The 252,812-nt window shown below is 49.1% G+C and overlaps 1 protein-coding gene across 2 annotated transcripts; it reads left to right on the top strand.

Moving 5' to 3' along the window:
* Positions 1-99,112: 99,112 nt before the first annotated feature.
* LOC138580079 (zinc finger protein 354C-like) lies at positions 99,113-252,436 on the top strand. 2 transcript variants are annotated; one of them, XM_069650340.1, is made up of 8 exons: positions 99,113-99,950; positions 100,047-100,173; positions 153,376-153,486; positions 154,344-154,457; positions 200,485-200,577; positions 225,639-225,749; positions 231,841-231,933; positions 251,616-252,436. In XM_069650340.1, exons 1-8 carry the CDS (start codon positions 99,909-99,911, stop codon positions 252,083-252,085), a joined length of 1,161 nt encoding a protein of 386 aa, XP_069506441.1. In that variant the 5' UTR covers positions 99,113-99,908; the 3' UTR covers positions 252,086-252,436. The 2 variants fall into 2 exon arrangements, with proteins under 2 accessions (XP_069506441.1, XP_069506442.1); XM_069650341.1 differs by having other exon boundaries at positions 99,405-99,950; positions 231,838-231,933; positions 251,616-252,217.
* The last annotated feature ends 376 nt before the right edge of the window (positions 252,437-252,812 follow it).

Below are 252,812 nucleotides of genomic sequence, written 5' to 3'. Positions count from 1 at the left end.
CCATGTACTCTTCCAACAACTCTCCAGCACTCTGCTCCCCTGCCCCTCCTCTGCTCCGTGTACTCTGCCAGCAACTCTTCAGCACTCTGCTCCCCTGCCCCTCCTCTGCTTGGCCTCTCAGTCCGTGTACTCTGCCAGCAACTCTCCAGCACTCTGCTCCCCTGCACCTCCTCTGCTTGGCCTCTCAGTCCATGTACTCTGCCAGCAACTCTCCAGCAGTCTGCTCCCCTGCCCCTCCCATGCTTGGTCTCTCAGTCCATGTACTCTGCCAGCAACTCTCCAGCACTCTGCTCCCCTGCCCCTCCTCTGCTTGGCCTCTCAGTCCGTGTACTCTGCCAGCAACTCTCCAGCAGTCTGCTGCCCTGCACCTCCTCTGCTTGGCCTCTCAGTCCGTGTACTCTGCCAGCAACTTTCCAGCACTCTGCTCCCCTGCCCCTCCTCTGCTTGGCCTCTCAGTCCGTGTACTCTGCCAGCAACTCTTCAGCACTCTGCTCCCCTGCCCCTCCTCTGCTTGGCCTCTCAGTCCGTGTACTCTGCCAGCAACTCTCCAGCACTCTGCTCCCCTGCACCTCCTCTGCTTGGCCTCTCAGTCCATGTACTCTGCCAGCAACTCCCCAGCAGTCTGCTCCCCTGCCCCTCCTATGCTTGGCCTCTCAGTCCATGTACTCTTCCAGCAACTCCCCAGCACTCTGCTCCCCTGCCCCTCCTCTGCTTGGCCTCTCAGCCCATGTACTCTGCCAGCAACTCTTCAGCACTCTGCTCCCCTGCCCCTCCTCTGCTTGGCCTCTCAGTCCATGTACTCTGCCAGCAACTCTCCAGCACTCTGCTCCCCTGCCCCTCCTCTGCTTGGCCTCTCAGTCCATGTACTCTGCCAGCAACTCTCCAGCAGTCTGCTCCCCTGCCTCTCCTCTGCTTGGTCTCTCAGTCCATGTACTCTGCCAGCAACTCTCCAGCACTCTGCTCCCCTGCCCCTCCTCTGCTTGGCCTCTCAGCCCATGTACTCTGCCAGCAACTCTCCAGCACTCTGCTCCCCTGCCCCTCCTCTGCTTGGCCTCTCAGTCCGTGTACTCTGCCAGCAACTCTCCAGCACTCTGCTCCCCTGCCCCTCCTCTTCTTGGTCTCTCAGTCCGTGTACTCTGCCAGCAACTCTCCAGCACTCTGCTCCCCTGCCCCTCCTCTGCTTGGCCTCTCAGTCCGTGTACTCTGCCAGCAACTCTCCAGCACTCTGCTCCCCTGCCTCTCCTCTGCTTGGCCTCTCAGTCCGTGTACTCTGCCAGCAACTCTCCAGCACTCTGCTCCCCTGCCCCTCCTCTGCTTGGCCTCTCAGTCCGTGTACTCTGCCAGCAACTCTCCAGCACTCTGCTCCCCTGCACCTCCTCTGCTTGGCCTCTCAGTCCATGTACTCTGCCAGCAACTCCCCAGCAGTCTGCTCCCCTGCCCCTCCTCTGCTTGGTCTCTCAGTCCATGTACTATGCCAGCAACTCCCCAGCACTCTGCTCCCCTGCCCCTCCTCTGCTTGGTCTCTCAGTCCATGTACTATGCCAGCAACTCCCCAGCACTCTGCTCCCCTGCCCCTCCTCTGCTTGGCCTCTCAGTCCATGTACTCTGCCAGCAACTCCCCAGCACTCTGCTCCCCTGCCCCTCCTCTGCTTGGCCTCTCAGTCCATGTACTCTGCCAGCAACTCCCCAGCACTCTGCTCCCCTGCCCCTCCTCTGCTTGGCCTCTCAGTCCATGTACTCTGCCAGCAACTCTCCAGCAGTCTGCTCCCCTGCCCCTCCTCTGCTTGGCCTCTCAGTCCATGTACTCTGCCAGCAACACTCCAGCAGTCTGCTCCCCTGCCCCTCCTATGCTTGGTCTCTCAGTCCATGTACTCTGCCAGCAACTCCCCAGCACTCTGCTCCCCCTGCCCCTCCTATGCTTGGCCTCTCAGTCCATGTACTCTGCCAGCAACTCTCCAGCACTCTGCTCCACTGCCCCTCCTCTGCTTGGCCTCTCAGTCCATGTACTCTGCCAGCAACTCCCCAGCACTCTGCTCCCCTGCCCCTCCTCTGCTTGGCCTCTCAGTCCATGTACTCTGCCAGCAACTCTCCAGCACTCTGCTCCCCTGCCCCTCCTCTGCTTGGTCTCTCAGTCCATGTACTCTGCCAGCAACTCTCCAGCACTCTGCTCCCCTGCCCCTCCTCTGCTTGGCCTCTCAGTCCATGTACTCTGCCAGCAACTCTCCAGCACTCTGCTCCCCTGCCCCTCCTCTGCTTGGTCTCTCAGTCCATGTACTCTGCCAGCAACTCCCCAGCACTCTGCTCCCCTTCCCCTCCTATGCTTGGCCTCTCAGTCCATGTACTCTGCCAGCAACTCTCCAGCAGTCTGCTCCCCTGCCCCTCCTCTGCTTGGCCTCTCAGTCCATGCACTCTGCCAGCAACTCCCCAGCACTCTGCTCCCCTGCCCCTCCTATGCTTGGCCTCTCAGTCCATGCACTCTGCCAGCAACTCCCCAGCACTCTGCTCCCCTGCCCCTCATCTGCTTGGCCTCTCAGTCCATGTACTCTGCCAGCAACTCCCCAACAGTCTGTCCCCAGCACTCTGCTCCCCTGCCCCTCCTCTGCTTGGCCTCTCAGTCCATGTACTCTGCCAGCAACTCTCCAGCACTCTGCTCCCCTGCCCCTCCTCTGCTTGGCCTCTCAGTCCATGTACTCTGCCAGCAACTCTCCAGCACTCTGCTCCCCTGCCCCTCCTCTGCTTGGTCTCTCAGTCCATGTACTCTGCCAGCAACTCTCCAGCACTCTGCTCCCCTGCCCCTCCTCTGCTTGGCCTCAGTCCATGTACTCTTCCAGCAACTCTCCAGCACTCTGCTCCCCTGCCCCTCCTCTGCTTGGCCTCAGTCCATGTACTCTTCCAGCAACTCTCCCGCACTCTGCTCCCCTGCCCCTCCTCTGCTTGGCCTCAGTCCGTGTACTCTGCCAGCACCTCTCCAGCACTCTTTTCCCCTGCACCTCCTCTGCTTGGTCTCTCAGTCCGTGTACTCTGCCAGCAACTCCCCAGCACTTTGCTCCCCTGCACCTCCTCTGCTTGGCCTCTCAGTCAGTGTACTCTGCCAGCAACTCTCCAGCACTTTGCTCCCCTGCCCCTCCTCTGCTTGGCCTCAGTCCGTGTACTCTTCCAGCAACTCTCCAGCACTCTGCTCCCCTGCCCCTCCTCTGCTTGGCCTCTCAGTCCATGTACTCTGCCAGCAACTCCCCAGCACTCTGCTCCCCTGCCCCTCCTCTGCTTGGCCTCTCAGTCCATGTACTCTGCCAGCAACTCTCCAGCAGTCTGCTCCCCTGCACCTCCTCTGCTTGGCCTCTCAGTCCATGTACTCTGCCAGCAACTTTCCAGCACTCTGCTCCCCTGCCCCTCCTCTGCTTGGCCTCTCAGTCCGTGTACTCTGCCAGCAACTCTCCAGCACTCTGCTCCCCTGCCCCTCCTCTGCTTGGCCTCTCAGTCCGTGTACTCTGCCAGCAACTCTCCAGCACTCTGCTCCCCTGCCCCTCCTCTGCTTGGCCTCTCAGTCCGTGTACTCTGCCAGCAACTCTCCAGCACTCTGCTCCCCTGCACCTCCTCTGCTTGGCCTCTCAGTCCATGTACTCTGCCAGCAACTCCCCAGCAGTCTGCTCCCCTGCCCCTCCTATGCTTGGCCTCTCAGTCCATGTACTCTGCCAGCAACTCCCCAGCACTCTGCTCCCCTGCCCCTCCTCTGCTTGGCCTCTCAGCCCATGTACTCTGCCAGCAACTCTCCAGCACTCTGCTCCCCTGCCCCTCCTCTGCTTGGCCTCTCAGTCCATGTACTCTGCCAGCAACTCTCCAGCAGTCTGCTCCCCTGCCCCTCCTATGCTTGGTCTCTCAGTCCATGTACTCTGCCAGCAACTCCTCAGCACTCTTCTCTCCTGCCCCTCCTATGCTTGACCTCTCAGTCCATGTACTCAGCCAGCAACTCTCCAGCACTCTGCTCCACTGCCCCTCCTCTGCTTGGCCTCTCAGTCCATGTACTCTGCCAGCAACTCCCCAGCACTCTGCTCCCCTGCCCCTCCTCTGCTTGGTCTCTCAGTCCATGTACTCTGCCAGCAACTCTCCAGCACTCTGCTCCCCTGCCCCTCCTCTGCTTGGCCTCTCAGTCCATGTACTCTGCCAGCAACTCTCCAGCACTCTGCTCCCCTGCCCCTCCTCTGCTTGGTCTCTCAGTCCATGTACTCTGCCAGCAACTCTCCAGCACTCTGCTCCCCTGCCCCTCCTCTGCTTGGCCTCTCAGTCCATGTACTCTGCCAGCAACTCTCCAGCACTCTGCTCCCCCGCCCCATCTCTGCTTGGCCTCTCAGTCCACCTTCACACTTCCTGACCTCACCCTTGCAAGCCACTCTCAGTCTCTTCTTCTGTCTGCTTTTACATGGTGGTCCTGCCTTTCTGTCTCCCACTCCCCCTTCCATTAGCTGCAGAGCTCACCTGACCAGGCCCGGACTGGCATATAGGGCAATAGGCCCGGGGCTGAACCAAAAAATGCAGTTTGATGAGTTACTTCACTATGTAGCTAGTTGTTTTGACCATTGTTTCTGAATTAATATTCTTCACATTTCTCAATTTGCATTAAATAAACTCCCCCTTGAGTGCTAGTCAGTCTGTCACAAAAGCAATGAATTGCCATTTTCAACTGTGCCCCACTTTTTCATTGGTGCCCGAGACCATTTTATGGGCCAGTCCGACCCTGCCCTGACTCAAGAAAATAATTTGGCCCTGCCTTTTCCCCAGGAGCACACCGAAAAAGCTTCAAAAACGCCTCTAGGCCCCTGCCCCTTCCCAGGACTGTTTTGGAAACAGTCTCTGATGATGCTCGTTCTCCCTGTGGCATTCCACAGGTTTTGGTGAGTCTTGTAGCCAATTCGGTTTGTGCAGAGTCTTTGTGTATCTCCTGTCCCCCTGCAGTCTCTCCTCCCTTCCAGTTTGTTTTCTGTTGCCTCACTACTCAGAGAGAGCACTGGACAGAAAAAGGTACTGGGAGGCATTCTATGACAAGACTGGAGGCGAGCATTATGCTTCAACTTCTTTATTTTACTACTCTTCAGCAGTTTCAACAAACTAACAAAAATCAACAACAACACTGAAAATGTGTCCCAACAGACTTTTCTCTGATTGAAACTACAATCCCCATAGTCTCTGTAGTCCATCTCACTCCCAGCTCAGCTATGACCACATCCTGTCCCTGAGCTCCTCCTCTTCTTTTACTGCTCTTCAAGCAGATAAGTACTATTTTTGCTCATCTCCCTATGTAATGAGGTCTTTAGCACAGCATTGTGTAGGGATAGATTCATTACTTAGATATGTGAAAGAGTGCGCAGCGCAGGAAAAGTACCGCAGACGCGAGCATCTTTAAGCTTTAATTTTTAAGGTCAGATCATTATCTCAGACCGCGATATATACAGTTGCAGAGCGGCGTTCGGGAACCGCGTGCGGGCTTACTTGTGATTTCTAATTTTGTTCATTTGATATTGCCGTTCGGGCGAGCACTTCTCACGGCGCGGCCACCCTGTGCCATATGACCGGCACCCCAGGGGTGGCGGGCGGCGCCGTGGGAGCCTACAGCGACCCGAGGAGTCGCGCACCCAAGGAGCCTCCAGCCCCCTCCTTCGGAGAGGCGGAGGCTCGAGCATAGCAGTGCGGCCGGCGTTGCAGCCCCCTCCTTCATCGAGGCGGAGCCAGCCACAAACGGGGATTGCGAAGATCCCCGGCCCCCTCCTTTGCAAAGGAGAGGCCTCACCACCGCTCGCTTCCACGTCGCATGTTTTTCCCAGCGACGCAGAGAGGAGCATACAGTGAAAGCCGGGCCCAGCAGTGATCTACGAGAGCTACGTTTGTAGCAAATTAAAAGTAAATCTGCTCGGATTAACGAAGCGGAGTGCTCTAAACCTCGCGCCCGCCTCGAGGAAGCCGTCAGCAGCACACAAGGTGCTGAAAGCAGCAATAAGCAAGAGCAGGCATACAGCCTGTGCAGTACACGGTGCCCATCACAAAGGGGCCCACCAAGTGAAAAACGCCCATCACAGGCACCCATAAGAAGTGAAGTAGTCCGGTGCAGCAACAAAACAAAAAAACAATTAAATAAAAGAAGAAAGAAAGGGGATAATACTATCTCTATCCCGACAGCGCATTCTGGTGCTCTCCAGGAAACACCTCAAAGAAGAGGAGCACCAGTAGCATCTATAGTGAAAGGGGCGTGCAGCCACACCTTTGTAGGTATACAAGGCACACAGCATCCTCTCAAGATGTCAGAGTTTGAGTGGAGTGAAGAGGAGCAGTCTTCGGACCTAGCTGCCAGCTTCAAAGTGGTGCTGGGTAACTCACTGATAGATGCAGTGGCTCAAGGGGTTAAACCCCTGCAAGACAGGCTGGAGTCCTTGGAGCCGATATTACATCAGCCAATAGACAGCACCAAATGGACTGATCGCACGCCCGCAGAACCCTCGGAAGCAGGGTCAATGGGGAGTACCAAGGCCCGAAAGAGGAAAGCCCCTCTAGACCTCCAGGGCCCTTTGGAAGGGGCAAAAGAGAAGGCTCCGGAGGTCGTCGACACCTTCGTAAAGCTCTGTGAAGCATATTTGCGGCGTCAGACGGTGCCAGACCTCATGACCCCCACTCCAGGGGAAGATTATGATGGAGAAGAGAACCCGGGCTCGGAAGAAGAGCCGGAGGATGGAGAACCTCCCTCTCAAGATGAGGATGAATTAAGAGAGGAGGAAGAAAGCAAACCCAGCGGAGGGACAAGAATCCACAAGGAGAAACACCTCGAAGAGGGTGAGGAAGATATGTTTGATCCGGACAGCATCCGGAATCCTAGGTCGACCGATTGGCAGCCTTCGCCTAGAGTGGCGCAGTATATGACCAAAAGGTTGAGAAAAGCATTGGACAAAGAAGTCCGGCAACGCCTTCGAGCGGAGTGCCCCAGACCGGATCTGCCAGGCAAGGTGGCCGAAACGCCAGAGCTAGACCCCAAGATGCTGACATTCATGTCGAAAACTGCCAAGGATCCCCGTAAAGGTATCGATAGATCCTGGAGAAGTTGCCAAGAGAAAGTGCTTGACCTAGCCGGTCCGCTAGCTAAAATCATGGACCTGGCTGAAAGGGCCAGGGATACGGGGAAGGAAGTAGACCCAAATGCCCTAGCAGGCCGGGCGCAGAGAGCAGTGTGTCTCCTAGGGAATGCTAACTGCGCCATTGCCTCGGAACGCCGGAGAGGATTACTATTGAAGATCGAGGCAAAGCTCAGTGATCTCGCCTCCTACGAGGCCAGAGAAGCAGCAAAGGGCTCTAATTCGGAGAGACCTTCGGCAAAGAAATGGGCCGCTTCGTCTGCACCTATACGTCACTGGAAAAGGCGCAGGCCTCAATCCGCAAGATCTTCCCCAACCGAGTTTTTGGCGGGACCAGTCATCACAGGGGTCGCTCGACTGGTCGTAACCAAGGAGGAAGAAGACCCCCGAATCCCAGAGCTCAATACTGGGAGAACAGACAGCAGGACTCCTTCTTCCCGACCAGAGGGCGTTTCCACAGAGTGCGCAGATGAAGAGGTTCCGGCCGTGGACAAGGGTTCACCCAGGGTGAGAGTTGTACATTACCCACGAGTAGGGGGGAGAACCTGTATGTTTTGGAGAAACTAGCGCGAGCTTTCCACCGATGCCTGGGTACTGCAAACAGTTTGGGGTATGCATCTAGTGTTCGTGGGTCCTTCCACATAAAAGCACAGACCTCACCAACAGCGTTTAGCGCGCGCAGAGCAGAGACTCCTAGATCAGGAGCTATCTCTTCTAGCAAAGAAGAATGCCATAGAGAGGTGCCCAAGGGACCCCGACTTCATAAGCAATATGTTTCTGGTGCACCAGAAGGAGAAGGTGCGGCCAGTTGTAAACTTAAAGGAACTAAACGGGTGGGTAGTCTACCATCAATTCAAGATGGAGGGCATCCACCAGCTGCGAGACTCCCTCAGAGCAGGAGATTGGCTGACGAGGTTAGACTTGAAAGATGCCTACCTAACGATCCCAATAGCAGAAGAATTCAGGACCTTCCTAGCTTTTCGCTGGAAAGGACGGCTATGGCAATTCAAGACCATGCCCTTCGGGCTTGCTTCAGCTCCCTGGCCTTTACCAAATTGATGAAGCCCATAGAAGCAGCTACAAGGGAGAAAGGAATAAGATTGATCATCTACCTAGACGATCTCCTTCTATTGGCCGAGGACCGAAAAAGGCACTTATATACCAGACAAGATGGGTACAAGACCGGCTAACATCGCTAGGTTTCCTAGTGAATGTGGAGAAGTCAGACACCGAACCAGCACAAAGGCTGGGCTTTCTGGGCTTCGTTCTAGATACCAGGAAAGCGACCCTCGAATTGCCAGCGCAAAAAATTCGCGACATCAAGAGAGAACTGAGAGGGTGTTTACAGAGGGAAGTAGTGTCCCTCAGAACACTGGCAAGAATAGTAGGGCTTCTAGCAGCTTCCATTCAAGCCATATTTCCCGGTCCCTTACATTATCGAGCGCTGCAGAGACTAAAGATCAGGCACCTGCAGCAGCAGGGCTTGAGGTATCATCAGTCAGAACCATTGGATCAAGAATCCAGGACGGAACTGGAATGGTGATTGAAGAATATGGACGCCTGAAATGGGCGTGCCATTTTCGGAGACTGGCTGGATTTGATCATAGAATCCGATTTCAGCCGGCTAGGCTGGGGAGCAAGGTGCGGAGACCTGCAGATAGGAGGGAAATGGAGCAAAGAGGAACTCCGCCTCCACATAAATTGCCTAGAGCTTCTAGCAGGATCTTTTGCGATCAGAACCTTCACGAAGTGGAGGATGAGATTGTGCATCCTACTGAAGATGGACAACATATCAGCAGTGTGATATATAAACCATCTAGGCGGCACTAAATCCAGGTTGCTAGCCGAGCTAGCGAAAGAATTTTGGTATTTTTGCCTGCAATCAGAGACTTCAGTCACAGCGGAGTACCTTCCTGGGACGCTGAATGTGATAGTGGACTGGAAGTCGCGCTACCTCACGGACTCCAGCGATTGGAGACTGGAACCAGCAGTGTTCCAGAAGATGAACGAGAAATGGGGCCCACTACACATAGATCTCTTCGCATTCCCGGTTGAACGCCCAAACAGCAGTGTACTTCAGCTGGAGGCTGGACCCGGGTGCTCGAGGGACAGATGCGTTCCTACAAGAATGGAATGGCGGTCCGCACTATGCTTTTCCCCCATTCATGATGCTAGCAGAGTTCTAGCGGAGTGTCGGAGGGAGAAGGCAGAGCTGCTGTTAGTAGCGCCGCTCTGTAAATCTCAGGTGTGGTTTCCAACCCTGATGGAGCTGACAGTGGCTCACCCGAGGATGCTCCCAGAAGGAGAGCACCTGCTCATGGACCCAGTTGGTTAATTTCATCCTCTGAGAGTGAGAGGGACGCTCCCGCTCATCACGTGCAGGATATCAGGAGACGCTGGGCGCTGCCAGGCATTTCGACACAGGCTGCCCAGCTCATCACAGACTCCTGGGCTCCATCCACGAGAAGGAGCTACGACGCAGTTTATGCCAAATGGACTAGCTGGTGCAAGGGGAGAGGTGTTCATCCCATTTCTGCACCTGTAGTGATGATCCTAAACTTTTTGGCACAGTTATTACAAGGCGGAAGAGCATTCCGCACTATAGGAGTGTACAGGTCCGCGATTTCCGCGGGTCACCTGCCTATTGAGGGAGTACCAGCTGGTGAGCATCCAGCAGTAGTTAGACCCATTCGAGGATCTAGATTTAAAGTACCTCCAGAGGCTCGATATATGACAGTTTGGGATGTTCTGGTCGTCCTTAAGCTATTTGAGAGCTGGCCCGGGAACAGATATTTGTCCCTCAAACATTTGTCGGGGAAATTGGCAATGCTTTTGTGCCTAGTGTCTTGTAAACGCGTGTCAGACGTGAGAGCACTAGAAATAAATAGAAGGTCTTTTGGACCAGAAGGTGTAACGTTTACAATAGTTAAGAGAACTAAGACAGGTACTCCTGCAGTACACTAGCCATATTTCCCAGATAGGCCTAAATGGTGCGTTGCAAGCTGCGTCAGGGAATATGAATACAGGACAGCGGAGCACAGAGCCGCGAATACCACGCAATTGCTTATAGCGCGTAGAAAGCCTTTTCAGGGTGTAACCACAGCCACTATTGCCAGATAGGTGAAAGAGATTATGCAGGTAGCTGGGATAGATGTGGGGAAGTACAGAGCTCATTCTGTACGTGGAGCCATGGGATCCAAAGCATTTAAGACAGGGGTATCCCTTAGAGATATTATGCTAAAGGCAGACTGGTCGAGTGATCGAACTTTCAAAGAGTTTTATTTCAAGCCGACCGAGAGTTTAGCGGTCGCTGTGTTGGGAAGCTTTGAACAAGCATAATGCTCGCCTCCAGTCTTGTCATAGAATAAAGATTACCCCTGCTAACTGCGCAGGGAGTATTAATTCTATTAAAGACTAGGAGGCGAACATTAAATTCCCACCCAAGTTATGTATTGCAAAGGATATCTGATTATTGCTTCTGATAAGAATGTTATGATATCAGCAATACATGGACACCACCCTGATTCCTCTGCTTTCTGTTATCCCTAGGGGAGGAGCAGAAGAACAATTGAAGGAGGAGACTGGCAAGCGTAATCGCCTGGAGTCGAGGAAGTTTGACATTCGGATGGAAAGAGTTCAAGTCTTCATCAGTTGCAGGACTTTGTGTGGAGTTAAAGAGTGCCTTTTCAGAGCGAATAAAAGAGAGGAGGAGCTCCGGCACAGGATGTGGTCATAGCTGAGCTGGGAGTGAGATGGGCTACAGAGACTATGGGGATTCTAGTTTCAATCAGAGAAAAGTCTGTTGGGACACATTTTCAGTGTTGTTGATTTTTGTTAGTTCGTTGAAACTGCTGAGGAGTAGTAAAATAAAGAAGTTGAAGCATAATGCTCGCCTCCTAGTCTTTAATAGAATTAATACTCCCTGCGCAGTTAGCAGGGGTAATCTTCATTATGTAGCAAAGAGCCGTACCTTTGATAACACGCATTACACGTGAAAGGGTACCAGGGACTGCCCCCCAAACCTGCTCTCTCCACTTCTCGGAGGGATCCCTGTTCCCCCTGAAAGGGTCATGACCTTGACCGTGTCACACATACCACCCCCCATAGCCAATCTTATGGGTGAAGACAAACACAGAGACCCTTGAAGAATTGTCAATTAGGGTTGACCCACGAAGAGGGAAAAGACAGAGGGATGCTACTACCTGGGGAGAGGAAGCACACATTGGGGCAATGTCAAATCAGCTGCTCTTGGCAAGGTAACCCATAGAACTGCCCCACAAGCGCGGTAGCTGAATGAGGGGTCAGCCCTAGTGGGAAAGGAGCGGAGAATCAGGACCTCCAAAGTATTACCAGAGAAGAGACCTGTGGCAGGCAGATCACATAATGTTGACATCCTGAAAAGGACCCTGAATCAAACACCCATTGAACCTAAAGTGAATGCTGAGGACCCCAAGGTTGGGGAGAGATCTCCTAGTGAATGCTGCAAGGCGGATGTGACCCCTGAGATGATTACCCTGAGAAGCCAATCCGTGGGAGAGGGGATGAGAGGCTACAGAAGGCGTGAAGGCAGAGGAATCTTCCAGACTGTGAGCAATCCCTGAAAGAGCCCTCGCAGGGGAGCCTTTCTATTCTTGTTGTGTTAGGCTAGGGTTGGCCGGACCTTTGAGACCAGGATTTCTGAACATCAACGAGGGAAGAGGGTGAGAAAAGGACCACAAAGAGGATCAGAACTCTGGCCTTGGGGGAAGCTGGGTGGTAAACAGTCAGGAGACCTGAGGGCAATAGATTCTGTTACTCCAGACTACATTCTGACATGCCCCCCAGATTAGACCCACGAAGAAACAAAAACAAAGGGTTATATATGATGGGATTGGATGGGACTATGCTAAACCCCAGGGAGAGCTTGAAGATGTTGCTCTGGTAGATCATTAATTGGTTTATTTGGGGTCCACTTTTTAGTCTTCTGCTATTGAACCTCTGACTTTCCTTTCTGTCACTCCAGGCCTTGTGCTGGGTTGGACCCTGCTCTCTCTTTCTCTCGTTCCCGCTTCTTAGTGCTCTGTTCCCTTAGCATGGCCTTTCCTTTCTGTCATTCCAGGCCTTGTGCTGGGTTGGACCCGGCTCTCTCTTTCTCTCGTTCCCGCTTCTTAGCACTCTGTTCCCTTAGCGTGGCCTTTCCTTCTGTCTGCACTGATGCACTGCTCTCTTATCTCACTGATGGTCCACCCCAATGGCTTCTACCCTCCTGCTTTCCTTGCCCCGGCATGCCGGCTAGTGGCGTTCCGGTGCTCACTCTTGCTACGTGCGCTTGAGTTTCTGCTCTTCCTTCCTTTGCTGTATTTGGAGCTGGTCTTCTGTACACTGTGTGCACTTTAGGAACAGTTTGGTTCTCTTGCATTTCTGGTGTATTTTGGTGTAGGTTTTTCTGCCTTGGACTATGAGAGTGCGGGGCACCATGGCTGAAAGCCCTCTCGCGGGAACATCCTAAAGACTCGTGGCCTGCATTGGAAGCATTGCCTAGTCACTTCTGGTGGCTGGTGTATGCCTCTTTGATACCTTCATCAGGGATCCTGAGAAGTGCCTGCTCCAGACTGCCCCTTGTTTTGTCTCCCCGCCTCCCCTGCACCACAGGATCTCTGGGTGCAGCATTTGTGTGGGCATTCTAGGGCTCTGCGGGAAGGGGTTAACTTCTGAGTTCTCAGGAATCTCCACTAAATCGTTATATTTTGCCGAACCTTAATAAAATGAACTCTTCTCAGCGGGAATGCCTCGTGGTATCAGGTGGCGTAGTCCATGATAACAAGACTGCACCTGCTCTCCTGTCTGAGTGGTTCTAATAGGGCCACTGGGTCCATGGCTGTATCATACAATGGCACTTGGGTGATGGGTAAGGGCTGTAGGGTTGCTTTTGGGACAGATGGTGTGAGGTCGTTTGGCAAATGGGGTGTGAATTTACAATCTAACGAGCAGATGGTCCTGCGTCCTGGCAACTCCCTTGTATCCCGCTGTGAGATGGGAATCAGCCATTCCCATGACCTCCCACTGGAATGGGCTCTGCACTAGCAGTTGGTAACAGGGTTTACCATTGCCTTTAAGGTTGTATTGGACCCAGTGGCGCAACCAAGTCTTAACTACAAAGTATGGCCCTTGAAACTCTGTTCCTGCCAGCTAGGGTATGACTTGGCAGAAAGTATCCCTCAATGAGGGGGTGGGAGGTATTCAGTTGAGCACTGACAAAATGGGCAGAGTGGGTCTCAAAGATGTTCACATCCACCCTATGGGAAGGGGCTCTGGTTCTTCGTCTATGATGTTTTGAGATGTTGCAGTAGCTCCAAAGCCTCTATTCCTCTGGCAGTGTTGTCCAGGGTCGGGAGAGGGGTCATAAATGTGAGGCGGACTTTCAAAAGAGGACATTTTATTAACTGAATAGGTTGGATAACGCCTCACTATCCCTACCCCGATGAGGATTTCCCTGCCTGAAGCAAACTAAAGGAAACACTCTAACAAAAGGATCCTGCCCCTCACGCTTAAACACACAATAACTTAACAAGGTAATATGGCAGTTCAATAGAAACAAATATAACAGTTTAGGTCACATCATAACAACTGTCTCTCCTTATAATCTGGGTGAATTCCCCTTCCCCAGATTCAAGCAGGATTGTCTTCAACAGTCCCAAAAAGGTTAAGGAAATCTTGTCTCGTAACAAAGTTCCATTTCAGTTCTCTGTTTGGTGGCAACTTGATAGCACCAAGTTCCAGCTTGTATTCAACCAACATTTCATAAGTGCTTAGCAAAGATTTCTGCACCAGTTCACAAAACCACTTGTTTGACAATATTAAACAATTCCGCAACAGTTCACACAACCCTTGCTTCGATTATACCCATAACCTGTTGTTCCATGTATCTCTGTCTGGTTCAAAAGGAGCAAAATACTGGGATGAGGAAGAACCTAATAGATCTCAGGGAGACTAATGAGATAGCTTCTGGGCTAAGGAGGAGGTTCGGAGTTCTAAAGAGTACTTCTGACAAGAACAATGATCCTTCTAGTGCTTCGAGAATGCTCATTCTTGGAACCACAGTAGAAATAGAAGGAGGACACCAGAAGAAGGAGTTGAGCCCTCCCTGGAGGAACTGCAAGATTCAAAGTCGGCAAGAATGAAGAGGAACTGAAGAATCATCTTGGGATGCTGCCCAGTAGTCAGAAGCATCCCCAGTTGGTCGGTGGTGGAAGGACAGAGCTGAGCACACAAGAAGCAGGCTGACCACGTGCCTTGGAGACGTGCAGTCAGCACAGCAGAACATGCTGCAGAGCCGCTGCAGCATCCGCATAGGGGAGAGCGTAGACTGGGGGTGTCCCTTTTCGGTCTGCAATCGCCAGCAAGCCCAGCGAGCTGGAGAAATGGACACCAGGTGAAAGTAAGCCACTGAACCGTGCAGACGTGGCGAGAGCCTACAGCCACCCAGATTTCCTCGCGGCGGAGCGGCTGCAGCCAGCGAGGAACCAATGAAAGAGTAGGAATGCGTGAGACCAAACAAAACAGCAGAAGTGCTCCATGCGGACAGTGAAGACCCAGCAATGAACTCAGAGGTACCAGGGTTGTTGGGGGAAGCCAGAAGGGCACAGGGATGACCAAGAACCAGGGTCAGGTACCAATTTAGAAATACAGAGGCTGCCTTAAGTAAATGGAGCCAGGAGAATACCTGGCACAATGGTGTGATGACTCCACTGGAGTCATTCCCCTTCGGTGACCTCCTCCCATGTGGCCACCTGATCCTGACCCTGGGACAGCAATATGAGGAAGGATCACATGTGAGGAGACTACTACTGAGGGGAGGTGGTGACTCCATTGAATGAGATGTGGTATTCCCGCCTCTCCCCTGAGGAAGACCCTATAATACCTAGGTTCTTAATGGCCTGTTGTCACTTAACAGTTCCACCCTATAGTAAAAGTCAGAAAACCTTTCCTCTGAATCACGCTAATCAAGCCCCCATTTATGACTCAACCATTCACAACTCATACATAACATCTTCTGATTTTGTTGTGTCTCTATGTGAGACTTTTGAACAACATCCAAGACATGCAATAACATCTATGGACTTCAACTCCCATAAATCCCCAGCTACTGAGGCGAAGAAGAGGAGGAAGAAACCTAAGCATATCAAGAGAAGATTGAAGGCTAACATGCAGGCTAGTTGCTGTACTAGACGTAAACTACGTGGGACATTTAAAAATGGCAGAGCAGAAAAGGACTGTGCAGGAGAAAGCAGTGAGCAAGAGGGCATCCAAATCATTGTGGCAGCTCGCGAACGTGAGGCACACATACCGGCGTGGAAAAAAAGGAGGAGAGGTGCAGCAGGCCCACATGAAGGACTGTGGAAGCACTGGGAGCCAAAGTGGAGTAACTGGAGGTACGGTTGGGCCGAGAAGCAGTGCTCTCTGGTCCAGGCCACAGAGGAAAGCTGGCAAGTGATCGCAGAGCTGAAGGAAATGCTATGGGAACGTTTGCACCGTGTGAGAAGCTGTCCCAGCAAAGAAGCTTCATCGCAAAGGCACGCCAAGAGTCGGGGACATCTTGAGCGACCAGTGAGTCTGGCCAAAGTGGTTGGGGACACCAGGCCGTACCAATGCGCTTGTAACCATATGACTGAATGATATGAGATTGTGAATACCGACAGTACTGAAAAGTGGTTGAATGCAGAGAAAACCCAATATTGTTTAGAATATAGAATACGCAGAATATTTGAATGCCGACGAGGCAAAGTGCATCAACAAACTGCACCTGAAGTTGTATAAATATTCAGTAGACAAATTCAGACATTGTGGCAAGATACCTAGCTGGGGAGTATACCAGGCAATCTGCAAAAGTTATCAGAAGACTGTCATGGCATTTACAGTTTGCTCAAGTTAAAGAAAGACTGTCATGGAATGTACTAGAATTCATTATTTGAACAAGAACTTTGTGAGCCCCGGATAAACACACAAAAAGAACTGTTGGATCAAGAGACACTTATGCTAACCTACCTGAAGGTCCAGGGGAAGGGAACCAACCTCTGGATCCAAAGGGCTTTCCTTGGCAGTTATTTGTTATTGGAGTCATCCTTATATTTTTGATTGAGAGCACCTTTTGCTAATATCAAGTCATACATATTTCCTTACACCCTTTGTTGTTTTGTTTCTCGTGTTAGGGTCTGTCTAGAATGTTTTTAAGTTACTGACTACTTGACCCAGACAGATGCTTAGTTTTAGTTGCTGACTACGTGACCCAGACAGATGCTTAGTTTTAGTTACTGACTACTTGACCCAGACAGATTCTTAGTTTTAGTTACTGACTACTTGACCCAGATGCTTAGTTTTAGTTGCTGACTACTTGACCCAGACAGATGCTTAGTTTTAGTTACTGACTACTTGACCCAGACAGATGCTTAGTTTTAGTTACTGACTACTTGACCCAGATGCTTAGTTTTAGTTGCTGACTACTTGACCCAGACAGATGCTTAGTTTTAGTTACTAACTACTTGACCCAGGCAGATGCTTAGTTTTAGTTGCTAGTGAGAGAGAATTCCTCTATAGAATAGGGCTAGAGAGGCGTTTTTCCAACTCATTTGTGTTTATCAAAATGTCTGATTTTGAGAATAACATAACCTTATGGCCACCGCTCATCCTTGACTTGTCACAGTAGTGAAACAGGTATAACAGTGGCAACCTGTGATGAATCAAGAAGGGACTGAGGCCCACTACCAAGGGAGAAGCAGATCACTAACCCTCTCCTTCATCGCAGTGACTGGCAGGCGAGTAAACCAGGCCTGCCTGAGCAGGAGAAGAGAAACCTTCGGGTCTGGGACCCACACCCACAGAACTGTGTAAACCATAGAGAGAAGCTAGGGTAAGGGAGGCATTCACCCTAGCGTTGCAATCTGCATTGAAAAACCCAGGAAAGGCCGGGGGAAGGGAGTAATTCCCCTGGCCTTTAATGAGCTGTGGCAGAGTCTAAAAGAGACCAGCGGAAGGAAGCCATACCTTTTGGTGTTATATACGGGAAATCTAAGGGAGGTCAGGGGAAGTAGGCCATGCCCCTTGACCGTGTGTCTCGTGGAGCAAAGCCAAAGATGGTCCAGGGAAGGGAGTCATTCCCTGGGCACTGCAGAAGCAATGAGGCAAACACACCTGGAGAAGGGAGGCATTGTCCAGGAACCCAATGTGGAATTAGCTATGGGCAATAAGGAATGAGGTTTGAGTTGGAACCTTTACCTTTTTGATTTAAAGTGAGAAGTCACTCTAGCAGGCGAAGTTCCCATCTACAGCTGGAACTATGGAACATTGTCCAGAGAAAGGGAGTCATTCCTCTGGACCAAGAAAACCCTTTTCCTCTTCATTCTTACTTACAAGTGTGAGGGACAGAAGCAGGCATTTTGGCCCATGACGGTGGACTCTTGATTTACTTGGACATTCTGACAGTATCCTTAGTGCCTTAATTACACAGGAAAACCCCTCATAGAGATAGCTTTCCTCTTTATTTTACTAAATAAAGGTCTATGCCAAAATGCGTGCCACATGTGTGTCAGTCTCCTGCTTCTGCACCCTTACATAACACATAATTACTGTTTTAATGGGTGTGCCAGTTGAAGTCATGAATCCTCTCTGCTTGGTGGTTGCTATACATTTGCATGTGTCATATAAAAAGAATCCCTCACTATCCCTGTCCTCTAAGAGGCATTTCCCTGCCTCAAACTAATACTAAAGGATCTGTCAGAATGTCAAAACCAAACTCCACAGTCCTGTGTCAAAACCTACTTCTAACCCTTACTCTACAGCTAAAGAATAAGCCAACAGAAAGTTCTTCAGGAGAATGACTCCCTTCTCCTGGTATTCAGGGGTGTTCCCAAAATGTTCCTTTCAAAAGGATGCCAGGAGGAATGACTCCCTTAGCCTGGCTTGCGGCTCCAACAAAACCTTTGCACAACTTAAATTCCTGAACTAGGAGAATGACTCCCTCCTCATGATATTTATCTGTACACTCCAATATAGTTCATAATAAAGCCTGGGGGAATAACTCCCTTCACCTGGCATCTCTTGAGTATATCCCAAAGGGCTTTAGTTTCTTCACCAGCAAAATGATGCCCTTCTCCTGTTGTTTGAGAGTTCTTTTCCGTATCTTTCAACTTGAAGTGGATTTTGCCATTTTCTCTCGGCATTAGCAAAGTCCCAAATCCTTCTCAGGGGTGCAGTGGACTTCTCTCTGCCACTGCAACAAGGAGGTCTTCCTTGGATGCTGAACTCACTTATGTTGGGGTCACAGACCCTTCTCTAGTGGTCAGTAGGCTTATGGTTGTCACTGTGACAAGAATGTTCTCCTCCAATGCTCAGTTCACTTGTATTGGGTTTGTTCAGTGGGCTTATTCCTGCCGCTGCTGTGCGGAAGTTCCCCTTGAATGCTCAATTCACTTATGTTAGGGTCCCCGACCTGTCCCTGGTGATCAGTGATTTTATTGCTACCACTGCGACAAGGATATTTTCCTTGAATGCTTAGTTCACTGTTCCTAGTGTCCCTGACCCTTCTCTGGTGGTCTGTGGTCTTATCGCTGCCACTGTGACGGGGATGGTTCACTGTTCCCAATAGTTTGCTTCCTACTATTGTGCCAGGGGAGAACCACTCAAGCCTGCCTCCCTACCATTCTCGTACCTCCTGTTGCCTTGTTTGGGACATGGGTATGCCACCAGGGCTTTGCTGCACTGCTCGTCACTCCTCCTCTGCTTCATGCTCTGGTCTGCTCCAGCTGGACCCCTGGAGATCTCTCTCAGAGATTCGCTAGCATCTCTGCTCTTTTCCAGTCTGCTGACAGGATTTGAAACTCCCGGGGATAGTCTCTACACCTCTTGCCTTTTCCGGCTGGGTTTGACCATTTCTTTTGTCCATCGTCTGTTCTTATATATTGTTACCCGTCCCATCGAGGCAGATTTTCAAAGTCCTTTGTTTCTTTTGACAGCTTGATCTTTTTGCATCCTCTGGGCCACCTTGTACCAGTACTAGCACAGTCAGTCATCCTCATGTCTTCTGTGCTCTTATTCGTCCTAGCACTTTCTGCTTTGGCTCTATCCCATGTATTACCATATTACATTGGTCTACTTTCAAGGAAGTCGCTTGGAAGTGGGCTAGGGAATGTTGGGGTGTGACATTACTCAATGGCCTGTACCATAGGTGATCGTCCTTGTCCCCAGATAGGGAGTCCCTCCCCATGAGGTCCTCCCACATTAAACATTAAACCACCCCTAGGAGGACTATTTAGTCACGGCCACACCTCTCTAGTCTCATGGGAAAGGGCTCTCACCTAGGGAGAAGTGACGATACCAGGTGAATCATCACACTTCACCAAAGGCGTATCTCAAATCGGTATGAATTAATATTGTTGTTTTACACCCTTATTCGACTTTAGGTCTTGTGCCAGTGGTCCTCCATAGCGTGTAATGAATAGTTACCACAAGTAGTCCGAAAAGAAGTGCACATTGGGCAAGAAGTAACGCTGTTTATTACAACTGGGTGAGCACAAATCAAACAGAACAGTGGAACAGAACTAGTTTATGAGAGCCGACAAACTGGCCAATACAATGTTCATGGAGTTAGAAACAGTTGTACTTCAAACTTCACGTCTTTGCAGTTCCCACAAAACCTATTGGTTAAAGTGCGTCATACCCCTATAGCTAGACATGTGTTAGTCAAACATGATTGGAGCAAACAGATCTGCCCTCTCCAAGCTCACCCCCTCCCCATTTGCTGCCACAATACTTCCCGCTCAACCCCCATACAGTTTGCAATTAGTAATAACATATTTGTGCTGCCCTCTGGTCCTTTAGTCATCTGCCATTGGGCAGCAGCAAAGCACAAAGAACACAAGACACCCTGAACTAATGGGAAGGGAGACATTCACACGGCACCTGCAAGACAGCAGCCTTCCCTAACACTGTAGTGGATACTCTGGGTGTTGGTTACCTTTCAGAGACTGATTGGTTTTTCAGGAAACACGTCTCCATTCCACCTCCCTGTTCCCATACACGCTGGTCAAAGGGCAATTTAAGGCTGCCTTGGTGTCATGTGAGTGCTTCTCTGGATCAGGTCTACTTCCTCAGCTCCCACGAGCAGCCGTGGGACTGGCTCACCGACTTTGATTACATCACCCGTGGCTGTCTCAGCGACTTCGGTCTGCTAGAGATGAGCGGCCTGAGTTCAGCTTCCCCCCTCCCTTAACCGTAGTGCACGGATCATGTGTTAAGAGCGGGCCTTCAGGGTGAGGCCCACCCTGTGGCACCCCCATGCAGTGCGCTTACCTTTCACTGTTCTCGTACTTATTCATACAAGTTCTTTGTGTCGATGTTGTGTCATAAACAAAGTGTCACGCTACCCTTGATCCGTACCGTATTTGAGATACCTGATTCTCAGACATTTCAATCCTTCACATAAAAGCAAAAAATGTAACAGAGACTCTTCCTCGGCTCCACAGATTGGACAACTGGGGCCTGACATGTTCGCCCAATGGCACAGATATTTCTGAGCCTTTAAGCATCCAAGACGAAATTCCAAATATAAAGCGCATGCAAAGATGGAGTTATGATGTCAAGGTAAACATCCTTCGTCTTTGTGGAATTAATTTCTAGTTCCTTCTACCCTTTGGTCACTCTCTTTGGGCCCACTTCCCCCACCATCCTAGGAGGCCAGAGACCTTGGGTCATCTTTGATTTCACTCTCTCCTTCACCCTTCACACCATGGATCTTACTAAGAAGTCCCACTTCCAGCTCCACCTCCTCAGAGGCACTCCTCCTTGCCTCACCTTCCCCCAGAAGCTCAATGTCTTCAGAGCTCTGGTCCTCTCCAGGCTGGACTACTGCACCAGTCTCTTTCTCTATCTCCCTCTTTCCTCCCTACTCCCCCTCCAGCTAATCCAGAATAGGGCTGCAAGATATATCCTTGGCCTCAAACCCAGGGACTGTATCGCTCCAGCCCTAAAATCTCTCCACTGGTTTCCAGAGGCTGCAAGGATCAAATTCAAGACCCTCTGCATCATCCACAAGGCCTTCTGGGGCCTGGAACCACGCTATCTCCAACTTTCTCTCCAAAATACTCCCCTGCTAGAGCCCTATGCTCCTCTAACTCCAACTCTTTGACTGTCAATGATTCTCCAAGCAGAAAGTGGGGGGCTGATCCCTCTCCTCGGCTGGCGCCTCCCTTTGGAACAGCCTTCCTGCCCCTCTCTGTCTTGAGCCAGACCTCCTTAAGTTCTGGAAATTGCAAACAACTCTGCTGTTCGCTACCTCTTTCCCTTCCCTGTTAATCACCGCATTGCCGCCGTGACCGATGGCCTGATCCTCATGAATCTCATAGGATTCCGGGCCCTTCTTCCAAGTCGATACCAGCCCCCTCCTTCCACCGCACTGCCCTTGCGGTCCCCTGCTTGGCGGCTCCACATCCCACCCTTGGGAGTCGCCTGCACTAGCACTTAGCCTGAGGTTCTCCTCCTTGGCTCCCCTTAACATTTTCCTCCCGGGCCCTCCACCAGCACTTGCCCACTCCTCTGCTCCCCCCTCTTCCCTCCCATCGTTTGCACTTTCCTCACTGCACTTGCACATCCGAATGCCACAAGGCCCAGTAGGACCATGACTGTATTTTACTGTTTTGCCATTGTTATTGTTTCCCCTGTTCCCTTCCCAATTAGGCTTGTGGCGCTTTGAAACACAATTCTGTTGTATAAGGCGCCAAACAAATGTTCAATAAAATAAAATAAAGGTAACCATTGTATCTAAAACTGCATTTGTGCATTAGATAATCGAAAGCTTGACTTAGAGCAGAGCAGGAACTTTTCATGTCGGTCCTCTTACAGAGGGAGATCGCTAACTTCACCCTGGATTTGGTTTCCCTGGTAATCAATAGAGGGTCATCCCAATAACAACTCATATTCAGAGTGATAAGGCATGGCCTATCATGGGCAAACTAGGGAATACTGTGGACCCCCTCTAATGACAAGTGCATCATGCATCGCAATACTTAGTCAACAGCGGGTTTCACCAAATCCCTAGCCAGTAAAGCACTGCCTGGTCCCCGTCTCCTCATCAATTGGGCTCAGATCACATTCTGCTCCAACTAATTCATTTGGAGTACTTTGCGGGAGTAGGATACCTTTCAAGAATTTATTTTCAACCGTGCGCAAAGATTTTGTGTTAATGTAGCCCCAAATATCAGAAACATAAAGGGCTGCCCCCTTATCCTGCAGCTTGAAAATGGCAAGAAAAGGTGTGACTGATCCTCCCTCGGATTAAAACATTTATTTCAGGGCACCGCTGTACTTCTCAAGGGCAATAATAGCCTTGAGCAGCTGTGCCCCCAACCTGGAATTACCTGCAAAGCGGATACCCAGATAATCGTACCAGGGAACCTGTCCCAGTTCGACGCCCCTGACGCTTACTTGGAGAGCTATTTTGTTACCATTCTTTGCACTAAATATCATGACCTTCGTCTTTGGGGACTCACTTTCTAGTCCTGACTCTTCACATTTTACGGCAAAACATTGGAGTGATGCGTGTAAGCCTGCATGGGGTAGTCGTCAGAAGTACGCTATCATCTGCACAGAAGAGTGCCAGGACTTTTAGGTGAGTCATATGCTGAGGCAACAAGTTCTTCCATAATGCAGTTGACGTATACGCAGAGCAAGAGGGGCGCCAACACACATCCTTGCCTTACCCCTTTGCAACATCTAAAGATCTAGTCACATCCTTTGGAGTGGTTTCAACAGATTTTCTGGGATATTCTTTGCTATCAGGACTTGCCATAGCGACCTCCTGGGAACACTGTCAACAGCAGTTTAAAAATCAACAAAAACTGCATACAGTCATGTCTTTGTTAATACCATGTATTTTTGCACAATCAGATGCAAGCGGAACCACTGATCCAATGTACACAGCCCGGATCAGAATCCCGCCTGCATATGATTCAGTAATCCCTCTGAGTCGACCCAGTCCTGGATGTGGCAGGCATAGATTTGCCCCCGAGGAATCCAATAAGGGTATCGGATGATAATTTGCAGGCTTTTCCCTCCCGCCCTTTTTATATAAGGGCACGATTTCAGTGGTTTGCCAAGAGGTAGGAACCGTGTTCATGATTAGCATTCCATTAAAATCCTGTAGCAAAACAGGGCCACAGAATTCATGTTCTCCCTTGAACAGATCAACCGGAATTCTATCAGGATCGGCTGCTATCCTGTCCTTTTGAGACGTAATGGCATCCTCTACCTCCTTTAATGTGAACTGTAGGCACTGAAACATTCCCTCAGCTGATGCAATCGGTATAAATATTAACAGATCGCCTGAAAGCCTGTCGTATGGGTCACTAATTCGGACAGCTGCGCTGATGTTGATTGCAGCAATTTCCCGCTCTCCACTACTTCTCCAGGTGCACATACTGCATAACCCGAGACCACTTGGCCATTCTGATTTCAAACAGGACCCATCAATGAAGTACTTGAGATCTGAGTCTGACAGTGGTGTATCAGAGAGGCTTGCTTGAGGCATCACCAGACAATCCTCCACCTTCCCACAATCCTGTGGAATAGAATTGTGTGGTAACAATGACGCTGGGTTTAAGATCGAACTTTGAGTGAAAGTGATATTTGAAGTATTTAACAACAGCATTTTATATTTGCTTATCCTCGAAACTGACATGTGCTGCCTTTTGGTTTTCAATAATAATATTGATATTAACCAGTTCGGGACGGCCACCTTTAATGGTGACCATAATACAATATTTTCATGCGGGGTTGTGGGGGATCTCCCCCCCAAAGAAACTAAATAAAATCGATATTTTTTTCTGTGTTTTTGTTTTGATAAAAATGCATTCTTTATTTTTTATTCGTTAAAATCACATAGAACCCAGGAATTCCTTCAAAGAAATTTACTTCAAAGGAATTTTATTTTTTTGGGGAGGGTTGCCCCATCAAACATCCTCTTTCCCTATACTGGTCCCCCTACCTCAATTCCTTCTACACCCCTTTTAACCCCTTAACTCCAACCACCTTTATAATTTGATGAGTTTTTCTTTGGAGTTCCTTCAAAGTAATTTTTCTTTGAAGGAATTCCTGTGGGCAGAATGACAGGATGCGGGTTCAACAGTATTTAATCAGGTGTAATCTTGTAGTGGCTTAGCTATCTCAGCGAATCCTGAGATCCATTACCGGCAATAACCGACAGCCCAGAGGAGAGCTTTCGGATCTTGTAAACTATCTCTTTCCGGGAAGCGGATATCATTCGACATCCCTTCATAATGTCATGTCCCAAATAGTGTACCCTAAGGGCGCATAAGTGTAACTTCTTTTTCAATGCCTTATGCCTTTTCTCAGCCAGTGCTGTTAGCAGGACCTTAGTATCTTCTTTACAAGCTTCTTATGATGGATAGGCGGTTAACAAATCATCGACATATTGTATGAGCACAGAGTTTCCCGCCAATTTTATGTCATCTAAATATTTCTTTAACTGTTGTGTGAAGGGGCTCGGGGACTCTGTTTACCCCTGGTGCAAATGGGTCCACGTATTCTGGAACCCCCTATGTGAAAATGCAAATAAATACTGACTGTCCTTATATGGGAACTGAAAAGAAAGCTGAGCATAGGTCGACCACCGTAAAATGCGCGGTGTCTCGTGGAATACACGACAATATGGTCTCTGGATTTGGTACCATGGGAAAGGAAGGTATCACCATGTCATTAATAGCACGTAGGTCCTGTACAAAATGATATATATATCCTTCCCATATTTCTTTACAGGAAAAATAGGAGTATTACATATACTGCTGGTCGGAACAATGATTTCCTGACTCAAAAATGATTTGATCACTGGGGTAATTCCTTCCTGGGCCATAGGTTTCATGGGATATGGGGGTGTATGCAGCAACCATTTACTATGATCTACTTTTCTTCTTACTGGTTCAGCTGTGTGTATATATCCTGCTTCATTGCTATGACTGGCCCACAAACACCCTGGTTTTGAATCAATTAACTCCTATATGTCCTCCGACCATTGTTACTCCTCCTTCTGAGTCTTCCCTCAGTGAGGCAATCGTGGTCACTGCATTATCTGTTGGCACACTTTGAAACAACCCATCTGCAGTGCAGTATATAGTGCATCTCAACTTGCACAGCAAATCTCTTCCCAACAAATTCACAGGAGAAGTGGGACTTAAAAGAAATGCATGTTGATCGGCAATGGGGCTCTATGTGACAGAGAGTTGTTCTGTCACCTGGTGTATGACAGTGGTATTCGATATTCTTACCAGATGTGGGGACACATGAACAATTATTCATTCATAAAGCTGATCGGTTTGTATGCTTATCTACCAGACATGATACTGGTATTCCTTGAACCTGGCACTGTACATTAAGGACCCTCCTGGTCAATTGGTATCATCAGTGCTTCCAGAGTCCCCTCCCATTCTGATTGTCAATACCCGATTAGAGGTAGCCCTTGCTCTTGTGGGGTCTCTGGGATAAAAGGATTGGAGTTTGGGTTTGGGAACTGGGACATCTGACCCAGGGGGGCGGTTGGTTCCTGGACCTGACCACCTGTCCTTGCATTTGTGTGTTACTTGGGCCAGCTCCCCCGGCATCTGTTGTCTAACGTGCGGTCTGAATGGACATTCATTTTTCCAATGGCCCTCCTGTTTACAATAATTACAAATCAATGGGTTTGGTGCCGTAGCTCTAGGAGCCTGCTGGGTATTCCAGTTCCCCTGCACCTGGTGACCCTGTCCTCCCCACGCCTGTTGTTGATCAAACTGTCCCCATTGTCCTGGTTGCTGCGGCTGCCCCGTATCCTTCCTAGTGGTTCTGATATGTCTGTGGGGCCATTTTGCCTCTACCTCTGCGTGTAGGTCGGCCCCATCTTTGGGCTTGATTCTCCTGAAAATGTCCTGTTCCCTGCTGCTGTCCCTGCACCTGCTCGGAAGACATTGCATCTGTAATGTCGTACATTTATTATCAAACATCTACTTACTCTGATCCTGGCAAGAGATGCAATGATTCTCCACCGCCACTAGCTCCACCAAAGGCTGAGTCTGACATCCTATGTACATGTTTCTAAGCTACATCTGTACTTTCGGGAGCAATCCCGCAACAAAAGAGTTAGCTATAGATTCCTGCACTGTTTCTTCTGGTTTTGTGATGCCCGAGTGCTGAGTGAATACACCTTCAGTCTATCTAAATAGTCGGTGGGTGACTCCCCCTTATTTTGTTTTCAAGTTGATATTTTGTCCAATCAATTTTTCTAGATCACCCTTCCTTGACCATTTCCACTACCCTATCCCTTACCTGCTTCAGTGCGGCCCCTGTGCCTGGATCGTCTGCTGGCCAAGACCCGTGTTCCGTTAATTGCTGTCTTCCATCCGGTGGCATTACTCATCTCATAAGTTGATCTACATCTGCTGACAATGGGTTGTAACACTGCATTATTGTCTGTAGTTCCTCCACACAAATCGTTGTGGTTCTTCCCTTATATTAGGGAGTTATTTAGCTAGTTGGTCGCTCAGTGTTCATGGCACATGGCCTGTAATTAGTGCCTGGGGATTTTTCCCATATCCGTGTGCAGATGATACTTGTCTGAGTGAAGCTTGAAATGTATGTGAATCCCTTGTGTATATCGTCCCTCTCCGTGTTACAGAGGGATCTATGCCAGTTGAGGTCCAATGAGCAGTATCGCTCCACTGGGTCCCTGTCCATTTGGCCCCTGTGTTTCTGGTGCTAAGGGTACTATCAGGAAATTCTCCACTACAGCTTGGCGTTGCCCTAGTTGTTGTCTATCCAAGTTGGCGAAAAGATCAAGTTTATCCTCTGGTGTCTCACTATCTGGATTCTCAGCCTTGTCTGCATCCATCTGTGCCTCCTTGTCTAATATCTGTGGGCACATTCGGCTCCTCTCTAGCATTCTCCTACCCCTTAAAAATGTTATTTGACTTCTCAATCGGTCATTATTCTCTCATAATCCCCCGACTTTACTATAATCCCTTCTAGCTGTAGCTGCTTCCAGCCACGTGGCGAACGCTCCCCACTGTAATGCCTTTGTACCTTCCTTTTCCAATGCCCGTCTTAGGGCCCTTAGTTCCTCTAAGTTAAACATTGCGTCAATCAGGAATTGAGTCTGTCTGTTTCATTGCGTCAAATAATGCCATGAGTCCAAAAGGTCACAAGACAAAGGGCCTCATTACGAGTCACCCGGTATGGAAATAACGGTGGCGTTAAACCCGCCGCCACCGTTGGTTCCATACCGGGTGATCTCGAGTCCTGCAGGTGGAGGTGTTATTCCCGCCAGGTCTGATCTGCCGGGTTTAACACCACCCGCCTGCAGGCGGACGTGGAAACACCGGCACCATCATGAGATGGTGCCGGTGTTTCCACTTCCCCATTCCCATTGAGTCCTATGGACTCAATGGGAATGGGGATTTACCGAATTCCGCCTCTGGAATTCCCGGGTCACCGGGGTCTTACTGCCCCGGTAATTCTGGGAATCACGGAGGCAGAATGGTAATATGAGTCCGGCGGTAACCTGCCAGAATTTAAGGGACGGTTAGCGCCGGACTCGTAATGAGGCCCAAACTGTTGAACTGGTTAAACATATAATGGCCGGGCGACCCTTTGGGGGTTCCTTTGCCTCTTTTGACTGTTGCTTGCCCATCTTACTTTTCCTATTTAAGCCTGCTTTCACTCCTCAGTTGCCTCGTTACCCAGGTGCCCCAGATCCAGGCGTTCTTTGACCACACTCCTTTTTGGTCCATAGAGGGGAAACCAATCAATAACCGAAGACACTGCGGGGTGGACCCGATAAGGATAAGGGATGTCACCATGCACTTGTCCATCTGTCTCTATTTAATGATGGGCTATTTTACTGACAGACTTTCCATCCCATTTCAGAATATCCCCTAAATATATCCCATCCTGCTTTGTCCATTCCCTGATCCCAAGCGGGACCCTTGGTTTCCCGTGCGGCTTCACATCCACTCTCACCAGCCCCGATCTCCTCCTCCACAAGCCCTCTATGGAGATGTTCAAGTAGTCCTACTACCTTTTTGTGTTGAGCACTCATGGGGGTGTCTGGATGGGGTCCGGCGGTCTGCACCATTGTGCAACAGGTCCGAGTCACGGGCACCATCTATGAATGTAAAAATCAGACAAAAGGACTCAAGAGTCGTATTGGAAATGGACAAAGCAAGACTACGCTTATTATCTGGTTGCAACCATTATAAACAAGACATCACGGTCTTGTCTCCTACCATTGGTGGTACATCCGTTTAGGTATCCCGTCCCCCTTTTATAACAATAGAACACATTGTGAACAATCATAGCCCTTCTTTGGTTTCTTTCTATCCTCCTAGGACTGTGTGGTTCTTCACTTTTGGGTCAGTCACTCTAATCTGACGATATCCAGTGTTATCTTCTTCAGGTGAGGGGGTGTAGGGCCGGCGTCATCTGTCACACATCCGTTCCAGAATAGTACCCCGTTGTCCAAGCAAGTTTAGGCCAGTACAATCCAAGATAGAGGGACAGGTGGCCTTTACCCAGTGCACCGAGAGCTTCTGAAATTGCTGCCTTGGCAGTCATTTAGCAAATGTCCATTTTAGTAGAAGCTCTCGGTGCAAGCATTAGCAACAGCCAAAAGGCGGGGATGTTCCTATCCAATGGGCCTTCACTATGACGTTGCCGCGAGGGCATCCACTTCACAGCGCTGGCTTCAGGAGAAGCTCAGCACACCGGCATGCGCCCGCACCCGATGGGTAAGAGTGCCCTATTTGCCAAGAGGATGCCTGTACAGATGGCCCTGCTCCTAACAAGCATCCTGATCATTTGATCAGCTTACTTCTCACCTTAATCCCTCTACGTGCTCACTTGATCACGTTCGTACATGAGCAGGCCTGCTAAAATGGCCACCTGGTTTACACGTTGCTAAGCAACGTATCAACACCGACCAACGCCGCTCCTCATAGGCTACCAGCGCCTACATCATAGGAACAGCGCTACCGGAAGGCGCTAGCCGGCCCTCCACCAGAAGGCCACCATTATAAGGCCAGATTCTGGTCTGTGCCGATTCGGCCGCACATCGCAACACTCTGCCCATTACCTAAGCACCTGATTATCACTTCCTCCTTGCACGATGAACTCATGAAGTCATCAGCAGGAACTTGGACCTCGAGCGATCTGCCTGCGGTCATAACCCCTGGTAAGCACATCCCCCTCTGCTGACACAATCTACAGTCCTCTGGTCCCCCTGCTACTACCTCCTTACTTGCATCATTTTGCCACCCTTTCCTGCTCATTAATGCACACACATGCACTACCTTGAACCATCCTGGGGATCTAACAGCGTCGTACCCCACAGGTGCATCGTTACCAATACTATTGTTCCACTCTCATCGTGAGCCTCACAAATGCAGCGCTATATTACTGTGCCCACTCAGTCCGCCCATACTACTGCATACATGACAACCCTCCCGATTTAGGCGGGAGACTCCCGATTTTTAAGTGAAAAATATTGCTATTTTTCACGGTCTCCCGCCTAAAATAACTGTAGCCCCAATGCATTCCTATGGGAAAATATGCGTCTCCCGATTTCTCTGTGGACATCTCCCTCGCGGGTGCATCTGAATTTTGGCATGTATGCTACTGTTCACACTAGCACCGATAACGTGAATGGTATCTGCCTACTTTATGCCTGCCTAGCCTGTCTAGTCACTGTATTGCTACCCAAACCTGTGCCACAAAATTTGCATCTGGCTACTTTGTGCCTGCACAACCTGCCTAGTCACTGCACTGCTATCTAAACCTGTGCCTCAAAATCTACATCTGCCTACAGTGTGCCGCCTAGACTATCTAGTCACTGTATTGCTACCTACACCTGGAACTAATTTGCCAACCCCACAGCTATCACACCTGTTAGCACTGCCTGCACACTATCCCAACACTACTGCACTATGTATGTACTGCAAAAACAAAGAGGTGATGGCTGGAAGGTTTAGAATGAATCTTAACCTCTGGCATTGCTCTGGGCAACCCTCCAGACCATCGTTCTTTGCCTGCCAAGCCATTACAGAAGGGGAAAGACCATATGAAAATCAGGCTTTGTCCCACCCCAAAAGGGTCAGTCCAGCCCAACTGCTAGGTCACATCCCTTCTGCACGAGACCACAAGCATCAGCAAACATGTTCAGTGAGGAGAAGCTTGGGTCTCTAGGCCCAGCAGGCACGGGACCCACGTCTGGGTATACCCGTCCCACTCGGGGTGACAAAGCAAAAACAAAGAGGTGATGGCTGGAAGTTTTAGAATGAATCTTAATGGCATGGTCTAGTAAAAAATGTTATTTAAAAAATAGATAGGCAACATAAAAAAAAATACTAGCATTCTCTTTTTTAAAACTTCCTATGTAAAATTTTGAGCTATTCAAGCTCAAAATTCGCAAAAGCAAGCACATGGGCGCATCCATTTTGTGAAATGGATGCCCTCCTGTGCTGGCTTTTGCTTTTGCGGCACTAATGAAGGAAAAGCCAGCCAGCTGTAGTAAACAAAAGGTACCGCTGGGTGGCTTTCCCTTCATTAGTGCTGCACGCGGAGGCCGGGGACCGGAGACCAGAGCAGGAAAGCTGCAGCTGAATCTCAGTAAGTGCTATTTATTTATTTTTTGAAATAAGCACTAGCTACGTTTTTTTTTCTAAGTTTTCCGGGCTGGAGGAGCCCGGAAAACTTAGAAATAAAACCGCAGTTTTAAAAACGTTGTATTTATGTTTGCGGTGTCTTTTGAAGCAACCTCAAACATAAATGCAACGTTATTGTGTTGGAAAACGCTGCGGTTTTTCTTTCAAAGTTTCTCAGGCTCCTCCGGCTCGGAGGAGCCTGAGAAACTCGGAAAGAAAAACCGCAGCGTTTTCCAACACAACCGCGTTTTGTGTTTCTGCCTGCTGTGGCTATCACTTTGGGTCTCCGTAGACCCAAAGTGAACGCCAAGGCAGGCAGAAACACAACGCGGTTCTGTTTACATGCCGCATAGTGTTTCTGCCTACAGCTGATTTCCCATTTGGGGCTCTCGGGCTCCCCACGGGGAGCCCGAGAGCTCCAAATGGGAAATCAGCTGTAGGCAGAAACACTACGCGGCATGTAAACACAACCGAAATAGTGAGTCTTCCCACCCATATCAAAGGCAGAACTCTTGATTGGGTGGTGGACTATAACTGCTATGCCTCCATTACCTCCATCTCTCCACAGTTATGGACTGACCATTACCTCCTAACCTTCTCACTTGAGGCCTTAACACCGACCCCCCCAAACAACCCTCTGGCCCCTGCCATCCCCACTAGGAACAAAAGAAACATCACGGGTGAAAAACTTGTCCCTCTTATTCTACCGACACTGAATCCACTAACAGAGTTCACTGATCGCCTCCACCTTGTCGATGAATATAACAAAATAATGACTGCAGCCATATCGCCTCACTCAAACTAAGAAAGAGCAAACCTAAAATGCACCTGAACACCTGGTTCTCCCTATACCTCAAATCACTCAGACTTGAAAAAAGAAAAGGTGAACAGATATGGAGACAATCACCCTCAGATGACAATAAGGCCAACCTCAGCAATATAACCTTGCACTACAAGAAAGAAATTCTACTAGCCAAGCAAGACTCCTACAACCAGAGAATTTCTCAAGCAAACTCAAGCATAAAAGAACTGTTCACAATCCTTACAGAACTGGAAACTCCTATCCCAGCCCGAGACACTTGCGTGAAGGATCAAGCTATCATGACCCTTACCCCTGGCCCTCACTGGCAAGTCAGCCTTCCAGTTAGGGCCAGGTCAAACACCTTAAAACTTCATCCAAGACTCTCTTGGAGTCAGTCCTGGCGCCTTTGGCGCCAGGCTCATAACCATCATGAAGACCAACATTAGAATGGGACTATTTACTTGGGACTATTTAACTTGGGGGCGGGGGGTTCAGCCAACATGGAGGCACACACATAGCTCAGTTACAAGGAACTGAGCTATGCGGTCTAGTCTTTTGTGTGTGGCAGGCCTGGGGCAACTTTACCTGGACTACTTTGGGTGTGGCAGGCCTGGGACTACTTTACCTGGACTACTTTGGGTGTGGCAAGCCTGGGACTACTTTACCTGGACTACTTTGGGTGTGGCAGGCCTGGGACTTTTTTACCTGGACTACTTTACCTGAGACTATTTAAACTGCACCCAAACAGCAGAACATGCTTTGCGTATTCTGCTGTGGGCAGCGTAATGCTCACCGTGTCCAGTTCTTTGATGCTAGCTTACCTGAAACCAAGGACCTGCAGAGAGAGAAAGAACCCTATGAAACTTACCTGGAACAGTATCCTGTCTTCAATCCATCGCCGACTTCAGTTCCACTCACCTGAAGGTACGAACTCCATCATCGGGCTCCGCATGCATCCTGGATTACCATAAACTGGAAAGAGGAGAAAGAAAGACAGCATTAGTAAGCATTTACTCCCGTTTCCTCCCGAATGAAGAAAGCCACACAATTCTTACCTGGGTAGTCATCTCCTGGTCAGTATCATTGCTGGAACATTACGGCGCTCGGCGAGGAACATTGCAACCTGCAAGGAGAGAAAAGATACATGTTAGCAATATAAAAGGCGAAACATTGCCGCACATCACGCATTACTCACGGGAAAGCATCGCGCACACCGCGCTTTCGCCTAGCGGCCCATGCTCATCTTCAAACTGCATGACAACACCAAAATACCTTTCCATACCTAAAAGGAAAGAAGCAAGAAATTATTATTCGAACTAAGAGGAACATAAGCACGGCATATAAAGACTGTAAACCAGCAAACCTACGGAGTCACAGCAGGCCTGGATTCCCACAGGGGGGGCTTGCACCAGTGAAGTAACGTGGTCGCTGCTCGCCCCCCACATCTATGCGCACCTGCCACGAAGAGCAGGACGGAGAATCCACCTTTTACAATATTAAGGTGAGGAGAGGGCCCAAGGGGGAGGAAGGAGTTGAGACCAAGGGAGGTGGGAAAACATAAAGACATTCTGGTATTGAATCCAGCTCTCCTATATTGCAGACCCATCTTTAACCAGAGGCCTTACCAAAGGACCGGGAGAGGGTTTGAGAGTGCAAATCATCCAACCAGGGCTGGGTGGCGTCCCTGTGGATACCAGGTGTGCGTAACAGAACGCAAAGACTCAATAATATTATGCACCTCGGCGTCATGGAGACTTCAGAGACTGACCAGTTAGTTCAGTTGTTAGGACAATTAAGCATTGAAGTACATTAAGCCAGGCAAGAAACCAATGCTCTTAGGAGGGATTTGATTGTTACTAAGGAGCGTACTGACGAAATAAGTAGACAATTGCTCCAATCACAGGCAGGACAGACCCCATTGCCTGGTAACATTCCACCAGCACCTGTACCAACTTCTTCCACCAATTCAATACAAGTAACCCTTCCTGGGATAGTTCCTTTAGCTCCACCTGAACGATTTAAAGTGCGACCCCAAGAAGTATGCAACGTTCATGAACCAGTGTTGTCTTCATTTCCTTTGCAGACCTGGGGCTTTTCCTAACGACCAAGCACAGGTTGCTTTTGTTTTGTCATATCTGAGTGGCAGTGCTGCGAATTGGTCATTACCATTGGTAAGTCAGGATAACCCATTGTTAAATGACTTTGGGGGTTTCCAGATGGAAATGGAAAAACTCTTTGCTCGTCATACCCAAGGCCAAGCATAAGACAATAAACTTTTGTCACTCCGTCAAGGAAGTCAAGACTTGCTTACATATATTAATAGGGCAACCTGTTAAGAATGGATTCCAGAATCGTATGTGCCAAATAAAAACTGCAATCCTGGAACAAACGAACTTTAATTGTGGCGCACTTTGTATGCAGGAGAGTCTACTAATTTACTATTCATATAGAGGCGGGGTCTTGGACGTCTATCTCTCCAGCAAGTGCGACAGAGGTACAAGCACAATCTAACTCTATGCAGCAAGGTTGCAGAGTGTTAAAAATTTGGCTTCAAATACCCCTCATCTTCTCTCTTTGCTTACATATATAGCAACATTTAAAAGACTAGTCGTTGAAGCTGGGTGGCCTGAGGAAAAAAGGACCACACTATTTCATCGGGGTCTACGAGGGGAACTAAACAATGTCCTTGATCAAGTGGTTAACCCACCTAAAGACTGTGGAGAATTCATCAACCTTGTGGTGCAATTAGATCACAGATTACAAGACCGAAAAGTCACCGGATAAGGTTAACCACTCGAGCTGTGTATGTCCAGTCAAAGGATAATGTTCCACGTACATTAGAAAACACAGTAGAACCCATGCAAATCTGAGGTGTACGGCCCCCTTTAATTAAAACTGAAAGAGACAAGAGAAGGCAACAGCAATTATGCTTATATTGCGGAAAATCATGCCACTTCCTCAAAGAATGTCCAGTAAAACCACCAAGGAGAACTGTTGGAGCCACAGAGAAGGAAGATAATAACAAGGAGTCGGAAAATGACCAAGCCCGGCAAGCGTTGAGGCCCGCTTGTCGAGCGAGAAGGATGAGCCACAAACCTCACACTTTGCATTACAAGTAATTTTGATCAATCACCAACAACCGTCTCGGAAGCATGCTGTCGAAGCATACATAGACAGCGGAGCAGTTGGGAATTATGTAGACCAAGATCTGGCAGCAGAGATGGGGCTTCCCTTATGCTCTAAGTCGACTACTGAAAAAGTTACCCAATGTACCCATTGTACAGCAGCACTAACCCTACTGTGCCAGGATGGACCCTGAGAATCTATTGCATTCGATCTCATCAAAGCTCCTCAGTTTCGACTAATCTTAGGGCTGCCATGGTTGGTAGCTCACAACCCTCTAGTAGATTGGTGTGCCAAGAAGTTGGCCTTTTCCGATGATTGTGCTTGCACCTGTTATTACCAAGAAAAGGGGAAAACAGACTTATATACATCTGTTACTCCCAGTACGGCGGCGATTGTACTAGGTGTGACTAGTACTCTACCAAATGAATACCAAGATTTTCAAGACGTGTTCCAGAAAGAACAAGCCAATACTCTACCACCGCACAGGCACTACGATTGTCAGATCAACCTCATACCTGGTGCGCAAATTCCTTGTGGTCGAATCTATGCACTTACTGAACCAGAAAACCTCCATTTGAAATCTTATCTTGATCAGTACCTGGCAAATGGATTTATCCGCCCATCTAAATCACCGGCAGCCAGTCCCTTATTCTTCGTACCAAAGAAGGAAGGAGATTTGAGGACTTGCATCGACTATCGCGCATTAAACCAGATCACAGTAAAAAACGTTATCCACTGGCCCATATTCCCGAATTATTGGATCAAGTCAAAGACGCCCAAATCTATACCAAACTGGACCTTAGGGGGACGTACCATCTTGTTCGAGTGAAGAAAGGAGACAAATGGAAAACCGCCTTTCGTACCAAATACGGCTTGTATGAATACCAGGTAATGCCTTTTGGACTTTGCAACGCTCCTGCTGCATTCCAGTACTTTATGAATGATGTTTTGCGGGAGTTAATCGACGTTTGCGTCCTGGTTTACATTGATGACATCTTAGTGTATTCTGCTACAAAAGAAGACCATATCAGGCATGTCTGCTCCATCCTTACTAAACTCCGCCAACATAAACTATATGCTAAACTTGAAAAATCCTCTTTTCATGTCCCCGAAGTGGAGTTCTTTGGTTTTATCCTCACACCAAAAGGTATCAGAATGGATAGGCACAAGGTAGATGCCATTCTTAACTGGCCGTCACCAACTTCATTTAAAGGAATCCAGAGTATGGTGGGCTTTGCAAACTTTTACCACCGATTCATCCCAGATTTTTCCCAAATAGTGCATCTAATTACATCACTATTGAGAAAAAACAATAAAAAGTTCCATTGGACCGAAGAAGCAGAGAAGGCCTTTCAGGAACTTAAGAAAAAATTCACTTCTGCTCCAGTTCTACGGCATCCTCGCCCAGACCTTCCTTATATGGTTGAAACAGATGCCTCTAGCATGGCTATGGGAGCTGTTCTCTCACAAAGGGACGCAGGAACTAGCCAGTTACACCCTGTGGCCTTCTGGTCACGAAAATTCTCACTTCCCAAACTCAACTATACTATCACAGACAAAAAAACTCTTGGCTATAAACTCAGCTTTCAAGGCATGGTGACACTATCTCCTTGGTGCTAGACATACTGTCACAGTCATAATTGATCATCGAAACCAGCAATACCTAAACACAGCAAAGGCTCAATCATCCCGTCAACTGCGGTGGGCTCTTTTCTTCGCTGAATATGAATATGTGATCACCTACCGGCCAGGAGTCCGAAACGGAAAGGCTGACGCATTGTCCCGCATGGGTGTTGATGAAAAGGTATACATAACTCCAGATCCAGTAGCCATCATTTTAGAAGACAAACTCCTGGGTTTTATGACAACATTGACACAGGGTGAACTCCAAAACAAGATCCAACTCTTAATGGATCCCACTTTCTCACAAGAGTGGTGTACTCAAGGAGAACATTACACCATTAAAGACCAGTTACCATATTTTAAGAACCGTCTATACTTGGCAAGTAAAAATTTACAAGAGCAGGTTATTTCGGGTTATCACGACTCCCTGATTGAAGGTCATCCTGGAATTGACAAAACTAGCTAAAGTAAAACGAAACTATTGGTGGCCCACATGGTGTAAAGAAATCATACAATTTATCCAATCTTGCGGTGTGTGTGCACAAAACAAGTCCGAAAAGCAGAAAACAGCTGGTCTTCTCCAACCATTGGGAATTCCTCCCGCACCATGGCACACACTGTCCGTTTCCCAGTCAAGGATTCAATACCATCTTAGTAGTTGTAGACTTGTTCTCTCAAATGGCACACTTTATTCCTTTTAAGGGTCTTCCAAATGCATCCAATTTAGCAAACGTATTCCTGGAGGAAATCGTACGGCTACATGGCTTTCCATCAGTCTTGATCTCAGATCGAGGTAGTCAGTTTGTATCCAACTTCTGGAGGAAATGCTGTTCAATGGCCCAAATTGACATTCGACTATCCACAAGTCACCATCCTCAAACAGATGGTCAAACAGAAAGAACAAACCAAACCCTCGAGCAATGGTCAAACTTACGTTGCATGTTACATCAAGTGGAAAGAAATTGGAAGGACTTCTTATGGATAGCTGAATATGCCTATAATAATTCATTACACACCAGCATTGGGCAAACCCCTTTCTACACTATATATGGTAGACATCCACGTACTTCAGAATCTGATCTCCCAACCCCTTTGTAAATGCCAGCGGTTAAAACCCTACAAACGACTATTTCCCAGGCCTTCAAAGAAGCAGCAGAACATTTACTCCAAGCCAAGAACAGACAAAAGAAATTCACTGACCAACATCGTAGTAAAGCCCCCAAACTGGAGACAAGGGGCCTCATTACGAGGTTCGCGGAATGGGTTAATGGGCTCCGCTAATGGAGGCGGACCCGTTAAACTCGTCCCGCGAAATTACGAGGTCCCCTCGCAGGACCCGGTAAGGACGCCTGGCAAAACCAGGTGTCCTTAACAGGTCCCGCGAGGGGAAGAGGGAGCAAACCACGGGGCGCTCGTAATCGGCCCGTTGTTAGCTCCCTCTCCCATTCCCATTGAGCCCTATGGGGGCTCAGATGGGAATGGGGAAGGTCCAGGCCCGGGTTCTCAGAGGGAGGAATTTCCGGGCCCTCCATACTCAGAATGGCCCGGTAATTCCCCATTCTGGGAATGCGGTAAAGGAGCCCGGTTTGGCGGCAAATAGCTCCATGGCTACCCCATACTGGAATACCATAAACTGGAAAGAGGAGAAAGAAAGACAGCATTAGTAAGTGCTTACTCACGTTTCCACCCGAATGAAGAAAGCCACACAATTCTTACCTGGGTAGTCATCTCCTGGTCAGTATCATTGCTGGAACATTACGGCGCTCGTTGAGGAACATCGCAACCTGCAAGGAGAGAAAAGACACAGGTTAGCAATATAAAAGGCAAAACAGTGGCGCACATCGCGCATTACTCGCCGGACAGCATTGCGCACACAGCGCTTTCGCCTACCGGCCCATACTCATCTTCAAACTGCATGACAACACCAAAATACCTTTCCATACCTAAAAGGAAAGAAGCAAGACATTATTATTTGAACTAAGAGGAACATAAGAACTGCATATAAAGACTGTAAAGCAGCAAACCTACAGAGTCGCAGCAGGCCTGGATTCCCACAGGGGGGGGCTTGCACCAATGAAGTAACTTGGTCGCTGCTTGCCCCCCACATCTACGCGCCCCTGCCACGAGGAGCAGGACGGAGAATCCACCTTTTACAATATTAAGGTGAGGAGAGGACCCAAGGGGGAGGAAGGAGTTGAGGCCAAGGGAGGTGGGAAAACATAAAGACAATCTGGTATTGAATCCAGCTCTCCTATATTGCAGACCCATCTTTAACCAGAGGCCTTACCAAGGGACCGGGAGAGGGTTCAAGAGTACAAATCATCCAACCAGGGCTGGGTGGCGTCCCCGTGGATACCAGGTGAGCGTAACACAAACCTGGTGCACCAGTATCCAAAATGCCCTCTCCAACAAAGTAGCGTCCCTTCAGGTCAAGATTTCCAATAAAAAAAAGAAATCCTTCACCACTCAACCCCTCCAGTCAGCACCTCTATGCCCACACAAAAACCCACACACCGTTTAGCTTCTCTAAAGTATCAATCTTAGAGGTTGAAAAAGTCATACTGACCCTCAAACCGTCAAACTGCCAAGGAGACCCATGCCCATCCCAAATCATTAAAGACGCGGCCAGAGACCTATCGCCCTTTATCTCGGAGCTCATTAATGCCTCCTTCTCCACTGGTACCATCCCCAGCAACCTTTAGGAGTCTTGGGTTCTCCCACTACTCAAAAAACAATCACTGGACCCCTCTATACCCACTAATTACAGACCCATCACCACAGTTCCCTTCCTGCTCAAAATCCTAGAGAAGGTAGCATACCTCCAAATACAACAATACTTAGAACAAAACCATCTCTTAAGAGTCCGCCAGTCTGGCTTCAGACCCCAACATGGGACTGAAACAGCGCTGATAGACCTTAAGGCACAAATTGACACACTTAGGGACAATGGTAAAACCGCCCTGTTACTACTCCTCGACCTATCAGCGGCGTTTGACTTAGTAGACCACAGAATCCTTTGCAACCACGTGGACTCGGCCGCACACTTCTCGCAAGAAGCAATAGGCTTGATACAATAATTTCTAAATAACAGGACCATGCGTGTCTTCTCACCCTCAGCATCTGCCAACCCCACCCACATTACCAGCAGGGTGCCTCAGGGATCATGTGTCTCTCTCACCATGTACAATATTTTCACAAAGCTCCTTTTCGATGATCTCGATGGTCTTGGTATCACCTACACTAACTATGCCGATGATACCCAGATCCTCATACCGCTGACGGGAGATTATGACAAGGATTTGGCCTTGATGAACAGAGTGTACCTCATCATCCAGGCATGGATGGCCACTCATGGCCTATGCCTGAATGATGACAAGACTGAGCTGATAATCCTTTGTACTAACTCCAACATCAACAAACTTGGCCACAAAGTAGTCAAAGAAGTCAAAACATTAGGCTTCTACCTAGACACCACCCTCTCTTTCAACAAACAGGTGAACTCCATGGCCTCCCCCACCGCCTACACCTGTAAGCTAATTAGAACAGTCTAGAACCTTCCTTTCCACCAACAGCTGCACCACCCTATCAAAAGTCCTCATTTTATCAAAACTGGATTATTGTAATGCCCTATATCTGGGGGCTAACAAATACATCACTAACAAAATCCAGATTGTACAAAACAATGCTCTCAGAGCAGCATTGAGCATCTCTAAAAAAGATCATATCTCTGACACAAGGAGATTGAACAATTGGTTCACCACAAAGGATAAAATCTCACTAAAAGTAGCCTCACTCACACACAAGTGCCTTAACAACGCCACCCCCCGCTACCTCATAGAGAGATTCAAGAGACCTTCCTCTAACTGCCCTACAAGAACTGCCAACTCCAATCTCCTTACGGTGGCCAGGTTCAAACTATATAAAACTGGAGGAAGCAAATTCCTGGTGAAAGCCGCCCAGCTGTGGAACTCCCTTGCTCCTGCCTTAAGGATAGATCAAACCTACCCACACTTCAGGCACAATTTAATTCACTGGATTAAGGAGAATGACTGCTAACACATAGTTTGCCCCACACCGACGTCACTATACCATTCATGTCTGCATCTTCTTTGCTTGTATATACTTTCCTATCGTGTTTTTTACTTTTGACTATTTGGTTCTCTGAACCTGTTCTCCTTTTTCCATGTGTATATAATCTGTACATATCTGTATATAACTAAAGCACTGATACCCTCGGGTCTGGTGCGCATTATAAATAATAAAACAAACAAACAAACAAGTTCAGCGCAAGAAATCTGTTGTTACCGTGATGGCGGTGGTACCGTTTCTGTCACCGTGTGGTGGCGGAAACAAGGTAGAATTACGGCTTGGCGGCCATGCGCATCAGCAAAGTGCAGAACCGGTGCCACTGCCATTACGGTAACACTGGTGGATACGGATGTACCGCCAACATCTGTGGCGGTACATCCTCCTCTGCCACGTGCATGCCGGCATAGCGGCACCACGCAGAGGCGGAAACACCAGAGCTGGAAATACTGTGATCGCCGAAACCGGAAAGAAGAGTGGCGGGCATTACATAAATCACATTCCACTGTAATCCTCCGGTACCAGAAGACTTACAGGTACTGTGAGTGTCCTAAACCACTGAGGGAGATGTCTTCCAGGATTCCACTGACCCGTCAGCGCAAACCCCGCTTCAGTGTAGCAGAACTCACCCTGCTTATCAACCACATTGTTGACAATGCAAGGGAGTAATTCACAGCAGACCAGAGGCGCAGCACGCAGCTGAGGTGCAAGGCCATATGGGCTGAGGCTGCCCAGAAGGTGTCAGCTGTGGGGGTGACAGGTTGTTTGGTCAAGGACTGCCACAAGAGGAGGGATGACCTGTGCTTGAGGGTGCACAACACACTGGCAGACCACAGACAACAGTGCTGTGCAACAGGAGGTGGACCACATTCCCCAATGAAGCTGCTACTGTGGGAGGAAAAGTGTAGCAGCGTGCTGCACCTTGAAGGCATCGAGGGAGTCAGTGCAGCTGAGGCTGGAGCAGTGACATCTGGCAAGGCTGGTGAGTACAGAACGTGCAAAGGTATGAATGTGAATGAAGCTAAACTTGCCCCCTCCCCAAGCAATGCACAAAGAGCCACATATCACAGTCCCCATCACCCCAAGCACACCCAGGACTCCCATGCCCCCCAAGCAATGCACAGAAAGCCACATGTCACAGTCCCCATAACCCCAAGCACACCCAGTACTCCCACGCCCCCCCATGCAATGCACAGAAAGCCACAAATCACAGTCCCCATCACCCCAAGCACACCCAATACTCCCATGGGCCCTCCCCAAGCAATGCACAGAAAGCCACATATCACAGCCCCCATAACTCCAAGCACACCCAGTACTCCCACGCCCCCCCAAGCAATGCACAGAAAGCCACAAATCATAGTCTCCATCACCCCAAGCACACCCAGTGCTCCCACGCCCCCCCAAGCAATGCACAGAAAGCCACATATCACAGTCCCCATCACACCCAGGAGTCCCATGCTCCCCCCCCCAGCAATGCACGGAAAGCCACATATCACAGTCCCCATAACCCCAAGCACACCCAGGGCTCCCATGGTCCCCCCCAAGCAATGCACAGAAAGCCACATATCACAGTCCCCATAACCCCAAGCACACCCAGGACTCCCATGGTCCCCCCCAAGCAATGCACAGAAAGCCACATATCAGTCCCCATAAGCCCAAACACACCCAGGACTCCCCTGGTCCCCCCCAAGCAATGCACAGAAAGCCACATATCACAGTCCCCATAACCCCAAGCACACCCAGGACTCCCATGGTCCCCCCCAAGCAATGCACAGAAAGCCACATATCACAGTCCCCATAAGCCCAAACACACCCAGGACTCCCACGCCCCCCAAGCAATGCACAGAAAGCCACATTTCACAGTCACCATAACCCCAAGGGTTTATAGTGATAATCTCGAAAGCAAAAATGTCGAAAGTAATTTTTGCGAAAAAATAATATCGAAAAATTAAAAATCGAATTTCTTTTTAACTACGTTTTTTATTAAAAATGGGGGGTTTCCCCCCCAACCCTCCTTTTTTTTAAAATCTTTTTTTTTACTCACGAAACCCCAAAAAAAATATAAATAAAAAAATAAATAATTCGATTTTTTATTTTTCGACATTATTGTTTCGACATTATTGCATTATTGTCATTCGACCTTTTTTTTCGAAAATATGACTGACCACCAACCCCAAGCACACCCAGGACTCCCATGCCACCCCCAAGCAATGCACAGAAAGCCACATATAACAGTCCCCATCACCCCAAGCATGCCCAGGACTCCCATGCCCCCCCAAGCAACGCACAGACAACCACATATCACAGTCCCCATCACTCCAAGCACACCCAATACTCCCATGGGCCCTCCCCAAGCAATGCACAGACAACCACATATCACAGTCCCCATCACTCCAAGCATACCCAGGACTCCCATGCCTCACCACCAAGCAATGCACAGAAAACCACATATCACAGTCCCCATCACCCCAAGCATGCCCAGGACTCCCATGCCCCACCCCCAAGCAATGCACAGACAGCCACATATCACAGTCCCCATAACCCCAAGCACACCCAGGACTCCCATGGTCCCCCCAAGCAATGCACAGAAAGCCACATATCACAGTCCCCATAAGCCCAAACACACCCAGGACTCCCACGCCCCCCAAGCATTGCACAGAAAGCCACATTTCACAGTCACCATAACCCCAAGGGTTTATAGTGATAATCTCGAAAGCAAAAATGTCAGAAGTAATTTTTGCGAAAAAATAATATCGAAAAATAAAAAATCGAATTTCTTTTTAACTACGTTTTTTATTTGGTATGGGGGGGTTCCCCCCCAACCCTCCTTTTTTTAAAACTTTTTTTTACTCACAAAACCCCCAAAAAAATATAAATAAAAAAATAAATAATTCGATTTTTTATTTTTCGACATTATTGTTTCGACATTATTGCATTATTGTCATTCAACCTTTTTTTCGAAAATATGACTGACCACCAACCCCAAGCACACCCAGGACTCCCATGCCACCCCCAAGCAATGCACAGAAAGCCACATATAACAGTCCCCATCACCCCAAGCATGCCCAGGACTCCCATGCCCCACCCCCAAGCAATGCACAGACAGCCACATATCACAGTCCCCATCACTCCAAGCATACCCAGGACTCCCATGCCCCCCCAGCAATGCACAGAAAGCCACATATCACAGTCCCCATCACCCCAAGCATGCCCAGGACTCCCATGCCCCACCCCCAAGCAATGCACAGACAGCCACATATCACAGTCCCCATCACTCCAAGCATACCCAGGACTCCCATGCCTCACCACCAAGCAATGCACAGAAAACCACATATCACAGTCCCCATCACTCCAAGCATACCCAGGACTCCCATGCCTCACCACCAAGCAATGCACAGAAAGCCACATATCACAGTCCCCATCACCCCAAGCATGCCCAGGACTCCCATGCCCCACCCCCAAGCAATGCACAGACAGCCACATACCACAGTCCCCATCACTCCAAGCATACCCAGGACTCCCATGCCTCACCACCAAGCAATGCACAGAAAGCCACATATCACAGTCCCCATCACCCCAAGCATGCCCAGGACTCCCATGCCACACCCCCAAGCAATGCACAGACAGCCACATATCACAGTCCCCATCACTCCAAGCACACCCAGGACTCCCATGCCCCCCCAGCAATGCACAGAAAGCCACATATCACAGTCCCCATCACCCCAGGCATGCCCAGGACTCCCATGCCCCACCCCCAAGCAATGCACAGACAGCCACATATCACAGTCCCCATCACTCCAAGCACACCCAGGACTCCCATGCCCCCCCAAGCAATGCACAGAAAGCCACATATCACAGTCCCCATTACCGAAAGCACACCCAGTACTCCCATGGGCCCTCCTGAGCCAGCCAGATGGCGTGCACCCAAGTATGACCCCATATACACCCACATGAGCGCAGCACACATCAATGCATGTAACACAATTTGATGTAGCTTGAGGAGTGTGTTGCATGTAATCGTACTATACACATCCTGTGAGTTCACTAACAGCATGCTTTTCAATCTCCTACAGGAACATCATCTGAGACCGAAGGAGGTCAACTGGGGACATCAAGGGGGATTGGACGTGCCCATCGGAAAAGACACCAATTGACATCCGGTGCAGGCACCTCAGCCACCCTTGGTGTAATGACAGCCAGGTGCACCACGCTCACTAAACCACCACCCCTGCAACCCAGAAGGTACCCCATCTAAACACCCCTGCAGTGCCAGCAACCCAGCAGGCACCCCATCAAGACATCCCTGCAGCGCTAGGAACCCAGAAGGAACCCTAAGCAAAATACCCCTGCTGCCACAGCAAGTACACCGGGAAGTGCAGCACCACCAGCAGACCTGTCCGAGTCTGATGGCGCGGACAGCTTTCTAGAGGAACAGGCCGGTGAGGCACCTAGATCCGGTAATAAGGAGAACCCCCACACCCCTGATCGACTGGGCACATTTAGTCCAATGAGCCTCAGGAGTCCAATGCGCTCCCCAACACCATCACTGCAAGAAATAACCAGCCGTCTCCATCGCACTGAAGAATGGCAGGACATGCTGGCCACACTGGTTGAGTGACACCTTGAGGAGTCCAGGCTCCAACACAAGGAAGTCCAGCTGCAGCGAGAGAGCAACCAGAAGATAGGTCGCAGATTTGCACGTGCCATTTGGTGTTGTGCCACCTCGTACATGTTGATGTCACTAAGGGTCCGTGAGGGCAACAGCGTTCAGTCCAATACTGCTGAGACAATGTTGCTGGCCCTGCAGGCCATCCATCATAATCCACCTACCCAGACAGAACCCTACTATGCCCTCCACCAGCACCATTCCATCCAGTTCGCAGACTGGCAGCCCCAGGAGGAGTTCCACGCGACTGTCTGGGCCAACTCCAAAGAACATTCATGGGCCCAAGCATGGGAAGAAATAGAGTGTAGTGTGATATGCCAAAGTTTCAAATGTTGCCATAGTGTGCCTTGGGCCTGGGCAGTGGGTGGGTAAGTTTGGGAGGTGGGGTTAGTCAATAGTGGGAATAGGTAGTTGGGGCCTGGGCGGTGGGTGGGGGTGGTCCATAGTGGGAATAGGTCACTGGGGCCTGGGCGGTGGGTGGGTACGTTTGGGAGGTGGGTGGGTATGTGTGGCCTGGATTCTTGTTGCATCTGTTCCTATATTCTTTTTCTTAATATACTGGGTTGCAAATCTGAATTACGAGTGGACAATCTTCTTCCGTGTGTGTATCAATCATTTAATGTAAGTGTTACAGACCGATGTGCTCCATGTGCAGTTGAATAGAATCAGAAAAAAGTGTCAATAAGTACTCCCCGCTCTGGTTGTACACCAGTCCCATCATCATCGTCCTCATCCTCTTCATCCTCATCTGCTGGCTCCATGTCTGGGTGCAGTGGAATGTTCCTGCGTATACACATATTGTGCAGCATGGCACGTGCCAGCACAATTTTGCCTACCTTTACGGGGCTGCACAGCAATGCCCCGCCGGATCTGCTGAGGCAGCGGATCCTGGCCTTCAGCAGTCCAAAGGTCTGCTCTATCATGCCCCGTGTCCGTATGTGTGCCCGGTTGTAGGCCTCCTCATGCCTGTTCCGTGGTCATCTGAGGGGTGTCCTGCGCCATGGCGTGAGTGGGTATCCGGCATCACCTGCATGGGAGTGATAGTACGGTGATAGGATGTTTGTGTTGGGGGTTTGTTTTTGGAAAAGATAGCATGTACACAGTCTCTGTATAAGATCTTCACACAACATAGTACAGGCCACAGATTTCAATGTGTAATCTGGTAAATTGACTTTGATAAACTGTTCAATATTACACACTTGGGTCACATATTCCTACAGAGACTGTTTGGCCTAATGTCTCCATTTGTGATGCACTGCTAGCCAACTACATGTGTCATTAATTTCAATTTACACAATCGTGTGTTCCTATGTACTTGGTGACTCATGTATTTTAAGGTGCTGGCAAAACCTGCGTCATGCAGACGCAGCCCACACAATTGAAGAAACTACTGTGCACAGCATGATGAATGGCCATCGAGCACCTGGGTGCACCTACTATTTCATCGCCGGTGGAGATACTCTCTTCAATGTGTTGGCATTGCATCGTGTACCACTCCATGGTTAGGTTTTTTTTTCTCCATTAGCCAGTGTATGTAGTCCTGTGACATGTCATACTGGCATTTACCTATTGCAGCGGTAAACTGGGTGAACTCTGGTGAGTGTCTATTGCCCCTCCTCCCACTACACAGAGGCCATGTATTGGTCGTTCTACTCACCCAACAGCCAGGGACACTCTGTGGAGTGTCTATTGCCCCCCCACTAAACAGGAGCCATGCATTGGTAGTTCTACTCACCCAACAGCCAGGGTTACTCGGGTGAGTGTCTATTGCACCCCCCACTACACAGAGGCCATGCATTGGTCGTTCTACTTACCCAACAGCCAGGGACATTCTGGTGAGTGTCTATTGCCCCCCCACTACACAGAGACCATTGGTCATTCTACTCACCCAACAGCCAAGTCCTTTCTCCTACAAAACGTGCCAGGTACCCTAGCAATGTGGAGTTTCCAAATAACATTGAGTCGTGTGACGACCCCGGGAAACATGCACAGGAATGTGTGATGAGTTGTTGTGCATCACAAACCATCTGCACGTTGAGGGAGTAAAATTGCTTCCGATTTCGATAGACCGCCTCAATTGCATGTCTGGCAGTCAACTCCACATGTGTGCAATCTAATACATCAATGCAACTGGGCATGCCTGTAAGGGCATGGAAGGCCACTTTGGTGGCATTGACCTGTGCAGGGGTTTGGGGTAGAGCAATGTGGTCTGACACATGGTGCAGCAGCGCATCCAGTACCGGGAAGAGTACCCTTGAAAAACAGGTTTGTGACAGCCCGTGCAGCTCGCCGACAGTGTGCCAGTTGCAAGGAAGTGCAGTACAGAGACTACCTTCAGCAAGGGTGGAATTGCAATCCGGATGTTGATTATGGTGCTGATGTCTTCATCGATGAGGGTGAAAATTGATATTATTGTGGCCCTGTCCAGCTGGTATAATGTGTGGATTTGACTTGGGGTCAGATTCCTGAGTGTGGCCCTGATGCAGGGGATTGGTGTGTGCCTGCGGGGTGGTACCTGCTGTACATTGATGTTTGGGATGGCCACCTGGTTCCTCTTTTGCCTCCTGTACCTACGCCTCCTCTGCTTGAGCCTCAATAGCTGCTTGCAGGTTCCGCATCCCAACTGCTGCTACACCGACTGCCAGCATGGTTGTGTTGGGAGGTGGGTTGGGTGTAAGTGTGGCCCTTTTGTAGGTTCCCAGTGGCCAATGATGTGCAGCTGGGCTAATTCTGCACACCTGGGGCTTGTTGCTGCTCACTTGGCACTGTTTAACGCCTGGTCCACGGTGTCGGTATTACAAGCACAGTGTTCACAGTGCTACCGCCATTTTCATGTTGGTATTTCCGTGTAGATGGTACTCATAATGTACCTGGTATACCGCTGTGCCGGTAATTCAGAGAGGTCCGACGAGTCGTCCTGCTATTTGTGGTCATGGGGCTACCGGTTTCGTTAGCACTGTGGGTGTCACTTTGCGCTGACATTGTTTATGCCACCGTGGGTCTGAATGTACCGGTCTGATAAACGGCGCCGGTACGGTGCTACCGGAACCGTTGTTTCCGGACCAAAAACCTTTTAATGAGGCCCAATGTTTCTTAATGAAAAGAAAAAGAAACTATCAGGCGCATACATCATTATATAATTCTGTAGGTATAGAATACTGCTCCTCTCATTTCATGTTTTACTTACCCATTATGATCACAGTCATCCAATAGCCTCTATGGCAACATTTCACAGTACAAATCAGATTCCCCATCCCTCTGGGGCCATCAACATTATTAACATGTCCAAACTCATCTCCTAGGAATGGGGGCCCATGGTTGTTATGATGGATGCTGGTAGGCTGTTAGTTGTGAACATATTCTCCACTTTTCAGATAACAGTGCCTACTGCTGTTGAGTCGACCAACTCCACCTCTGGGTAGCAGCAAAACTTGCCAATTACCACAGGCTGTGTTATCCGTTGGCGAGTGTGCCAAAATGTCCAATGACTTTGCCACACATTGTCTCTCCTCTGGGCATGGATATAATCAAGGCTGGGTTGGGGCAGTACCAGTTGCTTGGCACAGAGGGCATTGTGCTATTACAGTTTCCAAGGCTCGTTCTCGCCCCGGAAAACACACTTTTTCTCTGAAGCAGGGCTTCATCTTACATATCCCTTGGTAACTGGCCATGGCCAGGGACACCACATGGTACATCAAGGAGGCAGGGATCATGATGCTGGACGTCCGTACTAGTAGGTTCTCTTTAGAAACTAACAGCTCATCTTTATGAAGAAAAAGACAGGGTAGATGGTATTCAGCTACTTGGTATGGTGTTGCTGGACCTCCAGGAAACCTTTCCATCTCCCTGCAGCCAATGCCTCTTCTATAGCGCTTAAGCATTGATCACGGTGAGTCGCCTCCTTCACTTCTTCCAGGGAGAGGGCCTATCGGACATTTGTTGTGGCAACCATGTTTACGTGTAGCTCCACATGCATGGCTGCACGTGCCTATCTGGCAGTGGCTTCTCTGGGGTGCCGGGACAGAAAGTCTGCTGGGTTTCCTGTCCCAGGGAAATATTCAACAACAAAGTTCTACTCTTAAAGTTCAAGAGTCTTTTTTTAATCCTCCGAAGGGGTCACAGGGTCAAACTGTAGAAGATAGGGATTAGAGGTGTGTGGTGATGGTCTTGAATGGCTGGCCGTAGGAATATAAGTGGAAATGACGACAAGCCCACACTATAGCAATCGCTTCTATCCCAATCTGAGAATATCCTGCTTATTGTGGCATCAGCGCTCGGCTCGTGAAGGCCATGGGAATGACCCTGCCCGAGGGCTAGTGTTGTACCAGCACAAACCAAACCAAACCTTTGGTGGCTAATATCTACAACCACTTTGGTGTTGAGTTTGGCATCGAAATAGGCCATCATGGTGTGTGAAGAATTATACGGATCCCTCACTGGAACCCTGTCTAAAGTCTCCTCCCAGGTGGCTAGGAGAGGGCAGACGCTTCCTGATCCCAACCCTGGGGGTGGTGTACTGCGGGAGGATCACCTGGATGTAGATGGGGCCCAGGGTAGTGAGGAGATTCTGTGGGATGGGAAACAGTATTTTTGCTCTGATAGGGAGACTCTTAACACTGTGCCAAAAGAGGTTATGGCTTATTGTAATTTTAAAGTCTCTCAACCTCCTATTAAACATAAGGTGGTGAACCCTAAGGTTGTAACACCAAAGTGTACTGTACCAAAAGAAAGACACTTTGTGGTATCTAAAATTAAATGCCCTCCTCAATTCCAATGGTACACTACAAAGGATTGTGGAAATGAAGTCTTCTTTGAACCATTTTCTTCTAAACAAGTTAAAACCCACAGCCCCTCTGTTTAAAATTAGTAAGGGAATTAAATCTACCCTTAAAAGCAACCAAGAAGTAGAAAAACCCAACTTTTGTAAGACAAACTTCATGTCGCAGAATCCTAGTGGGACTGAGATGAAGAAGAGGGCTCAAGAGGCATGTAGATGTAGCAGTCAGGCAATTAAGCCAATTAAGCCCAATAGCCATTTCAGAAGGCAGGCAATTGAGGCTGATGGCTCCTACCTGAAGCCAATTGCCAAACCTGTGACGCATAAAAGGCCCAAGCAGGGGAGGAGAGGAAGAAGGAGCTGGAGTTGGAAGGCTGGCAGTAGTAGTACTAGAGGAGAAGCACAAGGCTGGTAATTCACGAGGAAGTGGGACCTGTGAAGGCAACCAGAAGCAGGCACAGACAACTGAATAAAACGTGGTCATAAACATTTATTCAAAATAATAGAAGGGGGAAAATCAAATATCTGTCTGTGTCCAAACCTACAGTTGCTCCCACACCTACTTGTACATAACATGTACGGATGTAAGCATCAAAATAAGAAGTGTTCAAATAAAAGTTCAGAGCTTCTTCCAGCTCGTATTCAGAAAAGGGGTTTTCCCTTCCCAAAGACTCAGGATGGTTCACTTTGTCAAAAGGAGGGGTTCCCTTCCCCACACGTTCAAGTGTCTCAATGCTCCAAAACAACACAATTCCTGGGGACACTTCTCAGCTTTTCTGGCAGCTTTGCCTTTCATCAGTTTCACCAATGTCACAAAGGTTCAGTTCAATGGTATCAAATCACCCAGGTTTCTCCTTGACAGTCAAAGACAAGCTTATGGGTGGATTACGTGGCTTTCCTTTTGATAGGCGTACTCGGTCTAGGCACAGTTGTCAGACCACGCAGTCCACCCATTACAGGCCACGCAACTGACACACTTCGCTTGCTTCTTCTTCACAGTTACACTGCCACAGTTTCAGCTTAACTGGGGTATTGGCTTTTCATCTTGAAACTCTCTCAAGACTTGTTTTGCCACTGCTTATTCTACCAGTTTGCACAGTTCTTTGCATTCTATTTCTATGGCACTTGCCAATACTAGTTTTCTTCAGTTTATACAATTCACAGTTCCTTTGTATCAGGCAATATCACCAACTGCTGGCAATTCAAATTGTAGTCAATCACACTTGTTTCCTTTCGGTTCGGTATTCAAAACACAAGGCTTCATTTCATTCCATTCAAGCACCTTGCATAACTTGCCACCAAATTCTCAGTTTACTCTCCTGCTGGGAATTTGCACCCTGCTCACAGGCATTTTCACACTTTTCAAATACTTCAATTCTTTCGGCCCTTTCTTGGCCTTCTAAATTTCATTTGATTCATAGTTCGGTATTCACAAATCCTTCTATTCACTTTTCTCAGCCTTCAAGTTATAGCCTTCAACTTATCGTATTGTCAAAAGTCTTTCTTTTAACCTGGACAAGCATTCATGGGGCCTCAACGGTCCCTCGCTCACTCGCAAGCGATCTGCCCTGCACAGAGCATGTGGTTTAGCCCACAGTGTCCCAGAGTCATTCAAACTCCATTGTCTCACCTGGCACGCTGTCTCCGGGTATTGCTTTCCATTCCGGCAGGCTCTCTGTGGCTGTCGCTGCTACGGGCTCGGCATGCCTTGGTTACAACATCTTTACCACCTCAGTTGAATGGAGAAAGAGTCCCTCCGACTCATGGAGGGCAGCAGACCAGTTCTGCCACTGGAGACCTTTCCTGCTTCCACCAGGATGCTTCAGGCACACGTCTCCCTGGTCTCTCCTCCGGCTTCTCCTGCAAGCGTTCCACAGACGATCTCCTAGCCTCACCTGAGTGTGCCATTTATACTGCCTCCTGGGCCCTAGGTGCAGGCAATGTTCTTTGTTAGGGAGACTTCTCAGAAATGTGCTAATTCCTTCCACCTTAGAGACCCCCAACAACTTTGCTGGATTTTGAGGACTTGATTGTTTTAACCTGGAGAGAGTGAGACCCTTTTTCTCACTCTATCATGTATTTTAATGTGATTTTTACCTATGTGTTTCTTTTGGTTGTGGAGTCTGACAAACTCCATGGGCATCATCTTTTACATTGTGTCACACAGCATCTTCAGTGCAGTGACACAGGAAAGTCTTTGAGATTTCCCAAAGGTTTACATACCTTCTGTGGGATAAACTACCGTTTCCCAGAGCAGTAAAGTGAAATTGACTTTACTTACATTTGTAACTTTCTATACCCAGCACAAACTATCTTGCAATAGAGTGCTGGAGGGGTTACCTAGTATCCCCTTTGTCTAGCCTCTCATGTAACATTTTTATGTTATCCTTTTGTCACTGAATGGCTGGCGGCAGTGGTTTTGTTTTAACTACCATGGTGTGCATTTACTACGGGCCGCGGTCTTGGTGGAAAGGTCCTTCTTGAGATTTACTCTGTGCGCCAAACCTGGTTTTGTCTCTTTGTTCATTTTGCCTTTGGCGGGATTCACGAGTGAAACCCACCTTTGGCTCCAGGGTGTCTGGGGTAGGCAGGAAGTGAGGGAGGTGCCCGAAACTCCCTGTGCTTAGTCTCCTAGGAGATCTAAATGCACTCTGTCGTGATTGGCCAGCTGACTGTCCGGCAAAGACAGCCACCCTGCTGGGTGACTGACAGCTAGGCTGGAATGAATGGGAGAGAACTGAATAAAAAGCGAGTCTCTTGGCTTGGAAGGCAGAGTCGACCACTGGATGAAGGATACAGAGAAGAACTTGAAGAGGACACCCGCTGCAACTCCTGTACTGTTGGTTTGCCCGATGAAGCCCTGATGCAGTGCTGAAATGCCAAGTTTGCATCAACGGAGAAGCTCCTGCAAGGACGACTTCTCCCCTTCTGTTGGTGGGACCAATCAACTCCAAAGTAAGCCACCTGGACATCCATCTCGGAGCTGGTTGAATTTCCACAGAGTTGCTGCTGGAAACTGTATAGCCAGGGAGAGGAACACCAGATTGTGTGAGTTGCTTTTAAGTTGGCCCAGGACTTTTGATAGATTATCCGGACTCCCGGGAAGCAGGACTGGCCGAGCCTGAGCCCCCTCAACAGAGTGTGGGACCCCAGAAGCAAGGGAAGTCCATCTCGATAGCCAGGAACCGCGGTGTTGCCGTTTGCGGTAGACATGAGGAGCTGAAACCCAGTGAAGTTTGCCGGTTGTGAGTTTTGACCGTCCCAGTGCAGTGCACGAGTCCCATGACGTCCTCCCTCTTGTCCCCACGACTGAGGTCCAGGAACAGTGAGATCTGCAGAGCTGCACAGGAATAGAAGTCATCAGCTGCATCTTTTCTTTATTTCTAAGGTACTCTAAAAAGTCTAGAGAACTTACCTCTTCCTGTAGAGTTTCTTGGAACTTCTACAACTCACAAGTCTAATCTGTGTGTGGCCCTACATTTGATTCTTCTTTTCATCAAAGACTCCTAAGAACTTGTGCAAAGACTTTTCCATTTACTTACCAGAAGTGCTTCATCCTACACAAGACTTTTGCCCATTGACTTTGGCTTAGCCTATTGAACTGCATGACTCTTCTTGAGGGATCCAAAAGTATTTGCCTGCTTAAGAATATTTGTGGCCTCTTGTTGTTCTAATAACCTTTTCCTTTTACCAACTTCTAAGAGTATTCTAAATGCGAATAGTAAGATATTAATGTCCCCAGCACCCTAGCTACTGAAGTCCCCTGAGTGTGTAGGTTGTGTCTGTGGGCCATCCCAAAAGGGTCTTTACTGATTTAAGAATATTAAGAGTGTACAGTATTGAAGTGTGTTTGTGTGTTACTTTTATATTGCTCCCTTCTGAAGAAGGTGTATTCGAACTGACTGATACATTAATAATTGTTTATTCAAGAAAACTTGAGTGTAAGAGTTTATTTGAATACTTGTAACTGTGAATCTCTGTGTAACTCCACTACAGCTCACATGTCCCCTCTTGAGATATGCCTGGCTGCTCAACACGCTATCAAAACTGTGTAGTACAAGCTTATACCAAAGGTTGGGTTGCCTATACCTGTAGTCATAGTTGTTTGTAGTGTTCCCAGAGGGTACTGCATACAAACTTTGCCTAACATTCCTTTACTGCATTACAGTCTTGGTACTCAGCATCTCTCTTCTTCGTCCCAGTACCAGAGGCGTGTTTGTGCACGTCCATGTTAATAAAGAGATGATGTATAACTTTGGGTTGTCTCTTCCTCGTCTCAGTACCTGACTGGGGTATAGTGGGAGAGTGTTTTCTGGAATAATAGGGTAGAGCTTGATAAGACCCTATAAAGGCTTGGGGGATATTTGACTCCTTGTGAAAGGGAAATGGGGGAGTCTCACCCAAGGGTGCCTCAGCCCCACTCCCCAAGTCTCCTCCACCCAAGTGATCCTCCCTCGCATATCGACCCCCAGGGTCAGGATCCAAAAGTGACAGCCTTTCCCTGGCCACCAAGTAGGAGGATATATTGGGGAATGAAGTGAGGACGCCCTCATGGTGGCAACAGTAAAGACAGACATAAATGATCACAGTTCAAGGGTGTTTATTGAACTGTATAGGAAGAATGGAAAAACACCTAATCTAAACCTAAATCTAAAATGGGAGCAAGCTATGACCATCAAATAATAGTAAGGCAGTCCTAGTCGCGTCTTGTCAAATAAAAGGGCATATACTAAAAAGAAATATTGCCAATCCTTACAACTAAATACAAAAAGATTGTAGGATAAGGTTCACAAGAAAGAAAGAAGTGTTCACAAATGATAAGCCAGGATGTGGTAGCTGGGAGTCTCCCTTCCCCATGTTTTGAGCACGGGACAAGGCGGGACTCCAGAGCACAGCACACCCTTGAGCTTTCACAGCACGAGACAATAGCTCTGCTCTCAGCTATCAGGACCTTCAGTGGTTAAGTCTCTTTTCTACAAAAGGTCTCTTGCCTCCGAGGACTTGATGTATTCCAAAATAATAAATAAAATGATCCTTTCCACATGTACATTGGGTGATGACTTTTCATCACTGGGTCCCCCTCTTCCGGGCTCAGACCCTCTCAAATATCAGCCTCCCTCCGTTGTGTTCACTATGGCTTTTCAAAACAATCTCACCTGTGACATTCACAAGTCTTATTGGGCCTCATTACAAGTTCGGCAGTATCCTTGCCGGTAAAACCGGCCGGCTGCCGCCGAACTTGTGAATTTTTCCAGCGCCTGGCAATGGGGAAATACAGGTTCATTACAGCCCTGGCGTACCCCATTGCCAGGCACCAGAATTTATTACTCCCCATTCCCATTGAGTCCCATAGAACTCAATGGGAATGGGGAGGCCGGATGCACCGGCAACATTCATGAATGGTGCCGGTGCATCTGTCGAGGACTGCTTGCGGGTGCCGGTATGCCTGCCAGATCAGACCAGGCGGGCGGGAAGGCACCCGCGAGCAGTACTCGTAGTTTGCCCATCCGGTAACACTACCGGCAAGCTTACTGGTACGGTTGTTACCAGACCGGCAAACTTGTAATGAGGCTCAATGGGCCTCATTACGAGGTTGGAGGTAGCCTTGCTGGTGAAACCGACAAGGCTACCTCCAAACTCGCATCCGGGTCCGAAACCTACGAATGGGCAATTACTGGGCTATTCTGGGCCAGCCAGACCCGGTAATTGACCTTTCGCAGGAGCCAGGCCCGGTACATCCCCATTCCCATTGAGCCCTAAAGGGCTCAATGGGAAAGGGGATGTCGGATGCACCGCCATTTACAACGGTGCCGGTGCATCTGACTTGCTATGCTCCGGGTACCGCACTGCCCACCAGGTCAGGCCTGGCGGGCTGACAGGCACCCGGGAGCATAGCCGTAGTATCGCGGTACGGTAGCAACGGTGCCGGTAGCACTACCGGCACTGTTGTTGCCTTACTGCCATACTTATAATGAGGCCCAATGTCTCAGTTCACTGTGGGCAGCCCTCTATCAGGTTCACTCTTGTCAACACACGGTTTATCAGGACTTCAGGTTTCGCCCCGTTCTATCGGCATCACTCTCTCAGGTTCACTCTTGCCAATTCTTTGCCTATCCTACAGTTCTTTCTCTTGAACTCACTATGTGGGCTTCATCTGCCTTAGCTTTCCAAATACATGCATGCTAAATACTTTTTGTTAGACCCCTGTATGACCACTTTGACATTTTCCTTCCAGCTCTCCTAGGGTCTTCTGGTTTCAGTAGTTTCAACAAACATGGGATCAACCAGAGTCTCTCGAGTGAGCAACCACGTGGTGCCGGACCCCTCTGGTTTTCCCTTAATGGTAACAGTTCATTGAACTTTCTTTAACTTGCCACTTTGCGGCTTTCGTTGAACACAGTTCGGTTTCTTATCGGTTATCCCCTCGACTCACCGCCTGTGATGAACCGCTTGGCTTTTCTTGTGTCTTGAGTCAAGGACGGTACAACAGTAGCAGACATCTCTCTCCGTACAGCTTATCAGCGTCGGCATGCTCCGTGTTCTATTGACATATGCTGCAACACACGCTGGCTATTGTTCGCGGTCTTACAATTCCTTCCACAGAGGTTTTGCAGGTCTGAGTCGGAAAGGGCAAGGTCGCTTCTCTCCTTGTCACCCCTTTGGTTCTCACCGCCTTTCTCCTCCTCTTGAACTGCCATGCTTGGATAGCTATCTCGTTGCGTGGTGTACCTTGCTCGTAGTGTACTCTTGTGCTCCACCTTTTATCCCTGTGGGGAAGGGAAAGGGCTGTCAGAGGTGTGTGGTTCTGGTCAATTGCCTGACTTTGCCTGACCCTTGAGTTTGGGACATGTCAGGTAAACGGCTCTGGTGTTAGTCTGTTGTCTTTCATGTCTCTCTCGGGAGGATAGCTCAGCTGCAACATGCTCGCCTTGGAAGTAACACAGGTTTGATCCCCGGGTCTGCGCTTAGAAACATATGGGTATGAAGTGCGTTATAAATAACCTATAGAAACATATGGGTATGAAGTGCGTCATAAATAAACTATCATATCCTATCATATCAATGCGCGAATGTGTTCATGTCGGGAAAGGGGGGGTAGAGTTTCTGAGTATACTACATGGTAGGCTGGGGAAAAGGTGTTAGAAGAAGGGGGATACCGCATCCCACCCGTCAGTGTCCTGCTTACACTCCCCGAGGACCCCCCGTCCAGGTGATCCTCCCTCACTTTTCCACCCCCAGGAACTGGATCGAATAGCGATGGCCGTGTCCTGGCCACCTGGATGACAGATCCCCGGGGAATAGTCAGGGAGGCACCTTCAGGTTTCTCACATACCATTCCTCCATGCGATGTAGCCACATTTGTTTCACAGGGGAACCGGGAAAGAAAATCTACACTTCCCTGGCCTTTTCCTTTCCGGTGTTCCACAGTGAAAAAATAGGGTTGTAGGTCTAGAAACCATTGCATGACCCGAGGGTTGGAGTCTTTGTGTTGGCTATTCGAAACAAGGGGTGAGTGATCTGTAATGAGTGTGTACTTTCGTCCTAATAGGTAGTATCTAAGATGGATTAGGGTCCACTTGATAGCCAGGGTCTCTAGTTCCAACACAGAGTAATTTCTTTCACGTGGGAACAGTTTGCAACTAGTGAATAATATGTGGTGTACCAATACATCACAAACCTGGGACAGGACTGCTCCTAACCCTGTAAGTAGACATCCGTTTGAAATACAAATTCTTTACAGAAGTCGACTACCTTTATGTTATGTTATGTTAAATGAATTTCTAAAGCGCACGTTCACCCGGAGGTATCTTGGCGCTAGGGAAGGCAGTGAGGTGCAGCAGCAAAGGACTAGAACAAATGAGTCTTAAGGGCACGGCGGAAGACCAGATGGTTTTCACTGGCACCGAGATGGAGGGGAAGGCTGTTCCAGGTTATGGCGGCCATTACAGAAAAGGCACGACCGCCAATCCGGGACAGCCTAACTCACGGAACAGCGATCAGTAGAGCCGACTGAGAGCGTAAGGGTCGGGATGGCACATCGCAGGAAAATATTTCCTGTATGTATTCAGCGCCTTGATTGTAGAAAGCGCAGTGTACCAGGCACAAGGATTTAAAAAGAATGCGCTTCTCAATTGGGAGCCAATGAAGTTGCTTGAGCTGCGGAGTCATGTGAGCACAGGGAGGAGGACGAATCACTGCCCCAGCCGCAGAGTTTTGAAGCAGTTGAAGGCGCTTAGTGAGGTGGCTCGGCTGACCCAGGTAAAGAGAGTCACAGTAGTCTGTGGTGCTCAGAACCAGGGCAGCGACCACAGGAGCCCAATGTTTAGCTGGAATGAAGGGGAGAACCTTACGTAAAATCTGTAGTTTGAAGTGCCCAGATTTGCAAACAGACGCCACTTGGGGTGCCATGTAGAGAGAAGATGAAAGCAGAACACCCAGATTTTTAACTGAGGTCGCTGGTGTGGGACACGTGCCTAGTGCCTTTAGGATTGGGTTCTGGCACAGAGTCTGTTTCAAGGTGTTATAACATATCTCATCCTTGTCATTCCAATGAAATTCTGGGGTTCGGAATTCTTAAGTTTATCTTTTAACCGGGCTGTTTTATCTGAAAAGTTGGGGATAAACATACAGTAGTATACTATTAACCCGAGAAAAGATCTAAGATCTCTTCTGGTCTTGGGTGTCGGCTTTTACCCTTCTCATGTTGGGGTTGTACATTTCCATTTCCTACGAAGAAGCCAAGGGCCCTCATTACGATACTGGCACGAAACCATGGTGCTATTAGCACCATGGTTGGTGCCGGTATCGTAACGAGTCCGCCAATGTTCAATGGGGAATTACCATCCCATTCCAAGGTTGGCGGGGCGGTAATTCCCCATTGAACATTGGCCCTTCTCCGTTCCCATTTTTGCCCCATAGGACTCAATGGGACTGGGGAAGGCGCTAAGTACGGTACCGCAAATTGCGGTACCGTACTTAGCACCAAGGTCCCTTTACGGGTCCCTACTTTAACGGCTGGTCTAGACCAGCCGTTCAGGTCGGGTCCCGCAAAGGGACCTCGTAGTAAGGCGCTAATGGGTTAACGGCACCGCAGCCTTTTATGGCACCGTTAACCCATTAGCGCAAGGGTCGTGATGAGGCGCAAGGTATTTTACGGCTGACTGGCCCAATATGCTCTTAGCTGAATTAGGCCAGTGTTTCTGAGGACTTTCATGATGTTATAAAGATGGAAGAGATAGTCCTCCCAAGTCTTACTGTAAATGACGATATCGTCAATATAAGCTCCACAGAAATCGGAAATAAGGCTATAGGATTTGATCCATGAGGCGTATGAAAGTGGCTGGCGCACTGTGCAAGCCAAAAGGAGGGACTTTAAATTGAAAGAGTCCTAGAGGCATTGAAAACGTGGTCTTTTCCTTATCTGGCCCATATACAGGAACTTGCCAGTACCCTTTGGTAAGATCTAGGGTAGATAGAAAGGTGGCTTCTCTGAGTTTATCAATTAGGTCATCGATGTGTGGCATGGGATAGGCATTGAAGTCCGAAATAGCATTAACTTGACACACGTCTGTGCAGAATCTCCAGAAACTGTCAGGTTTAGTGACCATCACGATAGGCGGAGACCATGGGCTTGATAATATTGCCTTTAAAAAATGGCCCATCATCAACCTAAGTGGGATTACATAGAAGGATTATATTAGAAAGGGTTACATCTGATTCTTATCAGCTATCCCATCCACATTATTAGATACAAACTTGGGCTAACCTCCTTAAAAAGCAGAGTCTGGTGGAATATGCTGTCATTATACAGGAAATTATTAATGCCGGAAGAGTACAACAAGCCATTAATTCCTATAATATCGACCTATCTCATGGAATGTAGCTCCAAATATATGAATGCCTGGAAGCAAGTCTGTGAATCTTTACTAGAAAATGCAAACATTTCGAGAGAAACGCTTATAAGGAATCCCATCAAAGCCAAAGAAAAAATCCGGGACTATGATTGAATAAATACCTTAACAGAGTGTAAATCTTTTAAAATATGTGGAAACTCATATTTTCTACTGAAAAAAGAAACTCTTTGCCTAAATATCTTGAACGATTTCCTGACCCAAGATATCGAGCTGCCTTCGTGATATTAAGATTTAATTTATGGCCTACGAGAGACCTTCTTGCTCGACGTAACAAACACTTAAATCTACCTACCAGCTGTAGATTTTGTAATGATGAAGGAAACTTCGAAACTCTTGAACATCTATTAACACAATGTAAAAACCTAGAGGATAAACGTAAAGAATATTTTCATAGCTTGTTTGGAGATTTCCAAATTTTAGATAAAAAATGAATGTGGAATAAAATAGTCAGTGCTGAACATATATCTGTGAATTTAGCAACTGCTAGATTCTGCGACAATCTAAACATTTGAGTCTCAAATTCAAATGCAAAAGCAGAAAACACGTTTCCGAATTATATAAATGTCTTAAATGTTTTAATCATTTTTATAAAGGATCTGGTAAGATGATGGAATTATACACAAATAAATTGAAAATGATGAAAGATGAAAAGATTATGTAGAAATGAGAATTGTGAAAGGCTTAATGATAGCCCAAACAAATATAAAATAAAAAAATAAAAAATAAACATTGGCTTTCAACATTTTGTTGACTTCCTCAATACCTATCTTTTTACAGGCTTCTGGGAGTCTATAAGGTTCTAAATGAACCTCTTTACCGTTGGATGTTCTAATATAGTGTTATGTGCCTTTTACTCTTCCTGGTTTTTCTGAGAATACATTGGGAAACGAGTCCACTACATCTTTTAGATCTTATTGTTGGATAGATAACTCGGAAGGAATGAAGTCAAAGTTATCTATTTCTTCATGAACCAGACAGGCTAGTACTTTGGCATGGGTGTCTGAGGGGTTCTCCCTCCACGATTTACAGAGTCCAGGTCATCTCTGGGCTCTCTACCATAGAGTAGTACAAAAAGAGAGGAACCTGTGGAAGCTTGAGGGGTTTTCCTTACAGCAAACAATACCCACTCTGTCCCAGTCTTTCCCATCCTTATTTACCCATTTTCGTAAAATTAGTTTCAGGATTTTATTGAATCTTTCTACCAAACCATCGGTTTGTGGATGGTAAACAGGAGTTTGCAAGGTGGTAATGTGGAGTAGCTCTTTGACTTCGGCCATAAGCTAACTCATAAAATTCAAACCCTGGTCTGTTAGTATTTCCTTGAAAAGCCGCCCCAGGAGCAATACGGTAGAAGATGTTTAATGATCTGCTGTGTTGTATTATTTCGCATTGGGAATGCCTCGGGATATCGGGTCGCATAATCCACGATCACAAGGACACATTTATTGCTTAGTCTGGATGTCTCTAGAGGTCCAATTATATTCATACCGATTCTTGAAAAGGGGACTTTTATGATCAGCAACGGGCTCAGAGGGGCAGGTAATGGGATGTGCGTGCTGGTCTTTTGACATATTTCGCACGTCTGGATGAAGGTCTTTATATAAGAGTGGATTATGGGCCAGTAAAACTTCCCACTAATATGAACCTGGGTTTTAGATTGTCCTAAATGCCCCCCAGTAAGATGGGAATGCGCGATCTCTAGTACAACCTTTCGGTGACTCTTGGGTATTACCAATTGTGTTTTTACTAAACCTTCCATGGATGTCTCTCTTCTATAAAGCAATCCTTGTCTTAAGAAGAAAAAGGGACTTCCTTTCTCTAAACCTTCTCCTTCCGGAATTGCTTGTAGAAATGCTTCAGCGAGAGCTGGATCATTTCACTGGGCGAAGCCTAGGTCGGGATAGATGGTAGGCTCTTCTCCCTTCCTTTCTTCAATGTTAAGAGATTTATCAGCTTCCCCAAAGCTCAAGTTACCTCTTTCTGGTTTAGTTTCTTTAAACTGAGGCAATAGAGCGCTTTCCAAGATTCCCATGGCAATTTGATCTCCACAACGTTCCTCAAAGGGGATCTCACAATGATTCTGTAAGAGGACCTTCACATCTCCCCAGAAGTAGGGATCAATAATGACTACTAAGACGTCTATCCCGAACTTCCACACTAGGCCAGATTTTGAGGCCAATCTTATGTAGCACCCCGGAGGGGGTATCAAAACTATGGGCCTCATTACACTGAAGGCGGTAATGGTTAACGGCCACCGTTAATGGTAACGGTGACCGTTAACCATTACCGCCTTATTACGAGGTCCCTTAGCGGGTTGGTGCTTTAACGCCTGCTTTTTGCAGGCATTAAAAACCAACCCGCTAAGGGACCTCGGAGCTAATTACGGCACCGCAAAATTGCGGTGCCGTAATTAGCGCCTTCCCCATTCCCATAGAGCCCTATGGGGCAGAAATAGGAATGGGGAAGGGCAATGGCGGAAGGGGGATTTACCACCCCTCCAACCTTGGAATGGGGCGGTAAATCCCCTTTCCGCCAAGGCGGTGCCGGTATTTTACCGGCATGAGCCATGGCGCTAATAGCGCCATGGCTCACCGCCTTCCATGTAATGAGGCCCTATGTCTGTAGGAATCCCTCCTCTTTTCCCCGGGGGAATAATAACTTCCCTACTGCTACAAATATCAAACCATGTTGATTCTTCGATGAAGGATTAGAAGCTCTCTGACTAGGTTTTGAAATTGTAAGGTTCCCCAATTTGTTTCAATTGAGTCACATCCCATTCCTGACACCACATGTAAGGAACTCATGGTGGCAACAGTAAAGACAGACACAAGTGATCACAGTTCAAGGGTGTTTATTAAACTGTCTAGGAAGGTTGGAAAAATGCCTAATCTAAAATTAAATCTATGATGGGAGCAAACTACGACCATCAAATAATAATAAGGCAGTCCTAGTGGTGTCTTGTCAAATAAAAGAGCCTATACTAAAAAGAACTATTGCCAATCCTTACAACTAAATACAAAAAGTGTGTGGGATAAGGCTCACAAGAAAGAAAGAACTTTTCACAAATGATAACTCACGATGTGGTAGCCAGGGGTCTCCCTTCCCCACATTTTGAGCACGGGACAAGGCAGGACTCCTGAGCAGAGCACACGCTTGAGCTTTCCCAGCACAAGACAACAGTTCCACTCTCTGCTATCAAGACCTTCGGTGGTTAAGTCTCTTTTCTACAAAAAGTCTCTTGACTTCGAGCACCTGATGTATTCCAAAATAATAACCAAAAAGTTTCTTTCTTCATGTACGTTGGGTGATGATTTTTCACCCCTGGATCCCCCTCTTCCAGGCTCAGACCCTCTCAAATATCAGCCTCCCTCTGCCGGGTTCACTACGGCTTTTCAACACAATCTCACTTGTGACATTCACAAGCCTTAATGTCATTTTAAACAGTTCACTGAGGACATCCCTCTGCCGGGTTCACTCTTGTCAACATACTGTTTATCAGGACTTCAGGCTTCGCCACGGTCTATCGGCATCCCTCCGTCGGGTTCACTCTTGCCAATTCTTTGACAATCCTGTAGTTCTTTCTCTTGAACTCACTATGTGGGATTCATCTCTCTTAGCTTTCCAAATAAGTACAGGTCAAAGACTTTCGACTGTACAGTGGACTTTGCTAGACCCCTGTATGACCACGTTGACCTTTTCCTTGCAGCTCCCCTAGGGCCTTCTGGTTTCAGTAGCTTCAATGAACGCAGGATCAATCAGAGTCTCTTGAGTGAGCACACACGTGGTGCTGGACCCCTCTGCAGCTGGTTTTCCCTTAATCTTAACAGTCCTTTGAACTTTCCTTAACTTGCCACTTTGCGACTTTCGTTAGACACAGTTCGGTTTCTTATCGCTTCTCCCCTCGACTCACCGGCTGTGATGAACCATTTGGCTTTTCTTGTATCTCGAGTTAAGGTTGGTACCATGGTAGCAGGTGTCTCTCTCTGTCCTGTTTATCAGCGTAGGCATGCTCTGTGTACCGTTGACATCTGCTGCAACACATGCTGGCTATTGTTTGCGGTCCTACTATTCGTTCCACAGAGGCTTCGCGGGTCTGGGTCGGAAAGAGCAAGGTTGCTTCTCTCCTTGTCACCCCTTCAAGGACAGATTATTAGTTACACAATTCCTGACACAGACAGATCCTTAGTTTTGCTATGGAAGGTCCCTCCGATTGTTCCCTACCCATATTCATCAGATCTGAGAGGCCGAACAGGAGATGCAGAAAGTGGATTTCACCACTGACAAGCCAGGCACTGCAAATGGGATAGGTGAGCCAGTGGTGGAAGAGAATTACCAACGATACTCCAAGAGAGTCACGTGACCTCCAGTAAAATTTAGAGACTATGGGGCTCACTACGAGGTTGCCACCAACTCTGTAACACTGTTTCTGCCGCCCGATAGCCTGGTGCCACTGGGATATCACAAGTGGTGGCGGAACAGTAAATCCCCATTCCCTCCATGGGAAGGGGGACACTGAAGCACCGGCACTGGCGGTAAGGGCCTGCAAACCCAGCAAGTCAGGCCTGCCGCACGATCTGTGCCCCTACCGCATTCCCGTTTTATGGCGGTCCAGAAGGGGTGCTGGTACATTGCTACCGGCACCCTTATTTCCAGACCTCCATACTTGGAATGAGGCCCAATGTGTTTGAGGGGCTTTGGGGGATCGCATCACCACGAGAATAAAGGAGACCAGCCCTGCACACACAACGGGGAAGTTGCCGGGTAACGATTCACCAGCGCTCCTTGTGTTATTGACGACAGAGCCAGCAGATAAACATGTGAAGGACACCAGCTGTCGTCCTGCAGCAGCAGATACAGAGGAAGGGCTGTGAAGGCATCATGAAGCAAAACACAGACAACAGATTCACTTTCTCAACAAAAAGGACTTCATTATATATGTCAGGATGGATTAAGGCCTACCTTACCCTACACTAAGGTGGGATTTCCTAACTAAATAAACAAAGGATCGTGTGTGTCATTAGGTTCAATTTAAAAGTCTGGTTGTGTCCAAAACCTATACTTGCCCTCACAACTAAAGACATACAATGTGTAGGGATGGCAGCACCAAAAGAAACAATGTTCGAAAATAAAGTTCTGAGCTTCTTCCAGCTCGGGATTGGTTCAGCTTCTCCTTCCCCAGGTTCAAATAGTTCCACATAGAAACAGGACTCAGGGTTCCCTTCCCCAAGTGTAACAAAAATCCAAGATATCTCAGGGTTCCCTTCCCCAAGTTCAATACAGTTCCGGGACATCTCAGGGTTCCCTTCCTCAATTTCAATACAGTTCCAGGATATCTCAGGGTTCCATTCCCCAAGATCAACAGAGTTCCAAATGGTTCAAGTCTTTTGATTTGCATCAATCTTGCCAGCTTCACTTTACACTCCTTTTAACTTGAATCAGAACAGATGCTTCAGCACTAATATCCCACAGACTTTGTCTTCGGGCTCTTCTTGGCTCTTCCTAGGTTGGGGCTACTTGGTCTAGGCGCAGTTGTCGGACCACACGGCCCACCCATAACGGGTCACACAACCGATAACCATTGGCACTTTGACTAACACTGGTTTGCTATGGTTTCTTTCCCTCTGGCAGCTTAGGGGCTTAATCACCATATGTGTATTGCCAGTCTTTTGGCTTTACCACAACTTGCATTCACCTTGCCCCACTCAGTTAAAAAACGTGTCTTTTACACTTGCTTTTCATTCAGTTCATGCATATTCATGACAGCTTTCACTTTGTTTCTCAATGTTATTCGTTAATTTCACTCCTTTCAACATAGCACATTATTCGCTTTCCACTTGTCCTACATTGTCAAATGATTTTCATACCTTCTCTTTAGTTCGGTATTCAATATTCGCCATTGTGTTTCTCATAATACTTGGCACGGTTTTCTTTATTCATTATTCCTTCATTGTATTTTCTATAAAACGTTGTGACAAATTCATGATTCCTTATTTCTTCATTCAGGTTCCAAACCCTGTTATTGGAGTCTTTCGCTTGTGCGTAAACATTAAATGTCTTCCATTCGCCCCAGAGCACCCCGTTACATGCATTCCCTGTCTCACCGGAGCTGCTCTGCTTCGCTGGGCGACTTTGTGCTGTACTTCGTTCTGCTCCCTACTCCCGGATAGGATCCTCTCTGCCAGTCCTGCTCCAGCCTACTCCTCGCCACACGTCTGCCACCTTCTCTCCAGGCAGTTTCTCCCTTCTATGATCCTTGGGCTTGGTTGTAAGCACCTGTAGCCTGTCAGTAGGTTGCAGGTGCGAGTCGATTGTCTGACCTTCATTACACCAATTAATATGAAAGTGGTGAAACTGACTAGAAGTGTGCATTACTCCTAGTCACCTCTTCCTCGTCCCAGTCTTAAAGGGATACACTTTAGGGTTGTAGTGTGTATGTGGAAGAGAGAGAGAGAGACTGACAAAATCCTATGAAGGAAAGTGGAGAGGAGGGTCCATTCTCATAAGGAAATGGGGGGGTACCATGTCTCACCTGTAGACATCTTCACAGGGCCCTGGGGCTCATTGAGTGCATCTCTGTCCCCCTTTGAGGTGGGAGGCGGTGCAGGTAGTCACTAACTGGGAAGTGGGAGATCCTGCCCCCACGCAAGCCTGGGGACATAACAGTACACATGTTGTTTATTCATTTATGGCATGACATTTTAATTAAAATGTGTTTATGACGTAAGGGATGCAATTAATGAAATGGTTTCTTTTATATGTGAAATGTTTGTATAAACTAAGCACTTTAAACAAAAATAAAATAAACTAAACAGGACACTCACAGTTATGGGGCCAGGTTCATAGAAGTGATGACAGGAGCAAGTGAGTTTGGTTGGCACACAGTAAGCCGTGCACACCTTTTATTGAGCCTTGTCACATGGTGCACCAGGTGTCACCGGCACGTGACACCACACAAGCCCTAGGAAGTCACAGCATCCCATGCCATGGCTAAATGTTAAAGCAATGACATGATGCAACATTAGGTACCGCTCCAAACACCTACATTACAAATTACTTCATTGATCACATACAACTATCGACACATTCTAATCGTGCTGTTGATCATAGGGTAAAAACAAAGAGGTGATGGCTGGAAGGTTTAGACTTAATCTTAACCACTGGCAATGCTCTGGGCAACCCTCCAGACCACCGTTCTTCGCCTGCCAAGCCATTACAGAAGGGAAAGACCATATGCAAATCAGGCTAGGCCCCACCCCAAAAGGGGCAGTCCAGCCCGAACTGCTAGGCCACATCCCTTCTGCACGAGACCTCAAGCATCCCCAAACATGTTTCGCCCTTGTTGGGGCTCATCAGTGAGGAGTAGCTTGGGTCTCTAGGCCCAGCAGGCACGGGACCCACGTCTGGGCATACCCGTCCCACTCGGGGTGACATAGCAAAAACAAAGAGGTGATGGCTGGAAGGTTTAGACTAAATCTTAACCACTGGCAATGCTCTGGGCAACCCTCCAGACCACCGTTCTTCGCCTGCCAAGCCATTACAGAAGGGAAAGACCATATGCAAATCAGGCTAGGCCCCACCCCAAAAGGGGCAGTCCAGCCCGAACTGCTAGGCCACATCCCTTCTGCACGAGACCACAAGCATCCCCAAACATGTTTCGCCCTTGTTGGGGCTCATCAGTGAGGAGTAGCTGATCATAGGGTGGCAACAATGGCATGCCTCTTCCATGAGCCCATTTTAAGCCTACTAGACAGGCGGGGTCTCAAATGCCAACATACATCAAAGTTCAATGATTCACTGGCACATTGAGGCAAACACATCATACAGGAAACTTTATTAAACAGGGGAGGTGGGAACACCCCCCCCAACGCATGGGACCGGGGTCCATTAATGGATCCATTTTAAGCAGCATGGCAGCCTCACATACACATAATCACTGGCACCACTTTAAGCCCATCGCTAACATGCAGGGTCACATTATGAGATGCGGGAAACGAGTGAACCATCCCACAACATCATCTACTTGGGAGCAGGGGGCATGCCCGGCTCCTGGCGCCCACTCTGGAGAAGCACAAGGATAGGCACAGTGATTGGGTTTGGCAACCACTCACTTGGGCACTGACATTTCATTAGCCAGGAGAGCTGAGGGTGATGGGCTGTCTGTGGGGCAATGAGCAGCAGGCATTTTCCACGACATCCATTGTCACGGGCAGGCAAAGCCGCAACCGGGTGTTCCGGGGGCCACATCTGCTGCAATGCTTGGTGGTATGGCTGGCAGCAGTTTGGTGGCCTTGATTGCCCTCACTCAAGGCAGGAGCTCATGTTAAGTCAGGGCGTTGGTGGCGGCAGCAGCACAGGCTGCAGCACCATCTTCCCCAGACAGGAGCTTAAATTCTGTCTTTGCTGTGGCGGCGGCTGCAGCGCACCACTTCTCACTCTCCTGCAGTCAGGAGCCTTGCATAGATAACGGCAGCGTGTCTGCCCCCGCTGAGGTGGGAGTCCCCCCAGTCACAGTACTCACAGGATTATGTGGGCACAGGGTTGTATCGCAGCGGCAGCGCCTGTAACACTTACCTAATCTCTGCAGGAGCGTACAGAGTCACAACCGCAGGTTCCTGGCGTTTATGGAAGAGGTGGAAACATGGCGGTCGTCAGACTGTGCCGCCACGTTGTACTCTCTAGCGCGGTTGGCGTTCTAGTCCTTTCCATCATGGCCGCCGCTGAGAGTACTTCTCGGTTCACGCTCAGCGGTTCGGCGCGTTGCAACTTCTGAATTCTTCTTCGTTGCTAGCGCTCCACAGTTCTCTCGCTTAGCGGAGTTACGCTCCTGTCCTATTATTCTTCTGCTACCCTCTCTATTTCCGTGCTCTCCCTCTTACCGGTGCTCCTTCTCTCTGTGCACTTGTTTGCTCTCCTCCCGTCTCTACACCTGCCTTTACTTGTATTAGTTTCTCTCTCTGGCCTCCCCCTGATCTCATTTCAGGGCCGTGCTCTACACATATTGCTACATCCTACCGTCAGTTTTGCCGGTCTCCCATATTCCAGCTGGCTTTGGGTCTTCCTCTCGTTCCGCTTCATCGGATACCTACACTCCGAAGGTGTTTTTGTGCCGTAAGGCTTTTCCCCTTGCCGCATCTGTCTGTCGCGGGGGGAGTCCCCGCGAATTCGTTCCCAAAGGGTCGCGGTGGTTTCCTCCCGAGGCCGACCCTATCTACACAAGGAGAGGAGGATTTTTACTCGTCGACCTCGTGGAAGGAAGTTGGACTTCTCGTCTTCATCAGGTGAGGAGGAAGGGGAATTGGAGGACTCTCAGGGTCCGAACCACATCACGGAAAACCCTGTTGATACGCCCACAGCGTCAGACATTGTTGATAGCTTGCAACGCCTAGAAACTGACACGGCAACTCCCCAGCAACTTCAAGAATTGGTTGCGGCGGTACAAAACTTAAACCTGGAAGTTCAAGCACTTCAAACGGCGAATACCGCTCTCCAACAGAGAGTCACTGCCAGAGGACAGCAAGTCTCAGATTTACCGCCTTTGCCTCTGGTGTCGGAAAAATTTGACGGATCTGAGAAAAAAGTCAAAGAATTCTTGGAGGCTTGTAATATCCATTTCACATTCAGACAGAACACCTTTTCCTCCGATCATGCCAAAGTGGGGTTTATGATCACTCACATGACTGGAAATGCCTTAGCCTGGGCTACCCCTCTGGTGTCCCAGTCCGACCCAGTATTACAGAACTATGTAGCATTCAAGGATCTTCTCAAGCAGGCATTTCTTCGCACTGAAAGCGCTCACCTGGCTAGCGAAGACCTGTTGGATGTACGTCAGGGTGGTTCTGACCTACTCACTTACATTTCCTCTTTTAAAAGACTAGCTGCAGAAGCTGGCTGGCAAGAAGAGGCTCAATATACCATCTTCAGGAGAGGTTTGCGCGAAGAGCTGAAGGACGAGCTCTCTAGAATCCCTCGCCCTGATTCTTTCTCAGATCTCATAAAGGCAGTGGTACGGATAGATTTTCGGTTGACTGAAAGGAGAAATGAAAAGAGAAAGACCCGTAACGTCAGTTCCTACCCCGAGACTCACCCATCGACCTCCTCACCTGCCGCTCGTCCATCCACCCGGGAAGAACCTATGCAGATAGGAACAACCAGATCGCCCTTGACAGCTGAAGAGAAGAAGAGGAGAAGAGAAGGCAACCTGTGTCTATACTGTGGCTCTTCCACACACCTTTTGAGAGACTGCCCAGATGTACCTCCCAGACGTTCGGGAAACGAACGCCCTCGGTAGTTGGCAGGACGGACTACCGAGGGGCTTCTCTCAGTTCCTATGTCACACTTTCAGTTACTTCTGCTCAACCCTCGGAGGACCAACGTCTTATGGTGATATCCGTCCAGCTTCAGTTCAGAGGAAAGGAAATGGAAACTCTGGCTCTGCTGGATTGTGGAGCAGCCGGAAACTTCCTGGACACCTTATGGGCCGACAAGATAGGCCTTCGCAGGATAGCAAAGAAGGAAGACCAGAAGGTAGAGGGTGTAGATGGTACCCCTTTGTGTTCCGGCCTCATTACCCATACCACAGAGGAGGTACGAGTATCCATTCAACAACACACTGAAGTACTGAACTTCGACATCATTCGAGCAGCTCATTTCCCAGTCATTTTGGGGATTGGTTGGCTCCGACGACATAACCCTACCATCGATTGGTCGGCAAATCTCCTAAGTTTTCATTCTGCTTTCTGCCAGGAGAAGTGTCTTCCAGGACCCTTGTTCGAAAACGTCAAGATGGGGTGTGCCCCAGAGAGGAGCACGATCCACTGTATCCCAAGCTGTTTCCAAGAGTACGCCTCAGTGTTCCAAGACCAACAACCTATGGAACTTCCTCCTCACCGACCTGAGGACTGTAGGATAGACTTAGTCCCTCAGGCTCTGGTTCCGTTTTGTAGGATGTATCCCCATTCATTGTCGGAAAAAGAAGTCCTTAGACGTTACTTAGACGACAACTTAGCCAATGGACTTATCCGACCTTCCAGATCACCAGCAGGAGCATCTTTATTCTTCATTCCAAAGAGGGACTCCAAAGACCTAAGACCTTGTATCGATTACCGAGGGCTCAACCAACTTACCATCAAGGACCGGTACCCTATGCCCATCATCGCTGAGATCCTGGAGGCCGTCCAAGGTTCGGTAGTGTTTTCCAAACTCGACCTACGGAATGCTTATCATTTGCTTCGCATCAGGACTGGTGACGAATGGAAGACGGCTTTCCGCACTCCCTATGGATTGTTCGAATATCAAGTAATGCCGTTCGGATTGGTCAATGCTCCCTCTATTTTTCAAAGGTTTATGGACCGTATATTTTCAGACCTCTTGGGTCAAAACACCGTTGTCTACTTAGACGATATTCTGGTTTACTCTCATCAACCCGAAGAACATACCTGTCATGTGAAGGAAGTATTACGCAGGCTGCAGCATCATCATTTATTGGTCAAGCCGGAAAAGTGTGCTTTCGCTAAGTCCTCTGTCTCCTATCTAGGGTTCATCTTATCCAGCGAGGGAATCGCCATAGATCCAAAGAAGGTCGAAGCTATACTAGGATGGCCCTCCCCTTTGTCGGTTAAGGAGATTCAAAGATTTTTGGGACTGGCCAACTTTTACCGGAAGTTTATTCCCGAATTCTCCAGACTCACCCTGCCTATCACCTCCTTACTGAAGAAAGCCTCCAGGCCATTTCAATGGTCCAGGGAAGCCGAAGAGAGTTTCATTTGCCTGAAAAGAAGGTTCTGCTCTGCCCCTATACTGAGACAGCCGGACCAACTGCTCCCCTTTATTCTTGAGACCGACGCCTCTGCGGGTGCGGTTGGCGCCGTTCTCCTACAATCAAATCAGGGCCAAGAACATCCCATCGCCTATTTCTCAAAGACCCTTAACCCTAGCCAACAAAACTACTCCGTTATAGAAAAGGAACTTTTAGCTATGAAACTGGCTTGTCTTGAATGGAGACATCTTCTCCAAGGAAGCTTACACCCGTTCCTGATACGGACTGATCACAAGAACCTACAGATCCTACGTCAACAAGAGTGCTATAACACCAGGCAAGCCCGATGGGCACATTTCTTTGCACAGTTCCATTTTCTCATAACATACATACCCGGTACCCAAAATCGGGTTGCTGACGCCTTATCCCACAGAGATGAGACCTCTCTGGGATACGAGAAAGAACTCATGTTTCCCCATATCAAGATCATTTCCGCCGTATCGTCTTTTCTGGACGAAGTGAGGGAAAAATCTCTTTCCCCCGAAGAAACACTCTTGCAAGTGGGGAGGACTCCGGTGGATCTGAGGGACGGTCTGTACTTCTCTCGAGGAAGGCTCATTCTTCCTTCACAGGACCTCAGAATACAAGCCCTCCAGTGGTGTCACGACTCAAGGGTGGCCGGGCATCGAGGATTACGAGGGACCCTGGAATTACTGCAGAGATCCTTTTACTGGCCCGGTATGCGAGCCGATACTCAGGCATACATCCAGACCTGTCTTACCTGTATGCAAAACAAGCATTCCACTCGAAGTCCCCTTGGCCTGCTTCAACAAGACCCGATTCCATCAGGCCCCTGGAAGCACATATCTACAGATTTCATCGTAGACCTACCAAATTCCCAGGGCTGTACCTGTATCATGGTAACAGTAGACTCCTTCTCGAAGTTGGCTCATTTTCCCCCCTTACCCAGAATACCTTTGGCCTCCCTTATGGCAGAAGTCTTCATGAAAGATATCTTCAGGTTACATGGTCTCCCCAAAAAGATTGTGTCTGACCGTGGGAGCCAATACACCTCAAAGTTCTGGACAGCCTTGTGCAGACTGCTGGGTATCGAAAGGGCTCTGTCTTCTGGGTTCCACCCACAGACCAACGGGAAGACAGAAAGGCTAAACGGTACCCTTGAGCAGTATTTGAGGTGTTTCATCAACCAACAACAGGACAACTGGGTGTCCCTCTTACCAACAGCTGAGTTTGCTTATAACAATTCAGTACACAGCGCACTGGGGATCAGCCCTTTCTTTTGTACGTATGGGTACCATCCAAAATCCATAGTACCTACCTTCTGGACTAAGACTCCCATACCATCCTTGGAAAACTCTCTGTCTAGATTAAAGGAAGCCCATAACACCGCCAACCAAAGTCTTCTAAAGGCCAATACCCGTAACAAACTACAAGCGGATAAACACCGGAGGCCGGTACCGGAGTGGAATAGAGGATCCAAGGTCATGCTATCCACCAAGTTTTTACCCCGCTGGGTACGCCCTTCTAAACTATCCCCCCGATTTATTGGTCCCTTCGATGTTCTATCCAGGATCAATCCAGTGGCTTATCGCCTCAGACTGCCTAAAAATCTTAGTCGCATACATCCGACCTTTCATGCCTCTCAATTACGTCCCTTCATATCAGGGAACAGGAAACAGAATACCCCCAGACTCCCCACTTTGTCTGCTCCCATCTCTGAGGAATACGAGGTCTCCCACATCCGGGATTCACGTTATCGCAGAGGTCGCCTCGAATATCTCATCCATTGGAAGGGCTATCCTTCCTCGGAAGATACCTGGGAACCTAGGATCGATGTACATGCTCCCCGCCTGTTACATCAGTTTCACAGATTACATCCCGGCAAGCCGGGGGGAACCCGACTTCGAGGGAGGCATACTGTCACAACCACAGGTCCTGGCGTTTATGGAAGAGGTGGAAACATGGCGGTCGTCAGACTGTGCCGCCACGTTGTACTCTCTAGCACGGTTGGCGTTCTAGTCCTTTCCATCATGGCCGCCGCTGAGAGTACTTCTCGGTTCACGCTCGGCGGTTCGGCGCGTTGCAACTTCTGAATTCTTCTTCGTTGCTAGCGCTCCACAGTTCTCTCGCTTAGCGGAGTTCCGCTCCTGTCCTATTATTCTTCTGCTACCCTCTCTATTTCCGTGCTCTCCCTCTTACCGGTGCTCCTTCTCTCTGTGCACTTGTTTGCTCTCCTCCCGTCTCTACACCTGCCTTTACTTGTATTAGTTTCTCTCTCTGGCCTCGCCCTGATCTCATTTCAGGGCCGTGCTCTACACATATTGCTACATCCTACCGTCAGTTTTGCCGGTCTCCCATATTCGAGCTGGCTTTGGGTCTTCCTCTCGTTCCGCTTCATCGGATACCTACACTCCGAAGGGGTTTTTGTGCTGTAAGGCTTTTCCCCTTGCCGCATCTGTCTGTCGCGGGGGGGAGTCCCCGCGAATTCGTTCCCAAAGGGTCGCGGTGGCTTCCTCCCGAGGCCGACCCTATCTACACAAGGAGAGGAGGATTTTTACTCGTCGACCTCGTGGAAGGAAGTTGGACTTCTCGTCTTCATCAGGTGAGGAGGAAGGGGAATTGGAGGACTCTCAGGGTCCGAACCACATCACGGAAAACCCTGTTGATACGCCCACAGCGTCAGACATTGTTGATATCAGCAGCCTCGGAAAGTAATTGATCGGGCTGGGGTTGGTGCAAGGCTCTGTAATGATGAGAGACACAGGTTATCCCCTACTGGATTCCAAGGTCCTACTATTTCCCCCTTCCGGCAATGTCCTGCTCTCACTTGAACCTCCAAACTAGGAATGGGTCCTAGCTCAGCTGCTGGTAATGTAGGGTGGGCTCTCCATCCTGCTATCTTGCAGGGGCGCTGATTCTGAATAGGGTTGAGTGCCACTTAATTCACTGGAGACCTGTAACCTTGTTCAGACTTGGAGTTCTGCTAAGCACCAATGATATTTCTCATTCTGGTGCTTGGTGCAAGGTAAGTTCTTTTTGCTTGCTGCCCAATGAAGATTCCCCCTGCTAATAGCGCAGGGAGCTCTTGATTCTATTAAAGACAAGGAGGCGAGCATTAAGCTTCACCTTCTTTTATTTTCACTCTCCATTAGTTTCAACAAATATAAACTTTGTAAACTTTTCATTTTCAAATGTAACTTTTTTTTTTTTTTTAAAGAAACTTCTAGTCCCATCTTTCCTGTAGTCCCATAGTCTCTGGCCATGTGACCTAGTCCATCCTGTTCCTCTGTCTTTCCTTTTCTTTGACTACTCAAACTGCAATCCTTCTCTAACTGTGTAACCAACTGGTCAACTAGCTCTGAACTTCCGGCTTTGTGCCGGATCGGTCTCTCACATTCGAACTTGCAAGCTCGCTCCAGGCAGCCTGATCTGATTAGGGCTTTCAGCTGTTCTTTTGCTCATCCCCTAATGCCAGGTAGAAACAAAATTGTATATGTTAGGGCGGGGAATACACACCCTATTCTGGAAGGAATAGTCATATTAATTATCAACAATGCATCACTTCATTTACTTTATCATTGCATCAACTTGTGTATTCGGGACGGGAATTTAATGCTCGCCTCCTTGTCTTTAATAGAATCAAGAGCTCCCTGCACTATTAGCAGGGGGAATCTTCATTCTATGTCAAGACTTCAAGACTTCAAAGCTTCGTACCACTGTATCTGCTATTGTGTTGATTGGTCTAAAATAGAACGCCCTAAACGTTGTATCGCTAGCCCAATCTGCTGCCTTCATGATGCCTTGCAACACTGCGCCTTGCCCTAATGCTTTTGAGGCCATCACACCTCTGACTGAGTGCGCACTGAATTTGGACATGTCAATGCCTGCTAGGTTCATGATGTCTCTGACCCATCTCGCTATAGTGGCTGTTGCTACTCCTCTATGAGGTTTCCTGCGCGCTATTAATAGTTGGGTTGTTCCTGTCGGCCTCACTTCTGCCGTTCTGCTCTCGTACTCTTCAATACATGTCGCTACACACCATTTAGGGTGGTCGTGCATGTATGGGTAAGTGATTGTGGAAGAATCTGTTTTTGTCCTTCTGGCTATGTTGAACGTCACTCCTTCCAACCCGTAAGTCTTTCGATTGATCTCTAATGCTTTTACGTCTGCTACTCTCCTGCATGATACCATGCACAGGAGCATAGCTAGCTTTCCGGACAACTGTCCTAGGGACAGATATCTGTTGTTGGGCCAATCTGCTAGAAGTCTTAGCACTATGGATACGTCCCATAGAGTGTCGTATCTTGGTTGTGGGGGTTTCCTAAATCTTATCCCTTTCAAGAGTCTCATCACAGCTATATTTTCTCCTACTGGTATTCCTTCTATCGGCAGGTGTCCTGCTGAGATTGCGGACCTATATACTCCTATAGTCCTGTAAGCTTTACCGTCTTGTAGCAGTTCAGCTAAAAAATTTATTATTTTGACTAGAGGGGCAGAAACGGGATGAATATTTCTCCTTCTGCACCATGTCGACCACCTATTCCAAGCTGCGTCGTAGCTCCTTCTGGTAGAGGGTGCCCAGGACTCGGCGATGAGGATCGCAGCTTGCGCCGCAATTCCCGGGAGATTCCAGCATCTCCTGCTATCCTGTACGCCATCATCGGCAGTGTCCACTTCACTCTCAGAGGGTGATATGACCCAGCTGGGTCCGTGAGCAGGCTCACTCCTTGAGGTAATAGTCTCTGGTAGTCTATTAACAGTTCCATGAGCGTCGGAAACCATACTTCCGATTTCCATATCGGAGCCACTACTATGAAGCTCGCCGCCTCTCTGCGCACTTTCGCTAGTACCCTGCTCATCATTATAAATGGCGGGAAAGCGTAGAGTATCTGCTCTCCCCAATCCTGCAGGAAAGCATCCACCCCTGCTGCTGCTGGGTCTAATCTCCAGCTGAAGAATCTTTCTTTGTGTGCGTTCATTCTGGACGCAAACAGATCTGTGTGAATTGGTCCCCACAGTTCTTCCAGCTGTCGGAATATGCCCCGCTCCAGCATCCAATCGCTGGAGTCTGAGAGATATCTGGAGTTCCAGTCCGCTATCACATTCAGCGATCCTGGAAGGTACTCGGCTACCACTGAAATCCCCGATTCCAGGCAGGTGTGCCAAAAATCCTTGGCTATCTCCGCCAGCAATCTGGATCTCGTCCCTCCTAAATGATTTATGTACTTGACTGCTGAAATGTTGTCCATTTTCAGCAGAATACAGGAATTCACTTTTCCTTTCGTAAAAGCCTTGATCACAAAAGATCCAGCTAATAGTTCCAGACAGTTGATGTGCAGCTGGAGTTCTTCCGCACTTCACCTCCCTCCTGTCTGGAGATTTCCGCATCAGGATCCCCAGCCTGCTCGGCTGGCATCTGACTCTATTATCAGATCTGGATGGTCGCCGAAAATGGCTCTTCCAATCCATGCTTCCACGTTCGCAAACCACCACTGTAGCTCTGTCCTGGATTCCTGGTCGATGTGAACTAAGTGGTGATAATGCAGGCCCTGTTGTAGGTGTCTTATTTTCAGCCTTTGCAGAGGTCGATAATGAAGCGGACCTGGAAAAATCGCTTGTATCGTGGCTGCTAACAAGCCTACCACTCGTGCCATAGTGCGGAGGGATATAACTGTTTTGTTGAGGCATGTTCTCAATTCTCTTTTTATGTCTCTTATCTTCCTGTTTGGAAGCTCTAGAGTTGCTGTCCTTGTATCTAAGATGAACCCTAGGAATTCTAATCTCCTGGTTGGTTTCATCTCCGATTTCTCCTGGTTCACTAGGAATCCCAGAGACGTCAAGATCTTCACCACCCAGTCGGCTTGATAAAGGAGTGTCTCCTTGCAGCTGGCCATCAGTAGGATATCATCCAGATATATAATCATACGTATCCCTTTCTCGCTGATCGCTGCTGCTACTGGTTTCATGATCTTCGTGAATGCCCATGGCGCTGATGCCAGCCCAAAAGGCATTGTGGCAAATTGCCATAATTGCCCGTCCCAGTCGAATGCCAGGAAGGGGCGAAACTCCTTGTGTACTGGTATCGTCAGGTATGCATCTTTCAAATCGATCCTCAGTAGCCAGTTGTCTTGCCTGAGTGTACCCATCTGTTCATGTTCTTTAGATTTATTACAGGCCTTACTTTGTCCTTTGGATGGACTAAGAACATGTTGCTCACAAATTTCGGGAATGTTTTGCATTGCTCTATTGCTCGCCTCTCTGCTAGCTTTTGTAATTCTGCGTGTAATAACTTTTTCTCTATTTGTGTCGCGGCTAGAGGACGGGGTGTTTGACCTTGAATGGGGGTCCCTATGAACTCTATGTGCATGCCTTTCACTGTCTGTAGAATCCAGGCGTCGCTGGAAAGCGTGCGCCAGTTCTCCCAGAATATCGCTGTTCTCCCCCCAACCAGTGGGTATGCGAAAACTCTCACCTGTGGGGGAAGTTGTGTCCTCTTCCCTGTCCTCTGCCTCTCCTCCCTCTCGGGAAGCGACCTCTTGGTGCAAAGAATGAGTCTGGTTGTCTGTTCTCTCAGTAGTTGTTTCTATTTCCCTGAGGCCTTCTGAACGCTTGAGAGCGACCGGTCGCTCGGCCTCTGAACCGACCGGTCCCGCCAAAAACTCTCTCGGGGAAGATCTTCATTGACGCTTGCGCCTTTTCTAGGGAGGTATATGTTCCCACGAACCTCCCCATTTCTTTGCCAAATGTGTTGCCGAACAAGAGTCCTTGTGCTGCCTCGCCTGCTTCATAAGACGACAGATCTCCTAATTTCTTGTCAATTTTTAGCAGGAGGCCTCTTCTGCGCTCCGATGAATTTGCGCAATTCACGTTGCCTAATAGGAATAGGGCCCTCTGCGCCCAGTTTGCTAGGACTCCTGGGTCCAGTGTCCTTAGCCCGTTCTGCTAGGTCCATAATTTTTACTAGTGGACCAGCTATGTCCAGCACTTTTTCCTGTCAGCTTTTCCAGGAATGGTCTATCCCTTTCCTGGGGTCTCTGTTCGACTTAGAGATGAAGGAGAGCATCTTCGGGTCGAGTTCTGGGGCTTCAGCCACCTTCCCCGGCAAATCTGGTCTCGGACACTCCGCTCTCATCCTCTGCCTTACTTCCTTCTCTAATGCTTTACGCAGTCTCTGCGTCATGTATTTCGCTACCCTCGGTGAGGGCACCCATTCCGATGATCTGGGATTTCTTATCTCTTCAGGCTGGAACATATCAGAGGTTTCATCCTCTTCTAGGTTGTTCAGCTTTCTGAGCCTTTTCTTCGGAGGAGGATGGCTTTCCTCGTCCTCTTCATTGTCTGCTTCCTCCTGTGAGGAGTTTGGGGAATCTTGTGTTTCCTCTTCGGGGAAACCTTCCTCTATGTTGCCCATATTATCGTCCCCTGGGTAGGGGGTCTCGATGTTCGGCATCTGCGATTTTTTCATGAATGCTTCCCTTAGTTTGCTAAAAGTGTCAGAAGCCTCTGGGGCCTTTGACCCTGCCCCTTCAATCTGGCCCGGCGGGTCAGAAGAGTCTTTGCTCTTCCGGGCCTTGTTACACCCCTTTGGACCCTTTGCTGAGACCCTAGTGGACGTGCTTTCTTCTGTGCTTAAGTCTTTCTGGCTCAAGAATAGCTCGATGGTCTGGAGTCTCTCCTGTATGGGTCTAACTCCCTGAGCCACAGCCTTTGTCAGTGAATCCCCCAGCACTTCTTTAAAACTATAGGCCAGGTCTTCATGAGAGATTGCCTCCTGTTCTTCCTCACTCCATTCAAAATGAGACATTTTAGTGCTGTCAGGTGCCTTAAATACCTTAGAATGGTGTAGTGGCACGTCCACTGATCCACTCTCTCCCTTGAGTAAAATTACACTTAGTAATGCTTTATCAAGCTTAATCAAAAGAATTATGATAAGAGCTGGAGCTTATCTCTGCTCCGTAGTTAAGCGATCGTTCGTCTGCTTCAAATCCTTTTCCCCACGGAGCTTTCCGTGTTAGGCTACGCCTACTCAAGAGTGGGGGCTCATCTTATGCGAGCGTTTCGCTCTGTACGTCCATAGAGGGATTCCCTCTACACGCGAGCCGTGTTCGCTCGCTGTCTCCGCCCCCACAAGAGTGGGGGCTGGAGCTCATATATTACGCGGCTGAACGAAAGAGTTCCCGCTCGCGCTCCTCGCTCCCAATGGTGGGGGCTACTTCAGATAATACGCGAGCAGGAAGGAAAACACAGGGTTTCCCCGCTCGCGCTTAGACCCGCCTCCCCAAGGGCGGGGGCTTACCCACTCCTAGCGCGAACACGGCGCTGCAGGCCCTATGATTTTCGTGAGGGAATCTGCAGGCCCCTGAGATGCCGGGTAGTATTCCTCACCTTTAAGTATTCAATTATAACATATAAATGTAACGCTGCGCCACGCGCGCATTTCTGGGATACATTAGTATTGTACAGGTATTAATAGCTATGTCAAATCACTAAACGAATGCCACATATCACGGAGCATTTATGAAGTGGTTACTTATCTCTGGAGAGCAGGAAAAGAAGAGGAATGACAGAGGAAGAGGAAGGACTGGGTCACATGGCCAGAGACTATGGGTCTACAGGTATGATGGGACTTGAAGTTTCTTTTTTTTTTTAAAACAAGTTAAATTTGAAAATGAAAAGTTTCCTCCGTCTTGACATAGAATATTCGGCGTGATCCCTGACTCTGAGTTGCACGTTAATTATCTGTATTGTTTCTTCTCTTGCTTTGCAGGTGATCGTGAAGAACCAGTGTCGGCGTGAGAAGAGTTTGTAGGAATGAACCCTTGAGGTAAGTTTGCAGTACAGGAGCAATGTAGCTCTGCGCGTGTTAAGGGTGTGGCGCACATGCTACTGGTATGCCAATTGCTCAGAACTCTGCGCGATATTGGTGCACGCACGTGCGGCTAGTATTAATGTTCACAGTTCTGTGCAGGATATTGTTGCCTGATATTCAAGTTGTAACTCTCTTTACCTCTTTTTCTTTCCCTTGTAGGTGGTCAGACGGGGGCTGGAGTACACCGTGAGACGGAGAGGGCTGGAAGCCGCAGAGAATGAAGATTGCTGAAGTTACCGGAGTTCAGTGCAGGCGGCCAGCTGCTTAAGTGGACGAAGAAGCCGCCGTGGGATCTGGTATTTAGTCAGAAGTCTTCTTTTGAGATTATTTACTGTGTCTTTCCCTTTTCAGGACGGATCGAAACCTTGGGTAAGCGCTGCACTGTGAACTGCAGAACAACGCTAAGCATGGGCTCAGTCTTGGGCGTGGCTTAAATAGGCAGCCACGCCCAATGACTAGAGCTCTCCCTGGAAGTGTGAGGCCGACTAGACGCCATCTTAAGAGTACTGGGAAGTGCCTGATCCCCAATGTAAGGATGTAAGGAACTTCTCTGTCCATAAGGAAGTGCCTAATATTCAATGTTTACAGACTTTTGTGACAATAATACATACCAGGAGCGCCAGGCTACCACCCATTTAGCCCCATATTAGTGGTCTGGTGTCCCTTAACACCCTGGTGGACAGAGTTCCCTGGAAACTTGGTAGTGATCATAACAGCGCCATGTTGATATCCCCCATGCAGAAGTTGAGACTAGTCAACGAAGTGCAGGAAGGCTGTGGGTTCTCTGGCAGCCCCGTGAGATCGGGACCTCGTCTGTGGACGTCAGGAAAGGCCTGACACAGATGTACGGCATGCAGTACTACAAGCACACTCCAGGGCATCGGTAGAGACCAGACCAATGAATGAGCACCATGAAGAGGACTCTCGTAGTGGCGTGCACCGGCAAGGCCAGTCTACGCGCAGTTTTACCTATGGTCCTCGTTGCCAGTTGTTATGGGGCTGGGTAGGGCCGGTGTAACGTCACTTTTTCTTATCTGTCAGAAAATCCTATCCTATCTTGCTGACTCAGTACTTAAGGGATAGGATTTATTGACAGCAGGAATGTGGTGTGCCTGTGTTTGTGGGGTCCCAGTGGTGCAGTTTCTGTAACTTGATGAGAGCCAGGCTCACTGAAATAACAGAACACTGCAAAGCCGTGTTAAGAGCTACTCGTAAACGGACTCAAACAGCACAAACCCAGCGGACTCAAGAAGATGAACACAGCGGACACTGTGTTTCATAAAGTCCCTGGATTCTAATAAGCACTAAATGTGCAAAACATATGAAAGTATCCATAACAAATATATATGTACGTGTATGTGAACTAAGTGCATTATCAACACGTTAATAATGCACTTATTTCACATACACGTACATATTTGTGATCAATCCGGCTGACTGCGCATGCGTGTGCATGCTCAGTCATGACTTATGGTTAAGCAGTGGGGGCAGGGCCGCCGAAATAGCAGAGGCAATCGTTAAAGTATCATGTTGAGAAAAAAAAGAGTATGTTATCTGTATTTTCCACATCCTGAACGGAAGCCTACAATCACCAGCATGAATGGTATTTCACAAGAAATAGTGAACAAAAATACATTACGATCACCAGGTTCAAGTTATGGGGCACCATCTATGCATAAAAACAGCAAATGAAGCCTCGTTATAGGGAAGGAGAAGTGTTGAAATTGCATTTTGCAGGTGGAGACATTAATCCTTGCACCCCCTTAACAACAACCATCATATATGGACCTCTTGTTTGGGAAGGAACCTCACGGTACTGCTCCTGAAACGGTGTGATTGATAATGTAAATGCATCTGTCAGATAGGTTAGTGAGTTCAGTGCTCTCTGCTGAGAACTGTGCTCATCCTCAGATCTGCCAAGTCAGTGAACGAAAATACATTACGATCACCAGGTTCAAGTTATGGGGCATCATCTATGCATAAAAACAGAGAATGAAGCCTCGTTATAGGGGAGGAGAAGTGTTTAAATTGCACTTTGCAGGTGGAGACATTAATCCTTGCATCACCTTAACAACCATCAAATCTGGACCTCTTGTTTGGGAAGAAACCTCACGGTACTGCTCCTGAAACGGTGTGATTGATAATGTAAATGCATCTGTCAGATAGGTTAGTGAGTTCAGTGCTCTCTGCTGAGAACTGTGCTCATCCTCAGATCTGCCAAGTCAGTGAACGAAAATACATTACGATCACCAGGTTCAAGTTATGGGGCATCATCTATGCATAAAAACAGAGAATGAAGCCTCGTTATAGGGGAGGAGAAGTGTTTAAGTTGCACTTTGCAGGTGGAGACATTAATCCTTGCATCACCTTAACAACCATCAAATCTGGACCTCTTGTTTGGGAAGAAACCTCACGGTACTGCTCCTGAAACGGTGTGATTGATAATGTAAACGCATCTGTCAGATAGCTCGGTGAGTTCAGTGCTCTCTGCTGAGAACTGTGCTCATCCTCAGATCTGCCAAGTCAGTGAACGAAAATACATTACGATCACCAGGTTTAAGTTATGGGGCACCATCTATGCATAAAAACAGAGAATTAAGCCTCGTTATAGGGGAGAAGTGTTGCAATTGCACTTTGCAGGTGGAGACATTAATCCTTGCATCACCTTAACAACCATCATATCTGGACCTCTTGTTTGGGAAGGAACCTCACGGTATTGCTCCTGAAACTGTGTGATTGATAATGTAAATGCATCTGTCAGATAGCTCGGTGAGTTCAGTGCTCTCTGCTGAGAACTGTGCTCATCCTCAGATCTGCAAAGTCATTGAACGAAAATACATTACGATTACCAGGTTCAAGTTATGGGGCACCATCTATGCATAAAAACAGAGAATGAAGCCTCGTTATAGGGGAGGAGAAGTGTTTAAATTGCACTTTGCAGGTGGAGACATTAATCCTTGCATCACCTTAACAACCATCATATCTGGACCTCTTGTTTGGGAAGAAACCTCACGGTACTGCTCCTGAAACGGTGTGATTGATAATGTAAACGCATCTGTCAGATAGCTCAGTGACTTCCGTGCGCTCTGCTGGGAACTGCTCATCCTCAGATCTGCCAAGTCTGACCAAGCCAAGATCAGTCAGGGTCTTCAAGACAAGCCCCGGCAGGGTTGCTACAAACCAAATGGCCTCACGCTGCCCCTGTGAAGGCGTGGGGTGGAGAGCGCCGAAAGCTGATGCCTTGCTTTCCCCTGCAGGCAGCGCTTAAAGGACACGCCCACCCTAATAATCATGCCCAACCCCACCCTGGCATCTTCCAGCAGCCCACCTAAACACCTATCGTGCACCTCAGCATAGAGCACCACCCACTCTGGTTTGCTCCAGCTCTACAACCCACACCCTCAAGCTCACCTCAGCAATGAACTATCCAAGCACTCTTGCCACCCACCACAACCCTAACTCACCACAGCACAACAGCTCACGCCACCCACATAACCCATCCACGCTACCTCAGCCTGCTTCCTCACCACCTCACCAACATCACCCCAGCCACCCTTAACTCACCATCTTGCCCACTCCATCCACTCACCAAAGCTAAACTCTCTCTTACCTCATCCCACACATCCTTACTGCACCACTTTACCCAACATGCACAGACCCTAACTCACCACAGCCCACCACCCATTCACCTTACCTCACACAAACACACCCACGCCATGTCGTCCCAGCATGCTACCCACCATGGTTTGGCTCAACACACCAACCTGCACACCCAACAAAACGTACCCAGAACACTTCAAACGACACATCCTACCTCATCCCCAGCACGGTATAGTCATTCCATCTCACTGCCTCCCACCGTAGCTTGACACAGCATACCTCCCAGCAACCTTCAATCGCCTCAGAACATCAACTATTCTAGATCACCCCAGCAGCTCATCCTTCCACACTAGATCACCCCAGCAGCTCATCCTTCGACACTAGATCACCCCAGTAGCCCAACCTCCAGTATACGCTCACCCTACCATCCATCCTTTCATCCTACATCACCGCAGCACTCCAAATGGCCATGAAACCTAACAGCACCCCCTTTACTCACCCACCCTAGCATGTCCTGGCCTGCCACTCATTAACCCAGCCGACCCCCACCCAGAATGCAAATCTTTCACTAGCCCCTCAAACACCAACCAACGCTTGTTGACCCCAGCTCACCTACTTCACCCTAGCACCCCATCTTAGATTGTCTCGTCACCCTACCTACTCCCAAAACAGACCTAGCCTGGTTTACCTTAGCACTGAAACCCACTCACTCTAGATCACCCCAGTAGTGAATCCCAACTACCCAAGCGCACCCCAGTCCTATGTTATGTTATGTTACATGGCATTTATATAGCGCTCTATATATCATTGGTATGATCTCAAAGCGTTGGTATGTTGAACACCCTCGGGAACCGTAGTTCTGGTGAACAACTTACCTGCCTCAGATTTGCTCTTCCTCCATTCATGTACCCTAGCACATGCCAGCCTAAAGCTCACCACACCCAACCCCACCCCACTTCACTTCATCCATCCAGCCTGTCCCAACGACCTCACCTCACCCTAAACCCTCACCCAGAAATCTCAGACCGGCCACAATCACCCCACTAATACACCTAATTCCACCCAACCACCGCCTCTCCTCAACCAAACCAACCCCCCACTACCTCACATCACCCCATGTACAGCACCCACCCAACCATGTCACCTGCTCACCCAACCTCATCACATTAGCTCGCCTCATCCAACATAATATCACCCCATCACCTCACTGAACCCAGGACCCCTCCCACCTAGGCTAACAATAGCACATACGCTTGAGGACCCTAGCATACCCTAGCAAAATACCCACCTGCCCTAGCTCATCCAGGCACAACAACCCATTGTTCATAACTGGCCCCAGAACACCATAGCTCACCCCAACACCCCACTCACACACTCTAGGTCACCTCAAAGTAACACACCACCCACCCAACCCAGTGTGCCCCAGCAACCCACCCAGAGCTCACCCCAGGAGTCCACCCACCCAAGCTCACCCAAGCATTTCAATTGTTCACCCACACTTGCTACCCCAGGATCACACCTAACCCTCTACCCACTCTTCCTCACCTAGAATCTCCCATGCTGGTTGCAGCATCACACCAACACACACACCCTAAGAACCCACCCAATACCCTAGCCCACCCCATACCCTATGACACTCTGATCACTCCCAGCCCAGCTACATCACTGCAACACGTGCGGCTCACCCCAGCACCCCAACCACCCTTGTGCACCCCAGCAAACCCTAGCTCACCCCAGCAAACCTACCTCACCCCAGCACAACCTACCACACCAAGGAACCCTAGCTCTGCCAAGCACAACCTACCTCACCCCAGCACAACCTACCACACCCTGCCACCCTAGCTCACCCCAGCACAACCTACCACACCCCAGCACAACCTACCACACCCCAGCACAACCTACCTCACCCCAGCACAACCTACCGCACCCAGGAACCCTAGCTCTGCCAAGCATAACCTACCTCACCCCAGCACAACCTACCACACCCCAGCACAACCTACCTCACCCCAGCACAACCTACCACACCCAGGAACCTCAGCTCAGCCAAGCACACCTACCTCACCCCAGCACAACCTACCACACCCAGGCTCCCTACCTCCCCCCAGCACAACCTACCACACCCAGGCACCCTAGCCCAGCCCAGCACAACCTACCACACCCAGGCACCCTAGCTCACCCCAGCACAACCTACCACACCCAGGCACCCTACCTCCCCCCAGCACAACCTACCACACCCAGGCACCCAACCTCCCCCAGCACACCCTACCACACCCAGGCACCCTAGCTCAGCCAAGCACACCTACCTCACCCCAGCACAGTCTACCACACCCAGGCACCCTACCTCGCCCCAGCACAACCTACCACACCCAGGCACCCTAGCCCAGCCCAGCACACCCTACCACACCCAGGCACCCTAGCTCAGCCCAGCACAACCTACCACACCCAGGCACCCTACCTCCCCCCAGCACAACCTACCACACCCAGGCACCCTAGCTCAGCCAAGCACACCTACCTCACCCCAGCACAACCTACCACACCCAGGCACCCTACCTCACCCCAGCACAACCTACCACACCCAGGCACCCTAGCCCAGCCCAGCACAACCTACCACACCCAGGCACCCTAGCTCAGCCCAGCACAACCTACCACACCCAGGCACCCTACCTCACCCCAGCACAACCTACCACACCCAGGCACCCGAGCCCAGCCCACCACAACCTACCACACCCAGGCACCCTACCTCACCCCAGCACAACCTACCACACCCAGGCACCCGAGCCCACCCCAGCACAACCTACCACACCCAGGCACACTAGCCCAGCCCAGCACAACCTACCACACTCAGGCACCCTACCTCACCCCAGCACAACCTACCACACCCCAGCACAACCTACCTCACCCCAGCACAACCTACCACACCCAGGAACCTCAGCTCAGCCAAGCACACCTACCTCACCCCAGCACAACCTACCACACCCAGGCTCCCTACCTCCCCCCAGCACAACCTACCACACCCAGGCACCCTAGCCCAGCCCAGCACAACCTACCACACCCAGGCACCCTAGCTCACCCCAGCACAACCTACCACACCCAGGCACCCTACCTCCCCCCAGCACAACCTACCACACCCAGGCACCCAACCTCCCCCAGCACACCCTACCACACCCAGGCACCCTAGCTCAGCCAAGCACACCTACCTCACCCCAGCACAGTCTACCACACCCAGGCACCCTACCTCGCCCCAGCACAACCTACCACACCCAGGCACCCTAGCCCAGCCCAGCACACCCTACCACACCCAGGCACCCTAGCTCAGCCCAGCACAACCTACCACACCCAGGCACCCTACCTCCCCCCAGCACAACCTACCACACCCAGGCACCCTAGCTCAGCCAAGCACACCTACCTCACCCCAGCACAACCTACCACACCCAGGCACCCTACCTCACCCCAGCACAACCTACCACACCCAGGCACCCTAGCCCAGCCCAGCACAACCTACCACACCCAGGCACCCTAGCTCAGCCCAGCACAACCTACCACACCCAGGCACCCTACCTCACCCCAGCACAACCTACCACACCCAGGCACCCGAGCCCAGCCCACCACAACCTACCACACCCAGGCACCCTACCTCACCCCAGCACAACCTACCACACCCAGGCACCCGAGCCCACCCCAGCACAACCTACCACACCCAGGCACACTAGCCCAGCCCAGCACAACCTACCACACTCAGGCACCCTACCTCACCCCAGCACAACCTACCACACCCAGGCACCCTAGCCCAGCCCAGCAGAACCTACCACACCCAGGCACCCTAGCTCAGCCCAGCACAACCTACCACACCCAGGCACCCTACCTCCCCCCAGCACAACCTACCACACCCAGGCACCTTAGCTCAGCCAAGCACACCTACCTCACCCCAGCACAACCTACCACACCCAGGCACCTTAGCTCAGCCAAGCACACCTACCTCCCTCCAGCACAACCTACCACACCCAGGCACCCTAGCTCAGCCAAGCACACCTACCTCACCCCAGCACAACCTACCACACCAAGGCACCCTACCTTACCCCAGCACAACCTACCACACCCAGGCACCCTAGCCCAGCCCAGCACAACCTACCACACCCAGGCACCCTAGCTCAGCCCAGCACAACCTACCACACCCAGGCACCCTACCTCCCCCCAGCACAACCTACCACACCCAGGCACCCTAGCTCAGCCAAGCACACCTACCTCACCCCAGCACAACCTACCACACCCAGGTACCCTACCTCCCCCCAGCACAACCTACCACACCCAGGCACCCTAGCTCAGCCAAGCACACCTACCTCACCCCAGCACAACCTACCACACCCAGGCACCCTACCACACCGAGGCACCCTAGCTCAGCCCAGCACAACCTACCACCCCCAGGCACCCTAGCTCAGCCCAGCATTCACCCCAATGCAAATGCAATAAAAACAAGCACAGCTCATTCAACAGCTCATCCCAGCAGCCCACCTATCCAACCACCGCCAAAGCACCCCAGAAAACATGAGTTCACCCCAGCGCCCCATTCCCCCAGTCACACAACCTCCCTGACACCTCACCCGACCTCACACACCCCACCAAACTTCAACAAACCACTTTGCCTCATCCTACACAAGCTTACCCAACAACGTCAGCCCGCCCTAGCTACCCAGCATAACACCGACCCACCCTAGCTCTCCACAGCACGCCACCCATCTACCCCAACTAATACCCGCACAATACATATCCACCCTAGCTCCCCAGCATAACACCGACCCACCCTAGCTCTCCACAGCACGCCACCCATCTACCCTAACTAATCCCTGCACAATACATATCCACCCTAGCTCCCCAGCATAACACTGACCCGCCTTAGCTCTCCGCAGCACGCCACCCATCTACCCTAACTAATCCCCACACAATACATATCCACCCTAGCTCCCTACAGTACATAAACTTCCCGGCCTAGCTTGCCCTGGCACAATACTTATTGTAGCTCACCCAGGGCACCATAAGCTGCGTCAGCAAACCAATCCACACACCAATCCCAGCTTGCATCAGTACACTCCCGACCTTTCCTCTCTCCAGCTCACCACCCACCCACCCTAGCTCACAACATAGCTCACCATAAAAAAACATTCCACTCACTCTAACTCTTACTAGCATACAATCTACCCGCCCTAGCTCACCTGTGCAGTACAAACACCCTCGTCTAGCTCTTAGCAACACCCCCTGCACCCTAGATCACTCCAGCACAAGATCACTATAGCACCCCATCTTTCAACTCAAGCTCACCAAAGCATCCCATCATCGAAGCATCCTATCCACCATTAGCTCCCCCAACACTGCACACATTTTAACTTATCTCAGCCCCTACCCACTCACTCTAGCTCACCAGGACACAGCACCCACTCACCTAGCTCATCAGGTACAACATCCACCGACCGTAGCTCACACCAGCAAAAACGCCCCAGCCTAGCATGACACACACTAGCACGCCGATCCTAATTCACCCCAGCAAACCATCCATCCTAGTTCACCCTAGCCCCACACGCACCAGAGCTATTCCCACCAACCCCACCCGTCTACCATAATTCAGCTCATCATCCCACTGGACCTAAGCTCATACCAGCACCCAGCCCACATAACCTAGCCACCCAGCATCTGAACAAGCTTACATAGCTTATCACAGCACATCACCCACCCACCCTATGACACTAGAGCAAATAACTAACGTCACAGTGGCTCATCCAAGCACCCCACCATAACTCACCCCAGCAGCCCACCCACCCACATAAGCTCACCCAAGCTGTATAGCCAAGCACCCAATTACATCCCAGTACAAGCTCCTCTCAAGACATCACACACCACCCTAGATTGCATCTTCTTGATGCCCGCCCACTGCATCAACCGTGCAAACCGTAGCTCACACAAACATCCTATAGCTCACACAAGCATCATATAGCTCGACTGAGCACAACACACACCCAATTGAGCTAAAAGCAGCACACTTTAAGGGCCTCATTACAAGTTCAGTGGCACGGCAAAAAGTAGTAATTCCATTACTGCCACCTTTTTGGGCGGTAGCAGAATTACCGCCATTTTTCACAAACCACTGAATTATAGATTTGGATATAAAGTGGAGGATTTACCTCCAGCAACAAATCTCCATGGAGCCCTGTGCACTACACACACGGGGAATGACACCACATTACCACCACTTGTAATCGCATGGTGCACTCAAGGGACCAAGTGGCAGTAATGGTAATGAAGAATAGGGGCCACTGAATGAACACCAAACATGTAATGAGGTCCTTTGCACCCACTCACCACAGCGCTGCGCCCAAACCAGGTCACAGTAGGACCTCCTCCACCAACTCTAGCGCCTCCAAGCACTCCACCCTCCCACTCTAGCTTAGACCTGGCACCCAACATGCCACAGATCAAGCCAGCACCTCAACCACGCCCAGCACAACACTGACCCACTGCAGCTCACTCGCCGCAATGCCCACTCACCTAGGTCACCCCAGCATACCCTCCACCAATCCTGGCACAACCCAGCACAGCACTGACCCAACTTCTGTTTACTGCAATAGTTAGCTCCGGATCAGAGATACCAGAATGCATTTGGTGGGGTACCCACATAAGGGAGAACATAAAACATTGCACAGCGGCTCCCGACCGCAGGTCAAGCATGTCTCAAATGCCTTGTGGTGAATGGTGTAGGTTGTCCAATGATTAAGGCACAAGGTTAAGGAATTTAGGGCAGTAAACAGAGGCAGGAGACTGATGTGAGCGATTTCAGCGCCAGTAGACAGGGCACAGCATAGATAGATCGTGAACTCTGGGTGCAATGAAGCGTGATGTTAATTAAGAATTGTTGTGACAGGCACTGGGCATCGTAACAGTTGTAATAAATGTATCTGGAATGAATTAAGAAGAGTTGAGCATTGTGCACCCTGACATGATGTCAATGCACGACCAGGTGGTTGCTAGCTGAGCGCTTGTAGGGAGTGCATTAGCTCCCAGAGCTATCTTGCCCTGAAGAGGAAACTAAAAGTAATGCGCACATTCTTCATTATTTAACGTTCAATGGGATTAGGTCATGATCCCGGCTCAAACACAAGATGAAGAACACAAAAGTATGCCAGTCAGATAACACAATGGTGTCCCCTCCAAAAACATATTTCTTTTTGCAGATACCCTGATTACTGGACAATTATCAACACACTTGCTCTGTGACCAAATCGTCCAGTTTCTCCTCATAGTGTATAAAATGGTAGGATGATCCTATAATTTTAGCCAACCATGCGTTGCACCCTGGAACTTGGAGTTCGATATCAAATGTGACATATAATAAATACTACGAGCTCCAAAATGCAGAAGCCTGTAGCGCTATGTAAATGCAGAAATGAATCCTACAAGTGTGCAGTGGACCTCTGCTGCACCAGTCTGTATGGAGACCTGTCCACATTGGCCTCTTGGTTGCCCCAACACCTAACACCTAGTGGTGAGGCCCCACCAGCCATGGAGATTCACTGGCTGGGGGGGGAAGGGATGCAGGCAGCTCCAAGGAGAAAGGGTGCCTGGCAAATGGGAGAGTGTGATAAAGGGGAGGGCATGCTGGGGTGAAGAGGATGGCAGGAGGCAGAAGGACATTGGCCAAATACTGGGGCAAGGTGTGAGGGGCTGTCCAGAGGCAAGGCTGGATAGTGGGAGGCAGGGAAATGTTTATATTCACAGGTTTGTGGAGTAGTAGCCCTCTTTGTTTGCTGACTTGAACAGTGAAAGGTGTAGAGTCCTTGAGTAGTATTGCTGCTGTCTTTGCAGGTAGGTTTGTTCTTAAATAACCTACATTTGCTTTTGTTTCCCATTTTGCTTACTTATGAACTTATTCAAAAGTCACTTCCATGGTTGGAATGCCTCTGTGATGTTTGTGTGTCCCCCCACCCACCCCCAGCCCCTCTTGCCCCACAGGAAGCTCTTTTTACTGTGACCATAAGATGGCCAGAGAGAATGCTGCCATTAGTGGACCTCTGCTGCACCAGTCTGTATGCAGACCTGCCCACATTGGCCTCTCAGCCCTTGTGGATGTTTCTTCATGCCCCCTGGGCTCTTTCACACATGCGTGCGTGCTCATATCCATCCGCTCAACCCTCTCCCTGCCCCCACTGCAGTACATGCCCAGGTTTCTTCCCTCATGTTCCGTATTCAGAGAAAGCTTTGATGGTTAACCTGCTGAGGTCGATAAATGAGCACCATACTCTGTTGGTAAAGAGCAGCGCTCAGAAGCCTGTACAGCTATTTAACTGCAAAGATGAATACTAAATAAAAGTGTGCAGTCCGTGCGCATGCTCAGTCATGATAGTTAAATAGTGGGGGCAGGGCCGCCGAAATAGCCGAGGCATCTTTTTACAGAGGAAAGCAGTAGGGGCAGGGGAGGGGGCGCTTAGGGCAGTGTCTACACACCTCAGCCATTTTACACCGGCCCAGGGCGTGGGTGAGGGGGTGCCCCCGCCTTAAATCTTGTTTGATGTGGTCAAGGCTCAGTGCTGCCCAGATGAGCCAACTCCCCCAGCAGTAACATGAGGCGGGCAGGGCAAAGCATGCTGATGTCAGGGAGAAGGGAGGGGGCACCTGGCATTCCACAAGACCCTCATTCATGGAGGGTCTGGGCTGGGCCAGGGGTCTCATCAGGATCGAAAGTCAGAGAGGCAGGGCCCTTTTGCTGGAGGGGTGATTTTCTCACAACCCAATCTATAGTTACACAATAATCTGCTTTCCTCATTTTGCCATTAACATGCCCGCCCCCATTAAGAAATTACCTGCAAATAAATGCCTCTTTGAAGAAAGCACATCAGTTTTTGGACTGCCGTAAGAGGGCACTCTGCACCCCACCCACATGTGACAGCATACTGTCGGGAACCCACGGGGTCTCAGTCCCCGACTCTTTAAGCAATGCCCCATCTCTCTATAGGCTGCTACTTCCTAAAGCGCCTTGAACATTGCCCCCTCGGCACACACACGCTGGCTGGGCATTCGGAAACCTCCACCGAACTCTGTGAGGATCTTGCATCGGGAGAGGTTGCACAATGCCTGCTCTCGGTAGGATTTTCTGACGGGTAACAAAGAAAGACAGGTCAGGCAGTCAGATTTTCCTACCCCGCCACTTTTTCCTACCCCTGAGTGGGTTGCCCAATGCCTTCTCTCGGTAGGATTTTCTGACGGGTAGCAAAGAAAGACAGGTCAGGCAGTCAGATTTTCCTACCCCGCCACTTTTTCCTACCCCTGAGTGGGTTGCCCAATGCCTGCTGTTGGTAGGATTTTCTGACGGTTAGCAAAAAATGACAGGTCATGCTGTCAGATTTTCCTACCCTTGAAATATCCAAAAACAAAGTAACTCTACTTTGTTAGGAATGGCGCTTCTCAGTTTGCCCCATTCGGTGGCTGCCAATTCATAAAATGTGTATAACAATCTGAGTCAAAAATAGTAAATAGATTCAAAAGTATATGTTTTGTAGCAGGAAATGTTTAATTCACATTCCTGTAATTTTCCTTAAAATGACATGATCTTGCAGATCCAAAATCAGTAAATGGGTTTACATCTTGAATTGCCCATAATACACAAGTGCCAATGCATTTCAGATTAAACCTTCTTCAGGGCGGTATTATGGCAAAATTAGTGTCACATAACTGATATTACATTCATATCTGGTAAATATTCAAACAACATAACATTCCCATTAAATCAATACAAAATCACATACCATATCATGTGTGGATAGCATCCGTGCGCATAGGTGAAAGAAAACAAAATAAATGCATACATTAGTTAGCTAGCAGTGTAATGTACTCTATCTGAAGATATGGAATTAATTTGCATGTCCTACCTGAGTTATGTTAAATTCTTGACTATGTACGTGCCTGTACACAGTTGTATCTACAAACAGAAAGTTTAGATGTCACTCTACTTCTAGTGTCAAGAAGTCAGCACATGTAGTCTATTGCGCGAGCCGTTCTTACCGTCCAGCTTCTGCTCGCGAGTCGTGTGATCCGAGTGAGCCGCTGTAAAGCGTGCTCGCGTCGGTTCACTTTCCTTTTGTTAGTTGCCATGGAGACGATGCGAGGCGTCGTGGTCCGGCTGGAGCACGTACGCCTCGCGCCACACCCCCGGGCGTACGCCCTGGGGCAGGGATGTCACCATGGAAACTCAAATGCGACGGACGCCTTTGGTAGAAAAATATCTGTATGTGTTCGAGAAAACTCAGCGCTCAGAATGCGGGCGTCTGAGGCATCTATAAATTGGCAATACGGTGAATGTACAAAGAGAGTGTATCTGCATTGCAAGTGAACACGCGGAGGTAGACATATTGAACCCCAGGTCGGGGATGTTACCATGGAAACTAGGAGTGAACGGACGCATTGTACAGAAAAGTATCTGCTAATGTACAAGAAATGTATGCGCTGTGAGAGTGTGCGTGTGTTGCATCTAGTATTCATCGGTTAGAAATTCGAAAACTTGAGAGACGGGATGTGTATGCGTTGCAAGAGAGCACCGGTAAGTAAACAGGTTCAACCCCGCGCCTATCTGATGGTATAGAGGAGTATAGATGGACCTTATCCCACTTCTCTAAAAAATGTATAGGTCTGTAGAGAGTGACTCATATGTTATGCACTGAGGGAGCTTCAGTAGGGGGTTGCATAGTACCTTAACATAGGACCAGGACTAAAGAAGTTTACGGTGGTAGATGTTGTAAAGTTAATAGTGCATGATATTTGCAAAGATACGCAGTAACTTAGTATTGGTCACAAAACTAACAATTGGAATAGAAGCCAAAACAGATCTCCCGGTTAAGCACCCAAGAGTACGTGCGCTTTGAAATTTCAATATCAAAAGTGACCAATATCCAAAATAGTGTTGTGTGACTTACACCCATCAAACATAACAATGTAATAAGCATTATAAAAAGCACATGAAATTAATCTCCTCATTGAGCCTCTTTGGAGACAAGGAACTCAAGCGGTCAATCCAGAAGGATTCTCTTTGGTCCATCCTTTTCTGAAAATTCTCGTGGATATCTCTTTTAATTACCACTTCCAAAATCACAAATCGGATCTGAGCCAGGTTGTGTTTTCTGTCATACCAATGTCTGGCCACAGCTGAGTTGGGGTTATTGTTCCTTATACAAGACCTGTGCTCATTCCATCTTGTTTTAGCTACCCTTAAGGTCTGGCCCACATAGTATAAAGCACACGGGCACTTAATAGCATAAATCACGTTGTAAGAGTCACATGTTGCAAAACTCTTGAGTCTAATTGTCTCTCCCGTGTGGGGGTGCTTCACTGATTCACCTCTCATAACGTATCCGCAGTTGCTACAGTTCAAACAAGGGAATGTCCCAATCCGTTCCATGATTCTCTTCTTAAGTGTTGGTTTAGTTTGAACCAGCCTATCCTTAAGATTCTGACTTCGCTGATAGGCGAATGTAGGAACTTCTTTAAAGAAATGTTCCACTTGTTGATCGCATAGTAGTGTGTTCCAGTGCTTTTTGATAATACACTTAATACGATTGCTCTGTTGTGAATATTTAGACACAAAGACAAGCGGTGGAGCCTCGTCTTGTTCAGTTTTCACTTTCAATAGGTCTTCTCTGTTCTGGGTAGCTACCCTTGCTTGTGCTCCATTTACTTCTTCTTCTGAGTATCCTCTATCCAGAACGTTTTGCCCATTTCCCTGATAGCTATGTTATAGTCCTCTGGATCACTTACCAATCTCTTTACTCTAAGCATCTGGCTGTATGGGAGATTTTTAATGAGACTCGGTTGGTGGAAGCTGAGACTTTGTAGCAAATTATTGCGGTCTGTAGGTTTGCGAAAGACGTTGGTCTGGTATCCCATATTAGTAATCTTGATATCTACATCCAAAAAATGAATATTAGCTTGTGAGTATTCATACGTAAATTGGATTCTTGCATCTTTACTGTTCAGATATACGAAAAAATTCAATAATTCCTCCTCTGTGTCTCTCCATACACCAAAAATATCATTGATGTACCTAATCCATAAACACAACTTGGGGTACCATTGTTCTTTCTGTAATATGTGTTCTGACTCAAATTTATGCATGAATGAGTTCGCAAAAGATGGAGCCATGGTGGCCCCCATGGCTGTACCAGCTACTTGAAGGTAATATCGGTCTTTGTACCGAAAGTAAGAGTTATTACTTAAACATTCGAGTAAGGCCATTATAAATTCTTTTTGTGCTGGTATCTCTTCTGCCTTAAGCAGCATCCATTCTACGGTCTCACTACCCTGATCGAGGTGTAGAGACTCTTTACATCTATGGTAAAACAAATGTTGTTAGAATCAAATGGTGTCGAATTCAAGAGTTGTAAGAAATGTGTTGAGTCCTTAATATATGTATTGGTTTTTTAGATGAGTGGTTGTAGAAAATAATCCACATATTTGCCAAGGGGTTCCAATATACTGTTCATCCCTGCAACGATGGGTCTCCCAGGGGGTCTAATTGGGTCTTTATGCACCTTCGGTAGGGTGTAGAAGTGTGGTATTCGGGGATGTAGATTGGTCAAGAATTTCTTCGTGTGGTGATTAATCCACTCTAGCTCTTCCGCCTTGTCGAGCAGTATTTTTAAGTTCTCTCGTATCTCTGGTGTAGGATCCTTTGTTAAACGTGCTTAAGTGTTGACATCACTCAATTGTCTCTCACATTCTTCTTCATAATCCGTAGTATTGAGCAATACCAGACCTCCTCCTTTGTCCGCAGACCTTATTGTGATGGATGTAGCTCCATATAAATCCCGTATCAATTTTAACTCATGGGGCTTCGTATTGCGTGTAGAATGGCCTTTAAATCGTATCTTTTCAAAATCCCTTGTCACCTGTTTCTGGAAAATTTCTATTGAAGGTATGCTGATCGGTGGAACAAAGGTGCTTTTGCCTCTAAACTCTTTTAGTTCTTCTTCTTCAATAGTTTGTTCATGATCCAGCTCACTGAAAAATACTTTTAGTTTCATCTTTCTAATTAATTTGTAAAGCTCTATTTTTGATTCAAACAGTGTGCTGCCATATGTCGGTACAAAACTCAGGCCTTTTTGCAATGTTTCTGTTTCTTTGGTAGTCAGTGTTCTGGCAGAAAAGTTCATCACTATATTTTCTTTTGTTGAAGTCTCGTGTTGGGTTTCCCTTTTTGTCTTTCTCCTCCCCCTTCTCGTTCTCTTCTTCCTTTGTCTAAAAAAGATGCCGGTCTACCTCTCGGTGGTGTCTCTGATGCTCTCGGTGATCCAGAAGTACTTGACGTGTTCTCTTCTCTGTTTGCAGGTTCTCTTTCCGTATCTGTCCCTGAACTCGATGTCTCACTTGAATTTGTAGGCTTGGGTTTCCTTAGTGGGGGACCATATTTATCCATCCAATTATAGACTTCGTCTTTGAGATAGTCATATGTATCTCTCTTGAATTTACGGATTTTTTTGGTTTCTAATTCTGTTTTATATTCTGCCAGTTTATCATTGAGTTCTTGGAGAATAACATCCACGTCTTCCCTGTTTAATGTGGTTACCAAAGCCTCTTCAATGTGATGTTGTCACATAGCTCCCTGGTCACGTGGAGAGGAACACGGGGCCGCAGGAAGGGGAGGGATAGGATATGACGTGTGTGACGCAGTTCCTGAGTAGGAGGATAGGAATAAAGATGTGTTAAGTGAAGACTCTGCGTCTTTCCGTTATTTTGAATGTGAGCTGCGCGCATAGCGATCTTTTCACATCTCGACACTCAATCTCTTGGATTTCTTCATTGAGATCATATATATCTTTTGCCAATTCCTGTATAGTAAGCAATATGAGGTCTAAAGAGCATTTGTTAAGTATGGCTTCCCATTTCTTCACGAAGATTTTACTTTCTTTACACAATGTTGGACGCAATTGAATACGTAACCCTCTTGGGATCCGTTGGCTTTTGTGATATCTCCCTAATGTTATTGCGTGTAACTTTCGGTTGATCTCTTTCCGAATTAAATACTCTAAATATTCACGACAGAGGCCGTGATTGGGGTCGGGGACTTCGCATTCAACAGCTGAAGCGTGAGAGAGCAGTGCCTGCGAAGGTATCGCGACATGAGAGGCAGTGAATGAAACCATTTTGCGGAAACACGAGCGCTAACAGCATGACCCCGGAAGCGCCGCGCGCCAGACTCGGAGGAAACCTTCGGCGTCAAGTGCACAGTATTCGTGCTACTGCGCCTGCGCACAATATCCATTACGCATCAGCGCGCTCCTCCTCTGCCGCGCGCTCCTAAAACGTGACACGGATTAGCCGATTGACGTGGGCCCGCGCATGTCTCTGCGCCCGCGCATGTCTCTGCGCCTGCGCAGAATAACCCTTTCCCGATCCACGCCCACATCTGCCGCGTGCTCCTACGACGTGGACATGGATCAGCCGACTGACGTGAGCCTGCGCATAGCCCTGCGCGTGCGCACAATATCCATACATTTTAGCGTCTAGGGCGTGAACACGGTCTGTGCATGTCCCTGCGCGTGCGCAGAATTTCCCATACACATCACGCGCATCTCCTCTGCCGCGCGTGCCTAGGACGTAAACACTGTTCAGCCGAAAGATGGGCCCCCAGCACGTACGTCTGCGCGTGCGCACAACATCCATACACTTTACCGTCTAGGTCGTGAACACGGTCTGCGCATGCGCACAATTTCCCATACACATCCCGCGCATCTCCTCTGCCGCGCGTGCCTAGGACGTAAACACTGTTCAGCCGAAAGACGGGGCCCCAGCACGTACGTTTGCGCGTGCGCACAACATCCATACACTTTAGCGTCTAGGGCGTGAACAGTAATCGCCCAGCTCACGCGGACGAACGTGGAGCACTGCGCGTGCGCATAATATCCCTACACTTTATCGCCTGGGGCGTGAGCACCAATCGCCCGAGAGGCGTAGATGAGCGCATGCGCCGAACATGACGTTCCATCCATTGGACATGCGCACACAGAGCCGCCGTGCACCCAGCGACTCTCTGTGATTTCTTACGTGCGAAGCCACACAACAGCTGAGCTCTGTGTCTGCTGATTTCATGCTTCTCTTTATTTCCATCTCTGGGGACGTGTGTGGGTGAGCAGAGCCTGCCCGCAAGTCCACACTCCAGAGCAGCACCAGTGCCCTGCACCCCAGAAACCGAGCCCCCTGCACCCCTCGTACTCTGACCCGTGCCCGCTGCAGCCCTCGCGCCACCTCATTGCCGCCAGAGAGGGTCTGTGCAGTGTAGCCTGAGTGTGTGAGAGCCTGGCCGCCTGAGTGGGACCCCTGCACCTTCATCAGGACCCCCGCACCTTCATCAGGACCCTCGCACCTTCATCAGGACCCTCGCACCTTCATCAGGACTCCTGCACCTTCATCAGGACCCCTCCACCTTCATCAGGACCCCTGCACCTTCATCAGGACTCCTGCACCTTCACCAGGACCCCCGCACCTTCATCAGGACTCCTGCACCTTCATCAGGACCCCTCCACCTTCATCAGGACCCCTTCACCTTCATCAGGACTCCTGCACCTTCACCAGGACCCCCGCACCTTCATCAGGACCCCCGCACCTTCACCAGGACCCCTGCACCTTCACCAGGACCCCTGCACCTTCACCAGGACCCCACACCTTCATCAGGACCCCTGCACCTTCATCAGGACCCCTGCACCTTCATCAGGACTCCCGCACCTTCACCAGGACCCCTACACGTTCATCAGGACCCCCGCACCTTCATCAGGACACCCGCACCTTCATCAGGACACCCGCACCTTCATCAGGACCCTAGCCATGAAGAGCCGGAAGCAGCCCTCCCCGCAGCACCCCCACCAGGTGAGCGGTAACCCGGGCGCCCTGGCTGCGCGCCCCATTGCCCTCTTCCCTCTGCCTGCTTTCTAACGCCTGCTGTGCACCTTCCTTCCTTTCCAGGAGCCGGCCACCTTCCGGGACGTGGCGGCCTGCTTCTCCGAGGAGGAGTGGCAGCTGCTGCAGTGCTGGCAGAAGGAGCTCTACCGCAGCGTGATGAAGGAGATCCACCAGGTCCTGATGTCTCTGGGTAACGCGCACCTCCTGCTTGCTTGGCTTTCCAGTGGATATTACTAGTGCACACACAGCAGGAAGTTCCATGCGAGGCAAGGCGTGGGCTCCATGAACCCTGCAGCCTGCCTTCATTTGCATAGCCCAGCCCACCACTCTCCGCTGTGCAGCGGCCACATTCAGGGCACTCGTCAGCATCAAAAACCAGCACAGTGCATTTTGATGTACCCTCTTGTAATAGTGTTTTACAGTGTAGATAGTGGACTGAATATAATTTTATAATTTGCCATTAGCTTGACAGGCGAGCACTTCACCTTATTGGTATCTTTCAGTAAAAGCACTGCTCCAGATAAGATTTTGAAGTGGGGTTATTTTACTCGCAACTTTTTAAATTTAAGAATAATGTAATTTTTTTATTGGGTAAAAAAGCAAGTCCTGTTTCCATTGGTAGTATTTAATAAGCAAATAGAAATGTTTCAACTGTATAACAGATTTTAAAAAAATATATCTGCACCATGTTATTTGTGCACATTAAAAGATGCATTTTTACATCTTCTGATTAGGCAATCATAATAGTAACGCTTCTTCCTGTGGCTCTACCTGTACTGTTGGTCCAAACATATCCATGTAGATGCTTGGATGAAATTAAGAGGGCATGCTCTGTCTCTGTTTCCAATTTATCTTGGTAGTATTTTTAATCCCCATTTTTTGGCAATATTTGCCTATTTTTAGGGAGTAAAAGTGGCAGGTACACGTACTTTTGAATCTGGGTTGGGGCGTGGTAGGTTTGCACTGGAAGGAGTGCCTTGTCCTCTTGAATAGAACTGCTGTACGACCTTGTGTTCACTGCCAATGACGTGTTTGTATTTACAATTGAATACACGTGACCCCTGACATGCTTTATTGGGAAACTCATTTAGCAGTGTCCAGTTAAGTGCAGAAGGTAGGGTGGTCTCATCCAACACCCCCTCATAGGTGTGCCATTTTGCAGTCTGAAGCTCCCCTTGCAGTCCTCCGTCCAGCTTCTTATCAGCAGCATGCTTTCACGGGCACAAGGGGGCTGCCTTCCTATTTCCTGTTTATATGTCGTGCGGAATTACTTAAGGGTTACTTTGGGAACTTAAACTCCGTCTTTGGAACGTGCACTCACCCAGGCATCCAGAGCAAAGTGTTCTTGCAACTATCGTTTTCCCTTTTCATTCTTTGTTCCCTGTAAGCCCCTGGTTTATACAAAACATGACACAAAGCACACAAATAACATTCAAATCAAACTCCCCCACAGCACGCCATTGGAACAACTGATTGTATACACCTGCATTCTGATTAATTCCCACTCTGTCATCATATATAAATATTCACTCACACTAATCGATCCCACAGGCCCCATACACATCCTTTGAAGCCCTTTCTCCCCTCAATCACACACCCACCCCACCTTTTATCCACCTCATTTACCGCCCTGTAGTGCACAACCCCAACTTCCACACTGACTGACTTCATAACTAAGAACCACAGCTCCTCTTGCATCAATATCTACCATAGCGACTTCAACCCTAGTAGTTCCATCCATAGAGCAACCCCATACAGGTACAGCCTTAGCACCACTCCTACCGCCCGCCTCCCCAAACACCAATCTCTCACTTCTCTTCAACAATTGGAACAACATCACCACACAAGCACTCCACGAAATTGCCCCCTCAAAACACAAAACCCCACAGTCGCCACTATCAAACATGGTTCTACAGCTCCCTCTTCCTTATACAGCAGGAAACCAGACACCTAGAAAGAGCCTGGCAAAATAATCCATGCCACCACCACCAGAACACCATTCAAACACGGTTGCAATAAATACAAAACAGCCATATGCAATGCCAAAGGCACCCATTACCTCCAAGAACTCCAGTCATACACAGATACTATTCAACATGGTCACATCCTTCTCCAAGCCACCATCCACATCCCCACCCAAAGAATTATGCAACTCCATCATAGACTACTTGAGGGTTCAAAATTTAAGATTCAATGAGCAGGAGTTAAACCAGCTCCTGGGTGTCGGACATCACCCAATAGGCAGGAGCTACCGCTGGGGGACCAGGAGTGAGTACCCAGCACACCGCAAATCTAACGTCCACATGATATGTACACTTTAACTTTTTATATGATTGATGTTAATGTCACATATGCTTATTTGTAAGGCAACACTTGGCTTGGGGAGCCACAAGTAGCTCCTGGTAGCTGTTAGTTTTAAGCTAACCAGGTTCTCCGAAGCTAGAATCAGGAGCTAAATATCTCCCATCTCCCCTCAATTTCGAACCCTGCTACTTCAACTATGAAAATGCATAATAGGCAAGCCCTCCCTCTCCTGCACTCCCAAGTATACCAATACATGGGACACCTTCCACCCTATTGACGCAGACACCTCCAGCAACCTTGCAGCTAAAAAGCCCTGCACACTTCTAGATGATGCAGGCGCACTTCAAACCTGCCCCAAGTATGGCATCGAGGGTGGCTCAGGGCTCCTGGTCCTCCTTGACCTCTCGGGCTGCATTCAATACTGTCTGCCACTGTATCCTTCTCTCCCTCCTTGCTGACAGGATGGGATTCTGCGGCACTGTCCTGAATTGGTTTACCCCCTACCTCTCGGACAGACACCAAGCTGTCAAGATGCACTATTTGCGTTTTAACTGACTCCAGGTGTCCTGGGGAGTCCCCCAAGGCTCCATCTTGTCGCCAATCCCTTTTAACCTTAATGCAGAGCCTCTGGTCACTCTCTTCAAAGATCCCAATATAGCCTTCCAACAATACGCGGACAATACTCAGTTGTACATGAGAGTAAATAGCGCTCAGGACATAATTTGTCTTTGCGATTACCTAGCCATTATCCAGTCCTGGATGTCCACTACCTACCTCAAACTAAACCCATTGAAGACTAAATTCGTCCTCATCGGTCCACCCACTAAAAAAACAACTTGACCAACAATGGCTCAATGATATGCTCCTGGAAGGATTTGATCCACAACTCTCATACTCAAATCCTTAGGCTTCACCATTGATAGCAGCCTGTCCTTCCACAAACACACAGCCAAGAATGCCCAAACGGCATGGCTCAGAATATCTACCCTTAGAAAAATCAAACCTTCATCCTGCCACAGGACTTCCAGACCATGGGCAGGCCCTTATGGTCTTGCGCGTTGATGGGGAAAATGTCCTCCTCAGGGGGTTCCCAGCTGCTCACTTGGCTCCCCTAAAAGCAGTCCACCATGCTGCAGCACGTCGAATTACGGGTGCATGGACTTTTGACAGAAACACGCCCCTCCTACACAAACTACATTGGCTTCCTCTGTAGGCCAGGATACTGTATCATCTACAAAGCAGTCACGAGTAGCACTCCAGCGTACCTGGTGGCTAAGCTCCACATATCTGGTGGCACAGTAATTCGACCAACTAGCTTGAATCACAACTCATCTGCAAAGAGAAGACATGCAAAAGAATTCTTCTCTTGTCAAAAACCCACCCTCAGGAACTCTCTCTCGGTGTCTGGGCGGAATGCCCACCACGCCCCCAATTCTCCAATTTCGCAAATCTTTAAAAATGTGGCTTTTTCAACACCTGACCAAAGAATAATTCCTTGCACAGATGCACAGATCTCAACTCACAGTACTGTGCCACTATTAAAACATGCCAGCCCATATGCTAGCTGCCCACAAACTGTACAGCGCTCCGCTGCTCTCGAACTAGGTCAGCGCTTTAAATAATAAAGCAGCATCCAGTTGCATCAGCACCCTCGCTCAACATCCCCTCCTGTCTCTGACATAGCACCATCCCTGTTGCTCTCAAAACGGCAAAACGACCCGCCTCAAAATAAAATTGCGCTCTACAGCCCTATCACTATCCTGCCATACCTTGCCAGAATCGTGGAACGATACACTACCCAACTGCACCTGCATATCTCCACAAACAACCTACTCAACCCTTTCCAATTTGGCTTTCAACCTGGGCACAGCATGAAGACCGCTGCACTTCACATCCACAATATCACTAACAAAGGACATACAGCACTACTCATCGACCTCTCTGCAGCCTTGGACCCTATGGGCCACACCATTCTCCCAGGCATCCTGCAAGGGCATTGCATACCGCAATCAACTCACAAATATATTTCAGAGGTTGAAGACAGATGCACAAGATGTGGACAATGCTAGGCAGACTTTACGCTTGTAACTTGGGGATGTTGTGGCGTGCTAGAGGAAGGAGTTGGGCAAAAGGGTGGTGTGGTATGAACGCTTCTTTATTAAACAAGAAGCAAAAAGGCGTAACTCTCCCTATTCCAAAGGGTATTCCCAACCTAACTAAGGAAAACATTGGTGCTGTCAGTATGGTTGTCCAAATTAAAATGTCTTGTACTCTGTCCAAAACCACTTAACTCTAGCCCTGCCACTATATATACAGACAACATAAAGAGAGCCAGGAGAATGACTCCCTGCCCCGGGTTCCAGTGAATCCACCTTGGTGATTGTGTTTAAACATCTTTACTAAGAGTTCATGTCCCACAAAGATAGGATAGATGGAGGATGACTCCCTCCTCCTGGTTCCTTGCTTAAGTGCCTTGACGATATATTTGGCAACCATTGCCCTCATTTATGAGTCAACTTTTTTCTTATTAAGCCTTGCACTTCTTTACCAGCTTCAGTTCTGACTTCTGAGTTAATAAACTGTGGGACCTAACCAAGAGAATGCCTCCCCACTCCTGGTTCGCTTGGATATCTGGTAACCGCTCTTATTAAGCCTTGAGCTTCTCTCCAGGCTTCTCTCACATTTAGTTTAAATGTTCCACATGCTCCTGGTTTCTGTGGTTCAATGATACTTTGACAAACTTTGTAACAGGCACCGGGACGAGGGAGATCACTCTCGGGGTTTACTTCACTTTTATTGATTTTACCACATTCAATGAGACAAAGGAGATTACTCCTGAGACTTTTGTTATCTTTACAACAGTTACTGAGACAAAGGAGACCCCTGTGATGGGGGAGATCCCTCTTGAGGCTTTGATCAGTGTTTTTTTCTTTCTTTATTGTACTGGTTTATTTTAAATTGTATATAAAAACATATTAAAGCAACATTTTGTAATTGTAATGTAAAGGGTTATTTATAGCTTGCTTAATACCCAGAGTTTTCTAAGCGCTGACCCGGGGATCGAATCTGTGTTGCTCAGCATCGTCTTTCTTCCAAGGCGAGCGCGTTGCCCTTGAGCTATCCTCTTGAGACATAATCAAATCGAAATCTTGTCATAACACTATAATCAATTTATACAAAACTCAGTGATTATAAAGCAGAAATAAAAGAATCCTTCCATTAAAATGCCATTTCACTCCAGTGTTTCGATCAGTTTCAACTTAAAAAGGAAACCATTTTAATAGCACAACAGGTTGACTGGAAAGAATGCTTCCCCAAAACTTTGTTTAGGAATCACTCCTAATAGACCTACTCAATGAAAAATGGTATTCTCAAATCCTTCTCAAATCCTGAAGATGACAACAGTCGATGAAAACTTGTGTTTTAAGGACTTGTTTTCCCTTTCACAATATCTACATATAGGACTAGCAACTTGTCCTCTGTAAAGTGAGTCCCTTTACGTCAATAATAATTAATCCACAGAGCCCAAAAAAGTGAAGCACGAGATATAAGAAAAACAAACTTTTATTATAACTGCCAAGGCAGGGAAACATCTACGAGACATTCAAACTGAATTAGTGAAAATGCCAGGTTATGTAGCAGTTTCAGAAAGGAAAAGACAACAACTGTCTTGTCTCTGACTTTATTCGCTGGGGCTTAGCTGTTTACAAACTTCGTTCTTTTTCAATGGCACAAGTGTGTGTGTGTGTATGTATATGTATGTATATATATATATATATATATATATATATATATACACGCACACTAGGCAACAACACAGAAACAAGCATTGGGGATTTGCACTCCAAAATGGTTCTCCGTGTAATGTGGACAAGTAAATTCACCAAAAATGCTTCTTGTTGCTCTTTAAAAAATTCAAGTTTTATTAAAGCTTCACATTAGACAGAATAAAAAGTTAAAAAACCTACTGGTTGCTTGCTCACGTGTGGCTCACTAGGTGTACTGATCACCTTATATCACAAAACGAAAGTGGAGCTGCAGAAACTCTGTGGTTCCAATGGACATGGTCCCTTCTCACTGTCGAGGAGTGTGTTGACATGGAATGAGGCTGAAACGGTATTGTAAAGCACGGCAACCATTTGTCAACATTGGCTGCCAGTCACAAACGCTTGTAAATAAGCCGGCCTATGAGTTTAAATGAGCAAAGTGCTCAATTACACCGTGAATTAAAACATTGTTTTAGAATAGAGAAAAAAAAGCCGCTAAAGGAACGTGCTGGTTTCTCTATTGTGTAATTTGGTTTAGCACATTTCTCTATAGTTCCCGTTTATATGCTTATTAATGTAACTCCTCGACAACGTGGGCCACGTCCACCTGGTCCATTGTAACACTATATTCGTCAAATTGATGTGCCAAGATAAAGCTGCCAACCTTCAAACAATGAGTAAACAAATAAATGAACACTCGTGAAGCCAAACTGTAAGTGTGTGCACAAAACAAAGAGCAAACCCCTTCACAAACTATACTAAGACAACCCCTAGTGTAAATAATAGGGTAATAGTCAAGGAACAAAAGTCAATTATATACAAACACATTTGCTAAATGCGAGACACAGAATGTAAAATACACAATTGCCAAGGGAGAGGAGTTCTTCTCAAGGACTAAAACAACCTAGTAACACTGCAGGATAGTTTAACCAAAGTGTTGAACATGAATAGCAATACGTAATAGGACCAAGCATATAATAAAGCTGGTCGCCAAAGTGCAGAGTGCTTGAGGTCTAACTGCATAATGCACTCATATCAGCAGCAATTTAAGTTTTTACAGTGACAGTGTAATCAATATTTTCATAACGTGAGATACGTATAGTTACACATGATGAAACTAGTTGATAAAGTGCTTATGTGTGTCCGGGCAATGTGTCTTTGTTTATTATTACATTCATGCAGTGTGACTTAGGTCTGAGCTGGATTTCAAATAGTTCTATTGTATGGGCAATGGTGCTGTACGTGATTCTTCTTCTAACAGCGAGCATTTTGTAATTGCAATCTCCCCAACCATGCTTCTTAATGAGTTGCTGCTTGACTCCTGCCAACCTATGACCTTCGTTAAGTTACATTTGATTGTTCTGCCTAGGGACATAAATTGTTATACCTCTTTGGACTATGGCTTTGGGAACTCGGCAGACCTGATATGTTTTGACCAATCGGTGTACAGTGTCTTGTTCTTACACTACGTGGTCTAGTATCTTTTCTTGTTGCTCTTTTGTGACTTCACTACCGCAAACTAAACCCTGGGAAAGCATTTGCCTTCCTTGCTTTAACCAATCATTCTGCGACATTCAGCCTTTGGTTGTTTGAATTGTTGCAACTTGGAATGGGTGTGCCTTTACGCACTGGTCTGGCTAATGTTCTCTGCTGTGGAGTGATGGGGAGTTATATGCTTCAAGAAAAGCTAACTAAATCTTGCGGCCTACATATAGTGTGTGCTCAGCTAATGCAGGATAGCAACGATCATTTATTCGTCATAAATGCTTCTGCTATATTTCTCAGATTTATGTTAAATACTGCCGGATCTAATTAAGGTCACGTGGTTATGTACATCTGCAAGGTGTGTGTCATGGTCTAATTAAAGCATAACTACTGGTGCCTCGTTGGGCCTATGCAGGAAACCCTTTATTACATGGGGCTGCTCGCTTCTTTGCTATGTGCCTTTCATATGGGCCTCATTACACGGTAGGCGGTGAGCCATGGCGCTATTAGCGCCATGGCTTATGCCGGTAAAATACCGGCACCGCCTTGGCGGAAAGGGGATTTACCGCCACATTCCAAGGTTGGAGGGGCGGTAAATCCCCTTTCCGCCATTGCCCTTCCCCATTCCCATTTCTGCCCCATAGGGCTCTATGGGACTGGGGAAGGCGCTAATTACGCCACCGCAATTTTGCGGTGCCGTAATTAGCTCCGAGGTCCCTTAGCGGGTTGGATTTTAACGCCTGCAAGAAGCAGGCGTTAATTCCTCCAACCCGCAAAGGGACCTCGTAGTACGGCGGTAAGGGTTAACGGTCACCGTTGCCATTAACGGTGACCGTTAACCCTTACCGCCGTCCGTGTAATGAGGCCCATAGTGTCTTTCGCAGCTTGTATTTTCAGGCACGTTTGGGACGCTGAATATACTCCCCCCACGCCTCTAATTTGCAGGATCTGACGTGTGTGGCTTAAATTAAATTTTATCCTCATGAAAGATTTCATGAATTTTCCATCTGGAGATAATTTGCCTCATTACACGGAAGGCGGTAACCATGGCGCTATTGCCGTGATGGTTGCCGCCGGTAATTTACCGATCCCGCCATTGTGAATAGCGGAATTACCGCCCCATTCCAAGGTTGGCGGGGCAGTAGTTCCCCATTCACCATTGGCCCTTCCCCATTCCCATTTGAGCCCCCATAGGGCTCGATGGGAATGGGGAAGGCAGCAATTACGGTACCTTTGCGGGTCCCGTCCTTAATGGCTGGTAAAACCTCGTAGTAGGGTGGTAAGGGATTATCACCATCTGTGTAATGAGGCCCAATGTTAGTATTTCATAAGTACATTTCTCTTTTTCTGATCTAGACTGAAGTCAATCAGTAGTCTATATGTGGTTCTCGTTTCACATGTTGGGATCCAGTCAGCTTTAAATATTTTTTTCTTTGCTAAAACTTCATTGAAACCAGTGGCCTCCTCTTGCAGATCGATTTCTTCAAGAATTCATGTGCAGTTTTCCAGAAGTGCTCTGCCCTCCCTCCGGTATGTTAGGGAATGCAGTGATTTTGTTGACCGTTCTTAGTTTATTTAAAGCAGGAGAGAGCCAGCTTGTATAACAAGTGAGAGGTTGGGACACAGTTTGGCAAGTTAACCTACACTCCTGTGAAGACTTCTCCCCCTTGGACCTTGAGCGGATCCCCTTTATGTCCCCTGTGATTATAACATTCCGATCTCCACCTAGAGTTCGGAAATCGCAAGAGCTATGCCGGTAGGGTGCCTCTGGGCTTATCATTGATTGAACGGGATGGTACAATAACTGAGGAACGCATTTGGCCTCGTTATAAGTTTGGCAGTAGCCTTGCCGGTAAAACCGGGCGGCTGCCGCCAAACTTAAGAACATTTCTGGCGCCCGCGAATGGGCAATTACTGGGGCTTTCTGGCCCCACTGGACCCGGTATTTGCCCATTCCCGGGCACCGGAAAAAAAGTGGCTCCCCATTCGGCCCCATAGGGCTGAATGGGAATGGGGAGGTTGCATCCACTGGCACCGTTTTTAACAGTGCCGGTGCATCCGACATGCTGTGCTCACGGGTGCCTTTCTGCCCGCCAGGTTCAACCTGGCGGGCAGAAAGGCACCCGCAAGCACAACTCATAGATTGCCAGTCCAGGAACTACGGTACCGGAAAGCTTACCAGTACCGTAGTTCCCAGACCGGCAAACTTATAATGAGGCCCATTGTGTCTACAGTTCTGGCCCAATCGTGGTCCAATATTGCTTTCTTGACGGCCAACGGATTTACTTTGACATTCTCTATCGGCCTATCAACATCAGACAATGGGCCTCATTAGGACCCTGGCGCTAAGTGTTTAACGGCGCCGTAAAAGGCTGCAGCGCCGTTAAACACTTAGCGCCTTACTACGAGGTCCCTTTGCTGGACCCAACCTGAACGGCTGGTCTAGACCAGCCGTTAAAGTAGGGACCCACAAAGGGACCTTGGTGCTAAGTACGGTACTGCAATTTTCGGTACCGTACTTAGCGCCTTCCCCATTCCCATAGAGCCCTATGGGGCGAAAATGGGAATGGGGAAGGGCCATGGTTCAATGGGGAATTACTGCCCCGCCAACCTTGGAATGGGGTGGTAATTCCCCATTGAACCATGGCAGACTCGTTACAACACCAGCACCAACCATGGTGCTAATAGCGCCGGTGTTGTAATGAGGGCCAATATATTCCTTATGATATTGTGCAATTGGGTCAGTATGGTGGATATCCCCAACTTCAGATGTACGGCTAGATCTTCAATTAAGGGCTCCTTCTCAGGTACCAATAAGTGTCTATAGTATAGGATCAGTCTGATATCCAAATGGGCTGCTAAGGACGTTAGGCCCAGCTCGTAATGCAGACTAGCCATTGGGAGAGGTGAGGGCAGATTTATTACTCTCTTCCAAATACAGATCTCAATCCTCACCCAAACTACAGACCATGAACGTGGATCAATCTTCAGGCCATGCAACATTTTTGGTATCACTTTTCTACTATAGAAATGGATCAGGGGGAGTATGGAGAACCTTCGATGTCGTACGCTTAACCTCTTCATTTGAGAGCAGAGCTGGTCCGCCACCTGGTCCAATGTATCCACAAATGGGGCCTTTGCTGGGCTCGAGGTCAGTATAAATCCCAAATATTTTATCTCTGTGCCCACCGGGACTAATGTTCCATTCAATTGCCAGTCACATTTCAGGACTCGTTTCCCTCGTACACAAAGTCTAACTATATTAGACTTGGTGGGATTTATAGTCAGTTTACCTCTGCATATCTACCGAATGCATATAACTGCCTCTGCAGACCCACGGGCATGCAGTCCAATAGGACTATTTCGTCTGCGTAAGACAGCCATGATATATTCCTATGGCTGATCTTCGGGCTAACTAGTGCCCTTGAGAATAATGCCTGGCCCACATCTGACAGGTACAGGTTGAACAGACGGGGAGCAAATCTGCATCCCTGCCTTACTCCCCTGCCCATTGGAATTGGAGTCAAAAGATGTCCCTCTCCGTCCAAGCGTATCTGAATTTTAGAATTAGCATGCAGGTGAATCAAAATGGCTAACAGGCCCAGAGGAATACCCCAGGCCTGCAATTTGCTCCAGAGTCATCCTCAATTTATTGTATCGAAGGTCAATGAGAGATCCAACCACGCCACGTAAAGAATTGGGCCTCCCTTTTGCCATGATATTCCTATGGTTACTCCATTCAAAGAGGTGGACAGGCCCATCCTGAAGCCTATCTGTTTATGTAGGATGCTACTATCATCCGCCCACGCTTCAAGATCCCTGAGGATTACTCCAGCAAAGATTTTACTTTCTGCGTCAAGCAGAGCTATTGGCCGGTAGTTGAGTGGCGAGGACCAATCCCCTTTTTATAAATCGGAATAACAAGAGCAGTTTCACACGAGATTGGGAGCTCTCTCAATTTTAAGATGTTGTTAAACAGGTCCCAAAAAATCCCTGACCACAACAGTGCTTCTGCCCTCGTAATAGAGTTTGTCAGCCCATTCGGCCCAGCAGTCAGAGAGGAAGATGACTTCCTAATTAGGTCTTCTATGATTTCCCAGGATAGATTAATATCCCATGAGGCCCATTTATCCCAATCAAACGGATCACTTTCCGATTTCCTATAAAGTTGTTGACAATGTGCCCTCCAAACTTCCTCGGAAACAAAATTGGCCTGCATCGCAGCCTGAGATTTCCCCTCCCAATTGACCAATTCCCCAAAATTACATGAGGAATTGTTGCCCAAACATCTAAGCATAACCTCACCATCATTTTGAAGGTGCAAACATCTATGCGCCTTGGACCACCCTTTATAGATATTCATAATGATTTTACGTTGCTCGATCTGGGTCTTAATAGAGTTGGCTTTTCTCAAGAGATCTAATCTCTGTCCTCATTGCTTTTCTGCGCAGATTATTAGTAGTAGTAGCCTCATCAAAAACATGGGTGTGTGATCTCCTCCTGGCTGCTGAAACTTGGACGGGTGCATCCAGAGACCATAAAAATTCCCTAAAGAGTTTTGGGTTACAGATCTTCTTGCCATCCCCTCCTCAATTTCTCCCACTTCACACTGCAATTTTCCATTCAAAGCTTTCCCAGTCCCTTTAACTTTGGTAATTTGGGAACTCTGTTGTTTCACCACCAGCGTTTGTTGCAACATCTTGACAGAACATAGGCTATCCCTCCCCGAAATGAGGACTAGCAAATCGTGATCTTTGAGTGCCATTTATTTGACTTCAAAATTAATGCATTGACCAAATAATTCTGGTCAAAGGGAACCATAATCTATTAAAGACCTTTGTGTACCAGATCTCCTAGTAGGAGCAGGAGAGATATCTCCACCTATAGAGCCATTTGCCATATTCAGATTCCAGTCCTGGAAAAACTCAGTCCAGATCCGCCCATTTCATATTGACTTCTTGCTAGCCACATAGCAGCTCTCTTTCCCTTTTTACCAATATTCAATTTGGGCGTTCGCCCTGGATCCCCCTTAGCCGGGCTCAGATCCTTTTCAAAGCAAAAAGATCAATGTTGGATCCCCCCTCTTCCGGGCTCAGATCCCTTTCAAACTATGTTCAGGTAATTCTTTCTCAGGTGACTCACGGTTCACCCTTGGATCCCCCTCAGCCGTGTTCAGATCCCTTTCTTTCGTTCAATTAGTTTCCCTAAGCTGGGCTTGGACCAATTGCGATGTACTTTTAAATCATTGAATGTGCACAGGATTTAGCAAGACCGGTTGCATGACCACTTTGACCTCAGTATTCCTTTTTCTCATAGTTCGTATCAGTTGTATACCTAACAGAGACCTTTGAATGGGCGTTCACGTGGCACCGGACCACTCTGTGTATGGTACCTTGAGTTGCCTCCCAAAGTTCAATTACAAAGTTCAATAACTTCTTTTGGCTTTAAATTATATTTGCATCGCTCTCTGCAAATGCCTCATACACTGTTCTCTTTGTACAATGTTCTCCCTTGCAACCTTGGTTCAAAACACAAGCTGGTTTGGTATCAGTCTCTCCAACTCAACGGCTGTGCTGTCTTTTCTGATGCTGCTTTGTTGTGGGAGTCAAGGACAGTACCACGGCGGCAATCACTCCTCCCCACCTTGGTTATTGACGTGGGTGAGCCCCGGGTACCTCTGACACACTGTGCAGGTTTGATCAGTCTTATTCCTGGTCTTCGGTTTCTTATTTTCCAAGGATCATGAAAGTAACAGTCTTTAGAGGTCATGGGTACTTCCCTTCTTGCGACGCTCTCTGGTCTCGCCGTCTTTCTCCTTGTATTAAACTGCTATCTTGGAATGGCTGTTTCTTCGTGTGCTTTGCCTCGCTCAGTGTGCTTTCATGCTATGCTTTTTATCTGTGTGGGGAAGTGCGATGGAAGTCAGGTGTGTGTAATAATCGGTAATTGCCTGACCTTGCCTGCCCATGGTGTTGGGACATGTCAGGTATACAGCTCTGGTGTTAGTCCGTGAACTGTCCGTGAGAAAGACTTTGTGTCGGAAAAGGGGGCAGGGTTGAATTCCTAGGTATCCTACCTGGTAGAATGGGGAAAGGATGTTACCGGGAAGGGGATACCACGTCTCGCCCTCCAGTGTCCCACTTCCACTCCCTGAGGACCCCTCATCCAGGTGATTCTCCCGCACTAGTCCACCCCCAGGAACTGGATCCAAAAGTGATGGCCGTGTCTTGGCCACCTGGATGACAGATCCTGGGGGACTAGCGGGTGAGACGCATTCAGGTTTCTCACACTACCTATGCTAAACCGTAGGTATTTAATTGCTGGCTCCACAGTTAACGGTTTCCCTTCCAGCCCATTGACTTTTAACAGATTACTAGTCAGATTGGTTAACGTTTATTGAACCGCTTCTGTCAGAAGTGCATTTCCATCGCTCTAACGCACTGAAAATGCTATTTTATTTTTGTTTACAGTTCGTTGTGGTGCGCCCTTTAAAGGCTGTTCCAGTCAGATGCGCTCCCAGCACCACATGGGTCTTAGGTGCAACTGGCGGGACAGGAACGTTCAGATCCCATCTCCCCCAGGCTGTATTGTGCATGCTGGAAAGATTAGGGGACCATATGTGCATCCCGAAAACTACCAGCCGCAGAACTGGAAATAGTTTCCAAGAGTGCTCTGCCAAACTCGGCAGCTCCCCCCACTCCTCACTATGTGTAAAGCATCAGTAAAAAGCATTAATGCAAAAGAGATGTGGGCATCTTCCCTCCTCCCCCTGAGGCCCAGCTCTGTACACATTGTCATAAACTGGCAAACATCAGCTTGTTATCTACATCCTCCATACTGGGCTCCTTCGAGGGTGCTAGGCGTGATGAGGGATATTTCCTTCAGCCGACACACTAAGATGCACACCAATATCCGTTATGGAGAGGCAGCAGCTCATTCGCAAGAGACAGTAAATCACAAGTGCATGTGCAAACCGATATGGTACTCGCTAAGGCGGCTGATAAGAGATGTCGTTTTCCTAGACGGCTAACTCATGAGCTGGAGCTGATGAAGGAACAGCGTGTCACGTTGACCAGTGAAGCACCCGAGAAGCAGAGCAGAGGTGAAGGTGCAGAGGCAAGGGAGACTTATACAGGGATAAAGCGAGATGGAAAAGATGGAAGTTGCAAATACGAGATGGAAGACTGTAACACTACATTTTGCACCTGTGGTCCTTCACTCTGCACAAATTACATCGCATCACCGATGGCAATAAATAAAAACTACAGTCCGTATAAACGAGACGTCTCAGAATTGACCTTCCATAGCCAGATGACCTTGGCCCGCTTTCCAAAACCTTCAAATGTGGTGAAGAATCTTGGTGAGAAAGACAGATCTGAATTTTTACATTATTTCTGTGGTCCAGACCTCCCATCAACTTCTAAAGATCTTGTGGTGCATCTTTCTGGTATTCCCTTATTGTGTCCTCTCCCAGCTACTCCAGTGGCCTAAACCTTGATGCATGGAAAGCTAACCTTCTAGATTACAATACATCCAGAATATAGAGGCCAAACTACTCTACCATTTTGCACCAGATTTCACTGTCCCTTCGCATGCTCCACTGGCTCGAAGGTCTTGACCACACATGCTAGGTATTAAGGGGGTTCAGACCCAAAGTCCTGTCACAATAGCTGCAGGAATACCAACCTTTTGGGCTGTGCACCCTCAAAATCCTATCTCTGAATTGTAAGCTCAAATGCTGCAAAACCCTATTTGAGGGTTTCTTCTCTGTACAAACCACACAACTCTGAAACTTGTTTCGAAAGCATATCTACACATGACACTTGTTGGCTTTTGGGTGCCCCTTGAATGTCCTCCGCTCGCCTCATGTAACTGCAGCCATTCAGCAAAGACTTACCTCTTGGGCGATTGTGTAGAGTGTTAAGACAATTGGCACTAAACACTTTGGGCCTCATTATAAGGCTGGCACTCCCGTAATTAAGGGGGTCGGTACGAGACCGGTCCCCTTCATTCCGGGAGCGCCGATTACGAGATTCCCATCGCGGGACCCGGATACCCCGAGAGGGGAAGAGGGAGGCAATAACGGGCCAGATGTAATCTGCCCGTTATTACCTCCCTCCCCATTCCCATTGAGCCCTATGGAGGCTCAAAGGGAATAGGGATGGGTTCCTGCAAGGAGGAATTACTGGGTCCTCCTATGTCGGAGTTACCCGGTAAGTCCCCATTGCAGGAGCCCGGAACGGAGGCAGCCATGGAGCTAATAGCTCCATGGCTACCTCCATTCTCGTAATGAGGCCCTTTATATTAAATAAATGAATGGTCACACCCTGTTACCAATGATAGAATGCTTTATCTGAATTTAGATAAATACAATGAATAGCCACAAAAGCAAGGAACTGGTGATGGAAAGTGATGCAGGAACAGTCTTTAGATCAGTATTATCATAATGTAATCAGAAATACACGGACAAGAAAAGTATGGTAAAACCACAGTTCACCTATTTGGCTTTATATCAAAGCTAGTGAGTATCAATAGCAAATCTAACCTTACCTAAACATTCGAGTTCTCCCTGAGATGAAATCGCATGCCTGTGCCTGGAGGTAGTGGATAGGATGGTTACGGTGGCCAGTGCCACTACTGGTGATGCAGGGGACCGGAATAGGAGCAGCAGGGTTCCCTGGTCCACCTCCTCTTGTCCTGGGACTAAAAAAGAGGAATGTAACCGGCAACAGACGTTTACTTGCACTGCCTGTTTAAGGGTGTTTCCTGTGCCTAGAACAAGCCACTACACTAACAGGGTATTACCCAAGTTGACTGCAGAAGATTTGACCTAGGTCGATTTGACCGAATTTAGCGAGTTTTTCTTTTTACTGCAAATATATGTGGGGGGTGAGTTTGGGTTAATAAATAATATAGGGGGTTCTGTGGGTGTGGGGGCGGGGGATCTTCCCTCCTCATATATTTGCGATCAAAACAACAAAAAACCAATTCTGTTCAATCGACCATTAAAGTTCCCCTTTTTGCAGTGTAGGTTGTTGAAAACCTAGTAAAGTCTTATGGGAGCTGATGGACACCATGGAGTAACGCAGAAAGAATCTATCTGACACCAAACAACCACTGCCATTGTCAGTTTGGGGGGAGAGGGGAGAGAGTTCATGGTCTGTCCACTCAGCGGGATCCGGAAGACATGTATGGCATCCTAGATGGCAACCGAACATAATATCTGCTCAGTCTGCATCTCTAAGCATCGTTGCATAGACTCATTACAATCGTGTGAGTTCATTACATGGGAATCTCTGCTCAAATACCGCAACAGCCATGATAAGGACACACAGGTGTCTGACTCTGAAGTAGGATGGCCCAGTGGGAGGGCTAGAGCCCCTATAAGAGGAACAGGCAGTTTGGATTGTCTGAGGGTTAATGAGTTGGTGAGCGAGTTGCAGAGGTTACTGGCAATAGAGAGGAAATGCAGTTGTGGCAGAGTTGAAAGAGGTGGCAGAAGGAGTTTGGAGAGGGGTAATTAGGTAGATCAATAGATGGCAGGGAGAAGTTAGTATTCAAGGGAATTTGGGAGGAACATAAAGGAAGTTTGATGGAGGCAGTGAGAGGTGGCGGATGGAGTGCGGAGAGGTGGTTGTATGTGAGGAAGGAGGTGAGAACAGGGAGGAGGTTGGAAGAAACTTCAAGGCTGGACACTATTCAGGAGTTGGGCGGAGAATAGAGGGAGGTGATGTGACAGGAGAAGGAAGTGGTTGAGGATCAGGAGAAAGCAAATCTGATGAGTATGAACCTTAGAAGGAAGTAGGTAAGAGCATGTGGCAAAGCTTCGAGAAGGAGAGCAAGAAGATGAGGCCTTGATAGGGGAAGAGGGAGCTGGAAATAAAGCCAGGACCCTGAAACAGAGATGTGTTGTGAAAGATGACGTAAGTCCTCGTGGTATACTCTGGTTACCAGCCTCTTGGTGGAAGCCCTGGGGTTTGGGCAACCACTATATTGCCTCCACTTTGACCCTTGTTCGACTATAGCGTGCAAATGCACATGGGCCCTGGAAAAGATGGGTCCCCTCAGAAACGAGGATATGAAGAAGAGGACCAAAGTGGATTGAGACAGGATAAGTGCGGGTGACAATTAAAAACCCCAGCACTGAGGAGGCCTTATTATAAATCTGGCGGTCTGGAAATAAGGGTGCCGGTTGCAAAGTACCAGCATCCTTTCCGGACCGGCAGACGAGTATGCCTTCAGGGGCCGGTGCTCCTGGCATGTCCCCCTGGGAGCACCGCCCCCTGCAGGCATGGTTTCCACGGAAGCACTGGCACTGTGCTTAAGTGTCCATATTCCTGTGGAGTCCTCAGGGACACCACAGGAATGGGGACTTACAGTCCCTGCTGCCTGACATCCCGGGCTGGAACTTGTAATATCCTGTGGGCACTGGGATATCAGGCAGCAGAGACGGTGTTATGAGGTCGGCGGCAACCCACCGGTAGCACCGGTGGGTTGCTGCCAACCTGGTAATGAGGCCCAATGACTGTGAACTGTTCATCTACCTAGGGAAGTGGCCCGGATTGGAATTTACAAGCTAAGCTTCAAACCGTTCAGTTCAGAGAGAAGCCATCTTATTCTTTTTGAAGTTTTATGTTGTATTTTACTAGTTTTGCCCAAACTTGCAACAAGCCCTAGGAAACCTTTGTTTAAAGGTACATCTTTGTGTCTGCCTGATGTTGATACTAGTTGGCTTCATGACAACCCCAGTGTGAGGAATCCTTGGATGTCATCCCTTCATGGGCCAGGGCGGTGCGGCCACAGTCATACAATCCCCTCTGGTGGTGGTGTACCATGGGACGATCACATGGGGAGGGAAACCCCCTTATGCGATGAGGGATGACACACTTGGGAGAATGCAGTATTTACCCTCTTACCCCATAGAGGATCCTCTAACCCCCACTACACTTCCAGGTACCTGTGTAAGGTAGACAGTTCCACCTCCTTAACAAGTACTGCGACGAGGAAGGGTAGGGACTACCCATGTGAATCATGTAGAAACAATGAGACGAGGAAGAACATCCGTACCTCAGTGAATCATAGCAGTGAAGATACTGCTACGAGGAAAATGTGCAGAGTGATGAGGAATACTCCAAAGAACCAACACATGCAGTCTAGTCAATGTGGACAATTAATTGCAATGTGATCTTTTAAAAGAAAGTACGGACTAGCTTTTTCTGATCCACCTTCCCTGGAGGAATCGCAAAGTTCAGGGAAGCTGGAGAAGGACAACAGACTGGGACGTCGCCGGATGGGAAAGCGAGTCCAGACACAGTCCGGTGTCAAAAGGACAGGAAGGAAAAGCAGAGGAAGAAACTCACAGAGAGCCAGTAGAGTGTAGAGAGTGGGAAGCAGAATTCCAGCCACCGGGAGAAACACTGCAGCGCCACCACAGACTGAGGGCAGGTGAACAACAGCGAGGAAACCACACGGCTGATAGCCGCTGGCCGAAGTGCTCCGACAGTGCCGCAGACCAGAGAAAAAGGTACATGGGCAGCAGGGGAGATGCAGAGGGTGCAAGCCAGTAGGATAAAAGTGGGCAAACACAGAATGGCTCCACATATAGGGTCTGGGACCCGAGAGCAAGAACAATAGTAGACTGCAGGGATATTAAAAGTACTCCACATAGTCACAGTACCTAGCAGGAGAGTACAACAGGTAGACCATTCCAACCTTGGGGGACCCGGTAAGTCCCCATTCAGGGAACCCATCCCCATTCCCATTCGAGCCCCCATAGAGCTCAATGGGAATGGGGAGGGAGCTAACAACGGGCCCGTTAATAACGGCCCGTTGTTAGCTCCCTGGTTCTTTAGCAGCTCCCGCTAAGGGCGGCTCGTATTACCAGCCGGCCTTAGCATGACCCGCTAAGGGGCCTCCTAATGCGGCCGTAAGGGGTTAACGGCACCGGCATCCTTACCGGCACCGTTAACCACTTACCGCCAACCTCGTATGCCTTTAAAATGTTGAAAGGCGTTCTCGGCTGATTGACTCCATTCAAATTTGACGTCTTTCTTCAGTAAACTGGTGATAGGATGGACAATAGCTGAGCATTCTTTTATGTATTGATGATTTAAATGTGCCAGACCGACAAAACGCTGTACATCCGTCACTGAGGATGGGGAAGGCCATTGTAGAATGGCTGAGGTCTTACGTGGATCCATCCCTAACCCATGACATGAGAGTATAAAACCTAGATAGGGCACCGAATTAACTTTTAAATAACATTTTTCAGGTTTGGAATATAGATGATTTACTCTCAGCCGGTGAAGTACCTCCTTCAGATGTTCTTGGTGTAGCTTCTCATCCTTGGAAAATACTAATATTCCATCCAAGTAAATGTTGACGGAGTGAAAAAGAATGTCAGCGAAAATCCTGTCCATAAATTTCTGGAAGACTGCTGGGGCATTCACCAGGACAAAGGGCATTAGTTGATATTCAAAATAGCTGAATGGTGTATGGAAGGCAGTCTTCCATTCATCATCTTCCCAGATACAGAGACTACGGATACAGGACTCTTGCAAGCTTATCTTTTATCTCCTCGTGAAGACCCCTCCTGAATATAGTATATGTTTCCTGTTTTGCTTGATTCTTCTACCCTGTCCCCCCTACCCCCAGCTCCAGCCTACTTTTGCAGGAGACTGTCCTGATACTTTCTGGTTTCACCAACACCGTCTTGTGGCCAATGCTGGATTTTACTCTTATAGACTTCATTGATTCACTGTGCATCACCCTTTCACAACTCTCATGCTGGACTTCCTTTGCATTGTGTACTCATGGTGGCCCTGAATCATGCTGTTCCCATCTTCATCTTGTATCCTGGCTTGCAACATTATGGGCCTCATTACACGGTAGGCGGTAGCCATGGCGCTATTAGCGCCATGGCTACCCCCTACCGCCGTCGGAGTCCGGGTTCCCGGAATAGGGATTTACCGGTCTATTCCGACCTTTTCGGGACCGGTAAGTCCCCATTCCGGGAACCATTCCCCATTCCCATTTGAGCCCCCATAGGGCTCAATGGGAATGGGGAAGGAGCTAATAACGGTACCGCAATTTGCGGTACCGTTATTAGCTCTGAGGTCACTCAGCGGGAACCGTCCATAACGCCTGGGCAGACCACACGTTAAGGACAGGACCCGCTGAGGGACCTCGTAGTAAGGCGGTAGGGGATTACCGGCACCAGTGCCCTTAGCGAGTGCCGGTAATCCCCTACCGCCTACCGTGTAATGAGGCCCTATGTGTTTCTACTGATTTCTGCAATTGTATTCGCTCTCACTTCTTGCTTCTCCACTCTTTTTGACTGCTTACTCTCTGTTCTCTCATCCCCTCTCCCTTTTCCAATCTCCTCCCCTCCTCCCCTTACTTTCTTCTATGCACTTACTCTATGAGAATTGTCCCTGGACCCAGCATGATAGCAACCCAGTCTGTCTCCTCCCCACTCCCCGTACTTGTTTCCCCCCACTCCCGCAGCACTATCTGAAATGTCGTCATTCAAAGTACAATAGTCGCTTGTTTTGTTCCTCCCCTCCCTTTCTGCACCCCTCTCCCTCGCCTATTGTTTTTCTCTGGCTCTACCAGAAATGTCGTCAGGCTAAGTATGGTAGTCGCCTGTCTGTTTCCATTTCCTTCCCACTCTCCCCCTCCCTTCCTTATCTATGGCCCTCATTCCGAGATTGGTGGTAGTCATGGCGCTATTTGCGCCATGACTGCCACCAATAACGGGTCCGGCACCGGTGTAGTTCAATGGGGACTTACTGGTGTAGTCTGACCTTTGCGGGACCGGTAAGTCCCCATTGAAAATGCCATTCTCCATTCCCATTTGAACCCTCATAGGGCTCAATGAGAATGGGGAGGGCGCAAATAACGGGCTCGCGAATGACAAGCCCGTTATTTGTGCCCTGGTCCCCTAACGGGACCCGTAAGGTATGTTGGTCCGACCAAACGTAACTTACGGGTCCCGTTAGGAACCTCGGAATTGGGCGGTAGGGATTACCGGCACCGGTCTCCTTACCGGTGCCCGTTATCCCCTACCGCCCGACTCGGAATGAGGCCCTATGTCTTAGCTCTTGCACTATCTGAAATGTCGCCAGGCCGAGTACGATAGTTAGTTTCACATCCTTACTGTTTATTGCCCGTGAGAATGTCGTTGTATTTTCCCTTGTTCCCTCCCTTGCCTTGAAGCGCTTTGAAACACATTGGGCCTCATTACACGGATGGCGGAGAACCATGGCGCTATTAGCGCCATGGTTCATGCCGGTAAAATACCGGCACCGCCTTGGTGGAAAGTGGAATTACCGCCCCATTCCAAGGTTGGCGGGGCGGTAATTCCCCCTTCCACCATTGCCCTTCCCCATTCCCATTTTTGCCCCATAGGGCATAATGGGAATGGGGAAGGCGCTAATTACGGTACCGCAAATTGCGGTACCGTAATTAGCTCCCTGGGTCCCTTTGCGGGTTGGTTTTTAACGCCTGCAAAAAGCAGGCGTTAAATTCCCCAACCCGCAAAGGGACCTCGTAGTAAGGCAGTAAGGATTTACCGGTACCGGTAGAATACCGGTACCGGTAAACCCTTACCGCCATCCGTGTAATGAGGATCATTGTGTATAGGTGCTATATAAATAAATTATGATATCATATCATAGTGTGCAGTCTCTGGCCATCGTGGTTTGGTAGCAACTTTCTTAAAGTTGGACACGTAAGCCAAAACCCCAGAGGTTCCTTGGCGAATATCAAGAAGAGATTTGTTGGCAGAGTAGGCCACCTCAGGCCTTTCAAGGCCTTTTGATAGCCTGAACAAAGGCCGAATAATCAGTCAGTAGCGGACTCGCAGGTGTTACCAAAGGAGTAGCCCAAGCTAGGGCATTGCCGGTCATATTAGAGACCATGAATCGGACCATAGCTTGATCAGAAGCATACACAGTAGTTGAAAAAGTGAAATACTCAGTGCAAGAGTCCAAGAACTCACACACTGCTCGGGGTGATCCATTGAATTTCCTAGAAGCCAGACTCTAAGGAGGCAAGTCTGTGGTCCAAACTTCCCTGGTAGTAAGCATCTGTTTTAGGAGGCATTTTTGGCTCGTAACAGTTGAACCTCTAAGAAAAGTCCTTGTATGACTTGCATAACCTCTTGAAGTTAATCCTTGGTGTAGGGCGTTGCAAGCTCTCTGAGTGCTCGTCAGAACTCTCACCTGTACATTTGTATTATTGTATTATGTTTTATTGTTTATGTAAGGTACTAAATGTATAAATAAAATCTTGAAAGAACTCTCACCTGATTCTTCAATAGGTTCCGTAGATGCCTTCTTCTTAGTTAATTCGTTTTCCCTTCTTCGATGTTTTGGCTGGCGTTCGTTGAAGAGAACCGGTCTGTTCCTCTCAAAAGCCACATTGTCAGACTTTTGGCACACAGACAAAACAGGGAGGGATGTTAAGTAGAAAGACAAAAAGGGCAAAAGCCAATTAAGGCAGAAAAGCACCCAAACGAAAGTTTGGTCAAATTGAGGCAACAGAGAAATCCTTGAAAAGGCAAGATGAAATGTCCAGGTAACAAGTAACAAAAGAAAGGAAAATCAAGGAGAGACTTATATAAGCACCGGAAGATAAGGTTCCAGCAAAAAACAAAAAGGATTCCAGATAAAAAGATGCAAACTATATGGAGCAGAGTGGCAAAAGGCCACAGAGAAAAACAAACAAAATAACTGCAGCAGTCAGATAAATCCTGTCGGAGAAAAAAGGCAGAACTTGGGAGGCAGGAGAAAGACCGAGTCCAGATGAACCACAATGCGGAAGAAAGGATAAAGATGGCAAAAGCAGGAATACCTAAGGCACGGAGCACAGAAGGCACAGCATCTCACCCCACGAACCGCAAAGGTTGCAATGCACCGGGTGTTGTGCTTCAATGGAAAATCAAGATGCGCTGCGCCATCTTGGATAAGGCCTAGACCTGCAAGTGACGCTCGGAGTATTACGTTCTGGAACACTCATGGGTTGCCCTCCACCTTTGCCATGATGATCATCTGTTGGTCATGACAGTATCCATACAGTGTTCTGATGAATACTGTACTCTACACTACAATAAAGTAGGTGAATCGGATCTTCAGCGATGACCAGTGCTGTCAATCAACAGTCGGGCTGATACTTCTTGTATCAGCACAACACTACACCTCAACCTTTGCACTACTTGGCTCCTCTTGTAGTCATGCTGCTACCATTCATGAGGGAATGGCTCCTTTCCGTGGCAAAGCAGCCAATCACATTGAGTGCATATTCCCTTTAGTCATTATGCAGCCAATCACATGCATATTTTCTTATCCATTATATGCAACAGTCATGCGTGGAGTTGGTGGTTTTGCTTTTGCAGTTTTGTGGGCATCTGGTGTTGTACAGAGTAACTGCTGCCGTATTGGTTGTCCGGACACCATGATCCCCTATGCCACAAAAAGGTTTACACTGCAGCTACAGTGGCGTGGAGGTAGCAGGAAGCAAAGCACCACAATAAAGAATAGCAACTTAAGATGTCACTTTTCAGATCAGCTTTTAGGGCTACAGCCATAGACCTGTACAGCAGCTGCAGAGTGGATGGGCTGTACCATTGAGATTTGTCGGTGTATACATGTTTGGGGGAGATAGAAGTCTGGGTGAGCAATAGGATTGTTTGTTGGGGTGTGCTGGGGTAATATATTGACCTCATAGAGGCATGCCATCAAGGCAGATGTGGAATTGAGATTCATATGAGGCTAATGGATTGGCCCTTAAAAGAGTAACAGATGAAAGGGGTGTCAAAATCGCTGCTCTCAATGTGGGAAGAGATCAATGGGCAGGAGGTGCGCTGTGCAATGACATACATCAGGGAATGGGTTAACAGAAGAGCCAGTGCTTCTGAAGATATCTATAAGACACAAACTGCAGGTTTGCTGTACATGGATTGACATTCTCCACAAAGAGGATCAGAGGAAGGGATCTGTCTTGGTAGAAGCTACATGCATCGCTTGCTCCACATTAGATTTGTTTATGCCACTTTGGTCTCACTTGAACGCATTTCATAGACTCATTATATTCTTCCAGTAGGGTTGCTGGCCACGGCAGCCTGCTTTGCTCTGTCACAAAGGCACTTCTATCTTCCTCCATGTGTGCATTTGTGTTTCAGGCGTCCCATACCCACTCATAGGTCGCAAGGAATGTCTTTAGTCCTCCGGAGAACCCTAGGAAACCTACTTCAAGCCTTAAGTGAAGCAGCATTTCAGAGGGTGGAGACTTTAGGCCAGTGATCGTCCTGTGAACCGCTTGTCCTTAGCTGAATTTATGTCTAGTAGATTCAGTTATGTCGACCATAGCTGTCTTTTTATTGTTTTGTTTTTTATTGAGTCCTGGTTTAACAATTCACATTTAAACCTTTCATATCAATGAAATCAGCAAGAAATCCCTTTAACTAATCACATTACAAAGATTAAAATTCATATTCTCCAAAACCAAATAACTTCAATATTAGATCATTAAATACGATGAATATTTACAGGGTAATTCATAGAATTTCGCAGAAAAGTGTCGCAAGCGGCTGGCGCAGAGTGTCCGCGTGCGATTGTCTGCGCCAGGCACGTGCGCTAAAACCGATTTCCGCGCACAGCGTATTCATGGATTTTAGGCTCCCAAACCAGCCGTGGCGCAGAGTATCGCAGCGACCCTGCAGCAGCGCCAGTAACGCCCCCAAGAACGCCCTCGCGCAAGGAAAAGCCATCAAAATCGCTAAATCATCGCAAAGGGCTGCGCTAACCATGGACCAGTTTACAGGGCTGCCAAACAAGGAACGCAAAGCGGGTAACGTGCATATCAGGGGTACGCGTGAAGTTATACACGCGATTAGCCAGGGTGCCAGGGTACGTGTATTTCAGGGGTGCGCGGGAAGTTCAACACGCGATAGTCCAGGGAACGTGTATTACAGGGGTACGCGGGAAGTTCAACACGCGATAGTCCAGGGAACGTGTATTACAGGGGTACGCGGGAAGTTCAACACGCGATAGTCCAGGGAACGTGAATTACAGGGGTACGCGGGAAGTTCAACACGCGATTGTCCAGGGAACGTGTATTACAGGGGTACGCGGGAAGTTCAACACGCGATTGTCCAGGGAACGTGTATTACAGGGGTACGCGGGAAGTTCAACACGCGATTGTCCAGGGAACGTGTATTACAGGGGTACGCGGGAAGTCTTACATGCGATTAGCCAGGGCACGTGTAATACAGGGGTACGCGGGAATTATCACATGCGATTTGGCAGGGTACGTGAATTACAGGGGTGCGTGGGAATTATCACACGGCAATTTGCTGGGTACGTGTATCACAGGGGTGCGTGGGAATTATCACACGCGATTAGGCTGGGTGGGTCCTCACAGGTGTTCCCTGTACACCCTCCACGGCCCCTGCAGGCAGCCCACAAAACAGGGGACTACCCTGCACACCTGCTCATGTCCCCCTGCACCCCCACCCCCCAACCACCAGGGGCACCCACCACCAGGCCCCCACCCATGTCTCCTACCACCCCCACCCCCCAGCAGTGCAGGGGCAGCCTCCACCAGGCCCCCACTCATGCCCGACTCATGTCTCCCACCACCCCCACCCCCCAGCATTGTGGGGCACCTGCCAGCAGGCCCCAACCCATGTCACCCACCACCCCCACCCCCCAGCAGTGCAGGGGCATCCTCCACCAGGCCCACACTCATGTCCCCTATCACCCCCACCCCCCCCGCCACCAGGGGCACCCTCCACCAGGCCCCCACACATGTCTCCCAGCGTGCTACGTGTATTTCAGGGGTGCGCGGGAAGTCCCACTCGCGAATAGCCTGGGCGCGTGTTTTTCAGGGGTGCGCGGGAAGTTCCACTCACGAATAGCCTGGGCGCGTGTATTTCAGGGGTGCGCGGGAAGTTCCACACGCGAATAGCCTGGGCGCATGCATTTCAGGGGTGCGCGGGAAGTTTTACACGCGACTTCAGCAGGGTACGTGTATTTCAGGGGTGCGCGGGAATTCTCACACGCGATTTGGCTTGGTACGTGTATTACAGGGGTGCGTGGGAAGTTACACACGCGATTAGGCTGGGTGGGTCCTCACAGGTGTTCCCTGTACACCCTCCACGGCCCCTGCAGGCAGCCCACAAAACAGGGGACTACCCTGCACACCTGCTCATGTCACCCACCAGTCCCACCCCCCACCATCCAGGGGCACCCTCCACCAGGCCCCCACCCATGTCTCCCACCACCCCCACCCCCCAGTCACCAGGGGCAGCCTCCACCAGGCCCCCACTCATGTCTCCCACCACCCCCACCCCCCCAGTCACCAGGGGCAGCCTCCACCAGGCCCCCACTCATGTCCCCCACCCCCCCACCCCCCAGCAGTGCAGGGGCAGCCTCCACCAGGCCCGCACCCATGTCTCCCACCACCCCACCCCCCAGCAGTGCAGGGGCAGCCTCCACCAGGCCCCCACCCATGTCCCCTATCACCCCCACCCCCCCAGTCACCAGGGGCAGCCCCCACCAGGCCCCCACTCATTTCTCCCACCACCCCCACCCCCCAGGGGCACCCACCACCAGGCCCGCACCCATGTCTCCCACCACCCCACCCCCCAGCAGTGCAGGGGCAGCCTCCGCCAGGCCCCCACCCATGTCTCCCACCACCCCCACCCCCCAGCAGTGCAGGGGCACCCACCACCAGGCCCCCACTCATGTCCCCTATCACCCCCACCCCCCAGCAGTGCAGGGGCAGCCTCCACAAGGCCCCCACTCATGTCCCCTATCACCCCCACCCCCCCAGTCACCAGGGGCAGCCCCCACCAGGCCCCCACTCATGTCCCCTATCACCCCCACCCCCCAGCAGTGCAGGGGCACCCACCACCAGGCCCGCACCCATGTCTCCCACCACCCCACCCCCAGCAGTGCAGGGGCAGCCTCCACCAGGCCCCCACTCATGTCCCCTATCACCCCCACCCCCCCAGTCACCAGGGGCAGCCCCCACCAGGCCCCCACTCATCTCCCCTATCACCCCCACCCCCCAGCAGTGCAGGGGCACCCACCACCAGGCCCGCACCCATGTCTCCCACCACCCCACCCCCCAGCAGTGCAGGGGCAGCCTCCACCAGGCCCCCACTCATGTCTCCCACCCCCCACCCCCCAGCAGTGCAGGGGCAGCCTCCACCAGGCCCCCACTCATGTCCCCTATCACCCCCACCCCCCCAGTCACCAGGGGCAGCCCCCACCAGGCCCCCACTCATGTCCCCTATCACCCCCACCCCCCCAGTCACCAGGGGCAGCCCCCGCCAGGCCCCCACTCATGTCCCCTATCACCCCCACCCCCCCAGTCACCAGGGGCAGCCCCCACCAGGCCCCCACTCATGTCCCCTATCACCCCCACCCCCCCAGTCACCAGGGGCAGCCCCCACCAGGCCCCCACTCATGTCCCCTATCACCCCCACCCCCCCCAGTCACCAGGGGCAGCCCCCACCAGGCCCCCACTCATGTCCCCTATCACCCCCACCCCCCCCAGTCACCAGGGGCAGCCCCCACCAGGCCCCCACTCATGTCCCCTATCACCCCCACCCCCCCAGTCACCAGGGGCACCCACCACCATACACCCCACCAACCTGGATGACTCCGTGCCATCTTCCCTCGTTGGGCCCTGTGGGGTCCAGCTGCCTCTTCTGCTGCTGAGGAGTCCAACTCCGACCTCCGCCTCTTGGACCTCCCCTTGCCAGCTGCGGCCTGGGACGCGGCACCAGACTCCTCACTCCCCGACGAGATCACAACTTGGGAGGGGATCTGGCCCTTGCGTCTCCGGCTGGTGGTGCGACCCCTGCCGCTGTGCTCCACAGCACCTGCTCCGTCCTCTTCATCAGTTGACGGTGCAGACAGGGAGAAAGAAAACACAGGCATCAGGGCACTGTAAAATGGACTCATACACACATGACAGTTATACAGGAGTGGCATAGGTAAACCTCAGACATGGCATCACAATCCCCAACACACATGTCATTTCAACTTGCACACATGAGCCATACCACAGCCATGATGCAACAGCCAGCACCATCCATTCACATACAACAGCATGTGCAGCCAAAGGTCATCCACACATCACATGCAACATAGGGAGTACACTACACATGCACACACAACACCAAACCTGCATGCATGTGTACACCTCCGCCAACTGTCGCAGTGTCTCCATCGACATCCATGTCACACCTGACAATCATTCCTCCACATCCTGTGCCATGCAAGCCCACACACACAAGCACCATCCATGTGTCACACATGAGACCCCTCGCATGTGTCACCCTCACAGCCCTGTACACCCCCCTACTTGGCCACATAAAAATACATGTTCAACCTGCACACTCCTGGCACACCACCGCACGCACAACTTACTATCAGTATGCATGTACACTTACCGCTCGACTCCAGACGGGTCTGCTTCTCAAGGACATGGATGTGGAGCGCAGGGGATATGCGTTCCAGGACCCTCATCTGATCTTCCGACAAGTGGCCCCGCCCGCCCCTTAGCATCTGCTGCCATCATGAGGCGCCGGGCCTTGTTGAGGGTGCTGGACCTGAAGTCCTCCCAGCGCTTCCTGACACATTAGTAGTCGCGGACTGCCACCTCCTCCGCGTTGATGGCAGTCACGACGTCCATCGGCGCGCAACCTTCCGAAGAGGGCATCATACTGCCCCACGACATGCTCCACCAGGACAACAACTTCCCTGGCACTGAAGCTGGTGCCCCTCTGCCTCCTTGGCCGGGGGTTGCCACTGGTGCCAGATGTCGTAGTGCCCGACATGGCAACCCCAGAGGCAGGAGTGGGTGGGCAACTGGGTACTGGTGCTGGCCTGTGGGGTGACAGTCGGGAGCCTTTGGTTCCAGCAGGGGTGGTCACAGCAACAGCACCCCTGGCTGATGTGCAGGCAGCAAATGGCAGGGCACGTGGCCAGCAGGCAGTCAGGCAGCAGCAGATGGCAGGTGGGAGCGTGCTCAGGGCTCTGGGGGGACGTAGAGCCACATGGGTGCAGTCGATGGCACCTAGCACTTTGGGGAATCGTGCCACACCGTAAAAATCCTGGCCCGCAGCATGCCTTTCTGCAGGTGTTCTGGGCAGGTATATGTGCCTGCGGACTGATGGGCGTGCAGTGATGATGTCCAAGACCTGGTGTAGGCAGCGTGACTGGGTGGCCTGTGACACCCCACCCACTATGGCACTTGTCCGCTGAAATGATCCAGTGGCTAAGAAGTGCAGTACATTGAGGACCTTCTCCAGGGGGCTGAGTGCTTGGGAGCACAGGGTGGGTGATGTGAGGGCATCCTCCCACTCACTCACCAGGTCCAGTATAATGTGTGGTGGAAACCTGTACCTTCCATACACCTGGTCATTAGGCATCCCGAACAGGCTGGTTCTGGGTGTGAATATTCTGGCCCTGACTCTCCTCCTCCTCCTCCTTTGGTAGCCCACTGCCACTGCTGCTAGGAACGGTATGTTCATCCTGGCATCTGGCTTGTCATTTGATAAGTGCGCAAATTAATGCTTTGCGCGTGACCCCCGCACCCCTGGAATCTCGTTCCCAGTCCAATAGCGTGTGGAAATTCACACGCACCACGGGATACAGGTGCGCTGACGTACTTGCGTGTGTAAGTGCCCGCGCACCCCTGAAATACACATACATAGGCCAATCGCGTGTAAGCGCACTTTTGTCCAATTACACGCGATGACACTCGGACGTGCAGTATTTTCACGTGTGCTCCGTCATCACGTGCTGAGTGGGGAACACCCGTGCGGGTCACGTCACAGACGCGCTTACGCGCTGAGGGACTCTGGTCCAATAGAATCGCGTATGCGTGCTGACGCGCTTACGCGCTAATGGCCTTTCCTCGGATTTCACGCTGACGTGCAGGATTTTCACGTGCCAAATCACTCCGTATCAAGCTGGCCACCCGAAAACACACGGAAGACCACGCTCCTGCCCAGAAGGCCGAGTTACTGCCCCCCAGTGCCCCGAGCAGCCTCCCACGTGCCATCTGCTGCTGCCTGCCTGCCTGCCTGCTGCCACTGTGCCCTGCCATTTGGTGCCTGCACATCAGCCATCTGCAGGGGTCCAGTTGCTGTGTCCACCCCTGCTGGAACTGAAGACTCCCAACTGGGATTACATCACTCCACAGCCCAGCCCCAGGACCCAGTTGCCCACCCACACCTGCCTCTGGGGTTGCCATGTCGGGCACTTCCACATCTGGCACCAGTGGCAACCCCAGGCCAGAGGGGCAGAGGGGCACCAGCTTCACTGCCACCGAAGTTGGTGTCCTGGTGGAGCATGTCCTGGGGCAGTATGATGCCCTCTTTGGATCGTCCCGCGCCAGCAAGGAAGGACGGGAGAGGATCTGGGCCGACTGTGTGGTTGCCATCAACGCGGAGGGGGTGGCAACCCGCAACGTCCAGAAGATCAAGAAGCGCTGGGAGGACTTGAGGTCCAGGACCCTTGTGAAGGCCCGGCGCCTCGTGGAGGGGGGCCGGGGCCACATGAGTTCCATCCAGAAGAGGGTCCTGGAACGCGTACGCCCAGCGCTCCACGCCCAGATCCTTGAGAGGGAGGCCCGTCTGGAGTTGAGCGGTAAGTGTCCAAGCATTACTGTGTGAGACAGGGCATGTTGCGGTGTGCTGGTTCTATGATACTTGCCTGTATGTGTGCCATAGGCCATGTATGCATGTATGTGTGCAGGGACATCATGGTAATGCATGTGCGACCAGTGATGTGTGACCCACGTGGTTGTTGCATGTGTCCAAATGCGGCATGGGGAGCCCTATGCAGATTTTGAACATGAGAGCATGCCAGTCTCTGTACCTGGACATGGGTGGGGGTGAGGGATGGGTGCTGATGCCAGGTACATATATGGTAGCCATGTCTGTGTGCCTGACCTGCGTGTCTGTGACTTGTGCATGCCATGGATGCATGACACATGTGTGTGACAATGCACAGATTCAGTGAAGCAGCCAACTTACCCTTGTTTTGGCTGTGTTTGGTGTGTTTGGGGCCAGATGGATGTGACTGAGGTGAAGTGTGTGCATGTGATATGCATGAGCCATGATGCATGTGAGTTGCATATCATTGAATGTTTCAAGAGTCCATTGGACATGCATGGAAATATCCATGGCATGCAGCATGCCTGTTACTGTGTGTGTTTTGCCTGGACTGACCCATGTGTTGTGGAGGGACATGATGGAAGTGTACTTTGACAGTGGTGCTCATCTGCTATTGCTTCCTGTCTAGGGGACCATTGTGCAGTACCCTGATGCTTGTGTTCTTTGTCTCCCTCTACGCAGCGGCTAGTGAAGAAGAGGGCGGAGACGGCGCTGTGGAGCAAGGCGGCGGGGATGCACCCACGGCTGCAGCGGAAGGGGTGGGTGAGCCCCCACAGGGGCCTGCTACGGCGGGAGACGGTGAGGAGCCATCCAGGTTGGTGGTTTGCACAGAGGAGGAGGAGGCCGCCACTGGGGCACACATGGGGCCTGGTGGGGGCATCCCTGCTGGTGCAAGTGGTGCAGTCCAGGGGCAGGAGGCAACACAGGTCACCGTGGAGGGGCCTGTGCATGTCGCTGTCCCTGACCCTGTGAGTGCACCACCATGCACCAGCAGGGATGCCCCGTCCCAGGCCCGTCCGCAGGTAGTGGGGATGTCCGTGTCACCTGACTCCCCTCCACCTGCGGACGTGGGAACCCCTGGCCGTGTGGAGAAGGTCCTGATTGGGGTCGCGATGCGCACGGCTGTGATTCGTGATGCCGTGCGTGCTTCCCGGGAGGAGCACGCACGTCATCACGAAGTGCACCGTGCCGACGTGGCCCAATTGGGATCGGCCATGTTCGGGGGTTTCCTGCATGTGTTGGCCAATGTGGCGGCCCTCTCCTCCTCTGTGCAGGCTATCCACCAGTCGTTCTCCTTGCCGTCTTCCGGGCCAGATGCCACCAGGGCCCCCTGTGGACCTGCCCCGACCAATGCAGCCAGCTCGGTGGGGATCCCATCCCTGCCACAGTTGGGAGTCGGAGGTCCAGCAGGGGTGGACAACACTGCAACTGGACCCCAGCAGATGGAAGATGTGACAGCATCATCAGGCAGGGCACGTGCACGACGGCGTCGGTGGTTTCCATCAGCCTGGATGCCGTCGTGCTGGCAGAGGCAGTGGCGTCGGAGGCAGCAGCGGGCTCGACGTGGGAGGCATAATGGCTCGGGGCCATCAAGATCAGAGGGGCAGCCATCGGCCGGAGGGCAGGGCAACCCTGGGATGGTGGTGTCTTCCGTGTGGGAGGAGTTGGTCCAGCGGATAGGTGCGGAGCGGCAGCGGGCGGAAGAGGAGCGGCTCGCCATGGTCAGGGCGGAGTTCTCCATGCGTCGGGCATTGAGGCGGGCTGAGTGCCTCGAGGAAGCTCGCAGGGAGTTTGAGCTGAACATGGGGTTATCCCTGCGAGACCTCGGGGCCAGGACAGAGTCCCGCCTCCAGGACATCGACATGGAGTTCGAAGATGCCCTGGCCAGCAACATCAACAAGTGAGCCGCAGGACTTGCCCGCTGCCTTTGTATATAGTTATTTAGTTAGTTAGTGTTAGGTTTCCTTTATTTTGTTTTATTATTTTGGACCGCTCGGACAATGGCCACTTTTTTGTATATATTTTTTAGATTAGGTAGTAGTAGGTTTCATTTATGGTGTTGGGCTCATGGACCCTGGAACATTCCTGTATATAGTTTGCTTTTTGTAGATACTTCTTTTTCATTTCTTATTGTGTTCACCATGAGGAAATGGTTTTTCCTTTTTTTTCATACTACATGATATTGCTTTGGACGACATTTATTTTTTTTATTCCTTTGTTTTTTTGATTATGACTTTTGTTCTCGGACATGGACCATTAATTTGCTTATCCACATAGTTGTATGTTTGATTTGTTTACTTATTTTGAATCTATAATACATTTTTTATTTTTACTTTCACTTGTGTTATTTTCTCATTGGTTTCATACATGTCATGATATGTGTTTTGACATTCACTTGCACCCATTGTGTATGTGTGTGTGTCGGGCATGTGTCCATTTACATTGTTGCCATTGGGGTTGTATCATGTAATTGCATTCACTATGTGGGTGGATGCTATCCTTGCCTGGGTGTTTGTGCTGGGTATGCTGCCCATTACTGCCATGATTGTGTATCGTCAGGACCTGGGGCCAGGGGGACATGTGTGGGTGCCTGGTGGAGGTTGCCCCTGCACTGCTGGGGTGTGGGGGTGGTGGGAGACATGAGTGGGGGCCTGGTGGAGGGTGCCCCTGCACTGCTGGGGTGTGGGGGTGGTGGGAGACATGAGTGGGGGCCTGGTGGAGGGTGCCCCTGGTGGCTGGGGGGTGGGGGTGATAGGGGACATGAGTGGGGGCCTGGTGGAGGGTGACCCTGGTGGCTGGGGGGTGGGGGTGATAGGGGACATGAGTGGGGGCCTGGTGGAGGGTGCCCCTGGTGGCTGGGGGGTGGGGGTGATAGGGGACATGAGTGGGGGCCTGGTGGAGGGTGACCCTGGTGGCTGGGGTGTGGGGGTGGTGGGAGACATGAGTGGGGGCCTGGTGGAGGGTGCCCCTGGTGGCTGGGGGTGTGGGGGTAGTGGTAGACATGAGTGGGGCCTGGTGGAGGGTGCCCCTGCACTGCTGGGGTGTGGGGGTGGTGGGAGACATGAGTGGGGCCCTGGTGGAGGGTGACCCTGGTGGCTGGGGGGTGGGGGTGGTGGGTGACATGAGTGGGGGCCTGGTGGAGGGTGCCCCTGGTGGCTGGGGGTGTGGGGGTGGTGGTAGACATGAGTGGGGCCTGGTGGAGGGTGCCCCTGCACTGCTGGGGTGTGGGGGTGGTGGGAGACATGAGTGGGGCCCTGGTGGAGGGTGACCCTGGTGGCTGGGGGGTGGGGGTGGTGGGTGACATGAGTGGGGGCCTGGTGGAGGGTGACCCTGGTGGGTGGGGGTGGTGGGAGACATGAGTGGGGGCCTGGTGGAGGGTGCCCCTGCACTGCTGGGGTGTGGGGGTGGTGGGAGACATGAGTGTGGCCCTGGTGGACGGTGACCCTGGTGGCTGGGGGATGGGGGTGGTGGGTGACATGAGTGGGGGCCTGGTGGAGGGTGACCCTGGTGGCTGGGGGGTGGGGGTGGTGGGAGACATGAGTGGGGGCCTGGTGGAGGGTGACCCTGCACTGCTGGGGTGTGGGGGTGGTGGGAGACATGAGTGGGGCCCTGGTGGAGGGTGACCCTGGTGGCTGGGGGATGGGGGTGATAGGGGACATGGGTGGGGGCCTGGTGGAGGGTGACCCTGGTGGCTGGGGGGTGGGGGTGGTGGGAGACATGAGTTGGACATGGGTGGGGGCCTACTGGCAGGTGCCCCACAGTGCTGGGGGGTGGGGGTGGTGGGGGACATGAGTTGGACATGGGTGGGGGCCTGCTGGCAGGTGCCCCACAGTGCTGGGGGGTTGGGGTGCAAGGGGACATGTGTCGGTGTTCATTAGTTCAAGGAGACATGTGCCTTTGCTGGGGGGCATGCCCATGTTGGGTGGGCTGCCTGCGGGACATGACCAGGGATGCAGGGTAGTCCCCTGTGGTGTGGGCTGCCTGCAGGGGCCGTGGAGGGTGTACAGGGTACACCTGGGAGGACCCACACTGTCAAATCACATGTGGGACTCCCCGGCACCCCTGAAATACACGTACCGTGCAGAAATCGCGTGTAAAACTTCCCGCGCACCCCTGAAATACACGCGCCCAGGCTATTCGCGTGTGGAACTTCCCGCGCACCCCTCAAATTCACGCGCCCAGGCTATTCGCGTGTGGAACTTCCCGCGCACCCCTGAAATACACGCGCCTAGGCTATTCGCGTGTGGAACTCCCCGCGCACCCCTGAAATACACGCGCCCAGGCTATTCGCGTGTGGAACTTCCCGCGCACCCCTGAAATACACGCGCCCAGGCTATTCGCATGTGGAACTTCCCGCGCACCCCTCAAATTCACGCGCCCAGGCTATTCGCGTGTGGAACTTCCCGCGAACCCCTGAAATACACGCGCCCAGGCTATTCGCGTGTGGAACTTCCCGCGCACCCCTGAAATACACGCGCCCAGGCTATTCGCGTGTGGAACTTCCCGCGCACCCCTCAAATTCACGCGCCCAGGCTATTCGCGTGTGGAACTTCCCGCGAACCCCTGTAATACACGTAGCCCGCTCCCCCAGGCCCGATCGCATGTGAAACTTCACGCGAACCCCTGAAATACACGTGGCACGCTCCCCCAGGCCCGATCGCGTGAGGAACTTCACACGAACCCCTGTAATACACGTAGCCCGCTCCCCCAGGCACGATCGCGTGTGGAACTTCCCGCGAACCCCTGAAATACACGTAGCCCGCTCCCCCAGGCCCGATCGCGTGAGGAACTTCACGCGAACCCCTGTAATACACGTAGCCCGCTCCCCCAGGCCCGATCGCGTGTGGAACTTCACGCGAACCCCTGAAATACACGTAGCCCGCTCCCCCAGGCCCGATCGCGTGAGGAACTTCACGCGAACCCCTGTGATGCACGTACCCTGCAAATCGCGTGTGACACTTCCCGCGCACCCCGGTATACATGCACACGTATTTTTTGTCAGCGGGTGTCCGTGTTTGTGGGTACCCCTTTGCACGTCATTTTTCCTGGAGGGCCACAGTATGGGACATTCATCATGGCAGTATATAGGTGCTATTTGTTGGCGCACCTTTTGGCGCACATTTCTTACAGCCGCAGAGACGCTACCGCCTCCTTTCTTGTGGCGGTCGTGTTTGTGCCTGTGCGCTGGTTTGAGCGTGCGCTTTTTTCCCCTATTCTATTCCATGAATACGTGTTGTAGGCGAGCGTGTGGGCGTTCCGCGCACTTGTGCCCTGTACTTCCCCCGTGACGCCCACGTTTTGGCAAGTTGTTCCCCATTCCGAGTGTTACGCCCGTGTTCCGCCTACTTTTATTGCGTGCGCCGCGCTATGTGCGAATTTCGCTGTGGCCTGTGCGATTTTCGCTGTGACCTGGCGCACGCTGTTAGATGGCCTGTGCGCCAACGTGCGCCAACGTGCACCGCGCACTTTTTTATCGCACATCCGCTGGTTTTCTCGCGCACAGCCTTCCATGAATCGACGTGCGCTGCTTTTCGTGCGATTTTCGCACTTGCACTGCGATTTTCGCTATTCCACTGCGATTCGCACGTTTTTGCCCACTTGCGCCGCGCTAATTATTCCATGAATCGGCCTCTAAATGTCCCCATATTCACTGGGCTACCTCTCCACAAAGCCCAGACATTTCAAAAACATTTCTATTCTTATGACCAATTTTACCCGACTACCTGCATAACATCGTGGCCATTTCCGATGATCTTCTATTCTGTCGTCGCCTAAAAACTCCACCAAAACCACGGCCCCACACATTCTAACAATAAATGCCTTATTGGGCCTCATTACACGGTAGGAGGTAAGGGTTTACCGGTAAGGGCACCGGTACCGGTAAACCCTTACCGCCTTACTATGAGGTCCCTTTGCGGGACCCGACCTTAACGGCTGGTTTTACCAGCCGTTAAGAAACGGGCCCGCTAAGGGATCTTGGTGCTAATTATGGTACCGCAATTTGCGGTACCGTAATTAGCTCCTTCCCCATTCCCATTGAGCCCTATGGGGGCAAAAATGGGAATGGGGAAGTGCCTTGGTGAATGGGGAATTACCACCCCCGCTCACCGTGGAGTAGGGCGGTAATTCCGCCATCCACCAAGGCAGACACGGTAAAATACCGGCGGCAACCATGGCGCTAATAGCGCCATGGTTACCGCCTACCGTGTAATGAGGCCCAATGTCTTTCTTATACAGTCTGCAGAAACAACAACACTGATTAGGGTGAGTAATAGCATTTCTGATATTGCAGACTTTGCACGTCGGGATAAGATTAAAACAGAATCGCAAGAACAATGCTCTTAATGTAGCATTCGGGAATGTTCTTATTTACTTTAGTAAATAATCCTGTTTCTTATGGTCTCTAGCGGAATCCTGATATAAACAGAATTTTCTATGTGATTTATACGAGTATCAATCCAATCCCAGTCCCAAAGTCTTTTTTTTAACCACTGAAGAGGTTTTTATCAAATGTACATCCCACCTACTCTAACATAGATTTACAATTCTTAACCCGTTACCAAACTCTCACAGAATGTTCCCAGTAGTAAACCCCTAATAATCAAGAAAAGGGATTCAGGAGGACAGGTCACCTTCTTATAGATGCTTGGTCGCTATACAGGGGCCTAGGACCTTGTAGATGTGGTCAGGTGTATTGTCGAACAAGATCGGTTATTTGCCCTGATCGAGACCCAGTGCAAGGTGTTTAGGCTGGGGTGATGTGATTGGAGCTTTTTATTTTGAATTTTTTTTAATATACTTGTCTTTTAACGACTTGCGTCATTGCTGTTTGTTTTCTTGTACTTTCCTCACCACTTGTTTGAAGAAACAATGGAGACTAGGGGACCACAGTCTGTCTGGGTGCCCTTCTCCATTGTAATTTTTGTCCAACGTAGGCCTTAAATTTTCAGAGAGTCAGAGTATGGTTTCAAAGAAGTCGAGTTTGAATTATATTCGGACCGGTAGTGCTATAGAGGTACTGATTTTTTTTTAGAGCTGTGTCCAAGAGTTTGGCTGATGCCATGGTCCATCTTGTGGATTCTCCGGCAATTAGCCGATTCCAACCAGTTTCTTCATCTGTCGCAGATGGATAGGATATAAGTGATGATAAGTACGCCTCTCTCTCCTTGGTCATTTGGGGGCAGGCCATAAGGAGGTGTCTTATTGTTTCCGGTTGTACTTGGTTTTCGCATAGCCGACAGAGGTTGAAAGTAGCCAGAGATCTGATGGCTAGGACTTCCCTAGTATGCAGCAAGTTCAGTCGTGCTCTCATGAAAAGTTTTCTCAGAGTTTTGTCTGGGAATTTTTCGCAGTACTTCAGTGTTTTTTTTAGCTTGTTGTACACAGGCGGCAGATGCGTTAGTAGCTTGTTTGCTAGGGCCTTGTCATTTGTGGTGATCCAGTCTTGAAGCTCGATCTTAGTTGACACTCTTACTGGGTTGCCAATAAGCTGCTCTTCTGTGCAGTCTAGTTCCTCAAGTTTTTCTTGGATAATTCTTACCCAGTTATTGAGTGGTTTGCAGGACCCGCTTTTAATTTCTGCCGCAATCACCTGATACACTGGGAGGGTGTCAGTCTGCAGAATCTTCCTGTACAATTGCATGACGCTCTTGTCCACCACTGCCGCTAAAGAGAGCAGGCCCAGTTCACGCCGAATTGCAGCCATGGAGGTTGATTTGGGGAGCCCCAGGACCGATTTCCACAGGTAGCCTTCCAGTTGCACCCAGATTGATGCGGGCATAGTCAGAGAGGTGTTTGTTCCATAAGTCATGGTCGGGACGATTTTAGACTTATAGAATTGTATGGCTGGAGTCAATGAGAATTTGCCGATTTTTTTTTTGTCCACTTCTCTAGTTTGGGCTGTAAGGTTTCTTATTTTGTCCCATAAGCACTTCTGCATAGAGTTTTCTTTTAGCGAATTGTCGATCCATACGCCAAGGTATTTGTACTCTTGGACCACTTTGATCTTAACGTTGTCCAGGCACCAGGTTTGGGCTTCTTTGATTTTTCGTTCCTTGTTGTGTGCAGATTTAGAGAGTAGCATGACCTTGGTTTTTGATTTATTAATTTCGAGATTATTTCTTTTCATGGATCCTGCCAGGTTGGTTAATTGGCGTTGAAGCCCAATTTTGGTCGGTCCAGTAGGATCAGGACATCGGCGTGCCACAGTCTTGACACGCTGGCCTTGCCTATTTTTGGCGGGAAGGATCTGATGTTATACTCTGAGACTTGGAAATCTCCAAGAAATGCAATGAACAGCGCCGGGGCGAGCGGACATCCATGTTTAACCCCTCTTTCCGAGTAGATGTTGTCAGAAAACAGGCCCTGTTGGTTCAGGCGGACACACAGAGAGGTTTTTGTGTGGAGAGCCATGATCGGATCGAGTATTGCTACGGGGCATTCCCACGTTTTTAATTTGAACCATAATTTGCCGCGATCAACCTTGTCAAAGGCCTGGGAGTGGTCTACTAGAGCCAGGTATACCATCAGGGCGCCTGACTTGACTTTAGATTTTATAATATTTAGGAGCAGTAGGTTGACCGCTGTGCTTGCTTCTTTTAGAAATCCTGTCTGGAATCGGTCAGCACTTGGAGAATTTCTTGCCCATTTTTGGAAGTGCGACATCAACAGGCTGGCGAAAATTTTTCCAATTATGTCTACAAGTGCGATGGGCCTGTAGTTGGCTGGATTCTCTCTACAGCCTTTTTTATAGATCGGAACGAGGACGGCTTCTGTCCATGAAGTCGGAATTAGTTTTGATTTTTCGCATTGTTTGAAAATTTGACTAATCACAGCCGCCCACTCTTCTGGGTGTTTTTTCAGATCGATGTTTGCGAGGCCGTCCGGGCCTGGGGCTCTCGAGGACTTGAGTTTAGTCATCACTCTTGTGATGTCGCCTTCGTCTGTTAGGGATACCCAGGGTTCCTGACTAGGCGGTTTGGTGGTTTCTTCCAAGGGTGACTGGGCTCTGAACAGGTCTGTGAAGAATCAAATCCATTCTGATTCTGGAACAGAATTTGAGTGGGGCTACTTTCTGGCCCTTCGTGTTTTTGAGAAGGTTCCAGAAGTCTCTAGATTTTTTTGTGGCCAGGGTTTTCAACATGGTTTCTGCATCGTTCTGGTACATCGTCAGTCTGTGATGTTTAATACAGGACTTGTATGTCGCAGCCCCCTTAGAGTATGCAGACCATGCCTCTAATGTTTGTTGGGTCTGTGCCGTTCTCTCCAGGTTTCTCAATAAGCGGCGTTGGCAGACGACCTGGAAATCAAAGGTATGTTTCTTTACTTGTGGCTTCCGCTTACTTTTGGCGAAACTGACTATATGGGCCTCCAGTAGGGGTAAGTAATCCGGTCTTTGGATGGTCGTAGACGGAGCCTTGGTTTCGGGTCCCGCGATTAGTTTTTCCTTTATTTTTTGTACATTGTCGGATGTTAGGCACAGTCGAGTTTGCTGTTTGTTTGATTCGACTGCTGCAGGATAGGTTTTTTTTTCCGGGACGGCCTCCCTCCAAGACATCATTAGGAGGTTGTGGTCGCTTTCATTTGTTCTCTGGACGTTAAAGGAGGATATGTACGGGATCAGGGTCTGGGTTATGAATATGAAGTCCAGTGTTGCTGAGGCCCCCTGCCTTTCCCATGTGGGAATCTGCGGAATGTTTGCTTGGAGTGCGGCCACGGTGTGATCATTAATCTGGTCCATGCCTGACCTCTTTCGTCAGCAGAGATGCGCTGTGATGAAGTAGTGTGGAGCATGTCTATATTCTCGCATTTGGCATTCAGGTCGCCACAGATGATGATGTTGGCGACGTCGTGATCGACATAGATGGTGTCGATGGCGTTTGCGACAGACTTGCAGAATGCTTTAGTGGTTGTTTTTTGGGGGTTCTAGTAAAGGTTGATTATCAAAGTAGTTCTAGTATTGGCCCCAGAGTCGGTCTGATACCATTCTGTTAGGATTGCGAGCATTCCATATGCTTCCATTATTTTGCTTTTTATGGTCAGGCCTGATCCTATGCGGATCGCTGTCAAAAGCCCTGATGACGGTCTGCCCCTGAGTGCTCTGGATGCTGGTTATAGTTCAAAGGAAAACCCGTCAAGCAACGTTTTGTTGGTTAATCAAGTTTCCTGGAGGCATATAATATCATATAACCCCAGGTTTATGTCACTGGGCGGGTTAGGTGTTTGTGCCCCCTGGTGTTCCAAAATCCCATCGTCATCGATTTCTTGATGGTCTTTGCAGTGACAAGTTTTGGCTGTTCAGTGTGACTACGGGATCTAGAAGGTCGCTGATATCTTTTCTGTGCTTTACCAAAAGAGTCTGTTAACCATTTCCACGGGCCCTTTGTCGATTTTTCCGGAGGACTTGATTTCACATTTTCCCTCAATGAGGGATCTTTTGGTCGCTCTGTTTTGCTTTCTTTCTGATTGGGGATTCTTTCGGCTCGTGTTGAGTCGATCCAGGTCGTTCGCATTCTTGTGTATGTTGGACTTTGGTCGTGCCCCTGACGGTTGTTCCTTCTATGGTGTGCATTGGCGTTGTTTTACCATTCTCGTTGTTCATGTTGCGTATTCGTTTTGTCTTAACGGTTTACTGGACAGCTAGGACTGGGTTGCCATTGGTTCTGTTTGTACATTGCTTCCGTCCTCGATGTATAGTGCCGCCTTGTTGACAATGTCCTTCTAGGATACTCGGGTTCAGTTTGACGGGTAGCTGGCTTTTGTATTTCAAGGAGGTTGAAACCCAATCGGTGTAGGTCTTTGGTGACTTCCTTCTGGATTTCAGGACTGTTTTTCTGTTCAGTACTATGTATCCTTCCTTACTTGAAGTTTGTTCGAGTTTGAAGGTGGAGGTTTCTTTCAGTTTTTCGTCTAACATTTTTCTACCCATCTTTTCTTTCTTGTTAAGGGTTGTTGTGGTAGGTGAGTGCAGTGATGGAGAGTGATCTTTGCCATATTAAGTTGGTTTGCCCCGGTCCCTCCTTTGGGTCGGTGTGGACGGTAGATTGTTAACTTTTTTATTCAGCTTGTCGTCTCTTGCCGAGGTCGTTGGAGGCTTGTATTGGACAGGCATTTCGGGTTCATTTGTTTGTTTTTAGTTTGTATCTTGCCGCACCAGGGATTTTGCAGCGGCGAGGGATCGATGGCCCATCACTGTAGGCCTGGGTGTTTCCTTTAGTGCGTCCAGGTGTGTATCTACGGAGTCTCCGTGTTGTGACAGGTTCATCAGTTCGCTGGTGGACTGGAATTCTTCTGTGGTGCGAGGCGACCGCCCATGATTGGGTGGGCTTTTTGTAGTACTACATGGCTTGTCTAGAGCTTCATTTCTCGTTGTTATTTTGTTTGAGGAAGTGTCATGGCTGAGTTCAAGCAAGACGTGTGTCGGTTTTCCACCTATTTGAGTCCCTTCCTTATTTTCTTCCGATTGCTTCCTCTGATGTTGGTTTTTGTTTGTCTGTTGTTTATGTTGTGGCTCAGTTACTGGGAGCCTTTTTGATGGTGCAGAGAGATTTGGGACGAGTGGCCTCACGTTTATTTTAGTAAAAATAGGTGCCATGTCTTGATTCGTGAGGTCTTCGGAGGTTTGTGTGGCCTTTACAGTTGAGAACATTGAATTTTGTAATCAATGGTTTGTTTTGTTGAGCCTTTCTTCCAGCATGGCAATTTTGGATTCAAGAAGGGTCTGGTACTCTGTCGATTTCTAGGGCAGTTAGATATCCTTCCACAAATGTCAGTTTCGAGGTCATAGTGGCAATCATCGAGGAGTTATCTTTTAATGAGTCATTAATTGCCTCATAAAGTTTTCCGAATGGGTCTAGCGCAATGGTTACTGCTGACATTAGTGAGAGTAAGTCAGTTTTTTTACTGGGAGAATCCTTTTGAGCAGACGACGGAATTTCACTCAGTCGCCTATTTTTGGCCGGAGTCTGCGTGGTGGTTTGCCCCCAGCGCTGAGAATGCCAGTCTGGTAGTATTTTTTCAGGTGAGGCGACCAGTCGGAGTCTCGGCGGTCTTCAGGGGGCGGGGGTCAGCGGGTGATCTCGCTGGATGTCCCCGATCCCCGCCCAGTAGATGCGGAATAGTCCACGCTAAGCATTCTTCATTTGGATCGTGGTCTTTTGAAGTAGCTTTAGGAATTAATAATGCAGTGTTTCCTGGAATGGTGCTTTCAAACGGGCTGTTACGTGGCTGTGATCTGTCTTTAGCCAGTTCAAAAATGTAGGCAGCAATGGGTTTTGCAGGTAGTGACTTTCGCGTCGATGTCCTAGGCAATGTAGCAGGTTTGTCACCCAAGGGCTCTACTTCTAGTGCCTTGGTTTGTGCTTGTGCTTTCATAGATGGCGTTGTGTGGGTTGGGTGGCATGGAGTTCCAGTTTGGTCTGTTTTGCGAGATTTATTCGCCGGTGGGGTCTCCTGTATTGCCTCTAGGATCTCAGCGTCCGATAATTCTGTATCACGATCAAGTTTTCTTTTGTGTTGCTTGAGGAAGTATTCTTTTAAGGAAGATGAAATCAACGGTGTGAAAGGGTTCTGGCCGCAGGTTTAATGCAACTCCTGCGGTGCTTTTTCGTGAGACGTCTGCTCGTTATTGCTTTTGATGTTTTCCAGTTTCCTTTGGTGTTAATTCCCTTTGGCAAAGAGGTGTCCGCATTTTTGCTGTTAGGTGTTTTCGTTGTACCACTGAACGGCACATTGGAAGTCTGTTTTGGAGTCGGAGGGGCGGCCTTGGTCTTTGTAGGCGTCTTCGTAGGCTCACCGTCGCTTTCGCGACTCACTGGGGTGGAAGAATGGTCTTCCTAGCCTTCAGCGTATGCATGAGGGCCAACCTCTACTGAAATTGGTGGTTCCTGCAGTGCGGATTCTTCAACCCGGTCTTCCTCCCGGTCTGAGTCCGAGGAGTCTGTTGAGCTGATCCTTATTGGCGGGTTAGAAGTGGTTTCTGGTGATGAAAGACCGGTTATTGCTTGTAAATTGTTGTGTATCTGTGCTGTTATCAGGTGCCCAGTAGCAGGGTTAGCGTTTTGTGAAGACTTGATCATGTTGGATAGGCCCTTGCTGGCAGTGGAGGAAACTTTATTCTTGGTGGTCGTGGATTCTTCCGTTGCCTCGACTACTTTGGGGACACCCGGCTGGTCAGGCTACAGCCGAATCCGTCCTCCGACAGGCTCAGGCGGGGCGCAACTCGCCAATGCGGTGTGCGTGCCGGGTGCCACGAGTCGAGGAGGTGCAGGCTGGATCGACCCGGTAGGTGACTGTCATGACCGCTGCCTCCAAGGAGTCAGACCCAGCCCAACATCCTTGGAAGCAGGGTCACAACTTCCATTCCAGGCACCAGCCAGTCCCAACAGGGGCCATTTGGACCTTGTCCTGGCGCCAGTGGCGCCAGGCTCATAAGGGAACCCAGTCCCGGCACAGGAAGCGCCGGGCTCATATCGAGAGGAATGGTGCTTGGGTGGACCTACCTGCTGCAGACCATGCTGCTCACTTACCTGTAGGATGATATCCTCATCCATTCCTGGCCGGAACTACTTTACCTTCTGGGTGTGGCCAGCACCACTCCCTGGGACTGGATACTGAAACTGTGCTGGAAGCTGGAACTTCTTTCTTGTCTGGGCGAGGCTGTGGAAGGAGACACCTAAGCACTCCAGTGGCCTATTTAAACCACACCCGATCAGTGCAACGTGCTTCGCGTTATTCTGCACTAGCAGCAGGACGCTCACCGTGTCAGCTCCAGAGAATCTTCAGCTTCTGCATCTGTGAACAAGAAATCTTCAGTCTTACCTCCCGGCAGATCAGTCTTCAGTCTTCAGCAGCGTCTGAAAGAGAACAAGGACACCAGGTTAGGACAATACAAAACCAGCGCAGCACTTACCTCGTCCATTGGAGCATCCCGAGGCCACGTGCCGCACTCTTCATACTCCGGCAATCCTGCGGAAACAAAGGACATTGGTTAGTGAACCTCCGTGATTATTCTGCTTACCTGTGCCACGTACGCCTCGATCTTCGTCAGGCGCTGTTTGTCCGCACCTGCTAAAACAAGAAGGACATCATTAGGGGCACTGTACGCCATCACTACTCACGTGCCTTCTAGCTGTCATCGGCTTGCCCATTCTCCGGCACGTACCTCGGCGTCCATCTCCACGCCGACAGCTACGGCTACCTGAAAAAAGGGAAAAGAGACATTAAGAAGTGCATTTAACTTCGCATAACATTCTTTTACTTACGTGCCTTCACGAACTCCGGCATTCTTCTCGCTTACCTTAATTACATACCGGACCTGCAATGGCGAGAGACATTTAAGTGGTCATATAAATAAAACTCCATATTCTAGCAATCACCGTTCGTGCAGCTAACGACGGCCTTGCTCCCTGACTTCATCCTCTGCAATCAAGAGGCTGGGCGATTAACCAGTGAAGCAACTGGCATCAGCACCCCTGCACAGACGCAGGATGGAGAGCTCCGCTTTCACCTATATAAGGTGAGCACATTCAGCCTACGAGTAACGTGGGGAGTCCAGAAAAGGGGAAGGTCAGATTGGCCAACCAGACATTCATTAACCCCTTGTTCTCCTACTTGCAGACACCTCACCCTCCAGGTCAAAATTACGGTGAGGAGAGGGTCTATCCAGGGTGTTACCAGAGGCCTACGCGTGACCCTAGAAGACACTGAAATCTCCAACCCCGGACCTGCGCCTCCGAGGGATTCAGGTGAGCGTTACAGAACGCGAAGCCTACCGCAAAATTCCCACCCAGGCGCAATGGAAACCTCGGACACAGATCAGTTGGCCCAATTGCTTGGGGCACTGAGAGCTGAAGTACAGGCATCCCGCCAAGAGACAAATGCTTTACGAAGGGAGTTGATCGTTTCAAAAGAACGAACGGATGATTTGGCCAGACAGTTGCTACACACACAAGCGGGACAGACGCCTCTGCCTGCCTCGGGAGGGAGCTACACTCCTACAACCTCAAATAATCCGGTGCAAATTAATCTGCCAGGGAATGTGCCTTTGGCCCCGCCCGAACGTTTTTCAGGTGATCCAAAACGGTTTGCAGTATTCATCAATCAATGCCGCTTGCACTTTCTGTGTAGACCCGCCGCATTCCCAACTGACCAAACCAAAGTAGCGTTCGTACTTTCCTATCTTAGCGGTAGTGCTGCAGATTGGTCCGTTCCTCTTGTGACACAAGATGATCCGATCCTCCATAACTTTCAAGATTTCCAGACCAGTATGGAAAAGTTGTTCGCAAGACACTCACAGGGGCAGGCCTTGGACAATGAACTCCTATCACTAAGACAAGGGAATCAGGATCTCCTAGCATACATAGCATCTTTTAACAGACTGGTGGTTGAGACTAGGTGGCCTGAGGATAAGAGAACCACGCTTTTCTACAGAGGGCTGCGTGGAGAACTTAAAGATGTCTTAGCACAGGTGGTGAATCCCCCGCAAGATTGTTCCGATTATATCGACCTAGTAGTCCAATTAGATCACCGGCTACAGAACAGGAAGACCGATCGTTCCAGATTTGAAACCCAAAAATTTTCAAGACCTCAGAGCTCCGCTAAAGGAACTGATTCCGTGGAGCCCATGCAGATAGGGGTTGTTAAAGGACCATTAACCCAAAAGGAACGGGAAAGGAGAAGACAATTACAGCTGTGCCTCTACTGTGGGAATTCAGGACATTTCCTTCGTGATTGTTCAGTGAAACCGGTCAAGAAGGCTGTAGGAGCTTCCGATAAGAATGCTGAAAAACCAGAATCGGGAAACGACCTCGCCCGACAAGTGTAGAGGTCCGCTTGCCGAGCGTTAAAACCAGTTCCTTGACCTCGCATTTGGTAATGCCTATGGTCCTCATAAGTCCAGATCGACCAGATCGCATGCATGCAATTAAAGCATACATTGATAGCGGAGCGATCGGTAACTATGTAGATCAAGATATGGCAACCAGGATGAATCTTCCTCTATGTTCGAAGATGGTTAAAGACATAATCACTACAGTGGATGGTACAGAAATAGCTTCCGGACCGGTTTCTCACACCACCATGGAAGTGATGTTGCTATGCCAAGATGGACATCGGGAGAAGATCTTGTTTGATGTAATCAAGGCCCCGCAGTTTCAAGTAATCCTGGGAATTCCTTGGTTGGAAAAGCACAATCCTCAGATAGACTGGCGAGCCAAGGTAATCCGGTTTCCAGAATGCGCCCCAACTTGCTACCCTCGACCCGATATCAGGCTAGCAGCCATCGCTTCCGAGAGCCCCCAATTGCCTCCAGAATACCAAGAGTTCTGCGACGTCTTCCAGAAAGATCAGGCCAATACCTTGCCCCCGCATCGGTCATACAACTGCCAGATAGACCTAATACCCGGATCTACCCCTCCGTGCAGTAGAATATATGCTCTCACTGAGCCAGAAAATCTCCATCTCAGGCAATACCTGGACCAGTACCTGGCTAACGGATTCATTCGTCCCTCGAAATCTCCAGTTTCTTCAGCTTTGTTCTTCGTTCCGAAAAAAGAAGGTGACCTGAGAACATGTATCGATTATCGCGCCCTGAACCAGATTACAGTCAAGAATAGATATCCTTTGCCTCTGATTCCCGAATTATTGGACCAAGTTAAAGGAGCCTGCATATACACAAAGCTAGATCTCAGAGGAGCTTACCACTTGGTACGCATTAAGGAGGGTGACGAATGGAAGACGGCCTTTCGCACTAAATACGGATTGTTTGAGTATCAAGTAATGCCCTTTGGACTATGTAACGCACCAGCCGCCTTTCAGTTCTTTATGAATGACGTTTTCCGAGAACTTATTGATGTATGCGTAATTGTTTATATCGATGATATCCTGGTATACTCATCCTCAGAAGCTGAGCACCGAAGACATGTCACAGCGGTTCTACAGAGACTTCGCCAACACCGCTTGTTTGCTAAATTGGAGAAGTGTACTTTTCATGTAAAGCAAGTCGAATTCTTGGGGTTCATCTTGTCACCCAATGGAGTTCACATGGATTCAAGAAAGGTGGACGCTATCACCAAATGGCCGTCCCCAACTTCCGTGAAAGGAGTACAGAGCATATTGGGCTTCGCTAATTTTTACCGGAGATTCATTCCAGAATTTTCTCGAGTTGTTCAACCCATCACGGCCCTTCTGAAAAAGAATAAAAAATTCGAGTGGACTCCAGAGGCCGAACAAGCCTTCCAAGAATTGAAAGCTAAATTTGTCTCCGCTCCAGTCTTAAAGCATCCTCGTCCAGAACTTCCGTATATCGTCGAGACAGACGCATCCAGCCTCGCAATGGGGGCTGTGCTATCACAACGAGATCCCGAAACACACCAATTACACCCTGTGGCATTTTGGTCCCGCAAATTTTCGGCCCCCGAAATCAACTATACAATTACGGACAAAGAACTTCTGGCAATTAAGTCCGCCTTTAAGGCCTGGCGGCATTATCTCCTGGGAGCCCGGCACACTGTCACTGTAATCACTGATCATCGCAACCTCCAGTATCTGAAGTCAGCCAAGGCCCAATCTTCGAGACAACTCCGCTGGGCATTATTCTTCGCGGAATTTGATTTTGTGATCACGTATCGGCCAGGCAATAAGAACGGAAAAGCAGATGCCCTTTCCCGAATAGGGGTAGACGAACGCACAGCTAATTCAGAGCCGGTACCAATAATCCCCGAACAAAAGATACTGGGAGTGATCAACACGCTATCCCTTGAAGATATCGAAGCAAAAGTCAGTCAACTAATAACTCCTGAAGATTCATTGAATTGGCAACTGAAAGGGAAAGATTTTACGATAGATCAGAATCTATTGTATTTCCAAGGACGACTATATTTGCCATGTGTTGACTTACAGAAGCAGGTCATCACCTGCTACCATGATTCTCTAATAGAAGGACATCCTGGGGTGGGCAAAACCCTAGAGAAAATCAAAAGACATTTTTGGTGGCCGACTTGGAGAAAAGACATTAAAGATTTTGTGGCTTCTTGTGGCATCTGCGCACAAAACAAGAGTCAAAAGGAAAGACCAGCAGGTCTGCTACATCCAATAGACATTCCACCATGCCCTTGGCATACTCTCTCAATGGATTTTATCACGGATTTACCCTCCTGCTCCGGATATAACACAATTCTAGTAATCGTGGACCTTTTTTCAAAAATGGCTCATTTTATTCCACTGAAAGGTTTACCCACAGCTCCCATTTTGGCCCGAGAATTCCTTGAAAACATCGTCCGGTTGCACGGTTTCCCTTCAGTGTTAATCTCCGATCGAGGGAGCCAATTTATTTCCCATTTTTGGCGAAGTTGTTGTCGTTTAGCGCAAATTGATGTACGACTTTCCACCAGCCATCACCCCCAAACTGACGGGCAGACTGAGAGGACTAACCAAACTCTGGAACAATATCTACGCTGTATGTTGCAACAATCGGAGGGCACTTGGAAGGATGTCCTTTGGATTGCTGAATACGCCTACAACAATTCAATCCATTCAGGAACTGGAAAAACCCCTTTCTTTCTGCTGTATGGAAGTCATCCTCGAACCTCTAATTTGGATCCACCTCATGCTCTCGGAACGCCCGCTGTAGACCATCTGCATGGGACAATAACTCAAGCATTCAAGGAAGCCACAGCTCACCTTCAACGAGCCAAGGAAAGGTATAAGAAAGGAGCGGATCAACATCGAAAAGAGGCCCCTCAATACCAAGTAGGAGATCAAGTCTGGCTGTCCACGAAGCATTTATCCCTAAAAGGACCACGCACCTTCAACCCAAGGTATTTAGGACCCTACACGATCACGGCTGTGATAAATCCGGTGGCTGTGAAATTGGAGCTACCTACTCGGATGAAGATACATCCCGTTTTCCATGTTTCTCTCCTTAAACCTATGCAACCCGGAACCCGTTTGACTAATCCTCCAGAGCCAATCCAGGTGGATGGAGAACTCGAATTTGAAATTCGAAACATCTTGGATTCCAAAATTTCCAAATCGAAACTGTACTACCTGATTGATTGGAAGGGATTTGGCCCCCAGGAGAGATCTTGGGAGCCTTCAGAATATGTCCATGCACCTCGTCTAGTCAGGAAGTTTCATCGGACTTTTCCCAACAAGCCAAAGCCTCCGGAGAAGACAAGCTTGGGAGGGGCCTTGAAGGGGGGTGCTGTCATGACCGCTGCCTCCAAGGAGTCAGACCCAGCCCAACATCCTTGGAAGCAGGGTCACAACTTCCATTCCAGGCACCAGCCAGTCCCCACAGGGGCCTTTTGGACCTTGTCCTGGCGCCAGTGGCGCCAGGCTCATAAGGGAACCCAGTCCCGGCACAGGAAGCGCCGGGCTCATATCGAGAGGAATGGTGCTTGGGTGGACCTACCTGCTGCAGACCATGCTGCTCACTTACCTGTAGGATGATATCCTCATCCATTCCTGGCTGGAACTACTTTACCTTCTGGGTGTGGCCAGCACCACTCCCTGGGACTGGATACTGAAACTGTGCTGGAAGCTGGAACTTCTTTCTTGTCTGGGCGAGGCTGTGGAAGGAGACACCTAAGCACTCCAGTGGCCTATTTAAACCACACCCGATCAGTGCAACGTGCTTCGCGTTATTCTGCACTAGCAGCAGGACGCTCACCGTGTCAGCTCCAGAGAATCTTCAGCTTCTGCATCTGTGAACAAGAAATCTTCAGTCTTACCTCCCGGCAGATCAGTCTTCAGTCTTCAGCAGCGTCTGAAAGAGAACAAGGACACCAGGTTAGGACAATACAAAACCAGCGCAGCACTTACCTCGTCCATTGGAGCATCCCGAGGCCACGTGCCGCACTCTTCATACTCCGGCAATCCTGCGGAAACAAAGGACATTGGTTAGTGAACCTCCGTGATTATTCTGCTTACCTGTGCCACGTACGCCTCGATCTTCGTCAGGCGCTGTTTGTCCGCACCTGCTAAAACAAGAAGGACATCATTAGGGGCACTGTACGCCATCACTACTCACGTGCCTTCTAGCTGTGATCGGCTTGCCCATTCTCCGGCACGTACCTCGGCGTCCATCTCCACGCCGACAGCTACGGCTACCTGAAAAAAGGGAAAAGAGACATTAAGAAGTGCATTTAACTTCGCATAACATTCTTTTACTTACGTGCCTTCACGAACTCCGGCATTCTTCTCGCTTACCTTAATTACATACCGGACCTGCAATGGCGAGAGACATTTAAGGGGTCATATAAATAAAACTCCATATTCTAGCAATCACCGTTCGTGCAGCTAACGACGGCCTTGCTCCCTGACTTCATCCTCTGCAATCAAGAGGCTGGGCGATTAACCAGTGAAGCAACTGGCATCAGCACCCCTGCACAGACGCAGGATGGAGAGCTCCGCTTTCACCTATATAAGGTGAGCACATTCAGCCTACGAGTAACGTGGGGAGTCCAGAAAAGGGGAAGGTCAGATTGGCCAACCAGACATTCATTAACCCCTTGTTCTCCTACTTGCAGACACCTCACCCTCCAGGTCAAAATTACGGTGAGGAGAGGGTCTATCCAGGGTGTTACCAGAGGCCTACGCGTGACCCTAGAAGACACTGAAATCTCCAACCCCGGACCTGCGCCTCCGAGGGATTCAGGTGAGCGTTACAGTGACTTAGTTGTGCCCACCTTCAGCTGTGCTTCTTCTGTAGCTCCCTCTACTCCCTCGGCGAAAGTGTTTGAAACACTTGCAGTGGGAGTTTGTGGAGGAGGAGCCGGCGGACGTGTAGAGGTGACTCCGTGGGGGCTGGGGCCATGTCCGTGTTAATGTGTGGTTGGGGCAGTGGTTGGGAGTCCGTGCTACCTGGACCTGGAGAGGTTTTGCCCTTTCCAACCCCAATTTCTGCTGAGGATTTGCCGCTCCTCAGTCGGCGTTTGCCAAACTCCACCTCTGCCATCATATGCTGCTCTCTAGCTGGGGAAGGTGGGGCCATCCCTGCCTGGATCTATGCAAAGTCTGTAGTCCCGTGGGGGCAGGCAGGGGCAGGCACAGGGGTAGAGAAGGACACAGGTAGAGCAGAGTAACCAGGAAAGAGGGAGTTTTTTTGAAGAAAAAAAAACATTTGCGTGGTCCTTACTTGTATGGGTGAATCACAGGGCTTGTATGGGTGAATCACAGGGCTTAGTGAGGGTGTGCGGGGGGGCCCGCTTCACGCTGCTCATACACCGCAAAAAGGTTGCATGCGAGTTTCTGCGAGGTTCTGGTCCGGTTCTGCTCCGGACCGGGTCCGGGGTCCACGTGCTCAGCGCTCAGGAGCTCAGGAGCTGCGACCTGCTCCAGCTTCCACTTCAAGCTTCTGCGTATGCGTCTGTGAGAGCTCACTCGTGGGATTCGAGGAAAGGACCTGATTGAAGCTCTGCTTTCCACAGAGAATGCTGACAGTGTAGTTCTGAGCCCTTCAGAGTTTGTGGGTGTATTTTGTCAGGGTTACTGTACGGAGTGGGCTTGGTTAGTCCTGACCAGTTGTTTTAGCGACAGGCGCCATAGCGATCCGGCTCATATGGAAATGAGCGGACGCATTCCCCTAAGGTGGCAAACACTTTTGGTTGTTTGAACTTGAGGAATAAAAGTCTGGTGTGTATGGAATAACGTCCCTAGTCTTCATGTTCTGGACGGGTTGTGGCTGAGAAATGATGGAGGCTGACGTGTCTCGGTCAGTTACGAGCAGCTATTCAGATGTGCCTTTGTTCCATCTGTGTCAACCTGCTAGTGCCCATTGGTGTTCATGCTAGTTTCCGAGGCTACAGATGTCTCAGTAACTGGTTTGCTCAATGTTTCCTATCCGCAGAGGTCTGGTGTGGCTTTTGAGCAGTAGAAAATTACCTAATGAACATTGTTTAGGGTACCAGGTTTGCTTCAACAATCATTGTGTGCGACCCAGGGACTGTGCAGGCAGGTGTTTCCCTACTTCCGAGTGTCCCACTCAAACCGACCCTACAGTGTATCTTTTTAGTACATACTCAGCCTCTGCATAGTTTGTTCTCATCACACATTATTCACTGTACTGTCCCTGTGGTGTATTTAATTCACAATGGGCTGTCGGTTCCTTATTAATGTCCATTTTCTTTTTTTGTGATAGGCCCCTTGATTGCCACCTCAGTCTTTTCACTGAGACCCACAGAACATGACGAGCTGAGCTACATGGACAGCGAGGAGGCCAAGCTAATCAGTGATGTGGTTCCTTCTGCAAGTGAGTAATCGGACAATACTTAACCTTCATTAACACTCACCCCAGGACACACTTGCATAAGCCACAACTGCATTGCTCATCGCCACACACCCCTCCATATTCACACTACCTGCAGAATATAGTAAATCTTAATATTGGGGAAATCTGCCCCCTTATAACCTGTCCTAACCTGTCACCGCTCTAGCCTCCGTTTGGGCATCCTCGTACTCCTTTGCCTTACTTAACAATATCTTCAACTTTGCAACACTTCATCAAAAACCATCTCTGCTCACCGCTGTGGTCTGATGTCCCTATGCAACATGTACCCTCTTTAACCACCACCTGTGCTCACTGCCTTCATTTTCGCTGATGTCACAATGCAACACGTACCTTCCTTCAACCACCACCACCTCTGTTCACTGCCTACATGTAGGCCGATGTTGCTATGCAACAATGGACACCCCTCTCGTACCGAGTCCTGCCCCAATAATCGCTACACCTCTGCATTTTAGTCCCATTTCGTAACCGCTAATTTGGTATTTATTCGTGAATGTGCTTTGGAGGCCCAGCAGATGCCCACTTCTCTACCAGTTTATTTATTTTCAATATACAAAGGTTAGCATGCTTTCTTCTAGAGATCACATTCCAATAGTTGCATAGCACTCGCTTCTATTCTTCTTCTCACCACAATTTCCCTAACTTTCAGTATTTTCTGCTATGTAAACAATATTGCAGAATTAACTCTCATGTGCCTTTGCTTCTTTTGGGCACTGCCCATACATGAACATATTGTTGTTGCTCTTAAGGGATTTAAATACATGAGATGTGTGTATTCTTTCACCTGAAAGCATAAACTAAGAGATGTCTGAACTTAACAGGAGACGTGACTACTGAACCTGCAGTATTATCCAGAAGAAAAAGAACTGGACAGACATTTCAGAAGGCTGCTCTCGGGACTAAAGAAATGGAAAGCTATGATGACCCCAGTACAGGTCAGGAGAAGTATGTCCTAATTAAAAATAGCATATTGTTTGTTGTAGGCAAGCAGTGTTGGATAATTCCATGCCTTGCTCCCTGTCAGCCTCTGCATGGGAACCTATACAAAATGCTAGAAATCTCTGGAGATCACACTATTACAGGGTTCAAAATTGAGGGGAACTGGAAGCAATTTAGCTCCTGCCTGTATCCTAGAAGAGCCTTGTTCGCTTGATACCAACAGCTGCCAAGAGATACTTTTGGCTCCCCATGTCAACTAATGCCGGACAAACACACCGATGTGATTATAACTCTGTGCGCTTGAAGCAATCTATTAATGAACATTAGGACTCATGTATATGACAATTAAAGCATAAGGGATCACAAATAATGGACAAAATGATGTCTTCTATATTTGCGGAATGATATGTACGAACTCATTGCTCCTGTGAGAAACCTGAAGGTGTCTCACCCACTAGTCCTCGGGGATCTGCCAACCAGGTGGCCAGGGCATGGCAATTGGTTTGGATCCAGTTCCTGGGGGTGGACCATTGCGGGAGGATCACCTGGGTTAGGGGTCTTCGGTAGTGGGAGTGGGTCATCGGATCTTGAGACGCAGTATCACCTTCCCTGTAACACCTTTAACCCACCCTACCAAGTAGGATACTTAGGAACTCAACCTCCCCACCCCCTTTCACAACACAAACACTTTCTCACGGACAGCTTGCTATGAGAGAAAATGGACTAACACCCGAGTCGTATACCTGAGATGTCGCAATACAATGGTCAGGCAGGGTCCTGCAATTACTGACCATCACGCACACCTGACTTCCATTACACTTCCCCACATGAATAAAAGGCGGAGCACAAGAGCAGACTCTGAGCGAGGCAAAGCACACGATGAAACGGCAGTTCCAAGATGGCAGTTCAACACGAGGAGAAGACGATGAAATGGAGGGGATCGCAAGGAGGGAAGTGCCCTTGACCTTTTCGACAAGGAACTGCTACTTTCACAAAACCTCGAATAGAAGGTGTCAGAACAGGAAACCATACTGAAGAATCCTGCATTGTGTGTCGGAGGTACCTAGGGACCTTCTGCGTCGACAATCAAGGTGGGGAGAATCGTCTGCTGCCGTGCTACTGTCCTTGGCTCCAACAACAAATCAGAGCCAGTGAAATCAGCACAGCCAGTGAGTTGGGGAGACCGATACCAGACAGCTCTGTGTTGAAGCCAAGGTTGCAGGCAGCAACATTGTATGATGAGCTCTGAAGCGAACAGTGTATGAAAAGCATGTGATAACCAACGCAAGTAAAATTGAACATCAGATGAGTGATTGAACATTGAAACCAAGATACAATACTGTTAGAGGTGCTTGTATGCAAGCTTTTGCATCTGTTTGCTGCATTGTACATAGTTCCTATAATGGCCTGTGCATCTCCTTGTATTGCATTGTACATAGTTCTGCACCTTCTTGTATTGCATTGTACATAGTTTTCATAATTCCACTGTTCATTGTCATTAGGTTCCAGGTTCCGCCTTGGTAGAATATGAAGCCTAAGGCAGAAGTTCTTGATTTCAGTGGTACCAGTTAAGAGTGTTATCCCCAGCTGGGGGTCGTTACCGAGAGGCTAAATTAAGAGTTGCCAATCCTCAGTTGTGTGAGCCTACTTATTGACATAACATATACCTTTGACAGAGTGGTCCGGCACCGCATACTCATTCCAAAAACTCTGTAAGGTATCAACTAAGAGTTAACAAAGGTCAAAGAGTTGCAAAGAACTGTGCATCAAAGTGGTCCTGCGCCATTTCAAGCAAATTCCTGTGCACAATCGAAAGTCTTTGATGTTGATACTGCCAAGAAAGTTGATGACAAAGTAGACAAAGGTGGTTGGAGCCCGAACGAGGGAGATCACTTGAAAGCTTTGGATTAAAGCAAGTTTGGATTAAAGTGAACTAAATTGGTCCGAGCCCGGCGAAGGGAGACTGATTGAACATTGTGTTAAAACGGATCTGAGCCCGGCTGAGGGGGATCTGGGGTGAACCATGAATCACCTTAGAAATTGAGTATGTGTGAAATCCTAAAAGGAAAGGAACTTATTGTTTGTTTGTCGCATTAGGCCCTTTGAAAAAAGAGACTTTGAAAAGCAAAGAAACCTTGGCACGGAAGGCTCCGGTACTAATGTTTGAACTGCACCCTCGTGCTAGATGTGCCAGAGACTGTGCTGAGCTCGAGTGTGCCACCCTGTGTCACACTCTGTGTCGTGCTGAAAATGTGGGGCAGGGAGGCCAACAGCCTGAATATCCTGACATATTATTTCTTGAACACCTCTTTCTTTTACATAAAACATTTTTCCCACACTATTTGTATTAAGAGGTGAGGATTGGCAATGTTTATTTTAGTATTGACCCTTTTATTTTTACAAAGACCCCACTAGGACTGCGGTGTTAATATTTGATGGCCGTAGCTTGCTCCCATCTTTAGATCTAGGATTAGATGGGTGTTTTTTAAACCCTTACATGCTTTGATGAATCTGGAGGTTTTGTCCCTTTTGTCCTTGGGGGAGCCACCACCTTTGACGCTAGGGAGATGAGTCCGCTAAGCGAAATCCTCCCTAGGTAGGGAACTCCCTACAACAAAGACATTGAGCCTCATTACGAATCCGGCAGTAGCCGTGCCGGAAAATCCGGCAGGCTGCCGCCGGACTGGTAATTCCATTCCGCCTCCGTGATTCCTGGAATCACCGGGGCATCACAACCCTGGTGACCCGGTAATTCTGGAGGCGGATTCTGTTAAGCCCCATTCCCATGGAGTCCAATAGGATTCCATGGGGACGGGGACCATGGAAACACTGGTTACGTCTATGACAGAGCCAGTGTTTCCATGTCCGCCTGCAGGCGGGTGGTGTTACTTCGCCAGATCAGACCTGGCGGGAGTGACACCTCCCGCCTGCAGGACTCGGAATCAGACAGGCTGGAAACAACGGTGGCAGCGGATTTACCGCTACCATTGTTTCCGGACCGGCTGATTTGTAATGAGGCCCATTGTCTGCATATATGGGAATACCAGAAGTGGATGTGATTGTCAGCTGTGGGACTCCAAATAATGTAGAAAGTGCATTTGAACATTTGGCTCAAGGCAATGCTGCCACACCTCTTTGGTGTCTGGTAGCAAGAATAAAAGGACTCTTCCCCCTCATTGTAGTAGGAGAAGCGATGCGTAGAGGCAAACCTCTGATGTACCAACGTCATTGCAAGGCGACGCCGTACTGCAGAGCGGGCCCGGCTATGATGCAGAGAAGGATTCGGAAGGAGGTCCGCAGAGAGGCCCAATGAGAAGCCAGGGAGAACAAGAAAAGAGGCCGACGAGGGACAGAGCCGTGCAGAGTCAGCAAGGATGAGCTGAGCATTCTTTGAGGAAAGGCATGACCGCGCAGAAAATATGGTGGGCCTGGAGCCCAGGAAACCACACTAAACCCGGTGAATGAGAGAGGAACGAGTCCCCCCACACCCACTCGCACTACGCGAAACCAGAGTTAGAGCAACATAGCAGAGGATGAAGAAACACTCCTGCTTGTGTTCCAGGTGGGACGCCCAGGAGCTGGGGAGAACGCCAGTGTCACTGGGTCGAAGCCACCTCGTAGTTTGCTCGGAAAAGGTGGGGGCTCAGAGACCAAACCGGAAGAATGGGAGAAGGAACGAAGAGTCTAGATCCCTACATGGGGCAACCAGGTCCAGAGAGGGAGGCAGACATAAATAATAAGAGTGGTTACCCGAGCCTTGCAATCCACCAAACGGCTCAAAACCGCACACAAAAACCAAGAGAAAGATATTAGGAGGGGATTCACATACCCCTACGCCTACGAATCAAGTGAAAAACTGAGAACAAGAGAACCAAGGGAGCCAGGAGGGCCCTTTAAAGCAAGTCAGGAATCATCCCAGGGGGAAACCAGAATCCAGCAAGACTGGAATCTTGTGGGGAGAGACCCACATGGTTGGTGAAGGGGGATTAAAGAAATATCCCTTCATCTAAAACCATTGATCAAATTGAACTCGGTAGTTTATGCTATATTCGGGAGGAAAACCTTTACGTTATTTGGGCTCTGACAAGATGGACACAAGCTGATAGTCAGGAGATTTGTCTCCTATTCATTAATTGTCGGAACTGAAACTTGGAGAGATTCCTGGAAACACTGGGAGATGGCAGAGTAAATGACATTGAAGGCAGTCTATACTGTCTGCTTACACTTTTACGCTGTTTTTCTAAGTGGTGGGGCCAGTTTAGAAGTTGGGATTTGGACAGAGGACAAGGTTTATTATTATGACAAGCACCCTTAGTTTAGTTTGTTACGCAGGGAGCTGCCCCTTTTAGCAATAGTGTCAGTGAGGCGTTTTCTTTAATTTAAATAAAACTTGTGCAGTAAAAATGTCTTCTGGTTAGAGTCTTTCCTCTGGTACACTGCATACCCCACAAGTTTACAATAAGATTAGCCATGCGGTACATTCACTGCAAAATATACTCTTCATTAGAAGTAAAGAAAGCATTTACAGGTAAGTACTAGCTTTGGGCATAAGTAAGCTAAACAGTGTGGATTGGAAAAGACTGATTTAGAAAGACCTCAGAGTGGTCTTTCAAATGGAACTGGCAGCCCCTCGACGCAAACGAGTGCATGCAGGGGCTGACAGATGTAGCCAGACCAGTAGACTAAAGCTGCGGGTGAGAAAGGTACCTGTACATGTTTGTGGGGGGTGGGTGGAATGTTTGTAGTGTGCAGTGGAGGGGGCAGGGGGAAAGAAGGTGTGGGTCCAAGAGGAGTGTTTGTTGGGTGGAAGTGAGAGGGGGGGGGGTGGGGGGGGGAGGTGGGACGGGTGTGTGTGTGTGTGTGTGTGTGTGTGTGTGTGTGTGTGTGTGTGTGTGTGTGTGTGATGGGAGGGGGGGTTGTGTAGGTCTGTCGATGTTGAGGAGGGGACGGCAGAGCAAAGGGTGAGGGTGGGCATGCAATCGGTTTCAAAGAGGGTGAATGCTCTAGGGGGGTCTTGAAAGTCCCTCTGAAAAGTGATATATGCGTACATTAAAGGCTGCACCGAATAGCCCAAAATAAATCTCTTTTTTTTGCATGCAGCCTACAATATTAAAAAATATCACATATAACCAATACAACAGCAAAGGGGGGTTTACACAGAGATGCACAACGTTTCTAAAGTTAGTACAATAGCTGATAATAGCAAGAGTCAAGACTATCTACACTACAGGAATTATAAGAGTGAAGAGCAGTAATTGCTACACCGAGCCCGAGGCAAGGGCAAAAATCTCCAAGCTTACATATAGGAACATAATAGGATCTCTAACCGATCCAAAGCCCATTTGCAGACCGTACATGCATTAGTATATTGTTACCTACTTGACCAAGGCTGTAAAGAGTGAAAAGCAGTGATTTGTTGGAAATAAGGCACAAAGTAAGTCACCAGTATGTCCTTGAAATACCAGGACAAACGGGGAACAAATGTGCAATGCCAGGTTACTGGTAAATAATTGTAATTGTCATTTTTAGAGAGTTTTAAGAGTTCCACATGGTTTAATGAGACCAACCAAATAGGTCTGCAGTATTTATGGAGAATGTGTAAGTATTTGTGAATTATGGTCCATGGGTGAGAAGATGATCCCATCCATCCAGCCGAGGAGTTGGATGGGGACTCCACCAAAAGAGGTCAGGTGGCAGGATCCACCACCAAAGCCCCAGAGGAGGATGGCTGCAGGGTGGGACTCAGGCCACGTTGAGAGGCATAAAAGACACTCACCCAGAGACCATGGAGACGAGGACCAGGTGGGAGGTGGGCACAGGACCTGGAGACATCTTCCAAAACTGAAGACTGCTGCGAGAAGGATCCAGTGCAGGAGGCCCAAAATAAGCCAAAGCAGAACTTCAGGACCCAGGACGAAGGAGGACGTCTTCCAGGTAACACTTGGTGAAGGCATGGGTACAGAAGTGACTGGAAGCACAGAGGCCATCTGGCAGCAAGGTCAGAGTGGCTTGAGAGGACGCAGAGGACTCTGCACAGGCAGTAGAACAGTTGAACAAGGAGCAGCTGCTTCGGTGGAAGTCGAACATCGCATGATGAGGAGCATAAAGATTTGCGAGCAGCATCACAGAACACTGTTTCGGCACAGCGTCAGAGCACCGACGTCTGTCTCAGTTACAGACATAGGAGGCCACAGCTTGTAACAGAGTACCCATGGCTGAAGTGATGGAGGAGCCATCTGTTTCCATAGATCATAGGTTGGGAGAGCCTGAGAGAGGATTCCTCTGGAAGGAGAAGAGCTCTGCCTTTTGAAGCTGTGAAGGAGGCCACACAGGCCACAACCATAATCTACAGGACTGCATCTTCCCTCTCACCTACATGGACACAGTTCCAGACAGGAGCTGCGCTGAGCTGAAGCTTTCGCTAAGGAGACCACAGATATGCACACACAGAAGGCCCTAGCCCTACAATCTGCATCCATGCACCCTCCAGGGCATTAACCCAGGGCTGTGGATTGGGAAGTCGGGGAGACTTGCATCCAGTCACATGCAAAGGGTGCCCGGGAAGGTTCTGGCAAGAGCATGCGTTGGCAAACAGCTATTTTGGCCAGACCCTATGATCCAAACAAACCAATACCACAAAAAGTAGAAGTACCTCTGACAGCCAAATGAAGGTCAAGACTGACTTTCAGACCGAATAGGTACCTGTTCAGTATCATGCCTGTGATCAACACCTGACTTCACTATATTGAGGTGATTGGTTAGTCATATGCACAGTGTTGGAAAGTGTGATGGAGTCAGTCATGAGGTTAAAGAGGGGGGCTGATAAGCTCTTGAGGCCAGAGAAAGCTACTGACTGTGTGACGTGAACCCTACAGCCGGTATGTGGGGGATCCCACAGAGCTCACCCACAAAGTGTGAGGTGCCTGCAGTGACCAATACAGAATGTTACATGGATAAAGGAATCCATCCAGAAAAACCAAAATGGCAATCTGAAAACAGTAAAGTACTGAGAGGCACAGCAGAAAGTAAACCAGCCATTTGCCTTGTATTTGACATGTTATGTTGATTGAAACTGCACCACTACCATTCCCATAGTCTCCATGCACTCACGTTGCTCTGTAAGAAAGAGGGTGGAGTAGGATAGTAAAGGAAGATGGATAGGATAGAGGTTGTGGTCTTCTGTTGATGCTTGCAGAAACTAGGAGAAACTGCTTCATTGCGTGTTGGTTTTCTGAGTGTGCTTTGATTGTGTACACTGACTTCTTGTGTCCGGAGGGGTGAAGCGCAGTATCTGGGTTGTTTGTTGTTTGCAAGTGTTTGTTGTGGCGGATGCATGGTTTGTGTAGTGTGGCCCTTTAGTGCATGTGTGGTACTTGGGAGGTATGCAGGAGAGGATCAGGAGCAGGGGTATTTAGTACAGTGCAGCACGCTTTCAACAGAGAGGCAGGATTCAAAGGGCAGCAGTACCCTATTCATTCTAGTGGCTATACTGGGAAATACTACTGGGTTAAAGCACAGTGATTACACTCGGTGTACGTAGATTTGACACAGTGGCCACTGTGATGAATCACTGGCTCTCATCAATTCTCCCCAGAGGGGGCCCTTCCCTATGACGCTAGGGAGATGAGCCCACTATGCAACAATCCCCGTAGGGGTGGCTGTTAGCAGGACCTCACAGGGAGAGATACTCCCCTTCCGCACCAAGTGGAAAAATGTGGCTTGGCTGTTTGGCTGGGCTTTATGCATCGCTCCACCTCTGCTTCCTTCTTGTGATCGCCGTCTGTAAGCGGAAGCCTGCGTTCTACTTTATCAGCAGAAACACAGACTTTCACTCTTTCACAGAATGTAAATATACTCATTCGTGATATCTGGGTACTTGAAACCAGACACAGTTAATATTGTGACTTACGTTCGTTTTTCGTTTCTGTTTCTTTTTTTTTGTTTCTATTTAGTTCCCTTGCTCCCCTGCGAGCTTTGCCCGGACCCCTCTGAGCCCAGCATCCTCTCAAAACAGCCTCCACTAGCGCACCTGCACGCGCACCAAGTGGAAACAAGTGGCTTGGCTGTTTGGCTGTTCGGGTAGTCGGGTGAGGCGGGGCTGTTTAATAGCAGGGAACCTATTTTTCTATTTGAATTGGTAAAAGTACTGGTATGTAAAAATCGTGCTGTTGACAGTTAACATGCCATGTGTAAGTATTTCCTATATTCCCACTCATCTAAATCTACTGAAGTGGGTTTAGTAATTGTTGTAAATTGTACTTGTTGCATTTGTGGCTGCTTTTGTGGATCCTTAGACATCTTTAACCGAAGAAAATCAAAACTCTATAAGGGACTTGTTCCCTTGTGTGTTTGCTGGATAGAATGGTTAAGAATTTGAGAAGTGGGAAGCGTTTGTATAATGCGCCCCTCTTTCAAAATGATCCTATAACACCGGAAATTTGTGAGGTGATGGTTGATAAGGAGAGTGCCTCATTAGAGGGGTTGGATGCATCACAAAGCACGAATGTGTCGAAGGGATGTAACAGTCCCCCTGCTAAAATGAAAGTATTAAACACCTCTGTCTATTCTCCAACACATGTCATGTACATAGGTAAGCTGCCTGCTTTAGACAGCACCAATGATTTCTATACTAACGCAGCTTTGGCTCAGGTTAAGTCTGCATACATGCAACACGATGTCCCAATAACTGATCATTCTATGTTGGTAAACATTGGGGAGGACATTCCAGCTGCTCTAACTGATATGTCTTTAGTGGCACCTGCAGTCTTGGCCGAGTTACATAAGCGAGCTAGACTATCTATTGGACCATCTACCCCGGTCTCGAACTCATCAAAATATTGAGAACAGGTCCACTTTCACTCAACAACTCCTCTACAAAATAAAATAAAAACTAAAAAAAATAATAGGGAACGAATTTGAGGAATTGGTGAACCTACCTAGGAATACACAGCTTAAAGCAAGCTCTCATACTGCTGAAACGGGACCTGAAAGCAACTTACTATCCCATTCTCCAGTACCCTCCCATGTTCATACTCATCCTAGCATACCTATTGATGAACGTTGACTACGCAACTCCTCCTTTCGCTATACCCTCTAGAAGATACATTAATAGACTTAAACGAACAAGAATTAACGAATTTTCCGATATTAACAAGAATACTGAACCTCCTAGATAGAGGACATGAATATTCACACAGGGCAATTAATGCGTTAGGACTATCAATGTCTGACATGCTGATTAAACTAAGCAGGATTGAAGGCTTTATTTTTGCACAGGATAAATTTCAACTCATTTGGGAAACACATGTTAATACTATGGCCAATGAAATGTCTCATAAACAAGAGAGTGTTCCTATTTCGCAACATTCTCATTTTACACAAACTTTGTTCCATACTGAGGACAAAGAACCACCCATTTTGTCCTTTGCTCAGGTAGTTCACCATCATAATCCTGCTCTAGGAAATTCTGATATTGAGGTACAACCAGACTACGTGGAAGTTGCAAAACTGCAACATGAGCGTATATTGTTTATGGAAGAACTCCTAGTGAAAGCAAACCTTGTCCCCCTAGACTCTCTTGGTGAGATACCCCTGACAGTCCCTCCGTCTTGACTGACCTCATTGATCTCAATGATGGGGCAGTTGGCACTTCCTGTGACATAGATTTCCACACTACTTGTGTAGAGCCTAAAGAGTATCATCAATTCATATCATGAAAGGCACGAAAATTATTTCTTAGGGCACAAAAAGATGTCAGCAACCCAAAAGCATGACTGTAAACTTGTAGAGCCCCTCATGTGTTGAGAATGCAGTCTTTTCCTTGGCATGGTCCGTCAGAGCTCATCTGCCCGTTGTGAACGATAAAGCTCAGGATGCACAGAAGACGAAATCTGGAAATTTACCAAACACAAAAACGAAAAAATCAGAAATCAGCAACTAAGAAAAAAAGACCTTAATCTGGCTGAGGATGTTATGATTGATTTAAATCAATTAAATGTAGAAACCCAGTTGCATTTAGAGCTCAATAACTCAAACCCGGAAAAAGAACCTACTACCAAAACACCTCTACAGGTTGGGAGTGCTCATATTGATACTCCCCTTTTGGGCACAGGGACTTCTGTTCCGTCCAGAAACTCCCTATAACCTCTCCTGCAGAGCTAGCTGTAACATCTGAGAATCAAAACCTTTCTTTCAAACCAGTCACTTTCTGCTACTGTAATGTGATACGTCAGTTGTGTAGCGCCTTTCACCATTGGTATGGTCACAACGCCCTCTAGGTTGAACACCCTTCAGAGGACCATAGTATGGGAAATTTGAGGAGGGGCTAGTGTGCGCGTGTGCATTATGGCCACGCTTTAATATCCTCTTATTGGCCAAGTCCCTGCTAGCCACTCATGTCTAGTTGGCATGGGGATGGGTGGAGAGAGGTAATCTGGAGAGGTAGTCTGGGGGTGGGAGGTATGCAAGTTGAGTCACTATGTGTGTAGCTACAGTTAAAATGTTTGTCGTGAAAGGTATCTGTATTCTTATTGCTAAAGTGCTTTGAAAAGTGTCATTCCAATGATGTATGAAAGCAGATGCATGCGGGATGGTGGCTGTGCCTTCGACTAAATTCCATAAGCATGGAGTGCGAGAGGAGTAAGTACATCGGCTACACTCTAAAGAATGCCTGGATTCCGTATATTTGCTATGTTCTAGAATCAGTTTAGTGGCTACATTCTACATGCTGCCAGTTTTAACACAGTGGCTATATTCTGAGAGCACCTATATAGAAGATAGATTGGCTACATTCTGCGATCACATATTTTCCATATAATGGCAATGTTCTATGTTCGCCTATATTCCATACACTGCCTACATCCAGCCTTCACCTATATTCAAAGTACTGGCTAGGTTCCATAGGGTTTTACCTTCGCAAACCTTCTAAATGCAGTATATAGGCAATACATTAGCTACTCTACAATTCTTCTGAATGCAATATGTTGGTTACCCTCAGAATTTTTGAGTGCGGCAATTTGACCGCCCTCACAGTTCGTCTGAGAACAATACATTCACTAAGCTTCGGATCCTCCATCTGTGCAACACCTTGGCTACTTTCATACATTGGGCCTCATTATGACCAAGGCGCTAAGTGTTTAACGGCGCCGTAAAAGGCTGCGGCGCCGTTAAACACTTAGCGCCTAATTATGAGGTCCCTTTGCGGGACCCGACCTTAACGGCTGGTTTCACCAGCCGTTAAAGTAGGGACCCGCAAAGGGACCTTGGTGCTAATTACAGTACCGCAATTTGCGCCTTCACCATTCCCATTGAGCCCTATGGGGCAAAAATGGGAATGGGGAAGGGCCATGGCGGCATGGGGAATTACCGCCCCACCAACCCCGGAATGGGGTGGTAATTCCCCATTCCGCCATGGCGGACTCCGGCATGGACCATGGTGCTAATAGCACCATGGTTTAGCGCCGGAGTCCTAATGAGGCCCATTGTCTGGTGCGATACATTGACAACCTTCTAGTTCTTCTGTATTCAATACCTAGGCCACCCTTCATTTTCTACTATGTGCAATACATCAGCAACCTTTACGAATTCTTAGAAAAGCAATCCAGTGGCTACCCTTGAAAATGTTCCAATTTCAATACAATGGCTTTGCTCGAGAATTCTTCTAAGTGCAATACATAGGTTACCCTCAAAATTATTCCAAGCACATGTTAGGAAGATTTATAATTTCTATGCTACATCCCCTCTCCCACTGAGACCACCAGCCACTCTTTGCTGAACTTCTTTGAGATTCTTTTTCTTTATCCTAGAATAACTACAGTTCTTAAGGATAGTATCTCTCTTAAAACCTTATAGTCTGAGTGATTGGCACACGCCACCTTCTGTGGACTGCCAAAGGGATACTTGGTATCCCCCTTCTCTCTAATCCTGTGACTTTTTAGTTACATAGACAATCTCCTAGTCATGGCTGGTGGCAGTGGACGTGTTGTACCAACTATCGCGTGATTTTTCTGCCGCAGGCTATGTCCATAGCCTCGGTAGAGAACAATAGGGGCACGCAAGAACTAATATGGGCCCTCCCTTCTTTTTTCGCCATTACTAGCGTGGTTGTTCTTTGTCAGCCCTTCTTCTACCATTCTGGGAGAGGAGGGGCGAGGGGGGAAGGGGAGGTAGGCGTGTGTGTGTGTTAGTTATGATAGTTTATTCATATAGCACCTATACACAATGTGTTTCAATGTTTTGGGTGTCCCCGCCTAGGCTCCAAAGTTTCTGGGCAGGCAGGAAGTGGGGGAGGAGTTTTCCATGCCCCGTCCTTGGTCTGCCACAGTGCCTCAATGGGACTAGCTCCCACTGGGGCTCTGGCTGTCCTGATTGGACAGCCAAACACCCCTTTCTGTAAACTGCTGAGGAAGATTGCAGAGGAGTGAGTGCTGGAACTGTATAAAAGGCAAGGTTCCTGGAGTGAAAAGCAAGGCGACCACTGGAAGCTGAAGTAACCGAAGAAGATGACCAGAGACACCTGCAGACCCTTTGCAACTCTGTGAAGTGACCACTGGTGTCTTGACCCTGTTTTCTGTGTGACAGAGGAACTCTGAAGAGGACAACTCCTTCCCTTTGACTGGTGGGAACAACCAGTCCCAAGACAAACTTTGATTTGAGCCATCTCCCAAGGCTCTAGGAGTTTCCAGAGCTGTGGAACCCCAATACCAGGAGACCTGCGGCCCATTTCGAATGCATCATCGTGAACATGCTGAATCTGTCCAAGTCTTTGCTGAGCCCTCAAGAACATTCCAGAAACACGATCCAACTCGTCCAGGCCCCTCATCAGAGTGTGGGACTGCAAGAACCGAAGAAGATTGGCCAGGCAAATCGTGTCCTTTGTTGGTACTGCAGAAAAGGTGCCACAATGGAGATCTCTCCATTGTCCTGCCTTTCGTCATCAGACCAAGGAATCCGGAGGTTGGGACCAGTGCTGCAACATTGCAGAGCATCCACCACAAATGTTTTCTTCAAACCTAAGGTACTGTAGGGAAAAAGGGTTTGCTCATACCTTATTCCAGAAAGGTGCTCCAGAGCGTTGGAGTGCAAGTAGAGGTGTCCAGGGCAACCCCCTCTTACCTCCAGCTCATGCCGCTACTTGTGTCCTTTTAGCGAGTCCTGTAACAGGACCTCCAACGTTGGGTAAGCCTTGTATCTTCTTTCCTAGAGACTAGAAAGTATCCACAGGAACTTTTGACTTCTGCTGCTTATTAAGACTTTAAGCCTCTCCGAACAGCCTTTTAGCTAAGGTTTTTGACTTGCCGTGCATGGAAACTGCCTCTAGAACCTGAAGCTCAGGTAGGGTAACACGAACCAGCTGTTTTCCTTCCCAGAAATCACTATCCTATATGTGTATGCTGACTAAATGCAATTACTGTATTACTGTGTGGGTGCACGCTATTACCAATAGTACTGTAGACCTGTCAAACTCCTGTAACAATTGAATGCATTCAGCAACTACCAACTAAGAAGTGGCCTTTTCTGTTACGCTCACCTGGTATCCACAGGGAAGTATCCTCCCTCCACCCTCGTATGATTTCAGCCCCTCTGGCGCCCTCTCCTCACCTTGTGGTAGAATTAGGCGTGCTCTCCGTCCTGCCATCTTTGCAGGGGCGCGTTGTCTTTCATGGGCGAGTGCGGTCCAGTTACTTCACTGACGCCGGCCCGTTTTATATTGTTCAGGTAGGTCTTATTGCTGTTCTTTAGTTTTGTTGCTATCCTGCATGCCTTTCTTTGTTTAAAATGTCACTTTTTTCTCCCTTAGGTATGGAGAGCTTCAGTGCGGCGAACTGGCTTGGTTGAGCCCCGCTGGTAAATGATGGCGCATTAATAGCGCTATGATGCGGTAAGTAAGTGCTATGCGCAGCACTCCGAAGTCTTGCCTTTGCTAACCTGTGTTTTCCTTCCTTGTAGGTCGCAGTGTTCTTCAGCGCAAGTGGAATGTCCGGAGTGGTGCCACCCGAATTTATAAATGTCTCTACTGCTTTCTTTAATGTTGCCTCTATCTTCCTCTTTCAGGTCGTTCTGTCCGGGAGGCGTGCAGATTCGAGGAAGCTGTTCTCAGTAGCTGCGAGTGGTTAAAGATGAAGACTGCAGGTAAGATGCTGCTGCTAATGATGTTCCTTTTGTCTCCTTGCAGGTTCTGCTTCTCTGAGGTTCGAGGGAATAGCTGGACACGGTGAGCGTCACGTTGCAAGCTGCAAAGTAACGCAAAGCGTGTTGTCTTGCTCGGGTGTGGTTTAAATAGCCCCAACAAAATAGTCCAGGTAAAGTAGTCCCTAGGCTACCACACCCAAAACACTAGACCGCATAGCTTGGTTCTTAGGAACCAAGCTATTTGGATGCCTCCATGTTGGCTGACAATACAATAAAGTAGTTCCCAAGCACATTGTTTATCATGGTGTATAAGCCTGGCCCCATGAGGGCTTTTGAAGAGGATGCCAGGCTCTAGAGGCCCGAGTCCTGACTCCACCTGGCCAATGGGTTTGCCAGAGGGGGTTTTGGGCGAGCGTTGTGACATTTTCAGAGTATTGAAAAGTATACCTATCTGTGTTGGTTTATTGGTTTAAGTATTTAAAAGTGACTCTTGTGTAAATATAATAAATCTACATTTTATTATACATTTACGTGTTTCTTTGTTGTACATTACTAACTGTCTTCACTGTAATTACTGTGAAAAACCTCAAGGTTTCTCCTTAGATAAGCCTGGGATCTGTCATCCAAGTGGCCAGGACACAGCCATCTCTATTAGATCCAGTTCCTGGGGGTGGAGCAGTGAGGGAGGATCAGCTGGATGGGGGTCCTTGGGCAATGGGAGGAGACACATGTTACGCTCACCTGGCTCCCACAGAGGCGTCGATCTGGACTGGACTGCTGCGGTCCCACCAATGTGACGCGTAGGGCCGAGATGACGGACTGGACTGGCCCACCTAGCTTCGTTTGCTTGGCCCGTAGAAATATTCTTCTGCAAGTGGAGAAAGGGAATTAACCACCCGTGTAGTTGAGTGTAAATCCCCCCACCCTGCTGTTCTCCCCACTGATCACCTTGGATGTTCCCTCTTATAGTCTCACCTGATGATTTGAAAAGATGAGCTCTCCATCCTGCAGTGAGCGCAGGGGCGCGTAGATAACCAGTTGCTTCACTGGCTCGAAGGAATTGGTGAGTTCCAGGACAATATTGACTCCGATATTCCCGGCAAGACGCCGTAAGTATGTAGTTCGTAAGAGTTCAAATGCCTGACTTTCACTCTTGTTCGATTCCTTGCATGTTGCAGCTTGACCCTAGTGAAGAGTTCCTTGTGGCAACCGGTAATGTTCCGGTAAGGATTTGTATTATCCAACACAGTTCGATAAAATAATGTCCATATGTACCCTGTTGCTTTCTCCCTTATTCAGGCGCTGAGAGAAAGTATGAAGTCTCGGGGAATAATGCCTCCGGCGGTAAAATCAGGTAAGTCTTTTGTGGTGAGGAGGGTTCCCCTTGTTAGTCCCTTGTTTCACCTTGCTGTCCTTTTGTTTCCCCTTAGGGGCCAGGGTTCAGCTAGGATGCAGTGGAAGCTGCGCCGACCCGTGAAGAAGAATAGTACCCCCGGTGGTAAAATCAGGTAAGTCTATGGGGGGTTTTCCTCTGTGTATTCCCTTGGCTCACCTTGCTGTTCTTGTCTTCTCCTTAGGTGCCGGAGTGCGGCGGGAACATGCAGGAGGATGCGGTGAAATGTGAAGATGCTGCGAAGGCTGGTGAGTTCAGCGCGGCGCTGCAGCAGGCGAGGCGACGCGCATAAAATAACTTCTTTCTTCCAGCTTGAAGGCGCGATGGAGCGGGAATTCAGGTAAGGATCAAAGGTATTGCTCTTGTTCTAACCTTTTCTCCTTCTTTCTCCCTTTTTCTAGGAGCTCCAAACTCGAGGCGGGCGTGGCAGAAGACTGGATGCAGAATTGCAGGCACAGTGAGCTTTACGCTGCTGGGTGCAGAATAACACGAAGCGTGTGCTGCTCTTCGTGCGTGGTTTAAATAGCCTCCAAAGTAGTCCCAGGTAAGTATTCCTCCCCAGCCTCACCCGAGTAAAAAAATAGCCCCTAGGTAAAATAGTCCCTTCCAAGCCTCGTTTGGCTTGGAGCTCTTGAAGCATGGTCTGCATCAGGTAAGTTTGCAGCATGGTCTGCATCAGGTAAGTTTTAATCTATGAGCCTGGCGCCTATGGCACCAGGACTGACTCTCCATATGAGCCTGGCACCATAGGTGCCAGGACTGCACCCAAATAGCCCCTAGAGGGGGTTGTTGGGCTTGCTTGGGGTAACTTGATGCCTGCTTCCGGGGTTGCTGGACTTGGTCTGGGTCCCCGGGGGTAGGCATCATGACAACACACCGACGGGTGAGACACAGTATTCCCCTTCTTTCAATACCTTTTCCCCCGTCCTACCACGTAGAATATTCCAAAACACTGCCTCCCGCCCTTTTCCTACACGAACACTATCACACAACACCAAAGACAACAGACTAACACCAGAGCTGTTTACCTGACATGTCACAATACAAGGGTCAGGTAATTGACCAGAATCACACACACCTGACGGACCTTTCCCTTCCCCACAGGGATAAAAGGTGGAGCACGAGAGCACAGGACAAGCAAGGCACACTGCACAACGTGAGAGCTAACTCAGCACGTCAGTTCAAGAGGAAATCCTCCACAGAAGGAATCATAAGACCGCAAACAATAACCAGCGTGAGTTGCAGCAGATGTTTACGGTACGCAAGACCCTACTCCGCTGATAACCAACAGGCTAATTCATAGAATCCAGCGCACAAGTAGCGCACGCGGCTGGCGCACAGCGTGCGCCTGCGATAGTCTGCGCCAGGCACGTGCGCTAAAACAGATTTCCGCGCACAGCGTATTCATGGATTTCAAGCTCCCAAACCAGCCGTGGCGCAGAGAATCGCAGCGAGCCTGCAGCAGCGCCAGTAACGCCCCCAAGAACGCCCTCGCGCAAGGAAAAGCCATCAAAATCGCTAAATCATCGCTAAGGGCTGCGCTAACCCTGGACCACTTCACAGGGCAGGCAAACAAGGAAAGCAAAGCGGGCAATCTTCAAATCAGGAGTACGCGGGAAGTACTACACGCGACTAGGCAGGGAACGTGAATTACAGGGGTACGCGGGAATCATCACACGCGAACAGGCAGGGTGCGTGTATTACAGGGGTAGCGGGAAGTTCAACACGCGATTGGCCAGGGTACGTGTATTACAGGGGTACGCGTGAAGTAGAACACGCGATAGGCCAGGGAACGTGTATTACAGGGGTACGCGGGAATTATCACACGCGAACAGCCAGGGTGGGTGTATTACAGGGGTAGCGGGAAGTTCAACACGCGATTGGCCAGGGAACGTGTATTACAGGGGGACGCGTGAAGTAGAACACGCGATAGGCCAGGGAACGTGTATCACAGGGGTACGCGGGAATTATCACACGCGAACAGCCAGGGTGCGTGTATTACAGGGGTAGCGGGAAGTTCAACACGCGATTGGCCAGGGTACGTGTATCACAGGGGTGCGTGGGAATTATCACATGCGAATAGGCTGGGTGGGCCCTCACAGGTGTACCCTGTACACCCTCCACGGCCCCTGCAGGCAGCCCACAAAACAGTGGACTACCCTGCACACCTGATCATGTCCCCCTGCACCCCCATCCACCAGGGGCACCCTCCACCAGGCCCCCACCAATGTCTCCCACCACCCCCACCTCCCAGCAGTGCAGGGGCACCTGCCATCAGGCCCCCACCCATGTCTCCCACCACCCCCACCCCCCATCCACCAGGGGCACCCTCCACCAGGCCCCCACCCATGTCTCCCACCACCCCCACCCACCAGCACTGTGGGGCACGTGGCCAGCAGGCAGTCAGGCAGCAGCAGATGGCAGGTGGGAGCGTGCTCAGGGCTCTGGGGGACTTTAATTTGGCCTCCTGGCCAGGAGCGTGGTCTTTCGTGTTTGAACGCGTGGACAGCCTGATAGGGAGTGATTTTGCACGTGAAAACCCCACACTCAGCGAATCGCGCGAAAACCCGTCACCAGCATATGTGCGTCAATAGTTACCTGCACGTGCAGTGTCAAAGCGTGTGATTGGTGAAAATGGATCTACACGCAGGAGTGACAAAGCGTGTGATTGGTGAAAAGTGAGCTACACGCAGGAGTGTCAAAGCGTGTGATTGGTGAAAAAGGATCCACACGCAGGAGTGACAAAGCGTGTGATTGGTGAAAAGTGAGCTACACGCAGGAGTGTCAAAGCGTGTGATTGGTGAAAAAGGATCCACACGCAGAAGTGACAAAGCGTGTGATTGGTGAACATGGGCCAAGCACGTACACGCCGTAAGTGACGCTGTACGTGTGGGCCTGTATAAAAGGTAGTGTTGAACACCATTTCCTTGTACGTGCTTTTCGTGGAGAGCGAGTGGGTGAATTCTGTACTTCTTGTCGTTTCACACGCGATTTACTTCACAGCGTTTCCAGTTCGTACTCCCTGTTACCTCTGACAGCTTTTTCTCTTTTTCCTCTTGTACTGGTTTACCTGGGCCTGTTCCCTCAAACAGTGTCCCCTTCTACTGTTGTCCTGTCTCCTCAGACAGCATACACATCTTCTTTTGGCGGGGGTGTTGCCAACCAAACGCGCTCATTTTTCACGCTCTTTTACCTGGCAGACGGTGAGTCACGCACGTATCTAACTTCTGTGCTTGCCCCGTGTGTAGCCTACCCCTTCAGAGGTCATTCTAGGCTGCGTGTGACACGCATACGTTCATTGTGTTACTGGATGCCACAGCGTAGTGCAGGGTTTTCCATCAGCACACGTGGTCTAGGAGGGGTATTGTGCACGTTCCTTAACTTTTTTGGGGTGCCTGTGCGTTGCGTGACCCGTCATCTTTCCCCAGGGGTGTCATATAGCCTTGCCACTGCACTAGGGTACGAATACCATCTGGTACCCAACCCCTTTGACACCCAATTGCCCAGGACAATTGTGCACACCGACTCCCATACGCACAATACCATCAGTGCCATGGTTGGGAGGCGTGCAAGCCGTAAGGGTGGCAAAGGTGGCCGAGCCACACGTGGTGGCCGTGGAGGATCCACTAGGGGACGTGGTTGTGACTTGCAGGGTGCCCCTGTCCCCCCCAGTCTGGAGGACCAGTCAGGGACACCCATGCCCCCCCCAGTTGAGAGTCATGTGGCTGATACCAACCCTGATCAGCCCTTGTCGGACCAGGCCATTGTGGCACCAGACCTGTCCGAGGGTGATCCCATCGCTGACATCCAGGTCAGCAGGTCCACTGCACGTGCACCGGTGCACATTGGTGTCATCAGGGCACGCGCATCTATGCCAGATAGGTCATCTGCTGGCCCCCGTAGCCAGGGTGTGGCTCCATCCACCCCACCTCTCATACACCCTGCCAAGACTGTGTCGGTCCTAGTTCATGCACCTCAGATCAGGCCTGACCCCATCCCACTACCCCCAATGCCTGCACCTACTCCCATGCTGAGTGGGCAATCCCACACACCCAGTACTGAGTCCACCACGGCTCCTGCCCCTAGTGTCCACAGCGGCGTAGGACACTCTGGATCCCCACCCCCTTCCAAGCGCAAGAGGAAGAGTGCACGTCCGGCACAGGCTGATGCCCCAGGCACGGCTGCACAGTCCGGCCCATCAAGGAAGCCAAGCTTCACAGACGCCGAACTGAATGCACTTGTTCAGTATGTGTCAGATCATGATAGGGAAATGGTCATCGTTGCAGGGTCCAAGACCACACATGCCAGACGCCAGGCACACTGGCAGACCATTGCTGACAGAATAAGTGCCCTTGGAGTAGTGAGGCGCACAGCTAGTGATTGCCAGAAGCGCTGGAATGACCTTAAGCGCAGGGCAAAGGATAAGCTGGCCTCAAGTCATGCCGCAACCTTGGTGACTGGAGGTGGGTCCCCAGCACAGGAAATAGAACTCACACCACACGAGTCCGTAGCTGGATCCTACGTCACCGAGGGACAACTCCAAGGTGTGGGAGACCTCCCTGATTACGAGGCATCATCCGGTGAGTGCACATGCATGTGTGTATTATCCATGTGCATGGTGTGTGTGTGAAGCATTCATGTTGGGTGCCTGTCAAGGGGGTGTGTGGCAGAGTTGATAGTGGCACCCATGTGCCTCATCCAGTATGTTCAGTGCAACACCATCTGCCCACAGCACTATCCCTACTGGCAACAGTGCAGATATGGCCCGACACCATGGAAGTTGCCCTTGAATTGTCATTTTGTCACTACATTGTTGCTCATACTCCCCTGTCTATTCATCTGATGTCTTACATACCATTCCTATACTTTCCCCCAGCCATTCAAGTTTCATCTTCACATGCCTGACATGCAATGATACCACATGCTAATGCGTCCTCTGTATATAAATGCCAACCAACATGCTGTCATACTGTGGATGTTGCCTTGACATCCACCTCCTACCTGTGGGCTTTGGTACCGTCTTGTTTCGAGCCCCATTCCCTCACACTCCATGCTGCTCTTCATGGTCTATCTTCCATGACTTCTACAGTTCAGACCATCGTGCCCTACTCACGACACCTGCTTGCCAAAAGTCAAATGAGGGCACCCTGCCCTCCAATGCGACCCACCCTATTGCTGACCAGTGCATCTGAGCCTACTCAAAGCTAACTCTCACTGACATCTGCTCATACATGCCTTTGCCTGTCCCATAGACCCTTCACATGGTCCCTGTCCTCTCTCCTTGCTCCTCTTCCACCATCAATGGTGGGACCCGTTGGGGTGTACTCCTGGCCTCCTTCCAATCCTCAGAGGCCACTATTGATGTGCATGGTAATGGGAGCGTCTCAGTCCAAGGCCCTTAGGCCAACCTCAATCTCCTTCAGAAATGCTACCCACATCTCATCAACTTCCTTACCTCTCCTGCTGTCCCCCCTCCTCTCTCCTCATCAATCCTGCACTGCCTCCCTGCACCCTCCCATGAACCTTCTCCGCCTCCCACTCCAACTCCTACACATGCTGCACCTCTGATCTCTAGCACTCCCCGTAAGTCCTACAAGGCTGTCAACCTCCTCCACAATTACACTCCTTTCACTGCGGCTGCATCAGGCATTCCTCCGATATCTGTCACTTACATGAGGTTATGCACCTTGACATCCTTGGTCTCATGGAAACATGTCTGACGGCCAGCTCTGTCTGCATCCTTCACACACTCCTACCTGATGTTCAGGAGACCCTCTCCTTGGCCCGCCACTACTGTGCAGGGGGGGTGTGCCCTTGGCTTCCCTGAGGGTATTCCTGCCACTGTCACTCCTACTTAGACCTACTCCACTCAGGAATGGCTTGTGTGACGTCTCTCTCCACCACACCTTGACATTCTCAAACAGTGCGTACTGTGTCTGGGAAAACTGGTCAAATGTACTACTTCCTTTCTGAGTGTCCTCACCTCTCCTCCTCACTCATGTCCCCAGACACAGAAATCCTCATCCTTGGTGCTGTACGCATCCACCTGCATGCTTGTTGACGCCCCCACGTGACCTTTCTGTGACCTCAGCAACTCCCTCTCACCCTCTAGACTCCCGTCTGTCCCTACTCATTCTGCAGAGCACACTCTTGATGCTCTGATCTCATCTGACTTTCCCCTCTCCGTCCATCTCTGCACTCCTCTCTCCTGGAGTGATCACATTCTCCTCTCCTCCCAGCTCACCCTCACCACCCCACAGGCAAAGCCACCCTCACCACTGTCACACACCTTCTTGGTATTCCGACCCATGAAGTGTGTGTCAGTCGAGGCTCATGCTGCCAAAATCTCCCCCCCATCCAGCTCCCCCTTAGGCTCACTCCCATCCTGACAGGGCCCACTCCATGCTCCACTCCATGTCAGGTACACTGGATGTCTTTGCCACGGTCATGACCACCTGTCTGAAGCCCCATGCCAATGCAGAGTCCTGGCATGACTCGGATCTTGTGAACCCAAACCACAGGTGCCGGGTGGCAGAGAGGGAATGTCCTGCATCATGGCCATCCTCTGGCAAACTGGCCTGCCACATGCTCCAAAGGCAATAGCGCCTCACCCTTTTCACCAAGATGAGATCCCCAATCCAAGGGCACATATCTGCGGCATGTGACAACTCTGCAGGACACATATAAATCTGCAAGGACCTTGCCGAGCCAGATGCAGTGTGTACCTCCCCTGTCCCCTCCGAGCCCACAGCACTGCATGATTGTCTCTGTACCCCTATAGGCCACCCCCCCAGCACTTGTCTGCGCCTAACACCATCTGCCCTTGACGTCAAGTCCTACTTACCTTGTACAGCACTTCCAGCCGCCACTTCCCCTTGCACTTCATTTTGCCACCCACCCCTGCACTTGCGTGACATGAATGACACCAGCACCAGTAGGATTGTTGACTGGCATCCCCTTCTGCCCCACCACCCCTCAGTGCTCCGCTGTACCTTCATACATTTCTGGACCGGTGCCTCACGAATGCAATATGAATCCTTTACAGGTGATGGGGAGGTGGAATCACATTGTTTACTGCATTTTGTTGATGTAGACAAGGCACTGTGCATCGTGGCCAATTTGGACTAGCAGATCCATGTACAACATGTATACTTATTGATGTGACGATGCAATGTCATGACCAGAGTGGTTGAAATCCAAAAAAGTAGCCCTCCTCTCCCTCTTCACTTGGTGGCTATGTCACATGCCATGTGTGTGATGGCATGTGCCTTTGACATGGCAATCACCGGCCAATGTGTGATGGCAGTGCTAGGCAGCATGGTGAGCAGGCGTTGCTCTCCAATCTGTACATTGTATGCCCTGAGCCTCCCCTACAGACCCAGTGATGGTGAATGCATAGGAGGTCTCCCAGTCATGTGGGACATGTGTCGTAGAACTACTGCCTCTGTTGTTCATCAGCCCTTGTTGCATGCCATGGTGCTAATGCCTGTTTCCATTTTTCTCTTTCATGTCTTTGCAGGGGACGAAGCACTTGTTGATGCTGGGGATGTGGTGGTTGAGCCGTCCCAGGAGGGCAACCCGGGCCGACCTACCACAAGTGAGGGACGTGGTGTGTTTGTGGGTGAAAACCCACAAGTGCTGCAGGTCGTGCTGTCGAGGGGTGTCTCTGGGGGTTCCTCCCCCGAGCAGTATTCAGGTGTAGACTCGGAGGATGACACCTATGTGCAGTCGCAGGTGAGTGTTCTTGGGAGAGAATCTCCTCTGTCCGACCCACCTGCAGCCGGGCCATTGCCCTCAATGGGGATGTCAGTGTCGGCAGATCAGCCTCCGGTGGTTACGGATGCAGGGCCACACCACACAATCTCTGATCCTGTTCCTGGGGCTGCAGATCAGAGAGGGAATGCAGTCCTGCAGCCTGAGGCCTTGCCGGCACAGCAAGGCGCAGTCCGCCTTGCCCCAGGCAGGTGTGGTGCCCGTCAACGTGGTGGCCGTATGCCACCTGGCAATACCGTTTGGGAGCAATCCATCTACGGTATGGCCACCCAACAGGCAGCATCATCCGAGATGATTGCACAGGCCATGGATAGGGTGGCCACTTCCATTGTCCCCCCAGAAAGGCTGATGGAGCGACTGGAGCAGGCTACAGAGTCCATCTGCCAGGCACACAGGGAGGATATGTTGGCGTCCAACATGGACAGGCGGGCGGCACTGGCGACTCTGCGGGAATCACTTTCCATGGAGTCCCAGCGCCACAGGGAAGGCCTGAGGGAAGAACTCCGTCACCTCAGGTCGACCCTGTTAGAGCTTGAGGCTTCATCCCATAGAAGGACAGAGGAGCAGCTGGAGCGTCTGACACGGACGCTCTCGGCCGAGATGCAGGCAACTCGTGCGGAGGTCAGGTCATCCCGGGAGTTACTGCATGGGGACCTCCGCATGATTATAACCCAGAACCAGAACTACCAGACCCGCCTGCTTGCAGCCATGGAGGAGCAAACTCGTGCTTTGCGTGGGCTGCCTCCCATTGTCACACCATCTTCTGAGGCAGCTCCCCCACCTCCAGAGTCAGCTGCAGGGTCTGGCCAGAGCCATAGCGACTCATCTCCCACAACAGAGTAGCCGTGTGGGCCACGAGCCTATGGGGTGTTTTCGTTTCCCATGATCCACACAGGTGGATTGTGGCGTGCATCCTGTCCTCGGACCTCATAGGTGGCCCCCCCCCCCCCGCCGGCCCTTTCATGGCCATTTTTTCTCAATTTTATTTTTATTTTGCAAGAGTGTTGCCTTGTGTGGGTACCTGGGCATACACTGTATTGTGGCTGGGCACATGCAGGCTTGTCCTGAGTTTGGTTTCGATGCTTGGGTAGCAGACATCCACACCCCTCCTGCTTCCGTTTCCATGGGCTTGCAAAGGGTGTGCCCAAGTGACAGCAAATTACACGGTGACATTGGACTCCCATGAGCTGTTGGCCAGTCCATAGTCAATACTGTGTAGACATTCATAGTGTTCATTGTTGTTGCACCTAACTATGCATGATGGTTTGATATGTGCCTCTACTTACATATGTTGCTCATGTTTTGCAGGTATTTCACACAGATCTTCACAAGGGCATACTCTCTGGAGTCAGACTACATGTCGGTAGATGTGCACTGACACTTTTGCATGGCGCCATCACTGTACATCTGGACGGTGAGGACATACCAGCAGAATCAGGTAATGAGACTACCATTGATTACATGCATTGTGTCTTGTTTGGGTGGGCTTCAGGGTGGGTTGGTGTGTAATTTGATTGAAATTACTCTTACACAGGTGTGTAGTAGTGGCTCCAGGGCGGTTAGCTGCTCAAGTGCGGCTATGTTCCATTTGGGGCACTGCTATTTGTGACACTGGTGTCATGTTGTGATGGCCAGTTTGTTTGCTGTCACATACCATGACATGGTGTCCTCAGTGGCGGGACTGTGAAGGGAATGGGTGACATGGCAATGTTGTCATGTAGTGAATCGCCTGTGGCAATGCATATTTGATTGATGGAGTTGTGTCTTTGCGTTGTGATGCATTGCTGGTGTATGTGTAGCTAGGGGTGCACACATATTGGCACTTCCATGTTAACAATCTCAGGCTGATGTGTATCTGACAGTTTATTGTCAAGTAATTTTCAGACATTGTCAGGTAGTGTCATCATTGATTGTCAGATGGTATGTGCCAGAGCAGTGTGCACTAGCCAGCACTGTGATTCCTAGGTGAAGAAGTTGGCCACCAGTTGCGTACGGGCTGCCTCCCCCCGTGCCCTTTCCCCTCCCATGCGCAGCGGGCGTGCATGTGGTTGTGGATGTGGGGGCACCACCATGTCCACGGGCAGGCCCCGGCGTGTTGCAACGTTGTGCAGGACACATGCTGCCACTATGATCCTGCACACTATTCGGGGAGCATATAACAGCTGCCCGCCAGAACGGTCAAGGGAGCGAAAGCGTGACTTGAGCACTCCGAATGTGCGCTCCACTATGCCCCGTGTTGCAATGTGGGCTGTGTTGTACCTTACCTGGGGTGGCGTGGTGGGGTTCCGGATTGGGGTCATCATGTGGGGGCTGATAGGGTAGGCACTGTCCCCTGCGGAGGTGGTGATGGGTATCATTAGTGGTGTTGTGTCATGACCCAGTATCTGACATGCATGCATGTGCAGTGGCATTCATGCTCACCAAGCAGCCATGTATCTCCATGCTGGCCAGCCTCTAGGTCCCGGCATAGGGTAGACATTCTGTAGATGAAGCTGTCGTGGGTGGACCCTGGATAGTTGGCATATACTGATGTGATTATTCCCTTGGCATTGCATACAACTTGCACGTTGATGGAATGCCAGTGCTTGCGGTTTCTATAGATGTGCTCTGTTGCCCTGGGTGGACGTAGAGCCACATGTGTGCAGTCAATTGCACCAAGCACTTTGGGGAATTGAGCTACACCATAGAATTCCTGGATGCACGTCCGCCTTTCTGCATGAGTCCTGGGGAGATATATGTGCCTGCGGACTGATGGCCGTGCAGTGATGATGTTCAAGACCTGGTGTAGGCAGCGTGACTGCGTGGCCTGTGACACACCACCCACTATGGCACTTGTCCGCTGAAAGGATCCAGTGGCCAAGAAGTGCAGTACATTCAGGACCTTCTGCAGGGGGCTGAGTGCTTGGGAGCACAGGGTGGGTGATGTGAGGTCATCCTCCCACTCACTGACCAGGTCCAGTATGATGTGTGCTGGAAACCTGTACCTCCCATACACCTGGTCATCAGGCATCCCGAATAGGCTGGTTCTGGGTGTGAATATTCTGGCCCTGACTCTCCTCCTCCTCCTCCTTTGGTAGCCCACTGCCACTGCTGCTAGGAACGGTATGTTCATCCTGGCATCTGGCTTGTTTATTGAAAAGTGCGCAAATTAATGCCTTGCGCGTGTTGTAGGCGAGCGTGTGAGCCTCGCACCCCTGGAATCGAGTTCCCACTCCAATCGCGTGTGGAAATTCCCACGCAGCAGGCATACAGGTGCGCTGACGTACTTGCTTGTGTAAGTGGCCGCGCACCCCTGAAATACACGTACTTAGGCCAATGGCGTGTACGCGCACTTTTGGCCAATTACACGCGATGAAATACACGTACTTAGGCCAATGGCGTGTACGCGCACTTTTGGCCAATTACACGCGATGAAATACACGTACATAGGCCAATGGCGTGTACGCGCACTTTTGGCCAATTACACGCGATGACACTCTGACGTGCAGTATTTCCACGTGTGCTCCATCTTCACGTGCTGAGTGGGGAACGCCCGTGCGGATCACGTCAGACGCGCTTACGCGATGAGGGACTCTGGTCCAATAGAATTGCGTATGCGTGCTGACGCACTTACGCGCTAAGGGCCTTTCCTCGGATTTCACGCTGACGTGCAGGAATTTCACGTGCCAAATCACTCCGTATCAAGCTGGCCACCCGAAAACACACGGAACACCACGCTCCTGCCCCGAAGGCCGAGTTACTGCCCCCCCAGTGCCCTGAGCAGCCTCCCACGTGCTATCTGCTGCTGCCTGCCTGCCTGCCTGCCTGCTGCCACCGTGCCCTGCCATTTGGTGCCTGCACATCAGCCATCTGCAGGGGTCCAGTTGCTGTGTCCACCCCTGCTGGAACTGAAGACTCCCAACTGGGATTACATCGCTCCACAGCCCAGCCCCAGGACCCAGTTGCCCACCCACACCTGCCTCTGGGGTTGCCATGTCGGGCACTTCTACATCTGGCACCAGTGGCAACCCCAGGCCAGAGGGGCAGAGGGGCACCAGCTTCACTGCCACCGAAGTTGGTGTCCTGGTGGAGCATGTCCTGGGGCAGTATGATGCCCTCTTTGGATCGTCCCGCGCCAGCAAGGAAGGACGGGAGAGGATCTGGGCCGACTGTGTGGTTGCCATCAACGCGGAGGGGGTGGCAACCCGCAACGTCTTGAAGATCAAGAAGCGCTGGGAGGACTTGAGGTCCAGGACCCTTGTGAAGGCCCGGCGCCTCGTGGAGGGGGGCCGGGGCCACATGAGTTCCATCCAGAAGAGGGTCCTGGAACGCGTACGCCCAGCGCTCCACGCCCAGATCCTTGAGAGGGAGACCCGTCTGGAGTTGAGCGGTAAGTGTCCAAGCATCACTGTGTGAGACAGGGCATGTTGCGGTGTGCTGGTTCTATGATACTTGCCTGTATGTGTGCCATGGGCCATGTATGCATGTATGTGTGCTGGGACATCATGGTAATGCATGTGCGACCAGTGATGTGTGACCCACATGGTTGTTGCATGTGTTGAAATGCGGCATGGGGAGCACTATGCAGATTTGGGACATGAGAGCATGCCAGTCTCTGTACCTGGACATGGATGGGGGTGAAGGATGGGTGCTGATGCCAGGTACATATATGGTAGCCATGTCTGTGTGCCTGACCTGCATGTCTGTGACTTGTGCATGCCATGGATGCACGACACATGTGTGTGACAATGCACAGATTCAGTGACGCACACAACTTACCCTTGTTTTGCCTGTGTTCGGTGTGATTGGGGCCAGATGGATGTGACTGAGGTGAAGTGTGTGCATGTGATATGCATGAGCCATGATGCATGTGAGTTACATATCATTGAGTGTTTCAAGAGTCAATTGGACATGCATGGAAATGTGCATGGCATGCACCATGCCTGTTACTGTGTGTGTTTTGCCTGGACTGACCCATGTGTTGTGGAGGGACATGATGGAAGTGTACTTTGACAGGGGTGCTCATCTGCTATTGCTTCCTGTCTAGGGGACCATTGTACAGTAGCCTGATGCTTGTGTCCTTTGTCTCCCTCTACGCAGCGGCTAGTGAAGAAGAGGGCGGAGACGGCGCTGTGGAGCAAGGCGGCGGGGATGCCCCCACGGCTGCAGCGGAAGGGGTGGGTGAGCCCCCACAGGGGCCTGCTACGGCGGGAGACGGTGAGGAGCCATCCAGGTTGGTGGTTTGCACAGAGGAGGAGGAGGCCGACACTGGTGCACACATGGGGCCTGGTGGGAGCATCCCTGCTGGTGCAAGTGGTGCAGTCCAGGGCCAGGGGCAGGAGGCAGCACAGGTCACCGTGGAGGTGCCTGTGCATGTCGCTGTCCCTGACCCTGTGAGTGCACCACCATGCACCAGCAGGGATGCCCCGTCCCAGGCCCGTCCGCAGGTAGAGGGGATGTCCATGTCAACTGACTCCCCTCCACCTGCGGCCGTGGGAACCCCTGGCCGCGTGGAGCAGGTCCTGATTGGGGTCGCGATGCGCACGGCTGTGATTCGTGATGCCGTGCGTGCTTCCCGGGAGGAGCACGCACGTCATCACGAAGTGCACCGTGCCGACGTGGCCCAATTGGGATCGGCCATGTTCGGGGGGTTCCTGCATGTGTTGGCCAATCTGACGGCCCTCTCCTCCTCTGTGCAGGCTATCCACCGGTCGTTCTCCTTGCCGTCTTCCGGCCCAGATGCCACCATGGCCCCCTGTGGACCTGCCCCGACCAATGCAGCCAGCTCGGTGGGGATCCCATCCCTGCCGCAGTTGGGAGTCGGAGGTCCAGCAGGGGTGGACGACACAGCAAGTGGACCCCAGCAGATGGAAGATGTGCCGGCATCATCGGGCAGGGCACGTGCACGACGGCGTCGGTGGTTACCATCAGCCTGGATGCCGTCGTGCTGGCAGAGGCAGTGGCGTCGGAGGCAGCAGCGGGCTCGACGTGGGAGGCATCATGGCTCAGGGCCATCAAGATCAGAGGGGCAGGCATCGGCCGGAGGGCAGGGCAACCCTGGCATGGCGGTGTGTTCCGTGTGGGAGGAGTTTGGCCAGCGGATAGGTGCGGAGCGGCAGCGGGCGGAAGAGGAGCGGCTCGCCATGGCCAGGGCGGAGATCTCCATGCATCAGGCATTGAGGCGGGCTGAGTGCCTCGAGGAGGCTCGCAGGGAATTTGGTGAGCACATGGGGTTGTCCCTGCGAGACCTCGGGGCCAGGACTGAGTCCCGCCTCCAGGACATTGACATGGAGTTCGAGGATGCCCTGGCCAGCATCACCAAGTGAGCCGCAGGACTAGCCCGCTGCCTTTGTATATAGTTTTTTAGTTAGTTAGTGCTAGGTTTCCTTTATTTCTTTTTATTATTTTGGACCGCTTGGACAATGGCCACTTTTTTGTACATATTTTTTTAATTAGTTAGTATTAGGTTTCATTAGTGGTGTTGGGCTCATGGACCCTTGAACATTCCTGTATATATTGTTATTTTTTGGGAGATACATTTTTTTAATTTCATATTGTTTACACCATGTCGTAATGGTTTTTCTTTGATTTCATACTACATGTGTTTGCTTTGGACAAAATCTATTGATTTTTCTATCCTTTGTTTTTTGGTTTCTCATTTTTGTTCCCGGACATGGACCTTTTATTTGCTTTGCCAGATAGTTGTATTAGTTTACTTATTTTTTTTTTTAATACATTTTTATATTATCTTACACTTGTGTCATTTTTTCTTTGGTTTCTTACATGTCATGATACGGGTTTTGACATTCACTTGCACCCATTGTGTATGTGTGTGTGGCGGACATGTGTTCTTTTGCATACTTGCCTTTGGGGTTGTGTCATGTGATTGCATTCACTATGTGGGTGCATGCAATCCTTGCCTGGGTGTTTGTGCTGGGTATGCTGGCCATTACTGCCATTATTGTGTATCGTCAGGACCAGGGGCCAGGGGGACATGGGTGGGGGCCTGGTGGAGGGTGTCCCTGGTGGATGGGGGGTTGGGGGTGGTGGGAGACATGGGTGGGGGCCTGGTGGAGGGTGTCCCTGGTGGATGGGGGGTGGGGGGTGGTGGGAGACATGGGTGGGGGCCTGGTGGAGGGTGTCCCTGGTGGATGGGGGTTGGGGGTGGTGGGAGACATGGGTTGGACATGGGTGGGGGCCTGCTGGCAGGTTCCCCACAGTGCTGGGGGTGGGGGTGGTGGGAGACATGGGTGGGGGCCTGGTGGAGGGTGCCCCTGGTGGATGGGGGGTTGGGGGTGGTGGGAGACATGGGTTGGACATGGGTGGGGGCCTGCTGGCAGGTTCCCCACAGTGCTGGGGGTGGGGGTGGTGGGAGACATGGGTGGGGGCCTGGTGGAGGGTGTCCCTGGTGGATGGGGGGTTGGGGGTGGTGGGAGACATGGGTGGGGGCCTGGTGGAGGGTGTCCCTGGTGGATGGGGGTTGGGGGTGGTGGGAGACATGGGTTGGACATGGGTGGGGGCCTGCTGGCAGGTTCCCCACAGTGCTGGGGGTGGGGGTGGTGGGAGACATGGGTGGGGGCCTGGTGGAGGGTGCCCCTGGTGGATGGGGGGTTGGGGGTGGTGGGAGACATGGGTTGGACATGGGTGGGGGCCTGCTGGCAGGTTCCCCACAGTGCTGGGGGTGGGGGTGGTGGGAGACATGGGTGGGGGCCAGGTGGAGGGTGTCCCTGGTGGATGGGGGGTTGGGGGTGGTGGGAGACATGGGTGGGGGCCTGGTGGAGGGTGTCCCTGGTGGATGGGGGTTGGGGGTGGTGGGAGACATGGGTTGGACATGGGTGGGGGCCTGCTGGCAGGTTCCCCACAGTGCTGGGGGTGGGGGTGGTGGGAGACATGGGTGGGGGCCTGGTGGAGGGTGCCCCTGGTGGATGGGGGGTTGGGGGTGGTGGGAGACATGGGTTGGACATGGGTGGGGGCCTGCTGGCAGGTTCCCCACAGTGCTGGGGGTGGGGGTGGTGGGAGACATGGGTGGGGGCCTGGTGGAGGGTGTCCCTGGTGGATGGGGGGTTGGGGGTGGTGGGAGACATGGGTGGGGGCCTGGTGGAGGGTGTCCCTGGTGGATGGGGGTTGGGGGTGGTGGGAGACATGGGTTGGACATGGGTGGGGGCCTGCTGGCAGGTTCCCCACAGTGCTGGGGGTGGGGGTGGTGGGAGACATGGGTGGGGGCCTGGTGGAGGGTGCCCCTGGTGGATGGGGGGTTGGGGGTGGTGGGAGACATGGGTTGGACATGGGTGGGGGCCTGCTGGCAGGTTCCCCACAGTGCTGGGGGTGGGGGTGGTGGGAGACATGGGTGGGGGCCTGGTGGAGGGTGTCCCTGGTGGATGGGGGGTTGGGGGTGGTGGGAGACATGGGTGGGGGCCTGGTGGAGGGTGTCCCTGGTGGATGGGGGTTGGGGGTGGTGGGAGACATGGGTTGGACATGGGTGGGGGCCTGCTGGCAGGTTCCCCACAGTGCTGGGGGTGGGGGTGGTGGGAGACATGGGTGGGGGCCTGGTGGAGGGTGCCCCTGGTGGATGGGGGGTTGGGGGTGGTGGGAGACATGGGTTGGACATGGGTGGGGGCCTGCTGGCAGGTTCCCCACAGTGCTGGGGGTGGGGGTGGTGGGAGACATGGGTGGGGGCCTGGTGGAGGGTGTCCCTGGTGGATGGGGGGTTGGGGGTGGTGGGAGACATGGGTGGGGGCCTGGTGGAGGGTGTCCCTGGTGGATGGGGGGTGGGGGGTGGTGGGAGACATGGGTGGGGGCCTGGTGGAGGGTGTCCCTGGTGGATGGGGGGTGGGGGTGGTGGGAGACATGAGCAGGTGTGCAGGGTAGTTCCCTGTGGTGTGTGCTGCCTGCAGGGGCCGTGGAGGGTGTACAGGTAATGCCTGGGAGCACACAGCCAATTTGCGTGTGGAACTTCCCGCGCACTCCTGCAATCCACGTACCCGGCCATATCGCGTGTGGAACTTCCCGCGCACCCCTGGAATCCACGTAGCCGGCCATATCGCGTGTGGAACTTCCCGCGCACCCCTGGAATCCACGTACCCTGCCATATCGCGTGTGCAACTTCCCGCGCACCCCTGGAATCCACGTAGCTGGCCATATCGCGTGTGGAACTTCCCGCGCACCCCTGAAATCCACGTACCCGGCCATTTCGCGTGTGCAACTTCCCGCGCACCCCTGCAATCCACGTAGCCGGCCATATCGCGTGTGGAACTTCCCGCGCACCCCTGAAATCCACGTTCCCTGCCATATCGCGTGTGGAACTTCCCGCGCACCCCTGGAATCCACGTAGCCGGCCATATCGCGTGTGGAACTTCCCGCAAACCCCTGAAATCCACGTAGCCGGCCATTTCGCGTGTGGAACTTCCCGCGCACCCCTGAAATCCACGTAGCCGGCCATATCGCGTGTGGAACTTCCCGCGCACCCCTGCAATCCACGTACCCTGCCATATCGCGTGTGGAACTTCCCGCGCACCCCTGCAATCCACGTAGCCGGCCATATCGCGTGTGGAACTTCCCGCGCACCCCTGAAATCCACGTAGCCGGCCATTTCGCGTGTGGAACTTCCCGCGCACCCCTGAAATCCACGTAGCCGGCCATATCGCGTGTGGAACTTCCCGCGCACCCCTGAAATCCACGTAGCCGCCCATATCGCGTGTGCAACTTAACGCGCACCCCTGAAATCCACGTAGCCGGCCATATCGCGTGTGGAACTTCCCGCGCACCCCTGAAATCCACGTACCCGGCCATTTCGCTTGTGCAACTTCCCGCGCACCCCTGCAATCCACGTACCCTGCCATATCGCGTGTGGAACTTCCCGCGCACCCCTGCAATCCACGTAGCCGGCCATATTGCGTGTGGAACTTCCCGCACACCCCTGAAATCCACGTAGCCGGCCATTTCGCGTGTGGAACTTCCCGCGCACCCCTGAAATCCACGTAGCCGGCCATATCGCGTGTGGAACTTCCCGCGCACCCCTGAAATCCACGTAGCCACCCATATCGCGTGTGCAACTTAACGCGCACCCCTGGAATCCACGTAGCCGCCCATATCGCGTGTGCAACTTACCGCGCACCCCGGTATGCACGCACACGTTTATTTTTTCTCTCTGCGCGTGTCTGTGTTTGTGGGTACCCCTTTGTACGTCATTTGTCCTGGAGGGCCACAGTATTGGACATTGATCATGTCTGTATATAGGTGCTATTTGTTGGCGCACCTTTTAGCGCACATTTCTTGCAGGCGCAGAGACGCTACCGCCTGCTTTCTTGTGGCGGTCGTGTTTGTGCCTGTTTGTGCCTGTGCGCTGCTTTGAGCGTGCGCTTTTTTGCCCTATTCTATTCCATGAATACGTGTTGTATGCGAGCGTGTGGGCGTTCCGCGCACTTGCCTCCTAAACTTTCCCCGTGCCGCCCACATTCTTCCCCATTCCGAGTGTTGTGCCCCATTTTATTCCCCATTCCGAGTGTCCCGCCCTGTGACCCGCCTACTTTAGAGCTGTGCGCTGCGCTCGGAGTGATGGCGCAGTGGCCGTGGCGCACGACGTTGGTTGACCTGTGCGCCGGCCTGCGCCGCGCGTTTTTTCCGCGCACGTCCTCTGCTTTTCTTGCGCAGGGACTTCCATGAATCGACGTGCGCTGGTTTCCCTGCGCTTTGCGCTGATTTTAGGCGCAGCGCACGTATTGGCCCCTCTGCGCCGGGATTTTCGGCGCACATTTATTCCATGAATCGGCCTGCAAGTCGGGGAAGGACACTGGTCTCAGTGGTACCAACCTTGACTCCCAGGATAAATAAAGGCAAGCGGTTCATCACAGCGGCTGAAATGAGAGGAGAATCGATACAAAACCGAACTGTGTTGAATGAAAAGTAGCCAATGGCTATTTTGAACATTGAAAGAATTAAAGATACAATTGTCGAGAGAGGGGATAACCAGCAACCGAGGAGTCCGGCACCACGTGGGTGCTCAGACAGGAAACTCGATGGTAGACACCACTGTAACCAGAAGCCCATGGGAAGAGGCGAGAAAAGGTCAAAGTGGTCATACAGGGGTCTTGTAAAATCCTCTGTACCGTCGAAGGTCTTTGACCGACAGATGATTGAGAAGCTAAGGGAAAGGAGTCCCGTTTGCTGAAGTCCCTATGAACAGTGTATTGTAAAGTTGGCAAGAGTGAACCCGGCAGAGGGAAGCAAACGTCAAAAAGGGGTCCAAGCCTGAAAGAGGGAGATCCGGGGTAGAAAGTTGTCACCCAAAGTGCAGTGGAAAAGGAACCGTATAACCGATTTGTTGCATACGATTTTGTGAAGGGTCTACGCACGGAAGAGGGAGACCCAGGCGTGAAGCCATCACCTCAGGTACACGTGAAGCAGAACTTTGTGTTTGTTGGATACATCAGGCCTTGAAGGCAAGAGACTTTTGTAAAAGAGGGACTTGGCCATCGAAGAACCTGATAGCTGATACGGGACTGTCGGCTCGTGCTGGGAACGCTTGAGCGTGTGTTGTGCTGCTCAGGAGATCCACTTTGTCCCTGTGCTCAAAACGTGGGGCAGGGGGACACCTGGCTAAAACCATCTTCACTAATTATTTAAAAACACTTTTTTCTTTATTGAAACCCTATCCCACACTCTTTCTGTAATTAGTTGTAAAGGACTTGACAATAGGGTTTTCTTAGTATAGGCCCTTTTATTTTGACACAATACCACAAGGACTGCCTTATTTAATGTTTGGTGGTCGAAGCTTGCTCCCATCTTAGATTTAGGTTAGGCGTTTTTCCACCCTGCATTTATAGTTCAATAAACATCCCTGAGCTGTGATCACTTGTGCCTGGCTTTACTGTTGCCACCATGAGTTCCTTGCATTACCTTCTTTCTTTGCAGGTAATGCTGCTGCTGTTAGGGGTAAAAGTAAAACCATTTCACTTTGCTTGCTTATCTGCCGTTCTCGGCATTTCAGTTTCACTTTCCTGCCATTGTCCATCACGGCAGTGTTAGTGGCTTATTCTGCTCCTAATTTGCTAAACTGACTGTGCATTTTTTATTCATTGCACACGTGTGTTTGGGGGCTTATCTGTGTGTTATTGACTGTGTGGCTGAGAGCAAAGCACTCTCGTGTATGCCTGTTCTGTTGTATTGCGTGTAGTCCTTTGAAACTACACTTCCCAAGACTCCTTTGGGTACTTTTTCATCGTCCAGGCTTTCAGCGCCAGCGCTCTGGGTCGCGGCGGTCTTCACCGGTCACGCCGCGAAGCATATATATTGAGGAGGAACTTCCTGCACCTCATCTTTCTTTGCAGGTAATGCTGCTGCTGTTAGGGGTAAAAGTAAAACCATTTCACTTTGCTTGCTTATCCGCCGTTCTCGGCATTTCAGTTTCACTTTGCTGCCATTGTCCATCACGGCAGTGTTAGTGGCTTATTCTGCTCCTAATTTGCTAAACTGACTGTGCATTTTGTATTCATTGCACACATGTGTTTGGGGGCTTATCTGTGTGTTATTGATTGTGTGGCTGAGAGCAAAGCACTCTCGTGTATGCCTGTTGTATTGTATTGCGTGTAGTCCTTTGAAACTACACTTCCCAAGACTCCTTCGGGTATTTTTTCAGCGTCCAGGCACTTCAGCGCCGGCGCTCCTGGGTCGCGCCGGTCTTCACCAGTCATGCCACAGCTCGCCGGCTCGCTGGCTTTGCTCCTGCTAGACCGGACTTTGATTTTTCCCAAGTAAGTTTTACACACACTTTCTTCCGGCCACCATTATGCGCCTGTACAAAACAACGCGCTGCAACAATATGAAAGGTGCTAATATCGCACCACTGTTGGTATTATCCCTCTTGTTACTCAATACATGATCGTTACACAAACATGGTGTTGAAATCAATGACCTTGCCAATGACCACAAACCAGAAACCTGGCTTAACCCAAATCTGCCCACCCAAGCTACACTCTCCACACTTGACGATTATACACTCTTCAGAGCTGATCGCTTACAAGGCAAAGGTGGTGGAGTTTCACTAATGTGCAAGTCCAGTCTCAAATGCCACGAAATCCCTCATAGTTCCCCAGATGGATGTGATCAATATGGGTGAAAATAAAAACTTCCCCACACACAACTCTCAACACTCTCACAATTTATCGACCGCCTAGAGAAACGCCTCTCTTTGAAGAGCAGCTTGGCGATCTGCTAGCTCAAATCTGCGCCACCAAGTGCCCTGTCATTATTATGGGCGACTTCAATCACTGGGCTAACGACCAACGTGACAAAGTGAGCACGAGCCTCATGGACACTATTACCTCTTTTGGTCTCACTCAATGGATTAACTCTGCCACGCAAAAAAAGTGGGCACACCCTCGACTGGCTCATATCACAAAATACAAACAACTCTGACATTTTGGTCACTCCATGCATATGGTCAGACCACTCTCTCATTCAGGCAAAAATGACACTGCCTTCCAGTCCCCCCAAACTTAACACGTGCCAGCGCATACAAAAAATGACCTGCAAACTAAAAAATATTACAGCCTCTAAATTAACCACACAGCTGTCATCCAAGCGTCAATCTATATCTAGCTTTGATGACCCATCTGAATTAGTCAACCACTTGCTACTTAATATAAAAGATGCAGCAAACGACCTTGCCCCTATGAAAATGAAGACCATTAAGACTGAAACCATAAAGAACACCTGGTTCTCTGATGTCATCATCAACGCCAGACAAACAAAAAGAGCTCTCAAAAGAGCCTGGAGGAAGGATCCAAACGACAACACCTTAGCTGACTACAAAAAATCCATAGCAACCTATAAAAAATGTATCTTTGGAATAGGATCGTGAATGCACAATCCAGTGTTGGCGAGCTATTTAAAATCCTAGCAGAGTTTCAAGACATGCCTCCAATAGCTAATAACATCATCAAAGATGATAAGTGGCGTCAGAACATCCATGACGCATTTCGAGCCAAAATCGACTCACATAAGGAGAAAATCAAGAAAGCCCTCGGCAACGTAGCGCCCGTGCCAACTCCTTCTGGAATAATCTCCCCTAATAAAGTGGAAAGCACAATCCCTCTATTTTCCTTTACTCACTATGCTGAAAGGCCACCTCTTGTCTTGATGATGACTGTCCGACAAGTATCTTTAAGGAGTCCACTGACATTTTGGTTCCATGGATTACCAAATTGATACATCTGTCCTTTGATGAAGGTCTAGTACCGGACCTGCTAAAATCTGCATGGAAAACACCATTATTAAAAAAAGAAAACCTGGATGCCACTAATAATGACAACTATAGGCCCATAACAAACGTGCCTTTTATCCTCAAGATATTGGACAAACTTGCATATCTGCAATTACAGGCTCACGTCGAGGAACATAAAATCCTCGGCACCCGGCAGTCGGGTTATAGAGCTCGTCATCGAACCGAGACAGCCATGCTCTTAATCTTAAATCTACCCTGGCTGGTATAGCAGACAAAAACCAAGCCACTCTGCTCATGCTACTTGACCTCTCCACAGCCTTTGACCTGGTTGATCACAACTTACTTGTGTCTAGGCTCGGAGAGGTCGCCAACTGTTCCACAACAGCATCCAGATGGATAGCCTCCTTTTTAGGCCCCAGAATGGTTAGGGTAGGTGTAGGTAGCAATCACTCCTCCCCCATTTCTCAGACTTGTGGAGTTCCACAGGGCTCCTGTTTGTCGCCTCTACTTTTTAATCTATATATCCGCCCCCTTCTCGATCTTTTGAGTAAACTGGGAGTTCAATATACGAATTACGCTGACGACATGCAGATAGTGATACAACTGAGTGGTCTATATAGCAAAGACACTGAAACCGTTAATAACATATACAAAGCCATACAGGACTGAATGGCCTGTAACTCATTGGCTTTAAATGATAAAAAGACCGAGCTCCTGATAGTGTCTTCCAAAATCACTCGGACCAAACTTTACTCTAACTATGCTAGCTTTCCTATTGCGGATAACATCATCATTGTCCAAAAGAAAGTGAAGACCCTAGGAGTTGTTCTGGATGAAGAGCTATCCATGAAATCTCATGTCTGTAGCATAAGGTCCAGCTGCGGACTAATTAACAAGTGAATAGGATATATCTGTCATGCCGCGGCAGGGTTGTCGGGTGTGGAATCGCTGGCGTTTCTGTCTGCCATAGAGTTTCTCCTCTCTGCCAGTCACCGCACCGTTCTAGTTGTTGCACGTGAACGCGACCGGAAGTATAAATTACTCCGCTTCCGGGTCGCGTACGCGTTGCAACGTTTCCGGGTTCCCTCCTGTGTTGCTGCCGCTCCCGCTACTGGTGTTTTACTCAGCCGGCTATTTGTCGCCTTTTGTTCCCTTGCCTTTCTGTTCTTTTCCTCCTTTTCTCTCGCCCTCGTTCTGTGCTACTTAGCCTTGTGCCTTCTTTCCTCTTCCTGCCCTGTTCGTCTTCTACTTCCCTCTCTCTCCTCTGGCTGTATCTAGCCCTTGTACCTGATTATCCGCTGCCTTCCAGACTCTTGCCTGCTTACTTGACTGCCTAGTGTTGTGCCCTTGTACCTGATTGATCCGCTGCCTTCCAGACCCTTGCCTGCCAACTGGATTGCTCTCCCATACCGAACTTCCTCCAGCGCACTCTATCATCTTCGCTTATCCCACAAGAAGGACACCTTCTAGGGGTTTTTTTGTGCCTCCTGGCTTTTTTCCCCTGAGTGGCACTCCCGGTGGGATAACCCCCGTGCCCCTATTCTTAGAGGCACGGTGGCATCCTATCGAGGGCGTCCTTACCTGCACAAAAAAAAGGAGAAGCCTCCAAGAAGCAAAGAAGGGGAAACCCAGGAAGAAAGTGGAAGGTGAGGAGTTGGGGAAGGGAGAGAATCTGTCTTTTCGTCCGACGAAGAGGACATCACCGACCTTTGTGACAGTTTGCAACGCCAGCAGGAAATTGAGATGGCAACACCCCAGCAAGTACAGGAACTTGTAGCTGCCGTCCAAAATCTTAACCTGGAGGTCCAGAACCTCAAGGCAGCCAACGCAGCCTTGCAGCTAAGAGTGACTGAACGAGATCGGCCCTCTGCTGACCTACCCTCGCTCCCTTTGGTGTCAGGCAAATTCGATGGATCACCTAAGCGAGCGAAGGAGTTCTTGGACGCATGCAATCTCCACTTTTCCTTCCGCCCACAGACATTCACCTCAGATCATGCCAAGGTAGGATTTATGATTACCCACATGACGGGTAACGCTCTGGTGTGGGCCACCCCTTTGGTTAACCAACCTGATCCTGTGCTGCAAGACTACGAGGATTTCAAAACTCTGGTACAGCAGACATTTCTACGCACAGAAAGTACCTTTCTGGCATCTGAGGACCTCTTGGACATCCGCCAAGGAAGCACAGACCTACTCACCTACATCACTACCTTCAAACAGATAGCTGCAGAAGCGGGCTGGCAGGAACAGGCTCAATATGCCATTTTCCGTCGAGGATTGAGAGAGGATCTCAAAGATGAGTTGGCACGGATTGACCGTCCTACATCCTTTTCGGATCTCATAACAGCCACTCTTCGGATTGATTTTCGACTCTCGGAATGTCGGTCAGAACGAAAAAAGACCAAATTCTACAGTCACCCTCCCCTTGAGACTCAGTCACCTTCCTCTCAACCACCTTCTCGTCAAGGCAAAGAAGAACCGATGCAAATCGGAACCGCTCGCTCACCGCTCACCCCAGAGGAACGTAAGAGACGACGGGATGGCAATATGTGCATGTATTGCGGAGCCTCTAACCACCTGCTTCGGGACTGTCCCGATGTCCCTCCGAGGCGTTCGGGAAACAAGCGCCCTCGGTGAGTATCAGGACGCACTCCTGAGGGGCCGTTCCAAGTCCTTATGCAACTCTATCGGTGTCATATTCAGGTATACCGGAGGACTCCAGGTTGATGGTTCTCACAGTTTCTCTTACTCTGGGCAAGACCGATATCTTAACCCAGGCCTTACTCGACTGCGGTGCAGCCGGCAACTTCATCGATACCCTGTGGGCAGAACAGAAGGGTATCCGTCGTCTGGCTAAACAGGAGGATCAGAAGGTCGAAGGAGTTGATGGAGAGCCTTTGAGTTCCGGTATGATTACCCACACCACCGAAGAACTGAAACTAAGCATTCAGCAGCATTCAGAAAGAATTTCATTTGATATCATTCGAGCAGCCCACTTCCCTATCATACTCGGGATAGGCTGGCTCAGAAAACACAACCCTCACATTGATTGGGCAAAGAATGTGCTCAGTTTTCAGTCTGCCTTTTGTAAGGCAGAATGTTTGCCAGGACCAAGTTTCGAGACACTTCAGACCACCAGTGTTTTCAACTCCAGACTCATCCATTGTCTACCTCATCATCTTCAGGAATACGCTGAAGTGGTGACAGAAAAGACACCTAGCGACCTTCCTCCTCACCGACCAGAAGACTGCTGCCTGGATCTCATTCCAGGTGCACTTGTACCATTTTGTAGGATGTTCCTTTTGTCTCTCAGGGAGAAACACATCCTCCGGGAATACCTGGATAATAATCTGGCCAACGGGCTCATAAAACCTTCGAAATCCCCGGCTGGGGCTTCCCTGTTTTTTAACCCAAAGAAGGACTCACAAGAGCTGAGACCCTGTATTGACTACAGGGGCCTAAATAAGGTGACCATTAAGGACAGATACCCAATGCCATTTATCACTGAAATCATTCAAGCCGTTCATGGCGCCAATATTTTTACGAAACTGGATCTTCGGAACGCCTACCATCTTCTCCGGATTCAAAAGGGGGATGAATGGAAGACAGCTTTCAGGACCCCCTATGGGTTATATGAATACAAGGTGATGCCCTTTGGGCTTGTGAATGCCCCGTCTGTATTTCAGCGATTTATGGACCGACTTTTTTCAGACCTGCTATGTCAGACCACAATAGTCTATCTTGACGACATATTGGTGTACTCAAGAACTCCGGAGGAACACGAAGTCCATGTAAAAGAAGTCTTCCAGAGACTTAGAGACAACCACCTCTCAGTCAAATTAGACAAATGTGTGTTTTCCGCTACGTCTATCCCTTACTTGGGATTTATACTATCCTGTTGGGGTATAGCCATGGATCCCCGCAAGGTGTCCACCGTTCTAGAATGGCCTTCTCCTAAATCCATCAAAGATGTTCAACGATTCCTGGGACTGGCGAACTTTTATCGGAAGTTCATTTCCAATTTCTCTCACTGGATAACACCCATTACCACCTTACTCAAGAACTCTTCCAATCCGTTTTCCTGGTCCAACGAAGCTGAAGACAGTTTTCGCAATCTTAAGGAAGCTTTCTGTACCACTCTCATCCTTCAACAGCCAGATCAAGATCGACCCTCCATTGTTGAAACGGATGCTTCTTCATCGGCCATCGGGGCCGTACTTTTACAAGAACGTCAAGGAGTGGAACATCCTGTCTCATATTTTTCCAAAACCCTCAATACCAGCCGAAAGAACTACTCAGTCATAGAGCGTGAGCTGTTGGCCATGAAGTCAGCCTGTCTGGAGTGGCGCCATCTTCTACAGGGAGGCAAACATCCATTCTCCATAAGAACCGATCACAAGAACCTACAGGTCCTACGACAATTCGAGTGCTACAACACGCGTCAAGCACGTTGGGCCCATTTCTTTGCCCAGTTTGATTTTGATGTTACCTACATCCCCGGGCAACAAAATCTTGTTGCAGACTCTCTATCTCGTAGAGGAGACTACATGTCCGGACCAGACGAATCACACAATCTGATGTTTCCATTACCCAGACGAGTAAGTGTTCTGTCCACCTTTCTAAAGCAGGTGAAAGAGGCATCTGAAGGCAGTTTCAAATCCGAGAACCATCCTCAAGACATCTTCTACGACATCAAGGAAGGGCTCTATTTTGTGGAAGGCAAATTGTATCGATCTACCCCTGAGTTCCGGAAATTGGCATTAAACTGGTGTCACGACTCCAAGTTGGCAGGTCATAGAGGCCCCAAGGGCACTTTGGACTATCTGCAGAGACACTTCTATTGGCCAGAAATGAAACGAGATGTGGACTGTTATGTACAATCCTGCACTACGTGCCTTCACAGCAAGGGTTCTCGTCTCAGACCATTAGGACTGTTGGAACCAAATTCTGTTCCCGATGGTCCTTGGGAAGTCGTTTCCACGGATTTCATCGTAGATTTACCTCCTTCCCAAGGGTTCACGTGTATAATGGTGGCAATCGATTTCTTCACAAAAATGGCTCACTTCTCTCCGTTACAAGGGGTTCCAACAGCGGCGGGTATGGCCGAGACCTTTATCAAGGACATCTTCTGCATCCATGGAGTTCCTAAGAAAATCATCTCTGATCGAGGTAGTCAATACACCTCTCGATTTTGGAAGATTTTATGCAACCGTCTAGGCATTGAGAGAGCCTTAACGTCCGGCTTTCATCTCCAGTCCAATGGACAGACGGAACGCCTAAACGCCACCTTAGAACAATACCTACGATGCTATGTGAATCTCCAACAGGACAATTGGGTCTCTCTACTTCCCTTGGCTGAGTTCTCTTATAATAATTCCTTTCACTCTACTCTCGGTCTCACCCCTTTTTTCTGTAACTATGGTTACCATCCATGGTCCATACTGCCCGTCTCTGGCATCACCACCGGCTTACCAACTGTTGATTCCGCTCTCACCATATTGCGAGACGTTCACCTTCATGCTAAACAAAATCTTAGCGAAGCACAAATGAGGTACAAGGTTCAGGCTGACAAACATCGCAAGCCAGTCCCTGATTGGGGGGTAGGTTCTAAGGTTATGTTGTCCACAAGATACTTACCTCGATGGGCACACCCATCCAAACTTTCTCCTAGATTTCTGGGTCCTTACGAGATCATACAAGCTATCAACCCGGTGGCTTTTCGTTTAAAACTACCCAAAAGTCTTCATAGGGTTCACCCCGTGTTTCATGCTTCACAACTAAAACCTTTCCATGAAGACATCTGGTCCCCCAAAAAGATAAAAGCCCCCTTGCCCGCTACTTCGACCCAGGAGGAATTTGAAGTGGCTCAAATTTGTGATTCCCGATACCGCCGGGGGAGACTGGAATACCTGGTGCGATGGAAGGGATATGACTGGTCAGAAAACTCTTGGGAACCAGCCTCTCATGTCCATGCCCCACTTTTAGTGCGCAGATTCTATCACTTTCACCCTGGCAAACCTGGGGGGGCCCCCCTAGGAGGGGGCATACTGTCATGCCGCGGCAGGGTTATTGGGTGTGGAATCGCTGGCGTTTCTGTCCGCCATAGAGTTTCTCCTCTCTGCCAGTCACCGCACCGTTCTAATCGTTGCACGCGAACGCGACCGGAAGTATAAATTACTCCGCTTCCGGGTCGCGTACGCGTTGCAACGTTTCTGGGTTCCCTCCTGTGTTGCTGCCTCTCCCGCTACTGGTGTTTTACTCCGCCGGCTATTTGTCGCCTTTTGTTCCCTTGCCTTTCTGTTCTTTTCCTCCTTTTCTCTCGCCCTCGTTCTGTGCTACTTAGCCTTGTGCCTTCTTTCCTCTTCCTGCCCTGTTCGTCTTCTACTTCCCTCTCTCTCCTCTGGCTGTATTTAGCCCTTGTACCTGATTATCCGCTGCCTTCCAGACTCTTGCCTGCTTACCGGACTGCCTGTGTTTTGCCCTTGTACCTGATTGATCCGCTGCCTTCCAGACCCTTGCCTGCTTACCGGACTGCCTGTGTTTTGCCCTTGTACCCGATTGATCCGCTGCCTTCCAGACCCGTCCCTGCCAACTGGATTGCTCTCCCATACCGAACTTCCTCCAGCGCACTCTGTCATCTTCGCTTATCCCACAAGAAGGACACCTTCTAGGGGTTTTTTTGTGCCTCCTGGCTTTTTTCCCCTGAGTGGCGCTCCCGGTGGGATAACCCCCGTGCCCCTATTCTTAGAGGCACGGTGGCATCCTATTGAGGGCGTCCTTACCTGCACAAAAAAAAGGAGAAGCCTCCAAGAAGCAAAGAAGGGAAACCCAGGAAGAAAGTGGAAGGTGAGGAGTTGGGGGAAGGGGGAGAATCTGTCTTTTCGTCCGACGAAGAGGACATCACTGACCTTTGTGACAATATCCGCCCATTCATCACTGAAAAGAACTGTGCTCTTCTGTCTTCAGCACTGATAAATCCTCGATTAGACTATTGCAATAGTCTTCTTTCTGGTACCACAGCTACGAACGTCCAATCCTTACAGGGGGCCCAGAATAATGCTGTGCGCACTATATTCAACCAATCTCGCCGCACCCACATCACCACCTTTAGGAAGAAACTTCACTGTCTTCCAGTAAAACATCGTATCACACACAAGGTGTTGACCACAACGCACAAATGCCTCAGCCTTAGCAGCCCCACATATTTGTTTGTTTGGGGGTACCACCCTTGATGTACAGGGACCCCTTCTTTGGAACGCACTACCAGCTCGGATACGGCAGATCCAAAGCTACACTGTGTTCAAACAGGCCATAAAAACTCACTTTTTTAACCTGGAATAACTTGCTCCTGGTCTCATGTTTCTTCTCTCCTGTCTTTTGTTTGTCTTTTGTTCTTCATGTGCGCTCTGAGGCCCACGGGCATGTGGCACGTTACAAAAATTTAAATAAATTAAAAAAATAAATAAATACCTACTGCTCACATCTTCCTCTTAAGATGAGCCTGACTGCTCTGCCACTCTACCATGGTCTCTGAGTAGTACAGACTGGGATAGTTTACTAAAGTCTTACTTCCAAGTAAAGAATCCCCTAACAGCGCAATACCTTTGCTAACCTTCACAGTTCTAAGTGCGATACATTGGCTATCTTCAGGGAATCTTTAATCTGTAACATGTTGGCTACACTCGGAAACTCGTCTTAAGTGCAATAACACGGGCAACCTTTGAAGGTGTTCCAAGTGCAGCACAAAGGCTACTGTGAGAGTGCGGAAGTAAGGCTCAGACATAATGTTCATATATTTTTGGATTTACTTTTATTAATAATAGGGTTTTCGTACCAAAATGTCAACTTACTGCGACATGCCCATTACTGCACCTTTGCGCAGAACAAAAATCCAGACTCCTATTTCAACGGGTATGGGGAGCGGGGTCTCCTGCTCCCCTTAGTCGTTGTAATGGGAGTCGGACGTTGCGGCGGTGTCCCCCGCTCCAGTAAGATAGTGGGGGGCAAGCAAGTAAAAAATCAAAAAGGCGCCCTGCAGCACCAGCTCAGAATTATAGGTGGTGCAGTGATCACATAGATCCATGATAGGAGAGATAACATGCCTCTCTGTCCCTTAAGCTCATTTTCGGACTGTCAAACTACAAAGTTGCCGGTGGGGGTTGACTGTCATACCTCCAGCAGAGAGCTGGAGGTAAATCGGGCCCCCGCTGGCAAAAAACAGCCAGTATTTCTGGCACCGGTATTACTAGTGCTGGACATACCGGTAATTGCCCCCATGGAGTCCAATGGAGCTCCATGGAATGGGGAAAGACTGCTGTTGCCGGCATTTGTATTATATCGGTAATACCGGGATGTCAGGCCCTGGTCACGGTAGGTCTGTTTCCCAGTACTGGGAAACTTGTAACGAGGGCCAAAGTACTTAATTGTGTGACTTTCTCCCCATTGGCCATTTGACAATGTACTGAAATGTTTGTCATTGCGCCCACTGGCAATTGAGGCGGGCTCATGTATTATTTGTATTCTTTAGAACGAACAGATGTTGCTTCGGTAGCTGCCAAAGAAGAGGAAGATCCTGATCCTCTGGACCCAGAAATGGAAGTCAATGTAACCGGAGCCAAGAGTGAGTAACAGGCCTCATTGTTTGTAGATGACGGAACCTGCAGCAGAGCAGCTCACCCAGCCTTGGACCTGTCTGGGCCAGGTGTGGAGATATCTTTCCTTTTCCAGCTCCCCTCACCTTACTTGCGATGCGATTGCTGCACTCGGGGAAGCTCGCACTATATCGCCATATTCAGTATTCACATTTCCCATTTCAGTGCATCCATTGGTTACATGTATTGACTGATAAATGTGATGGCACAAAAACAGGCCTTGGCCAAGTGTGCACCTGGGCTATAAAGCAAAAACATTTTCATGCTTTTCATTAACAGTTTGGTTGTCCATGAGGGGCAGGGCAATTCATAGCGCTGGTCACTTTATATATATATATATATTTCTGAGGCTTGTGGAATCTGCTTAGATTCACATGCTGTGCATAGGCCGACATCTAGTGGAAGCTTCAGAGTATTAGTTTGTTTTTCGAAACTCGAAAAGGGGCATCGAACTAGGGCGTGCCAGTAATACTATCCCTAGTATGACGTCCACTGTACCCATGATCCCTCACGCGTGTAGAACCCTCAGATTGTTTTTTTCCGCCATACTTGTCGGAAGCATAATCGCCGAGTTCCCTGGCTTTTACCCATTTATCATATATTTAACAAAAAATCCCCGTTCTCCAACCCTATGTCAAAGATCGCCGGAGATCGACGTCGCTACTCGAGACCGAGGAAGAACAGCCATCGGGACTACACGACGGACTTTGGGCCTTGGAAGGCCTCGGCCCGGGCCTCGGAAGGCCTCTGGCCTCAGCCCTGTGCAAGTAGGGAGAGTGGGGGGTGGACATTCACACACACTTGTTTCCTACATATACCCGCCCGCTGCCAAATAGTGACATATGGAGAGTACTCCCTTTAAATTCTGTCCGAAGTGTAACTGTAGGTTTCCCTGGGTAGACAAACATAATACCTGTAACTTGTGTCTTCCAAGGGACTATCCCGCGGCGAATTGTAGAGCTTGTAAGCTCTTCAAAGCCAAGACACTCAAGCACCGCTCGACCAAGCGTGAGGCCATGGCCGCAGTGGGTTGCCTCAGCGATGGCAGCAACGCCGCCCTATCAGACGGCAAGGGCACATGGGTGTCGTCGGGCACCCACGCGCAAGCCCCCAACCTCGGAGGACTGACCGGTGGTTCAGTTATGGGGACATCACCCGGCGGCAAGAGCGCAACACACACCTCTTCCACCAAACACAATAACCCCACCCGAGATTCGACACGTGTGTCAAGTGATCGGGATAAGAAGGCACATAGAGAGCGGTCCGCCGATTCAGTCTTCTCTGGGCGTTCCAGGTTACCGTCGCTTCATGACACACAGCAACCATCCACGATTGCTAAAAGTGCCACATTACCAAAAGTCACAGAGGTATTGTCATCAGAAGACGAATCCGACCTCTTCCCCCAGGTAGCACGTTCTACGGCTACTCCTGTAGGACGTTCGACGTCTGCTCCCAAGATTGAAAGCCCCTCTTCCAAGACTCCCGAATCTCGTGATTCCACCTCCGATTCTCGACGCCAGGTGTCGAAAGATTCAGGAAACCCCAAAGGGTCAGGAACACATTTCTCTACACATGGGAAAGGCGAAAAACAACATAAGAAAGCCTCTGAACATCAGGTTCAGAAGGGGAAACACAGAGAAAAATCCAAGGGTCCTGACCATGTCACCAAGGGAAAGTCTGTTCCTCCCCCTACTCAGGGAACAGAGATAAGTGAGGAACCTCATCAGGAGAGGGTTATCCCCAGTTCAAGACAATGGGACTCGGAGGACATTGATAGAGTGATGAGGAGGATGTCCCTTTTTTGTAGATTTCTATGAAAAAGACCCAAATTTCTTCCATAGCTATCACAATACTCCAGCTACCTCTGCCCCTCCGGGATCCAAAGACCCTCAATCTACTACTAAGAGACTCCGTACTGAGACTCCAGTTCAGGGGCTGATTTCAGACCCTTTCAGTGTTGAACCTTACTAACAGTATGGTGAGGATTCGGAAGTGCAAATGCTGGACAACCAGGCCGGGGTCGATTATTATGGGGATGATGAGGACCAGGAAGAGGAGGAGGAAGATGAGGTGGAAGCCTATAGTCTCGACTCCCCTATTGCCAAGGACCCCCCTGTGAATGACTCACCTATTGACAATCAGCCTTTGCTTAACAAAGTTTTAGCCAAGGAGGCACCCCATTTCCAAATTGACACTCAGGGTGCCCAGGAAGAGAGAGATTTTGCAGACCAAATTCTAGGGGATAAAAGATCCATTGTTCAGGCTATCCTCATTCTAAAATCTATTCAACGCAGAATCAATCCTTCTCTGGTGACCCCTAATCTTACTCAGGCAGTTAACCCACGAGTAGAAAATGTATTCAGGGCCGCTCCCTCCGACCCACTGTACATAAGGGGTCAGCTAAAGCCTGACTCATTAGTGGTTACAATCACCAGGGAGAGAGCGGGAACACCATTAGCATCTTCGGAAGCTCCCCCGGGCAAAGAGAGCAAGAGAATATACGCTCTAGGTAGGAAGGTGGTATCCACGTCGGCGTACCAAGCACGCATTACCAGTACCACCACTCTGCTAGCAAGCTACAACTGCCACCAATGGGAACAGGTAGCTGCCCTCATTGCCTCCGCACCAGAACCTCTAAAGAGCCAGTTGGCCCAGATTGCGTCGGAAGGAAGATCAGTTTCCAGATGCATTCTCAAGGCTAACTTCGATGCAGCAGACAATGCAGGGACGCTGATAGCAGAAAGCACAGTAATCAAACGACACGCTTGGCTAAGGCAGTCAGGGTTTAAACCCGAGACCCAAGCCACCCTCATAGACATGCCGGTAGAACCTAATGTCCTGTTTGGGAAAGCAGTGGAGTAATCGCTGAAGACGGCTAAGGACGAATATGACACCTTAAAGTCCCTTGGCCAACTAACAAATAAGCCCACAAACCAGCGGGGTAATAACAATTTTCGTCGCTTTCGTGACCAAAACTCCCAGAGAGGGTCCAATACTATCAGAACCAAGGAGCCTCGTGGGGCGGCAACCAACAGGCTACCCAAAGTTTCTCCAGAGGTCAAAAGAGGGGCCACGGTAGGGGGAGAGGCAGCCCAGGTAGAGGCGCTACGCCTCCCAATAAACAGCAGTGATGTTCCGCTCCGGGCCCCTTCCCATGCATCCCCAGTAGGGGGGCGCATTTCCATCTTCACCCACGCATGGGAAGGGATCACCTCGGACAGATGGGCGCTGTCCACAGTGTCCGCAGGATACTGTATAGAGCTACTGGAACGCCCCCACAACTATCCTCCAAGACAGAAGATACACTCCTTGGAGCACCAAAGAATCCTCCTCGAGGAGATCATTATTCTTCTTTCAAAGGACGCAATAGAACTCATCCCGGGCAACCAGGTAAACAAGGGTATTTATTCAATTTACTTCCTTGTGTCAAAAAAAGATAACATAACACTAACGATGCGCCCAGTATTAGACTTGCTCCCTGTAAACAAGTATGTCAAGCCACAAAAATTCAGCATGACTACACTACAGGTAGTAATCCCCGTACTAAAGAGAGGAGATTACATGGCAACATTGGATATGAAAGATGCCTATTTTCATATCTAAAGGTTCCCAGCACACAGAAGATTCTTGCGTTTCAAGATAGACAACCAACACTACCAGTTCAAGGTGCTGCCCTTCAGAATAGCCTCGGCTCCAAGGGTATTCACCAAGGTACTGGCGGTAGTGGCAGCGCACCTATGCAGGGAGGCAATCCCAGTGTACCCATACCTGGATGACTGGCTCATCACAGGGGAAACCCACATAATTTGCAGATCCAACATTCAAAGAACAATCAACCTCCTCTTCCAATTGGGCTTCTCAATCAAGCCTGGTGCCAAGCACTTCCAAACAGTTCCTAGGAACTGTCCTAGACACCCAAGAGGGGTTGGCCTTTCCATCAGAGGAAAGAATTCGGAATCTGTTGCTGCAAATTCCGCAATATCAGCCCGGTCGCCAGATAAGGGTGTGCAAAGCGATGTGTTTGCTAGGCATGATGGCATCATGCATTTACCTGGTTCCCCACGAGCGCCTGCGCATGCGACCCATGCAGGAATGGTTGGCGAAACAGTGGTCTCAGGCAAGTGGTCAGTGGGACGATCTAGTGGTTGTTCCGCCAACACTAGTACAGAGTCTTCGCTGGTGGACAAGAGAGAGTCTTACAAAGGGGAAACCCTTTTGCGATCCAGAAATACAAGCCATCGTCACAACAGACGCGTCCCTGTCAGGGTGGGGAGCTCACCACCTTCACCACACAGCTCAGGGTCTCTGGTCTCACACAGTGGCTCAGAATCACATCAAACTGCTAGAACTTCCAGCAGTCTTCAGAGCGCTTCGGGCGTTCGAACCCCAACCATCCAACCTGTAAGTGCAGATCCTAACAGACAGCATGACGGCAATGTTTTACATAAACAAACAAGGGGGCACTTGTTCGCCAAATCTGTCCAAGCTTGCCCAGAAAGGCACTCAGACAGAACATTTACCTGTCATCCCAACATGTTCCAGGGGATCTCAATTCACTAGCGGACACTTTGAGCAGAGATCCCCTCCCAGAGAACACGACTGGCGACTACAAAAAGTCGTCGTAGAAGATCTCTTCTCTCAGTGGGGTTTCCCCACTAAAGACCTATTCGCCAAAAGCGAAAACAGACAATGCCCAGACTTCGCATCAAGGTTCCCCCAGCCAGGTTCCAAGGGGAACGCTCTATGGATGAATTGGTCAGGGATGTTTGCCTACGCTTTTCCACCAACCCCTCTGATGAGGAAGGTGGTCAACAAGATACACACGGAATCGATGACGCTCATCCTAGTTGCTCCCATGTGGGCGAGACAACTGTGGTTTCCACACCTATGCAAACTGGCGGTGTGCGACTCCATCAAACTCCCGTGCTGGTACAATCTACTCTCACAGCACAGAGGACAAACAGTGCATCCCCAACCGAACTTGATGAACTTGGCAGCATGGCTCCTGAAGTCATACAGTTCGGCCATCTCAATCTACCCTAGAGATGCATAGACATCTTGAAAGAGTCTAGAAAACCTAACACAAGACACTGTTACTTTGATAAGTGGAAGAGATTTGTTATTTGGTGGCAGCATAAACAAATCAAGCCAATTGATTGCACTCCTTCCAATATTGTCACCTAAATGCTCCACCTACTGGATGCAGGGTTGGTATTTAATTCACTCAAGGTACACCTGGCGGCGTTGTCAGCCTACACCACCTTCCATAACAAAGTGTCATGGTGGAAAGTGCCAGTGGTCAAAGCCTTCATGGAAGGGGTAAAGAGACTCCACCCTCCAATTTCTAACCCACCACCAGGTTGGGACCTTAATGTGGTGCTTGCTAAACTCATGGGACCTCCATTCGAACCCATGCATATAGCTAGTCTCAAACACCTGACTTATAAAACTGCCTTCCTAGTAGCCATTACATCCATAAGAAGGGTCAGTGAAATTCAGGCTCTGTCAGTGCAGGATCCTTTCTTTACTGTTCATAAGGATAAACTGGTTTTACGCACTCACCCTAGGTTTCCATTTCAAAATTCCATGTTAACCAGTCCATTGAGCTACCGGCCTTCTTCCAAGACTCCAAAAGCTCTGCTGAGGTGAAACTCCACACACTAGATGTAAGGAGAGCGGTCCTCTACTACATGGACAAGACCAGGTTGCTAAGAAAGACAGATCAACTGTTCGTCTACGTAGCTCTAGGCAGAGAAGGAGAGGGCGTCTCTAAAGGTGCCATCTCCAAGTGGATTATTAACTGTATCCAGCTGTGTTACTCCCTTTCAGACAAAACACTGCCTTTTACGCCGAGGGCCCACTCCACAAGAGGTACTGGGGCCACTCTGGCTTTCATTGCAAATGTACCCCTTGACACCATTTGCAAAGCAGCTACATGGAGCTCTATTCACACCTTTACTCAGCACTAATGCATTGACACTCATTCCAAGACAGATACTCAAGTGGGACAAGCGGTTCTAAGACGTTTGTTCGCTCATGACCCTTCTCACTTCCCACCTCCGTCTTCTAACACTGCTCGCTAATCTATGCACAGCATGTGATCTAAGCAGATTCCACAAGCCTCAGAAGGGATACATTACTCACTGTAATCGTATTTCTGATGCTTGTATCTGCTTAGATTCACATGCGCCCGCCCTTCCTCCCCTCTGAGAGAAGGCGCATGGATGCTTGTAGTCTTATCTATTTTATCTGCTTGGATACTCTGTACTCACGCCACTCCTCATGCTACCTCATGTCAGAAAAAATACAATCTAAGGGTCCTACACGCGTGAGGGATCATGGGTACAGTGGACGTTCCACTAGGGATATTATTACTGGCACGCCCTAGTTCGACGCCCCTTTTTGAGTTTCAAAAAACAAACTGTAATACTCCGCAGCTTCCACTAGATGTCGGCCTATGCACAGCATGTGAACCTAAGCAGATACAAGCATCAGAAATACGATTACGGTGGGTAATGTATTATATATATATATATATATATATATATATATATATATATATATATATATATATATATATATATATATATATATATATATATATATATATATATATAAAATGATAATTACATGGCCTGCGGTAGCAGCCATGTAGATATGGTTAAATTGCTAATCCCATAGGAAGAGCACTTTTTGGGCGGCTTATAACTTTGCTCCCCCTGGACGAATCCTCACCAAACTTTGCAAAAAAAAGTATATGGCCCACTCTGAATTTTTTGGTGAGGTTTGCTCCGGGGGGGCAAAGTTATAGGGGAGGGTCCCAAAATGGACATAATGGGAAAAAACTTTGCTCACGCCTACAGCCCAAACCACTGGACGGATTTTCACCAAATTTGTGGAAGGAGCGGCGGCATGGCCCCGAAAGCGTGCTTTTGTTACTTTGGTGTAAATCCAGCCAGTAGTTATTTTTTTTTAAATTACCAAAACGCAAGGCAAAATAATTAGTGATATCTATGTCTGCTCTGCAGACACACTTCCCTGTTCGCTCCGCGGACAGGACACCGATTGGCTAATGGACTTGCGTTATGTCCGCGGACACACAACGTGTTCGCTGATTGCTTTGCGTGAAGCGTGAGGTGCGTCAGATTTTTGGAAAGGCCCGCCATCTTGGATTCGCGGACATTGGCCGGTGTCCGCAGACATTGCGGTAAAAACAGATTAAAAAACACAACATTGCACTTGTCAAATTTATCAAATAATCTCTTGGGAGGTGAGGGGTGATGAGGAAGGGATGGAATATGGCTCCAAGAAGCAAAAAAAACACATGTTTTTTGCTGCGAAAGTCTGCGAACAGTCCAGATGTTCGAACAGTCCTGTGAAGTTCTTGAACACCTCAGCATTACGGGGTTGGTGACATGCAGTTCTTTGATGGCTTATAACTTTGATGGCTTATCACTTAATGGAACTGCATGAAATTATGCAGTTATATTCCCAACCTAATCCTGAATGAGTTTGCAAAGTTTGGTGGGATTCTGTCAAGAGGTGGCAAAATTAGAGGGGGAGGGTCTCAACATAATGTAAAGGCTTATAAATAAGGTGTCATTGGACGAATATACACTTAATTTGGCAAACTGATAATAGATCTAGACATACATGTTTGTGCGAAGTTTGGTGGGATTTTGTCGAGAGGGGGCTGAATTAGAGGGGGGTCCCAAAATGTTCAAAAGGCTTATAAATGTGGTGCCATTTGACAAATCTGCACAAAGGTTTGCAAAAAGATTATAGATCTAGATATAAATGTTTTCGTAAAGTCTGAATGGATTTTGTCAAGTGGGGGCTAGGTTAAATGACGATTGTATGTGCATACATTTGACACTTTTGAAAAAATAAAACATGGGTGGATTACCAGCAAACTTGTGCAAGGAACATTGAGAAGGACCTAAAAGAATGGTTTTGCAAATGTGCCCGTGTTTTATTTTTTGAGAAGTGTCATAATGTAGGTACAAAAAATAGTGATATACCTTTGGTGATCGTGGTGTAGCCTGTGGCCATGTGCAGTGGCCAGATTGTCCGGGTCATGGAATAAGGTCATGATCCGGACATTCTGGCTACTGGCCATGACCACGAGGGACAAAACATGGGGTTAAAGTGGCCATGTCCACCTGGGACTGGCTTTGTGGTAAAGTTATTCGAAATTGGGATAGATTTGAAAAGAAAGAAAAATGTTCTTGTGGTAATATGGTCATAGAATTCTCTTTTTGCCTTTTGCAGACCTCCATGGAAAGCCAAGAGGGGCCCTGTATGGGACCCGATCTTCCCATTCCATGGTGGCCATCTTGGAAATGGATTTTCCTTCCTACACCGGGACGCCGCAGCCGTCACGGTGTAGAAAGAAAAAAACCTTTTTTTAGCACCCTGGGTTCCCGCTTTGGGAACCTAGGGTGCTAATGGCCTTCATCCTCCATTACAGGGGCTGAAATGGGGGGATAATGGTCCAGAGACCTCATTATCCACCCTCGCTTTCGCTTGGGCTGATAACTTGGGCTGCTGGGCCGGTATCCACCGTTCCAGTCCCTGGAACGGAGGATGAATGCCACAATATTCCCATTAGCATAACACAAAATGCAAATGGAAATGTTGGAAAATCTTATTGAGTCTATGTACTTTACTGAGAAATATAAAGTAGATGGAGTCCATACGTTTTTTTTTTTAGTTCTATTTTTTAACTGTGAAAGTTGGTTCCTAAAGGAACATTTCTTTTGTTGTTTTTGGATGTATTTTTTTTTTTGGCAGGAGAGCTAAGAACGAAAGGTGGGGAGGGAAATGAGGGAAGAGGCGCCAAACACTAATATGGAGGGGCAGGTCGACAGGGCAAAATGTTGCACGTATGTTATTCCTAAGTTAGGGGGCATTGTTTCTCATGCTCCTTGATTACAGCAGTGGTGGTGGCTCTTGGGGAGGAGGGATGGCATTAGCTGATGCCATTTTAAAATAAATAGCAGTTTTGCTAAAGGTATGTACTGTGTACTAGATGGATAATGAGTAGGAATAGTTGTTGGAGGTGTGCAATGGACATTTTGAAGTAGAAAGTTCCTAGATCAGTAGAAAATGCAGTTCCAAACTGTCCGCGAAGCACAGATCTTATCGTGAAGTGCGGATGGGTTCTCGGACACGTTATCATGCCGCGCGCCAGCATATGGTCATGTGGCACTGTCCGGAAGGTCCTCAATGAAGGCAGATGTTTGTAGATGTCTACGGATGCAAAACTAGTTGAAATAGTTGCAAAAAGTGTATAGAAGTGTTAAAAATGATTCTAGAAGGTGGGAAATGGCAGAGTTTTAAGGTGACACTTTGTAAATTGGACACAAATCGTTCTATATTGGGTAAGTATGATATTAGTAGGTTGTAGGAAAATAGCATGCCCTGGTAAAACCCATGAAATTCACTGAAAAAACTTTTTTAAAGGGACGATATGGTTAAGTTGGAGTAATAAAAACCTATGAAATTCAATGAAGAAACGTTGTTAAAGGGACGTTATGGTTAAGTTGCACTAATAAAAACCTATGAAATTCAATTTTAAAACTTTGTTAAGGGGACATTATGGTTAAGTTGCACTGATAAAAACCTATGAAATTCAATGAAAAACCGTTGTTAAAGGGACATTATGCTTACAAGTAAAACCGAAAAACCCCTGAAATTTGCCAATTATGGTAAGCTAAGCAACCATAACTCCCGCCACCACCGTGCACTGCTAAGACTAACACCCAGGACATCAAAGATGACATCACAAATGTCATTGATGACATCACATGGCTGACTCCCTCTTTTTTCCTTTACTGACATATGTAGGCCAGTAACAGTCAGGAACTAAAAATTCAAAGAGTACTATATTTGTAGACTTATACTTCAAATATGTTCTTACAGTAATTCACTTGGGGTTCACTCACAGCATATAAAACATATGCATAGGGGAAAGCACAGACTTGGAAGACAGCAATGCTGTCTATGTATGAAGATGATCACTAAGGTTACCAACACTTTTCTTTATAGTTCTGCTGTTTTTTCTATTACTGTACTTTCCCTGGATATGTTCATATTTGTACACATTGTACTCACACTACTTTCCTTGGGGTCCAGTCACAATATGTGATACTTGTACATAGGGAAGTAGTAGCTTTAGAGCAGAGCAATCATTTCTGTGCATGAAGATAATCAGTTAGGTTATGAAGATTGTCTGGCAATACTGCTGTTTTTTGTTTACTTCATTTTCCCTGTATATGCTCTATTTCTATGTGTTGTTGTCTGTTTCTGTTTTGTGTGCAGTAATGCAATTATGTAGTAACTGGGTTTTATCAGCTACTTATTAAATGTTTCACAGTACGCAAAACTTAAGAAAGCATTTGCCATTTTACTATTCAACATGGAAAGATTATTAATATTGCACCTCCATCATGTATGCTCCACACAATGCCTATGTTTTTACAAGAGTATATTAGTATACTAAAGAACTTCATAATAGAATGCTATTTGTATCACTGCATTGCTTAATGCACTATGTACCTCATATTTATTCCAATGACCCTTTACACTTTTATATCAACATTACCATGAGAACCCCTTGTACAGACTTTTCATGAAAAGTAAATACACATGTGATGCCATCAGTGATGTCATCAATGACATTTGTGATGTCATCTTTGATGTCCTGGGTGTTAGTCTTAGCAGTGCACGGTGGTGGCGCGAGTTATGGTTGCTTAGCTTACCATAACTTGCGAATTTCAGGGGGTTTTCGGTTTTACTTGTAAGCATAACGTTCCTTTAACAACGGTTTTTCATTGAATTTCATAGGTTTTTATCAGTGCAACTAAACCATAATGTCCCCTTAACAAAGTGTTTTAATTGAATTTCATAGGATTTTATTAGTCCAACTTAACCATAACATGCCTTTAACAAAGTTTTGTCATTGAATATATATATATTGAAAAAAATGTAGCTATGAGAGAGTTAAGGTGATGTGGGAAGGGATGGCCATCTTGGCTCCCGTAGATGTCCCCCATGATGTAATGTTGTATGTCATTGTGAATCCCTTCTGTTATAGTATGTATACCTGAGCGTTGCAACTTCCCACTTCCGCTGAATTGTCAGCCAGGCTGTCCAGTGCAGAACAATGGTGAGCGCTGTGAGGTCTCAGCAATGGGGCCAGAAGGGCAGCCTGAGGGGCTACATTGAGGAGGCTGCCTGAAGGACTGCTGAGACCTCACGCAGGTCTGAGGAGTCTGCCTGAAGTACTGCTGAGACCTCACGCAGGTCTGAGGAGGCTGCCTGAAGGACTGCTGAGACCTCACGCTGGTCTGGGATAGCTGCCTGAAGGACTGCTGAGACCTCACGCAGGTCTGAGGAGGCTGCCTGAAGGACTGCTGAGACCTCACACTGGTCTGGGATAGCTGCCTGAAGGACTGCTGAGACCTCACGCTGGTCTGGGATAGCTGCCTGAAGGACTGCTGAGACCTCACGCAGGTCTGAGGAGGCTGCCTGAAGGACTGCTGAGACCTCACGCTGGTCTGAGGAGGCTGCCTGAAGGACTGCTGAGACCTCACGCAGGTCTGGGATGGCTTCTGACAAATTAATGCATTGAGCAGCCTCTGCATATCTGTGCATTGAATTCACAAAATGAAGCCCATTGTGCTCTGGGTTTCATACAACATGGAAATCTCTGAACCTGTCGACCAAACACCATTTGGCTGACATTTCCGATCATGTTAACAAAAAGCGACACTGTTTGGATGACTATGATCTAAGTTGCTTAACTTTTGCTTGCTCTTACGTGACCATTGAAGAGAAGGGAAGCCCTGCTGCTCCGGAGACATTGATTGCCGCGCGTCCCTGAACGCCAGAGAGGAGGGGCTGGGGACACAGCAGGGAGAGCGGAGACTTAGTGAGACTGCAGTGGAGAGCCCGGGCCTGAAGGCAGTGTACCGGTAACACATTGTCATGCACAGGGGCGAACCTGGGTCAGAAGGCGGTGAAGGTACAATAAATCAATACGCTTAGAGGCTAGCCCTGGCCTGAAGGTGGTGACTGAATAATAAATCGAAGAGTTTTGCCGGTGGCCCCAGGGAGCGACTGGGGAAGCCTGTGCCCCGGCTCAGACTGCTGCATGGTAGCTAGTAGGAAGGTGAGGAGGAGACCAGCAGTCTCAGAGACAGAGGGTGGGTCCTTGGAGAGATAAATGGCTCCCAATCCACCAGAGGAGCCCTCCAATGTTGAAAGTGGGCCCAGCAGTGTAGCTCCCAGAGGGAGGGGGAACTTCAGCGGTGCTGCAGGGCATTGCAAAGAGGGAGAGCTGAACCTGGTGGATGGTTCAAGGGGCATATTGCTGCAGGACTGCACTGCTGTGAGCTGCGGAGCAAGGTGAAGGAGCCCAGTATTAGGGTCCTGAGGCAGAGGGGCCAGGGCGTGGCATCTGGTGGTGGAGGCGCCTGGGCATGTCATCTGGTGGTGGTGGATGCGGCATGGCGGCAGGCAGACTGGGGACCCTGCAACAGGATGCGCAGACGATCCTGAAGGAACTGAAGGTGTTCAGGGCAGAGGTGCAGACCTTGATGGGCGCCATCACGGCGAGGGTCATGAAGGTTGAAGAGAGGGTGGAGGCCTTGGAGCACAATCAAAGGAACACAGACATGATGGATGTGGGTCTGGAGGTCCGGGTCAAAGAACTTGAGGACAGGGAGAGTGAGCTCAAAGCAAGCTGGATGATGTGGAAAACCAGGAGAGGAGGAACAATTTGCAGATAAGGGGTCTCCCGGGTAAGGATGCTGTGTCGCCCAGAGACTTCGAAGTCTTACTGTCTGGGGTGCTGAAGAAACTCATGGGTGAGACATTTGACAATGAAATACGCTTTGACCGGGTCCACCGCGGTGCAGGGGGAGCAAAGGGGCCCTGCTCAGTTGTGGGGAAGAGTCACAACTACAGGGACAAGGAGGACATCCTAAGGAGGGCCCAAGAGGTTGGCAACCTCGAATGGGAAGGTGCTACAGTAAGGATTTATCAAGACCTGTTGAATCACACGCTGGAGCAGGGGAGAAAGTGCAGACCCCGACACAATGCTTACAGGAAGGGGGGGTGCACTACCGCTGGTGTTTTCCCTTTGCCTTCTCTTTTGAACATGGAGGGGAACATTATGAGCTTAAGCACGGGGAAGAGGCAACCCAGCTATTGACGGAGTTACGGAAGGAGGGGACTTCCCAGAAGAAGGAGGGCCAACGCAGGCTGCAAGAGTGTTTTAATGTTAATGTTGTTAATGTTAAAGGTTGCTTGTACCACGCACTATCGCCACCGGAGGGGTCCCCTGGCGCTCTGGCAGATCTGAAAAAGGACAGTAGGAAACAAGGAGGCTGTGGGAGCAGTTAGTAGGGTGCATTAGGAATAGGAAAATGAGACATGATGTTCTGTTGGCAACTTCAGTTCGGTTTGCACCGTTCTCTGAGCTTAGGTACGATTTCCGGGTCTGAGCGATTCCTATGTTCTGTTGTGCATGGTTATGTGTTTCTTGTATGTTGTTGCAGTGTGGTGAAGTATGTGCGGTTTGCTGTGTTTAATAGCACCTTTGCCTAACCAAGAAGCCATAGGAAGGAATCTGTCTTCAGAAAATCTAAGAAATCTCACGTGACCCAGTCGAAGTTGAAGAGGGGGGTTTGCAGTGTAACTGTTGAATGCCTTATAATGGGAGGGAGGGAGGGGTGGGTGGTTTTTGTGTGGTCTATAAAGTTGATGTTGGGAGAGGTGGCAGGCTTGTTGTCACCCTAGTGACTTGTGGATTCACCGGTGTCTCTGAGAAGCAGATTTGGAGACCCCGGATGGGCGCTGTTGCCCAAACATGTTAGATGGAGTTTACCGGTTGACAGAGGGACTGGAGGGGTTTACCTGCATAGCTCAGTTGCAGCGGTGGAGGGGAGTTGGTTTCATCCTGGGGGTGCTACGGCGAATTCAGTTGAAGCCTGATAATGGTTAATTGGAAGGTGGCCACACTTAACGTAAAGGGACTGAACTCCCCCCGAACAAGCGGTCATTAGCGGCAAGGTTGTTTTGCAAGGTCCCGTTAGGGGTACTATTTTTACAGGAAACCCACTACAGGCAAGGGGAGGAGCGGGCACTGAAGGGGGACAATATTGGGCAGATATACTGGGATTCTGACATATCCAGTAAGAAGGAGTGAGTGGGTATCATTAAGGCGTGCTCTGTGCTGTGACGGAGGTAGAGGTGCAGAGGGGCTTTGGAGGACGATTTGTGGTGGGAAAAGGTCACCAGAATGGGACTACAATCACCCTGGTGTCCTTGTATGCCCCCAATGTGCACCAACGTTGCTTTCTCAGAAGAGTTTTTTTTAATATTGGAAGAATGGAGAGAGGGGCCTACCTTGGTGGGAGGTGACTTAAATGCCATTGTGGACCCAGCTGTGGACTGGTGATCGGCACGGGGGGGACCGAGTCAAATCACAGGGGAGGGCGCATAAGGCACTTGCTCAGCTGCTTCAGGACCACTTCTGGGAGGATGTATGGAGATCTAGACACCCCCAGGCGGGTGGTTATACCTTCTTCTTGACCCCACACCAAACCTATACGAGAATTTACTTCTTGCTGGTCCCCAAGGAGCAGGTGGCCATGGTAGAGTCCCTGAAAGTGGAATCCGTGACCTGGTAAGGTAACAAGATGGTAATAGTGGAGTGGTGGGTGGAGGAAGGTTGGCAGGGGACCCCAAAGTGAGGTGGACTCCTCAGGGACACAGTCTTTTGACTCCTCAGGGACACAGTCTTTCGGGAATATTTGCAGAAAGAGATTGGGCACTTCTTCGAACCCAAAGCTGCAGGGGAGGTGCAGTGCAAAGTGGTATGGGAGGCAGTCAAGGCCACGTTCAAGGGCCTCCTCATAAATGAGGGTGCCAGGGAGAAACGAGAAGATAGGCTTGGTGGAAGGGAGGTTGCGGGGGGACCTTGGAGGGATGTGGGTGCAGCTCACTTGACATGGGGTTGATCGGGAGAAGTTGCTGGCTGAGATGTGAGACAAGAGACAGGAGTTGCATTCTTACTTCATTGGGGGAGTGTTAGAAAATTGTGCTATGCCAAACAGCGATATTGTGAAAGGAGGACCGGGTGGGGACCCTACTAGCTAATCAAACAAAAGAACGTAGGGTAGAGAGAAGAGTAGTACGTATACGAGGGACAGAAGGCGACCTTCTGGGAGGTCAGGGCAACATTCCTGAATGTTTTACTCAATTTTACAAGAGTGTATATGATGGGCCCCCAGGAGAAAGGGGGGGGGGGCTATAAAGGAATACCCAGATTGACGGATGGTGAAAGGGCCATGCTAGTGGCTGAAAATACAGGAAAGGAAGTATTGGAAGCCATAGACCACCTTAAGCCGGGTAAGGCACCGGGGGAAGACGGCTATATCTCAGCCTTTTACAAGCAGTTTCAGGAACAGCTAGCGTGCCTCATGGCTAGACTCTTAAACTCAATCTGGTGTGCGGCGGGTATCCCCCCTTCCTGGAAGCACTTATAGCGGTTATACCTAAACAGGCTAAGTACCCCACATACTGTGGTTCGTACCATCCCATTTCTTTAAACACTGATGCCAAAATATTTAGCAGGATTCTAGCAGCACGGATGGAGGTGTTTCTGCTGCTGTTGGTGCACGCTGACCAGGCAGGACTTATTCAGACCAGGCAGGGTTCAGACAATCTATGCAAGACTCTGCACATACTACTTACCCAAAGATTGGGAAATGCCCCTTTCCCTAGATGCCGAATAGTCTTTTGACTGGGTGAACTGGTTGTTTTTGATGAGGCTCTTGGGGACGATCGGTATGGGGCCTGTTGGAAGGGCAATAAACATGTATCGGGGCACCCGGCAGGGGTGTCCCCTTCCCCCGTTATATGCATTCGTGATGGAACTTTGGTTAATCGAGCTACAGAGCAAACCTAAGGTAAAGAGAGCCTATCTAGGGGAAGGGTATATAAAGAATGTCTGTTCGCGGATGACACACTCCTCTGTGTCATTGAACCAAGGACATCGATCCGAGCACTCTCCCAGGGTCTCCAAGCATATGGAGAACTAACAGGGTACAAGGTCAACCTTGAAATGTCTGTGGTATTTCGGGTTTGACATGGGATGGGAGAGTACTGGGACTTCCTGAGGGACATGGGGTTTAAGCCACAACAGTTGGGATTTCGATATGTGGGGATTGAAATTACAAGAGAAACGGCAGATCTGTTTGAAAGGAATTATACCCCACTCTTGGATAAGATACAGCTTCAGCTACACCGTTGGGGACGGCTGGCTCTTTCACAGGTGGCCCGCCTTAACTATATCAAGATGACAGTCCTTCCTAAGTTCTTGTTTTTGTTAAAAATGCTCCAGTTAGTTGTCCCAGCCCCCTTTGTGTCTGAAATTCAGAGGGCTTTACTACGCTTCTGGTGGGCGGGTGCGAGACCAAGGGTGGTGTATAGAACACTGTTCCAGCCGGGGGACGGGGAGAGGGGGAATGTTTCCCCGACTTGGTGGCATATTATAAGGTGGTGCAATTACGGATCATGGTGGACCACTTGGACCTGAAAGTGGAGAAGCAATGGATCGATATGGATAATCGGGTCCTGGCATCTGTCATGCTAGGAGAATGGTTTGGGGTCCCACAAAAAGATATTCCCTGGAGGGTGCTGACACATCCAATCATTGTATTTTTTTTGTCGGTGTGGCAAGTGGGGTGAGTTCTCGTTGGCTCTCGACATGGCCATTGGCACTCAGCTGTATATGGGCGCCGCCCCTGCGGGATAGGATCGAGGTTTCGTACGAGGCAGGACTGTCAAGGGCAGGGCAGCTGTGGCACAGTGGTAACTTCTTCCTCATTGCCAGGTTGGAGGAATGCTTGTGCATAGGAAAACTCTCAGTAGTCCGCTATCTACAACTTAAGGGGGTGATGACGAGTTATAGATGGGGAGAGAACGTTTGTAGTGACTTAACTCCCTTTGAAAGGATCCTACTACAGGCCAAGGGCGAATATCAAAGTTATATGCTGAATTGAGGTGGGGGAATCTCGCTCACTGTGTGCCGACAAGGGAGAAGTGGGCCAGGGATTTGGCAATAGGCATCACTGACCAGAAGTGGGTGGCCATCTACAGGGGGGTTAGGAAGTCCACACGGTCCTTGCAATATAGAATGCAGGACTACAAGATAATCCACCATTGGCAATACCCGTCAGCAAGGCTTGCAAAGATGTATGCAGGGACAGATTCGAGATGCTGGCGATGTAGACATCTGCAGTATGTAGCTATGGTGGGAGCATGCCTAGGGTAGGTCCGTGTTTGAAATGCAAGTGTATAGTTGTTAATATGCTCATGTTTTTATATGGTGTGTAGTTTTGAAAGCGTTGCTCAGTTGAGCATGTGTTTGGACGTGTAGCATTTACCAGTGCACTGGATTTTGGATCCTGAAATCGTAGTGGGCTGGGGTGAGAAAAGGGTATGGTTGTGGAAGCATGCCTGTGGTGTGCACATTTGAGTGTTTTTATAGTTGTTGGGTCAAGTTATGACTTCATGCACCTCTGTTGCACAGTGTTTGGAGGATGTGGACGGATGATCGGGGGTCACCCTCTTCCCGGCTAGTGGTTGAGGCCATTTTGCATTTTTTGGTTTCCTCACCCTTGGTTGCCTGCATGGGAGTTGTACATTTTTCTGCTTCTTTTCCACAAATCTAGATGTCTTGCAAAAAAGACGCTTTGAAGTGAAGTGGAGTGAGTGAGTGTGTGTAGGTGGATGCAAAGGTGGTAGGTGCATTTGGCAAGGAAGGAATTGTGTGTTGTGATTGTGCTTTACAGTATGGCTGGATGGATGTAGCTTTGGAATGAATGAGTCAGAGTGAATGATGGACTGATATGTCATACCTATCCTCATACCTATGTGTATATGTGAGAATGCTTCGTTCCTGGTGTTCCACCACTGGTAGTTGAAAAGATATAGCCTGGGTGGTGGGAGCCAGTGGGGTCCGGCCCTGTAACTTTCTTGAACGTAAACTGAAGCTTAAATCCTAAAGTTTATTTGATTCATCTGTATAGCAATTATATATCCCAGAGACTGTAACTGTTTGCCACCAGAAAGGTGACCTATTTGTGGAGAATGTGAAGGACTGGGTACCGCAGTCCTAAAGAGAGACTGAAAACGTAGTATACATTTATTCCAGAACACCAATGAGCTCAGTAAAACTTTATTTGCCTGCATTTTTAAGCTGCAACTAAATAAAAGGCTGACCTTGTATTTGACTTTGATTTGTCTGTTGTTCCCTTGGCCGTGACACCCCTCTTTCAATTCACATACCTCACAAACAGTAAACCCAGAGACAAGGGTGTTTAAACTTGTAAGCAGAAATTGTGGTCCATGACAGCACAGGATACACATAATTTTGCAGAGAAAGATATTGTGCCAGTGCGATCCTCTTGTCAGACCATGAGTGTAGTCTTATGTGGAGTCTTCTGTGGTGGGTGGGAAACTGAGGCTGTACACAGCATAGGCAGATGGCAGGCTGGGAAGAGCAGGTAGTGCACAGGTTGGATGGGAAATCCATGGGCAGGATCACGGAAACCACCATGACCGGGCCACCGGATTCCAAGATGGTGGGTACCCCAGAAGAAGCTTTGGCTTGCGTAATTGTTGGCTGCCCAATCGCATAATTAGTTACTTCGCTGGGGGGAAGAAGAGCTCAGTGGCCATCAGCCAGTCATACTGACAGGGCCCAGGTGTCCCCAGTCGGGCATAATCTTTCAAATCACTCAATTACACTGCATATAAAAAACGCACAGAAACAGAGCTAAAGGGGGTGGGAGGTGTTCGGAGTAAGAATGCAGGTGAGGAACTGGAAGAAGTGAAGCAGCAGGAAAAATGGAGGAGGAAGGGATAGGGAGTACACTCAGATGATGAAGGGAGGGATCAGGAAGGCTTCCTGTGCAGCTGCATCCAAACAAAGTGAGCATACTTCCGAGTAAGTTGATTAAGGGGTTGTGCTGCCAGGGAGGAATATTTGGTAAAAGTTGCTGAATTGCAGATATTGCTGCAGTTTGTGAGTTTAGTAGGTGTCGGCCATAGTGGATAGTTTGCACCCTCTCCTGATCAGTTTCTCCCTGTTTGGTTTGAGAAGGTATCCCAAGAAATTTTTAGCATATAATCAGTTTTTTAGCAAATGGTGTAGAACTTCTAGTACATGGTTGATGTGATCTTGCCTATTGGACTGCGAAGATTGCTCAGGGGCAACATGCTTGTTCTGGAAGCAGGACAACGCTGACCAGCATGGGTTTCATACCCGGTCCTGCGCTTAGAGGATGGACTCTGGCATGAAATGTGATGTATACAATTCCAATTTAATTTTTATGGTGATATTAGATTAGTATATTGTCCCAGTACATGGCTGTTCAAACCTCACACAAATCACGTAATTTGTGATAAAAAGTAGAAAAATAAATGGAAAAGCGGAAATAGGCTGAAAGGCTTGATGGTGTATTCAAAGTGATTGTACTTGGTCTAAGAGGCCGTCTTTCATTCATCTCGTTATCTGATCCCTGCCAGTTTGTATGCATCCATACATCCAACTTGGTGAACCATGAGGCGTCCTTGTACTTACTTGATGAAGTTGCAAATATTAATTGTGATCTGGTTCAGCTCCCGGTAGTCAATGCATGGCCCGAGCTCCTCGGATTGCTTCTTTACAACAAAGATCGGTGGTCCGGCTGGTACAGAGAAATGTTGAGTGATCTTTTTCTACTCGGGTCCACTTCAGCTGCCCCGTGGACTCGCCTGCCAGGACTTCTTTTATAGTTGTTCACAGTCCTTTTGCTATGCCACAATAGCATATACCGAGAGGTGCTTGGTATATCTTCTCTGCTCAAACTTTTCCCGCACATTGGCCTCTCATGCATCTGTACTTGATTGGGTTTTGTCTTTAAACTTGGCCTTGTCTGCATTCAAAAATTCTTCTTATTGATGTTGAATTAGTACTTTGCCTTGACTGCATTTAAACAAACTTGGGGTATTTTCTGCATCAGCAATCTTGTACCATTCAAACGCTCATTGGCACCTTTGTCAGAACCCCCTGGGGTCCCCAGCTGCATTGGATAGTTCCTTCCAGCACCTCTGACTCTGCCCGTGCCTCGGCAGGGTGGCTCCTTCACCTGCTTTCCACTTTGGAGTGTGCAATTGCTCCCCCAGCATCCTGCGTGGCTCCATGTTCACACGCCAGATTTCCCTCTCTGCTCGACCTGGAGAATGCTGCCTCTGCGAATGACTCACCATCCAGGACCTTCTATGCGACTCACAGGGTCTCTGGGACCCTTCTTGCTTGCATGCAGCTTTTCTTCCTGTCCCAGCAGCCTTCCATCATCCTGTGGTTATTTAGCATCAGCGTGGGGTTTAGCATTCTCTCCCGCTCTCTCTGATAGTGCAGTTGCCATCTTTAAATGTCCCACGCACTGAAAAATTGGAAAAACAACTAGTGCGCATGTTGTTCTTTGAGCTCCTGTCACTTTGCACAAACTCCCTCATCCTCCTCCTTGCCTCAGTACCTGACTGGTTATGGGAGTTGGAGTCCATGAATGTCTTTGCACATTTCACTCTAAGATGGATTTTCTTGGAGGTTTTCACATAAAGGCACATCCGAAACAAGGGGTGGTATGTGCGAGTGTTTTGGTCAAAGGTGGGGACCTGACTAGAATGACAATAGGCCACTAAGAACTCTGGTATTAGAGGGTGTTCCTCATGAGAAAGGTGGGGATATTGTGCTTCTGCAGGTTCCAAGCTCGAAAATTCAGCAGGAGCAGACGATGAGTCCTGCAGACCCCTTAGTCCGGTCCTCCCGACAATCTTTGAGTTACGACTGCCGCGATGACCAGCCCGGAGAGAAAGGGGAAGTGGATAAAACAAAATAGAACGGGACCCTGTCGGTCTCGCTCTGACTGCTGAACCTCATGCCTTCAGGTTACCAGCAAATTAATGCATTAATGGTTACACAACTTCCTTAAACCTTTCTCTCTTCATAAATATTTAATACCACCTTCCCTTAGTTACCTGCTTTCCTCTGCTTACTGCTTGAATTAACGTTTCCTTAGCAATGTGATGTAAGACTCATTACTTCAGTAGACTTTTATTAAAGACACATCATAGACTAAAGTGTTCTTTAATCTTTTACTGTCTCTTCTCAGTTAATTCACACTTCTTCCTCCTGATTCAACATAGAATCATTGCTGAACCAAAACTGTCTTCCCTGCTCAGCCTTGCTCCCTTGCTAGATCAATGTTCCATTTTTACTGTACAGAAGGCTTTCTTGCTCTGCCCTTAGCAGTCTTACTGACACATAAACCCTTCAGGAACTTGCTTGACACCTTGCTTATGAATCGTTCCCTTAACACCTCCTACATTTTCACTGGAGATTCAGTGCTGGGTTTTTAGACTTCTTTACAATGTGACTCAGGTTGACTGGTTTCTCTAACTGCCTTTAAGCTTATAATCCCCCATCGGTTACTTGTGTCAATCTTCTTCCATCACTCCTTCGTAAGCGCCGGCCACACCCTAAAAAATATTTCATTAAAAAGCTTACTCGGAGACCGCACCCAAATCAGTTTTACTGCTTCAGCCCCTTCCGTCCAAAGCGCAGCATCCGCCGCCTCTGCTGTTGCTCAAACATCTGCTGACTCACTCAGAGCTCAGCACTTCTTAGCTGATCTTGACTTGCCACGCTGATAGGCGATGACGCAACGAGTTTTGTTATGCTCTACACGCACACAAGACTTGCAGGTGCTACATAAGGTCCTTTCCTCAATTCTACTCACAACTGACTTTGGAGGCCGCGCTGCGTTGCTTTAATTAATATGTACAAAAATAAAGTCTCTGACACTCGCAGTTCCTTTTCTGCTTCAGTGCTTTTCATAACTGTGCAGCAAATGCCTCTAGTATTAGATTACAAGCACTGCACGTAACTATGTGCATTTATGACTTTCTCAAGTGTGACTTTCTTTAGAGGTTAGTTCCAAATTAAAAAGCACTTATCTGGTGGTCTCTCAAATGACTACAGCTTCCCTGAAAAGTCTTTTAAACTGACTTCAATTAAATAAGCTCTTGCGCTCTGGATGCTGTGACCTTCCGTGAGCTTGACTGGAATGAAAGGACGTTTAAAATCTTCCTCGAGATTCCAAACTACCCCACAACACCTCAGAGCAAATCATTACTGCTCAGAATGGCCACCATAATGGATTGGGACCACTCCATTATCCTGAAAGGCAATGTTAAGGAAGAGATATTCTTGCCTCAGGATTACCACCATTGACAATAAACTGAAAATCTTTCACCTTTCCTGCGCAAAACAGTTTTCTTTTACCCTAGACTTCCTTCTAGCGGAGATACTTAATGGGAACCTGACAGCTTCATCCAATGAAGTTGTAACATCTCCCTGGTGGCTATCCCCTCCCATGCGACCCCAAAGCTCTCAACCGTTTGCATCACAAAGGCGGGTGAAAACACCTGATTTTATTTTTGGCGGGTGAGAAGCCCATTGAAACAAATGGGCGTGTAGGATGCTTGGCGGGTGAGTCAGCTGTTTGCAAGGCGGGTGACACCCACCAAAAGCGTGTGAGTTGAGAGCTATGCAACCCTTACTCATAGAACCGCCCCCAGGGTCACGATCAAGTAGCAGCTGCCATCCCCTGGCAACATGGGAGGAGATCACCGCTGGGGATTCCTTGATGACTTCACTGGATTCATCAAAGGATCCCAATGAGGTGGATTGCTCAGCAGCTGGCTTTGTTCCGGCTGCTGTGCAGCTTGTTCTGCTTCTTGTGCACTTGGCTTGCTCTATTTCTCTGGGTACCTGCTGGCCGTCCCAGTATGGCTGATACTGAGAAAGGCGATAGCCAGAATGGTGCTGTGCAGGCAAGGGGTGACAGACAGTGGTACTGTTGTCATGCAACCAGGCACAGGGAAAGGGATAGGGACTTGGGCCCTCCCAGCTCCCACGCCCCGACTCTGGGGAAGGACTGGCTGTAGCTAAACCCTGGTAGGTCTCCCGCCCTAGGCTGCGAGGGGTCCAGGGATAGTTCTCCAGCAGCGTCATGGTTGGTGGTAGAATCCTGTCTTCGTCCACTGGCCTCTTGCAGTTCCCAGATCTGTATTTGACAGTTTTAATGTATTTTTAGTTGGGTTTTGTTTTGAGTCTAGTTCATGATTGAACCCCATGTTAGCATTTCTATCCTGGTCTTTGGTACTTGAGATATTGGTTTCTCCAGAATGTTGATGGTGTTTTCTAGTTTCATGAAAAGGAATGTGATCACTGTGTTTTTGCGTCACGCTTTACCCTGGGTGGAGATGTACCCGCCTCTTCTCCACTCCCAAGTCCTGCCCTGATTTTTAAAAAAAAATAATTTTATTTCAACAAACAATACAAACCAAACTTGCAGTGCATATAGTAACATTTTAAATATACATCGCTTCATCATGTCCACTGCTACTCCCTTTCCCTCCTCCCCTGTTGAGCCTACTCCCTTGCATGGTTTCCGTTGGGTCTCGCGTGAGCCCAAATAACTCTGCTATTAGTTGTTTCCAGGCTGTCAGGGTCTCAGCCTCCTCCTCCCCCCCGGCATTACTTGCTTCTTGCAATACTATAGTTTCTGCTTCAGCCCATTTCTGTAGCTCTTTCCACCATACTTCTATTCGTGGTCTCTGGCATGCCTTCCACCCCATAGCAATTCTCCTCTTTGCAAGTGCATATGCAAGGTCTTTTAGTTTACTTACATGCTTGAGTTTACGTGGTCTAGGAAACCCTCCTATCAAGCAGGCCCACACTGTGTCCACCACAATCTTTATTCCTTTTTCCGCTAGCCTGTATGCCACTTCACCCCAAAAACGCTCAATGACTGGGCATGACCAGAACATATGCACCATTCCGGCATTTTCCTCATCACATTTGGGACATGCTTGTCGTCCTGCGTTTTTGAATTTGGCTATCTACTGGGGTGTCATATACGCCCTGTGAGTTATGTATAATTGTATCTGTTGTAGTCTTGCATTCCAGAGACTTTTTGTGGTACCCTTGGGCTCGTTCCCACATCCCATCACTCATTGGGGCTCCCACTTCCTCTTCCCAGTCCCGTCTCAGTTGTGCCACTTCCTTCCCCACCTTGGACATCATCAGCTCATATATTCTGGATATCTCGTGTCCCCCCTCTGCTATGTTGTATATTGTATCTGTGGTGACATCCGGTTCATCTTTTAGTACTACTTCGGACCATGTCTCTTTGATTCTCCGCACCACCCTATGGTATGTGATAAACTGGCCCGTGTGTAACCCAGTTTCCTCCTCCAACACAGCAAAGTCCCTTATATTCCCCTCCTGCCATATATCGCCCATTGTTGCTATCCCCACAGGTTCCCAGTGTTTCCAAATCATCATCCTTCGTTGCTTTTCTTCACCCGCCAGCGCCACTAGAGGTACCTGCGGGGAACACGGGAATGGATTCTCCATCAACTGGCAGGCCCTGCGCCATATCCTCCACCCGAGTATCATCATCTTCGGACGCCCCTCCGTGTCTGGCTTAGGCAGCCACATCATTTTCTTTAGGAAGAATGGGGCACAGTCCCGTCGGAACAGCCTGGACTCCGAGGTTGACTCCTCAGAGAGCCATTTAGCTACATATTGCAGCTGGCTTGCTATGTAGTAAATTTCCTAGTTTGGCAGTTTTATACCCCCTTTCTAAGTCCTGCCCTGATTCTTCAGTTTGTATAGTACGTGTAATTTGATCGTGTTTGACATCGCTCCGCCATACTTCCTATTCATGGCCACTCATAGTGCAAGGGATTTGAATGAACTCGGCACCGTCTTGTGTGTGATAGATCATAGAGTATTTTCTTGGAGCGTAAGGCGGTAATGGAATGCCCAATGGTTGCTGCAGAGAGGATCTTTTGCCGTTAATGTTGTGGGTCTGCTCATTATAATGTGTTTGTATTACAGGCCCTGGATCTCTGACCCCAGTTGCTTCAGTGAGCATTGATGAAGAAGAGGAGTCGTATCCCATTGTCACTGGGGACTATATCAAAAGCGAAGGTGTAGACAATCCTGGCGGTGAGTAAACTATGGTACACAATGGCCCTGTTTAATTTGAACATGTGCCTACATTTCTTTGTAAGTGCCACCTGCATTGTCGTCCTAATGATTATCATGACAACTGTGCTCTCCCCAGTCCCATCCAATAGTATGCCTATCATCGGTGCGAGTTTGCAAACGCGAGGCCCTGGATGTAGGTTCTGTCTTGTTCATCTTCATTTTGATCTGCTTAAACCATCGTGATCAAGGATTGGTATTGTCAGTCCTAAAATATATTGCCCTACAAATAGGTCCTGACTTTTGCCATTTCTTTCGGCTCATACTCTCCCCTTCCGCCCACCTGCTGTGAGAGTCGTTTCCACAAATCCTAACCTTGTGCCACTATCGTCTTATCTAGGGTTATCTGACATATAGGGGGAACATCTAACGTGAAACTGTTCCTATGTTGCTAACTTCCTGGATCAGTTTCCCATACCACTATACCTAGAAAAATGTTCTCATTCCTTTAATTTAGCATCCGCGTTTTAGCAGCTGAAAGTGCCCATTGCAGTTGCAATATGAATTTTTTATTCCCATATTGTAGAACCAAGAGAAGCAATATACACACGACCGTTGAATGCATAACATTCTGGGTGGTCGCTCCTAGATGGCATTTACCTACGTCATGTGAAGTGTTTGCCATCAGCCAATGTGCATTTTAGGAGGGATTGTCAGAATCAGCACTGGGTAGCGCAGACTGAGCAGTAAGGCTTAAACTTGGGAGATGTTGGTGTAAAGGTACTACAGTTAACAACTATGAGGAATCTGAGGGCATCCTCCCATCTACTCCCCTTCGATCTTCCACTCAGGTGCCCAGGGAAAGGCCATTGGTTTTTTGATCCGGACCCTAGGGGTGGATATGCGAGTGAGGATCACCTGGGAGTAGGGACCTCAGGGAGTGGCAAGAGGACACACACACACACACACACACCTATTAAGAGTTAGGCATGTTCAAGTGATTGACGGGCCACAGGTGCTTAAAAGGAGGGCCCCGCAACATGGAGGGGAGAACCTGACTGGGGAGAAGGCAACAGCGGCGACGAGCAGGCTGGAGCGGGACCGGCAGAGAGGACGCTGTGTATTGCCAGGGGAATGGCCTGTGACCCGAGTGGGCCGTGAAAGGACCAGAGCAATTCACTGAGCTGTGTGTTCCCAGTTGGAGCTGGGGAACATGGAAACCTAACCGTCGTGGGATGCTGCCAGAAGGTTTCCCGAGAGAGAGCGCTGCTCGCTGGAGCTCCTGACGCGTAACCCGGGAGGAAAGAGAAAGACGGAGAGCAGACAGAAGATGCCCGGACGAGCAGGCAAGCCTGAGGGAGTGTGAGAAAGGGAACATTCGTACCGGGGCACTACAAGGGCAGAAATTGGACATTTAAAGTTAACGTTCAAACAATCATATGAGAATGGGGTTTGGAACCTGAGTGCAAGAACATTGAATAGTGAATAAGTGGGCAGGTATTTTGGGAAATACAACGGTGCATATTGAATACCTAACTAAAGAGAAGATATGGAAATATTGTGAAATCACCACACATGTGGAAAGCGAATGATATGCTATGGTGAAAGTAGTAAAACCTGCTAAAACACATTGATGAACAAAGTGAAAGCCTGTTATGAATACTTAAGAACTAAGTGAAAAGCAAGTGTGAAGGACACGTTGCTGAACTTGAATAGACACAGTGACAGCAAGTTGGTGGAAGAGGATATACACCACAGAATAAAGGGAATACACATTGTGGCTTAGTTGTGGCAAAGCCAAGAGACTGAGAAAGAGAATAATACTAGTAACATTTATAACTGGCACATGTTCACAGTGAGGGGCTTGTGCTGAAGAAAGGTTTGACAAAGGGTCTAAAATACAAATTATATCAAGGGGACTGATAAAGAAAAGTGGCATTAAGTGGTGACATATGCTACAGGTTTTCAGAGAAGATATCCAAGTTAAGGACCAATGATACAGGGTCTTCAGTTGCGCTACCTGTAATTGGCGAACCACTGCGCTTAGACCGAGTTACCCGCTCTCATATTTTGGAGCGAGCCAAAGAAAACCAAGAGCATCCCAAGTGTCGAGGGTTATCGGTTGCTTGACCTGTGATGGGTGGAATGCATGGTCTGACGACTGTGCCCAGACAGAGTAGCCACATGTGGGATAGAGCCAAGAGAAGCCAAAAGACAAAGGCTGTGTGGTGTAAGCGCTGAAGTGAAAGAAAGCATCTGTGCTGGCTGATACAGAATCTAAAGGATTATAATGTGAAGCTGAAAGCATTGTGGAAAGTCAAGCGACTTGAACTGTATTGAACTTGGGGAAGGGGAACCCTGAGATATCCTGGAACGGTTTGAACCTGGGGAAGGGGAAGTTGAAACCAGCCGAGAGCTGGAAAAAGCTCAGAACTTTATTTTGAACACTGTTTCTTTTGGTGCTGACATCCCTACACATTGTATATCTTTTGTTGTGAGGGCAAGTATAGGTTTTGGCCACAGACAGACTTTTAAGTTCAACTTATTGACACTGACTGCTCTTAGTTTTTTAGGTAGAGAAATCCCACATTAGCAGTGGGCAAGTTAGGCCTTGCTCCATCCTGACATATAAAGTACTCTTGGTAAGAAAAGTAAATCTGTTGTTTGTGTCTTGCTTCGTGATGCCTTCACACAACACATTGGGATTGGCAAATATTAGAGGTCCACACAGATGTAAGAAAATATATAAAGTATTAGGCCAAACACATGCAAGTAGAAGTCAATTATACTGTATAAACTACACACTTAATTATAGAAACATTTCCATATTCAATAGGTAACCCTAAAGAGGGACTACACAACCCTTTGCAAGTACAGAGTTTCAATTCACTTTGCAAAGCCCAGACACTATGCATTCAAATAAAAACCATGTACTGTACAGAATAAGTTATTGCTTCAGAAGCTTAAAAAAGGCCTTCCCATGTGACATACTGTTATAGTTCAAGTAACAGTGTTACAATGGAATATTTTGCAGACAAATACCCTGGTATAGGGGTGCAGGAAGCAACACGGGTTGGCTAAAGCCCACATATAGTTTTTCGAGAGTGAACACCCAGTTTAAGTAGAAAATTGGTTTCCCAAAAGGATGAGGCTAACTCTCAATTCCAGCTCAATGAGGGGTCCCCAGCAAAGCATTCCCGACTAGGACTCCACCGGTCAGGGTATGCATAGTTATTGAGATGGGATGGCGGCCCACCACCCAAAGAACTAAGTAAACTCTCCCCAAGAACCCTGCTTCCTGAATATACCACCCCCAGGTAAGTAGGGGTCACTGATGCCAAGTACTTATGCCTTTTGGTTGGGGGCCGCGGCTGCTGAGGTCGATTTTCTGTGTCTTTTATTTGATCGTCTGATGAAGGCACATTTTCATAGGTCAAACAGCTGGGCTGAACAGACTTAGTTGGAGGACTAGTCCCATGGCAAGGACTCTGCAAGGCACAGTGGATTGAGGGGATGACCTGGGTCAGGCAGGCACAGACATTGCAGATGGCGGATCCACTCAGTCTCCAGATGCCCTCGGACACCACACACACACACACACACACACACACACACCTTTGCTGGAAAGCATCTGCTGCTCGCAGTGAGCTCTTTGTGTCACAAGGAGAGATCTGCTTGGTGATTCGCTTGTGTGTGAGAAACTGTCTGGTGCACTGATCATACCCTAAAGAAGGTCCAAAGGTTCGCCGCTGGCTTTGGCATTGCTTGGTCTCTTGGCAACAGTTCTCCAGCTCCCTTCTACATTGTCTTCATTCTTTGGACTATTAGTTAAAAGTGGGTGGTCGCCAGACTGGTTCCCCCAGATAAGGTAATTCGCCAGCCCACGGGTGGGTAGGACTTGTACCATTCAAACAGTGAGTGGCCGTCCAATCAGGGACTGCCAGCTGCCCCACATCTGCAGAGAAACCGACATTCCGTGGCTGGAATGTGGATTGGTACCAGGCCGTATATCTCCGGGTTCCAATCCCAAAAAGCAATACTGGACATCCATGGCTGGATCCTGTGAAATGATATTTCTTGCAGCAAGATGGCACAAAGACAGGTCTTACGCCATGGTGAGCAGCTGGCACTGAGAAGGCTGCTGAATGGCAGTGCACTGGGATGAACATGTAAAGCATGGTTCGTTACTGCCAGCTTGTGCTTGCTCCTCTTACGTGAAACAAGACTGTCTGTTACTCACCACTCCGAAGTAGGCCCAAGATGTGGATGAGTGAACTTGGAGATGATGGTTGTACAAGAATCGATATTCAGCCTTGCGTCCCAGCTCCCCTGAGTACAAGACTCAGGCTTCCTCAAAGAGGGGCTCTTTTCTACAATGTACCTCTCCGCTGTTTCGATTGGGACAGACAGAGGTGTCAATTGAATAAAAGAGTGGGGAGAACACACACCGCCAATACCAATGCTGCAAAGGAATACAAAGATATTATACAGTGTTGAAAATAAACCAAGTAATCAGAACAGCAGTATATTACAGGAAAATACCTAGGTAAGTATTGGAGTGGCGCTTCCCCGGGGTGAATCTACAAAAATATGAATAAGCACAATGAATGGGAATAATTCTAAAGAGACTTCCTAAAGTATCAAACCAATAACAACTAACCTGAATATGGATATTTTGAGGATGGAAAGTAGAGTCCATGAAACAGAAGGCAACGAATGGAGAAAATAACAAACAGGAATGTTAGTATAGGGAAATAGCCCTGAACGGCACGAGGGTCGCACTAGTGCCGGGTTGGTGCAGTATCAGCAAAACATTTATATGCACTTGAAGACAAGTTCACAAGACAGTCACTCAATGTCCCAGAATCCAACAAAAGGCAAAGATCCAAGCAAGGCCGTGGAGAAAATTAATAGCAGGGGTGAAATTGCCAATTACAAGTATGTACCTGAGCACACACGCATCCAGATAAGGCGTTGAAAAGTTCTGGATGGTTGATAGCAAGTCACCTGCGAGGAAGGCAAAGTTGTTCCGCGTCTATTAGCAGCTAGCTGGAATAAAGTACCGCAAGAGACAGCAGGAAGCAGGATCCAATAACGGTCCGGGTCAAAAGCCAGGCGAGCACGACAGGAATAAAGGAGGAGGCAAGCCAATCCAGAAGCCATGCAATGGTCAAAACCAGGTAAGCAGATTAGGAATTCGTGCAGAGAAAACACGAAGGAATAAACAGACGTAACCGCTGTAGCTTGTAACGCTAATTAGCAGCAACAAGCCCCTTGAAAGACGGTGGTTTTAAAGCCGTATGGAGGCGTGTCTTGCCGTACGTCTTCCACATACAGGACGTGTAAGCTGACACGGACTCCGTCCTAGTTTGTACAGGTGCCATGGCAACCTGTATCTGCTCCACAGAAGAGCTTGTAAGGAGTCGTATTCTGCAAGGAAGCCCGAAGTGTAACACTGTCTCCCTGTTACACTTCACTGAAGGTGGCTTGTGCTGGAAAGTAAAACTACTGGTGAGGCAAGTGAGTGAGGCTAATGAGATCGAACACCCCAAAATCAGCCAAGATACCAATCCATGGATAGATATGATGGGGTCTCCATTGAAATCAATGGAGAGAAATTTGCAAGAAGGAAAAATGTGCCTGCGAGTGTCCCAGCCCAGTAGACACTTGCGTGTGAACAAGTTGACTTTGTTAATTGAGTTTTGGGGGCAGCGTGTTTAGATCTAGTGCCTCCTAGTGAAACCCGCTGCTATGTTACACTCCTGGGTATAACGGCTCCGAAGTCTATTTGAAGCTCAGTACAACTCCCAGTAAAATGATGTGCTTTGGGAGCGGCATACATTTATTTGCACAATTAACAGGAACAGACACTTGTATAAAAAGTGATTAAAAAAAACCCTCCTAAAAGCATTGTCCCTGAATCAAAGAAATTGACCCTGTTGCTACACAAACCTCTAAAACTAAAACTAAACCTGGCTGTCAAGCCAGTGCCCGCGTGAAAGCTTTCACGTTCTGTCAGTGTGTGAGCTCCTTTATGTAAACAATTGACTCTACATTTCCTTCCCCTTGGAAACCTAACTCCCTTACATGTGGAAATGTTTTTTCACAGCAGGTCCTGGAGATTCCAAAGCATTTGTGCCGATGGGTATTGACGAAGAAGGGGAAATGTATGCCATTACTATCGTGGACGACGGGAGTTCTGTGGGTGAGTAGACCATGCTCGGCTGCCTAGAATAGCCAACCATCCCACGCAGGGCTTCTGACGACCTCCTTCTACAAGCTAAATAATTCTCCAGTAGATCTGCCACTTTGTGAGATATTGGTTTCTAGACGCTCCGCTCTTCCTCATTTCTCTGAGTCATGTGAGGGTTTTTGTTCGGGTAATTGAGGGGGGTGCTTTCAGTTGTAGCACCCTTCAGAAATGATTGGCAATATCTGAAATTGTAGTGTGCTTTTGAAAATGTGAGACTAGATCTTAGGGTGAGGGCTTTCTTTCTTGTGAAGAATACGATATCCATAAAAATTGTTATTGTTACAAATTCCTGCAAGACTCTTTTGAACATCACATATATTCTGCTGGGTTGGAGCATCCAACATGTGTTCTAGCTCATGCAAGAACATGTTTTGGATTCACTTGTTTGTCCCTCCTCAGAAGAGGCTTGCAGTGGTGCATGGCTCTTGGGGTTTGTATGTGCATCTTCCAGTGTGTAGGTGTCAGAGCTTTAGAGAGAGAGAGAGAGAGAGAGTCTGTGTGTGTGTGTCTGTGTGTCGGTGTGTCTCAATAAGGATGTTGGCCTTGCTGCAGATGTGTAGTGTCCCGAGGGTATATGTATATGTGTGTGCCAGAGAATGTGTGTAGGTAGGCTTGCTGTGGGGATACTTCTTGGTGTGTCAGCACTCGTGAGGGCCAGCGGTTGGTGTGATTTGGGCTAAGAAAAAGTTGAATTTCATTTACGATATTAAGGACAGCAGGCAAAGGCAACACTTCAGTTCATAGAGGCTGCTGTCGCAGTTAGAATGGCCTGCACTCTGTTAGAGGGCTCTGATGCCGAGGTCAGGGACGAGTTCCCGCAGTGGTTCAGAGCAGAGGCTGAACAAAACTGGGGAGAGGGTGGATCAAGGTAGATCTCAATAGGTTACGGGTGATGTTGGAATGTTTTGTGGCTTTTTGTGGCTACCTAAAGGAGTTTGTGTCAGTTTGTACGGTGGGCAGCCAATCGCAGCGCTGTCGCTGGACCCTATGTAGGGGGGGCTCCTTTATTTTTTGTGGGAAGACCTTATGTTTGCTGGCGACGAGGGCAGCAAATAGTTTGATCAGGGCCAGGAAGATTGGCTCGCCGTTGTCTATGATGTCAAGGGCATGATGATTTAGACAATGGCCATCTCTGTGCTATATCTTGAGTGGAAGCTGGACACGCTATCCTGTTATGGTTTGTGTTTGGCAATCTTTTCATCCATTTGGAAAGAGGAGGTTTTCTCCGTCTTTTCCATGAAAGGTAGGTGAGTTTTGGCTTTGTTTCCATGCCATCCCTAGACAATGACCAAATGTACTGCTAAATCAGACCTTCAAGCAGTGCCCGGAGGAAGATGAGGTACAGTAGCTCACCTCTGCTCCAGCACATGGGTTTCTTTTTAATTGTGCCCCGACTCACCCAGTACTCATGACTCATTCTGGGTCAGTGCTTTCTGGCACTCTTGAATAGCATCATTAGATTGAACTCTTAAACCTGGCCCCGCCCTTTCCCTTGCCATCCCAGATGGGTACACTATCCACAGATAAGACCGCTGTCAACGCTAAGGAGAATCTCTCATTCAGGAGAATTCAAGGGGACCTGGGTCAGAGCTCTGACTACTTTCTGCTCAAACTCAAGCTCTTACCCAGCTGCACCATTGCCTTCCACATTATCTACCACCTTCCAGGACCCAGCGCTGACTTCCATGAAGCCCTAATCCACTCACTCTCAGACAACCTAAAAAGCTCATCCAAAGTCATCCTCCTGGGGGATTTTAACCTCGCCCTCAATGACCCCAAGGACTCCCACGCCACTGCTGTTACACCATTTCAACGATGGTTATTTATACGAAAAAGAGGTTGTGCGGAACCTTACTACAAGGGACATTCAAGATGGCCACGAATCTCAATTACGAGCGTAGTAACAGTCTAGTTGCTGCACGCTCTCGACAGATGCGATCGGCGGATCACGTGACTCATTTAAGGACCGAAGAACTTCTATTCTGAGTGTCGCTTCTGCGTTGTGTGACGCTTCGTAAGTTCGTCTTTAGGAATTGTCTACTGCCTTTGGTGTGTTAGTTATGTCTGCCCTAATTCCTCTTTTCCAGCTGTTTTCTATTCTTAGCAAGCCTCCACAGCCCCCTTTTCCAGCTGTTCTCCCGATTCAATATTCTCCGACTCGCATTCTCCTTCCCGATCATTATCCTTCGTGCAAGCTACTTACCAGTATTGGGAATTCCGTCATTCGCGAGAAAGTAAATTCCGTTCTGAATCCGACATCTAGCGTCCTCTCTCCTTCCCGCTATTGACACTCTCTCTCTTACTAGAAACCTCCCACTCCTGCTCTACCAAGATTGCAGACCTGCTACCAAGTCCAGTTGGCCCTGACGACTTAGTCCTTACCAAGTTTGTTTATGAGTTGTCAGTAAGTGCTAGTCCACTTCCTAGTCCTTTTTCCTTTGAATTTCCTCTCATTCTCTGTTACTTACCTGTCCATTTCTTATTCTGTAGGACTCGTAGCATCTTCCTCCTGTGATCCTCCACCCGGAGAAGTCCCATCGTTCCAGAAGTCATCCTCCGACACCGTCCAGGGTTTTTTCCCCCAGAGGGTTTTCCTGGGGTTCGTGCTTCTCCCTCACTGATGTTTTCTTCTCGGTGAAGGGGAGGGGCAGGATCTTCCAGGAGATTCTTACATTCTGCGGTTGCTACTCCAGAGACTGCTGTCAGGTCAGGTTAGTGACTACTAACCTTGCACTACTGCTAATAGAAACATTAGATTGAACTCTAGAACCAGCCCACCTGCCTCTCCATGCTCTCACCACCCTAGCATCTTAATCAGAAATTCTAGATTAAGAGTCCGACTGTGGGCCAAAAAACCCCAACTGTACACCTACAGTAGTATTAAACACTTGCACACTGACCAGAACCTTGCCAATTCGGCCACTGATTCAGACAAGCCAGACCAGATCCTTTTGCATGACCAACCCATACCACCAGAAAAAATTCACCAAAAAGACAAACTTATTAAAGCAGCCTTGGTGAATGCTAGGTCTCTCCCTGCCCATGCCCTCGACATCGCTGACTTTATAACTCACGAAAAGCTCGATCTCCTTGCAGTCACGGAAACCTGGCTTAATGCTGCCTCCGGTCCATCGCTGGCCCTCGCTATACCTAATGATTATGCCATTATTAGATGCCACAGATACACCACTCAGACGAAGGGTGGTGGACTCGCCCTCATATTCAGAAATACCTTTGACATTAAAGTCATCCAGGATGCTCAAATCCCTTCTGCTGAATCCCTGTCCATTAAACTTCCTCTATCACCTAACCACACGGCAACAATGCACCTTATTTACCGACCACCATTACCATTTCTTCTTTTATAGAGGACATTGCATCACTCATAACCACAGACACCAAACCCAATTCACAAACCATCCTACTTGGGGATTTTAATCTTGGTTTTAACAACCCTAAGAACACTAATGCCCATGACCTAGACAACACCTTATCTGATTTGGGTCACACGCACATTATTCATGAGCCCAATCATATCAAGGGCAGAACACTGGACTGGCTCACTCACCTCAATTGCTCTATTGATCTCCTATCCAATGACCCATGCATTTGGTCCGATCATCATAAAATAACCTTTTCTATCAAAGCCAACACACCCGCCCGGCTCCTATCATCGCCCCAGCCACCAGCACAAGAAATAAGAAAGACATTACACCTGACAAACTCCTACCCATATTACTCCCCATCCTGAACAATATTGACTCAGATACTGACCCTACAGTTTTAGTGGATATTTACAACCAGGCTATTCTCAAAGCACTGAACACCATCGCCCCCCTAAAATTGCAGAAACCTAAACCACAGCGTCACCTTAACACTTGGTTCACACCGCAGTTAAGAGAATTACGCAAAACTAAGAGAACCGCTGAGGCACACTGGAGACAGTACCCCACAGCATCCAATAAGTCTGAGCTTACCTTAGCTTCCACTAGCTACAAAGAAGCCATCCTTCTTGCTAAAAAAGACACCTATAATAAAAGGATTACACAAGCAGAATCCAACACAAAAGAACTTTTTAAGATTCTGAAAGAATTAGAATCCCCTATTGCCCCTATTGACAAATGTGTTACTGACGCACTATGGTGTAGTAATATTCAGGAGGCCTTATTAGATAAAATAGCTCGCCTACAATCTAAAATCAATGCAAAAAAATCCCTGCTACTAGCTGACCCTGACTACAAACAATTACCGAACAAATCACCTACCTTTAAGTCAACCTGTAAACCTTTCAGCTTCTCACCCCTCTATCTGGGAAGTAGAAAACATTATCAGGAAACTTAAACCATCAAATTGCCAAGGTGATGCCTGCCCTGCCCCAATCATCAAAGCAGCCGCGCACGATCTGGCACCATTCATTACCAACCTCATCAATGCCTCCTTCAAATCCGGAGCAGTACCTGACAACCTAAAAGACGCGTGGGTCATTCCACTTCTCAAAAAACCCACCCTTGACCCAGCCAACCCGTCTAACTATAGGCTGATAACGACTGTACCTTTCTTATTAAAAATACTGGACAGTGCAGCCTATTTACAAATACAGGCCTACCTAGAATCTAACAATCTCCTAGGACTTAGGCAATCCGGCTTCCGACCGAGACACGGCATGGAAACTGCATTAATAGACCTCACTACCCAGATCCAAATCCTGAAAGACAATGGCAAACGTGCACTCCTCTTACTGCTTGACCTGTCAGCAGCTTTTCATTTGGTCAACCATCAAACACTTTGTCACCACTTGAAAACTGCTGCACACTTTTCAGATGCAGCCACGGCTTGGATCAGTTCCTTCTTGGCGAACAGAACCATGAGGGTCTTCTCTCCCACTGATTCTGCTGAACCCTCACCAGTACCTTGTGGAGTCTCGCAAGGCTCGTGTGTGTCCCCGACGCTTTATAATGTATTCACAAAGCCCCTCTTTGATATCCTTGACTATCTGGGTGTCACGTATACTAATAACGCGGACGACACCCAGATACTCATTCCTATCTCGGGTAACTATGAAGCAGACAGCAAAACCCTTAATGAAATATACTCAGTAATACAAGCATGGATGGCACATCATGGACTTTGTCTCAATGACGAAAAAACTGAGCTGATCATCCTTGGCACTCACGCCAAACTTAAAAATCTCAATTCCGCATTCAGATCTTTCACTATAGATGGTAATCTCATCCCCGTGTCAAATAAAACCAAAACCCTTGGCATCTACATTGATGCCACCTTATCCTTTTCCAAACAAACTAATGCAGTAGCATCATCAGCCGCCTACACCTGCAAGCCGATCACTGCATGTAGACCGTTCATCTCTTCACCAAATTGCATTACTCTTGCTAGAGCATTAGTCCTATCCAAAATAGACTGCTGCAATGCCCTTTACCTAGGCACTAGCCACAAAAATATCAACAAACTACAAGTAATTCAAAATAATGCCAACAGGGCTGCCCTCAACATCCCTAAAAAGGCGCATATCTATGAGACTAGACGCAAGTTACATTGGCTCCCAGTAGAGCACAGAATATCCCTCAAAACTTTGGCCCTCACACACAAAGCCAGGGCCAACCTTGCACCAGCCTACCTCACCAACCAACTTACACCTCACACATCATCAAGACCACTTAGAGCAGCACAAGCTAACACTATGTCCATACCGAGATTCAAACTCCATAACTCGGGTGGAGCTGGCTTCCCTGTACAAGCTTCTAAACTATGGAACACACTCCCCGCGCTTTTAAGGGCAGAACCTTCATTTCACCTTTTCAAACACAACACGAAGCATTGGCTTCACAACACGGACTCCATGACAGCCTAACCTCCTGATCCCAGCACGATTGACTGCTGACGGCACAATGTATTTATCTCTGACTATGTATGTTTGTATTTGCAACCCTAAGTATGTACCTATCTGTAACTGTAATGTAACCCTCGTTTACTGCACCTAATTGTAATTGTAACCAGATCTAACTGACGCGCCCGTATGCCCCCGGGCCTGGCTGCGCTTTATAAATAAATAAATACAAATACAAAATACAAATACTATGTGGTATATCTTTCGGTTTATGAACTTCTTTGTAACATGATTAATATAACAGTAACAACTGCCCTCCATAAAGCTCTCTCCAGGCTTGGGTTCTCCCAATCTATCTCGAGGCCCACCCACTCTAAAGGACGTATGCTAGACTGCGTCGCCCACCACAACTGCACCATAAAGGTCAAAGAAATCTCCCCTATTCCATGGTCTGACCACCATTGCATCAGATTTGACATCACCACATCTAAAAGGCCTCCCAGGCCGGCGATTCCTCTCCCTGCTGCACTCACCAGAAGCTCTCGGCAGCTCACGAAGGAGAACCTCACCCAACATTTCCTGGTGCCCGCATGATTGCCTCCCTTTTCCAATGATCCGGCTGTACTCGCCAATGACTTTAAAAGGATCATCAGCCTGGCTGTTGACACTGTACCTCCACTCACCCTCAAAAAAGCCAAAAAAGTGAAGCATGCCAACGCCGGGTTCTCCCAGGAGCTCTTACAGCTGCGTTCCAAAAAAAGGGCTGCACTCATTGCCTGGAAAAACAACCCTAAGAACACCACTAAAGCAGCCTTCAAGGCCCTGTCCACAGAATATAAATCCGCCATCATTAAGGTTAAAGCGTCATCCTTCAATGCCAGGATATCGGATGCCAAATCAGGGACCAAAGAAATCTTCACCCTCTTTAGAGAGCTGGAGACCCCTGCGCCCCCCTCCCACTCTCCTAAGAGATGAAGCCTGGTATAACAAAATTCAACTGGCCATGATGGATAAATTGGACACTCTGCACTCCAAGATCCTGGCACACCAAAAGGCACTTAACCTTATAGCCACGAGCCATTGCTCCCCCTCTCCAGCAGCTGACATCAGCCAATCCCCCCTGTTTGAATTTAGGGACATGACTGAAACTGAAGTTTCTGCCCTCCTTAGATCCATTAAACCCTCCAATTGTAAAGGGGATGCCTGCCCAGCCCAGCTGATCAAGGACTGTGTCCCCTCCCTTGTCCCCTTCATCACTGCCTTCATTAACGCCTTGTTCCAGTCTGGCCATGTCCCAGCTGGACTTAAGGAAGCTTGGGTTTGTCCGCTCCTCAAGAAACCCTCCCTAGACCCATCGGTCCCAGGGAACTATAGGCCCATTACCACTGTCCCCTTCTTACTAAAAATCTTGGACAAAGCAGCTTACCTGAAAGTACATAAATTCCTCGAGGACAACCACCTTCTTGGTCTTCGGCAGTCGGGCTTCAGTCCACGACATGGGACCAAAATGGCACTTCTTGACCTAAAAAATCAGATGGATCACCTTGGAGATGCAGGCAAACCCACACTACTCCTCCTTCTGGACCTATCAGCTGCTTTCGATCTGGTGGATCATAAGACCCGCTGCCACCATCTCGCCACCACAGCCAACTTCTCCCCCAGTGCCTGTAATTGGATAACTTCATTCCTGCAGGAAAGAGCAATGAAGGTCTTCTCCGACTCCTCCTGTGCCGACCCGAGCATCATCCATTGCGGAGTCCCACAGGGATTTTGCGTTGCCCCAACCCTTTACAATCTCTTCACGAGGCCTCTGTTCAAGATCCTTGACACCCTGGGCATCTCATATACAAACTATGCTGATGACACCCAGGTGCTCATCCCCCTCTCGGGTGATTACCTGTCCGACCTGAACACTCTCAACTCCATCTACTCTACGATCCAATCCTGGATGGCAGAAAACTGGTTATGCCTCAACAGTGAGAAAACCGAGCGTCTGCTGATTGGCTCCCCGTCCACCCTGGGCAAGCTGGACAAGCAATATAACTCCTTCACTGTAGACAACATTTCCATCCCTGTCTCCCAAACGGTCAAGACCTTGGAAGTCTACATGGACCCTAACCTGACCATGAATAGGCAGGTCAATGCCATTGCATCCTCCTCAGCCTATTATTCCAAACTTCTCAATGCAGTGAGACCTTACCTCTCCCAACAGAATTGCCTCACCATCGCCAGCACAATAATTGGCTCAATATTGGACTACTGTAATGCCCTTCTAATAGGAACCTCAGGTAAAAACCTTGCTAAACTACAACTAGTCCAAAACAATGCCCTAAGGGCCGCCACTGGACTATCACGTAGGGACCACATCTCGGGCCTCAGGCGACAGGTCCACTGGCTACCAGTTAAGAAAAGAATCTTTTTCAAAACTCTTGCCTTAACGCACAAGTGTCTGCACGATCTGGCCCCTCCGTATCTTGTGCAAAGGTTCTCTAAACCCCTTGCCTTCAGGCCATCCAGAATGGCATACTCAAACATGATCACTGTGCCCAAAACTCGGAGAGCTCGTGCTGGTGGCACCAGCTTCCCCACTATAGCTGCCGCCCTCTGGAATTCCCTCCCATCTCACATCAGGCCAATAGACTCTCATGCAGCCTTTCGCAAGGCCATCAAAGCTAGTTTCTTCGTATAATCGTGCACGTTTGTCTGCAACAAAGTAATCCGCATTGTATCTGCTGCATATGTAACACTTTATCATTCTCAAGACCACTTCTTTGGGCGGCTTTTTTGTAACTCTTAATTAAGACTTCTTACGCTCCGTTTACAGCGCCTCGATGCCCGCAGCTGCAGTGCGCTCTACAAATGTAAAAAATAAATAAATTAAATCTCTGGGGCATACTGTTTTTTACCAGCTGTTGACATTTTAAAATCTTTTTCAATCGTTGAAATACAGTTTGGGTGCATCTGCATTGCTCTCAAGCTTCTTAAAGTGACAGAATGTTTTCTTTTCTGAGCACAGAACTCTTGGCAATGCTGGCCTGTGCTGTGGAAATAAAAGCACCTCTGGTGTATATACATATTTCTGAGGCTTGTGAATCTGTTTAGATTTGCAAGCTTTGCGTAGGCCACCATCTAAAGGTTTGTCTGGGCTATTACGAGTTGAAAGGGCTTTGATAGAGGGCGTTCCGAAAGAACCCACCTACCACCGTTCACATCAGACACCAAAAATATATCCTGCAGAGTTCCCTGGGGATCCAGCCTCCCTCCTCTGCTTTTCAACATTTACATGAGCCCACTGATGAAAATAATTCTGACCCACAGACTTATCGCCTACAACTACGCAGACGACACACAACTGATTGTGAAAACAAACAGAACCCTGGAACAAAATATCAGCTTCAACAACTGCCTCACAGCCATCTACAATTGGATGACAAAGAAACAACCTTAAACTGAACCCGGCAAAAACAGAAATAATGTTCTCACCCGCAGGATTTGACTGAGGGACCCCGCAAATACACTAGCCGGCCGGTATGGGCCCGCAACCGGAACCTACGGATGTAGTAAATAACCTAGGAATACTAATGGACAATGGACTACCCCTGGAACCGCAAGTCAACGCAATCACCAAAAAATGCTTCTTCCTCTTAACACTACTCAGAGGATTACTCACCTACCACTTTTTCCCCTCACAATCATATCAAGAGAAATAGGAGACAACAAAAGAGAAGAAAAACCAAATTAATTATCTGTGATGACAAATATGATCTCATTCTGTTTCAACTTCGATATTTTACAGATGGTATATGAAAATGGTCATACCATGCAATGTGAAACCCATCATGGGATTGAAATGACGTGGTACATAGATGAAAGAAACCCGTGTAAATAGCATGCCAGAACTCTACAGTCAATTCAAAAAGTCAGATTATAAATGCTTTAAAAATGATGATGTCTGACACATGCTTGAAGTCTACCAAAAATGTAACATTTGCAATGAGCTGAACGTTGAGGCTCATTGATAGCAAGGGCAAATGATGGTCTCCAACGTAAAATATATACCCTTATTTTGCAAAAGTCAAACATTCATGTTTTAAGCCTTCATGGTTTGACACACCAGTGCTTGGGGGTTGGATTGTGTTTGGACAGGTGTCCAAGCATCTGATCATAAGACCCGCGCGTTGTGTGCTGACAGAGTGTAAAGTAACCACCTTCCTGCATGCAGATGTGAAAAGGTTAGTTAAAATGATTGAACCATCACCTTGTCTGATTAATATAAACAGTCCATGTAGAGTTATATTACCATAGATGGTACGGCATGGACAGATGGGACAATCCGGTATACCGGTCAAATCCTGTTTAGACTAAAAGGTATGAATAGATAAATCATTACACAATGTATAGAACCGATATATCAGAAATAGTGAAATGTACACAGAGCTTTGTCACACCAGCAATGTATAATCCTAAGTACGATGACAGACATACCGGCATGGGTGGCCAGAGTACCAGAGTACCAGAGAAAACAGCCCCAATAGCCTTCTTATGTAAAAAAGCATGCAATCCTCATAGGAAAACATTAAGTTCATGTTCAAGCCAAGTGTTGTACACCTCAATTTGAAAATTGTTCGAGCTTCAAGTTGGTGCAGGAGTAGCTGGCGATTGCCTCCCTTTGTAGTAGGTTTCTCCCTTCTACTGTTCCTTTGTATCAAGAGTGAGGATTCTCAGTAGGCCTCCCGCTTTGGGTCGTGGGGACAGGATTCCGAATAGTACTCTCTTTTGGCCTCAGGTTACAGCATTCACAGCAGGCCTCTTTCAAACACACAGTGGGCCTCTCTCATAAGCCTTGGACTCTTCTGCCAGGCCTGGAAGCTCTTCCCATCTTTCCCCAGGGGTTGCGGGTGAAGGCCCTAGGCTTTTGATTTCCAGTTCTGTCAAGTTGTGCGAGGGCCTGAGGACCCCTTCAGGCTAGTCTTCCTCCAGACAGCAGTCCTCAAAGGAGTCCTTGTTCCAGAAACCTCCCCTTGTATCAAGGGAACGTTCCACTAACAATGGTGCTGGTAAGCTACCGGCACTGTTGTTACCATACTGGAAAACTCCAAGTTCTCTGGGTGAGTGCCGTCTCACCAACCAGGTCTGACCTGGTGGGCAGAACGGCACCCACCCGCCTCCTCTGACGGGTGCACCGGCACTGTTGCACACAGTGAAGGTGCATCCGTCCTCCCCATTCCCATTGAGTCCTATCGGACTCAATTGGGATTGGGGAGTGACTTTTTCCGACGCTGTAATGCCCCGGTGATTCTCCATTGCCAGGTTCTGGAAAAAAACACAACTGCGGTGTCAGCCGTGCCATTTTTTACAGCACGGTTACTGCCAGGCTCGTAATGACCCCCACTGACTTAAGCCATTCCCCTTCATACCCATGGGGCTCTGGAGAAATGGACTCTGATTGGTTACTTACTAGGCTTCTTTGTCTCCCTTGGATTGGTTATACAATATCCTCTTACCATCTCTTCAATGATTGGTTCTTGGTGTTGCTGTTAGGCTCACCTGGTATCCACAGGGACGCCACCCAGCCGGGTTACTCGCAGGTATTCTTCTCAGCTTTGCCCTGATGTGATCTGCGGGGAAGGTGCTGCCTGAAAATACAGGAGGACTGTGTTCAAGACTGACCAACTGGGGTAAGTATCCTCCCTCCACCCCTGTATGATTTCAGTCCCTCTGGCGCCCTCTCCTCACCTTGTGGTAGAATAAGGCGTTCTCTCCGTCTTGCCATCTTTGCAGGGACGCGTTGTCTTTCATTGGCGAGTGCGGTCCAGTTACTTCACTGATGCCTGCCCGTTTGATATTGTTCAGGTAGGTCTTATTGCTGTTCTTCAGTTTTGTTGCTATCCTGCATGCCTTTCTTTGTTTAAAATGGCTCTTTTTTCTCCCTTAGGTATGCAGAGCTTCAGCGCGGCGAACTGGCTTGGTTGAGCCCCACTAGTAAATGATGGCGCATTAAGAGCGCTATGATGCGGTAAGTAAGTGCTATGCGCAGCGCTGCGAAGTCTTGCCTTTGCTAACCTGTGTTTTCCTTCCTTGTAGGTCGCGGTGTTCTTCAGCGCGAGTGAAATTCCGGAGTGGTGCCAGCTGAGAGGCAACCAGCCAGGTAAGCCTTTTGAGCAGTTCGTAATTTGTAAATGTCTCTACTGCTTTCTTTAATGTTGCCCCTATCTTCCTCTTTCAGGTTGTTCTGTCCGGGAGGCGTGCAGATTCGAGGAAGCTGTTCTCAGTAGCTGCAAGTGTTTAAAGATGAAGACTGCAGGTAAGACGCTGCTGCTAATGATGTTCCTTTTGTCTCCTTGCAGGTTCTGCTTCTCCGAGGTTCGAGGGAATAGCTGGACACGGTGAGCGTCACGTTGCAAGCTGTAAAGTAACGCGAAGCGTGTTGTCTTGCTCGGGTGTGGTTTAAATAGCCCCAACAAAATAGTCCATGTAAAGTAGTCCCTAAGCTACCACACCCAAAACACTAGACCACATAGCTTGGTTCTTAGGAACCAAGCTATTTGGATGCCTCCATATTGGCTGACAATACAATAAAGTAGTTCCCAAGCACATTGTTTTTCGTGGTGTATGAGCCTGGCGCCATAGACGCCAGGACTGGCCCCATGAGGGCTTTTGAAGAGGATGCCAGGCTCTAGAGGCCCGAGTCCTGACTCCACCTGGCCAATGGGTTTTCCAGAGGGGGTTTTGAGCGAGGGTCGTGACAGCACTCCCCCCTAAGGCTCCTCCCATGGTGTTCCTTCCGTCTGGCCCAGGTGTGGTTTGGAAGTTCCGATGGAATTTCCTGATGAGAAGTGGTGCGTGGATATTCTCACTGGGCTCCTAGGATCTATCTTGTGGTCAAAATCCTTTCCAATCGACGAGATAATATAGCTTGGTCATAGAGTATTTAGAGTCCAAGATTTCTTTGACTTCGAATTCTGGTTCTCCGTCAACAAGTATGGGCTTAGGTGGTGTCCCAATCCATGTGCCGGGTTGCATTGGTTTCAGGAGGGACACATGGAATACTGGGTGGATGTGTAGATTAGGTGGTAAATCCAGTTTCACGGCTGCTGGGTTGATAATTGCCTTAATGGTATAGGGTCCTAAGAATCTGGGATGAAAGGTCCGGGTTCCCTTGATGGGTACGAATTTAGTGGCTAACCAAATTTTGTCTCCTACTTGATAATCAGGGGTCTTTTTTCGGTGTTGGTTGGCAAATCTCTTTTCTTTTTCTTTGGCATGAATAAGGTGTTCCTTTGCCCTTTTGAAAGCCTGAGTAATGGTTGTGTGTAGAGTCTTTACCGCTGGCATTTCCAAGCTGGCTGGAAGGTCTCGTTCAGAGGTATGTGGATGTCAGCCATAAAGGATATAGAAGGGCGTTTGTCCCGTGCTTGAATGCAAAGAATTGTTATATGCATATGCATATTCGGCTATCCATAGTAGGTCTTTCCAATTCCTTTGTTCGTGGTGCAGCATGCACCGTAAATATTGCTCGAGTGTCTGATTAGTTCTCTCAGTTTGGCCGTCCGTTTGGGGCTGGTGACTGGTAGATAGCCGAACGTCGATCTGCGCCATTGCACAACATTTTTTCCAGAAGTTTGAAACAAATTGGTTGCCTCGATCAGAGACCAGAACCGAAGGGAAGCCATGTAGCTTAGCCACGCCCTCCAGGAACACTTTTGCTAAAGTAGCTGCGTCTGAGAGGCCTTTGAGAGGAATAAAATGGGCCATCTTCGAGAATAAGTCCACAACTACAAGGATGGTGTTGAACCCTTGGCTTGGCGGTAGATCAGTGATGAAGTCAAGGGAAAGAGTGTGCCATGGAACTGGAAGAATGTCCAATAGTTGTAGGAGACCATATGGTTTTTGTTTCTGTGATTTATTTTATGCGCAGACACCGCAGGACTGAATATACTGAATGATGTCCTTACACCAGGTAGGCCACCAAAAGTTCTCTTTCACCTTAGCTAGGGTTTTGGCGATCCCAGGATGCCCTTCGATCAGTGAATCGTGATAGTTTGAAATGATATGCTGTTGTAATTCCTTCTTGGGTACATATAGGCGATCCCTAAAAAAGGGTAGATGGTCCTTGATGGTATATTGTTCTCCTTGAGTTTGCTATGCGAGGTAGGCATCAGGATTCATTGTCCCTTGGATTTCTTTTTGTAGTTCTGCTCGTGTTAAGGCTGTCGTGATACCCAAGAGTTTGTCTTCAGGTATAATAGGTATTGGGTCTGGAGTTGTATATACTATTTCATCTATGCCCATGCGGGATAAGGCATCCGCCTTTCCGTTTCTGACTCCTGGTCGAAATGTGATTACATAATCATATTCGGCGAAGAAAAGGGCCCACCGTAATTGGCGCGAGGACTGGGCCTTGGCTGTTTTGAGATATTGCAGGTTTTGGTGGTCTGTGATGACTGTAATGGTGTGTCTGGCCCCAAGAAGGTAGTGCCTCCATACTTTAAAGGCAGATTTGATAGCCAGGATTTCCTTGTCCATGATGGCATAATTAATCTCTGGAGGTGAGAACTTTTTCGACCAGAAGCCACATGATGTAGCTGGCCGGTTTCCGGTCTCTCTGTGAAAGGACAGCCCCCATTGCGAGACCGGTCGCATCAGTTTCAACGACTTTCGGGAGGTCTGGACGAGGATTTCGCAGGATTGGAGCGGAGGTAAACCTTTGTTTAAGTTCCTGAAAGGCTTCTTCGGTCCAAGCAAACTTTTTATTGTTTTTTCGTAATAGTACTGTTATTGGGTGCACAACCTGAGAGAAGTCTGGGATAAAACGGCGGTAGAAGTTCGCAAAGCCCAGCATGCTTTGTACCCCTTTCAGAGACGTCGGTGAAGGCCATTTCAGAATGGCATCTATCTTGTGCACGTCCATTTTGATGCCTCCTGGAGTAAGGATAAAACCAAGAAATTGTACTTCGGTGACGTGAAAAAAGCATTTTTCAAGCTTTGCAAACAAGCGATGTTAACGGAGCTTGGTGAGGAAAGAACGAACGTGCCTGACATGACCTTGTTCCGAGGCTGAGTATACTAAGATGTCGTCTATGTACACTAAGGCGCACACATCAATTAGCTCCCTTAAGACGTCATTCATGAAATACTGGAATGCCGCAGGAGCGTTGCATAACCCGAAGGGCATGACTTGATATTCAAACAAGCCGTACTTAGTACGGAAGGCGGTTTTCCATTCATCTCCTTTTCTGACTCGGCCAGGTGGTACGCTCCTCGAAGGTCCAATTTGGTATAAATCTGGGCATCTTTAACTCAGTCTAGCATCTCAGGGATAAGTGGCAAGGGGTAGCGGTTCTTCACAGTGATCTGGTTCGATGTACGGTAGTCAATACAGTTTCTCAAGTCTCCTTCCTTTTTCGGTACGAAGAACAAAGGACTGGCTGCGGGGGACTTCGAAGGACGGATAAATCCGTTTGCAAGGTACTGGTCTAAATAGGATTTCAAATGAAGGTTTTCTGGTTCTGTGAGAACGTAGATCCTGCCGCAAGGGATTTGTGCACCAGGAACAAGGTCGATCTGACAGTCATAGGGGCCTGTGCGGCAGCAATGTATTGGCTTGGTCCTTTCGGAAAACATCCTGGAAATCATGGTATTCGCGTGGCAAGGTATTAGTTGCTCCCAGGGTTGATACTGTCGCTCCGGGAGTCATGGGGATACAGACGTCGGATTTCTTCTCTTGGTAATAGCAGGTAGGGGAGCAGTCACCGGGGAAGTTTAATTTTCGTGCCCGCCAGTCTATCAAAGGGTTGTGAGCAACCACCCATGGCATCCCTAGTATTAGCCTGAACTGAAGTGCCTTGATGAGATCGAATGAAATAGACTCCCGATGTCCGTCCTGGCACAGCAAGTTTACCCTGGCTGTGCACTGGGTTACTGGTCCGGAAGCGATTTCTGTCCCATCCATGGTGGTTACCTTGTCCATAGTTGGCTTAGAACACAAAGGAAGCCCCATCTCTGCTGCCAGTTCTTGATCAATATAATTTCCAACTGCTCCCCTATCAATGTATGCTTCAATGGCATGCATTCTTGACGACTTTTGGTGGTTAATTAAGATCACTGGTATTGCAAAATGCGAGGTCAGCAACACTTTCTTCTCATTCGACAAACTGACCTCTACGTTTGTCGAGCTTGGTAGTTTTCCGATTCCTTAGCTTCATCCTTCTCTGTGGCCCGCCTGTTCTTCTTGGGGGTCTGACTGGACAGTCCTTCAGGAAATTTCCTGGTTTCCCACAATACAAACAAACCTGTTGTCTTCGTTTGTCCCGCTCTTGTTTTGTTAATGGAGGCCGTATCCCTCCAATCTGCATGGGTTCTACTGCATTTTCAGGTACACGGGGTGTGTTTTCCCTTGGTCGAACATACACGGTCCGAGGGTCCGTCTTAGACCGGTCTGCCTTTCGGTCCTGCAACCGGTGGTCTAGCTGCACGACCAGATTTATGTATTCTGCAGTCTCTGGGTGGATCAACCACCTGGGCTAAGATGTCCTTTAATTCGCCTCGTAAGCCTCGATGGAATAACGTGGTTCTTTTGTTTTCTGGCCATCTAGCTTCGGCAACCAGTCTGTTGAAGGTAGCAATGTATGTTAACAAGTCCTGATTCCCCTGTTGGAGGGACAAGAGTTCATTGTCTACTGCTTGTTCCTGGGTATGGCGAGCAAAAACTTTTTCCATTTCTCTCTGGAACCCCCCAAAGTCATGTAATAGAGGATCGTCATGGGTTACCAACGGCACCGACCAATCTGCTGCACTACCACTCAGGTATGATAAGGCAAAAGCTACCCAAGCTTGGTCGTTTGGAAATGCTCCAGGCCTACAAAGAAAGTGAAGGCGGCACTGATTGATGAGTGCCGCATACTTCTGTGGGTCACCTGAGAACCTTTCTGGTGGTGCCAGGGGCACTGTTCCAGGTAACGTGATCTGTACCGGAGTGGGTGCGGGGTTTTGCATTGTTGGATTGCTTCCAGGTAGAGGCGTCTGTCCTGCCTGTGATTGCAAGTATTGCCTGCTAATCTCTTCAGTGCGTTCTTTGGCTACTATTAGGTCTCTCCGGAGGGCATTAGTCTCTTGTCGAGTAGAATGAACCTCAGCACGAAGCGCTCCTAGTAATTGGGCCAATTGGTCCATTTCTGATGTCTCCATGGCGCCCAGGTGGATTTGTTATGGTAGGCTTCATGTTCTGTTACTCTCACCTGGTATCCACAGGAACGCCACCCAGCCGGGTTACTCGCTGGTATGCTCAGCTTTGCCCTGATGTGGTCTGCGGGGAAGGTTCTGCCTGAAAATACAGGAGGACTGTGTTCTAGACTGACCGACTGGGGTAAGTATCCTCCCTTCACCCCCGTATGATTTCAGTCCCTCTAGCGCCCTCTCCTCACCTTGTGGTAGAATTAGGAGTGCTCTCCATCCTGCCTTCTTTGCAGGGTGCGTTGTCTTTCATGGGCGAGTGCGGTCCAGTTACTTCACTGACGCCGGCCCGTTTGATATTGTTCAAGTGGGTCTTATTGCTGTTCTTTAGTTTTGTTGCTACTCAGCATGCCTTTCGTTGTTTCAAATGTCTCTTTGTTTCTCATTAGGTACGCGGAGCTTCAGCACAGCGAACTGGCTTGGTTGAGCCCCTCTGGTAAATGATGGTGCATTAAGAGCGCTATGATGCGGTAAGTAAGCGCTATGCGCAGCGAAGTCTTGCCTTTGCTAACCTGTGTTTTCCTTCCTTGTTGGTCGCGGTGTTCTTCAGCGCGAGTGGAATGTCCGGAGTGGTGCCAGCCGAGAGGCGATCAGCCAGGTAAGCCTTTTGAGCAGTTCGTAATTTGTAAATGTCTCTACAGCTTTTTTTAATGTTGCCTCCATCTTCCTCTTTCCGGTCGTTCTGTCCGGGAGGCGTGCAGATGCGAGGAAGCTGTTCTCAGTAGCTGCAAGTGTTTAAAGATGAAGACTGCAGGTAAGACGCTGCTGCTAATGATGTTCCTTTTGTCTCCTTGCAGGTTCTGCTTCTCCGAGGTTCGAGGGAATAGCTGGACACAGTGAGCGTCACGTTGCAAGCTGCAAAGTAACGCGAAGCGTGTTGTCTTGCTCGGGTGTGGTTTAAATAGCCCCAACAATATAGCCCATGTAAAGTAGTCCCTAAGCTACCACACCCAAAACACTAGACCGCATAGCTTGGTTCTTAGGGACCAAGTTATGAGGATACCTCCATGTTGGCTGACAATACAATAAAGTAGTTCCCAAGCACATTGTTGTTCATGGTGTATGAGCCTGGCGCCATAGACGTCAGGACTGGCCCCATGAGGGCTTTTGAAGAGGATGCCAGGCACTAGAGGCCCAAGTCCTGACTCCACCTGGCCAATGGGTTTGCTAGAGGGGGTTTTGGGCGAGGGTCGTGACAGTTGCCCAATTTCCTCTGGCATGCAACTGGGAGGTCTCTAAGGCAGCCACGGCTTGGGGCACCGCTTTGGGAATGTGATGGGCACTGCAGCATTTCTCAGGCCTCAACAGTTGCAACCGCATCCGATCTTGGAGTTGCCCTTGCCCATGTGTAGTTGAACTTCGAGTCGGGTAAATGTCCTTGCAACTTCAGCCGAGTCTGCCTTTGTTATCGGCCGACATCCATGGTTGCATGATTCACTGACTTCTAAGCAGAAAAGTCTTCAACTTTATCATGGGCAGCATAGTAGTTTCTCGATCTACTGGGTCGTTCACATGCTAATACTTGTAGTTTGAGTTCCTATCTTTGGATAATGGCCACATTGGTGGAGCCGGGGAACTACAATGGCATAGCTCTCAACCATTTGTGTTGCAAAGGCGGGTGAAAACACCCGATTTTAGTTTTGGCGGGTGAGATGCCCATTGAAACGAATGGGCATGCTGGAGGCTTGGCGGGTGAGTCAGCTGTTTTCAAGGCGGTGACACCCGCCAAAAGCGTGTGAGTTGAGAGCTATGCAATGGTTCTTGGGGACTAATGGGTAGACTGCATCTGGCCTCGTCCGACCTTGGGGCCATACTTCAGCCATCCACCTCCATGGGTTGCTGCACATTACCCAACCGAGAGAGGGGAAGAGTCGCGATCATGGTCCTCATTATGAGTTTGTTAGTGCAGTAAAGAAGTGGCAGCAATTCTGAAACTGCCACTTATTTGGGGGGGTAACTGAATTGTCATCACTTTTACCGCACTGCTGATGTTTGGAGGTATAATGGAGGAATCACCTTCAGCAAAAAGCTGGATGTGAATCTCCCACTTAATCTCCAAAAATCAGCGATTTACAGCGCAGTACTACTGCTCGCAATAAATCTGCCTAAAATCCCTATGGACTCCAAAAATGGTGATTTGCACCGCTGTACCACCACTCGTAATCCTGTGTCAGTGCCACAGGACCAAAAGGTGGTAACGGTAAACGAGTTTGCAGATATATTGGCAGATTAACTATCGAACCAGTAATGATCTCTCCAGACTGGACTTTGGTTTTAATGGTGCATGTTGGGAGGACTTTGAATGGAAAGTATATGTTGGAAGATTCTGAATCACTTGCTGAAAAAACCATTGCATGCAAAGTGACCTAGAAGTGATTCAGGCACATGAGAATGTTACCAAGTCTAGATGCCGTTTGTGGTCCGTACGTAAGGTCTAGAAGAGGAGTGGAAGATGCCAAAAGTGAAGAAGCCTTTCAGAATGGCTTTGTCCCCCCCTGCATTCAGTTGAAGAGAGAATGAGTTCCTGGGTAATTAATGAAATACCTTTGTTTTTTAGGTCAAGCGAACTCCGGGAAGACCTGGGATACCCACGTGTTGCCTGAAACTGATGAAAGTTTGGACCAGAACACCAGCTTTATTATACACCGACAGATAAAAACATTATCACTCGCCAAAATCAATCATTATCAGTGTAAGGAATGTGGCAAAGACTTCAGTCAGAAGGGGCACCTTCGGTGCCATCTGAGAACACATTCCGGTGAGAAGCCCTATCACTGCAGTGTGTGTGGCAAAGGCTTCAGCCAAAACCATCGCCTTTTGGGACACCAGAGGACACATTCTGGAGAGAAACCCTACAAGTGTGACATATGTCCCAAAGTCTTCTGTTGGAGGGACAGCCTTCATCGACATTATAGGATACATACAGGGGAGAAACCTTATCAGTGTGCGAAATGCATGAGAGCTTTCAGTCAGAAGGAAACCCTTGTGAGCCATATGAGAACACATGCGCGCGCCGTGCCGCATTGAATGCATGGCCGATCATTCTGTAGGGAAACCGCTAACATCTGCTTTGTTACTGTGATTTTATGTCTTACCCTTTTGTTTGTCTTTGCAATTCTCTTGCTGTGCCATATTTGGAAGTGTGAACCTTTTTAAATACTTGTTATAATCATGTTTCTTGTTCTAGCCTTCAGGATAATGTTACCACAAGGCTGTCAAGAAGAGAATGTATGCTTGATCAGCCTCAAAATAGCAGTTACAGAGCCAAAACAGAGGATGCATGGCCGGAAAGGTTTTCTCAAAGAGTTTTGTTGCATGGACTAATATAGAGTGACCACATGTTTTCAAATAAAAAAGGGACAGAATGATGACATAAAAGTACGACTTCAATTTGACTTTGCCTACCATGACTGTATTGGAGTAGTAGGAAAAGGGGTGCAGGGAATTTGACATTCACCTGGACATAGCCCTTTCTATGACACCCTTCCCCAAGCAGGCTATGTGGCACAATCACGTAACGCATATGGCTGTTACCTGTAAGGTTTGGGGGTTAGAGCCCACCTTGGGATGGTTAACGTGTTTTTCAGAATTCCAACCTACAACAACGTTTATTTGATTTAGAATTGCTGGTAAATGGCCTGAATGTACCTTTTCTGCCTGTGCTCAACTCGGGAAACCAGGACGTCCGGTCACCCTAACTAAAATCTGATTACTATATGACGATTGATGCCGAATTCCCCCTGCTGCTAAATGC

This window comes from Ambystoma mexicanum, chromosome 3p, assembly GCF_040938575.1.
Source record: "Ambystoma mexicanum isolate Mex_15411 chromosome 3p, UKY_AmexF1_1, whole genome shotgun sequence".
NCBI lineage: Eukaryota > Metazoa > Chordata > Amphibia > Caudata > Ambystomatidae > Ambystoma > Ambystoma mexicanum.
The sequence above is the reverse complement of the archived record's forward strand: the minus strand, read 5'-3'. Positions and strand labels throughout refer to the sequence as shown.

What these genes read in the sequence shown, in the direction of transcription:
- LOC138580079 (XM_069650341.1), top strand. Translation starts at nt 99,909, where the DNA reads ATGAAGAGCCGGAAGCAGCCCTCCCCGCAGCACCCCCACCAG. An exon ending in CTATGATGACCCCAGTACAG is followed by an intron (nt 154,458 to 200,484) that starts GTCAGGAGAAGT and finishes TGTATTCTTTAG; the next exon opens with AACGAACAGATGTTGCTTCG. An exon ending in AGGTGTAGACAATCCTGGCG is followed by an intron (nt 225,750 to 231,837) that starts GTGAGTAAACTA and finishes GTTTTTTCACAG; the next exon opens with CAGGTCCTGGAGATTCCAAA.